General features: G+C 44.3%; 1 protein-coding gene, 1 long non-coding RNA gene and 1 pseudogene across 7 annotated transcripts; 2 read left to right on the top strand and 1 right to left on the bottom strand.

Annotated features, from left to right (window-relative positions):
* Window positions 1-35,217: 35,217 nt before the first annotated feature.
* Window positions 35,218-46,696, top strand: LOC148517206 (uncharacterized). The gene is made up of 3 exons (XR_015879309.1): window positions 35,218-35,304; window positions 44,740-44,776; window positions 46,045-46,696. It is a non-coding gene; the product is annotated as an uncharacterized LOC148517206 (long non-coding RNA).
* Window positions 46,697-63,914: 17,218 nt separating this feature from the next.
* On the top strand, window positions 63,915-256,705 carry LOC148517204 (potassium voltage-gated channel subfamily A member 1-like). 6 transcript variants are annotated; one of them, XR_015879305.1, is made up of 4 exons: window positions 63,915-67,544; window positions 150,487-150,615; window positions 235,609-235,676; window positions 244,582-244,892. XR_015879305.1 is itself a non-coding variant. In XM_088478901.1 (1 exon), exon 1 carries the CDS (start codon window positions 64,274-64,276, stop codon window positions 66,161-66,163), a length of 1,890 nt encoding a protein of 629 aa, XP_088335027.1. In that variant the 5' UTR covers window positions 63,915-64,273; the 3' UTR covers window positions 66,164-67,545. The 6 variants fall into 6 exon arrangements, 1 of the variants encoding a protein (XP_088335027.1); XR_015879304.1 differs by lacking the exon at window positions 150,487-150,615; XR_015879308.1 differs by lacking the exons at window positions 63,915-67,544; window positions 150,487-150,615 and adding an exon at window positions 233,596-233,751.
* Window positions 107,263-108,878, bottom strand: LOC148517205 (uncharacterized; annotated as a pseudogene).
* Window positions 256,706-288,358: the final 31,653 nt, after the last annotated feature.

Raw genomic sequence — 288,358 nt, 5'->3', positions numbered from 1 at the left:
CTGCACCCGTATATTCAAAACTGCAGAGAAACTGTAAGCTAACCAAAACCATTCCAGACACAGCTCAGTACAAATCAGCTGACCTCATGATATTTATTTGATGAATAAAACAACAGATTTTATTGCTGTGACAAGTGGCGACAAAACCAGACTTATCATGGCGAAAGGGGGTCTATGGATAAATAGGCCCTTATGGACTGAAACATTTGACAACTTTCACAAACCCCTCAGTTCGTGCGCTCATCTCCCCAAACTGTAACCTCATTGGGCGTGGCAAGACCCCCACAGGTGCAGTGGCGGATCTAGACTTCACATTTAAAGGGGCGGTTTAAGAATTAATACTGATTCCTCCCCTCTCTATTCATTACTCCGCCCACTTGCAGATCTGCCCCTCCCATTTTCAATAAATTTTGAAAAAAATAAAACAAACAACATTCACTAACAAGAAAAATATTATTTCTTGTTAATAATATTATGCACCAGAGGCAGCCCCCCCAATAATATGCTCCACACCCCCTCCCCACATAATATAATATGCTCCAGACCCCCTTGCAATAATATGCTCCACACACCAGCCCCCCCAACCCCCACAGTAGTAATATGCACCAGCCCCCCCCAATAATATGCTCCAGACCCCCTCCCCACAAAACTTACAATAATATGCTCCAGACCCCACATGGCATAATAATATACAGGTTGAGTCTCCCATATCCAAATATTCCGAAATACGGAATATTCCGAATTACGGAATATTCCGAATTACGGAATAATTTTGGCATGACTGAGATAACAAAACCTTTGATTTTTGATGGTTCAATGAACACAAACTTTGTCTAAGGTACAAATTATTAAAAAATATGGTATAAAATTACCTTCAGGCTGTGTGTATAGGGTGTAAATGATACATAAATTTATTTCATGTATGTACACAAACTTTGCTTGAGCCACAAAATTATTGAAAATATTGTATAAAATGAGCTGCAGGCTATGTGTATAAGGTGTATATAACAAATAAATGCATTATGTGTGTATATTGGGGTCCCATTCCCAAGATATTTCATTATGATATGCAATTATTCCAAAATATGGATTATTCCGTTATCCAAAATACCACTGGTCCCAAGCATTTTGGATATCGGAGACTCAACCTGTAATAATATGCTCCACCAGACCCCCCTTGTCACTTCTTGTAATCATGGACATAAGGAGACATAATGTAAAACCATACTTACCTACCTTTAAAAATCTCTTCCCGGGAGAAGCCTGGGTAAGGAAAGCAGCAGGGGGCCAATGGGGGTGGGGCCTAACGATTCGCATCATTAAGCCCTGCCCCCTCGCAGCAAAACTGCCGCGATTGGGTAAAATTTACATAGGGGACGGGGCCAAATGCTGTGATTCATGCAGAATCACAACTTGAGCCCCGCCCCCTTCACGGAGACCCCCGATCGCCGCGGGTATTCTCCTCATTCTGCCCACTTCACTAGGAAGTGGGCAGAATGCGGGAGAAATGCCAACCCTTCCGGGGGTGCGGGGGGTTACCCAAAAAATCGGGAGGGTAGGCATGTATGTGTAAAACGGTTAGTGCATAACAACAAGGCACTCACCTGCTGGACATGCCTCCTCCACATTTGTTATGCAGTGTGGAGCCCCAGGGTTATTTCAGATGTGGGCACCATTCCAGAGCATGGGAGCAAAACTGGGGTCTGGGGGAGCAGCAGAAGAACCTACTACTGCCCTGAACATATATGTACATATTTGTTTTCTTATGCACTGGATAAAATATTATTATATAATATTAATAATTAACCCTATTGATGATGACTGACTGACACATATTAAAACATCCACACATGGTGCTAATTATTTCATTTGTGATACTGATAAGAACATGAAGCACTAGTAAAATCCTATTATATTACTATTTCTATTGTGGTCATGGTGTGGACTGGGGAGGGGGGTTTCTAGGCACTCAGAACCCCCCCCCCCCTGCATGCTCTAGTGTGGCGGCCCCTCTGTGTGTGGGGGCCCCGGGACGACCGCCCCTGTCGCCCCCGCTTAATCTGGCCCTGAGTGTCAGGAGAGGACGGGGCTTCGCCCCCCCCCCCTGAATCCGCCACTGCACATGTGTAAACCCCACCCCTGACTGATTCCCAAAATTGAGTGACCAGATGGTATTTAGGGGAATTAGGGAAATGACAAGAATACAGGGACAAAGTGTGATGAACCTTATTTAAAACAATCTGAGACTGTATATTGTGTAGTTCCGGCCAGGCCAACCTGTGGCTTTCCAGCTGTTGAGAAACTACAAGTCCCAGCATGCCTTGCAATAGTTTTGCTGTTAGGAAATGCTAAAACAGTAGCAGGGAATGATGGGACTTGTAGTTTCACAACAGCTGGAGAGCCACAGGTTGGCCAGGCCTGGTGTAGTTTATAAGGTTAACCTAAGCAAGGTCACATGATGCAATTAACATGTTTGCGCCTCTTAAATATGAAACTGCATAGCCATTACCATATTGCTGGTGTAAACAATACAACTGGTGTATCAAGTAATAAAAACTGGTTTAGCTTACATGAACTATTTATTTTGTCAACAAATGGAGGATAACATATTGTTACAGTATGTTGCAGGAAGTCACTTCTGATATTAGAAACAAAATAAAGATTGCAAAAAATATGATCAAGCAAAGATAAATAGATGTTAAATAAATGATAATACACCACGCAACACAGCAATCTTATATTTATATTGTATGATGTTTCTTTCAATTGCTTGCTAGATTTTATGCCATTTACTTATTTATTATTATTATTATTATTATTATTATTATTATTATTATCCTTTATTTATATAGCGCCACAAGGGATCCACAGCGCTTTTCAAAGTAGATACACAAGAAACAAGCGACTAACAATGCAAAACAATGCAGGACAAGCACATGGGTTATAAACATTGCTGCATCAGCGGTCCTAATACTTTAGTAAGCAGCATGGCGGCAGAACCCAAGTGTTAGGTGCTGTCGTGAGGAGTTAGGCGTAAATGACAGTATAAGTAAGGCAAAGAAAAGCACATGGGGAAGAGGGCCCTGCTCGTGAGAGGGAAATGGTATGAAATACCGCCGGATGTTAGCCCGGCGGATGTAATACCGACGCCAGAAAGCAGAACAGCAGGATCCTGACTAAGGTAAGTTTCTAACTATCCCTAAACCTCTCCCCGCCCCCCAACCCTAACCCTCCCTTAGGGGTGTCTAACCCTAACCTCCCCCCCCGTGCCTAACCTCCCTCCGTAAGTGCCTAAACCTAACCCCCCCTTCCCGCAGCCTAAACCTAACCCTCGGGGGGGGCTAACCCTAACCTCCTCCCTGGGGTGCCTAACCCTAACCCTCCTGGGGGGGTGCCTAACCCTAAGTCCCCCCCAGGAGCCCCTAACCTAACCCTCCCCCCCGCGACTGTCGGGCTCCCGGCATAGGTATAATGACAGGCATCGAGATTTTTACGCCTGTCATTAGTCCCCTGCCGGGGAAGTCGGGAAGCCGATGGCCGGCATTTCAACCGCTGGCTTCTTGGCTGCATCCCCGTGAGAGCTTACATTCTAAACGGAAGGGGCAGACAGACAGGGGTGACACAGATGGGGGATTCAGGGAGCAATTAGGATGGGGCAGTGGGTTAGGATGAGCGCTGGATGGTTTTGATGAAGAAGTGGGTCATGAGAGCCCGTTTGAAGTTTTGTAGAATATGAGATTTTTACACTGCCCTAAGGCCTCTTTTTGAGGACACAACCAATATTGTGCTATAATCAGACACTGACAACTTTGCAGTAAAATCTATTATAAATATGGAACCTGGGGGCTAAATGGAATTTCTAAATCTTTGTTTGACCTCATCAGAGGTGACACATTCAGAGTTTAAATTAGAGATGAGTGCTTCGGTTTTGGCTCAGATCTTCCTGCCAAGTTCGGATCTCAGAATGATGGAAAACATAATCTTTTACAGACATCTCAGCGCAGATGTCCATGAAAGATGAAGTTTTATCCGTGAAAGATGACGTTTTGCCTCGTTCTGAGATTCAAACATGACGGAAAGATCCGAGTCAGAATCGAACCGCTCATCTTGAGTTTAAATATCAGTTTAAAGTTTGCCATCTGAAACACTAATTAATGCTTCCCCAATACATGGAGATAAAAGTGTCTGTGGCTGGTGACTCGCTCTTTAAGGGACAAATACTGTTGAGAGCGACTATTTACATTACACTGTTAGATATGTGGCTAGATGGAGGCTCTGATGGATATGTTGGCTAAATAGAGATGTACATGGTTTAGTTGGGAAAATATGTATTTAGGTAGAAGATTAAGGTACAACACCCTCGCACTCTCTCAGGATACTCAGTGTCAGATTAAGGTCCACATGGGCATGGAGCTGAAATTTATGAAGGGCCTATTAGGCTATTTTGTGTCTCCGCAGGAGTGGTGTCCAATACTGCAGGGGTGTGACTAGTGACGTGGACTTGTGGTCTGTACAGGCTGTGTGGCCAGAGCCTTGGGGTGTGACTAGCACCGTGGAGGACATACTGTATCTACCTTCAGCCTCCTCAATCTCCCTTCCCTCTTCCAGGTCCGTAGACAGCTGGGCCAGGCCCCGGTACTTTTTAGGGGCATGGCCTAATTGTGGGAGGCTGAGCCGTAACTAGACTTTTTGGTGCCCTGTGCCAGAGAGAGCATTGGCGCTCCCCCTCCCATTTTTTAAATAGGGACATAAGATAGTGCACCTGAAAAAGGGCCATGGCCTCATGAGGAAGGGCCGGGGAGGAGATAGGAGAGGCCAGGAGATGCTGGGGATAAAAGAAGAGGAAGCTACAAGTGAGAATTATAGTTAACAGGAAAATTGACAGGCTCAAACAGCGCCCCCTGTACTGTGGTGCCCTGTGCCATGGCATTGGCCCTGGTGGGAGGTGTGGCCACGCCCCCCTGAAAAAAAAATTCAGAGCTGTGAGCCCCTCAGCCAGGGTCAAATACAGGGGGGTGCAATCAGTGTCATCACCCCCGAAAAGGCAGAGGAGACTGCTGTTCAGAGGCAACAGCCTCCTTAGCACCACTGCAGTCCAGCACACAGCACAGTGAGCTGGGTTTCGGAGAGCGGCTGCTGCCACTGCTACCAGCCTAGGAGGAAGGGGGGGGGAGGGTTGGCACCGGACTCGGCAGAACCAGGGTCCAATGTCACTGCTCCCCCCTCCCATTTCATACTGATACATACTGGCGGTACATAATTTCGTATTGCTGTGATAAACAGCGATAAGAAATTATAATGATCAGGTCTAATATCCAATAATTAATAAATGGTCACCATAATGCATTATATCCACATGTGTGTGGATATAAATTAAATACTATGGCCCTCATTCAGAGCCGCTCGCAATTAGCGCTCGCTCGTTCAGAAAAAGGGGGTGGCTATTCAAATGAACCGTACGCTCTTTGCGGTCTGTTGCCGCCTCCATGTCTGAACGAGCGAGCAAAACATACGCTCGTTTATTTGATAAAAACGCCCCCTGGCCGCTCGCATCATACGTCATGTCCGCTATTTATTAGATTAATCGAGTACATCGAACGGCGTCTGAACTGCTCGCTATTCTTGTGGTTGGTTTTTTCAACCGCTATTTTGCGAGCAGTTCTGAGTTAAAAAAAAACAAGTGACGTGGTCAATGACGCTGCTGTATTAATTATGCACTCCCTTAAAACGCCCGTTTTGACCTTTAAGCACGCCTGCGTTCTGATCTCCACTCCCCGTTTTCAAGCACCTTCCCCTGTTACCACCCACATACGCCTCATTCTGTCACTCAAAATTGCAGGCCCTCACTATATAGCGAACAAACGATTTTTGGCCGCACTGACTGGTTCGCGCATGCGTACTAAAAACCGTACGCATGCGCAGATGTGCGAACATCGCTCGGAACGAGCGTACTGCCGCTTACGAGCGGCTCTGAATGAGGGCCTATGTGTGAAACACTGGAAAAATAGTGTGATGTCCCAAATGGCCCTCTGTAATGATGTATGTAGCAGCATCGCTCTGTCGTTGCTATAGCAACCCCAAACTATAAAGACAGAACAGCCATTAGCATAGCAGGAGAGGGGGATGATCAGGGCCGTTGGGAACACAAAGTAAGTATGGCGGTGGGACAGAATGGGGGGAAAGACAGATCGGGGGGATTGTAGGAGGTGGGGGCAGAGCAGGGTCGAAGCTAGGCTTTCTGTCACCTGTCAATACTGACAATACCAATACTGACAATACCAATGACCGCCAGAAAAAAAAAACTTTAAAGAAAAACAAACTTTTATTTAGAAGGGGGTTTTTTTACGTTTTTTTTATCTCTCTCTCTTCTTTTTCTCTCCCTTCTATTCCTGATGTGTATCTCGTCTTGCAAAGACAGTTTGAACGTACATATACCGGATGTTTTATTCCTAATTTTTATTGTGGAAATATCATATGAATTATCAATAAATTCCCCTTTTATCCTGATACTGAGAGAACTGGATTTTTGCTTATATATTTTATTCTGTAGTCAGGTTATGCGCTAGGAATCTTTGTTTTATATGCAACCTTTACTGTAAGGTGCCAATAATAGCTACGGAAGATAATCCTGTTGCCAGGAGTAGGAATCAGCAGGGATTCTGGACCCTTGCAGGGTCACTATATCCAAAATCAGGGCGGAGAGATAGGAATAAAGGGCCTGATTCAGGTTGGATCGCAAGGCTGCGTTCGCACGCAGCCAACCGATGTTAGCATTCTGTGCATTTGTATAAGAAGCAGTGTCCTCACATAGTGATTGACATGAAGTGACAGTTTGAGGGTGGTGATGGGGTGTGGTCAGAGAAACGCAGGCGTGCCTGTACATTTAAACGCTATTACAGGGGCTTGCATAATTAAACCCCTGCGACAGCATATGCTGGCAGAAGTCTAGATGGTGACAGGAAGTTTAGCAGTTTCTGAGGTAGGGTCAGGTCAACCATAACTGTGCGGACAGTTCCGATGTTACTCGATGTTACCGATGTTTTCGCTGACTTGTGGATGCATGTTATGGGAAGTGGGCGGCTTTATACTGTGGTGGGCGTCTTGGTATAGAGCTGCGGTTGCCGTGCAATTGCATTCATTAGCATATTTTCGCAGTGAGCGGGGTGCGTGCAAACGCAGCCTTGTAAACCAACCTGAATCAGGCCCTAAGTTCTTCATGTGCACCCCAAAAGGTGAATCCGCATAAACGCGTTTTCACTGGATAGACCAGCTTAATCAGAGGCAAGTGTTGCAATGTATTCGGAGTTGTTTGTATGAACTGTGGGCCTGATTCAGAGGCGCTCGCAAAAAGCGAGCGCTCGATCTGAATCAGGGCGGGCCGGTGTTTTTTTACACCGGCCTCTTGGCTGCTCGCTAAGCTGTGGGTGACCACCCACAGCTTTTGCGAGCGGCTAGGTGATGGTCGCGATGGTTGCAACCATAGGGGCTTGCGACGAGACCCTTGTGGTAGGGTCTCGTTCCTGCAAGCCCCAGATAGCTTCCTGCTCTAACAGAGCAGGAAGCTCTCCACTGACATCACTGGTGATGTCAGTGGTGCCTCCCACAAACATCAGGCGTTCCTTCGGGAACGCCTCCGTTTGTGTAGCCACCCCCCCTCCCCACCTACAAAACGGGGCGAGCTGTCGATCAACAACCACAGCCACCCCGTTTGTAGCGAGCCCCAGAGCGAGAGAATTTCTCTCTCGCCCCGGGGCTTGTGCACGCGCAGTCGTGCACACTGCCTAACAATCGACCCGCTTACAAGCGTATAGCGCTTGCGAGCGGGTCTGAATCAGGCCCTGTGAACGTTATTTGCAGTCGAATCCTCTGCACTAATCATGTGATATTCGGGGGTATTCAATTACCCACGGGGTTTACCTCGCAATTAATTGATGTCCAAAATCCCCTTGGCGTGGGGGAAAGGCTATTCAATTAAATAGCCTTTTTTTCCGACAAGAAAAATCGGGACTCACACGCGGAAACACACTGCTTCCGCGTGAACTGCAGAATCAATGGGCTTTTTCCCCCAAGTGCAAGCCTACTTTGATGTTTTTTCTGCAAACTTTACCTCACAGCTCCATTAGCTGCAAGGTTCAGTCCAACTGCAGGGACTCGAGCGCGGAGTAAACCCCGCTAATTGAATAGCTCCAGCGCAGCAATTAGCCGCGCGCTTTACCCTTCGGCTAATTGAATACCCCCATTGTCTGTACTCGTAGGAGTCGTAGCAGGAGAGTTGGGGGCAGTGCGATCGCATAGATACAAATGACCTACGAGTAGTCGCATAGGACTTACGATCAGCATCTTGAATTGTGACTGTATTATATACAACTCAGGCCCTAATAGCATGAGTTTCAGTGTCAGCTAGAGCATACAGTACATAGGGCTTGATTCAGCAGTGCACGCAGATTCCCGATTATCAGGAATCTGTGTGCACAGGACCCATTCTGTGAGTGTGTAGAATGGGTCCTGCTCAATCACACGCAAGCCCTTGAATGCCTCTGCCTGACTGACAGGCTGAGGCATTTAAGGGGCGGTGCGGTGGTGGGAGTGGCCGGCGTTCCCGGAAACAGAACATAGCCATCCTGTTTTCCGGGAATGGACAGCCCAGACACTGCGTGGACGTATGCAGTCTTCTGGGCCCGCATGCCGGACAGCTTGAGTAAGCTGAGGCTTACTCAGCTGTGGGGCCGCCCGACACCGTCCAACATCGATCACCATCGTGGTCGTGATGATGATCCCAGCTTGCGACCTCCGTTGCAGTGCTGGGATCACAAATGCAGCAGAAGGCATAATAAAGGGGGTGTCATACACCTCCTGCTGCATTTGCATTATTGCAAGGATTGCAATTGCAAAGCTGCCTGTGTGCATATATCATATATCTATAGCCTGCATGCAGCTTTGCAATTGCGATCCTTGCTGAATCAGGCCCATAATCAATCTCCCCAGTACAATAAACAACAATGAGTGTCAAATGTGCTTTAATAGATTGCTTGGTAATAGGGCCTGATTCAGCAAGGAACGCACGGATGCGGACCCACGCAATCAGGCGATGGCTTTGCTCTTTGCATGCGTATGCATCACAGTGCGCGTGCGCGAACCGCCAGTGCGATGGAGTTTGCATACGCAGGTAGTCCACAGCCCCAGGGACAAGTGATTGACAGGAAGTGCCGTTTGTGGGTGGTGGCGGGGGAGTGGTCAGGCAAATGCAGGTGTGCCTGTGCGTTTGGATGGCGTTTCAGGGGCGTGCATAATTAAGCCCTTGCAGCGGTGGACGCAGCCCGAGATCTATTTACACTCCCGCTATGTCTGCGGGAAGGTCAGGTCAACCACTGTTGTGCGTATGGCTCCAATGGCTCTCGATGTTACCGATGTTTCCGTTGTCTTGCCAGGTATAGCAGACGCAAGTAAAGGTAAGTGAGTGGTATTATGCAGTGCTGGGCGTCTGCTTATTCGAGTCTGATTGCCGTGCGCATGCATTCATTAGCATATTCTCACTGGGTGCGTGCGTCTACATCCGTGTGCTCCTTGCTGAATCAGGCCCATAGTTAATAGACAACACGATTAAACCCTAGCGCAATAAAACCTATGCCACCATAATAAAAATTATATATCCACATGAATTACATTAATTAACAAGTTGTAGCGACTAACAACGGCTCAGAGAATAGGAGGTCGAGTACAACTCCGGGACCTCCAAGTTTGTGGCCCGCCTCCCTCCCTCCCTTCATTAAATAACAAGTTGTCCATAAAGGTTGAAGCATAGAGCTAAAAACTAAGGAATAAATCCCTCTTGTTATGCTTAATCGCCGTGGATACAAAATTACCTGCGTGAACCTACTAAATATCGAAACCACTCATCTGTGACTGTGTAAATTTGGCAGTGGGATCTCTCAGTATTATTTTAAAGGGGAAATGAGGACACAAGTGTCTGATTTTTATGCATGGACTTTTTCCTCCCTGTTTTAATAATCAGCTGAACTGGAGTTTATTAATCAATTATATTTTAATGCTCATTGTATATGTTATTATATTTATTGTTTCTTATGTTTGTTCTAATAAATGATATACTAATTGAGCTCCCTTTGTGGGACTTCTCTACTTGATTATATCCATAGTTAATAGAGCCTTTAATGAGACATGTGACATTTGGTGATGCTTACTAATTAGCTCTTGCATATTACATGTATTCCCATTCGTCCAATTTACCAGGAATTTGCCAATGCTAATCTCTGAAATTCTAAATAAATCCAGAATTTATTTTATCTACTCACCAATCTCGGCTCTATAGTCCAATAGGAGGACAGATACAGTAACAACTGAATATTATTTTTGCATGGTACTTGCCAACTATAAACAGTAATTTAATCTTTTCTCTAGGTTATTAAATTACTGTTTTTGTTTCCCTCAATATTATTCGTGTTGGTTTATTTTTGCAATCTGCAAACACTGCACAGAATGTTTTATTAATAGGAACAGAATAGAGAAAAATGAAACCACAGTTTACTGTTACCAATGTTAGCTGATGACTTTGGCGTTATTGTAACTTGCGGTTTTAATTTTCCTTCATTATGTACTTGTTAATAAAACATTATGTTTCGATTCTGAAATTCATGTTTGCTGGATTTATTTTTTCCACGTTGACCTTTTGAAATAAGTAATTTTTTTCTCAAGCTCCAAACAATGAAGTTACCTAGAGGGGGCTGCAGGAAGGGGAGAAATGCTGTCAAACCCCGAAAATGTGGGTTTGACCTCATTTCTCATATGTACCAATTGTGTGATGCAGTCCGGGGCTTGGTGGCGGTGGGTGACGCCATCTTCCTGATAGTGTTACCCTATAGAAGCCTATGAGCTTCTATAGGGTAACATCCCGCCTGAGATGCGTCATACATCCCACCCCTAGTATGAAACATAATGTAGGTAACTTATGAAACGCACCAAATAGTGAGAGAGGGGTGTGACCCCACACTGGGCCTAATACATTAATGTATGGGAAATAAACTATTGTATACAGTATATAGAAATGATTACTGTAGTGAGTAGTGGTACCTTATGTAGGCATTGAATTATATGTTGGTGGTGCTCCCTGGACTCAGTAATATTCATAGAGTTTATGATGAGAAAAGATAGAAGACATCATGGCAGTGAGGGACAGGGACGGGGGCTCGAATAGCTAATGTTATCACTTTACATGTGGATTCAGGACCCGGACACATTACTGTGCATATGGGGCCATCAGACCTCGCATGTGCGAGCAGCCATTGCCAGGGAGGGATCCCACTTCCGGTAAATATTGTGGAGTGTAGCCCCTTAGGGTATAATGGCCAATGCTTGGTAAAGTCAGCATTGTACAGCTCCCATAGAAACCTATGGGGTCTGCTTTTGTGATTGAAACGGGGGACCTCTAAATATATATTCTGCGGTACCCCGTACATACATTCACAGGATACTTATTATTTGTGGGTAGCCCATGAAAACTGGTCTTTTTTGAGGAATATTTTTTTATAAATATGCCCAATTGTGTGAGCTCTGAGGATAGGTACAGTAGGTGGGTTGAGGACAAGCGATAAATTAGTTACATTAGGTCGCTTATATTACTGTCATAGGTAAATCTTAAGCTCTCCGGCCCTGTACTCCAGTAACTGCGACTTGTTCTGCTGCAGCTTGTCTGTCACAGATTGCCTATTACAACTGTAGGGTGATGAATGATTCATTGCCAGGCTATAACATAAAGTAATCAATGCATAGGGTGATTATCTGCTCAAGTCTGCATCTTTCACAAGCGCAGCAAACTACCTTTGTAAGTAATGAGTGCACTTTATGGAATTAGTTAGTGACCATTAACTTATTTGCCTATTAGCCCCTCTTGACCAGCGATATGCTCAGGTGCTGGGCAAAAGGTGTGTGCCCCCATGGAAATAGACTGAGGTTCACCTGGGGAAGGAGTGATAATCACTGCTGCTCACAGCGCCTGGCACTGACAGCTGAGGGAGTGCAGTGCCAGGTGCTGGGGGTGTTCCTACGACAGACATCTTTTTTTTGTGTGTCGACTCTTAATGGCAGCACAGGCCCTGTCGGAACTTTCGAAACCCGTAGCAGGTTAAATGATGGGCATCGAAATCCCGACGCCTGTCATTTTCCCTACGCCGGAAGCCCGTTCGAAGGTAAGCCGGACGCGGAAAGCCGCGGGGGGAGGGTTAGGTTTAGGGTTCCCGGGGGGGACTTAGGGTTAGGCACCTCCCTGGGAGGTTAGGTTTAGGCTGGGGGAAGGGAGGGTCAGGGTTATGCACCCCTGGGGGGAGGTTAGGGTTAGGCACCCCTAAGGAAGAGTTAGGGTTAGGGGGTAGAATAGGTTAGTCAATACTTACCTTTCAACGATCGGGATTTTCACTGCTGCCAGGATGCCGCTGTCGGGATTTGAACCGCCTGCCATGCGGCCGGCGGTAAAAATCATACTGAATCCGAGTTACATAGATTTAAGACCCTACTAAACGACAGCGATTCCACTCAAACACATTACTGACACGGGGCGTCTTCATTTCCATCCTAGATTTCACCTCCATTTTTTTTCAATTATAATACTTTTGGAAAAAAGAAAGGTTGCTGCATGGGTACAGGAACAATGTCTAAAGAAATACATTACAATTCCAGGAGGTTGCTTATTCCTTCAAGCACAATAGGATCAAGAGAATTACTGAAATTATATTAGTGAGCCATAAATTATTAATGTAACAAGTGGAAGAATCCACCTGCGCATTAAATGAGACATCTGAGTGAATAAAGTTGCTATCTGATATTTAGTTACAGATCCCTTTTCTATGAAAATGATGTACGATTGCTAATAAAAAGAAAAAAATGTCAGGCACATAATACTGTAACTAATTAAAAACAGTATAAAAATATAGCTGGCAGATTTTTTGAAGCTTCTCGTCTATATTTCAGTCAGGCCCCTTTCACCTTTTTTTTTTAATCATTAAAAAACAAAATAAACCTTATTTTTGAATGAACATCCTCTAAGAGTAGTATAACCTATTTGGGAGAGATTCATTCCTGCCAACATGGTGTTTTCCCAAGTATAACAGCCATGAGAATTTATTATCCCTGTTGGGGTTGGCTCTCACAACACAGGGCCAGTTCCCTTTATGACACTTCCAAAAAGCAGGAAGAAATGGATCCCCGCCTCTAAATAAATGAGTGACTGGCAGCTTCGGCTAGCTGTCATAGGTTCCCCCGGAATGTGGAAACCCTGTGAACCTATTAAGCTCTGAGATCATACAGGGCCTGAAGCTCTGTATGAGGGTAATGCAGTGTACAAACTTGGCGATACATATCGCTCGTTATATCAACAAGCGATGTATCTCGGGTGCATGGAAGTCATTTACAGACATATCAGGTCGGCCCTGCAGCACAGCCCCACCAATGCCCATACATTTGCTGCAGGGTCCGCCGACACCGACATATCAACTGGCAAATTTAAATACCTGACCGATCTGTCGTCAAAGTGTGTACCCAGCTTAAGGGTCATAAATCTCCCAGGAACAGTAAAGACAATGTATTCCTGGCTGTCCTCTAAAGTCCTGCCCCTATTCAAGTGTATAGTAGGGCTGTATTCAGGTACATTAGAGTCTCTTTATATGTTTTATATATTTTTGTTTCTACTTTCTAATTGGACTTTATATGTTATTGTCAGACTGGGACATTAATTGTCTGGTGTCTTTACTAACAAACAGGAAGTCATATACTTGTTTTAATTCTGATTCACAGAGAGGCTTTTTGTTACGATACGCTGATGGTAAGGTAATATTTTTAATAAACGTATAAGGTATGCAGTTTTGTCAACATTCAGAATGTCAACACATACTGTCTACTCCATGAGGGGACAACCAGGTCATCATTGAGTCGGGCAGGGGGTTGCGGCAAAGGGGGTGTGTCAGAGGATATTAGAGACAGAGCAGTGGTCATGACCGCATTGTTGCGTCATTGTTGCCCCTCCGCTGCTATACAATGTCAGGATTACCGGAATTGTGAAGCAGGGACGGGAATATGATGACGCATGTGGGGCAGGGACGTGGGGGGTGGACTGTGTGCATGGGTAGTCCGGGGATTGGCGGCCACCTTGGAGACGTGCCTGCTTTTCCAGGTGACTGGGAGCGCCACCCGATTTTAGGGAGCCTCACGGCCATTCTGGGAGAGTAGGCAATTTGTGTCATCAGCAGGATGTCGATACTGATATAATGTAGACAATGGCAGAATTTCAACATTGTGAATGTCGAACTCATTTTAGGGTTATTTGATTTGAATGGGAAATTCCATTGTTCTCATACAGACTGTCGACATTATGTCAATGTTGACATTCACAACATGTTGATTGTATGCTGTTGACATTCTGAATGTCGGCATTATAAATATCAATAAAATAGACCACACCCACTTATAAGACTTGCTTCTGACGTATAAGGTCTCTGATTTAGATTTTCACTGTGAAAGCCACCTGGGTTCTATATGTAGGTCTTACTCTAAAAAGTGTACAGTACAGACTGCAGGGTCCAAAGGATGCATCCAGGATGCTCCAGCTAGCACTGTAGCAGCGATACTACTGGTCAGATGTAGGAGCCATTGGGCAGAGACGGTGCCGCTCCAGGCCCCTCCATCCTGTGGGACGGCATATGTCGCACACCCTTAGTTACAGCCCTGGTAATAAATAACAACAACACAATGTCAAGTAAACTAATAGCAATATTTTGATTGCAAACCTACATACATATGGATCATTTTCTTCGTTTTTTTTTTTTTAAACAAAGTTTTTTTCTATTGATGACAGAAATACAACAATACGAGTATCACATTGGTTAGTGAAAAACATACCATACAAATACTTCAGTGTGGAGTAAACTACAAAGATAAAACATCATTTAGGGAATATTATCCATAGAAAATACAATAGTCATCTATAATTTTTTATTACAAGTAGAAACAAAAGAAAAGAAGAACAAAAAAATTATAATAATAAATTATCTATAGAGGAAAGAAACCTGTCTAAGCTGGATAATTGGCTGAGACAAGATCAGCTTAAAATTAGATCGTAAAGATGCCATCTTGCGACTGGCCGCAAGACGCCATTTTAGAAAATCAGATCGCAAGACGCCATTTTGCGAATGGCCGCCCAAGCGCCATTTTAGGTAAACTCACACTTAAGTACATATGGCGATATTACTATTAGCATCATGCGATTGCATCTTTCACCATTTCTCATACACACATTAATACGCACAATTGCGCTGTTAACTAGTCGCATATTAGCGAATGCATAAGATCCTGTATGAAAACGCTGTTTATTAGCTTCATGCACACGCATCTGCCCCAAGTTAACTAGCGTCTTTATATCAAACCCCAAATACTTACACAGTACATATTCACATAAAAGGTCTCATAAGCTTTAAAGTATAAGATTCAAGGTTGTTCATTTATTATAATTGCTGTGAAATAACGGTTATTTGGTGGCTAAGGTTTAATACATGATAAGTAAGTCATGTTTGATATTATACTGATCTGCTCTCTTTCAACAGCATTCTGATATCGTCAGTGTGAAGATCGCAACATGCATTCTCAACTTATGGACCGCAGAGCCTTAAAATACCAAAATGTACATTATATGACCAACTGTTAGGATGTGCATGAGGCAGGAAACCAGAGACAACCAGTTGTTAGAGGCTGGACTGTGTCTATTTGAATCAACCTGTTAAATGCTCTGCAACAGATGCATCCTCCTTGGGAACCAATGGCATCAGTGACAAGCCTCTCTATTGTGTTGTCTGTTTCTGTGAGAGTATAAATGTGTTTGTTGTGACCCCATTCTGAGTCTTCTTGCTGAATGCTGATTGACGGGGGTTTCTTGCTGATGCCTAGTAGAGACAGCTGGCCCAGAAGCGCTGCGTATGTATAACTGTACTTGGGTCTGTATAATTCTTTGCGCTAAATTGTACTTAGATCATAGCGTGTAACTGACTGTACTCTTACTTGAAATATCACTTTGTGCTTTGAAACCACAGGTTCAAGATCTGGAGTCTTTATTTACTATATGACTGCGTACGCAAAATAGCGTCATCATTAGAGGTTTATAGGCAGGATATTAGAAGGTATAGGCAGGATATTAGAAGGTATAGGTAGGAGTGTATAGAGGTTCTAATTCAATATCCTTAGTTGAGGGCTCATAGTGAAGTCACTTACCTACTCACACGATACATACGGTTATCGATATCTCACCAAAGGGTGGAGTGGCCACATGCAGGGTTTACCTGCAACCGCCCGGTGCTGAGAAATCGCTACCCGTTTTCGTGTGAGCCAGGGACGCTGACTAGAATCCAGGGACAAGAGAGGAAAAAGTTTGTTTTCCTTTGTTGATAGAACCTTATGTTTAGAGGGGTGCCATAGTAGTGAGCACGCGGCTGAGTCGCAGTTTTGCACACAGTCAAGACGCACTGTTGTGTATGCAGCTAAAAGTTGTCATATGGTTGTGTGGTAGTCGCATTATTGTGCATGCGACTGGTCGCACAATAGCGTATACGTACTTCCGGTTGTGCTGCCACGTGTTTAAACAAAGCCGTTGAGGTTTACATTTTTCAATTGTTATCAATATCTGGGTTAACGTGTATTTTTCTGCGCAGGAAAAAAGTGTGTAACAGTGAGTATTTGTTGGTAGGGGTAACTTGTTCCCTAAAGTTAGAGGTACCGTATGACCTTTAAGGGCTAAGTGCTAGCCGCTTGGTAAGCAGCTTACCGTTCTATACACAGTAGCAGGTGTACATGTTGTCTTTGTTGTAGAGAGGTGCGTGGAAGTAGCCGACTTAAACTTCCATAGGTGTGGAAGTTGCCTTCTTAAATCTTATCTGGGTGTGTGGAGTAGCCTTCTTCAAATCTTCACAGGTGTGTGGGCGCTGCCATTTAAATCATCCACAGGTAAGTGAAAGTATCTTGACTGTCTTTCACCAGTTTAAATCTTTATTGAAAAACATAGGAGTTGTCTCAGAATGGGAGCCACGCAAACAATAGAGATGTTAGACAATGATGTGCTGCTAATGGAAGCGCTGCTTGGATCGGCCCGTCGTATTATCCATACTAAGTACGGTACTTATGCAATAAGGTATTGTGATGTATGGTTTAAAATGACGATGAAGAGTGTTAGACCGTTTCCCAGAATTGGTAGTTCTGATAAAGATGTATTAGATAATGTCCGGGATCACATCAGTCTGATGCGCTCCCGAGAGAAAAAGGTAAAATGTTATGAATGTTAAAAGTTGTGGCAGCATGAAGGGGATGCGTGGCTTCAACATGCGCAAGCGACGCAAACTAGCGTTGCGAGCGCATTGCCAGAGAATACATCCACAATGCTAAATTGCAATGCGGGCGAGCCGCAAAATGGCGTGCACGTGCAGGAAGGTAGCGTTGTGGAAAGTATTGGCAGCAGTTCACATGCACCACCTCCACCTTATGTGGATAGAGGTGCAAGTACAGTTATCAAAAATAACCATAAAAATGTAACAAGCAATTTGTACCCTCTCTTAAGCAACCATAAAGAAAATGTTCATGATGTGGATGATGAGCCTATTGTAATGGCTGCCACTTCCCATGCTGTACAGATGATAGCTGCTGCACCACAACAATCAAGAGTGGTGCCGCCATCTTCATCAGTAACAGCAAGGGAAGTGCTAACACCCTCTGCACCCGTGGGGGAAGTTGTTAATACCATACGTAGCAGCAACAGATTAAACCCCCAGCCAGGTAACAAGGTCAAAAGGTAGCAGCGCTGCCGGTCTGCATCCCATTCAGACAATAACCATTCCGAATGGAAATGCAGATGCGAACGGTGTAGTGCCCACGAGGGAAGTAGTAATGCATTGTCCTTGGACAAGAGCAGAACTAAATTCCATCATAAATGATTTCCCCGATCCCAAAAAGGAACTAGCCAAATGTCAAAGATTTTTGAGGAATTTGGGTAGTTCTCATGAACCAACTAATAAAGATTGGCGTGTGGTGTTAAGGGCCCGTCTACCACGCAATACCAACGTGACAAAATTTATCACGGATTGTGTATTGGATGGTGACGTTCCCTTTAACAGACCAAGTAAACCAGGGTAACATTTCCCGCATTCTAACTCCACTGGGTATATATTTTCCAGTAGTAGTTAACTGGAACAAAATTTTCACGATAAAGCAAAAGGAGAGTGAATCTGCAGAAGATTATTGCGACCGGGCTCTGCAGGTATCACCCAGTACACTGGGTTAGAGGATATTAAAGATAACACTCATCACAGGGGAATGATAGTCACGGTACTCATGGACGGTCTTAAAGAGAACTTAAAGACCCAGGTTCAGACCTCACAACCTGGAGAGAGAGGAGTCACAATAGATACCCTCATAGAATCTGCAATAGAACATGATAAAAAAATCTCAAAGAAGAGAGAGACCCAGGGCAAAAAACTAATGGCTGTCTGAATCCAAGCTCTGGAAGGAATGACGGTAACATCACAGCCAACAGACACACTTGCATCTACACACGCACTTACACCTGAACCGGCATACGCCCTCACTAACCCATGCAACAGCAAACACAGCTCTATTCTACTAACCCTACACAACCACAGGTCCCATACTACTCACAAACTTCATATACCCCACAATACCCTTATCCTCCATATCCCTTCCCATATCCACCACCTTTTCCCCCTGCTCAACCCGTCTCTTCATCCGATCCACGAACATGTTTTAATTGTAACCAGCCAGGACATTTAAGTAGAAACTGCAGAGCAAAAAGGGTAGGACGCCCAAATCAGGGAAAACCTGCATATCCCCATAAGGGATATGCACAGAGACCAGCAAATGTACAACAGGCACCAGCTCCAATAGTAGCCGTTAATGCTTTATTGGAGAATGGAAGTCAACGCTAGGGGTCAGGTCATACCTGTAGTCTATAGATAGTCAGGTTAACAGGAAGTACTAGGGAAGAACCGATCATGATGGTTGATGTAGCTGGTACTAAATATCCTTTTTTTGTAGACACAGGGGCGACCAGGTCAGTGATAAAATCTCCCGTTAATTTACAGGTGACCAACGAGACAGTACCAACAATGGGTGTAACAGGTAAAGTGGAACATTATCCTTTAACAAAGTCCACAGGGGTTACTATCGAGCCGCTACATACCAGGCATTCTTTCCTGGCTGCTGTGGCTCCTACTAACCTGCTGGGTAGAGATTTGTTATGTAAGATGGGATGTGTCATATATTGCACCACTGATGGTGTATTTCTAGATATCCCAGAGAGCGTTGCGCATGAGGTGCGGGATATGTTGGACACTCCCCAAAGGATAATGTATCACTCTACCAGTTTAAATGAAAATCCATCTCAGGTAGATCAAATGTTATCCCAAATTCCAGATTCCCTTTGGACTAAGGATGGACAGGACACTGGATTAAAGGGCAACCGTAATCCCCGTAATGGTAATTTTAAAAGGTGGTAGGCAAGCTCCAAAGATTCCCCAGTACCCACTAAAACAGGAGGTAGAATTAGGGTTTTTTCCAATAATTGAGCGATTATTGCAATAGGGAATTTTAGTTCGTACAGCTAGTGTAGCCAACAGTCCCATCTTCCCGGTGAAGAAGAGTGGTGGGAGGCGTTATAGGCTGGTACAAGACCTTAGAGGTGTTAATAAGGTAGTAGAGAGCCAATTCCCCGTAGTGCCAAATCCGACTGTCATTCTTATGCAGATCCCTCCAAACGCAACCCATTTCACTGTCATTGACCTCTGTTCTGCTTTCTTCTCTGTGCCTCTCCACCCTTACTGTCAGTATTTATTCGCATTTACGTACAGAGTTGTACAATATACATGGACACGGTTGCCCCAAGGTTTCATAGACAGCCCCAGTATCTTCTCCCAGGCCTTGCACGACTGCTTACAATCTTTTCAACCTGCCAATGGATCTGTTCTAATTCAATATGTGGATGATTTATTGCTATGTTCTGATTCGTTTATGTCATGTTTGAATGATACTAAACTTTTGTTGCTTCATCTCTCGCATACAGGACACAAGGTGGCTAAGAATAAACTACAGCCGTGCCAATCCAGAGTAAAATATTTGGGACACTGCCTAACCCAGGGGTTGCGACATCTCACACATGATAGAATCCAGGCCATACAGCACATGACACTGCCGCAGAATCAACAGCAAATTCGTACCTTCTTGAGAATGTGTGGATACTGTAGAATGTGGATCCCAGGTTTTTCTATTTTGGCCTTGCCTTTGCAGGACTTAGTCTCTTCCTCAAAGCCCGATCATGTCATACACACAGAGGAATCATAGCAGGCTTTCCTTAATCTTAAGGATAGTCTGACAAAAGCAGATGCATTGGGAATACCTGATTATGAAAAACCTTTTGATTTGTATTGTACAGAATGACAATGGTTGTGCTGCAGGTGTCCTCACACAAAAACATGGTGGTGCCAGTAGGCCCGTAGCATAATACAGTGCCCAATTGGACACTGTGGCAAGATCACTCCCCACCTGTTTTAGAAGTGTAGCAGCTACCGCTCTATTGGTGAGTAAAAGTGAGGACGTAGTATTGGGTCATGATATGATTGTCTATACTCCCCACGCTGTATCTGCTCTGCTGAACTCTGCTCAAACCAGACACATCTCTTCAGCTAGGTTTACCAAATGGGAACTAGCTCTAATCGCACCTGCAAACATCACTGTTAAACGTTGCAGCTCGCTGAACCCAGCAACGTATTTACCATATGTACAACATGATGTACAAAGGGTGGAAGGGGATGAGTTGCTGGCGGGAGGTGAGTTCAGCGGACATAATGATGCACACGATTGTATGGAATATCTGAATCAGACCTTTACTGCTAGACCTGACATACATGATACACCTTTAGAGAATGTAGATGTAACTTTTTACATGGATGGGAGTTGTCATAGACAAACAGACACAGGTGAATTATGTACAGGTTATGCTGTTGTAAATGACACAGACATCTTAGAAGCTAAACCTGTTGGTCCTCCTCACTCAGCCCAGGTGGCAGAGTGAGTAGCACTAACTAGAGCATGTGAACTGGCAGCAGGCAAGTCTGCTAACATTTACACTGACTTGAGGTATGCGTTCGGGGTGGTGCATGATTTCGGGGCTCTATGGCGTCTGAGAAATTTTATGACAGCAGCAGGCACACCAGTTGCACATTCCCGACACATAAAACATCTTTTAGAAGCAATCCAACTGCCCAAAGCGGTGGCAGTAATTAAGTGTAAAGCCCTTACATGTGAGGATGATCCGGTGTCACTGGGCAACAACAGAGCCGATGAAGCTGCAAAATGGGCAGCACGGTTAAAAATGTTTTCTCCAACTGAAAAAATTATGTCTTTTCAAACAATTGATATGCTGAAATTAATTGAGATGCAAAACTTGTGTTCAATCCAGGAAAAGTCCATCTGGAAGTCTAAGGGATGTGGGCAAGAGTCCTCCGGGCTCTGGAGGGACGGACAAGGTAAACCAGTAGCCCCCAAGGCATATTACCCCAGCCTGGCTGAGGCAGCACACGGTCTGACTCATCTGGGAAAGCAAGGTATGTGCAAATTGGTAAGAGCATACTTGTGTGCACCAGGTTTTTCTTCACAAGCAGAAAAGAGAGCAATGTCCTGTCTGAGCTGCTTGAGAAAGAACATAGGGAAAGCGATCCCTACTGAACTGTCCCACATTCCACCGACTGATGGACCTTTCCAGGTGATTCAAATTGATTTCATCCAATTACCACCCTGCAATCTCAAGTATGTATTGGTGTGCACTGACGTATTTTGTAATTGGGTTGAGGCCTACCCAGCAGCCACTAATACTACTGCATTTACTGCCAAGAAAATAGTTCAGGAATTTGTATGCAGATACGGTATCCCTAAAATCATCGAGAGTGACAGGAGTACTCATTTCACAGGTGACGTTTTTCAAAATATGTGTAAGCTGATGGGTATTAATGACTTCACACCCCCTACCGACCGCAAGCCAGTGCCAAGGTAGAGAGGATGAACGGGACTATTAAAAATAAGTTAAGTAATATCATGGCAGAGACTGGACTAGGTTAGCCAGAAGCATTACCGTTGTACCTGCATAGTATAAGGACCACTCCCAGACCCCCTCTAAATCTGTCTCCCTTTGAAATACTGTTCGGTAGACAACCTCATTTGATTATAAGTCCACAGGAAGACTTGAAAGGTAACAACGAGGTAACTGTAATGTATCTTATATCAATGAGTAAGCAGTTAAAACAGCAACAGCAGAAACTGAAATTGTTGTCCAATGATATGCCTGAAACGAACTGTCATGATGTTGAACCAGGAGAATATGTTATGATCAGAAATTTCTTTTGTTCAGGTTGTTTGACTGATCGGTGGGAAGGTCCGTACCAGGTGCTGCTGACAAGCACTACATCTTTGAAGGTGGCTAAGAGAGATACCTGGTCCATTCCACTCACTGCACAAAGGTCAATCAACCGGTTGCGAAACAAGTCGGAGACAAGGCTGATAGCGTGGACCTGTCGATCGCGAACTTGTTCCGGGAGGATTGAAAAGGTCGTAGTGAGATACCTGAACTAAAAGAAATTTGCAGGTCTTGTTGTGGCAATGGACGGGCCTGCTGTGTTCATTTTCATATTCTCTTTCAGAGTGTTCACCATTCTGGTTGGTTCTGGGATATACGATTTCTGTGATGGGGGACCGATTGAGGAGATGGGAGCTGATGGCAGTGCTGATGGAGTGGAATCAGGAGGAGTGCAATGCCAATCAGGGGAGTGTCTGATCAATCTTAGTACTGTTATTGTTAAGAGAGCTGTTATTCTGGATACTCAGGGACGGTGTGGAAGTTTATCGTCTGAAGATTCCTGTATTTGTGAGCTTTGTGGGTCCCTAGTTGATGAGAACTGTAGTCAACGGTGCCAGCCTAAATATAACCCGTACTGGGGTGGGTATCCTTTAGAGGATTATCATAGCATGGTAGGCAAAGTATTAAATCAAACTGATTGCTGGGTGTGTTCACATGTGCCACAGGGACAGCATAATGTAGGGTTGATGCCATTTCCACTGAATATCACGGAAATTTTAGAATTGCAAAAAGGGAAAACATTGGATGGAAAAAAACCTCTCATCCAAACCACCTCATTTTAAACTCTATCAATTCCAAGTAGATAGATAACTTTTGTGTTTGAACATAACCAACCCCAATAAACCCGGGAGTTGGGAAGTGACAGGGAATAATCAGACGATGACCTTTTCACAGAGAGCTGATAATGAGTCCGTAAATCATGATCTGTTACGTTCAATTAAATCTAGTGGGAAACATTTTAGGTACCGGTATACATTGAGTTCCACCAAAGAAATTATTGGTAAGGTACCAGATGGTTATTGTGCTAAAATAATACAACCAGAAATTTGCATATACCAGATGGAATAGCCTGAGATAGGATTGTTTGCAAGGGAAATGTGTTTAATGATAATGATGCATACCATCCCTTATGTTCTCCCCGATAATGTGCATTTTATATGTGGAAGAAAGGCGTATAAGTGGCTCTCCCCGAGTTCTGAAGGTTTGTGTTACCTGGGAAGAGTAGTCCCAGAAGTTATGACCCTCACACATGTTGAAATGCTTAGTATCCATAAAAACACACCATCACCATGTCTTCACATGCAGTATGAACACAGAGGCAAACGAAATATGATACCTGGTGACGTGCATTAAGCCACTCAGTTAATTAGTGAGACAACTGGCTTCCAAGTTTTAGTCGCACTGGATCCCACCAGGATCGCTGGGGGTACATTCAATTTCAGATATATTCAGGAACTTGCTAAATTGATAGATAATATCACTGAGATGTATGATGACACATTCAGGTATACAGGGAGAGAATTGCAAGCGTACAAGAAAGAACTGGTGCAACACAGGCTAGTGTTAAATTATTTAACTGCTGTTACTGGAGGGTACTGCGTAACTTTGGCCACCCAATTTGGAGTAAAATGTTGCACCTATGTCACTAATGATACCAGCAACCCCAAGGATGTGATAGACCGGAAGATGGATGAAATTCTGCAGCTAAAATGGGAATTTCGTAAGAACCATAATGCTTCAGTGGCTGAAGTAGGGGAGAAGATAGAAGGATGGGTCTCATGGTTGAACCTAGTGAAATGGTTCTCAGGCCTAGGGGAATGGGTCCAGGAAGTGATCGCCAGCATAGGCAAATTCTTGATCCTTATACTGATTGTCATCATAATAATTGGCCTATGTGTCCGGTGTGTTCCTATTGTGTTGAAGTGTGGAAAATGTAAAAATAGAGTAAAACGAAAGAACGAAATTATGATAGTGGTCAGTAATGACAATAAGAATACTGAGGTAAATATAGAACTGCATTACAACCCTGAACTAGGAAATACCATCATTTAATGTATTATATATAGACATGCATAGAATGTATTATTGAAATGTTCTTTTTAAAACACCTCAGATAATGTAAAGTCTCAAATTCCCCTTCAAGACTGCCTTTATAGGACTGGTGTATCCCCACACCTTTCACAGGATCTTCCAAGATCCACGGTGTGCGTATAATAGTAGTTTTATGTCGCCACTCAGAGACACATTATTGATGGATTAAGAACCACCTTGTACCATCCTATAATAACACTAAATAATATATAAATGTAAGCCTACATTAATTTTTAAAATCAGATTGTGATAGCATGTTGTTCGCTATCAAAGGGTGGACTGTTGAAGCTGGATAATTGGCTGAGACAAGATCAGATTAAAATTAGATCGTAAAGACCCCATCTTGCGACTGGCCGCAAGATGCCATTTTAGAAAATGAGATCGCAAGACGCCATTTTGCGAATGGGCGCCCAAGCGCCATTTTAGGTAAACTCACACTTAAGTACATATGGCGATATTACTATTAGTATCATGCGATTGCATCTTTCACCATTTCTCATTCACACATTAATACGCACAATTGCGCTGTTAACTAGTCGCATATTAGCGAATGCATAAGATCCTGTATGAAAACGCTGTTTATTAGCTTCATGCACACGCATCTGCCCCAAGTTAACTAACGTCTTTATATCAAACCCCAAATACTTACACAGTACATATTCACATAAAATGTCTCATAAGCTTTAAAGTATAAGATTCAAGTTTGTTCATTTATTATAATTGCTGTGAAATAAAGGTTATTTGGTAGCTAAGATTTAATACATGATAAGTAAGTCATGCTTGATATTATACTGATCTGCACTCTTTCAACAGCATTCTGATATTGTCAGTGTTAAGATCGCAACATGCATTCTCAACTTATGGACCGCAGAGCCTTAAAATACCAAAATGTACATTATATGACCAACTGTTAGGATGTGCATGAGGCAGGAAACCAGAGACAACCAGTTGTTAGAGGCTGGACTGTGTCTATTTGAATCAACCTGTTAAATGCTCTGCAACAGATGCATCCTCCTTGGGAACCAATGGCATCAGCGACAAGCCTCTGTATTGTGTTGTCTGTTTCTGTGAGCGTATAAACGTGTGTGTTGTGACCCCAGTCTGAGTCTTCTTGCTGAATGCTGATTGACGGGGGTTTCTTGCTGATGCTACATCTGGTCCAGAAGCGCTGCGTATGTATAACTGTATTTGGGTCTGTATAATTCTTTGCACTAAATTGTACTTAGATCATAGCGTGTAACTGACTGTACTTTTACTTGAAATATCACTTTGTGCTTTGAAACCACAGGTTCAAGGTCTGGAGTCTTTATTTACTATATGACTGCGTACGCAAAATAGCGTCATCCTTAGAGGTTTATAGGCAGAATATTAGAAGGTATAGGCAGAATATTAGAAGGTATAGGCAGGATATTAGAAGGTATAGGCAGGAGTGTTTAGAGGTTCTAATTCAATATCCTTACTACCGTATTATTTTGCAAACTGGTAATATATTCCATGTTAGAAATGTAATTAATTTTTGCTACTAGAGCGGTCAACGAGGGGGGGAAACTACCTTTTCCAGTATTTAGCAATTAGGGATTTAGCAGTATTACAAATGTGGATAAGCAGTTTATTTTGGTATTTAGAAATCCCAGGGATGGGGGTATTTAGCAAAGCTAGGGTAAATCCAGATCCGAGGGCCTGAGTGATCAGAGCTTTGACAAGTATGGGACAAGTCCACCAAATGTGGAAGAAGGTGCCTATTTCACCACAAAGTCTCCAGCACATGTTAGAGGTCGCAGGAAAAATGGAGTGAAGTTTAGTGGGAACTAAATACCAGCGAGTATAGACTTTGTAGCAAGTTTCTCTAATTGCTACATTAATGGATGCTTTAGCTATACATAATCTAATATCTTCCCATTGGTCATCTTCTAAAGATATGGAGAGGTGTTATTATTTCAATCGATTGTGGCTATTCTGCAATCTGCAATCGACTGAAAAAGGGAAAGATTTTTATACACAATCGATTGCAAATTGCACGATTGCTGCAATCAATCTCTGAAGTATGGGGGCCTTAACACGAGGTTTATGACTCGCCCATATAAATTTGCTACATATTTTCTGCAGTGAAGTGAGGTTCGCACCTGGTATTGAAACTGGAATGGTCAGAAAGAGGTATAATAAACAGGGGAGGAGGTTCATCTTAAGGACGTTAATCCTACCTCCCCAGGAGATACAGTATACATGTGGTCCCAGCTGTCTAGATCTTTTGTAAGCGTATTTATCATGGGTACGTAATTAGCCTGATAGAGGGAGGAGTAGGATTTAGTAATATAGACCCCATGGATCATTTTCTTATTTGCGGTTAACTGGAAATGACAACAATAAACTGCAACTAAGATTCCGAGCATTAGATATATTGGCCATGCCTAATGTCACATACTCATATGACTATATTTATAGCCATTTATTTGGTTTGCAAAATACGCTGTCGCATTTAGATGTCAATACATTTTAAAATTATTCTCTATTACATCAGAAATAATTCCCTTTCTCATCTATACCAAAAGCACCAATCAGTGCCAGCTGTCAATTCCCAAAAAGCCAGTGACAAGCGGTTTGCTAGTGCAGGTGACCGCCAGGGGTGCATCGATAATGGTTGCAGGGTGTGGAGTGCACATGGGCCCCTGGTTAATGGGGGACCCACACTACACACACTCTGCACCCCAGAACAATGTACGTTTGGGCTGGGGCTGGCACCACTTTTCCAGAAATACAAAAATATGGTATATTTTGTATTAACATTTATTTTAAATATAGTAGCATAAAACTAAAGGTCTCTGAGACAGAAGTAGATTTATATATACACTACAGTCTATAATCTGAATAGTGTTTGATGTTTTGCATGCAATTGTAATCAATAAATATTAATGCCACTTGTTTGATATGGAATATTGGATAATGATATTTTTTTTCTACACATGAACTCATGTACTGTAATCATTTATTTTTAGTGAAGAAAATGCTTACAATTTTCTTTGCACATATTAGTTCTAAATACTTTTACCAACCTAATATATTACTTATAATTGTGAAAGATTATTATCTTGTAAATGTTGTATATACTTTTTAAATCTTGAAGCCATTCTGAGGAGCTGATTCAATCTTCGGAGATGGCCACGATTTGCCCAACAACATTGCAAGTTTTTCCTTGCACCCCAGCTCCCTTGGAAAAGTTGATGATTTTTGAGTTAACATAATGGGTAAATATGTATTGCAGATAAACTTCATATTGTATAGGCTTCTGAAAGTGCTACTTACACTGATTGAATGTTTCTACTTACACTGATTTAATGTTTCTACATGTGTATATTCCAGACAGGATTCTGAATGGTTTCAATTTATCAGTTAAGTATGATCATGAAATTGTTTCTTACTATTTCTTCTGATGAAATCACTTTTCAAACGTGTGGAGAAACGCGTCAGGGTTATATTATACTTAATGCTGGAATATAAAAATAAAAAAAATAAAGTCCAGAGTGAACTGGTGGGATAAAGACCTGGGTCTGTATTGGATATCTCTATTTCACCTGCTAAGATAACTGGAAAATATGCTCCTGATGTGTATATAAAGAAGAGGAACAATATGTTCCATATTCATCTTTTATACACATAGTCTCTCACAGTGTTGGAGTTGGTGAACATCACTAGCCCCATCATTTATCATTATGTTGCAGGTTATATAAAATATGTCGTGATATAAATTATCTAAATACACTCTGTTAAGGATTATAAGTTATTTGTTGTAGGTCAGCATACCTTTGATGTTGCTTTTTAGTTTATTTTATATTTTCTTTTGTTTTAATCCACCGCCGGTCTCATCATGGCACAGACCCTGGGGAGGATGTGGACACAACTTTTGCCACAGCTGCCTTGACCTCACCTGCAAGGAGTCCATCATGTCAGAGTAAAGCTGCTCCCAGTGCAGGTGCAGCTTCCTGGCCAAGCCGGCTGAGGAAGAACACGCTGCTCTGCAATCTGGTCAGCCAGGTGGTGGCAGCCCGGGATGAGAAGGAGAACTCCCTCTGTGCCTCCCCTCCACTTCTCCTTACTTGACTTGTGCTGTTCCTGGCTCAAACGGTGTTGCGGTTTGCCAATTGATGGAACTCCAGTCTGTGCCCCCTCAGATGCCTCCCATCCCCTGCTCCTTCTGGCTCCCACGGGGTTGTGGTTTACTGAAGATTGGAACTCTGCTCCCTGCTCCCCTTCTCATCTCCTTCTCTGACTTCCCTACACTGCCCCTGGATCCCTCTCAGCTTACCTACCTGGTCTCTGCAGCTCTGCTGACTGGTTACAGAAGCATTTGTGAGTAATACCATCCATGGTGCCTGTGTGTGTTTTTCCTGTGGGGGCTTGTGTATGTGTGTTTTTCCTGTGGGGGGCTATGTATGTGTGTTTTTCCTGTGGGGGGCTATGTGTGTGTGTTTATTCCAGTGGGGGGGCTATGTGTGTGTGTTTATTCCTATGGGGAGCTATGTGTGTGTTTATTCCAGAGGGGGGCTATGTCTGTATGTGTTTATTCCTGTGGGGAGCCATGTGTGTGTGTTTATTCCAGTGGGGGCCTGTTTCTGTGTTTTTTCCCTGTGGGAGGCCTATGTATTTGTTTTTTTCTCATCGATGACAATGTGTGGGTTATTTTTCATGTGAATCCTGTGGGGGGAATTCAATGTGCATAATGTGTATGAGACATTACTGTGTGTGGCAATACATGTAAACAGCGTTACTGTGTGGCATAATTTTTAAGAAACACTACTACTGCATGGCATAATGTGTATAAGGGGCACTACTATTGTGTAGCATAATGTGTATAAGGGGTACTACGGTTTTGTACACTACACTGATGAGAAGGAGGCGTGTCTTAAGGACACACCCCTTTTGAGTGGCCATACCCCCTTTTCCAACATGCGCATAAGTACGACCTTAAATGTTCCATACCCCCACTACAAAATTCCCACTTCGACCACTGTCATAGTATAAGGTATTATTGCCGCAATAAGCCCCGTCATAGTGAGATTTTGTCATGATAATTATAGGATTGCGCAGGTATTTGATATTATTGCAGCAATAAGCCCCAGAGCAGTGTGAGAGACATGACTGCTCATACATGGCAGCCTATCTCCAGTGCTGCAGCTGTTGTGGGATATTGATTTACTTGTGGGGATCTAAAGGTTTAATTTTATTGACCATTTAAATATTTTTCCCGTGAATGGGTGGGTAGGGGCCCCAGTGCATTGCTTTGCCCAGGGCCCACACTGCTGTTAAGACAGCCCTGAGTGTACCCAGTAAGCAAAGTGGTATCCAGTCACACTGGTGTGATGCCAGGAAGATGTCTAGAATGACATCTCTCAGCTTTAATATGCCCCCTCAGATAACATCAAGTATTAGATGTGGTCTCACAGTACTTCTGGGGAATGGAAGTATAGAAGCTGGGTGGTGTTTAGTAGTATATAGATATTGCCTCTGGGGTCACAAATGACCCTTTGGTGCAGTGGAAATTTAGAGGGTTGGGTGTACTGCAGGGTCATGTACGATAGATTAGGAGGATCGGGAGTGTGTCATAATGAACTGATCACTCATCACTACTCCTAACAAAAGTGGGAGCTTGCTAAAAACAAAAAAAGAAAAAATAATGAGCAATAGCAAATGTTATCTAATAACAAAGATTGAGACTAAGCATATCTGTAAATTATTGTTGCTTTACCGTTTATTAAACATTTTAAGGGCTCAATCCAATTACTTGCAAAAGGTAGAAACGTTGGCAACTGCTCTGCAACTCGCCCCTCTCGTGCCCCGATCTCACCCTGGACTCCCTATAGGGCTGCGAAAAAAGATCCAGCCGCACTTACTCACACCGCAAAGGGTCTCACGGTTATTTGGATTGAGCCCTATATGTCATTAAGTCCCAATTCCATTAAATGCTTAAGCAGTCTGATAAATTACACTAGGCAAAAACAGTTTTATTAGGTGTGTGAAATAAGGCTAAACTATATGGATGGCTCTGCCCATGGTCCTGTGCAGATAAGTTTCTGGAAGGAAGAATAAATTCTTCAATTCACTGCATGTCCTCTTATCCATGGATTACTTATCCCACCCAGTACAATTTATGAAGTGTGAACAAGATGGCTGCCATTCCTGGTACCCCCATGGATGGGATGAACAATTTGTGGAACCGATGACTAGGTGGGTGCTATGATTTTAGAGTTTTGTGCTCTGTATCCCTTATTTCATAGGTCGCTTTATATATCCTGGATATCATATCTCTTTTTGTATTCTGAATAATCTTGTACTTTTTAATTCATACTCTGCATTCATCCACTGTGAATATTTTAGAGTGCAAATCTATTAAACTATTATACTAGATAGTACTAGTCAGTGGTGTATGTGTGAATGACAGGAGGCTGTCCGGTTGATATACCTGGGTGCCCGTGATGTGGTCTCCCCCAGAAGTCCAGTGTAACGCCAATGCAGAAAAGGAGACATAGCGAAGAAACACTATGAGGGGGGGGGGGACTCACAAAATTGAGGCAGACCATCGTGGGAGAAGACACAGGGAATTGTAGAGCACAGAGCACCAGTGCAATGTGTGATGAGCCATTTAACTAGATTACCTTGCGGTTATGGGATTACCCACAGGAGAAGAAGGTGAGGTGAAATGGGGTATTATTAATTTGGCTGAATAGTGTCCCATACTGGTTTGTTGACTAGAAGTAAGAAACCAGCGATGCCTCTTGGATATGGGCTCTCAAGAGAATGCTTCCAAAGATGCTATGTTCATTTATTGAAGACCACTGGCAAAAGCTGTGTCATCCATGCAGCCGCCACCCACCTCCCCAAACCCATTATGAGAATAGTGAGGATGGAGACGGAGACATTGTGACCAAGCCCTTGGGAAGAAGGGCATCATCATGGTTGGTGGCACTGGATTACAACACTGCCTGGTCATCATTGGGTTGAATGTCCTGCTCAGCTTGGAGCAAATATTGGTCCACAAGAAGGGCCCACAGTACTGGAAAGACCTAAATTTTCAGAGACCCGTTCAGCAGGCATTTTAGAGATGGTGCAGTTATGCTGTGCAAGGGCATCCAGATGGACCATGAAACACTTGGGCACATCAGGACTAGTCACAGACAGAAGCTTGAGCTTCCTTCCCGCTATGAAGTAGTACTTCATCTGGAGGAATAGATGCACCAAACATGGCACGGAGCTCCTTTTGGTACTGTTGGGCCCATTGGAGGCAGGTGTTGGAATTGAGACAGTCCACACCTGAGCCATCGTCAAGCAGAGGAAGGTGCCATTGAGGTTGTGCAATGTAGGAGATAAGCCTCAATGGAATCCCACTAGGACCACTACAGTATCAATCTTGGAGGGTGTCATTAACAACGTGCAAGAAGTGACACTCCACACAGATTCCAAAGGGCAATAGCCCATGTCCAAACAGGTGATTGAAGAAAGTCCAGTCCATTTTAGAGTGACACAGTCATACAGGAGCAAATGGCTATGTCCTGGAGGTGTCCAATTCATCGGCCACTCAGAAGTTGAATCAAATTCTGTGGAGACAGCAGAAGGCCTTCTTGCTGCATGGTGAGGGATTTGGGTTTAATGAAGTCCTGAAACACAAAATCTGTGTTAGCAATACCCCACCAATTCTAGAATTGGATTCACCAAGACTCTACTATAAGGTGAAAACTATGCTTCGCAAAATGCTGTATAATTGGGTGAAGCTCAATCATAAGAAGTGTCATCTTATGAAACCCAGTGTGCCTGGGTTAATTGGTGTCCTGAGATGGAATGAAACTGACTCCCTACAAGGTAGTGGTCAAGAATGGAAGACACAAAGCACTGAGAGAACTGCATTTTTTTAGGTTATTATTGGTCCTTTATCAAAGATTTTGCAAAGATTGTTTGGCCTCTACACATGCTGCTCTGATGAATCACCACCGGTGACAAGAACAAGATGGTAGCATGGGGAGCACTCTAGAACGCTTTTGTATGCCTGAAGGAGGCCCTTACCAAATCCACGGTATTATGTTATGTCGATTTAGGAGCTCTGGCAGTGCCAATAGTAGCAATACACCGTTCTCTGAGCAACCTGTTATCTTTCTACCAAATGGGGCTTTGATTGTACATGCCAAGTATCCAACTCACCCTGAGTGTTTGCTGTAATGCTCTTTTATCCTTAGGGCCTGATTCCTGTTTTAGGCACCATTGTCTCCTGGTGCCTCAGAATGTCACAACTATTTTGCTCTGAGCTGCAGGTGAATGGACTGCACAAGTCCAGTCCAACACTCCTCCACCGTCTCCCACTTGTAAGCATGCTCCATATTCCCGAAAATCTGGTAAAATTGTGCCACATAGGAGGAGACAGGCTTCCCGAAGATGTAACATGTAGAATTGTGGGGGGCTTGCTGCTCAGAGGAGGGGGGCCCATTGCATAGGGACTCCATGAGGTGAATCCCCTAGAAGCCAGATAGGGCTGCCGTAGTAACAGGGGAGTGTCTTCCCATGGGAAGCACTCTCTATGCTAGTGCAGTCTGGATTGCTAGTCCCAGGGGGAGAAAATACCTCCCCCTAGAGCTGTCTGTCTGGATGTAATCAGCAGGGAGTGCTTCCAATGAGAAGTCACTACCACTGCTAGGCAGTCCCTGAGAGCTGTGGATTTTACTGGGGGGGTGGCTGCAGTCCTGCAGTCAGTGGCGTCATGAGGGGGGTGCAGGGCAGCACCCGGGTGTCACCCTCGATGGGGTGACACCAAAATGCCAGCTCCATTGCAGTGACAGGAGCTGCAGTGTGACATTCTCCTGGAGCACCTGTCTCCTGTCATAGAAGATGAGCCAACAGTGCTCACAGCCCATTCTCCGTCGGCAGCCCAGCATATCGGGTGATCCCCAGCTAGACCACGCCCCTTTAATTTAGGTTACACCCCTTTTTTGACACGGGCATGTCTCTGGCGCGCAGGGATAGACAGAGTGCGCTCCGGATGTCACCAGGCCCAGTGATGCCGCTACTGCCGTTGAGTGTGATCTGTACAAATTAAAGGATAATTCTATGCAAAACTGGGTGGAATAACATCAATACAACAGGGGACGGGGATCATAATTTAAGATGTTGGGTTTTCCACATGTACAGGGAATCTTGTGGTCTGCTCCTCTCTTTATTACCAACTTGGGTGCTAATGCAGAGTTGGGAGCACAACACAAAAGGGAGCAAATTTGCATGTTGGACTGTAGGTGGGGCAGACTTAAATGATGCCATGAGATATGGAGCTGAGAGGGTGTGTCCTACAGTAGCTCAACTCTAAACTTCAGGTGTAACATAAAGCTGCCCCTTATTTGTGGGCTACATGGCAAAGCAGGCAGTTTTATACTCTGCACACAAAACATACATAAATGCTTTTGCACCCCTTACATTGAGGTGTACAGTAGTATGATATGCCAAATTTTGAATGTCGGTATTCATTATGTCAACACCATAATGTCAATATGGAATGCATATCGACATTCAAGATGTTGACATGCTCAGAATGTTAACACTCACAATGTAAACATTTTAACAAATGGTAATATTGTGAATGTCAACACTCATATTGTAGCCTACAACTTACCCTACCCCTAATTGCATGCTAACTCTAATTACATGCTAACTCTAATTACATGCTAACTCTAATTGCACAATAACCCTAATTGCAGCATAACCCTAAATGCTGCCTAACACTAACTGCAGTCTAAGCCTAACCCTAATTTCAGCCTAACCCTAACTGCTGCCTAACCCTAATTGCAGCCTAACCCTAGCTGCTGCCTAACACTAATTGCAGCCTAAACCTAACCCTAATTGCAGCCTAACCCTAATTGCAGCGTAACCCTAACTGTTGCCTAACCCTAATTGCAGCCTAAACCTAACCCTAAGTGCAGCCTAACCCTAATTGCAGCGTAACCCTAACTGTTGCCTAACCCTAATTGCAGCCTAACCCTAATTGCAGCCTAACCCTAATTGCAGCCTAAACCTAACCCTAGCTGCTGCCTAACCCTAATTGCAGCCTAAATCTAACCCTAATTGCTGCCTAACCCTAATTGCAGCCTAAACTTAACTCTAATTGCAGCCTAACCCTAAGTACTGCCTAACCTTAACTGCTGCCTAACCCTAATTGCAGCCTAACCCTAATTGCAGCCTAACCCTAATTGCAGCCTAACCTTAACCCTAAATCATCATTGTGAATATTGACAGAATGTTGACAATAGGATGTCCAATGTAAACGTATGCCAAACCCCAATTGCAGCCTAACCTTAACCCTAAAATCGGGTGTCGACATTCTGGCTGTCGACATTCACACTGTTGACTTCTGATATTGTGAATGTTGACATGTTGTATGTTTACAATTTTAACATGTTGACATGCAGACCATGTCGACATTCAGAACATGTATGTAGTACCCCGCTATGTGAGTTATTATGTCTTACACAGTGCAGTGCACTACAGCACATGTAGAAGCCATTATACAGGCAGACCACAGTCTCCAGCAGTCTCTGCAGCTACTGAAGAGGTCAGCAGCAGGTCATGTGACCAGTGTCAGGTGGTCAGACATGTGATAGCTGGATGTGAACAGCAGTTACTCAGGAGACTCTGAGGTGATGGTCAGAGAGGAGGATGGATGCTCTGCAGCTCTCAGAAGGTGGAGAGCGCTGAGGCAGGATGTAAGATGCCAGAGACAGACCCCAGAGGTGGGAAGAGGGCAGACTGGTCTGAGACTGATGTGAGAGGTACCCAGGGAGCTGGTTATAGTGCTGCAGCCCCTGTATTCAGCATATAGAGTATATGAATGGACTACCTGCACTGGCACATAGCAATATATGAAACACACTGAAGAGATACAATATAAAATATATGTAACAGCCGCATGTGAGGATCACACCGGGCTCCAGAAGATAATACCTACCTGGAAAATGACATTAAAGTGACTACAATAGAGATATATATGCATAAATATAGTGATAAATGTGCAAAGTACAAAGGGTTGCCTTCTGCCACTGGCAATCACAGTGACATCATATACATACAGTAGATATAAACAATCCGGAGCATTATCTACAGCACTATACAGCCTCCTGCAGGCTCTGGGACTAATTTCTGTGCACCTTCCAGATCATCATTGGGGTTTGAACCCTAGAGACATTTTATTGTACTGAAATAGTTTATACTGCAGTATAAAAACATTATCAAAGTTATTTAGTTCCACTGGCAAGTGATAGAAGTTGTGCTGTATAATACAGTATATTGGCATATTGAAAAATAGTGTGATGTATGTTATGTTATAAGGTGTTGGATAAATTGGTGGACATGCAATGTAATAAAATAGTAAAGATAATTTATTTGTGTTGAATTCTAAATTTATATTTAATACCTGTGACTGACTTAAATCTAGAGACTAGAGGCACATTTTTCGCTTCATTTGCCTGTTTCAGAGGCGAATTTATTCCGTGCGCGTCCCCGCTTTTCGCCTAATTCAATTGCAAAACAGGCGAAAATGGAAATAGGTGAATGTGGAACAGGCGAAGAGTACTGAAAGAATTGGGAAAATCAGTCTGTACCCCAGAAAAAGATACACTAACATAGGAAGCAATGTAGATGTGTACTAATAAGACTATTTTGGGTACTTAAGTTGTGTAAATTGCTTGCTATTAGTGACTTTGTAAAAGTGGTGAAGAATGGCATTAAGCAGTATTTTTTGGTGAAAATAAGTATTCCTGTTAAATTTGGGGTACTTGAAAATGGGTACTAGCATGTTTTTATGTCTCTAAAGTGAATTTTTTAAATACATGAAAAATCCACTTGCATGCACTTGCAATCCCAAAAACACCTGACCCATACTTGGGGACCCCCAAGAAGTCTATTTCGCTAATTTTTATGTTTATCCCCCCACTTTTAAAATGTTCACCCCAAAAATGACATGTCTTTTTTGGGGTGTTCTTAGGTTTTGTTTTTGTTTTTTTTGCAGATTTGTCCTTTGAGGGGCTGTCCCAAGGGGTCTGAGTCGTTTCCCCATGGTTGCACCCCAAAATAAAGATTTAGCATTTCTTTTCACCTGCTATTGATTGGAGAATCTTTTTTGGAGAATTGTTTCTGCTTAGGCGAAATTGTCCTGGAATTGAATTTGGCGAATTTTTTTTTTAGGCGAAATTTTCACAAAAACACAGGCGAAAATGGCTTTTCGCTTCTAATTGAATATGGCTCTGTGATCTATGCAGTAGGGGAACTTGCCTCCCTGAAGAGAATTACCACTGTTACAAACCTGTATAGTTACTAGAGCTATTGCGGGCTCTTGAGGATTACCACATGTCTACATGATGATGTTGACATTCTGAGGGCGGAATTCAATTGATTACGCGGTCCGGATCTCCCGTCTAAAGTGACAGGAGATCGCGGGCCGCCATTCAATTGCTGCCGTTCTTCGCGCTGATCGCGCCCATAGAGGTCAGGTTTAGCCGCGTAAAGCAGCTAAACCCGACCAAAGTGCTGGGCGCGATCGCGAAAAGTGATGTTTGGGCGCCCAAACATGTCACTTTTCGCACACTTCAGCTCTCATCCCCCAGGGGCTGCGAGCTGAAATGTAGCACTTGGCAGCTGATCACGCCCGACAGGAGCAAGAATAGAATAGCTCCGTCGGGCGCGATAGGGGATGAAAACAATTGAATTCCGCCCTGAATGTCGACAGTGTTACTGCATACTACTGAAATAGGTAGACTAGACAGACCACTCGGTTCCTCTCTGTGGTTATGTTTTATTTTGTCTGTTACTAGATTTTTATTTTTATTCCTATCATTGCCATAAAAACCTGTGTGTCTCTCTGTCTATTGAAATGGCCAAACGGAGACATTTTGTCTGATTAATTGGTGAAATTATTCAAATCAAGTCTAGTAAATCTGCATGTTTTCGCTTGCAGTCCACAAACGTGTATTTCCGTCTTTCTCCATGTAATTCCTGTGATTTGTTTAGACAATGCAATGTACAGATTACACTGTACATGTAGAAATTATTCATTATTTTTCTCTACTGGATTAGCCCCGGGCGGAAGGAGGATACGTATACAGATGTTTCTGTCATTTGCTACTGACTATGCATTTAATCCCCCACAAACACAAAACATTCAATTGGATTCCCCATCCGGAAGTCTAACAGCTTACACTGAAACTAGACGCTCTGCTGCTCTGAATGACCACAGCACATGCAGCATCAAGCTGTTTTCGGATTAGTACAGTGATGAAGTAGATTGAGTTTGACCTGTTTCACTGCATGTTTTTCTAATGACATGAAAATACCTTACGTCTGAGCGTTACATTTCTTGTTAGGTTTAGACTGCAGTGGCGGAGGGTTAGGTTTAGGCTGCGAGGAGGAAGAGTTAGGTTTAGGGGTAGGGATAGGATACTTACCGACAGGTGTCAGTTTCCTAAACCTATCGGGATGCCGACATTGGGATTCCTGTTCAATTGTACAAATAAAACTAGACTCTAAGGGGTCAAATCAATTAGCCGCAAAGGGGGCAAGTTGCTATTGCAAACTACGTGGAAACGCTGGTAACGGCACCTCAACTTGCTCCGCTAGCAGCCAAGATCTCACCCCGTGGCTGTGAAAAATAATCAGTGAGCACGGAGCTACCATAAGTGCGGCATGTAGCCGACGCTTAGGCGCTTGACTCACAGGGCGATTGTAATTTAATCAACCCTCTACTCATCATGTATATGAAATAATTTATTTCCAAACATTTATTGTTGGATAAATATACTCTTAATTAGAGTATGTTGTTGATAGAGTTTATTTTAGTCAAATAGATCAATGCGACGGCACGTATTGAGATGGCAGTGTCACGTGATTGGATATGCGATCATGTGATCCAGAGTAGGGTTTATCTGTAATGGGATTCTGGGATATGTAGTAAACAAATACCTTCATTATACAAAGGGATGATCATGTCAATTGCGGTCACATGACTCGATACATAGCAGCCTGTCTAGGATGGAAAGTTAACTACAATGTGGCAATAAGGGTGATTACAAATCCATTTCCGATCATGTGATCTGGACGCGCGACCGGACTTGTCACCGACACCTACCCTGTCTCTATAGGTCACATTGTGAATCACGTGACCGCGGACTATGGATTGGCCGTCATCCGTCCGTGTGACTTAGTCACATGATCGGAACAATAGTCATCACCGATTGTGATGACGAGTACCTACCAAATATACAGGGGAAGGTAAATAAGATGTGATAATTCCTTCCTGTCTTTCTTTTGGTCTAACATCTAACTGGATACCTTTTGATTGGTATTCAGAAGGGTATATTATATAAATTATTTGTCTTTATTTACATCATGTGACCAGACACCGGAAAACCGGAAGTTCCGGCAATTCGATAATAAACATCAAAATAATAAATTCCTTTCTAAATATAGTAGTTTAAATAGGTCTCCCTCTTAATCGTGTGTGTGTGTGTATGTATGTATATATTTATATATATATATATATATATATATATATATATATAATCTCTAAATTTATGTAAGTTTGAAATTATTACTCTGTTTGCATATGGTACTATCAGTTGAGACCAGGTGATAATCAGTAACCTCACTTAGAGGGGTATAAAAGCACTATCTTGGACGCCTATTAGACACCTTTGATAAAGCTGCACCTAGATGCAGTGAAACGCGTCAGTTCCTACACAGGGACCATCATCCACACCCATTGCTACATTTGGACTTTCCAACATTGGATTCCTTTTTGCCTGAACCAGCCTTTGGGATTATTAGGACTCAGATCAAGAGGAGTTTGCTACCAACAGTCTCACGTGGACATCCGCTGTTCATGGACACCGCATATCATGAGGACCCATTCATCTGATTTGTTTCATCACATTTCTAAGGGACATCCCTCTAGCGGCAACCAGGATTGACATCCAGTGGACAATTTCCTACCAACCAATTGACACTCCTGTGTCCCCCATTAGATGCCGTTTGTGAACAGGCTCAATACGGACTTTGAGGTTGTGGGTGAGATCTCATGCTTTTATATGTCACACCAAAACTGTGATTTTCCTTCCTTGATATAGTCAAGTGAAGTTTTTATACATTTTTAATTATACATTTATTATTAAATATTCTCAATGTATGATACTGTATGTATTCATGTAGTTACATGTTATTGAATTGTTTAGCGCTACTGCTTTCTTTACCCCCAGGGGGAGGTTAGGGTTATGTACCACTGGCGGGAGGTTGGGGTTAGGCACCACCTGGGGAGAGGTTAGGGTTAGGCACCACCGGAGAGGTTAGGGTTAGGCGCCCCTGGGGGAGGTTAGGGTTAGGCACCACTAAGGGAGGGTAAGGGTACTTACCAGCCCCAGTCGGGATCTTCAGCGGTCTGGCTTGCGGCATCGGGATTTAGTCAGACGGCTTCCTGACCGTCAGCGTTTCATACCCAACCCCTAGAAGCTAGTTCTACAAGTTGTTCTATGTAACTATAGTACATTACCATGGGCAAGCATTAGCTGCAGGGGGAAATCATGAATCAGAGGAAAGTGTCTGCAGGGCTACATGATAATATAAATCCTTCTTGACTATACTGTAGGCTTTGTATATACTTTATTTGTAATTAGGCTTTACATTTTTATGTCTTTCACCAGTTTTGTAGTTGCTGTTACTGAGATTAAAGACAGAAAATCATTGTCTTAGGGCCCGATTCGTTTCCAACCAACTGCGATTACGCACGCAGACAGCCGATTGTTGCTTTCCGGACATGCAACGCAATGCGCGTGTGTAGTGGTGTCACAAGTGCGGGGGGTGCGGTCCGCCCTCACTGACAGGAGCCGGGTGTTGCATTGTAGAATTAAGTGCAGCACTCTGCTCCTGTCACTGAGGGAGCTGAGTGCTCCACACAGGGACCTCCTGCACTCCCCCTTCCCCCCCCCCCAAGTAATAGACATGGGGGTTTGAGCCACGTGGCCACGCCCTTCTCATGTGGCCAAACCCCCTTTTCGGTGCCATGTGGCTATGCCGCACGCACTTCGTCTCTCATCGCACCGGGTGACACCACGGGGAGGGACACCACTGCGGCTACGCGAAGGGCTCACTGCAATCACCACACTGTGATTGCAGTGTCTGTGATTGCAGTGTCTGTGATTGCAGTGTCTGTGATTGCAGTGTCTACGCAGGCCCATTGCAGAGTGATTGGCAGGAAGTGAGTGTTTAGGGGTGGTGACGGGAGGTGGTCGGCAAAACGCAGGCGTGTCAGTGTGTCTGAACGTCGTAACAGAGGCGTGCATAAATTAGCTACTGCGATGGTAGAAGCAGCATGAGCTCCCACTGCGTGCGACGAGGTTAGCACCTGACCTTGTGCAAATGTGCGTGAGGCTGCAATGGTACTCCATGTTACCGATGGTTTCACTACAGTATTTTGCAAAGTATTACTAATGTGAGTAAGGGGATGTGGGCGTCCTTATGTTAGGCTGCGACGGCATTGCGATTTCAAACATTAGCATATTTTTGCAGTGGGTCTGCGTGTGATCCGTAATGAATCAGACTCTTAATCACCATTAAGCACAGGACAACCTTCGGCTATAGTGATGCACTGCCATGCAAGTGACATGCACTGCTTCCACCTATACAGAAACACCGCCATGCAAGTGACATGCACTGCTTCCACCTATACAGAAACACCGCCATGCAAGTGACATGCACTGCTTCCACCTATACAGAAACACCGCCATGCAAGTGACATGCACTGCTTCCACCTATACAGAAACACCGCCATGCAAGTGACATGCACTGCTTCCACCTATACAGAAACACCGCCATGCAAGTGACATGCACTGCTTCCACCTATACAGAATCACTGCCCTGCAAGTGACATGCACTGCTTCCACCTATACAGAAACACCGCCATGCAAGTGACATGCACTGCTTCCACGTATACAGAAACACCGCCATGCAAATGACACCTAAGTCCACATAAACTGAAACCTCATTGATTTATAATACTAATTTATAGATACTGGGGCTGATGCAGAGTCGTAAGTACGTTGGGCGTACTGTACATTACTCCAAAGAAACGAGCTCGGTTAATGGGCCAGATTACTCCCTTATTGGACTCTGCCTACATGAGAACTCCCATCACACTCCGTTCTGCATGTCCGGTTATAAGTCTAGGGGCGATCAGAGGGCCTGATTCAGAGCCGCTCGTAAGCGGCCGCTCGTTCGCTCCGAGCGATGTTCGCACATCTGCGCATGTGTATGGGTCGTAATGTGCATGCGCCAACCAGTCAGTGCGGTCGGAAGTCGAGCGCTCGCAAAATAGCGAATGCCTGCTAATTTGAGTGACAGGATGAGGCGTTTGTGGGTGGTAACAGGGGAAGGTTTGAAAACGGGGAGTGGAGATCCGAACGCAGACGTGCCAAACGGTCAAAACGGGCGTTTTAAGGGTGTGCATACTTAACAAAGCAGCGTCATCGGCCACGTCACTAGGTTGTCTATTAGCCTGAACTGTTCGCATGATTGCGGAAGGAAAATCCAACTACAAGCACTGCGAGCAGTTCAGACGCCTTTCGATGTACTCGATTAATCTAATAAATAGCGGAGATGACGTATGATGCGAACGGCCAGGGGGCGTCTTTACAAAATAGCAAGCGCTCAATTTAAATAGCTGGCCCCTTTTTCTGAACGAGCGAGCGCAAATAGCGTCTGGCTCTGAATCAGGCTCAGAATGCATTCTCGTATTTGCAGGCGCCCATTTTTTGAGAATGTGAATTCAGGCAACATACGCTACTCAAATGTACATACATTCACCTCTGCACCAGCCCCAATACCTCGTACCATTTTATAGAAACTTTACTATGGTTGTATTTTTGGTTCTAGATATTTACAGGTTTTTTACACATCAAGAAGCACGCCAGCTGACTTACATTACATGTCTGTTTACCACAACTATCTTCACAGGCATAACTAAAAACAACTCCTAATGTATCATATGACCACTCCTGTGACACTTTCATGTTTGTCCACTTCCGTGTCCAGATGGCACCGGATATAAATTTAAATTACACTTTGTTTTCTAGTTTACAGTATATTTATCTGACATCTAAAGCCACCTGATACCTGGAGAGGATATTGCAGTACCCTGAAATATCTAATTGTATTTTTGTAATGTCAATCTATTTTCTTTACACCCTCCAGACTGTAGCCATGTAAAACACAGCTAGCAGGTGTTGGTTGCCTGGTGAGAGCGATAATTACTTACATTGTATTTCATAAAAGTTAGACAAGATAATTCCTTTCCCAGCATAAACACACACTAGGCCTTCTCTGTACCTTGGACTGGCCCACAGGGTAATCAGAAACTCCCTGGTGGGCCTTTCTGCATGATGGCCCTTAAGCTACATCACTTCTCTTCCAGTCCTCCTCCTAAGCTCCACTGTGAATCTAGACAGCTGAGCCCAAGCACACACTGATGAACCCAGCACACAGTGGTATGATGGGGACAAGTAAAGTGGTTTGACTTAACCACTAATCATGATTGCTGAAAACAGGCCAAGTCCCTTCTGTGAACTGGCCAAGCACCCTCTGTTGGCACACTTTTTTGTGTGACCCTGCTTTTTCCGCTTGCCCCTATATATACCAGTCCTGCTTCTAATATCCTCGTTATTTACATGGGGGTATACAGTATTATTCTGGCTATTTATTCATCTCTAGAAGCTGTTTGACAGGGGCACTATAAACCGGTAGTGTAAATTTGCTCTATGCAAATTAGCTGCTGTAGGTAACGTCTCAGTCATAATCCTTAAATAACATTGGAGAATAATACCACTTTCAGACAGAAAATGGCAAAAAAACCTAGCTTTTGCCGGGCATTTTGTTTGCCAGGTTTATTGCCATTTTCTGTCTGATACCCCTTTCACACAGGAAAATGAAAATTTCGGGTAATTCACTTTTACCTGGTAATTTGCAGAACAACCCGGGTTTTTTCCCAGTGTGAAAGGATCAACCCGGGACTTAATTCCCGGGTCTAAGATCCTGCAAAAAACCAGGGTCGGAGACGCGGGAATTTAGTCCCGGAATGACCCTTTCACACAGGAAAGAATCCCGGGTTGTTTAGCAAATTAACGAGTAAAAGTGAATTTCGGGTAATTCACTTTTACCTGGTAATTTGCAGAACAACCCGGGTTATCCGATCTGGGTCATGCCTAAAATTAGCTGATTGGTGGTTGTGGAGCAGTCACCTCCCACTTTTTATGATCTCACAAGTTTAGCAGGGCGGACTCATGTTCAGTGTGAACGGGGCTGACCTGAAAATAACCCAGATCAGACCTGGGTTTTTGTGGAAAAGAGGAATTAAGGTGTTTATAAGGCACCAACGTTGTGTAACAAGCTCTGTATATGTGCAAAACTCAGTATTTAATTAGTGCTCTGGTATTGCTTAAGTAATCAGTGTGGAGCAGGACAATGGAATAGTGCACAGGTTCTCAAATTCGGTTCTCAGGACCCCAAACAGTTCTCCTCACAGAATTACAGGTATACTGATTATCTCCATCTGTGACTACACCTGTACACCTGCTAGATGACCTGCAAAACATGAACTGTGTGGGGTCCTGAGGACCGAGTTTGAGAACCACTTGCATAGTGGTTAGCATTGCTGTTTCACAACACTCAGAGGTTTGCTTCCGACCAAAGCACTATCTGTGTGATGTTTAGATGTTGTCACCCTTCCTTGTGGTGGGTTCCAGCGTGTGCTCCAGTTTGCTCCTATAAGCAGGTTAATTGGCAGCTGACAACATTATAATTTAGTAGCTAGACCAATGTATACCTCCCAACATGACCCGTTCCAGGAGGGACAAAATGCTCAGTTCCTGGACTTTCTTCTTAATTTATGATTGCCGTCACCTTAGTCGAACTAGTTAATTGACAAGAAAGGTGTTTCAACGTAGGTGATGGTAATCATAAATTAAGAGGGAAGTCAAGGAGCAGAGCATTTTGTAGTTCCTGGAATGGGTCATATTGGGAGGTATGTCAATGGTAATATATGTTCTAACATAAATACTACATACAGTATACATACATAATATATCTGTATTGGGCTTCCCTGAGTAAATTACATGTGTCTCTGTAACTTTTAGTGAAAAGAATATAACACAACCTCTGAATTGGACAAACGTAAGTGTGACATATTTCTGCATGTTTGAAGGTAAAACTACTATTTATTTACTAAAGCAAATACATATGCATAAAAAGAAAATAGTAAATGTGACCTTGCAGTCAGTAAATGTGACCTTGCAGTCAGTAAACATCTCTTTTGGCCCAAGTTGCAACTTCCAAGCATTCCTTGTAGCCAGCTGAGAATCTTTCTATTCTTAATTTAGGATTGTTTCCCCTCTTGTAGCTCAGTGATACTCCTAGGTCTTCTTGCATGCATTGACATCTAAATACCATGGCAAAACCCAAATCCTTTATTACTGTACTGTACGTATGTCACGGATTTGAAGGTACATTTTGGAAAGTTGAAGTATCCAACTTTTTTTTACATCCAGTTTTCCCACTGACCCCGGGATCTCTTCTATGACACTAAGGGGCGTATTCAATTAGCCGCGGGGTTTACCCCGTGGCTAATTGACGCGCTTGACGGATTCAATTAGCGGGGATTCCACGCGCGGGGTCTCCCCGCTGTTTGATTTTACCTCGCACCTCATGTAGGTGCGAGGTAAAATCAGCATGAGGCCGCCCTATTCGGCCTCGCGCGAGCAATATTAACACACTGATTCCGCAGTTCTCGCGGAATCAGTGTGTTCTCGCATGGAAGTCCTGTTTTTTGGACGCGGGGAAAAAGCTTTACCCTGCGCCGCGGGACTTTCACCCATCAATTACTCGCGGGAGAGGTCCCATGGGTAATTGAATATGCCCCTAAGTGGATGATTCAGCAGAGGACAGAATTGCAAAGCCGCACACAAGCAGCTTTACTATTCCATCCTACGTAGCTTAAATGCAAATGCATCAGGAGGTGTCTGACACCTCCTGCTGCATCTGCAATCCCAGCGCTGTGACCAAGGTACGCAGCTCTCTCTCTCTTCCCTTACCTGCCGAGCACTCACACTGCAGTGCTCCTCCCAGAATGCCCTGCATTCTAAAACCTTGGTAGAGAAGAGAGGACGGTCCGACAGACTGGACCAAAATACTACCACCACCAGTCCGCCCACACCTCCCCCCAGGGCTGCCAACAGGAATCATGAGGCCCAGTACCAGTGGATCATGCAGGGCCCCACCCCTTGACCCCCTCAAGCACCCTTCCCAAGGCCTGGTGGGGTGCAAAGGTGTAGCGTGGAGTGCTGTGTGATTTAATAAAGGAGATTTGTGTTTACCTTCCATCCTTAGGTTCAATTATGTGGCACCTAACGTGGTTGTGTTCATCCATGCCTATTCTATTTCAGATGGATATAAGCGGCGTATTCAAAATGACTGTATCATCCCTGTTATTATACAGGCAATGACAGAAGCAGAGCAGGGTAACAGCGAATGCATTTGGCTAACAGCCAGCAAATTGCTTTTCTACCTAGCCAGGGACTACATGGAGAACACCATAGCGGAGATTGTGACTACTATTCAGGTACGCGGGTGCTCCTCTCCACTGTCTGCATTTACCACGCTGGCTGCTGTAATGTCTTATACCACCGTGCCCTTCACTCAGAAGGTGTATTTGTTATCTCTGACATGTCAACATATGGAGACTGTTTCTCATCCCCGCACCCAGACAGTGCTTTCTATGTTCATCAATAATGCTGCTGTGGTCTTTGGAAGTCCTGCTATGCAAGAGACCAGTATTAAGCTAGTATTTACAAAAGCCTGTGCTACACTCACCAGCTGGAAAATACAAAGCGGCACCAGTACTGAGGATAAACCGATCATCATTGTCACCATACACAAAGTTAATTCCTTACTGGCTGTCCATCGCAGCAGCTTTATATCCCATATAGGTAATGTGAACAGTGCAGACCAGGAACCCAAGGCCAAAACAACTAATTACATTTGGCCCTGGTGCAATATATAACACCGTTCCATCTGACACGTTGTGTAATGAATACGAATGTGCTGACAACTTTTTTTGAAAGTATTGTCCAGAGCGGAAACTGGAGAAAAAGACTAACTAACTCACATGAGTTACAAAACAAAGTTACAAGTGTTACAATCTGTGTGGCTCTTATGGCATATCCTGGATGTGTCTCTGGAGACCTACCTAATGTAGTTAACAATATATTACCTATAATGGATTACCTTGATATCAATACTCGCCTCAAGGTTATAGAGTGCACTGAACGTTTCACAAGAGCCTTACCAAACGCGGCTATGAAATTCATATTCATGCATTTATAAAGGCAATTCTGCGGAAGATGAAGAAAGACGATCCGACCTTGCTTTCCATCATCCTGAGAGTTTTAGTGACCGACGTTCAAATGCATGAAGAGAAAACTGGTATAAATATAATAAAATCCTCAGCTACACTGCAAGACATCTGAGTAATGCAGACCACGTCCTCCAACACCATGCAACCAAGCTGTTTGGGGAGCTAGTTCAGCGCTGCAGAGTGTTTCCATTTAGTCCCATCACCAGACTAGTGAAGGAGCATTGCCTGTCATTAATGGTAAATTTGCACAGTACTAACTCAGACGTGGTATCGGCCGCCGTGGTCTGCCTCATCCAGTGCTTTCCTCATCTGTGCTGCAAGGCCATCGTCCTGGATGAGGGCATTGAGTGGAGGGACACTGAATGCATAAAAACCATTTATCGTACTCTGGCTGATAAACACCTTCTGAGGCAATGCTATGCCAAGCAGAAAAAGCTCTGGTCACATCTGCAGATCCTAAGACACTTGGAAGGCATATTAGTGCTCTAATAAACTCTATGGATTATGACGAGCTCACTCCAAACAACTTCAAATCCATCAGGAAACATCTACTTCATGTGATGCACATAGAGAGAAAGCTGTAAGAACAGCATCACAATCCCTAGGTGAGAAGTGGAAGCACCTGGAGTGAGTAGGAGAGGGTGAAAGGAGCAGTGATACACCGACTGACAGCAAGCAGGCCGCGGACATACCAACAAGTGAAGGTAAGACACAGCAAGTATAGTTATCCTTCTGTTTAACTCCTTAATAACTCCGGCTTCCATTTAAAAATTCTAATAACACTTTGAACTAAGCATTGTTGTGGAAGCAGCCTATGTGTAACTAATTATGGCTACAACCAAGTATCCAGGATGATTACACCCCACCCCCATACCCTTCCTGCCACAACACAGGGTAGGAAACAAAGGGCGAGAGGGCCGTCTGCAAGCGCAGATTCACGGTATATTCTGGCTTCAATTCAAAATTACAACTACATTCTATAATGGCGGCAAGGGAGGGAGGCATCTAGGTGATAATTAGACACACAGAGAAAGTCGTGTTCTAGGGGTCTCTAGCCCCATGTAGCACAGTAGGACCCTGACAACATAATGAGAAAGTATCCGTGGAACAGAAAGCAGATGTGCACTATACACAGTGGCGTATCTATAATGGGTGTAGGTCCAGGGGGGCTCCGCACCGCACACCCTGCACCCATATTATTTTAAACTTACCTGTCCGTGCTCCCGCGTCGGGTGTCAGCGCTGCTCAGAACACGGGAAAATGGCCACCCTGACCATTTTTCCGGTGTTCTGCGCATGCGCAGTAGACTCTGGGCACACTCTAGTGTCCGGAGTCTACTAAGGCTCCGGTGGCTGGCCAGCCGCGTTAGTCAGCTGCTGGCCACTGAGGAGCGAGGAGGGGGCCCCGCACGGGGAGTGCACACGGGCTCCCTTCTCTCTTAAGACGCCCCTGACTATACAGTAGTTTATTGTCAATTTAATATGTTTCATAAAATGTTAAATATTTGAGAAATATCTATGTACAATTCATTCTGCTATTGGGTCATACAGTCAGGTGCATAAATATTGGGACATTGACAGAATTTTCATATTTTGGCATCTATTCACCACCACGATGGCTTTGAAATGAAACAAACAAGATGTGCTTTAACTGCAGACTTTCAGATTTAATTTCAGGGTGATTACATCCAAATCAGCTGAACGGTGTAGGAATTACAACGGTTTCTATATGTGCCTCCCACTTTTTAAGGGGCCAAAAGTAATGGGACTATCAACTCAAAAGCTATTTCATGGACAGGTGTGGGCTATTCCCTCTTTATTTCATTATCAATTAAGCAGGTAAAAGGTCTGGAGTTGATTCTAGGTGTGACATTTGCATTTGGAATTAGTTGCTGTCGACTATCAATATGAGATCCAAAGAGCTGTCACTATCAGTGAAGCAAGCCATCATTAGGCTGAAAAATAAAAACAAACCCATTAGAGAGATAGCAAAAACATTAGGTGTGGCCAAATCAACTGTTTGGAACATTCTTAAAAAGAAAGAACGCACCGGAGAGCTCAACAACACCAAAAGACCCGGAAGACCACGGAAAACAACTGTGGTGGATGACAAAAGAATTATTTCCCTGGTGAAGAAAAACCCCTTCACAACAGTTGGCCAAATCAAGAACACTCTCCAGGAGGTAGGTGTATATGTGTCAAAGTCAACAATCAAGAGAAGACTTCACAAGAGTAAATATAGAGGGTTCACCACAAGATGTAAACCATTGGTGAGCCACAAAAACAGGAAGACCAGATTAGAGTTTGCCAAACAACATCTAAAAAACCCATTACAGTTCTGGAACAACATCCTATGGACATATGAGACAAAGATCCACTTGTACCAGAGTGATGGGAAGAGAAAAGTATGGAGAAGGAAAGGAACTGCTCATGATCCAAAACATACTACCTCAACAGTGAAGCATGGTGGTGGTAGTGTCATGGCGTGGGCATGTATGGCTGCCAATGGAACAGGTTCCCTTGCATTTATTGATGATGTGACTGCTGACAAAAGCAGCAGAATGAATTCTGAAGTGTTTTGGGCAATATTATATGCTCATATTCAGTCAAATGCTTCATTGGACGGTGCTTCACAGTGCAGATGGACAATGACCTGAAGCATACTGCAAAAGCAACCAAAGAGTTTTTTAAGGCTAAAAAGTGGAATGTTATGCAATGGCCAAGTCAATCCCCTGACCTGAATCTGATTGAGCATGCATTTCACTTGATGAAGACAAAACTGAAGGGAAAATGCCCCAAGAACAAGTAGGAACTGAAGACATTTGCAGTAGAGGCCTGGCAGAGCATCACCAGGGATGAAACCCAGCGTCTGGTGATGTCTATGCGTTCCAGACTTCAGGCTGTAATTGCCTGCAAAGGATTTGCAACAAAGTATTAAAAAGTGAAAGTTAGATTTAGGATTGTTTAGTTTGTCCCATTACTTTTGGACCCTTAAAAAGTGGGAGGCACATATAGAAACCGTTGTAATTCCTACACCGTTCACCTGATTTGAATGTAATTACCCTCAAATTAAATCTGAAAGTCTGCAGGTAGAGCACATCTTGTTTCATTTTAAAGCCATTGTGGTGGCGAATAGAGGCCAAAATATGAAAATTCTGTCAATGTCCCAATATTTATGCACCTGACTGTATTTTTTAATTATTGTAAATACAGTAGCATTTATCATTTTTATATATAGCAGAGTAAACATTTTGTCTAACAGCAATAATATTCATTACAAATGTTTGTTTTGGAAATGCTGGGGGTACAGATAATGCCAATGGGCTACCAGGGGGTACCCAGATGGGAAATGACTGAGAACCGCTGACCTATAGACTATTAGGAGTGTGAGATTTGCTGTGGTAGAGGCAGAGCATATTGTACAGAACTTATACTGACATGTTTTCTCATAATGACGTCTTACCTATATGCTCAAATGGGAAACCAGGCATCAGGGGAAATATTCTAACAGACTGAGGGCCTTATTCAGCAGTGCACGCTAGCGCACTGCTGAACGCAGATTCCCGATGGTCGGGAATCTGTACAGGTCCTGTGTGATCGCATGCAGACTGGCAGCAGACTGGCTGTGAATGACAGTCTGCTGCCATTTGCGAGACCGGGAAAGGGGCGGTGACGGGCGTGTCGCCGCCATGGGGGAGTGGAGGGAAGAGGCCAGGATCTCCGTCGGCTGATGGAGATTTCCTAGCCTCTTTCTCTCATCTGCGACTGCTGGATTGCATGACCCCATGGGTCACTTAGCCAGCCGATGTTCCCTCAGATTATCAGATGCTGCGTTATACAATGCAGCTTGGATAAGTAATGCAGCAGGAGGTGTGATGCCTCCTTCTGTATTACCATAATTGCAAGGATGAAATATTAGGTGAGTATTAGGTGAAGGGGGTAGGGGGGCTTTACAAAGGAATCTGAAGGTGGGCATGGCATTTAGCATAATTGTTCTCCATATAAGCTTCATGTGTATGTGCTTGCTGGGTTGTCTGATGCTTATTGTCTCATATTAGAATGGTCTTAGTCCTGAATATGCAGACATGTCACACAGCCCCTACTATAGTTTATGTGCTCAGTGGCTGTCCCCATCTCGCTGTTATCCTTTACATATACTAAGCATTTACCCATGCATGGAACATTCAAAATATAGTTGTTTTAATACATTATTAATACATATGATAAACATACCTGCAGTGTTGGGGACAGGGCTCATGGTAAAAACTAACACAAAGAGACCCAAGGAGTACAAAAATGTAAATTTGACCTAATTGCAGAGGAGAGGGGAAGAGGAGGGGGCGGTAGGATTACCACCTTTTATTGTCATACTTCCGTACAGGGGGAATGACCAGGGAGTGTAAATAATAATAATAAAAATAATAATAATAATGAAATAAATAGAAATTGAATAAACAAATATAGTGTAGGAGGAAGTAGAAGACGAGCTGCTCACACACAGGAAGGGATCTGAAAAGATCTCTATCCGGTTCCTTCCCCACAAAAGTGGCTGCTGTCGCCAATTGAAGACGGCCTTAGCTATACACTTCAAGCTCTGGAAACATCTTTTTTAAAAATGTTATGAATTAGAAAACATCCCAGTTCCCCGAGAGATCACAGGAATGGCGGTGTTCTAGCAATCCTTATGTAGCGCAGGTGATATCTGCCATAACTACTGTTACACTTGTCATGGGACACACACGGAAGGTTGAGACTTGGAAGAGAATGCATGTGTTACATGGGGATGCTTCATATCACGTAATCCAAGTACAAGGCAGAAGATCAGATAATCGCGTTGTTTTTTAGTCCCAGAATCTGCAGGGGGTTATTTATCTATATTTGTGACCAAGTTGCAGATTATACACCTGATTAGGCTCCATTTTGCTGCACAGTTGGTACAGAATACATAATATCCCAAACAGTGAGTAGACAGCATGAAAAACTAAGTGAGTGACACCAACAACTAAAGCTGCATACACACGTAAGGATTTTCTGTCCAACCATCCAACTAGTTGATTGATTGGAATGAGAATCTGGTAAGGTATGAAAGCAAATGACAATCAGCAATTTGCTCCCAAATGCCGGAAAATGGACAAAAACTGTTGTTTGAACAAATTGTTTAGATTAAACATTTAACAAACTTGTCTGACGACCATTTTCATCTGTTTTCTGGCATTTAGGAGCAAATTGCTGATCATCAGTTTAGTGGCGTCACAAGGGGGGTGCGGTGGGTGCGGGCCGCACCGAGTGTCACCCTCCAAGGGGGTGACACCAAAATCTGACTCATCCCCGCCCCCCGCTCAGCAGAGCCTGCACTGCAGGGAGACGCCAGGCTGGAGAGGCGCTCTCCCAGCAGCAGCTGCTGAGACAGCTTTTAATTCTGCCGGCTGCCGCTGCGCCTGTCACACTGAGACAGCCAGCGGCAGCCTACTGTACAGTAAGTGCGGCTGTGCTCTTCATACAGTTCCCTCCATGTGGGGGGGGAGGAGCGCTAGAGGCAAGGGGCTGATTACCTGCTGTCAGTGTAAAGACGATCAGCCTGACTGAAGCCGCCGGGGTGGATCATGGCAGCTGAGCTCCTGCTCCTCCTCTCTTCAATGAATCAGCTCACTCCCTGCCTTACAGATCATCATGCTGGGAGCAGGCAGGGACAGTCTACAAAACATTTGCCAGTTTACAAGTGTATTCAAATACTGTTGATTACACTTGAATACTGACAAGTAGTTTGTACACTGTCCCTGCTTCTTCCCAGCGTGACCCTCTGACCTCCCAGTCAGAGAGGATGAGAAGGAGCTGGGAGACAGCAGCAGCAGCAGCCAGCACAGTGACTATGCTCTAATGTATACAGTAGATGTAATGTGGGAAGAAACTAATTCAGTGAGGAGAGAGTGTCTATGCTGGGGATGGTGTATTAATGTATGTGCATGGGTATACTCATTGTGTTTCTGTGTGTATAAGGGGTGTATTCATGTTATGGGTTATATGTGGGTCAATGATGGTGTCTGCATTATCTGGCGGTTACTACGATGCTCTCTGCATTATCTGGCGGTTACTGCGATGCTCTCTGCATTATCTGGCGGTTACTACGATGCCCTCTGCATTATCTGGCGGTTACTACGATGCCCTCTGTATTATCTGGCTGTTATTACGATGCTCTCTGTATTATCTGGCGGTTACTACGATGCTCTCTGTATTATCTGGCGGTTACTACGATGCTCTCTGTATTTTCTAGCGGTTACTACGATGCTCTCTGTATTATCTGGCGGTTACTACGATGCTCTCTGTATTATCTGGCGGTTACTACGATGCTCTCTGTATTTTCTGGCGGTTACTATGATGCTCTCTGTATTATCTGGCGGTTACTACAATGCTCTCTGCATTATCTGGCGGTTACTATGATGCTCTCTGTATTATCTGGCGGTTACTACGATGCCCTCTGTATTATCTGGCGGTTACTACGATGCTCTCTGTATTATCTGGCGGTTACTACGATGCTCTCTGCATTATCTGGCGGTTACTACGATGCTCTCTGTATTATCTGGCGGTTACTACGATGCTCTCTGTATTATCTGGCGGTTACTACGGGCGGTTACTACAATGCTCTCTGAATTATTTGGTGGTTACTTAAATGCTCTCTGTATTATCTGGCGGTTACTACAATGCTCTCTGAATTATTTGGCGGTTACTACAATGCTCTCTGTATTATCTGGCGGTTACTACGATGCCCTCTGTATTATCTGGCGGTTACTACGATGCTCTCTGTATTATCTGGCGGTTACTACGATGCTCTCTGTATTATCTGGCGGTTACTACAATGCTCTCTGAATTATTTGGCGGTTACTTAAATGCTCTCTGTATTATCTGGCGGTTACTACAATGCTCTCTGAATTATTTGGCGGTTACTACAATGCTCTCTGTATTATCTGGCGGTTACTACAATGCTCTCTGTATTATCTGGCGGTTACCATGACGCTCTCTGCATTATCTGGCGGTTACTACAATGCCTTCTGTATTATCTGGCGGTTACTACGATGCTCTCTGTATTATCTGGCGTTTACTACGATGCTCTCTGTATTATTTGGCGGTTACTACGATGCTCTCTGCATTATCCGGCAGTTACCATGACGCTCTATGCATTATCTGGCGGTTACCATGACGCTCTCTGCATTATCTGGCGGTTACCATGACGCTCTCTGCATTATCTGGCAGTCACTGTTACACTCTATGCAATACAATAGGGGTCATTACTTCTGGGGGTAATATTATAGGGGGCATTACCACTGCCATTGTGGGCACTATTAGGGGGCATTACTAATGGGGGCACTACTACAGGGAGCATTACTTTTGATGGCACTACTACAGGGGGCATTACTACTGAAGGCATTACTACTAGGGGCACTACTAATGGGGGCATTACTACTAGGGGCATTTCTACTAAGGGCATTAATACTGGGGTCACTACTATAGGGGGCACTAATACTATAGAGGACACTACTATAAGGGGCATTACCACTACCGCTGGGGGCACTACATACGGGACACCACTACTGGGGGCATTGTGTAAATGTGTCTGCTGGACTGGTATTTGGGGAGAGTTTGCGGAGCTGCGCATCAATTTTATTTATTTTTTTTGGTGGGGGGGTTGTCACCATGAGTTATAGCACCGGGTGACACCAACACTAGTGACGCCTCTGCATCAGTTACTCCCATACGTTACCTGATTTTCATTCCAACCGATCAACTAGTTGGATGGTTGGACAGAAATTCTTTACGTGTGTATGCAGCATAAGACTATAACACCAACCAATCTTGTTTATGGTATAACGGGACATGAACACAGAACCCTATGGTCATATTTTTTTTCACACATAACTTAAGCAACATCAGCGAGAAACACTGAACCAATAACATCAAAAAGTGACCCTATGACAATAACATCCGAGTCTAAAACATCTATATCACCTGAAACAACAACAGCAACTGACTCAACAATATCTGAACAAAAACGTCAACAATAATTGAGTCTATAACAACAATACTAACTGAGACAACAACTGCTGAGTCTACAACATAAATAACTGAGTTAACAACAGTAACAACAGCAGTCTGGAAAATCTAAAACAACTGAACTTAGACAATCAACAATACATTAGCCTATGACATCAACAGTTCAATGTATAACATGAATAACAACAACAGTCTACAATATATAAAACAGTGAACAACAGCAACAACTGAATAAACATCTACAATATTTGACCCTATATTATCAACAATTGAGCAAACATCAACCAGTGATTCTACTACATGAATAACTGAGCTACTGTAATAACAGTAAAAATGTCTGAGACAACAACTGCTTAGTGTACATCAATAACAAAGTTAACAACATCAACAACAGCCGAGTCCAGAAAATCCACAACTGGACCAATCACTTCTGCAACAACTGAATCTACATTTTCAACATATGAGTCAACAACTTCAGCAGAGTTGACATCAACAACCCTATTTACATTAGCAATACATGACTCTACCATTACTCTACTATGTCTGTGATACCTGAGTCGACAACACCATCAACAAATGAACTTACAAAATCAACAATAGGTGAGCCTATGGTATTTACAGCCCAATTTACAATATCAGCAACAACTGGGTCTACAATACATAAGTCAACAACAGCAACAACTAACTCAAAAATAATATTTGAACCAATAATATCAATGATAACTGAGTATATCAATGTCTACTATGTATAATGTACATCTGCAACAATGACTCATTCTATAGCAACAACTGTGTCTACTGTACATCTGCAATAATGACAGTCTATAGCAATGACTGTGTCTACTGTACATCTCCAGCAATGACTGAATCTACATCAGCAACTGTCTACTGTACATTTGCAACAAACACTGAGTATATAAACCACTGTCTACTATACATTTGCAACAATAACTCAATAACTGTGCATCTGCAACAATTACTTTGTCCATAACAACAACTGTGTCTATTGTACATCTGCAACAAAGACTGAGTCTATATCAACAACTGTATCTACTGTTCATCTGCATTGATGACTTAGGGCCTGATTCAGACCCCATCACTAGATGCGGCCGCTCACTCCCTGCGTATGCAAATTAAGCTAAGCGATGTTAAGGCATCCGCTCGCACAGCAAGGCATAAGCACGCCCACTATGTCTTTGCAAGCGATCACTTTTGTATGCAGACGCCCATTAGCGTATGGTGAGACGCCCACTAGTGCACGTCAGCTCCAGGAAATGTATTAAAACACTGGTACATCAAGGACCATCAGAAGTGATCGCAATGCTTATGGTTGCCTCTACCCTACCGCAAACACTGCAAGGATTTCAGTGTAAAAAAAAAGGCTGGTGACGTGTACTATGACGCTGCCTGTTAATTATGCACGCCTCTAAAACGGCATTGAGACACTCAGGCACGCCTATGTTCGCACCTCCACTCCGTTTTTACTGGACTGCCCCTGTTACCACCTACAAATAGCCTCTCCTGTCACTCATTACACTGGGCTGTCTTTGCAGGGCGAGCGAGTGGGTCCCCATCGCTATGAGTAGTTCGCACACGTGCACTGAGATGCATGCGCAGATTACCGAACATCGGCATCAGCGAGCGGACGCCTGCTAGCGAACGGGTCTGAATCAGGTCCTTAGTCCATAGCAACAACTGTCTACTGTACATCTGCAACAATAACTGAGTCTATAGCAACAACTATGTCTACTGTATATCTTCAATAACTGAGTCTATAGCAACAACTTCACCAACATCTCAATCTACAAAACCAACTGGCTTAAAAAGAGCTGAAACCAGTTAACAACATCAACAACAGCAGAGCTTAGAAAATCCACAACTGAACCAATAACTTTTACAACAGCTAAATCTACATCTTTAACATCTATATTACTCCAACAACTGGGACCATATATAAATCTACTTTGTCCAACACTTTCTGAGATTAAAATGTCATCTACTATTCCAACAACTGGGACCATATATAAATCTACTTTGTCCAACACTTTCTGAGATCAAATTGTCATCTACTATTCCAACAACTGGAACAATATCTTTACCAGCATATTCCCTGTTACCATAGTGACTCACAACTAAAGGTATGTATCCCGAATTCTTGTCTTGTTTCACCAATCAATAACAAAGAATCTGTCACGGAGCACTGACATTCTTATTTTGCTAAAAATGTGTTACCACCATAATAATGGGTGTTGTAAATACAGCCCTGCTCCTACAGCGGCATGACCACGCCTGTTTAGCCTGCATTGCCCCTATGCTTCAGCTATGTTGTTCTGTTTAAGTTACACTTTGACAGGAACAGAATACAGCTTGAATGGAATTGAAAAAATAGATGGATCCCTATGTTACCCACAATGGCCACTCAGAGGGCTACTAGCGGCAATGCAGGATCCATAAATACATTAACTGTGTCTTATCCCAATTCTATTCTGAACGGCGTGGAGGGAAACCATAAGTGGAACACCCATATGCATACACACGTAGAGCAAAGGGACTCTTAGGGGGGGCGCCACACAGACTCTGACACTGTCTCTGGCGGATCTCTCATGGGTGCAGGGTGTGTAGCACGGGGTCCCCTGTGACTCATGGGCCCGTGTGCACTACACCCCCTGCATCTATTACAGATGTGCCACTGACTTCAGCAACAAATCATGTTCCACTCTCATGTATAAGTGCTTACTGTGACGTAGGGTCTGTGTTGCATAATAATTAGTGTAATTTGTTAATCAGCCCATCACTTCATCTATTGGGAGTTTTCTGACTCCCTGGCCAGTAACTTGAACTCTGACATTTCCAAAGTACTTGGGGCCTGAAATACATGTGGATTACAGTAATTATATGGGCGATCTGGTGACAGACATGAGAACTCCGTGTTTCTCTCTATTCATCGACTGATAAATGGCCCGGTAATCATGCGGAAATGCTAGTTTCCACATATTTAGGTCACCGGGCCATTCATCATCAGCCCGATATTCAGCAAACTCCGAAAACTGAAAGTTTTTGTAGTTTGCTTCTGAGAGCAAACAGATCTTCAGATAGCACTTGCTCTTGTATCCCCGCTCCTCATAGCCCCGCCTTGTCACAGACTCCCCGGTGGCTGTGCTCATGCGTGACCTCGGGTCACGCATGCGTAGCCAGGCCGACGGGGAGGAGGTAAGTATCGCAGCTACATCTGTAGCTGCGATACTATCCGAGGGGACAGCTGCTTTTTGGAGCAGTTGTCCCAACACCGGAGCAATGATGAATTGCTCCAGTGCAAAGTTTCCCCCGCTGTGAGGTTTTGGATACTTAAGTATCACTCACAGCGAGATTAATACTTAATCATCGGAGGCCCCTGTATCTCCAGTTTACCTCTTCATGTCTCTCTTCTGTGTTTCTCTCTGTGTTTCTCTCTCTGGGGCCTATTCATCATCACTTAATTTTTCCCAAAGCAATTGTAAAAATTCAGTATTCAGGCCATTCGTCAATAAGGTAAAGCAGGAGATATGACAGATATCACCTTCCTTTTGCGGAATGGCCCGCTGTCCCCATACACTAGCATGGGGACAGAATTCATCAAGCTCCGAAAATACAATATTTTCACAGCTTGACTGCGGGAGCATTCGCCATCTTCAGATGGCAAATGCTCCCGCTTGTGGATCGCAACCTTCTCCGCCCCGTTGTCCGGCTCCTTCCGCCGGACGTTGGGGCTCTTGTGCACATGTGTGACCTGTAAGTCACGCATGCACAGTCCCGTCACTGCTCCGTAAACGAGCATTGAAGCCGCTCGTGGGAGCAGCTGATTTCGCATCAGCTGTCACTGCGCCAGATCAATGATGAATTGCTCCGGAATCTGTGGCGAGTTAGAATGTTAATTATCGGGGTACGTTCAGACCCCGATAATTAACATCATGAATAGGCCCCTTACTGTTACATAAAACATTCTGATGGATTAGGGAAGCAGTTTCCAGTTTTTTAAATCACATTTCTGTATCTGTAGGCGCCACTCAGTCAGTATAAAACAAAGCTACAAACACTTGGGTGGGAAGCATCAAGCATCCCGCCAATGATTGCATGTGTACCGGTGTTTAGTAACACATTTTAGCAAATGACAGCTCTGCCGATAAGACCTGTCCTTTGCGGTGTGGGGACTTCTATGTTTATGACCCAGAAGTCCCCCGGGAGTACATCTGCGCATGGGCAGCCGTCGGCCAGCGTATACCCGAACCGCGGGGGACCCTGGGAGTGTCCTATTGGATTCCTCTCATGTAAAACTCCAATAAGATAGACTTCTATTAGGCTATGCCATCTCCGAAAAGTACTTGGTGCATACCGTAATTGCGGTAAAGCCTCCGAAAATTTTCTGAGGTCTGACCGCATTGTTCAGCATAGTGTATCCCGCCCACAAAGTGAAGCATCTCTAACTGCATAATGTCTCCTCATTCTGATAATTATGGTAAATACATGCAACGTAACTGAGCAGTGAGAGCTCCAGTCTCACTATGAGACAGGCTCAGGTTCTTATATAACCTTGGGGCTGATATTTGTGTTCTAGACCTGTTTAATGTTTTTCTTTTCTTGTTCTTTTGCCCAGCAGACATGTTTAATGCTCTTCACGGAGATCCACAGCGGAGATATCAAACTGACATATGGAGAAAAGCAGGATGTCAGTGCAATATATGTCAGCTCTTGGTATCAGATCGTATTCTGAACTCTCTAAGCCCTCAGGAGCACATTGAATGTAAAAGCTCTCGGACTTTAATAGTGATTTATGGTATTTATACAGAACATTAAATGTCTATGTACTTGTATTATCACCAATAAAATATATACAAAACATGATATTGTCTGTGGCCTAGATACTGGTGGGTGATGTCTCCAGCATTAAAGCTTTCATCACACAATAACCTCAGCAGCATTCTAGGGCCTGTTGTAGTAACCTTCATACTGGCGATGTGGTGATCTGCCGACATACAGTGGCTGTCTGGAGTAACTAGACATAATGTTGGATGGAGACGATGTAAATATATCTGTATATAGCTACTGCCTCATAGTAATTACATGTAAACATTTTGTATAGACAACAAAAACAACAGTGACACATATATCTGACAGATAATTGTATAGTGTATCCCCAGCATTAGGAACCATTAGTTCCTTAGTGGTTGCCATGATGTCTCTTGTTGCTTCGATTTGATAAAGTTCCAGTTGGACCAAAACTTCGACACATACTATGTACGTGAGTGAATAAATCCTTTATGCATTTCTACAATATTATGCGGTGAGTGCCCATTTTTTGGAATAATTATATATATGTGTGTGTGTGTGTGCGTTTGTGCATGTCTGAAAACCTGGATATGGCACTCTCCAGTAAACAGTAATTGAAGCTAAGGTGCCTACCTTTAGAGGGCAAATGTAATAAACAGCAGAGGTGACACTCAGAGCCATATTCAATTAGAGGCAAAGTTTTCACCTGTCCGACTGTTCGCTTCATTCGCCTGTTTCAGAGGCGAATTTATTCCGTGCTCATCCCCGCTTTTCGCCTAATTCAATTGCAAAACAGGCGAAAACGGAAATAGGGGAATGCGGAACAGGCGAAAAGTACTGAAAGAATTGGGGATATCAGTCTGTACCCCAGAAAAAGATATATTAACCTATGGAATCAATATAGATGTGTACTAATAGCCCTAATAAGACTATATTGGGTACTTAAGTTGTGTAAATTGCTTGCTATTAGCGTCTTTGTAAAAGTGGTGAAGAATGGCATAAAGCTGTATTTTTTGGTGAAAATAAGTATTCCTGTCAAATTTGGGGTGCTTGAAAATGGGTGCTAGCATGTTTTTATGTCTCTAAAGTGAACTTTTAAAAAATGTGAAAAATCCACCTGCTGCATGCACCTGCAATCCCAAAAACACCTGACCCATACTTGGGGACCCCCAAGAAGTCTATTTCGCTACTTTTATGTTTATCCCCCCACTTTTTACATTTTCACCCCAAAAATGACATGTCTTTTTTGGGGTGTTCTTAGGTTTTTGGGTTTTTTGCAGATTAGTCCTTTGGGGGGCTGTTCCAAGGGGTCTGAGTTGTTTCCCCACGTTTGCACCCCAAAATAAAGATTTTGCATTTCTTTTCACCAGCTATTGATTGGAGAATCATTTTTGGAGAATTGTTTCCACTTAGGTAAAATTGTCCTGGAATTGAATTTGGCGAATTTTTTTTTTTAGGCAAATTTTTCACAAAAAAACAGGTGAATATGGCTTTTTGCCTCTAATTGAATTCCCCTCTCAGTGACTAGGTATTCTAGGAAATAAACTGGACTTCAAAAGTATTTCTAACAATCCAGTTTGATGGTAAACCGTCTCCAAGAATGCTCTTTTGTAGTCCAGTTTATATCCTTGAATACCAAGACTCTGAGTGACAATTCTGTTTACCATATATCTATAGTGACATATTTATGGGGAAACCCAAACACCTGTCACTGCCGTTTCCAGGAATGCAAGTCTGTAACACAGCAGCAATTGCAGCACTGCTGTAAGCAGGTTATTATGTATACCTATGGAGGATAATACAGACTTATTTATGAATGAAAGTCTGTATACAATTCATTCACACTGCAGACGTACACAATAATCCTCAGGTCAACTTTTACCCTGTGTCCCATCTATTATTTAATTTTAATGGTTTGATTACTTAAAATCAGTGCTGCAAAAGTGATAGTGATTAACTTCTATTTTGTAACACCGTATTATTTTAAGCCCTAAATAGTACAGAATAGAGGTCACTGTGCATAACAAAATGTTTTAGGTAACTGCAGATTTGGCTTTTTTTTATTTGCTGGGAAATTGTAGTTGGATTTGATATACTTGATTACAAAAGTGCTTAATCTCATGGGAATTGAAAACCTAGCTCAGGGTAACTCTGTTTCCCACGCTGATTTTAAACATCCAATGGTAATGACATCTGTTTAGGTTGGGTTTTTTCCACCACTGCCCTCCCTTCACCCTTTAGCAATCAATCTTTGTTTTCCATAACAGGCAAAATGTATTGCACAGCCTGGTATAACATTGTGTAGATGCATATAATGTACCTAATCCAGTCAGCATCAGGTTTGTACAATTCATTTGGTATTGTTTTTTTTTTAACTTCTCTGTAGGTTGTGATTTATTTTTTTAAAGTGAATCTGAAGGACTAACCTTTCCTCCCTTCCAGCAGGACAATTATACCCCTTTTACACTGTCCTAAAAATCCCGGGTTGATGTGCATCAACCCGGGATTTTTGTGGGAGTAAATGGATCCACCCATGTCCGGGGATCCAACTTGGGTAGTTCGCAGGGTTGGCCATGGGTCGTTCCCGTTCCACCCTATAGTGTAAACCTCGCGATCCAGGTCACAATGACCCGTATCGTGCCGCATGCTGCATGATTGGCCGGCTTCAGTGGCGCTTGGAGATCACAACATCTCCAAGCGTCCACTGCAATGCCTTAAAAGCCGGATCATTGCAGACCCGGCTCCGGTGTGAACGGCACCGACTCGGGAATTTCCTGGGTAATCGCCGCAGTCTGAAAGTGGTTAGTTCTGGGTCTGATCCTGATTGGAACCCTGTTCCAACCCCCGGTGTAAGATCCGGAACTTTGGTATAAAAGAGATATTACTCATCCTTTCCCTAAGACCGCATTCCTCAACTCCAATCCTCAGAGACCTCTAAACAGTGCATGTTACCTGGATTTCGTTACTCATGCACTGGTGAGTTCATCTAGTTTGCTGGGTGAGGGACTATCCCTCCTGTTTCCGCAGAGAAATCTTGAAAACATGACCTGTTGGGGATCCTTGAGGACTGGAGCTGACAACCACTGCCCTAAAGGATGCCTAATAGGTACCTTGACCGACACTGAAACCAATAAAGCAGCGTTTCCCAAACTTGATCTTCAAAGCTCCTTAACAGTCCATGATTTCAGGAGATCCATGCTCGAGCACAGATGGGTAAAAACGACAGTGATACTAAAAAAGCCATGTGCTCAAACATGGATATCATTAAAACCTTGCCTGTTAAACACAAGGTTTGAAAACAAGGCTGTGCTGAGATCAATGTGACTCTACCATCCCTAAGTATATTTGTTAATTATTTGACCTTTTCAAAAAAATAAATATATATATATGTGTGTACAATATATGTGTGTGTGTGTGTGTATATATATATATATATATATATATATATATATATATGTGTGTGTGTGTGTGTGTGTATATATATATATATATATATATATATATATATATACTAGAAATGCAAATACCATACAGGATTATTATTATTATTACCAATAATAATAATAGCAGCAACAACAAACTAAGCAATATAAACAAATGTTATTTATTTTGTACTTGCCCTGTTTCATGCAAGCAAGAGACTATTTTGCCGCTTGTACTGTGTACAGTATGTGACACACAGTAAATAGAATACAGTGTCCTAGTATCTTTTGTTTTGTTTTTTGCCTGCATGCAGCTTCACCTAAGTTGGTGTTTCCATCTGAATACTTAGCATTGCTATACAACCACAGTGAAACACAACTCCCCCACACACCCCCTTCCTTTACAGAAAAGGCTGTGTGAACTCAAGCTGTGACAGACAGTAAGCTTAAAATAACATCCTCATGCATGCAACACATAGTTAGTAAGGCACATAGCTATATAACAATATCCTGGCTCTCTGGATACCTGGGCATGAGTCTGTGCCATTTCTCCCACTCAGTGCAAAGGGCGACTGCTCTCCCCCCCTTCTCCCTGTTAAGGCTGTTATATTAGTACAGAACCGGGAGGATAGAGAGGGGGAAATGGAGAGAGGGAACAGATTGCTGGCTGTAGAAGAGAGAGAGATGCATCTGCTACAGAGAGATGCCTGGTAACTATGGATGGGGAGGACAGGCATCTTTGACGTCAGGATTAATGATTGGTCTCTCATCATCCGGCTTCCCTCTCCTGGTGTTATCTGTGTACACAGCTCAGCACCTACTTTCTGATGAGTCTCTTTATATAGAGAGATATTCAGTGTATTTATTTTTGCAGGTCTACTACTGCTGATCCCCACCACCCACCCTTCATCTCTGGGAGGGGGAAGGAGGGTCTGTGCCACTCTGCAGAAATGATGACCGGGGCTGATGAATCTTGCATGGCTTGGGTATGGAGATTGCTCTGGTGAGTTTGGAGAACGGGAGAGCCCCAGCTGCAGCTGGCAGTGTAGCAGAGGATGGTGCCCCTGGCAAGCCAGGCAGCAGAACAGCAGGCAGCAGGAAGGATCTGCTCCAAATCCCCAGGGCACCATCTTGGCTGAAGGATTGCAGCCCAGCGAGAGGAGAAGTCGGTGGGGAAAGCTGCCAGAAGCGACCACAACATCATCATCATCAGCCACCAGGGACCGGGCAAGGAGAAGGAGGAGGAGGTGGTGGTGGTGGAGGTGGAGGAGGCGGAGGTGGAGGAGGAGGTGTGGGCGATCGCTTGCAAAGCAGCGACATGATCATGAGCTATCCTGGCAGTCACATCAAGGACTGTGACATCGAGACGGTGGTCAGGTTGGAGGAAGAGGAGCCCCATGCCCACCACCAGCACCCAGAGGAGGAGGAGGACCACCACCTGGACATGGGCATTATGGACCATGAGAGCAACCAGAGGGTCATCATCAACATCGCCGGCTTAAGGTTCGAGACCCAGCTGTCCACCCTCAACCAGTTCCCGGACACCTTGCTTGGGGACCCGGAAAAGAGGATGAGGTTTTTCGACCCGCTGAGGAACGAGTACTTCTTCGATCGCAACCGACCCAGCTTCGATGGCATCCTCTACTTCTACCAGTCCGGGGGCAAGATCCGGCGGCCGGTCAATGTCTCCATCGATGTCTTCGCCGACGAGATCCGCTTCTACCAGCTTGGTGAGGAAGCCATGGAGAGGTTCCGGGAGGACGAGGGCTTCCTGAAAGACGAGGAAAAGCCCCTGCCCCGCAACGAGTTCCAGCGCCAGGTTTGGCTCATCTTCGAGTACCCGGAGAGTTCCAGCTCTGCCCGTGGCATCGCCATTGTCTCCGTCCTAGTCATCCTCATCTCTATCATCACCTTCTGCCTGGAGACCCTGCCAGAGTTCAGGGACGAGAACGAGCTGCCCCCGACGCTCTCCAAGGTACTGAACGAGACTAACCACCAGCAGCCTCCTCCTCCCCCCAGTGGCCTGACAGACCCTTTCTTCATTATAGAGACCACCTGTGTCATCTGGTTCACCTTCGAGCTCCTGGTCAGGTTCTTTGCCTGCCCAAGCAAGTCTGACTTCTCCAAGAACATCATGAACATCATTGATATTGTGGCCATTATCCCATACTTCATCACCTTGGGGACTGAGTTGGCCGAGCAGCAGACTAACAATGGGCAGCAGGCCATGTCCCTTGCCATCCTGAGAGTCATCCGCCTGGTCAGGGTCTTCAGGATCTTCAAGCTGTCCAGGCACTCCAAGGGTCTCCAGATATTGGGCCAGACGTTGAAGGCCAGCATGAGGGAGTTGGGGCTGCTCATATTCTTCCTCTTCATTGGGGTCATTTTATTCTCCAGTGCAGTTTACTTTGCAGAAGCTGATGACCCAGACTCTCATTTCTCTAGTATCCCTGATGCCTTCTGGTGGGCTGTGGTCACCATGACCACAGTAGGCTATGGAGACATGAGGCCAGTCACTGTTGGAGGTAAAATTGTGGGTTCTTTATGTGCCATCGCTGGTGTCCTCACTATAGCCTTGCCAGTCCCTGTAATTGTCTCCAACTTCAATTACTTCTACCACAGAGAGACTGATCATGAGGAACAGGTGATTCTCAAGGATGAGCCAAGTAGTAACCAGGGTAGTTGTGCTGGAGAACTCAAGAGGAGTCCCAGTAAATGTTCCCTCAGCAAGTCTGTGGTCCACTTGGAAAATGTTGAGGGCATCAACAACGGCACTCGGTCTTTAGAAAAGACCAACCTCAAAGCCAAGAGCAATGTGGACCTTAGAAAGTCCCTATATGCTCTGTGTCTCGATACAAACAGGGAAACAGACCTGTAGGGTCTCCAACAGCAACACCCATGGACAAACTAGAAATAACACCATTCGAACAAAGGGATATTTTTGTTTTCCTAACATACATTTTACAAATAGAGAATTTTGTCGTCTCTAGGTAGCATCCGAACAGTATTTGCTGTGGAAAATACATTTTGTTACTAACTTTTGCAGTATTTCAAGTAATTAATATATTTTATAAACTGATAATTGCTAATTGTTGGAGTGAGATTTTTTTTTCTCCATTGAATTATAAGAGAGCGTTTATTTTTCAAAGTTGGATTTAACAAAAAAAAAAAAAAGCAAAATAATTGCAGGGAACAAGGGACACATTGTATACCTTTGCAAAATGAAGACTTTTTAGATAGTAAACTTGTCAGTTCCTCCTCTCCTTCAAAATATATATTGTACAACTATTTTAAGTGAATATATATATATATATATATATTTTCACAAATTACAACTTTGTGAAATATTTCCTCACTAAGGTAATTTACTTGTTGTGGACAACGTTATGGTAATTATAGTATGTGCAGTGAATTTGGTGCTCTTGAATAGCAGGAAATATATTTTTTTTCTAAGAAAATATTGTACGGTTATGTATATATTTATATATGTGAGCCTTAATTTATTAATGTGCATTTATTTCTTTACAAAATACTTTATTAAAATGTAATGTTCCATAATCTCAGTTTAGTCCTTTTAGTACCAGATGAGATTTTTTTTAAAGGTTAAAATTTAAAAAACTGGCGCCCCACTGCATAGTGAGAGCCTAAAACATTTCAAATGTTGAGGCGTTTTTTCTTAAGTGCTCAGAGCAGAAAAGAAACAACTTTCCAAGTTTATAGCGTACAACCAAACTACTGTATGACAGAGTAGCAGTGGTCTCCATACTTCATGTCATTCTGGGCTGTTTAATTAATGTTCAACATATGTTCAGCTCGGTTAATGTATCAAAGCTCGCTTGTTATGTTTTTGTGTCATACACGCAGGGTAAAGGAAAAATCATCCTGCTCAGTTTCTTACAGTTAATGTGAAAAGAAAAAAAAATCCTAGAAGAGACAATCTGTGGGGGGTTGTGTAGTTTGGTAATCACGTCCACTAACCCTTTCTGGTCTGTATGCAATGAGAGCCAAGGTTTGCGCTTTCCTGGGATGACAAGAGTTGCTCATAGGATTTAAGAGAAGACTACAGATCAATAAAATGGATTCGACATTCAACAGTAACCCAAGACAGCTCCCTTACATTCGGAACTACCAGAGATTTGTTGGAAAATTCATAATAAGCCAGTGTGGGATACTAAATGTTCTTAATGCAAGTCTTGCACATTTAAAGACTGATGGACCATAGGAGCCTGCACAGTCGATTCGAAAGAGACAGACATAAGGTTGGTCAACTTATTTTATAGTCCTTATTACATTTTACTATATTGTTTATAAGTTTATTATTCTATTTGTACTGTTATATTATGGACAGAACACTTATTACTATCTATCTATCTATCTATCTATCTATCTATCTATCTATCTATCTATCATCTCTCTCCCTCATATCTATCATCGATCTATCTATCATCGATCTCTCTCTCTCTCTCTGTCTCCCATATCTATCTATCTATCTATCTATCTATCTATCTATCTATCTATCTATCTATCTATCTATCTATCTATCTATCTATCATCGATCTCTCTCTTTCTCTCTCTGTCTCCCATATCTATCTATCTATCTATCTATCTATCTCATATCTATTTATCCCTATCATATCTATCTATCTATCTATCTATCATCTCTCTCTCTCATATCTATCTATCATCGATCTCTATCTATCTATCTATCTATCTATCTATCTATCTATCTCATATCTATTTATCCCTATCATATCTATCTATCTATCTATCTATCTATCTATCTATCTATCTATCTATCTATCTATCTATCTATCATCTCTCTCATATGTATCTATCTATCATCGATCTCTCTCTCTCTCTCTGTCTCCCATATCTATCTATCTATCTATCTATCTATCTATCTATCTATCTATCTATCTATCTATCTATCTATCTATCTATCTCCCATATCTATCTATCTATCTCCCATATCTATCTATCTATCTATCTCATATCTATTTATCCCTATCATATCTATCTATCTATCATCTCTCTCTCTCATATCTATCTATCATCGATCTCTCTCTATCTATCTATCTATCTATCTCATATCTATTTATCCCTATCATATCTATCTATCTATCTATCATCTCTCTCATATCTATCTATCTATCATCGATCTCTCTCTATCTCATATCTATCTATCTCATATCTATCTCATTATCTATCTATCTCTATCTATCTATCTTTCTATCTATCTATGTGTCTATAAAGGGTTTATATTGTAAACATTAATTTTTGATCAGCAGCATTAAGGTTGCATGTATTATGCAGGCAATCTAGGCACGTCTACAGGGCTGCATTGCATAAGGGGCAGCAAAAATTGTTTTATTTGAAATGTCTTTCGTGCTTCTTGTCTCAGTGATGTGAGTATTCTCTAGGGATTTCATGGGTTACATTGTTATGACTTTTGGTAAAGCTCACATAATGGCTGCCTCCACATGTATGTAGAGGAGTGTCCACTTAAAATACTTAGTGAATGTGCATCACTAGGCATAATCAAAGCAAGGGCTTTCCCTAGGTGTGGCCAAAGTTGAATTGTTTCTAGATGGGATGGAGATTCCTATCTGGTCGCCAATATGTATTGTGATTGGCTGGGGGAGTTGGCAGCTGTATTACCCTCCTCAGTCAGGTATGCCACACTGGTAGGCTTACTTTGTAATCATGACAGATATAGTAATCTTCATACAGTTATAGAATAATGAAGGTGACCCTGGCATTATTAGACAGCCCTATACTCCACCGATTGAACTGCACTCACATTGAGTGTGGCATCCACAAAACAGCTCAGGTCACACAGAACCTGTTGCACGATGTAGTGGAGAGACCTACAGGTAGTGTGATTGCAGTCAGGAGCCTGAAAATGTTTGAACACTGCAAATCAGTTATTTGTACATATGCTATACTATAAAGGAGGCATGTCATACCAGTACATATTCTATACTATAAAGGAGGCATGTCATACCAGTACATATTCTATACTATAAAGGAGGCAAGTCATAACAGTACATATTCTATACTATAAAGGAGGCAAGTCATAACAGTACATATTCTATACTATACAGGAGGCAAGTCATAACAGTACATATTCTATACTATAAAGGAGGCATGTCATACCAGTACATATTCTATACTATAAATGAGGCAAGTCATAACAGTACATATTCTATACTATAAAGGAGGCATGTCATACCAGTACATATTCTATACTATAAAGGAGGCATGTCATACAAGTACATATTCTATACTATAAAGGAGGCATGTCATACCAGTACATATTCTATACTATAAAGGAGGCAAGTCATAACAGTACATATTCTATACTATAAAGGAGGCAAGTCATAACAGTACATATTCTATACTATAAAGGAGGCAAGTCATAACAGTACATATTCTATACTATAAAGGAGGCATGTCATACCAGTACATATTCTATACTATAAATGAGGCAAGTCATAACAGTACATATTCTGTACTATAAAGGAGGCATGTCATACCAGTACATATTCTATACTATAAAGGAGGCAAGTCATAACAGTACATATTCTATACTATAAAGGAGGCAAGTCATAACAGTACATATTCTATACTATAAAGGAGGCAAGTCATAACAGTACATATTCTATACTATAAAGGAGGCATGTCATACCAGTACATATTCTATACTATAAATGAGGCAAGTCATAACAGTACATATTCTATACTATAAAGGAGGCATGTCATACCAGTACATATTCTATACTATAAATGAGGCAAGTCATAACAGTACATATTCTGTACTATAAAGGAGGCAAGTCATAACAGTACATAATGAAAAAATGTGCATTTGTTTTAAATTAAATTGCAATATTCAGCTCTTTTTATTTTCCACCTTAGTAACAAAACACCCTCTTATCCAAAATTGGGACATCTTTCATACTGTTTGCCCAATGCAGCATTTAAGGTGCTTTGTTCCTTTTGCTGTAAAGCCATAGGGGAGCTTAAAGATAAAAGACACAAGTAAAAATACCAGCCAGCTTCTAATTATATGCCTGCAGAAAATGTCCAGCCAGGATACGGCTGCTGTTTCAGTGTGTACATCAGATATATACATGGATGATAGATAGATATGAGATAGATAGAGATATGAGATAGATATCTATGAGATAGATAGATAGATAGAGATATGAGATAGATAGATAGATAGATAGATAGATATGAGATAGTAGAGAGATGAGATAGATAGATATGAAAGATAGATATATAGACATATATGAGATAGTAGATAGATAGAGATATGAGATAGATAGATATGAGATAGATAGATATGAGATAGATATGTGATAGTAGATAGATATGAGTTAGATAGATATGAGATAGATAGATATGAAAGATATATAGATATATATGAGATAGTAGATAGATAGAGATAGTAGATAGATAGATATGAGATAGAGGTATATGATAGAGATAGATAAATATGAGATATATAGATAGTTAGAGGTATATGATAGAGATAGATATGAGATAGATAGATAGCAAAGTTTGTAGATATGTTACATTTTCAAAGCCTGTTTAACTGGACAATTTTGCTACTGCTGTTTAATTTTAGGCCTAGTTAACAGTTAAAGAAAATTTGCCATCAATTAATATTCTCAGACACAAAATATATACAGTGTACGCAGTGTTCCAGCTGTTTGCCCAAGGACTGTTCACTGCTTTAAGCTCTCATCTCTTCAGATTTGCCTTTCCCCTTCCTAGAGCCTGTGGGCCTGATTCTGAGTTGGCACATCTCTTAGCATGAACGTAAATGGTGCGGGTTTTGTATACAGCGCATGCTCAGAAGTAAATTTAAGCATCTTAGCATATGCCCGTCCTATTGAGTCGGACGCAACTTGCCCGGATCTATCTCTCTGTGAAATGGGACATGACTGTGTGATGGCATGAAACCACCCTGGCTCGTGGGAGATTCATGGGAGTACCATTTGCGTCTATGAAAAGCGTTTCTGTGTCGCACTTTTTGGGGAAGGTACAGTAAGCCTGAATATGACGGATCTATTGCATCTAACATGGGTGTGGTGCAAGTGCAGATTCTAGCAATGATGGGTCTGGTGGTCGGAGTAATATCATTGGCGGAAAGGTTTTCCACTTTGCGTGAAACTCAGGACCAGCCCCTGTGGCTGCAGTATGCAAATGAGGCGAGGAGAGACAGATTTAGCAGCAGTCTAGTAGTGTAAAAAGAGTCCTAACCTTTAGTACCACGACTTTGTGACTAGGATAGTGCTCATCATTAAAAGTGTTTCTTTCTGCAATAACAAAAAGATGTCTCAACAAATCCTTATACGATCTTCTACAGCCAGCTGTTTAGTGCACTTTAATATAAAATAATAATGACTTGAAGGGAATATTACCATATTGAGAGCCAATGAGAAGAGCCCATAGTGGGTTATATAGACATAGACTGCAGACGGCAGAAACAAATCATTCTGACAGTGCACTGTAGTGTTCTAATCTTTTTCCAGGCTGGAATCCAGCACCATATGTGATGTGTGGGATCTATTTATCAAGCAATCTCTATTAGCAACATGGGACGAAAATGTATGTCAAGTGCTATAATGGTATTCCCCATCAAATGACTCTGATGAAGAGTTGTTTAATTGTCCATCTGTGGGTAACCCTTAAAAAGGGAGCCTCTTGTATTTATACTAACACTACAGAATGTTATATTGTTAACTAGTGCCCTGCTGCCAAGTTCTGTCCTGTGCCATATTAAAGACTGCAGTGTTTCATTAGTCTTCTAACTTGAGTACACTAAGTTATAAAGGGGTCAATTGTATGTTCATGCTCACACTCCCTAGGTGCAGGACGGGGGTGCACAGATTAGGGGTTTTATTATCTCTTATTTATTTGGCGAGTTCCGTAGTGCCGTGCACAGGCGCAGAGTATATAGGATTGTACACTAATAGCATTGATGCTGTGACTTTGGACACACTTCCATTTTGGGGAAAGTCCCTGTTGCCATCCATTCATTGCCCTCAGATGGCGGCAGCTTGATTCGTACAGGGCACTGCGAGTGGGGTCTCACTGGCAGTGCGGCATATGCGTACTGCGGTCCCAGCGCATGCCCAGTCCATCCATCATCGGACATGTATGCAAACCATCGGGTGTGCGTACTAGTCTTAATCAGGCCCTTAGATACATTTACAAGACTTAACATAAATAATTAGATCATTACAGAGTGCATATTGCATAATTGCGTAGCAAAACAGTGGGAGATTGTACCCTGCTCGCAAGAGCTTACATTCTAAATGGAAGATGTTAATGCTTTCTTTGCTAATGAAGGATCTTAATGAATTCTATACAACACCACAGTAGATAATATATTGCCATAACTCTAAAAATCTTTTGTAAGGAATGTAGTCAAAAGGTCGATTATGACAATGTCGACAGGTAATGTGACAACATTCCCAGAATGTCAACAGATGAAATGTCGACATTAGGGTTAGGTTGTGGTCAGGATGTTTAGGCTTATACTGCAGGGGCAGTTTAGGGTTAGGCTGTGTGTGTGTGGGGGGGTTAGGATAAGGCACTAGAGCAGGGATAGGGAACCTCAGGCCCGGGGGCCGATTAAGGCCCCCAAAATCATTTGGTCTGGCCGTCAGAGGTTTTTTCTGCTAGCCTCATCTGGCTAGCAGGGTGCCTGCCATGGCACCCTGCAGCCAGAATCTATGAAGCAGTGCCGCCTGGAGCGTCCTTAGGATGCTTCAGAGGGTCACTCCGCTGCCCATACAGCTCCCTAGAGCATCCTCAGGATGCTCCAGGCATTGCTGTAATGACCAGTGATTGTGGCCCCGCCCCCGTGTAATATCACACGAAGAGGAAGTGGCCTACACCCGGCCCGCAAATAATATTATATATATCAAAATGGCCCTCGGTAGAAAAAAGGTTCCCCACCCCTGCACTAGAGGGAGGGTTAGGGGAGGAACACTTACCCTAATGCCGGAGGATCGAAGGTCTGACCTGGAAGTTTCAGTCACATGACCGCCGGGACCTGGAAGGCGCCGCTGGAACCGCTGCAGCTGTCGGGAGCAGTTAAATCACTGCTGGGCCGCCTGGGGCGATATGTCAACACTCTTAACATGTTGACATTTCATTACTGCATACCTCCCAATTGTCCCGCGGGACAGTCCAGCTATTCAGGGACTGCCCCACTGTCACACCAGCGGGCCACAGTGTCCTGCAGTGGGGGGCAGTTGGGGGAGAGCACTCTCACCATTGCTCTGCGTAGCATCTTTTCATTGTGCGGGGAGAGCCTGGGGACAGCCCAGCATGTCCGGAGGTGTGCTGGGCTTCAGCCCACAGTGATGAAAATGGGGGGGGGGGCGGCGCATCACGAGGCCACGCCATGGTTAAAATGTTGACAGGTTCATATGGTCGATTCACAAATAGTTGACACAAAACCTAACCCTAGTCTAACCCTAACCCCCCCTTCATGTCTATCTCTAACCATCCCCACCAGCAGCCTAACCATAACCCTCCCTCAAGTGCCTAACCCTAACCTTAAAAATTTAGAAAAACCATAAAAAACGGTGTCAACCTTTTTTGTCGTAGCCATTCGTGCGGCGACCATTTGAACATGTCGATCTTTTATCCCTGTCGACCTTTTGCACAGTCAACCTTTTGTACACGTCGACCTATTGCATGTCGACCATCTGGTTTCAACTTATTGACTGTCGACCTATTCATTGTCGATTTTCTACCCGGATACTGTCTCAGTCGCACTGTGCATGCGCCAGGGTACATTACCGTAGTCACACACTGCAACTTTTTATTCACAGTGTGATTAACGGGGAGTGGCAGAAAAAACGCAGGCATGTCACAACCGTTTTCGAGCCGTGGCGCTGACTGTGTCTGCAATCGCGTAAGCAGGAAACATGGCTCCCACGTCTCACTTTCCACAGCTATTCTGCGGGACCATAGAGTTACTTAGGACTGCGACAGTTGAATGATCTGTGACCGAATCTGCGTCTTTGCACGCAGATGCTATTATTTGCAAAGCCGCAGGTGGGAGTCTCAATACATCTACAATACGTAGGAGCTTTTATGTCTTTTATTGGCAAAAGTTAATTAATTTTTAGGGCTGTTTGGTTTTGTATGTTGCTAGTTGTGATGAGAAGGCACTGTGGGCCTGATTCACTACCGATCGTAACTGCAAATGCAATAGCGATTACGCATGCTGTTCAACTGCGATAGTATGCTAATTCATTGCGATCGCTATGCTGCCTCAGCACTACACAAGGACGCCCACTTTACTTTACACACATCCGTATTACTTAGCAAGAGTGCGAAAACATTGGTACAGTCGAGTACCATCACAGCCTGACGCACACTTGCACAAGCCCTGACCTTACTCAGGAATTGCTAACTCACACTTGCCTACCCTCCCGATTTGGTCGGGAGCCTCCCGAAAATCGGGTGCCGCTCCCGACCTCCCGGGAAGGCAGGCAATCCTCCCAGCCCCCGGCGATGTGCCCGCACCCCCCCGCGCTTTTAAGTACAAACCCCGGCAGCAGGGGGGCCGGTGACGCGATTCGCACTGAATTGCGTCATCATGGCTCCGCCCCCGGCTGCACAATCAAATTAATAACGGCATTGTGAAGAGGGGGCGGTGCCACGATGACGCGATCGTGCTGTCACGCCCCATGCTCAGCCCCCAATGCCGCGTCATATGTCAGCCCCTGCCCCCTTTGGCCGCGTCACGCCCCCAGCCCTGTAAGCCCGACAGCTCCCTCCCGGAAGGAGGGAGCTAAATGTCGGCAAGCATGTGCTAACTTCCACGCATGAAAGCGCAGGCTGTGTATGGCATCACAGTGGATAAATTATGCATGCCCCGGCAACGCCGTTCAAACACACTAGCACGACTGCATTTGGTCGACCACCCACCCGTCACCACACATAAACGGCAGTTAATGTCAATCACTCTGAGATGGGTTTGCGTAGTCACTTCGATCGCAGTCCACACGCATGCGCAGAATGCAACAATCGGCCGATTGCGTGCGTAATCGCAGTTGCAAGCGGTAATGCATCACTCCATTACGTTTTATATTTAACAGACTCACAGTGAACTATAAGGACTTTTATCTTCATACAACAATATTCAGATATTTATTAATTTATTTTGTCTTTTTCCTTTTAACGTGGTTCATTTTCCATCTGTGGATGTTCACCAGCGTCAGACAGATTCCTTGCTTTTATACATATTTCCTCACTATTTCCCCTGCTAGCCCTCTTTATTCTAATCTAGAACACTGTGTATCAAGAACCCCTTTCAGGCAAGGGCAGCATTTCCCTCCTGTGCACATGTTAATTAGTACAATTAATCGAGACAGTAATTAGCCCACTTGTGCTCAGAAGGCAGGATCCTTAAGGCTGCACACACATGCCGCGCTTTATACATCTGCGGTCTGTTTAACCCGAAATGCATTCAGCCGTATGGTGAATGCAACATCAATGTCATTTGCAACAGGAATCAGTGAGTTCTAGGAAGAACACATACATAACACATCTGGTATTTATAGTCACTACTGTAATAGAACATGAGCCAATACAATTCGTATAGTAGTAACAGGAATGGTCCATTTAATAATATACCATGGGGCAAGATAGTCTGATGGTTATCAACAGAAGGAGGCTTCACAGGTATTAGTGTGATGAATTTTACCTATGCATGAGGAATGCTGGAGGCGTTGCTGCCGGTCTCAATACCGACATCGAAATTCCAGACAAAGGACTTAAGATAGGTGCCGAAATAGCTGCGCCTATCTTAATCCTGACGCCAGAATGCCAGCCCTAACGAGGTAAGCCTGGGTCACCCATAGCGTTAGGCATGGGGCGGGGGACGGTTAGTATTAGGGAGCGTATTGGGGTGTGGGTTATGTTTTTTGGGGAGGTTAGGGTTAGGCACCCCTAAGGGGGAGGGTTAGAGTTAGGCACTAAGGTGGGAGGGTTAGGTTTAGGCTCTAACAGGGTGGGTTAGGGCGAGGGGTGGGGAGGGCTAGGGTTAGGCTACAAGAAGGGAGGGTTAGGGTTAGGGGGGCAGAGTAAGTATACCAACCCTCAGGATACCCCTGTCGGTATTCTGACAGGAGACAACCCGACAGCGAGCATTACATACCCATTCCGTGCTAGAGTTAAATGCAATTCACAGTTTCACTACATCTTATGTAACTAGCAGATACTAAAAAATGTGCCAATCTCCAAAACATGGCTTTAGTTATGGGGGCCATTTGCAAAGATGTTTCCCCCTGTTAACTATCACATAAGCACACCCCATAGCTTTCTTCGAGGACTGATCCAAAGCCCTCTTTCCCAAGCTCCTAAATGTTTCCCTTTTTTGCCCTTGGTCTCGCTAGCTAATGCCTTGTTTAGAATAGATGGCGTCAGCCATTGTAGCCTATCGGTTACAACTTCTCAAAAGTTTTTGCAGGGGGATCTGATGGATCCTTCTGCGTTAAAAAGCTACAGCACATGCGCAGCCCGGTCTAAGCCTGGAAGCATGCTTGCCTACTTTTAAATTCTCCTCTCCGGGAAAAGCCCAGAGAGAAGCTGCAAATGACCACTGTGGGGGTGAGGCCGGGCTCTTAACATCAATTGAGCCTCTGTGGGGAGGGGGCGGGGCTAAATGCAGAGAATTGCGTAATTTTAGCTTTGTCTTCTCCCTACTGAGCCTCAATTACTGGTATTTTCTCACGCTTGGGGGTGCTGGGGAGAGCAGGTAAGTATACCTGGATGTACTTTTCAGACTTTGCCGTGACTGACTTTCTTCCGAGCCTGTGTCTTGGCGTCTGAGCAATGATAAGTACCCCCAAATAAGCATTGAAATTGATATGCAGTGATAAAGAGCGTAATGTTTTTGGGCTTTTACATGAATATTAATAAAAAAGTCAGTAAATATTATGAACACCCTATTATTTAACACTATTATACCAGAGGCCTGGCAGCAGTAGGGTGAAGTGGGTATCTGCATGATGTGAGCACCATGTGACCACCTGACACCTACTCATATGACACTATCAGCATATCCGCCATGAAGTGTTCCACTTCCAGGCACTGGTCATTTAAACGGTCATGGTCAGGTGCAGGTTCTGACATGCTGTATACAGGATTTATTATCTAGAATGCTTATGCCGGGTACAAACGCAGTCCTCAAGGCTCCCCAACAGTTCAGATTTTAGAGATATCCATGGTTGAGCACAGGTGGTTAAATCAAATTGACTGAGGTACTAATTAAGGCCCTCATTCAGAGCCGTACGCTCTGAGCAGAGCGCACGCTCTGAATGAGGGCCGCCCTCCATAATTATGGAGCGTCCTCCTGGACGCTCGTATAGCTGTGGGTCACCACCCACAGCTTATACGAGCGTGCAGTTTGATGGCCGCGATGGTCGTGACCATCGCGACCATCGAAACTGCGAGCCGGAGCCTGCGTTTGAGGTTTTCAACCGCAAGGCCCGGAGTGATTTTGGCTCTATCAGAGCCAAAATCACTTCCACTGACATCACTAGTGATGTCAGTGGGCCGGCTTCTGATGGGAGGCGTTCCCTTGGGAACGCCCCCGTCAGGGAGTCACGCCCCCGGCACGCCCACGCCCCCGGCACGCCCCCATGTTGCTGTCAATCAACATCGACAGCACGCCCCCTTTGATCAGACACAACGAGTGAAGGAAAGTCCTTCGCTCGTCGCGTCTGGCGCATGCGCACGACGGAGCTCCCTCCGTCGTGCGCATGCTCAGTGCAGACCATCGACCCACTTGCGAGCTGACAGCCGCTCAGGCCCTAAGTCACCTGTGCTCAGCCATGGATATCTCTAAAACCTGAACTGTTGGGGAGCCTTGAGGACCGCATTTGGGAACCTCTGCACTAGAGGATATGATCTCCAATCCCACAGGCACATTGTCCAGCATGCACGGTCAATGGAGCGACCCAGCTACCGAAGCTGGCAAGGTCAATGGTGCCGGTGAACGATATATCGGGCGGTCGTTCACTGGATCCTGCAATATGTACAGTCTGCCCAATATATCGTTAATTAGCATCATCGGGCATTGCATTGGTGGGTCGCTTAGTGTGTACCCAGCCTAAAGCTGGCCACACACTAGACCAACTTACATCCAACCATCCAACTAGTTGATTGGTTGGAATGAAAATCTGGTAAGGAGTGAAAGTAAATGACAATCAGCAATTTGCTCCCAAACGCCGGAAAATGGACAAAAACTGTTCTTTGAACAAATTGTTTAGATCAAACATTTAACAAACTTGTCTGACGACCATTTTCATCTGTTTTCTGGTATTTAGGAGCAAATTGCTGATCATCAGTTACTCCCATACGTTACCAGATTTTCATTCCAACCAGTCAACTAGTTGGATGTACTATACTATACAAACAGTAGCCTTTCCCCACACTTTGCCAGGGATTGCCCTTCTTATTAAATTGACTAGCAGTGCTCCTAGCAGTGACAAAGATGCACCAGTGATCATCTTTGCTCAATCCATCACTGGACTAAATTTTCCCAGAACAATAGCAAAGCTCTGCTGTTTCTTTCCGATTTTACAGATACTTCTGGATAATGAGTTTCCTGACAAGAGAACCCAAACTTATATTTTTATTATGAAAATGTTATTAAATATCCAGCTAGCCATTTACGATTGCATGTTTTATGATATAATTATATGTTAAACAGATTACTAGCTGTAAGAATTCTTGGTTGCAAGATGTAAATGAAAAGCAGGTGCAAATGCTCACTAGGGGAGTTTAATCAACAGTACATAAATATTGAAGACAAGCTCTATTTTTTTTCCTTTTGATGGAAAGCATGTTTATTTTATATTTGAAATAGTTGAACGTTTAATTTCTACAGCAGACTTTAAAATGTGCCTGAAGAGGTTGTCAGTTCTGGCAAGAGATAGGCTAAAGCAGGCTTGGTAGAAAAATATAGTATGCCTTAAATAATAACCTCATTATCACTTGTTATAGCACTTTTTGTTAGCAACTTCTCTTTACGCCTACAGTAGCCCGTTCTGTTATCCTGTTGTCTTCCGCATATAAGGAACAGTATATGGAAAGAAAATTAAAAAAAAACTCTGAAAACAACAGCTGCTGTAAAATAATGAAACACTGACTATGGCAGTTCCCATTCATAATTTGAGCATCGGAAATGTTATATGCAAGAGAAAAGTATATTTTTAGATATAATTAACTGTGCCCATGCATTTTATGGTGCTTTAAGGAACACTAATCGTTTGTTATTCTATTTGTCTAATGGGATGAATGCATAATAATATTTATTCAGTAGAAAAAAAAGGGGGGGGTTTAACCCCCTATTGTTCCTCAGCACACGGAATTATACTTGCAACAATATATGAAGACTATATGGTAATACAAATTCAATGTGCATGCAATGTAATTGAGTAAGCAAGAGAAATTCATAATATTTTAAGGGCCCTATTTATCTTTTAGTACCTTGATGAGCGGCGATAGAAAATCTTTCTCTGGTCTATTCAACAAAACAATATGGCGAATATGGCTGGCAGCAGTAAATTTTGCCAGGCAAAAATTTGAAAAATAGAAATAAAAATGCAATTAATAATTAATATAGTTTAGAGAATAAAAAAAATATATTGAATAGTAAAGCATTTTTGTCTTAGTACCACAACTGTTATCGCCATAAGTGTTGTATCTATAATAAACCCATGTTTAATATACTTACCTCTCCAGGAGTCTCACAGTGGTATCACAGAAATCACTATGAAAATGGCGCAGTGGTCATTTTACTGGTAATTTACTCATGTGAGGTAGAACAATCAACAGGGACATGACGCGGACGCCATGTTTTCGAAGAAGTGCACATGCTCAGTGTAGACTCTGGCACAGTGCCTAATCTACTGACCTGCACTGCCAGCTTGAGAGGCAGAGGCCTGCATGGATACTGCACACGGGCCCCTTCCTCTCTTAATACGTCCCTGATAGTGGCCAAACTTGGTCCTTAGGATACTCCTAACAATTCATATTTTCCAGACCTAGTAGCGGAACTTGTGAGTGGTGGGCCCATGTGCTAAAATATGCTTTGGGCCCCATTCTCCACCCCACACCAAGTTCATAATATGCCACATGGCAGTGGGTGACAGGTAGAGGTACAAGGTGGGAGGGAGAGACAGTGGTTGATGGGGAGAGGTAGAGTGTGACTGGGAGAAGCAGTGGGTGTCAGGGAGCAGGTGAAAGGCAGAGGGTGACAGGGAGAAGCAGTGGAGGACAGTGAGAGACAATGGTTGATAGGGAGAGGGTGATGGGGAGAGGAAGACAGTGATGGGGAGAGGGAGATGCAGAGAGTGATGGGGAGACTCCGAGGATGACGGGGAGAGGGAGAGCATGAAGGGGAGAGGCAGAGGGTGGCAGGGAGAGGCAGTGGGTGACATGTTGAGAGTGATGGGCAGAGACAGAGGATGACTGGGAGAGACAGAGGGTGATGGGGAGAGTCAGGGGTTGATGGGGAGAGACGGAGGATGACTGAGAGAGGCAGAATATGATGGGGAGAGGTAGAGGGTGACGATGAGAGGCAGGGGTTGATGGGGAGAGACAGAGGATGACTGAGAGAGGCAGAATATGACGGGGAGAGGTAAAGGGTGATGGGGAGAGGTAGAGGATGATGGGAAGAGGCAGTGGGTGACAGGCAGAGGGTGACAGAGAGAAGCAGTGAGTGAGAGGGTGTCGGTGAGGCAGAAGGTGACAGGGAGAGGCAGTGGGTGAAGGGGAGAGGCAGTGGGTGAAGGGAAGAGGCAGTGGATGATGGGGAGAGGCTTTGATTGACTGGGAGAGGCAGAGGATGACGGGGAGAGGCAGAGAGTGATGGGGAGAGGCAGTGGGTGATGGGGGAGGCAGAGGATGATGGGCAGAGGCAAAGGGTAACAGGGTGAGCCAGTGGGTGACAGGGAGAGGCAGTGGGTGACAGGGAGAGGCAGTGGGTGACAGGGTGAGGCAGTGGGTGACAGGGAGAGGAAAAGGGTGACGGAAAGGCATAAGGTGACAATGAGAGGATGATGGGGAGAGGAAGAGGGTGACGGGAAGTGGGTAAAAGGGAAAGGCAGAGGATGACAGCGAGAGGCTTTGGGCCCATGGTAGAGATGCAGCAAATGGAGGACAGCTCCTCCAATCATCATTGGGTTTTCACGCCGGGGACCATCATGAGTTCATGTCGTCAGACCCCTGGTGCCGGTGGCAAGAGCAGTTGCAGGACTGCCGCAGAGAGCAGACAGTCACTGACAGGAAGAAGCAATGTCGATTTGGGGAGAGATGAGGGGAATATGGAGGAAAGTTAAGAGTTAGGAGACCCCCTCCTCCTCTCTTCTGGCTGGACCGTATCCCTTCTTCTATGTCCCACACTGCAGCACTATAATGAATCTGTCTGACTCCTTATAGTGCCGTCGGCTTGTGGCAGGCCCTGCGTAATGCATCGGCTGTACTGCCGCTAGGTTTACCTCTGTCCAGGCCACCTGTTGATTTATTAAAATGTGTCCATTAGTAATTAATAAACCTGTGCACCAGTTAGTGGAACTGGAAAACATGAACTGTTTGGGGCCCCGGAGGACTGAGTTTGGCCACCACTGGCAAAGGAGGACAGCAGCAATACAGAAGCCACTGTCGTTCTTCCTAATTATATGACAACCTGTTTCTCCATGCTAGCCAGCCTAGGAGAGCCCCTGCCATAGCCACTGCTGGTGATACCCAGCGATGACCACTGCAGACTGTGGGACTTGATAAATAGGCTTGATAAACATGTAGGATAAAGGGCTTAATGAAGGGCCTATTTGTAAAGCCTCTAAAGATAGTTTAAATCTATGTCTAGCACGTGCATCTAGGGTTGCCAAGAGATTGGTCAGGCCCTGGCACTGGAGGGCATGTTGAATTGTAGGGGCATGGCTACATCCCACCATGTGTCCTCTGTAGAAGCTGCACACTACCGCATCCACAGGGTTTGTGGTTACACATCTCTGGCAACTCCCCTGCTTCTCTGTGGCTCTGTACAAGGTCAACTTAAGCATTTTTGAGGATATGGTGCCTTTAAAGATGGAAAACCATCCCCAGTGTTCTAATGTCATATAAGTGTACTTAAAATTTGGGAAAAATAAGGATTAACCCAAAACTGAAAATGTGAATATTGCTACAATTTGATACCTTATGAAAGCTGCAAGTTTCAGACTGCATTTAAGCAGTGTATTGCATTGAATGGCAGATCTATAGTTAGGGTTGGTGTTGTTTTAGGCTCTGTGTGTACATCATAAAGTAGCAGCTTTGCACACCCCATTCTTGCATACCTCCCCATTCTTGCATACAGTACCTCCCAACTTTTCAATCCTGAAATCTCACATGCAGTGCGCACACTAGTGTGCACAGCCACCATTGAAAACCAATTTGCTGTACAGAGCAGCTGTGAGTGGGTTATACCTCATTATGGACTCTATTTACTACAATCCGCATTTGTAATGCAGATTGTAGTGTGATATTATCGATTGAATTCGCATTGTGAATTCAGGCAATATCACAGGGATTTACTACAAATCCTTTGCGAGAAAGCTCTGTCCCTGGGAATCCCCTCCGCACTCTAGTCACGGTATTTTCGTTAAAAAATACAGACTAGTGCCCCGCGCATGCGCCGACCGACCGTCGATGCTACCCCCCCGGCACTAAGCCCCGCCCCTGACACTAAGCCCCAACCCCGTGATCGCGGACCCCCCCGCGACCCCTCCTCCCTTAATAGCACTTATTTGCAGTTATCGGTGCTCCGGTGATGTCTTCCATGCCTCCGGTCAGCTGATATCCCATACTGCACTGTGACCCGATCACCTGATGACCGGGCCGCAGTGCAGCATGGGAGACCAGCTGGCTGGAGGGGAGTCATCACCGGAGGCCTGATCACCGGTCCCTGGAGTCAGGTAAGTGAATTTTTTTTTTTACTTTTTTTTTGCAGTGTATCAGCTTGCGGTCTGTTTAGACCACACAGCTGATCACTGGGACCGACTCCGGGCTCTGCTCTGCCTTTTAGAGAAGACTAGGAGTCTGGTAACCGGGGGAGACCCTGGATAACGCCACCTCCAGGTGGCGTTATTATCACAGGGCTTTCCCCGGTATTTTTTCACAATTTATTTTTAGTAACTTTGGTCGGATCACATTTCCCATTAAAATTATGGGAAATGTGATCTGTTTACTAAAAATAAGTGATACTTAGGGGTTGGAGTAGAATTTTACGAATTCTACTCCAATTGCCCTGTAATAACTATAGGTGATACTAAAATAATGTGAAACGGGTGTGAAAACACCCTTTTTCACTTTATTTTAGTAAAAATAATGTTAATAAATAGAGCCCAATGTCCTCATACAGTGTGGATAAAGGCCTCTCAACATGTGTCAGTCCTAAACTACTACTATATTTACTTATAACCTTCTACTAACCTGACCCTGATCACATGCCTCATTCCGATGGCCCTCAGACGGCTGCATTACTTAAATTCAGTTGCAGGCACCTAGAAGTGGTGTTTTCAGCAAAGCACCTTTGCCCAATGCGTGAGTTTCTGCCAATAACTGCATATGCGCACCACATCATTTCCTTGTGATGGCTACGTCATGCAGGGCCAGACTGCCCATCTGGCAGTACTGGCAAATGCCAGAAGGGCCGATGGCCAGATAGGCTGGTCCAGCCAGTGCCATTGAGGAGGGACCCAGGGGGCAGTAGTGTGTTTTTGGTGCCGGGCCTCAGCAGCCGTTGAGAGACAGCACTGCCGTAATGTTTAGTCTGGCACTGGTCGCCAGCCAATCAGCAGCGGTTAGCGGTCCACAAGCTCCGATTAGCTCGCTACTGGTGCCAGATTTGAAATGCCAGCGGCGCTGTCTCTCCATGGCAGCAGCTGCATGCCCGACTCCAAATACACCTTCTGCAGGCAGCAGATGGCAAACAGGGAAAACGGAGGTAAGAGGCTGCTGGATGTTGAGGTGGCATAATGTGTAAGGGGTGTTACTGTGTGTGGCCTAATGTTATAAGGGGAATTACTGTGTGGCATAATGTGTTTTAAGGGCATTGCGGTTTGGCATAATGTGTTTTAAGGAGCATTACTGTGTGTACTGTGTGACATAATGTGTTTTAAGTGGCATTACATTGTGGCATAATGTATCAGGGGCACTACTACTGTCTAGCATAATGTTTATAAGGAGTACTACTGTGTGGCATAGCATGAATGGGCTCTGTGTGGCATAACATGTATAGGCTCTGTGTGGCATAAAGTGAATAAGGGGCAATACTGTGTGATATCGTGACGAAGGGGCACTACTGTGCGATGTCATGTGATGCAGGGACACTACTGTGCAGTGTAATGTGACAAAGGGGCACCACTATGTGGTGTCATGTGACGAAGGGACACTATTGTGTGGTGTAATGTGACAAAGGGACACTAATGTGCGGTGTTATATGACTAAGTGGCACTACTGTGTGGCATAATTTGAATTGGGGTTACTATTATGTGGTCACGCCCCTTCCCAGCGAGACCACACCTGTTTTTTCTGGCGCAAGCCTTTGGCCTGCTTCAGTTGTGGATGGCAGCACCAATGCTCTTTATGTACACAAAGCACCAAAATGTATACTTACGGTTCTGTTTTGGTTTCCACTGATGTGTCCTTCTCTGTGTTCAGCAAAATGTAAATTTTTACCTGCTTTTGTAGAAATTAAGTTATCAGGCCTTTCATCAAAAAGGTAATGCAGGAGATATCACAGATATCTCCTGCTTACCTTTCTTACCTGAAATGGCCCGCTGTCCCCATACACTAGTATGTGACAGAAATTCATCAAGTTCCAAAAATACAATATTTTCAGAGCTTGACTGCTGGAGCATTCGCCATCTTCAGATGGCGTTTGCTCCTGTAACCCGCTCCTTCCCTATGGATGCCTCTTTCCCTGTCTGCTCCTTCCGATGGACGCCAGGGCTTTTTACTGCTCTGAAAGGAGCAGTGAAAAGATTCGGGGAAGCAGCTGATTTTCGGATCAGCTGCCCCTGTGCCAGAGCAATTATGAATTTCTCTGCCGCTGAGATGTTAATTATTGGGGTCCGATCGGACCCCGATAATTAACATAATGAATAGAACCCTAAATCCCCTGCAGGATTTGCCCTGTTGTGTGTATTTTTAATACAGAGAATGATGTATACTTGTATGTTTTTTAATATTAATTATATTTGTAAGACTAGAGCATAGACTATGAAATGGAACGTGAGGTGGGCCTGTGTGCTTTAAGTGCCAGGGCCTATTTTTAGTCGCAGTGGGGGCCTGGCTACACGCCATCACCAACCATGTTGCGAAGTAGGCATCGCTACCACTATTTGATGGTCTACAGTGCGATGCAAGCCACATGGTTCTCATTCCCAGTTGCAGACTGACCTATACCAAGGATTGCTTACATGGGTCAGAGCAAAATAGCTGGAGCCAAGGTATAATTCTGACCTCCAATTCTTAAAAGTACACAGGGTGGGGGTGACAACATTTGGCTTAGGGTCCTGGTAAAAGTAATGCTGCCACATACAGTACTTTGCAATATAGCTGATGATATTGGATGATTGGCCTCATTTGGTAGGTTCATATCTCTCAATTGTCTTGATTAAAGCAGGACATTCCACATTTACAAACCGTAATAGAGGCATGGCAGGCAGAGGAATGGCCAGAGCTGTATCAGAAAGAATATAGGGGTGGTTGCACAAAGTAGGACGTGTTTCTCATAAAAGCTGTGTATGAATCAAGGGTGGGGCTTATTTTGTCCCATGTTGCCTGGGTAAATGTATGTACACATATGGTACACTTACTTATGTCCAGCCTTACCTCCCTCTATCCTATGCTAGCCCTCTCCTCATAGTAAGGTGGAGATTGGAAGCAGCTATACATTTCGGATATTTTTTAGAATGTTTTTTCCCTCAATATTACTCTCCGATATGTAAATTGTATTTGAGCACTTGCTACCTGAGTCGTTGAACAAATACTGTAACCGCTATCTGGCATCTCCGCTAAATAGATCAGCTCTTGTCAAGCCCATCAGCATAAAGAATGTTTTCCCAGGTCAGCGGGTTAGATCAAACTATTGAATGACAATTCATTGTATGTTATACAGTGTGTAAGACGATACGGGTTTCCAGTGTAAAGGAAACAAACCAGAAGAGGTTTCCTTTTAATTCTCTGTTTCAACTGTCTGTAACAAATAAATCCAGGAGTGAAGTGGGTTTCTGTCTGCCCTGAGAAATAATTTATTATAGGGGAGGCGGTAATTAGCTGAGAGGTGCTACATCGCAGGCATCAGGGCTGAGGGATGTTGCTGTAACTTTTTCATTTTTTACAAGGGGTTCAACAATTTGGGATCTAATTAATGTTCTCAACTAACAATTCTAAAAATGAATAAAGAACAAGTAAAACACTAATGAATGTCGTTGCCATGCCAGGTTATTTTAAACAGGCTGGAGGGTTGGAGATGCTTGTGTCACTACGGTCTGATGCATTACCGTACGCAACTGCGAATGCATTAGCGATTACGTATGCAGTTCAACTGTGATAGTATGCTAATTCATTGTGATCGCTATTCCCTCGCAGCACTACACAGGACGCCCGCTTTACCTTACACACATCTGTAATGTATAACAATTGTAATGTATAACAAGACTGCGTAACCATCAGTACAATCGAGTACCATCGGCGCCATGGATTTTTATTTTTTTCCTGTTACTACCGTCTCAAACATCAATCTCCCAGCCACCTGGGCAGAAGCCCCCCCGTAGGAAGCCCCATGAGCCGATCGAAGCTCCGCCCCCAAATCGGCTGAAGCTCCGCCCCCAAAACGCCATCGAAGCTCCGTTCCCAGATTTGTTCTAAATTGCACCTCCTGTCTGGGAGTGGGACCGGCAGTGAAGGTAGGAGGCTGCGGGGCAAAGTGCTATCTCTGCTGTCACTGATTGGGACAGACTTGCCCCGGCAGTGACATATTTGTGAGTGGAGTCCCTGACACGCCTTTAACAGGGCCCTCTGAGTCTGAGGAAGGAAGAGTCCGCACTAAGCCAAAGAGGAGCCTGGGGGATTACAGGAGGGAGCGGAACAGATGTGCCGGAATATAAGAACAGCTCAAGGGACCCATAAAATGAGAGTGTGTGCAAGGAGGAGTGGGAGAAGGTGAGCAGGAACAGTGGCTGCTGGCTGGTATTTGTTCAGTCCTGGGGTTGCAGGGAGAAGTGGTACCTGCTGGGGCAGAATCCACTGAGTGCTTTTTATCTATGTAATTTTTAATTAAAATACTCTCCATTACAGCCTGATTCCTGCCTAAAGGGTAGACTGGGCCTGATTCATACCTGCTCGCTAGGCTGCGTTCGCCGTTTTTGGGTGGTGACGGGTTAGGTCAATGAAATGCTGGTGTGGATGTGCGAACAAAGGCGTGCCAGTGCATTCTAATGGCGTTTCAGGGACGTGAATAATTAAGACGCAGTGTCATAGTACACGTCACCTGGCTGTTTCACACTGCAGCGATTGCAGTGCTTGAGGTAGGATAGGGGCAACCACAAGTTCTGCGTGCGGGTCCGATGGTACTCGATGTTACTGATAAATGCATACACTTCCTGGAGATGACGTGTGTAATGAAGGGAAAGTGGGTGTCTTACATACAGTCAGCGATCGCATGCTAAGACATAGTGGGCATAATAATGTCTTACCATGCGATCGCAGGTTTTGCATACTTTAGCTGCTGACTGCTGCGTGTGAACGCATCTTGCGAGCGGGACTGAATCGGGTTCACTATGCGATATGTCATTCAGCGAACGACATATTTCATAGTGCATATGTGGGTGTGTACAAACGATATGTCTGTGAATTACATTGTTCACAGACATATCAGGTCAGACCTGCAGCACAGCCAAAGGTACATCTACTTTTGTGTATAGCTAACCCACCGACCACCCATACACTGGCCTCAGGAACCGCCAACACTGGCATCACAATTAGATGGGCAAATTTAAATGCCCGTCCAGTTGTGACATCTTTCCAGACATCGATTTGCTCATTGATAAGTACGTATCACTTATAAAATCGGACACTTGGTCAGCGGGACTACCGGTAGGCCGCTGGGTTGCTTAAGTATGTACAGTACTCATCTTAATGTATCTTATTTGATGTATATATGGCCTAGGATTAGCTAAAATGATAGCCACACATCCTTTTATGGTGGTCATGCCCACTGTAGTGGCTTGACGTTGAAACTCCCCTCTAGAAATCCTGCATTTGTCCCTGTAATGATAGATCTGCCCGCAGCTTGTTGTTCGATTTATCCCACTGCAGGGGCCATGGTGTGTAGCTGTGTATGGCAGTCACTTGGATGCTTGGTGCATTATATGGTGTGACCTGATGTTCTCTATATTATACAGCTTTCACTGCGATACGGTTTTATATGGCAGTCACTGTAGTGCACTCTATTTTATTGTGGTCACTGCGATTTTCTTTATATTATATTATATGGCAGCCACTGTATTGAATGACGTTTACCGAGATGCTTTCTGTATTATACGACGGTGACTGCGTTACATGGTGGTCACTGCAATGTGTAATGGTTACTGCAATGCTCTCTGTATTATGTGGTGACCACAGCGAAGCTCTCTACATTATCTGGTGGTCAAGGTGATGTTCTCTGTATAATATGACAGTCACTGCGATACTCTATGTATTATATGGTGGCCACTGCGATGCTCTCTGTGTTATATGCCAGTCATTGTAAAATACTCTCTGCAGTATATGGCAGTAACTGTAATGTTCTCGGTATAATATTGTGGTCACTGTGGTGCTCTCTGCATTATGTGGCGGTCACTGACTCTGTAGTATGTGGCAGTCACTGCGATGTTCTCTTCATTATATGGCGGTCACTGTAATGCTCTGTGATGTATAGGCAGCAATACTTAGCCATTGTGTTTTGCAATAGTTGAGCCTCCATGCTCCATTTGAATTGGGTAGATACCCCAGAATAAATGCAGCAGGCGCTGGCAACCTAAAATAACGGTGCTAAAAATGTGATTTTACATTTTAGTTTTGACAGTGCTGACAACTCTGTTATCTAGCCAAAGGTGTGTACTATCTACAAGGTGGGTGGATGCCGAGCTGAGTCTTTGCCTGGGGTGAAAGGAAGCCTAGCTTCACCCCTGCATGTATGTATACACATAAAAAAAAATATTCGCTACACAAAAAACCCTTAAACTTTTTCTTGTTACAACTTGAAGGTAGGCACTAAACATGACCTCCATGGAGTTAGCCACACCTACTGCACATGCCACACTACCTGTGTAGACCACACCCACACCACACAGGTCACGCCCCCGCATCACTAGTGACACCGCCACAGCGATTGTCACACCCCCTTCAGCATCATACAATAGGCCCTTCATAAATTTCAGCTCCAGGCCCATGTGGACATTAATCTGGCACTGACCATCGCAGCCTCACGCACACTTGCACAAGCTCTGACCTTACTCAGGAATTGCTAACAACCACGCACGCTATGAGAGCTCAGTTTGCATAGGCCATCGCAGTGGATAATTTATGCACGCCCATGCAACAGTGTTGATACGCACTGGGACGCCTGCGTTTCCCCGACCACCCCCTGTCACCACCCACAAATGGCACTTCCTGTCAATCACTCTGCGATGAGTCTGCGTAGTCACTGCAATCACAGACCTGATCGCAATAGCTAGCTCACGCTCACGCACTGCGATGCATGCGCAGAATGCAACAATTGGCCGATTGCGTGCGTAATTGCTGTTGCGTACGATATTGAATCAGGCCCTAAGAACACTCCTATGCCCTCTATTTACTATTATGTGTAAGATCTCCCCTTAGTACTTCTGGCCAATTCCAACCTTTATCTTCATGATTGACATTCACCATACTAAGGGGCACATTATTCATTAGGTGCGGGGTGCTCCTGAATATTAGGATTATTAAAGTACAGTCGCCAGGACATGAGCTACGATAAGACCCCATCTTGGCGATCAGTAAAAAGTAACGGTATTGCTTATGCAATCACTTTACTTTCCAGTTCAGACCCGGATAGTATTGGGGTTAAGTTCCTGAAGGAACAATAACATAACAATGTAATGTAACAATCTATCATTAAAATTGCAACATGAGTATTACTAGAATATTCATGAAAATAGTGTTGTATAGCTGCTTGCTACCCTCTCCCCACTAGTACAGGGTGTGTGGCTGTCACGGGCTGAGAAATGCACATACAAGATGGACACCTCCACAAGAGCAAAGCGGGAGCCTCTTTTGAGCATACTGTACATAGGTGCGGTGACATCCCAAATGGTAGGAGGGAACTGCTAGCAAACGCTAAAAACTGAAATCAATAAGCTACGTAAAGTGGTGACAGCACAAGAAAGAATTGACAAGACAAGAGATTTTGGAACCCAGTGCAAACATGTCAAACTAGGTCCATCTCTCTAGGGTCATTTGTAATGCAGATTGTAGTGTGATATTACCGACTGAATTCGCATAGCGAATTCAGGCAATATCACAGGGATTTACTACAAATCCCTAGCATCGACAGAGCTTGCGAGAAAGCTCTGTCCCTGCGAATCCCCTCCACACACTAGTCACGGTATTTTCGCAAAAAAATACCGTGACTAGTGCCCCGCTCATGCGCCCTCCGACCGTCACTGCTACCTCACCGGCGCTAAACCCCGCCCCTGACACTAAGCCCCGCCCCCGCGATCGTGGACCCCCCCTCCCTTAATAGCACTTACCTGCAGTTATCGGTGCTCCGGTGATGTCTTCCATGCCTCCGGTCAGCTGATATCCCATACTGCACTGGGACCCGATCATCTGATGACCGGGCCGCAGTGCAGCATGGGAGACCAGCTGACCGGAGGGGAGTCATCACCGGAGCCCTGATCACCAGTCCCTGTAGTCAGGTAAATTAATTTATTTTTTATTTTTTTGCAGTGATCAGCATGCGGTTTGTTTAGACCACACAGCTGATCACTGGGACTGGCTCCGGGCTCTGCTCTCCATGTTAGAGCAGAGTAGGATGCCGGTAACCGGGGGAGACCCTGGATAACGCCACCTCCAGGTGGCGTTATTATCACAGGGCTTTCCCCGGTATTTTTGTACAATTTATTTTTAGTAACTTTGGTCGGATCACATTTCCCATTACAATTATGGGAAATGCCATCTGCTTACTAAAAATAAGTGATACTTAGGGGTTGGAGTAGAATTTTACGAAATCTACTCCAATTGCCCTATAGTAACTGTAGGTGAAACTAAAATAATGTGAAAAGGGTGTGAAAACACCCTTTTTCACTTTATTTTAGTAAAAATAATGTTAATAAATAGAGCCCTAGGCCACAATGATGCCTCCTATTGCAGCTTTCGCTTGGGCCCAGCACATGATCCAGCCAGGGCCACCGAGACAGACTATGGACCTCGGGAAGGCAGGGGGCGTGGCTAAATTCCAGGAGGAATGGCCAATCCCTTTTCGAAAAGAAAACACTGAAAAATGCTGCGGCAGGGGACATTTCTCCTCCATAGCTCGAAGGGCCCCTCAGACAATAACCAGATATTTACCCCCCCCCTCTTTTCTCGGACCCCATGACCCTGCCTGGATAGCACGTTTACTGAATTGGTTGATTGATTGATTGATTGATTGATAGATTTATCATTACTGGAATGACCTGAGGGAACAAGCGGATACTACAATATGTCTTTGACATCCTGTGACCCTTATCATTGCTATAAAATCAATCTTTTATATTGCACTCGATGGACCTGCGTCTTTTCTTCATGCTCACTAACTTTATAGTTATTAACATAGAACAGTCATTCAACAGTGAACTTTACCGGTACCAATTAATTCAGACTACATTTATTACAATTATTTATCATTACTTTATATCTCTTGATCATTTTAAAATGAGTCATCTCTTTAATGAAATAGTTACAACAATGAAGGCCCGGTATTAATTTCATAAAGCAAATATTTCCTCCTGTAAGTGGATTACAGATGGCAAAAGGCAGGCAGCGTTTCCTCTCGTTATCTAAATCAAATCCAATTTCAGATTACGGAAAATACCATGCACCATTGTTGCAAAATGAAAATAATTATAATAATAATGACAAGAGCATCTCTTTGGAAGTCATCCTTGTATTTGGCGTTCACACTTTACACAGAGCCGTGGTTTCTGCTGAGAGAGAGAGAACAGCAGACGGCTTTGCATAAGTGAGCTGTGAAAAACTGTAAACACATTTCCGAATCAATGCCTTTGGCATAATGTGGAGGATGTGTTGTGTGACAAAATGAAGACCTGGACTGTCTTTACAGCATGTTTATTTCAGAAGGCCTTTCAAAACTATACAATTGCCATAAACATTTGATGTGACTGCAATCTATTCTCTGCAGGCAGATACTGGCTTTTGGTATTTCTTGTTTTTTTTTTTAGCCAGTGATACTAGAGAGCTTCTTTTCTGTGTAAGGGAAATAGCATCGATCTGCTACAACCGACAGCAACCAATCAGATATTACTGTAGCTTTCATTTGTAACTTGCACTAGACTGATCAAAGGTAAGATCTCATTGGCTGGTAAGGTTAACAGCACTTTATTTTGCTGTTTTTGGTTTTACCAATTAACTTACCATGGGCACGATTCTATTCAGCGCGATGTAAATAGCGCCGGGAGATAGCACCCAGAGCTATTCAATACATCGCGATGTTAGGTCGGGGAAGGCTCGTTATCGCGCCTTAAACAGGGTGTTTAGGCGCGATAATGGGCATTCCCCGACCTAGCTTCCCGGCGCGAGGCTGTTTTCCAGGCGCGAAGGGCAGAAAACAGCCTCGCGCCGAGACTTTTGTCGGATTTCTTCTCTCATCCCCGGAGGGATGAGAGAAGAAATCATTAGTCGGACTTGGCAGTGCGGTGTATTGAATAGCTCCGGGAGCTCACTCCCGGAGCTATTTACATCGCGCTGAATAGAATCGTGCCCCATGTCTTACTGTATGTTATGATCAGTACGGGACGTATATTAGTCAGAATCCTGGCGTGCGGTATGCTGACAGTCAAAATACCGGCACCAGAATGCAGACAGTGTCGGGATTCTGGCTCCAGGATCCCGACTGCTGGCATCCCAAAGTTTGTATCGGGATTTAGGTTTATGGGTTAGGGCATACTTGCCTCCTTTTGAAAAACCATGTCAGGGAGAGTGTGAAAGCAGCACCTATGAGTACGTGTTACAGTGGGCGTGTACTGATAAATCTGAGAGGCGTGTCCTAAACCTGACTTACATCCAAATGTAACCAGCCCAAAAGCAGTTAGTAAGATCTGTTTGTTGATGAAAACACACTAATACTTTTCAGAAATTCATAGGGACCATTGTGCCTTATACTAACCAATGCAAGGAAATGACACTAATGATCCCATTTGAATGTATGTATCTCTGTTTTTTAATATAACAACTTCATAATGGGGTAAGGATGAAATGAGGGAGATTGCTAAGACTCTTCAGGGAGACAGGGAGATTGCAACTATTTCAGGGAGTCTCCCTGACAATGAGGGAGAGTTGGCAAGTATGGGTTAGGGATAGGCACTAGGTGGAGGGATAGGCACTAAGGGGGAGGGTTAGGTTTAGAGTGCTGGGAGGGGGAGGTTAGGTTTAGGCACTAGGGAGGGAGGTTTGGGTCAGGCACTGAGGAGGGAGGGTTAGGGTAGGGAGAGGGATGCCGCTGTCGGTATTCTGACCGGCAGCTTCCCGACCACCAGGATCCTATACCCATCCTGATCAGTATATTTGTTAATTCAGGAGCCCTTTCATAGAGACAGCAAAAAGCAATTTATAAAAAGCTTCCCTCGTTGTTTATGGCCTAGATACACAGTATAATTATATAAAGCGCCAAATAGTATATAAGCATGGGGATAGCTATAGTGGGTGCAGGGGTGCCAGTGCTATGGGGTCCAGAAGTTTAGCCGCATATACAGTAGTTGCCTACTAATTTCCCAGAAGATCCTGCTTACAATTGGATCCAGCCCAATGCCTGGCAAAAATGGGGTGACATTCCATTTTCAGTGAGTGGCGTGTGTAGTGGATGTTATAATAGTAAGGGGGCACTCTAATGTGGCATAATCTTAACTGGGCACTGTAATGTTACATAGGGGCCTATTCATTATCCTTGAAAGTAGTATGTGGAGGAGGAGAAAGGTGTGCACCCACAGTACTTTTGTAAAACTTAAGTTTTGGCCCCATTCATGAAAAAGGTAAAGCAGGAAATTTCACTGGAATCGGGATATACATCATTTTCAGAATTTGATTGCCCAAGTTCCTGGAGGTACACTAACATTGCAGCGGCAGACTTGGCAGTGTTATCTTTTCTGCTATAGAAGTAGCAGATGTCCAGTCAACATCATGTTGTCATGACAATGGGCCTATTTTTATGTGGAGGCCTGGAGCTGTAGCTTCATTCGGCCCATTGTTAATCTGGTCCTGCCGTTAATATCAGGAACATAGAATATGGCTAGCTACTTTATGAAAGTGGTTTATCACTATTATTCTCAAAAATGCTATACCGGCCTTTAAATACAGAGCTTTAAAAGTCCCCCATATATCGTTCAGTGCAGATCAGGGTGGTTTAAGATCGGACGCCCGTATGCAGCCTCCTTTGTGGTCCCCTCCTCCATGGCAGCGCAGTAGACTGGCACAATCCAGAGTCATGTGAAGCGTACTTGCCTACACTCCCGGAAGTGGCAGGAGGCTCCCGGAAGTGCAGACAGAGCTCCCGATTCCTGCCAATTTCCTAGTGAAGCTGGCAGGATGTGGAGATTTAATGGGGATTTCCAGGTCCGCGAGGAGGGGACGGGGATAAACGGCGAGTTTTGCGTCATTTAGCCCCACCTCCTCGTGGGTACACGAATCGTGGACTTTTCTGGGGGAAGGTGCGAGGCCTAATTGCGTCATCAGTCCGGCCCCCCCCCTCCGGACCGGCCTCTAGCTGCAGCTCTCGGGCTGCTCCCGGAACGGCCATCTATAAAGTAGGTAAGTTTGATGTGCAGGTCTCTGTGAACATGGTGCCTGCACTATGTTCCTGGAGACATCTCTACGCACCATTTTCCCGATCATTTCTGTCTGCAGTGCCCTGATGAGGCAGAACTCCAGAGTGTTAAGTATAATTATATGGGTGCAGGGAGTGCAGTGTGGGCCCCCATGCACTGCACACTCTGCAGCTATTATAGATACTCCAATGGTGCAGATCCACTTTACCTGTACAAACAGAGGTATATCCAGTAAGCGTCATAGAGCATCACAGTCTGTCTCATCCCCCTCATCAGCCTGCTGTCTACAGGTTGTATGGTAAGCAGTTGGGTCAATTTCATAATAGGAAACTAACTCAGTTGTGCCTGATTAATAGCAGCCAGAATAATAGTATTAAGCACCAGCAACACGTAGTCAGATACAGTAGTTATTACAGCTCCAGTATTTAGTCTCTGGGCCTAATTCAGACCCGCTCGCGAGCGCTGAGCGCTCGCAAGTGGGTCAATGTTGCCCAAGTGCGCATGCGCACGAGGGAGCCGGCTCCGTCGTGCGCATGCGCGAGACCCAAATAACGAGGGCTAAGCCGTCGTTATGGGTCTCGCACCAAAGGGGGCGTGCTGTCGATGTTGATTGACAGCACGCCCCTTTTGGTGGGCGTGCCGGGGACGTGGCTGCCAGACGGAGGCATTCCCATGGGAACGCCTACCGTCTGAAGCCGGCCCCACTGACATCACTAGTGATGTCAGTGGGAGTGATTTTGGCTCTGATAGAGCCAAAATCACTCCTGGCTTGCGGCAGCGAGACCCTACCGCAGGGTCTCCGTCACAAGCCCGATGGTCGCGATGGTCAAGACCATCGCGACCATCATCATGGACGCTCGCATATGCTGTGGGTGGTCACCCACAGCTATGCGAGCGGCCAGGAGGCCGCTCCATTTTCATGGAGGAGGGCCCTGATTCAGAGCGAGCGCTCTGGTCAGAGCGATCGGCTCTGAATCAGGCCCTTTGTCTCCTGCCTGGGTCTTTTTCAAAGATAATCCAGCTAAAGTGTCTATTTACTAAGCAGTGTTAGGAGACAGAGTGAAAAGTGATCAGGTGCCAGCCAATCAGCTCCTAACTGTCATCTCACAGGATGTGTTTGAAAAATGACAGTTGGGAGCTGATTGGCTGGCACCTTATCACTTTTCACTCTGTCTCCTAACACTGCTTAGTAAATAGACTCCTTAGGAAGTCTCCTAGCTCTTTTATATAGACCTTCTAGTGTTTTGTACACCCTGTTAGTTAATGAATTAATGCTGTGTACCTTCAGATGTGTGTGGTATGTTAGGTCGACAGTTCTCGTGACGACGTGAGAATGTCGAAATGGTAAAAATATCGGCATGTACCATGTCGTCCAGCGGTCACTTACCTGGTCACGGCGGCAGCAGCATCTCTAGCGTTGTCTTCCGGTCCCAGCGGTCATGTGACCAGCAGTTCTGGCTCAGACATGTGACTGAGCGGTTTTGCATTGAGTATATTCCCCCAATACTCACCGTTCTCTGCCTATATGTATCAATTACTGTACAACTTGTCGGGGCAGCTACTCTAATATCAAGCTGTCCGAGTTTCGGACTTGATATAGGTACTGTAATGCGCATGCGAGGCCTCCACGCTGGGCAAGTGCAAGTGGCCACTATTGGAGAGGGATCCAAAGGATTCCTCTTTGAAAATGTTTGCAGAATTGCAGTCATTAGACTATCAATGCCATCAGACGATGGTGCTAGCAGTCAGGACTCAGCTCAGTAAAGCTTAACCATTTGGATCTTGAAACATATGCTCAGAGAGAAACCCAGGGGGATTGCTCTGTGGAATGAAAATAGAGGGAGATATCTGCTGTGGTCCCCTGTGCTTACATATGGAGGAATTTAGGGCTTGATTCACAACTGTATCACAACTGCAATTATGCACGGAATCGGGAGACTGTTGCGTTCTGCGCATGTGTATGCATTGCGTGAACCGGCCGCTGTGATCGGGACTGCGATCGCAGTGACTACGCAGACCCATCGCAGAGTGATTGACAGGAAGTGCCGTTTGTGGGTAGTGATGGGGAGGTGGTCGGCGAAACGCAGGCGTCCCAGTGCGTTCGAATGCCGTTACAGGGGCGTGCATAAATTATCTACTGCGATGCCATACGCAGCTTGAAGACTCATAGCGTGCAATGAAGTTAGGAATTCGAGTAAGGTCAGAGCTTTTGCAAGTGTGTGTGAAACTGCGAATGTACTCGATTGTACCGATGGTTTCGCAGTCTTGCACATTACGGATGTGTGCTAAGTGGGCGTCCTTATGTTGTGCTGTGACCAGTGGCATAACTAGGGTATTTGGAGCCCAGGGCAAATGTGAAAAGGGAGCCCCCACCCCCCACCCCGACGGCAAAAAAAATGGGCGTGGTCACTTAAAAATGGGGCGTGTCGACATGACACACCCCTTTATTTTCACGCTGAACATTCCTATCCATATGCACCTTAACCCCAGTAGTACCCCTTATACAGTACCCCCAGTATGCAGTTGTGGTCCCTCTGATGCAGGCCCATAGTCAGGGGCTGGCTGGCAACTTTTAGCCTGGGGGGCAAATGCATGCAGGCGGCCCTGGCAGAGGAGTAGCGTGTAGCCAGGGTGCCCGAAAGAATGTGCGTGCTACAGCGCCCCCCCCCCATGAGAGGACACCCTTATGCAGGCCTCGAGTAGTGCCCCCAGTAGTGATTCCCCCCTATGCAGTGCCTCTTGTGCCCCCAGTAGTAAGCCCCTTATATAGTGCCCCCAGTAGTGGTAACCCTTATGCAGTGCCCCTTAAATAGTGGCCCCAGTTGTAGTCTTCCCCCTATGCAGTACCCCCACTATTGCCCTTTATATAGAGCCCCCAGCAGTGGTCCCTCGATGCAGTGCCCCCAGTGGTAGTCCCCTCCCCCCTATGTAGTGCCCCTAGTAGTAGTCCCCCCCAGTAGTAGTACCCCTTTGTAGTGCCCCCAGTAGTAGTCCCCCCCCTGTGCCCCCAGTAGTAGTAGTCCCCCCCTTGTAGTGCCCCCAGTAGTAGTAGTCCCCCCCTTGTAGTGCCCCCAGTAGTAGTAGTCCCCCCCTTGTAGTGCCCCCAGTAGTAGTAGTCCCCCCCCCTTGTAGCGCCCCCAGTAGTGGTCTCCTCCTCCGCAGTAGACACACATAATATAAAAAAAACAAAAACACTTACCTGACACCCGCTCCTGCTCCTGGTCCCGCCGCCGAGATCAGCTCCTCCGTCCGCCGCTTTGCATTATGGGAGTGACGCGTCATGGGAGTGACGCGTCACTCCCATTACCCACTGCGGGAGTCGGAAGATGTCCGGCTCTGGCAGTGGGAGCAGCAGCCGATAAGAGTCTGTCTGACTCTCATCAGCTGCTAAAGCAAACACACAACTGCCGGCTCCGGCGGCTGTGTGTTTGTGCTGTGTAGCGCTGACCGCACTCCGTCCAGTCAGCGCTACACACGCGGTGCAGTCTGTGTCACAGTGACACAGACGGCCTGCATGACGCTGCGGCCCGGGGGGCACATGGCACTCTGCCCCCCGGCCCAGCCCGCCACTGCCCATAGTAGTGCCCCTTATACAGTATCCCCAGTAGTGGTCCCTCTTATATAGCCCCCAATTAGTTCCCCTTACTCAGTACCCCCAGTAGTGGCCCCCCAAATGCAGTGCCCCATGTAGTGTTCCCACTTATGCAGTGCCCCCAGTAGCAGTACCCACAATGCAGTGCGCCCAGTAGTGGTATCCCCTTATGCAGTGCCCTTTATATAGTGCCCCCAGTAGTAGTCCCCCTCATGCAGTGCCCTTTATATAGTGCCCCCAGCAGTAGTCCCCCCCCATGCAGTTTTCCAAGTAGTGTTCCCCCTTATGCAGGCACCCAGTAGTGATCCCCCCTATCCAGTGCCCCCTGTAATGGCCCTTCCTATTATTGCCCCCAGTAGTGGTCCCCCCAGTGCAGTGCCTCTAGTAGTAGGCCCCTTTTATAATGCCCCCAGTGGTAGTTCCCCCCCCAAGTAGTAGTCCCCAGTAGTAGCCCCCCCCCCCAGTAGAGGTCCTCCCAATAATGGTGCCCCCAGTAGTAGCCACCCCTCCCCAGTTGTGCCCTCACCCCCAGTAAAGGCCCTTCCAGTAGTAGCCACCCCCCCCCCCCCCACTCACTGCGGTCAGCGCTACACTGGTGGCTAACTAGGGCGGGCCGGACCGTGGCCGGCAGCGCCCAGGGCACGCACCCTGCCCAACCCCCCCTAGTTACGCCACTGGCTGTGACGGCATAGCGATCACAATGGACTAGCATACTATCACAGTTGAACTGCATGTGTAATCGCAATTGCATTTGCAGTTGCGATCCATAGTGAATCAGGCCCTTAATTAATGCGGAACACATCTGAAAACTGAGGTTTTTGGCAGCTACATTGGTACATCTCCCCCTAGGGCCTGATTCAGAGATAGGAACATATCAAAAACAGGAGAAAAAAGTAGCAATTTGCACCTCGCCAAATAGACCTTGCACTGCAAATGGGGCAGATTTAATTTGTGCAGAGATTTCAAGCTGGGCAGATATGTGTCCTACTCCTAATTGCTTAATTGTACAGTACATTTCAGTGAAAAAAACAGAGCTGATCGGTATTTGTATGCTACATGCAAAACTCTGACAGAAATAGCTACCAAAGGGATACAGTAACCGGCTTGCGACGTCCTAGCGCTCATAGCGATGTCGCTCTTTGATCCTCCAATGTCAACTCTCCCTGGGCGAGATGCACTGTATGGAAAATGCGGTAAAAAGCCATTTTCCAAGGTTTTTTTCCACATTTTCAATATGCACTATTGGCCTGACCGCCTGGCTCCAATGCAGAGGGTAACGCCAGTTTGCTGGCGTTACCCTATAGAAGACTATGGGCTCTACCGCATAGCGCTAGTATGAGGGATCCTAGCATGCCCCGTGGCCGCCACGTCACTCTGCGCATGCGCAAATGCACTCCCGGGTCATAAACCCGGTAGTACACGGCGCAGGGCGGATCGCAAAGGAAAGCTCTTATTGGAAGAGTTGTCCTTTGCTGTACTGATCGAATATGTTAGTGCATATGTGATCAGTAGGAATGCGTAGCATGGCGGTAAGTATTGCACTATGTTAGCGCATCCCGCCCCTAATCATTGTAAAGCAGAATTTACCAAACATTGGATTATTCACCCACTAATAGAGAACGTGAGCTGGGTTTAGACCATCGTGAGACAGGCTAGTTTTATTCTGTTGTTGCCATAGTAATCCTGACAGTATATTCCCTGCATGCAAAAAATAAATATATTTGCACCTCTTGCATTGCAACATGGTTCATTTCAGGAGCAAATTGCACCTTGTTTGTGCCTTTAATTTACTTCTAACCATGATACAGGCCCCAAAGGAATGATCCCAGAAATCATCTCAGAAATAGTGTATTTATTTCCGTATATATGATGATCTGTGCACGTCTCAAGATGCTTACAAGCTGTATATACTGTACTGTACGTGACAAAGATATTATTGTCTACATGAGAACGCTCCTTCCCTTCCCCATCCTGCCTCCCTGGCTGTAAGCTATAATCCATTTAGGCAGGTCTGCAATCACACATATGTGCATTCCTTTTTTTGAGCATGACCATAATGAAATTGCGCAAAATACGCTATGCAAATTTGCGTATTCTCACTTTGCATCAGTCCCTAAATCCCACAGGCTTACAGACGTGTCCCCATTCACCGTGGCCATAGTCACGCCAAACAGACTCTCTCAGTGCGCCAAGTCACGCGCAGCATTTGTACATCTGTGTGCGAATAACTCTGAATCTGTATACAAAATGCTAGGATGCAGCAGCCGCGGCTTTTTTTGCATGGCAAGTTCTGTTTCATCTGTGACTTTGTGCCTGTTTAAAATTAACTCCTGTGCGGTTAAGATCGAAGCCCAGCGTCTCTAACGCACTTTGGGCTCAATCCAATTAGCCACGAAGTATGCAAGTTGCCGTTGCCATGGCGTTAAAACTCCGGCAGTGGCACCGCATCTCGCACCCCTCATGCCTGCTTCGAACCCAAATTCGCACAATTTTGCTTGGAGCCCTATGAAGACGATCGGGGCTAATTAGATTAACCGTTTTCAGTGGTGTTTCACTGCGTCAGCGGTGCAAATAAGATGCAAATAAACGATCGCTACACTACATCACTTCATTGCAACGTATAGCACTTTGAGGCTTGGTGTTTGAGGACACATCTGTATGTTTTCTCTTCCATAAGATATGACACTATGTTAGATTAGTACTATGGGATATTAGACAGAGGGCCTGATTCAGCAAGAATCGCCATTGCTAATATGCACGCAATCGGGCGATTGTTGCGTTCTGCACATGCGTACGCATCGCAGTTGCTTGTTCACGAACCAGCCAATGAGATCGGGACTGTGATTGCAGCAGCTACGCAGACTCTTCGCAGAGCGATTGACAGGAAGTGCCGTTTGTGGGTGGTGACGGGGGGGTGGTCGGCTGAATGCAGGCTGCGAAGCTTGCACCTGCGTTTGGCCGCCCACCCCCCCGTCACCACCCACAAACGCCACTTCCTGTCAATCATTCTGAGAAGGGTCTGCAGTCCTGATCACAGTGGCTGGTTTCCATACGTGTGCATGCGCAGAATGCAATAATCGTCGCTGAATCAGGCCCTCTGACTGCCAATGCGGCCCCCGATGCTCGTCCCACTACGCCATTTGTCTAGGTATATACTCAGAAATATGGTGCTGCACCAGGAGCTAGAGATTACTCTGGCACAGTGCTAGAATCATTTCTCTCTTCTGTGCAGGCTCCATTTTTCAAGAATACTCACAATTGGACTACTTAGTCAAGTGCGGATATAGCAGTGTTCTACTGCTCTACCTACGTGAAGGGTGCTCCCTAAAAGATTACACCTGATTTTATTAAAGCACTGTGGGGCATATTTATCACAACCTGCATTTTTAATGCGGATTTGAAAAATATTTTTCAACTAAATTCCCAATGTGACAATTTATATTTTCATGCAAATTTATGAAAAATCTGTTGCCCAGTGAAGAGCTGGAAGCAGATTAATAGCTTCCACTTTCTATCTCTCTCTAATTCCTGGTTCTGCTTCTAAATCCTTGCGGATCGCGCTACAAACATCCGCACGCATCGCGTTATGCGATTACCCTATGGTACGCTATGGCACACACTATGAACACACCATGCAGTCCTATTGACTCGCTGGTGCGAACGCAATGCTGATTCTGATTTGCACATAAAGAAGCTGTAGCTGCAGCAGCTGCAGGAACCTGATTTACTACCTTATGCTAATGACAGAACCCGCAGAGTGCTCGCATTGTGACACCCAGTTCCCAGCCCAAAACACCCTATTTCACTGAAGGACAGATCTGTCCAACTTCCCTCCAACTCAGAATAGGACGGATATACGCAAAAATGTGTAAATTCACATCTGCACATGTGCTGCATGCAACCGCTCACCGTGTGTGCCCTTGGGCAGAGATCTGTGCGACAGCGCCCTCTGTGGGGTATACTATCACCTACAATCATGACACAAATTTATCTGAAGCAGGTGACTATAATGTCCCAGAGAAGTAAGGGTTAACACTAGGCCAGACAATGATGAATTGCTCCGGCAGCCGCGGCGAGTTAGGATGTTAATTATCATGGTCCGTTCGGACCCCGATAATTAACATGATGAATAGGCCCCTATAGCACTTGTAGTACTATTGTTCTGTTAATATCATCCTAACATGTGGGGATGTCACTGGCATATTGGGTAATGCGATGGCGAGCCTACAGTATGTACTGTGTGGAAAAAATATACCAGTTCTTACCCCATATGTGGTTTTTACTGTTTGATAAATAGGCCCCTTAAAATTTGCACTTAAAACACTGGTAAACTTAAAATCTAGTTGAAAAGTTATACATTTTTAGGAGACCAACGATATATATACAAAGCCCATAAATCTCTTTCCCTCCACGTGTGGCGCCCTATAAATAAAGTTTATTAGTAATAATAATAATAATAATAATATAATGCTGAACAATGCATTTTGCTTTAATGGTACATACCTACTCTCCCGGAAACTGACAACTATTTGTACAATCCCCTGAGCTTCTTGAAGAGTGGGTATTTCTAGTGAAGTGAGCAGGATGGGGAGAATAATGCGAGGAATTGTGGTCCATAGAGAGGGGGTGGGGGCAATCTAACACGATGCTATGATAATTACATAATTTGGCCCTCTCTTCATAGATGTGCAGTTCACACCATTTTTGCTGGGAGAGGGGAGCTCATAATGGCACAAATAGTCTGGTCCCGCTACCATCACCAGCATCTCCTCTCCAGGCTTCTCCCGAGAGGAGATAAACAAACTAGAAAATATAGATCATATGTAAACATTAATATATTGGGGTTTAGTGGACCTTTAACCACTTCAATTCTACTCCAATTGCCTTGTAATAACTATAGGTGATACTAAAATAATGTGAAAAGGGTGTGAAAACACCCTTTTTCACTTTATTTTAGTAAAAATTACGAATTATAACTTACCGATAATTCAGTTTCTTCAAAAGCTCAATGGCAGCCATAACACTGGGTTAGTCCTCCATTTACCCAACAACAGACAGGAATTTTTTCTACAGGGACCTCCCATTGGGCGTATATATGTTACCTCCTCCCCTTCCTTAGCGTCTTTTGAGTGTCTCTTCATCATTTTCTCTGTAGAAAAAACACAATTCCGGAAGGGTAATCTAAAGGCTGCCATGGAGCTTTCGAGGAAATTGAATTATCGGTAAATTATAATTCATAATTTTCTTCTTCAGGTTCCATGGCAGCCATAACACTGGGATGTATCCAAGCTTTACATATATAGGGTGGGCAAAATACATATGTATATATATATATAAGAAAAAATACATTGAAGACTTAGTCTGATGCAAATCTATTTATTTATGGCCCCTTGAAGAACTTGACTTCCAAAGTCGGGGTCCGCAATATGCAAAGCATAATGTTTTGAGAATGTATGTATAAAAGACCACGTAGCTGCTTTGCAGATGTCCACCGTTGACGCCTGAGCCTTTCCTGCCCATGAAGCTGTCATTGCCCTGGTAGAGTGTGCCCTTATGATTTCTGGAATCCTTCGTCCTTCCTTCTTATATATGAAGACGATCACTTCTCTAATCCATCTAGCTATGGTTTGTTTGGTTGGTACACAGCCCTTAATAAACTCCGGCAGGAATCACCAGAAGATGTTTTGTTCTTCTAATCTCCTTCACTCTTTGCAAATATACAGTAAGAACTCTTACTAAATCCAGTTTATGAAGATTCTTTTCTTCACTTTCTGGATGAGGAAAAAAGTTAGGTAAAATAATCTCTTGATTCAAGTGAAAGGCGGACACTACCTTCGGAAGGAACGCCGGATTAGTTCTTAAGACCACTGTGTCAGGGAAAAAATTAAGAAAAGGTTCTTCTGCCCCTAACGCCTGTAATTCGCTCACTCTTCTGGCAGATGTAATTGCAATTAGAAAAACTACCTTCCATGTTACATATCTCAGAGCCACCTCTTCTAATGGCTCAAACGGTGCCTTCATCATAGCATTTAATATAAGGTTCAGATCCCAAGGTGCAACAAACGACGTTATCTGTGGTCTAATCTTCTTTATGGCATGACAAAACCTCTTAATTAATTCTTCTTCTGACAACCTTCTCTCTAGTAATACACTTAGAGCTGAAATTTGGACCTTGATAGTTGCCACTGCCAGGCCCTTCATAAAACCATAATACAAGAATTGTAACACCTGTGGAATGTCCACGGTCAAAGGTCCAGTTATCACCTGGCTCCAAACAAGAAATGTTTTCCATATTTTATAGTACACATTTGAAGATACTTTCTTTCTTGCTTGTAACAGTATCTTAAAGACTTGCTCTGAGGGACCCTTTTTTCTCAGTAACTCCCGCTCAATCTCCACGCCGTTAAATTGAGTACTGATATTCCCAGATGAAAAACCGGCCCTTGACTCAGCAGATCCACTCTTAGATCCTCAGGGCTGTTGTGAACCATGGTCTTCTCGGCCAGTATGGAAACACTGCCACTACTTCTAACTGATCTTCTCTTATCTTCTTGAGCACCTGAGATATCGAAGGGAATGGTGGAAAGATGTATCCCAGGTGAAACTTCCACTTTATTGATAGTGCATCCACTGCTTGTGACCCTTCCATCTGGTACCTGGAGAATAAGCGAGGGAGTTTCGTATTCTGGTTTGTCGCCATTGAGTCTATCTCGGGAACCCCAAATCTTATTATTATTTCTTGAAAAGCTTCTGCATTCAATTCCCATTCTCCTGGTATGATCTCCTTGCGACTTAGAAAATCGGCTGTCATATTTTCTATCCCCGGAACATGAACCGCTGAGATGGACTGAAGATATCTTTGCGCCCAAGACATAACTCTGCTTACTTCCTCCATCGTACTTCTGCTCTTGGTGCCCCCTTGACGATTCAAGTAGGCTACAACAGTCACATTGTCTGACAGAATTTTCAGGTGAGAACCTCTGATCTGCCTTCTGAAATACATCATTGCGTTCCAGACTGCTCTCATTTCTCTTAAGTTTGATGATAGCAGCCTCTCCTGGGGAGACCACTGTCCCTGTGCGATTAGATTTAATAGGTGTGCTCCCCATCCTATTAAACTTGCATCTGTAGTCAATCTTAGATACTCCACCTGTGCTAGCGATGTTGATCTTTGTTCTTTTGTCAACATCCTCCACCACATCAATCATTTCTTTGTGTGCTGTTCCACTCTTACATAATGGTTTAGGGACCATCCTCTTTGGGTAAGTTTTAAGGTATTCCACTGAAGATCCTTCATATGCCATCTAACTCATGGTATAACCGCTATGGTTGAAGACATCAATCCCAACAGAGAGACCGCAGTCCTTAACTGTATTCTTCTGCACTTTAAAACCAGACCAATCATTTTCTGAATCTTTGCAAATCTGACAGAGTAATTTCGTATCGGATAGTATTTATTTGTACCCCCAGGAACTGCAATTGCTGTACTGGTATCAATCTGCTCTTTTCCCAGTTTACTATCCATCCACTTAGCTGCATGACTTCTAAGATCTTGTCCCGATTGCTTCTTATCTCTGATGCGGTCCTTCCTGAAATCAGGATATCGTCCAGGTATGGCCATATTGCCAAACCCTTCTTTCTTAGATAAGTTATTATCACTGATAAGGCCTTTGTAAAAGTCCTTGGAGATGATTTTAGTCCGAATGGTAGGCATGTAAACTGGAAATGACTGTTTTGAATACAAAACCTTAAATAGCTTTGCTGCTGAGGCCAAACTGGAATATGAAAGTAAGCGTCTCTTAGATCTAATGACATTAGAAAATCTCCTCTCTTTACTCCCATTAGGATAGTTTTCAAAAGTTTCCATCCGAAACTTTCTTGTCTGAAGAAACTTGTTTAGGTCTCTTAAATCTAATAGTGTTTTGAACTGCCCCAATGTTTTCTGCACCAGAAACATTTGAGAATAAAATCCTTTTCCTCTTTCCATTTGAGGTACTGGTTTTATTGCTTGCAAACTGATTAACTTCTCTGTACTTTTCCTCATAATTTTTAGCTCTGATATTGGAACCTGTGAGACCAAAAATCTGTCCTCTATGTGTAACTTCTGAAATTCTATTTGATATCCTTTTGAGACCATTTGCAAAAACCCATCTGTGCTGGGTAAACGTTTGCCATATTTCTGCAAATTTCAGCAGCCTGCCTCCTACTGGAAACCTGGGTTGACCCTGAATATAGTCATTGTCTTTTCCCATAAGGTCTCCCCCGGTTTTGACGAAATGACTGCCTTGTCATACCTGATGAGTATCTTCTATTGTACGGTCTTCCTGGTCTGTAACCTCATGCTTCCCTCAACTGCTGTTAAGAGGTCTGAGCCTGATATCTTGTATATCTATCTTGAGGTAGCCTTGTAGATTTCCCACCAGTTATTCTCTGTATTAATGCCTCCAATTTATTTCCAAATAACAATGATCCTTCAAAAGGTAAATTTGTTAGTGCTCTTCTAGCCACTACTGCATTAGCCATTGACCTTGCAGTAAATGCTGTCACATCCAAGAAGTTCCACATATATATTCAATTGCTCTTTGCATTATTTTTAGATTTTTTAACAAACACTGTTTTGAGATCTTCTCCTCTAGATCAGCATGCATATTAGCACTCCATAACCTCAAAGCCCTTGATACGGAAGCAATAGCTACACCAGCTCTTAAGGATACCGTTGAGGCAACATACCCTCTTTTAAAAGAGGTCTCCATTCTTTTATCCATTGTATCTTTAAAAGAAGCCCCATCTTCCAAAGGAATAGTTGTCTTAGATACCATTTCTGCTATTGGAGCATCCACTTTAAGGATAGCACACCATCTAAGAAAATCTTCATCCCTAATAGGGTACATACGATCAATTCTTGCTAAATTTCCCTGCCTTTTATCCAGATTCTGCCATTCTTTCAGCACAATATCCTTCATAACCTTATGTATAGGAAAAACTCTATTCTTCTTACCTCTATCCTGAAATAATATATCTTGTTGTTCATCCGGTAAATCCTTATAGTTAAAAGATCTATAAATATTTTTAACACCATCTCTACGATATCCATGTTAAACTATCTTGTAGCCTCATGAATTTCACCAGACTCATCACTAGATATTTGTTCCAATCCTTCCATAGCACTCTGCTGAAAGGACTCCAACTCATCATATCCCAGACTTGTCTGAGACCTTGATCTCTTAAGCCCCTGCATGGCTAAAAATTCTTCCTTGGATACAAAAGACCTTTTCATCCACTCCATAAGTTCCTGAATCTGATTCACCTGCTGACTTTGGCTAGGTGGGGATTTATGTTTGCATAGATCACAAAACACCATATCCTGACTTCCAGAGTAAGACCTATCACATGCTGCACATTTTGAGTTCACGTGTTTCTTCTTATAAAGCCTCTTCTTATGTTCCACAGAACTAGGCACACTGCAGAAGACACAATGATAAAGTTTCTACTATACCTACACTAACTAAAAGAAATATTTGCACCCATCTAATCAGGACTTACCCCATCTGGGCGCTAATCGGCTGTTGGGGGGAAGGCTGTTGCTGTTGTTGCTGCTCCATGTCTGCACTTACAGATTCACTCAACAGAACTCTCAGCTGATGCTCCGGTGTGTGGCGCCATTTTAATAGCCCTTTGACCCTAGTGACGGTCAGGCGCTTGCGTGGTGTGCGCCGCACTGCTTTCTGGTTGCTGACGACATCCCGCACCGCGGGCCGCGTCTTACACGAGGCTGCCGCTGATCGCTGTAACTCAGCGTCCAGTCTCTCCATGCTTCTGACGGCCGTGTCATGCCAACAGACCACCGCCATAGCGCAACAGCCAGCTGCATGACCCCGGGGCGCCACCCAGCCACAGACTGCAGGAAATCGGCACTTGCTGGGCACAAAAAAATTTAGGTAAGTCCCATAGGAAAATAACAAACTTCCCTACTCTGTCTAGAGAGACAGGAAAAAAGACACTAAGGAAGGGGAGGAGGTAACATATATACGCCCAGTGGGAGGTCCCTGTAGAAAAAACTTCCTGTCTGTTGTTCGGGAAATGGAGGACTAACCCAGTGTTATGGCTGCCATGGAGACTGAAGAAAAAAATCATGTTCTTAAATAGAGCCCTTTGTGGTCCTGAGGACCGAGTTTGAGAACCTGTGTCTTAAGAGGTAACAAGACAATGACACCCTTCATTAGAAAACTTGGGGTGTTCTTATCCTCAGATCTTCCTCCTTCCTGAGTCCATCAGGCTAAAGTGCTTTTGTCAGAAGAAGGTGTATAATTCATATTCTTATTGTTAGTAAAATGCTGTCATGAAATCCCACATAATGAGTCTGTAAATAATTGGAAAAATTGTGCATGTTCTCCGGAAATTATTTTTATCTCGTTTGGGTGAGTTAAATAGACCAAACAGTGTATAAAACAGTGCAAAATCAATGGACGCCCAGCAGCGACAGCACTGATATTTCTGATCTCATGTCTCTCTAATGTTTACGAACAATGTCAATCACATCTGCTTTTCAAAGGAGAATAATTAGATGCACAGAGGACAGCAAAGTAATCCGGTTGTTGATAAAACAGCGCGATGATTGCATGAGAAAATATGTAGTTTACTACGTCTGTTTTCTGCCAATACAATGTTACTGGGAACGTGTTTTTGCTAGATATATTTTGTGACATGATTTATATAGTTCATATTTACCTTCATATCTCTGAGCTGATAAAGGATTTACAATTGCTTTCCCTCTTTTTGCTATTTACTTTTAGGCTTCCGTTGTAAAATAAAGAAAGAAAAAAATAAAAGGCAGTATTAAAGTTGTTATTACCCTATATACTTAAGTATAACCTCTTGAGTGTGGACAATGAGTGGGATTCGTCCTCCGCATACAGATCAAAGATCACTCGTCATCCGAACTACAACCGGTTAGAAAGAAAAAATATATACCTTGCCCTTATTGGTAATTAGTGCCATTGGGGAGCAGGCCACACAATAGTGACATTTTAGTGCCAGTGCATGATGGAATCAATCAGTGCAACAGTGCCCCACTGCAGAACAGAGAAAACATTCTGTAGTGCAGGGGATGGGACTAATTTAGGAGGTATTTATCAAAGCTGGGAGAGAGAGAAAATTGTAAAAAATAGATTATCAACCAAACAGCTCCTAACTATTATTTTATAAACTTAAGGAGCATACACACTAAACGATATGCTCCCTGAGTGATATCGTCTAGTGTGTCCCTGGCAGGGTGTGCTCAATGTCGTTCATGACATTGAGCACACCCACTGAACGATATCATTAACGATATCGTTCATTCCTCAACATGCAGCAACCTAACAATATCGTCAGGTTGGCCTGCATGTTTGCCCGATGAACGATAAAGACGAACGACCTGCGGGAACGCGCATTGTTCGTCCATCGTTATCGTTCATCATTTAGGTAAAAAAATGGACGATAAAGTGAACGATAACGATATCGTTATCATTCAGTCGTCCACTTTAAGCGCCCAGTGTGTACGCACCATATGCCTGCAAAATGTAAATTGGAAGCGGATTGCTTAGTACTTTATCTCTCACAATTTTATCTCTCTCCCAGCTTTGATAAATACCCCCCCGAATCCACTATCTTTTTCATCCTGGTACATATAAAGCTGAGGTTTCCTTGTTTGAAAAAGTGGAATCCCTTGTTTCAAAATAGGTGCCCCCATTGAAGTTATTGTCAGGTGTCTACATTGCAGAAAACTAAGGAAGTTCAGGATCTCCCTATCCTGGCCTCCATTAATTCAGCAGCAACCACAATTACAGGAGAGGAGTCCCCTCTTTCAAATAACATTACTAAGGAGTTACTTCTGGTGATCAACTGTGATAGTAACCAGGCAATTTCATCCTGTACTATGGAATTAGATGGGGGAGGGTGGTTAATGTGCCTTATTTCCCCCTTGGCACATAGAAACAGATCCAGTGTCGGATTTTACCTAGGAGCTGCAAGGCTGCAGCCCCCCCAAGCAAATCCACCCCTCCCCATCTGTGATCCCCATCTGTGATCCCCTGCATGTGAATTATCAACCCGCCGTAATAAAAGCGCTTCCTGTTGCGTTTTTCTGCTAATCACACATGAGTCAGGCAGTCCCAGGGAGGGGTATTTCCTGGGACTACCAGTCCGGACTGTCATTAGCAGAAATCACTTCCAATAGGAAGCACTTCTGCTTTTATTCTGGCAACTTTATTGTGGCATCTGCTGCAGCCCCTAGCCAATGCCGTTTTCTGCACATGCGCATCCAATAAGTTGGGGCCGCACAGCCACCGCAGCTCGTGGGTTTTGGACTGCAGCCCAGGCAGCCCCCTCACAGAAAAAAGTCAGGAGCTGCCACTACATAGAACCAGAGGCGTCGAGATGGGGGAATGTGGGACATTAACCGAGCCTGGGCTTGTTGGAGGTGCCCGGCCCGACGCTGCCCCCTTCCCTCTGATCTGTCAGCAGCCCAGCACATACTGCTGTGTGTGGGCTGTGGTGGGAAACTGCTGCGGCTTTCTACGCAAATTAATGTTGAAGCAAGAACCACAAAGTCTTTCCTTGTGGCGTTTATATATGTAAGAAAGCAACCTTTGGGCCAATGTACTGTATCTTACAAATTTTTGCAGTCAATCCTCCAAAAAGAGCGGTTTTTGGAGGATTGCTGCATTAGTTAAGTTTTGGTGGTTTGTAATAAATTACTTCCATAGCAGATATATCTGATATCTGTTGTCCTTGCAGGCATGGGCTCTAATTAGTGCAGACCCCTGAAAGATAATTGATACAGACCCCAGAAAGATAGTTTCTTGTTGCCGCAATATACAGCAATGACAGAATAGGTTTATCGGGGGTAAAATGCATCAATAATACATCGGCCCCTTGGTGCTTTTCAAAATAGGGAACATTGATCCCTGTGAAGGAGTGTGTGTGAGGTTTGATACACATGCTTGTCTGTATACAATACTGTATATAGCCTCAAACGGGTCAGAGAAGCACTTGGTCATGCAGAAGTGTTTTAAAGCTTCTTAATGGTAATTCATCAGTCAATGTACACCTAATGCTTTGAGGCCTTACTACATTTAAAACAATTGTCTGAAACTAAAACTGAACAGCTTGAAGACAAAAAGGTTTGGCGGAATTTGGAGATATTCTCTGTATAACTTATAAGCACATTCAGACATGGACCTTTTCACATTCTGTTGCGTCGCTTTCCTGACAGAACACAGACAAAAGAAAATTGATCTGAAAATACTTCTGCCATAGGGATCTTTGAGTCCTGTGCTATGTTGAGTATCCCTGCCTGTGTGAACAACACATGTTTTTGCATAGAGATTAATGATCCCAAATCCAACATTGACAGTTTTGTTTTTCCGGTGAATTTACTGCACTGTCTATGACATAAAAACAGAGTTGCAGATGCACTATGCGATCATTACTGTTTAAATTTAAATTTATTAAATAGAATTTGAGAGGTAGTTTGCATATCAATGGCCAATGATACGGGCCTGCCCACCAGCGTCAAGGTCACCTCATTGAGCAGGTCCCTAACACTTTGGGGTTCACATCTGGGACGCAGAGCACCACAAAAGACAGTCCAGCCAAAGACCTCCCCAGGGCATCACACAAAAAGAATGGTGGCAGTGAAGTGTTAAAGTATCAAGTGTGTAAAAGTAACTGAGTGTTAAGATAATAATAAAAGTAGAATATGTGTGAAAAAATACTTAAATAATAAACAAACATGAAGGTGATATACAAAGTGACTATGAGGGGTATTCAATATGAAACGTAAACTTCGCCGTCTAAGTTTTCGCCGCACATCGGAATTTTTTCGTCGAAAAAGTATCGCGCGCACTCCCGCTTATCCCCGTATTCAATATGAAATCGTCGAAAATGGGACCCGGCGATACTTGGATCGGCGAAAACAAACGGGAGTTTTTTGGAAATAATTGTAGGACCCCCCTAAAGATGTCCAGAGCTCGGGGATCACTATGGGTACCCCCGTTTTTGCCTGCAGAAGAAAGTCAGGGTTTTTAAATAGCTGCGGAAGGTGTTTTTATCCTGACTTTGAAGAAGTGATGCAGAAGAGCATTTAGCTTTTTTTTTTCATTTTTAAAAGTGGTCCGATCAAATTTGGGGTACATGAAAATGGGTACTAGCATATTTTTAAGTCCCTAAAGTTATTTTTTACATATTCTGGAAAAATGCACCTGCCGCTACTTTGCGCAATGAAAAAAACACCTGCCACATACTTGGGGACCCCACTAGAAATAATTTCGTTAGTTTGGCATTTTTTTACCAATTTTTTTTTTTTAAACCCCAAATTGTTTTTTTTTTTTTTTTAGGGTGTCCCGATTTTTTTTTTTTTACATTTTTTTTGGAACATTTCGTTTTAAGGGGACATTCCCAAAAGTACAGGCTATTTTTTATAAGCCTACACCCCCAAACCCCTATTCTGCATTTTTTTTCACTTGCTATAGGGATTTGAAAAATTATCCCTTGTTTTTTAAAAATGACCCTTGACCCCATTTAAGGAAGAAAACGGGATTTTGCTGGAAGTATGCCTGGGACCCCCTGAAGATGTCCAGACATGGGGATCACTATGGGTACCCCCGTTTTTGCCTGCAAAAGAAAGTCGGGTTTTTAAATAGCTTTGCCAGGTGTTTTTTCCTGCCGCGGCTATTAGAAACCCCAACTTCCTTCAGGAGTTAAAAATGGGGGTATCCACAGTGATCCCCCATGTCTACACATCTTTAGGGGGATCCCTGAAATATTTCCCATAATTTCCCGTTGTGTTGTACCTGTAAAAAAACTGAATAAAAGTTTTTAAAAAAAATGACATAGGGTCCCCCCCCCCCAAATGCCAAACCAGCCCCAGGTTTGTCAGTCAGGGGTGGTTTCTAAAAATACGGGGAACAAAATGTATAGGGTTCCACCGTATTTTAGAAACCAACCCAAGGCTGCAGGGACTAGTGCTGGTTTTAAATATAGGGGGAAAAAAAGACGTGGGGTTCCCCCTATATTTGAAACCAGCACCAGACCCAACAGACCGGGGTGTAATGCCACAGCCCGGAGACCCAATCACCGGGGCTCCAGGTCCAAAGCATTAGCACCCCAAGTCGGTCAGCGCAAGCCGGTGATCTCGGGGGAGTCGGGGACCCCCCAAAGAAGGGTCCCGCCCTCCCGAGCACCACAGGCTTACGCTGAAGCCCGGGGCTCTTTCCCATACTCCTGGAGCGGTGGGTATGTGGGTAATAGGGGGCCAAATAATGTTACACTATTGTACTTTACAGTGGAACTACAAGTGCCACCAGACATGCGGCACCTGTAACTTCATTGTAAAATAAATAGTTAAAAAAAAGACAAAACCCACACACCGTGTCCAGTATAAGTTTATTACACACACCTACCCATTCACACATACTTACGTATACCAGATGTTCTGTCCCCTTCTCCAATAGAAATCCGTGATGAGTGGCCTTTCAAAGAAAGATTTCATACTCACCTACATCCATCGCTGGTATCCGCAGTAATCCATGGGTGTTTAAAAACAAAAAAATGAGTTACCCGATTCACGGAACATAGCTATCTGTATGTGTGTTGTCACACATATAGATAGCTCCCGAATGGCAGCTATCGGCACTTCATGGGGCATTGCCGTCCCGTGAGCCAACCAGCGGCAGCGCTCACTGTAGAGCGCCCGTTGATTGGCTTCGGCAACTGACAGTTCCCACGTGGGCAAGGAAGCCCAAGTGGGAACTGTCAGTCAACGGAGCCAATCAGCGGGCGCTCTACAGTCAGCACGGCCGCTGATTGGTTCTCGTGACTGCCAGCTCCGTGGATGTGCCGTCAGCTGGCATTCGGGAGCTATGAGTATGTGTGGCAACACACATACTCATAGCTAGTTCGTGGATCGTGTATTCGGGTTTTTTTTTTTGCCAAGTACGTGGATTACTGCGGAGACCAGCGCCAGGATATAGGCGAGTATGATTTTTTATTTGCAGAGCCATGTTTTAGGGAAATTCTACTGGAGAAGAGGACCGATTCATCTGGCATAGGTAACTATGTGTGAATGGGTAGGTGTGTGTAATAAAGTTATACTGTCACAGTGTGTGTGTTTTGTCTTTTTTTAACTATTTATTTTACAGTGAAATTACAGGTGCCGCATGTCTGCTGGCACTTGTAGTTCCACAAGTGCAAAATGGCAGGCAAGCTGGCACTTGTAGTTCCACTGTAAAGTACAATAGTGTTACATTATTTGGCCCCCCTATTACCCCCATACCCACCGCTCTAGGGGTATGGGGATGAGCCCCAGGCTTCAGAGTAAGCCTGTGGAGCTCGGGAGAGGGGGTACCCTTTTTTGGGGGGTCCCTGACTCCCCCGAGATCACCGGCTTGCGCTGACCGACTTGGGGTGCTAATGCTTTGGAGCTGGAGCCCCTGTAATTGGGTCTCCGGGCTGTGGCATTACACCCCGGTCGGTTGGGTCTGATGCTGGTCTTAAATATAGGGGGTACCCCACGTCTTTTTTGCCCCCTATATTTAAAACCAGCACTAGTCCCTGCAGCCTGGTGTTGGTTTCTAAAATACGGTGGAACCCTACACATTTTGTTCCCCGTATTTTTAGAAACCACCACTGGCTGGCAAGCCTGGGGCTGGTTTGGCTTTTTTTGGGGGGGGAACCTTATGTCATTTTTTTTGTAAATTTTTGCTACTTTTTTTTTACAGGTTCAACAAAAATGGAAATTTTCGAGAAATATTCTAGGGACCCCTTAAAGATGTGTAGACATGGGGGATCACTATGGGTACCCCCATTTTTAACTACTGAAGGAAGTCGGGGTTTCTAATAGCCGCGGCAAGTGCATAAATGCGACTTTGAAGAAAGTGATGCAGAAGAGCATTTAGAATTTTTTTGGGGGAAAAATAAATATGGCCAGCAAATTTGGGGTACTTGAAAATGGGGGTCAGCATATTTTAAAGTTGCTAAAGTGACTTGAAAAAATCATGAAAAACCCACCTGCCGCAAGCAGCTGCAATGAAAAAAACACCTGGGGCATACTTGGGGACCCCCCCAGAGTCAAGTTCGCTATTTTTTTACTTTGTCCTCCAACATTTTTTTTTGGCCCCCAAATTCAAAGTGCTTTTTTTGGGGTGTCCCGATTTTTTTTCTTTCTTTTTGACACAGATCGTTTCAAGGGGTCATTCTGAAGGGTGCAGGCTATTTTTTTTAAGCCTGCACCCCTAAACCCCAATTCTGCACTTTTTTTCGCCACCTATTCAGTGGTGAAAAGTTATCCCCGTTTTTTTTCAAAGACTTTTTCGAACCTGCGAAAAGTCTTTGTAATTGAATACGATGTAAAACCAAAACCAGCGAAAATGACGTCTTCGGTGCGAAATTATCGCAAAAACAGACTTTTCTGTCCAAATTGAATACCCATGTATGTGTATTAAATGGTGATGCTCTGAAGAGGTTCAGCCAGAACAGCTCAGGGGGCCCCATGTCCAAACGCTCACCCCAAATTTGACTGCAACAGGCATAATCTTAAGTAAGTCCTATTTATATTGTTAGTGTCAGTTTATTTGTAGAGTGCAGTCTCTACTTTGTGATCAGCTGTTTCCACAAATGTCATTCTTCTAGAGCAGCAAGCACACATATTTTTCTCTTGTGCATTTGATGACTGCAAGTTGCTCAGCTGATGATCTGTCTGAATGTGGCCGATGTCAGCTGCAGACACTGCGATACATCAGTTAATGGGTGCACAGCTGAATGTGTTTCTGCAATCTCCTACCAAAGGGGCAGACCACAATTTTGAAAGTCCAAATGAAGCATCTATTCTCCCAACCCTTGCCGAGAAGTAATACTGCTGGCGGTCGGGTATTATTTTCACGTCCTCGAATACCATGGGCTCATGCTTAGTTGGACAAACATGCTTGTTCATCTGTACATGCGCACCAAAAATTTGTATGCTATGAGGGACAGCACGGGGTTTGGAAGGCAATGGCGTATCTAGCTTGAGAGCAGGTTGTGTGGTACACCCGGGCCCCTGGGTCAATGTCGGCCCACACTGCTCTCCCTGCACACGTACTGTCCATGGTTCTGAAGTGATCAAATATGGCGCCAGTGCAATTTTTTACCAGGATAGTACTGGAAATATGGAGCATGAGCTGAATTCTGTGGCACAGTCCCAGAGTTTTTGCGATTTATGCGCCCTATGCGGCATCATATTTTGCTAGAAGGCCCATGGTCACCTGCACACGGGTCCCCACCTGTCTTAAAACACCCCAGTTGGAGGGAGTGTATAAGCTCAGCCAAAGCACAATAAGGGTGCACAAAATGTATACCATGCTGACCACATGATAGATGCCTAAGTGGCTGAGTGGAGGAAGATCATTTGCAGGTTCTCAGCCCATGGTGCGCAATGTGAACTAAATGCCTGTAAAACCCTCCCACTTCTGCTCATACAATAGTAACGCTGCTACTGCCACCTATTTCTATTATTGCAGTGTCATTAACAATCAGTCTACAACAATGAAACCTAGGGGGTCATTCAGACCCGCTCGTGAGCAAAGTTCGCTCGCTAGCGGGTCGATGTTGTGAGAATGCGCATGCGCACGACGGAGGGAGCTCCGTCGTGCGCATGCGTGAGACCCGGCGAGCGACGAGAAATACGTTGTTCGGGGTCTCGCACCAAGGGGGGCGTGCTGTCGATGGTGACTGACAGCACGCCCCCTTTAGTGGGCGTGCCGGGGGAGTGGCGGCCAGACGGAGGAGTTCCCATGGGAACGCCTTCCGTCTGAGTCCGGCCCCACTGACATCAGTAATGATGTCAGTGGGAGTGACTTTGGCTCTGATAGAGCCAAAATCACTCCTGGGCTTGCGGAAGCGAGACCCTACCGCAGGGTCTCATCGCAAGCCTGATGGTCACGATGGTCCTTGACCATCGCGACCATCATCATGGACGCTCGCATAAGCTGTGGGTGGTAACCCACAGCTATGCGAGCGTCCATGAGGACGCTCCAAAAACAGGTAGGAGGTTCCCTGATTCAGAGCGAGTGCTCTGGTCAGAGCGTTCAGCTCTGAATCAGGCCCCTAGTTCGGTTTAATATTTTAAAGGGGAAGACGGCAGATGTGACTATTAATGCGAATTTCATTTTATTTCATCTTGTTGTTGAGTTGTAATTTAATATTCACGGTGAATGTGACTTTGTTTATTATTAGTTCTAGTTATTAATAACACTGCACAGTTGCATAGTATATATTGTGTATGACGGATGGTTGTATTTATTAAAACGTAATTAGTACTGTTATTTGGTTTTTGCATCTGTTTTTTTTCCTTTTAAATTGACTTTTACATGGTAAATATGAATTTATTATTTATTAATATCACTGTCCAGACATTGACTATATTGTGTACGAATTGTGTATTTTATATTCAGCATTTACTACTTTAATTCTGCAGCCACATGTATAAACAAGGTGCATATATCACTGTTCTCTCCTGGAGTAAGGCGGGACGGTTTGAAAACGTATGACACCTCGTTACGTTTTCAAGCTTTCGTCCAATGCATCGCAGCATGCTGTAAATGCTATACGATGCATCTTACAAGATGCTTCGTTTACCTATTTACAGCATGACGGATCATAGATCAAATGGTTTTTCCATCTGATCTACGATGCCGATCCACGATGCCGGGGACGCGCATCGCATCGGAATCATCTATGAAACACCTATTTTTCACATGATCGGTCGTTACGATCAGTCGAAAATGGCCAGATTGTGTGAAAAATCGCCCCGTGTATGGGGCCTTTAGTCAGGCGCTTATGCTACCCTTGGGAGCTGGACACTTGTTGTGATACGACCAGTCTGACAGACTCTCAGCGGCTGCTGATTACAGCAAACACACAGCTGCCGGCTCCGGCGGCTGTGTGTTTGTGCTGTGTAGCGCTGACCGAACTCCGTCCGGTCAGCGCTACACTTCACTCGAGTATAAGCCGAGGGGGTACTTTTTCAGCACAAAAAATGTGCTGAAAAACTCGGCTTATACTCGAGTATATACGTTACACCAAATTTGACTGGACTATTTATTTTCACCAAAAAATACTGATTTCTATCATCTTCACCACTTTTAGAAATATGTGTCTAGAAAGCTTTTGACACAACTTAAGGACACACAGTATTAGGGCTAATAGTACACATCTGTAATGATTTCCAGTGTCAGTGCGTCTTACTTTGGGGGAATCAGTCTGTACCCCAATCTATTAAGTACTTTCTGCCTGTTACGCATTCGCCTATTGGCATTTTCGCCTGTTCTGCGAATGAATACGTCGAATCGTGGAGATGCGCATGCCGTGAATTCGAGTCTCAAACAGGCGAATGCGGTGGAAAGTGCAATAGGCAAAAAGTTTCCGATTTTTCGCCTCTAATTGAATTCGGCCCTGAGTCGCACACTGAAGCTACATGCACTGCCAGCGTCAGTTTGCAGGTGCCTGTGAATTACACTTTTGTCGCATTAGTGATGTGAATAAGATGAATATTTTACAAAAAAGTCTCTGGTTGGTGCAGCTGAGGATAGACATACTGTATGTGGACACATCTGTGAATCACTAGGAGGACAGCAGAAGTGACTATCTCCCAAATGTCAGGGATGACTTGAGATTTTGTTTGAGGGGCCGACACAAGCATTACTCTTGCTCACAGGCCCAAGTTGTCAGTTCCCAAGCTGCAGGCAGCTACATTTATTCAGGTTGGCTCCCTCGCATACAACTGATATTCTTCTGCTGCTTTCAAATACTTTTATTTAGTCCATATTTTCAAGCAATTTCTATATACTGTACATTGATTTCAAATATAACTAGAATGATAAGATGTCATTTAATTATAAGGAAAATTAAACAATTCAGAAACTTACAAAACATACGTTTCCGTTATATCTTCACCTTTTTGGCAGGATACAATGATGCCTGTTGGGAAAGGTTTATACTGCAACTAAAGCTGACCTCATCCAACAATAATTATTTCTCTTTCACTATTTGCAAAGCATAAAACTGTTAATTAATATCAGAAGGTTCCAAACTCTCCCTCGAAAAGGGTCATTTAAAAAGTTCTCAGGGTATTAGATGGTGGCTGTAGATAAGGCCGGACTGGCCACCTGGCAATGGCCTGATAGACCACCCCAGCCATCAGAATGCCTAGCTGGGATGCTCCTCTCCCAGTGCTCTGCTCAGAAAGCTTGTTTAGACAGGGCGAAACATGAGGCCACGCCCTGTAATAAGTGGCTACTCCCCATTTTCTCAGGGATGGGAAGAATGCTGGGGACAGCGGTTCGCGGGTCAATCAGGAGGGGATGGAAAAAAATTATGCAATTCAAATGGAATCACGTCATATTGGCTCCTCCTCCTCCCAATTGACCCATGAATTGCGGCTTTTGTCCACTAGGGGGAGGGGCTTAAGAAGATGGTGCCTGCTCTCGAGTCTGTCAGGGGGGGGTTTCTGGGTACTCAGAAACCCCCCCTGTGTGTGCTACTGACATTATCCCTGCTCACCCCCGTAGTAAAACATTCCTCTCTCTCGCCCATGTTGTAACACATTCCCTTCCTTTACCCCATAGTAACACATTTCACATTCCCCTCCCAAATTTTTTTGTGAGATACTTGGGCTTGGTGTGATTGGCAGATCCTTTCGAAGTTAAGTGGAATATTGGTCAGACATACCCTTGTTTCTTTTTCCACTGATTGTAGCCTTTCCCATGGCTTCATTAGTTGATTTATCTCTACAAATAAACATTCTGGAATATACCCATCTCCACATTAGTGATATCTCCTTCAGTGCAGCCATAATGAATCTGGCTAACACTTAAATGAGTAAAGGACATGAAAAACTTGGTAAAGTAGTATATAGGCTCTGGTGCACAGGATACGGGAGCATCGGGCCATGAGCAGAATACAAACACCAGCCAGAAACTTAGTCCAGCTGATGTGCAGCCTGTCTCTCACACTGTAGCCCTCATTCAGAGACCGGCCGCTTGTAATTTTAAGTGTGGCCTCCTGGTCGCTAGCTAAGCCGTGTGTTACCACCCACAGCTTTAGTGACCGGCGAGACCCTAAGGTTGGGTCTCGGATCGAGCAGGAAGCTCCCCACTGACATCACTGCTAATGTCAGTGTGGCCGCCCACAAAACGGCAGGCGTTCCGTCAGGAACGCCTCCGTTTATGTAGCCACCCCCCCGACCCGCCTACAAAATGGGGCGAGCTGTTGATCAACATCGACAGCTGCCCCTTTTGTAGTGAGCTCCGGAGTGAGAGAATTTCTCTCTTGCTCCAGGGCTTGCGCGTGCGCAGCGCCTTAACATCGACCCGGTTGCGAGCGCTCAGCTGAATGAGACCCTGTGTCTTGATTGGATAGCACCATAGTAACGGAGCTCTATCACTAGGGCCCCAAGTGTCAGCTGGGAATATGAATATGAACAGACTCCAGAGTAATATGTCTGTAGTAAACTCGGACAGCCACTGTCATTCCCAGGACCTGTCAGCGGCATCCCGGTTGAAAAGCACTTCGGTGGAGCCTTTTACTTCCACAAATTACTTGGCATTTATACATTCTCAGATGTGGCAGAAATTAGGGCGTCTATTTACTATATAGGGAGAAGACCCCTTATCTCTATTTCCTAAGCCATGAAGCCAACAACACTTATCACAATGTTTTGCTGGCAACAGCCTTCTATAGTCACCTTCTACGATACCTCCCCCATGCCAATGCATGGGGAAAGCTGTTAAATAAGCATTGCAGTGGTACATGTACTGCCAGAATCCTATGACCGCTTTCTCCATTCCTGGATGATGATAGCAGGGTGCAAAAAAATTTAATTTTTTTTTTCTATTTTAAAGTTAATTTAAATATTTATTCATTTTTTTTCTTTTTTTTTCTCTATTAATGTCAAAAAAAAAAAAAACTTTTTTAGACATTCTGAACTAGAAGCCCGAGATCGGGTCTGCAGTGCAGAGCGGTCGCATATGTAACCCATAGTAGTTTAGCATTACAGCACCCCTAAAAGTCAAGTCAGGTTACAAAAAATATATACATATTTTTAATTTTATAGTTTAACATTTTTCAGTGTTTTCTGAAAAGCAGTTAAGTGAATATTTTCTTCTTTTTACATTCAGCTGATAAAACATTTATCCTGCTCTAGCTTGGGAGATAATCCGCCTGGTTGCCCAGGGCAACTGAGATGGAAAGAGTGAAACTGTTTTGTGGATATGATATTTGTTAATATGAAAATATATCATTGTGTTCTTATGAGACTTTTATGCCGTGATTGTGTTTTATAGGCAAAATCTAAATACTTATAGACAAGCAATAGAATGATGCACATGTTACAGTAAGCCAGCAGGATGCATGGTAAAAGATGATGAGCAGAGTGTCAGTGAAACTACGTGCAAATTAAAATTTTGTTGCAGAACAAATAATTTTACTGAGGTTAGAGGTTCCGGTGGTACAATCTTTGAGTTCGGCTTCTAACATTCTGGGCCTGGTGCTAGTTGAGGTTCCACCAGTTTGCGTAGCGTAAATTTGCACTTTGTATGCCCTAGAGAGAATGGACACACTACTGTATGCGCCAAATCAGACTTGTGCACAGGTTCACATGCCCACACATATTAGCAGGGCTGCCATCAGAAATTGTGTGGCTCGGGACAGACAAAATAGGTACCCCCCTATACTCCGTATTTCTGCAACTGCAGGGCCACATTGTCTCTCCAGTTCCCGCCAGCACCCCTTCTGTCTCTCAAGCCAGCACCCCTTCTGTCTCTCAAGCCAGCACCCCTTCTGTCTCTCAAGCCAGCACCCCTTCTGTCTCTCCAGCCACCACCCCCTCTGTCTCTCCAGCCACCACTCCTTCTGTCTCTCCAGCTACCACTCCTTCTGTCTCTCAAGCCAACACTCCTTCTGCCTCCCCAGCCAGCACCCCTTCTGTCTCCCCAGCCAGCACCCCTTCTGTCTCTCCAGCCACCACCCCCTCTGTTTCTTCAGCCACCACCCCTTCTGTCTCCACAGCCAGTACTACTTCTGTCTCTCCAGCCAGCCCTCTGCAACCCAAAGACATTTACCTTCTCCTTTGTCTTCTGACTGCTCCTCTCTGCGCTGTCAGTGGTGCAGCATGCGTGATATCATGTTCTCCATGTCTCAATTAAAAAAAAAAAAAAACTTTATTGTACCAGACAGCCACCGGCAAGCGGCTGCCCAGACGACCCCCCAGTAATGGATAGGATAGATCCATCTATAACCACTACATGCACCGCTACAGTTATCAGCAGGTCACAGACAGAGGTTATAAATAGATCTCACTGTGTCCCCCGACAGATGGCACCTGGAGGCCTATGCTTTCATGGCCTCGAGGAGTTCCGACACTGTGCAGCTCTCCAGGTATCGGCGTTAGGAGCCATGGGCGGGCCCCCCTCTATCCGGGTCTGGGATCTCAGTTCTGGAAATCACAACCTGATGGCGACCCTACATACTACTCAATACCCCCATAGTACTAGGGCCCAAAAGATCTCCTGGCTGATCAGCACTTGCTCCTGCTTACAACTGGTGAGGCGGAACGGTGGTGAGGATTGGGGAGTAGTGTGGACGTGCAAATGTGACCAATCGCAGAAGGTTTTTGTAGTACGCATGCATGGTCCTCGCGCTGCACATGTGCACAGTCCAGGGTGACAGGAAGATATCCAAAGATATTTATCCGGCGATACTGTCAAGGCCATGGCCATAGAGAGCTGGGATGGGCCCAGGTACTGGAGGGGGCGTGACCAAATAGTGGAGGGGTGGCCTGCCTCCTCCAATTAAAAATGTAAAAAAGTGGCGCCACGTGCCCTTCAGCAAATCCGGGGGGTGGGGAGGGGAGCGATCGGTGCGATCGCTCCACCCCACACATCATGCAGGCAGAGAGAGACCACTGCTGGACTCCCTGGACCGTGCACTGCCATGCACACAGCAATGTGGAGACTAGGGAGAGAGGCTGCTGCTGCTCACAGGTCAGAAGTGGTACGGGGGTTGGGGGTGGACAAGGGCCCCCATCGGTCCCCTTCGACAAGCACAGGCTAGGGTAATTAGAATGAAGATTGGCGGCGGCTTCCGATTGGCTGAATGCATCTCCATATCTCCTACTGACACTATTTTTATTGTAATGTGGCTGCTGCAAGCTGCTCATTCAGAGGTGGATGCTAATCCTGTACCATTGCGTATGCATACACAGTGGTGCTTCACAAATTTGCAAATGCTGCAGTCACTGGGACTTGTACAGAGACATCTGAGCAACCCGATGGTAGCTCAGAATGTCCATCAGAAGTACGCCGCTGGGGCCAATGCAACTGCGCACACAGATGTGGTTGATTGAAAAGAAGCCCACAAAATGGCCGGGACATGCCTGCGATCATCTAGCCACCCCCCATTACCTCCTGTAAATGCTCACTGACTGTCACTCATTCTGCTTCCAGATTCTCACTGCGACCGTAATCCATAATCAGTCCCGGTGCATGCGCAGTGCGAATCATATGCATGTGCAGTACAAGAAAAATGCTCAACTATGCAAACATTGGCTTTGCATCCACCATTATTACACTGATATTTGCTATAGATCTGAACTGTTAAAGAGGAAAGTGACAAATTAATTTATTGAAATATAATTACTGCTTTTGTTTTGTATTTGCATCTGGTTTTTATTGTCTTTACATACTAATGTGTCCACATGCACCTTTGCTCACCTGCGCCAAATAGCGCAGACCCATATACTGTACGTACTACTGTTATCTCCTGGAATAAACCAGGCACATATACTACTGTTCTCTCCTGGAATAAACCAGGAACATATCATACTGTTCTCTCCAGAAGTAACCCAGACACATATACTACTGTTCTCTCCAGAAGTCACCCAGGCACATATACTACTGTTCTCTCCAGAAGTAACCCAGGCACATATCATACTGTTCTCTCCAGAAGTAACCTAGGCACATATACTACTGTTCTCTACCGAAGTAACCCAGGCACATATGCTACTGTTCTCTCCAGAAGTAACCCAGGCACATATACTACTGTTCACTACAGAAGTAACCCAGGCACATATACTACTGTTCTCTCCTAGAGTAACCCAGGCACATATACTACTGTTCTCTACAGAAGTAACCCAGGCACATATACTACTGTTCTCTCCAGAAGTAACCCAGGCACATATACTTCTGTTCTCTACAGAAGTAACCCAGGCACATATACTACTGTTCTCCCCAGAAGTAACCCAGGCACATATCATACTGTTCTCTCCAGAAGTAACCTAGGCACATATCATACTGTTCTCTACAATAGTAACCCAGGCACATATACTACTGTTCTCTCCTAGAGTAACCCAGGTACATATACTACTGTTCTCTACAGAAGTAACCCAGGCACATATACTACTGTTCTCTCCAGAAGTAACCCAGGCACATATACTTCTGTTCTCTACAGAAGTAACCCAGGCACATATACTACTGTTCTCTCCAGAAGTAACCCAGGCACATATCATACTGTTCTCTCCAGAAGTAACCTAGGCACGTATCATACTGTTCTCTACAGAAGTAACCCAGGCACATATACTACTGTTCTCTCCTAGAGTAACCTAGGCACATATACTACTGTTCTCTCCAGAAGTAACCCAGGCACATATCATACTGTTCTCTCCTAGAGTAACCTAGGCACATATACTACTGTTCTCTCCAGAAGTCACCCAGGCACATATACTACTGTTCTCTCCAGAAGTCACCCAGGCACATATCCTACTGTTCTCTCCAGAAGTAACCCAGGCACATATACTACTGTTCTCTCCAGAAGTAACCCAGGCACATATACTACTGTTCACTACAGAAGTAACCCAGGCACATATACTACTGTTCTCTCCTAGAGTAACCCAGGCACATATACTACTGTTCTCTACAGAAGTAACTCAGGCACATATCCTACTGTTCTCTCATAGGGGTATATTTACTAAAGTGAGGGTTTTTAGAAGTGGAGATGTTGCCCATAGCAACCAATCAGATTCTACTTAACATGCACCTTCTAGAAGATAATAGCTAGAATCCGATTGGTTGCTATGGGCAACATCTCCACTTCTAAAAACCCACACTTTAATAAATATACCCCTTGGAGTAAACCAGGCACATAGGTTACTCTTTGTAACAAAAAAAAAATGTACAGTAGAAAGAACAAGCGCCCAATAGTGTAACATTTTATAGATTCGAAATAACGTAATATGCAAAGTGCTCGCATACCAAAATAAATAATTAGGCTTGTCTGTTTGTTATAGCACTAGCGCACGCAGGGGGGGTTTCTGGGTACCCAGAAACCCCCCCTGACCAACTATTGTTTTTTTTTTTTCAGAGACAGAGACAGCCTTGTCTCTGTCTCTGCACAATCAGTGGGCCACACTCGGAACTGCCCAGCCGCTGCCTGTTCAGCTGTCAGCGCTTCTGCGTCAGGTGGCTTTCATACCACCAGATGCGGAAGCGCTGACAGCTGCACTGACAGTGGCCGGGCAGCATGCAGCAATCACCAGGGCCGTCATCAGAGACTACACTGGCGGCCCGGATAGAGAGGGGGCCCCGCTTGCCCGGCATTGCCGACACCCGCACCCACTATTTTTTTTATTTGGAAGGAGAGAGAGACCTGGCGGTCGGCGCGCATGATGTTATGCCACGCCATAGAGCAAAGGACTCGGACCCGTGGCTTTTGACTGAGGAGTTACACAAGCATCAGGTAAGTGTGGGGTTGGCTGTCTGGGGCTCGCAGGCTCACTATCGGGTTGGGGCTGGCTGTCTGGATAGAGGCTGGCAGTGAGGGGCAGGGGCTGGCTGGCTGGGGTTACTATCTGGTGCAGGGGCTCTCTGGCAGGGGCTGGCTGGGACTGGTTGTTTGGGGCTGGGGCTGATATATATGTATGTGGAAACCCCCCCCTAAAAATCCTGCGTTTGCCCCTGTATAGGATAATCACAGCCTTAGGTGTTCCTAATTCCCATTTAAGAAAAAGAATGAGGGCCTGATTCAGAGGTTACCGCAGTGGCAATGATTGCGCAGTTGCCCCTGAGTATGTGCAAAAAATCCTGAAAACCCCTACTGGTTCCCCTGAGTGTGTGTGGAGTCCACTGTTATGTATGGAGGTTCTGGCGTTAGAACAGGCAATGTAAACCCATGGAAATTCTTGGGCGGTATCTAGGAGGTGGCCTGAAGTGGACACAGAAACAGTCCGTCTCATGGGCGTGTTATGGGAGTGTCACGGGCGTGTCAGTGATGGTGGCTGCGTCCCCAAACACAGAGCTGTAGGCCACAGAGGCCATGTGTGTCCAGAGTTCAGAAGGAGGCACCGCCCAGCCATAAGCTGGTGCAAGTGACGTTGTTGGGCCCGATGGTGCACCAAGGGTGGAGTGTACAGAAGTACCAGCTGCACCATCCATAGGCATTGGAAGTGGGAGTCTCAGGGCCTGCACAGTTTGGCACACGCTAGTGCACAAGGAAGAGACTGAAAATAGCATTTGCATAATATGGCCGCCGCGACTCCGTAAAAAAAATGGCACTCACGGCTGCAATAGCGACCACTGAGGCACAATAATGTAGTACTGTATAGAGAAAGTGGAAATATTAAGACAGATGCATATAAAATAATAAGGTAAATATTTGCTTCTCTGTCTTTAAAAACTAATTTCCAGTGATGTCTCATCTACTTAGTGTATTTAATGTTATTTTCAATTAAATACCAAATCCGAACTATGTACAGGAATCAAATATGAAAGCAGTATATAATCTGTACTGTCCGGGTGGGGCAAGAACAGCCCAATTTGAATCCAGGGATAATTCCACAGTGTCAGTCAGCACTAATAAGGGAATTTATGGACGGAACAGTCCATACGCGTTTGGTCTGTATTAGACTTCATCAGGAGGGCATTGGTTACCTTTGCTGAGCTGTACACATTTTGCAATACGACTGGCTCTGCAAGCTAAGCAAAATGGTCCTTTTATCGGGGTGCATTTTGTGCTTGGTATTTGTCCACATACTCCCTTCCAATTCAGCACTAGCCTCTTTAAGTTAAAAGCTTATTTTATTGAGATCACCTTGCAGCCTGTAGAGCTACCTGTAGTGTCCTTTAGATGCTGCGGGCAACTTGTAGTGCTGCCTTCTCTTCTTGCTGGTCTTGTTGGCCCACCCTCTTAATGTGAGATCATGATGTCACATGTTTCGTAGCGGGGTGTGATCAGGGCGTAATTTAGCCCTGCTATGGCCCTGTTCTCTACACATGTTTGCTGCCTAATGACCTCTGTGCTATCCTGACTATTTGATTTGGACTATTCTACATGTTTTCCTTCTTTTCCCTTGAAACTAATTTTATTTTTTTATTTTTTTGAAATGAAGGGAATTGGAGGATGGTGTGAAAGCAAAAGGAGATAGATTGCTCTGAATAATAGCTTGTAAACTGTACCAATGCGGTGTATGATACAAGCTCAGTCTGCTTCATATGTCATATTCTGAAAGTGTTCCATGATGAGGCACAGCAGATTACCTCATGCAGGAAACTTGTTTACAATTTATATATAATATATTACATTTATCTTTGTAGTTCTCCCAAGACCAGTACGCAGCTCTTTTTAGTGCTCACTTATCATAGTTTCACATGTCAGGCTTTGTTAGGAGAGCAGCAGACACTCTGTGCCTTGTATGCGTAATGTAAAACTACAGCAGTTTGTCAAAGCTGCCGACATGAACAATGCTCACTGTACGTATATAACACACTGGCACAGAGTCCAGGCTGGATTTTGTTTGCTTGTTTGAAAGTCTCTTACTCAAATGTTACCTCCGCAGAAGGTCAACCTCTTCCATTTTTTGCAGTGAGCCAGAGGTGCAAGCAGAGATTGCTGCGTGTATTGCCCTGCTGCGTCTTTATGCTAATGCCACGACCAAATATCTTCCTACTGACACGCCCACAGACATCGGCGCTAATCCGTCTCAGTGCGTCTTTAGATACACCACCGCTGCACCATGAGTCTCACCATCTAAGATTGCACCAGATGGCAGGTGGAATTTCTTCCGTCTGAACATGGCGTTCTGTGCCAGCGCTACTGCGCGTTTAGACGAAGTCGCTGTCAGTGATACTAGTGCATCGCTAACCACCCATCTGTTACCTCCCCGAAACGTGCATTGAAATCCTCAGCTCTTGTGTCAAATTCGTTCTGCATCTCGGTGCAGTAACCATCAGGATGCATGAGCAGTACTTCTTATATTGGCCAATTGCCTGCACCAGTCTGAATCAGACCCAAAGAGTTTTCATTTATGTGTACATGGATTATTCTGGAATGTTCCTCTCTAAGGGGTCTATGTGCTACGTCAAATAAGGAGGAGGAAGGAATGAAGATGTGACCCTTTTTTCCCAATTTTATCCTCCTCTTTCTCGCTTTGCCCTAGGGATGGTCAACAATGGTTAGTAACCATCGATGGTCTAACACTGATGGCAAATAGTTTTAGCATCAATGTTCATCGATGATGAATATCGACTGAGAGTGACGGTGCCCATGGTCTGCGTTCGTGCAACTGGCGACCATCGATGGTTCAACAATAACAGGTTTTACTAGATGCTATAAAACCATTGGTTGGTATGCTGTCGATGGCCATCCGTACTTTACACACTCGTATGGTCGGGGAAGTACCTTTGTGTAGAGTTGGGGCAGAGCATGCACTCATGATAAGTGGGTCTAACATGCTGCTTATGTGCTGCCCCATTCCATTCCCTCTTTCAATGCTCTGCCTGAAAACTGAGCACTGCAGTTACAAAAGCTCATTAGGTATGTAAGTACTTTGTGACCTAAATAGCCACATATGTGACTTTTCCCTTGTTACACTGAGAGCAGATTGCCAGTATTTGGTAGATCTGTAATATTTTCTGGTTTGGCAACATCAACCTAGATGACTTGGGTACTCGATGTCTCTTACACACTCTGACAATTATCATACCTTTATATGTGCTTAAGATCTTACAGAAAGTCTGTGTGTACTGTGCGGAATTGTGACTAGACCAGTGGCGGTTTTTACCTAGAGGCTGCAGGGCTGCAGCCCCCCACAGTAAAATCCGCCACCTCAGTGTAGTCAGTGCAGTCCGTGACTGCACTGACTACATTGTGACTGGCAGTGGCTTCCCATTGGATGCGCCACCTGCCAGTCACATAAACAACAGGCAGTCTCAGGGGGAGGTGTCTCCTCCCCCTGGGACTGCCAGTCCGGGCTGCTATTAGCAGAGAGCAGCTTCCAGTAGGAAGATTTGGAAGCTGGGGATATGTGCATGCGCGGCTCCCGCCACTAGTGCACCGGGTCGGCGCCTGTCAGTTTCATTGTGCAGGCGCTGGGACCCAGCCAGGAGCCGCTAAGTGTAGCTCCTTCTCAGCAGCGGCAGCCTCCCTCATCTAAAAGGGTAGGAGCCGCCACTGGACTAGACCATGATCTGTAGATTTCCCTACAATCTAAAAAGATAGCTATAGCCAGTTGCGTCACAAGGGGGGTGCGGGCCGAACTGGGTGTCACCCCACCCCCCCGCTGCCACACTCCTACCTGCACCCCCCCTCCAGCCGCCGCAGTGAGGCTCCATTTGCCGGGCGCCTGCTGAGAATTTGTTACCAGCGGGTGCCCAGCACTTTCCCCGCAGCGGCAGCCGTACCCTGAAGCTCACTCCTGAGCTTCAGGGTACGCAGTGAGCACTATGGGAGAGACGTCATGACGTCTTTCCCATAGATCTGAGGAACGGCCGGTGCAGACGGCAGCGGACGCAGGAGTGGGGCTTAAGGTAAGTATTTTGTTTGTATTTTTAATTGTATTTTTTTTTTAGAGGCACTACCACTTGGGGCATTGCTAATGGGGGCATTACTACTGGGTGATTACTACTGGGAGCACTACTATAGGGATACCACTGGGGGCACTACTAATGGGGAATTACCACTGGGGGCACTGCTAATGGGGGCATTACTATAGGGGGAATTACTACTGGGGGCACAACTATAGGGTCCATTACTACTGGGGGCACTACTATAGAGGGCATTTCCCCTGGGGGCAGTAATAATGGGGGCTTTAATATAGGGGGAATTACTACTGGGGGCACTACTATAGGGTCCATTACCCCTAGAGGCACTACTAATGGGGGCATTACTACTAGGGTCACTGCCAATGGGGGCATACTATTGGGGGCACTACTACTGGGGGCATTACTACTGGGTGTGTTACTAATGGAGGCACTACTAATGGGTGCATTACTACTGGGGGCACTACTAATGGGGGCACTGCATAAGGGGCATCGCTACTGTGGGCACTACATAAGGGGCACCACTACTGGGGGCACTGCATAGAGGGTACCACTACCAAGATCATTGTGTAAGGGGCACCACTGCTGTGGGCATTGTATAAGGAGCACTACTACTGTGGGCATTGTATATGGGGCACCACTGCAGTGGGCATTGTATATGGGGCACCACTGCAGTGGGCATTGTATAATGGGCACTACTACTGTGGGTATTGTATAAGGAGTACTACTACTGTGGGCATTGTATAAGTGGCACTACTACTGTGGGTTTTGTGTATAAGGGGCACTAATGTGGGCATTGTGAATAAGGGGCACTAATGTGGGCATTGTGTAAAAGGGGCACCACTGTGTGTCATACCATTAATAAGGGACTATTGTGTGGTATAATTTGAAATAGGGATACTATATACCACGCCCCGTTCTTTATTGACCACGCCCCCTTTTGCACTGCAAGTCTTAGGCACACGTTATCTTTTATTGAAAAATCGCAGAGGAAGGGGGGGGTGGGGGGAGTTCCACCTCGTCTCTAGGACCACTTTAAGCACTGCTACCCAGAATGCCTGGCATGACATTATGCCCGCCGGTTGTGACTGTGGACTGGTAAGGGGGGAGAGCTTGCGGAGCTGCGCACCTTGGTCCCGATTTTTTAAATTATTTTTAGGTCAGGAGGGGTCAGCGTGCTTTACAGCACCGGATGACACCAACCCTAATCACGCCTCTGGCTATAGCCCTCCACTCATCTTCATTTGTAGCAGCCAAAAGAATGTGTTTGCTTGTGGGACCTGTGAAAAGTGAGTAGAAATGTTAGACTAAAAGTTTTGTGTACACCTTGAGCAGCAAACATATTGCCATGGGCTGGGTACGGGATCCTGGCGGTCGGTATGCCGACAGTCAGAATACCAACAGCGGCATCCCAACAGTCAGAATCCGGACACCCGAAGGTAAGTCCCCTAACCCTCTTTTCCTGCAGCCTAACCCTAATCCACCCCCCACTGCGTAACCTTAATCCTCCCCTTCCCGCAGCCTAACCCTCCCCCCCTGCAGTCTAACCCTCCCCCTAGTGCCTAACCCTAACTCTTAAACCTAACCCTCCCTCTAACCCCGATACTAACTGTTGGGAATCCTGGCGGTTGGGATACTGGCAATGAGATTACGACTGCTGTCGACTGCCGACCGATGGGATGTTAATCACATCCCATTGCCACAACCCCATTGAAATGAATAGGTCATTGAATGAGCAGGAAAGTTAAGTGGCCCCAATTCCTTAACCTACCATAGTTAGTATAAAATAAAATGATAACTATTCACCTCCCAGATCTTCCCTGCCACATCCAACCCACCCAATAAAGTCTCTGATTTATCATGGTCATTCCTCAATTTCAGTAGAATACAACCCTGCAGCCATCTAAAAAATAAGTCTGTGTCCCCAAAACGCATCTGTTATAAGGGTATAATACCAACCTGGAATAAAACTATCAATACAAAAACACAGGAGATCTCTTGTGTCTGTGGTATAAGTATATAATAAGAATAATGTTTAGTATAGTAAGTAATATCAGTTTACATTATTGAAGTGCGGTTCAGTTCTCCAGAAATCCGAAACCACCCGAATTTCATGAATCTGGACAGATCCTAGTTGCGGTTTGATCTTCCAGCGGTTTAGAATTTGGACTTCAAATCCGAATTTCAGGTTGTGTATTGCAAAAATTATATGATTTTACCTGTTTTTAAAAACTTTTTATTTATTTATTTTTTTAAATCCCAGATTCAAAACCAAAACACTTGAGGGTGGTTGTTGCAAAACCAAAACACGAAGATGAATCCAGTTCTACCAGTATTTATAAAAATAAATCTGGATTATGTTCATGTTATGGCCTATACCAGTGGTTCCCAAACTGAATCACGGCGCCCTACAGTATCAGCATTGTTTTCATGGCACCCCTAAGTTTAAGTTTACAAAAAAATTTTCTGAATCTCTCAATAGCAAAGTAGTAAAGTGAAGTAAATTGTGCTTACCTGTCAGCCTTGGGTTCAGTTATGTGGAGATGGACAGGTTTGCGCTTCTGTTTGTCCACATATTATTTACATTACATTTTTTTTATTTGGTGTTGGACCACAAACCTGAGGCATACCAGGGTGCCACGGTGCACAGTTTGGGAACCACTTGCCTATACCAAAGACCTGAAAGATGTCCACTTCCACATACTGTACCTCCCAACTGTCCTGCATTCAGCGGGACAGACCCGTTTTTCTGGGACTGTCCCACTCACGGGCCGCAGTGTCCCGCGGTGGGGGGGGAAGTTGCGCACATCATCTATTCACGGTACGGGGGGAAGCCTGGGGGCATCTCGGAGATGCTGGGCACGCCCCCTTGTGATATAAATGGGGGTGTTCCATCAGGCCACGCCACTTTACAATCAGCCCACGCCTCCTTTTCGGACGCACGGAAGTCCTGAATCCTCCTCTACAAATGTTGGGAGGTATGCTTCCATCATTATAATAATAATAATAATAATGATAATAATAAATCCATTAGTTGTGCAGCGTACCAGTCCTATCCATAAAATTACTAAAATGTTACATCACAATTCTAAGAGGTTCTGATGACATCTTGTAATGGGATGTAGTTATAGACCGGAAGACTAAATGCCGCCGGTCTGTATCCCGACAGCAGAAGCCCGACAAGGGACTTAGGGTTAGGTACCCCCCAGGAAGGGTTAGGCTTAGTCTAAATGAAGGGGGGGTTAGGCGCCACTAGGGGGAGGTTAGGGTTTAGGGTGCGGGGTAGGGGGTTTAGGGTTAGGCACTACCCCGGGAGTTTTAAAGTTAGGCACCCCTAAGGGAGAGTTAGGGGGAGAGAAGGGAGGGTTAGGGTACTTACATGCTCCGTTTGGATTCTCCTTTGTCGTGATTCCGACGTCGGCATTTCATCCTGGCGGCTAATAAGCCACTGGAATTTCATTCCCAACCCTTTGTAATAATAAAGGAAAAAAGATCACTTTATGCTGCTCTAATTTAAAAAAAAAAAAAAAAATTTTTCCCCGTTTCCTATAAATGATAACAGCACAGCCAGAGATAAAATTACATGAGCACGCATCAAACACATAACAGTCAAATCAATTATTTCAGTTTTATCATAATCAAAAGGATTTTTCTTCAGTCGTGTAATTTCATTACCCTAAAAACTCTAAATGATAATCTTTGATATTGAGCTCTGCGAGAGCGTACAGAGGAATAAGTAGTCGGAGTGATGAATAGACTCAGTCCAGAATAATAATCTTAAATTAATATAAATTAAGAGGATAAAATAAGAACATGTTTGTGTAGCATAATAATAAGTTGAATTTTTTGCTGTATCAACACTGTAATTTCTCTCTTGATAAGGGTTATGTACACAGATATAAAATGGCACAACAGAGCACGGCTGGTGTAATGGTTAGCACTACATCCTCACATCAGTGAGGTTTTCTTTCTTCAATTCCTATGTCAGCCCTGTGTGGAGTTTGTATATTTGTCCCGTGCTTATGTAGGTTTTCTCCAGGTGCTCTGGTTTCCTCCCACAGTCCAAAAATATACTGGTAGGTTAACTGGCTCTTGGCAAAAAAAAAATAACAGTGTGTATGTGTGTGAGCGTGTGATAGGGACTGCGTCTTCTCTGGCCTTGGTACCTTACTTGCATTGGACATTCTGGGCAACCTACGGGTTATTCAGATGTCTAATGGCCGTGATGGTCACAATGGAAATCCGATATGGCGTCTGCAGACACAGGCAGCAGATCAGAGAAGCCGGAGGTGTGCGTCTCATTACACAAGATGGCACTTTCAGCATGAACATATTTTCTCTGCTCCGCTGCGGCAGAAGACGCAGCACTGACCCAGACTGCACCCATCTCTGAATCAGCCCCTGTGTGCGTTATATAAATAACTAGCGGTAATAATAAAAATAACTTTTTACTATGGAGCCAAATTTTACTTACAGAGCAAAAATAGGTTCACATCGCAAAGTGCCCATCTGACTGATCACTGAGGATTTGTGCCTCCTGCTTCAGTAATCTCATCCATTTGGGTGTGGATTCAAAGATCTACACTATTGAGATAGAAAGTCAAAAGATTGACACCAACTGGTAGACAGGCAATAGGTTGACAGGTACAAAAGATCGACATGGTCAGAAGGTCGACATGAAGATTGATGGGTATAAAAGGTTGGCATGATGAAAAGGTTGACATTGGTGGCTAACCATAAACCTCCCTCCTGGTGGAGTGCCTAACCCTAACTGTCCCTCCTAGTGCCTATCCCTAGCCCTCCGATAAGTGCATAACCCTATCCATCCCTCCTAGTGCCTGTCCCTAACCCTCCGATAAGTGCCTAACCCTAACCGTCCCTCCTAGTGCCTGTCCATAACCCTTTGGTAAGTGCTTAACCCTAACCGTCCCTCCTAGTGCCTATCCCTAGCCCTCCGATAAATGCATAACCCTAACCCTAAAAAACAAACAAAAAAATGTTGCCCATTTTTGTGTTGACCTTTCCAATGTCGACCTTTTGACCATGTTGACCTTTTGTACCTGTCGACCTATTTCTTGTCTACCAGTTGCTGTATACCTAGACACTGTCGACTCTTTTCATTGTCCATCTATTGACCATCCATTCTTGGTGTATGTGTAGTCTGTATTTCAGTGAATTTCCGATCAGACCATAAAACTTCCGCCTTCTATGTGTGCATCCGAAAGCTGCATGTAAAGATTAGTGCATTTTTTTGGCCATATATTATTTAGCAGTGTGTTTCAATTCCATTCATCCAAACATAACTTCCTCCTTTTGAATAAAGGGATTCCATGCCTTGTATGTAGTGTCTTCCCATACCATTACACAGTATGTTTCATGCCAGTATACCAGTATACAGTAATTATACTCTCCACACCAGTATACGGTTGCCCAATGATGAAATACACTGTAATATCTCAACCTTATCACACCAGTGTAGAAAGTGTGTAAATGGATAAATCTTGTGCATTTTTCCATCACCAGAGCTCATTACACAGTGAGTATTCAGTGAGTATAATAAGTGCAGGGTCAATACTGTGCAAACTGTTGGCATGAAGGGATAAAACTGAATCCCACATGGCTGCCGTTACTAAGCCCAGTGGTGCTAATTCAGGTTCGCAAGCAAGATGGCAACATTGCCGATGTGTATGCGCATAAATGTGCAAGTCGGACGCATAAATGGGAATGGACGGCGGTTCGATTCCCGTCAGCGGCAGCCCGACAGGAGCAGAGTGCGACGCAGCGGAAGCCCGACAGCGCTGGAAATCCCGATCGTGGATAGGTAAGTATCCACTAACCTAACCCTCCTAACCCTAACCCTCCTTAGGGGTGCCTAACCCTAACTTCCCCCCCAAGTGCCTAACCCTAATCCCCCCTCTAAGTGCCTAACCCTAACCACCCCCTTCCCCGCTGCCTAAACCTAAGTCCCCCGGGGGGGTGCCTAACCCTCCCTCCCCCTAGCCTAACCCTCCCGGGGGGGTGCCTAACCCTAAGTCCCCCCCGGGAGCTCTAAACCTAACCCTCCCCCCCCCCGCGGCTGTCCGCTCGCGGCGCCCGGCATCACTACGATCGTGATGCCGGGCGCCGGTCTCCCGGCGTCGGGGAAATGCGGGCGTCTACATCTAGACGCCCGGCATTTCACCCATGCCGGGATAAGACAGTCGGGAAGCCGGCTGCCGGTATATAGGCAGTCGGCTTACCGATTGCTTTCCCATAAATGGGCATCTACACCTGTATTCAGAATTGGTGGAATCTATGTTCCTGTCCATCAGCGTGTGAAAATAGCTGTCAGTACCATTAGCAGGCAATTCTCCAGCCCTATCTGAAATCGGTGAGATTCTGCACACACTCACTCCTGAAGGGCCCTCAGATTCAGAACTGGATTCAGGCTTGTGGGGGCACCTGGACAACTAAATTGTGAGGGCCCCTTCCACAGTGCCCCATCCATGTGCCACACGGTGCCCCCTCAATATGCTCAACCGTGCCCCCCCCCCCAGTGCCAGCACCCGAGTACTTCCAACGGCCATCTCCTCTTGTCCTCTTGAATGCTTCCGGCTCTGTGTTCTGCATGTACAGTCACAGTGCATCCAGCACAAAGCAGCTCTCAAGTTCCCTCATCAGCGTCACGGACATGATGTGTCACGTGATGCTGATGAGGGGACTCGAGAGCCTCTCTGCACTGTTGCAGCGCTAACTGCATGCGGAATACAGAACCTCGGCAGCTCCTGTCTGGAAACAGGAGCACTCTGCACTGACCTTGTGTGGGAGCCTCTCTGCAAATAGGGGCCCCAGGGAAACCGTCCCTATTGCCCCCCCTAATCCAGTCCTGATCAGAATACAGTTTACTGTACACCTAAATGCCCAGTTTATGTCCAGTTACTACACCAACTCAGCTAAGCTGGGGGTGCGTATAGCTCTGAATCTCCCATAGTTCCTTAGGTATGGAGCATGCACAAAGTGACTAAAATTGCAGAATCAATCCGCAAAACAGAATTGAATATAACTTTGTATCAGTCCGTTTTTACAGTACACATCAGTGATAGGCTTCAGGGACATTACCCTTAATAAGTTAAAACAATACAGTTAATCACAGAAAGAGACACGAATACCTTGTATGTGTAAATTCAAACAAGCTGGCATTTCAAACAAGTGGTTTCCAAACTCTGTCCTCAAGGCACCCTAACAGTCCAGGTTTAAAGGATATCCATTGTTGAGCACAGATGGTTAAATCAAAAGACTAAGGGCCTGAGCCGGTCGCTATTTGCGGTCGTTCGTTCCAAAAAAAGGGGTGGCTATTCAAATGAACCGTTCGCTCTTTGCGGTCTGTTCACGCCTCTAGGTCTGAACGAGCGAACAAAATTTGGATAAAACAAGAGATGGCTCTTGCAGACGTGGGAAATGTACTAAGCTCTGCAAAATGATAAATTGTAAAGTGATAAAGTACCAGCCACTCAGCTCCTAACTCATGTTACAGACTGTGTTTGAAAAATGACAGTTAGGAGCTGATTGGTTGGTAGGTTATCACTCTCCAATTTATCACTTTCCAGAGCTCAGTACATTTGCCCCATTGTTCCCAATGTTCCCAATGATAGGACACCATTTGCATGTAGGGGCGCCGAGAGGGGGGGCACTGGGTACTAATTACGGGCTTGCTGGAGGGGCCCGGCTTTGCCCCCCCTCCCTCTTACATCACAGCAACCCAGCACACGCTGCTGTGTTCTGGGCTGCACTGGGACACTGCTCGCGGCTAGGGATGGCCATCAACCATCGATGATTCGAAATCATCGATGGTTTATGGCCAATGTCGAATAGTTTTAACATTGATGACAGAGAGCCAATGGTTATTTGCCATTGATGTACGAGTAGCAGCCAATACTTTTTTTTTTTTGGATGGGGTGGAGCTTAGCCCCTCCCCAGACGTCATCAAACCCAATCCCTTTTTGATTGGCCCGCGGCCCGTTTCCAACAGCAGCGGTGGCCATCGAGGGTTGAAAACCATTGATGGTTCACCATAGATGGTTTGTGTACCATCGATGGTAGCCACCTATGGACCCATTGATGGACACCCCTCCTATGACAGTGGGGGGGAGCGATCACACTGATCGCGCCCTCCACTGGCTATGCGCCGGGCACAGCGCCCGCCTCTGCGGCGCTGCAAAAAAATAAATTCTCCCTAAGGGGGCGTGACCACACTGCCACAATTAGGCCACATCCCCCTTCACCCAGGCCCGGCATGCCAGTGCCCCCACTGAGATCCTCACAGCAGTGCTTGCGGTGGGCACCTAAATAATGGGACCAGCCATGGTCATAGTGATCTTTATTGATCTAAAAAAATGAGCCCTGCTGTGTATAGAAAACCCCTTGTCACGTGAGCCAGCATTTGGACACACACAGTGCATGCACAACTCTGGGTGTTTAGTAAGAACAGGCAAGGGTTTCTCTTTGTCTATGCGATGCACACAAGCAAGTGTTTTCCAAGAGAACCCAGTGGCTGTGCTCCTGCCTGTGCCCGTGTTAAGCTTGCTGTGGTTTCAGCTCACTAATGGAGATGGAAGCAGTAAGCTGAAGTCTTTGGGAATACTATTTATTATTATACACCACACAGTCAAAACAGCTAATGCAGTCTGACATATTGGACACACTTGAGGAATCTATCTAAATTGCATATGAATGAATAAAGCACAGGTATCCATGGCAACGGCTTTAAACAAGTCATGTGGCCCTTGTGCTTACAACACTTAAATCCCTGAATGTTCTTGCAAGATCAAATATTTAAGCAAACCATTATATAACTGTGACAATTGGGAATCCAAAGATGGGAAAGAAGTACTGTACTTTACTCCACCGACTGCTTAACACGCAACTACTTAACTATGTGAAACTACATTTTCTGTACATCTTAAAAAGATAATTAGGTTAGTTGAAAAATAAAGTTATACACAGTTTTACATATTTTGGTTGTACATGTTTGTGGTATTTGCAGTTTTTTGCATGGCCCCATATCCCCTAATGCATTGCTTTGGGCCCTTAGCCCTGATTATACACTATATATTATTATTATTTGGGGCCAGATTGAGCAGCGATCGCAATTGAACTATACGCAGATCGAGCGATTGTTAACCATTGCACATGTGTATGCACCCCATTGTGCGTGCGCGGTAATCGCACTGTAATGACACACGCAGCTAGGAATCCATGGCAGAGTGAGTGACAGGCCGTGAGCGTTTGGGGGTGGTGGCGGGGGAGTGGTTGGATACACGCAGGTGTACCTGTCAGTTTAAACGCCGTTGATGGACGTGCATAAATTAGCCACTGTGATTGCTTACGCAGCTTGAGAGCCTTCTACGTGCGACAAGACTTGCAATTTCTGCTACAGGTCAGAGCTGCTGTAATTGTGCATGACGGGCCGATGTGCTTCCATGTTACCGGGACTGCGAGGTATTATGGATGTGAGAAAGCAGCAGTGGGCGTCTCTATGCTGGCTGAGCGGTGTCAGGCATTAGTATATTTTTGCAGCTGCATTGCGTGCGATTACACAGCTGCAATTGCCATCCATACTGCATCAGGCCCTTTGTTTTATCATTTATTTTTATACCGTATGATATATACCGTCACCCATTCATGCAGTGCTGTACAGAGAAAATGTCAATTCTATCAGTCACTGCCCCATTACAGTATAAATTCACAAACATACACACACAAAGTTTGGGAGGAAACCGTCATAAACACGAGGAGAACATATAAAAGCCACACAGATGGGGCATAACTGGTAAGTGAATTAATGGTCTTCAGCATATATGCCTACTCTTCCGCGATGGCCGGAAGTCTCCCCGAAAATCGGGTGGCACTCCCGCCCCCGGAACAGTAGGGAGGATGGTGACGCCATTCACGCTGTATCACGTCCTCGTGGATCCATCCCCTGCTCCACAATGCTGTTAATCTCAGCATTGTGAAAAAGGGGGTGGGACCACAATGATGTGATCACGCGGTCATGTCCCGGCTCCGCCCCAATACTGGATCATCACTGCACCACGCCTCCTTCTGCCACACCACGCCCCCCCACATTAGAAGCCTAGAAACAGGAGGGAGCTGAATGTCGGTAAGTATGGGCTTCAGTGCTGTGAGGAAGTAATGCTAGCCACTGTACCACTGTGTTGCCATATAGTAAGCTGTGATAGATGTTGTTATATTCTAATATCAGAACATGCCAATGATAAGGACACTTTTCCCAGTTCACCAAAGCACACTCATCACAGCACCAGGATCACAACCATGAGGCCATACAACGAATGAAACAAGGTAATGGACACCATGACATGTCCCTGTCTCTTCTTCCATTCTCTCTTGAAGGAAGAGAGTTCCAGGCAGTTGACGATTCTTACAATAACAGAGCCCAGCCTCATAACATATCTGACAATCTCCACCTGCCCTGTATTAATACAAAAAGTGAGTACCAGACAATCAGTGGTTTCCTATGACAAAGCTTGGCACTTCTTAGCAGTCTGCCTGTCGTGTTACGAGAAATAGCGGCTTTGTCGCTATGAAAAATTACAGTTGCTTTGCACTAGGGGTGAGCGGGTTCGGATTTCTGAAATCCGAACCCCCCCGAGCCCCCCCGATCCGAGTCCGATCCGAGTCAGGCTCGACTTTTCCCGCCTGACTCGGATCTGAAATCGAGACAAAACGTCATCTTCCCGCCTTCCGAGTCTCGCGGGTTTTGGATCCTATATAAGGTACACACGTCGGCGCCATTTTCTCACTCGGCTGTGGACAGTGAAGAGGGAGGGTGGGAGTTAGGGCTGTGTAGTGTAGTGTAGTGTAGTGCTGCTGTTGTCCACTACTTCAAAGTCCATAGGGGCTGGCTGTGTTGTGCTGTGCTGCTGTTGTTAATAGGGGCTGTGTCCACTACTTCAAAGTCCATAGGGGCTGGCTGGACTGTGTTGTGCAGTCAGTTCTCCATAGGGGCTGTGTCCACTCCAAAGTCCTGTGCAGTGTCCCAGTCCTAAAGGAGTGCTGTAGTGTTGTCCAGGGGGTGCTCTGTCCATCAGGGGTGCTCCCCCCAAGTGCTAAAAAAATAATATATTTTCTGTGTTTGTGAATTGTGTGCGCAGTAGCCGCACGTGCATCAACAAAGTAGTGCCAAGCGTGCGCCTGTGTCATAAGTAAAGGGCCGGCTGGCTTGACCGTTAAGGGTGCTGTAACCCCCGAAAGTACACTCCAGTCCAAACCAAAAAAAAAATTATTTTCTGTGTTTGTGAATTGTGTGCGCAGTAGCCGCACGTGCATCAACAAAGTAGTGCCAAGCGTGCGCCTGTGTCATAAGTAAAGGGCCGGCTGGCTTGACCGTTAAGGGTGCTGTAACCCCCGAAAGTACACTCCAGTCCAAACCAAAAAAAAAATTATTTTCTGTGTTTGTGAATTGTGTGCGCAGTAGCCGCACGTGCATCAACAAAGTAGTGCCAAGAGTGCGCCTGTGTCATAAGTAAAGGGCCGGCTGGCTTGACCGTTAAAGGGTGCTGTAACCCCCGAAAGTACACTCCAGTCCAAACCAAAAAAAAATTATTTTCTGTGTTTGTGAATTGTGTGCGCAGTAGCCGCACGTGCATCAACAAAGTAGTGCCAAGCGTGCGCCTGTGTCATAAGTAAAGGGCCGGCTGGCTTGACCGTTAAAGGGTGCTGTAACCCCTGAAAGTACACTCCAGTCCAAACCAAAAAAAAATTATTTTCTGTGTTTGTGAATTGTGTGCGCAGTAGCCGCACGTGCATCAACAAAGTAGTGTCAAGCGTGCGCCTGTGTCATAAGTAAAGGGCCGGCTGGCTTGACCGTTAAGGGTGCTGTAACCCCCGAAAGTACACTCCAGTCCAAACCAAAAAAAAAATTATTTTCTGTGTTTGTGAATTGTGTGCGCAGTAGCCGCACATGCATCAACAAAGTAGTGCCAAGAGTGCGCCTGTGTCATAAGTAAAGGGCCGGCTGGCTTGACCGTTAAAGGGTGCTGTAACCCACAAAGTACACTCCAGTCCGAACCAAAAAAAAATTTATTTTCTGTGTTTAGCCGCACGTATATATCAAATCGATATAACATAAATGGAGGACCAAACTTTCTCCGATAAAAATAAAATAGAGAAAGATCAAGAACCACTTCCTCCTAGTGCTGAAGCTGCTGCCACTAGTCATGACATAGACGATAACATGCCATCAACGTCGTCTGCCAAGGCCGATGCCCAATGTCATAGTAGAGGGCACATACAATCCCAAATGGCAAAGTTCAGGAAAATGACCTTGAAAAAGACATTTAAATCAGCTGAAGAGAAACGTAAACTTGCCAATATGCCATTTACGACACGGAGTGGCAAGGAACGGCTAAGGTCGATCCCTAGTATGTTCATGACTAGTGGTTCAGCTTCACATGACGATGGAAGCACTCCTCCCACTAAAAAAATCAAAAGAGTTAAGCTGGCAAAAGCACAGCGAAGAACTGTGCTTTCTAAGAAGATATCACAAATCCCCAAAGAGAGTCCAAGTGTGGTGGTGGTTGCGATGCCTGACCTTCCCAGCACTGGACGGGAAGAGGTGGCTCTTTCCACCATTTGCACGCCCCCTGCAAGTGCTGAAAGGAGCACCCACAGTCCACTTGCTGATATGCAAATTGAAGATGTCACTGTTGAAGTACAACAGGATGAGGATACTGGTGTAGCTGGCGCTGAGGAGGAAGTTGGCGAGGAGGATTCTGATGGTGATGTGGTTTGTTTAAATCAGGCTCCGGGGGAGACAGTTGTTGTCCGTGGGATGAAAAAGCCCATCACGGTCATGCCTGGGCAGAAGACCAAACATTCCATCTCTTTGGTCTGGCAATATTTCTATCCAAATCCGGACAACAACTGTCTTGCCATATGTACCATATGTAAAGGTGAAATAAGTAGGGGTAGGGACGTCAACCACCTAGGAACATCCTCCCTTATACGGCACCTGCAGCGCGTTCATAAAAAGTTACTGTCAAGTTCAGAAACTTTGGCTCAGACCGTAAGCAGTCCAGGGACACCTAAATCCCGTTGTCCTGTTGTATCCAAGCGCCTGCAAACCACACCGTCAACTCCCTCCTCGTCAATTTCCTCCTTAGTCAGGATCGGAAGTAGTCCTGCAGGCCATATCACTGGCATGACTGACTCTCCTATCCAGGATTCCTCCGGAGGATCCTGCATTGCTACGCCTACTGCTGCCGCTGCTGCTGTTGCTGCTGCTGCTGGGAGTCGTTCATCATCCCAGAGAGGAAGTAGGAACACCACTACTTTTACTAAACAATTGACCCTCCAACAGTCCTTAGCGAGGAGGATGAAGTACGACAGCAGTCATCCTGAAGCAAAACGTATAACTGAGGCCTTGACTGCTATGTTGGTGTTAGACGTGCGTCCGGTATCCGCCATTAGTGCAGTGGGATTTAGACAATTGATGGAGGTAGTGTGTCCCCGGTTCCAAATCCCGTCTAGATTCCACTTCACTAGGCAGGCGATACCGAGACTGTACAGAAACGTCAGAAAAAGTGTCCTCAGTGTCCTGAAAAATGCCGTTGTACACAATGTCCACTTAACCACGGACATGTGGACAAGTGGAACAGGGCAGACTAAGGACTATATGACTGTGACAGCCCACTGGGTAGATGTATCACCTTACGCAGCAACAGCAGCAGCGTCACCAGTAGCAGCATCTCAGAAACGCCAGCTCGTTACAAGGCAGGCTACGCTGTGTATCACCGGTTTCAGTAAGAGGCACACCGCCGACAACCTCTTAGAGAAACTGAGGGAAATCATCGCCCAGTGGCTTACCCCACTTATCACAAATCCCCAGGAGAGTCTATCTGACAACGCCACCAATATTGTGCGGGCATTACATCTGGGCAAATTCCAGCACGTCCCATGTTTTGCTCACACAATAAACTTGGTGGTGCAGAATTTTCTGAAAAGCGACAGGGGCGTGCAGGAGACGCTTTGGGTGGCCCGAAAAATTTCTGGCCACTTTCGCCATTCAGCGACTGCGTGCCGAAGACTGGAGCGCCAGCAAACACTCTTGAACCTGCCCCGCCATCACCTGAAGCAAGAGGTTGTGACGCGGTGGAACTCAACCCTCTATATGCTTCAGAGGATGGAGGAGCAGCAAAAGGCCATACAAGCCTATACATCCACCTATGACATAGGCAAAGGAGGGGGTATGCACCTGACTCAAGCGCAGTGGAGAATGATTTCCGTGTTGTGCAAGGTTCTTCAGCCCTTCGAACTTGCCACACGTGAAGTCAGTTCAGACACTGCCAGCTTGAGTCAGGTCATTCCCCTCATCAGGCTTTTGCAGAAGCAGCTGGAGAAAGTGAAGGAGGAGCTAAGACGGAGCGATTCCGCTCGGCATGTGGGACTTGTGGATGAAGCCCTTCATTCGCTTTGCCAGGATTCCAGGGTGGTCAATCTGTTGAAATCAGACCACTACATTTTGGCCACCGTGCTCGATCCTAGGTTTAAAGCCTATGTGGTGTCTCTCTTTCCGGCCGACACAAGCCTGCAGAGGTGCAAAGACCTGCTGGTGAACACACTGTCAGCTGAAGCGGAACGTGACACGTCAACGGCTCCTTCTTCATTTTCTCCCGCAACTGGGGCTGCCAGGAAAAAACTTAGGTATCCTAAGCAACCCGCTGGCGGTGATGCAGGGCAGGCAGGACCAAGTTTGGACATCTGGTCCGGACTGAAGGACCTGGCAACAATTTCTGACATGTCTACTGTCACTGCATATGATACTGTCACCATTGACAGAATGGTGGAGGATTACATCGGTGACAGCATCCAAGTAGGCATGTCAGACAGTCCATACCTGTACTGGCAGGAAAAAGAGGCAATTTGGAGGCCCCTGTACAAACTGGCTCTATTTTACCTGAGTTGCCCCCCCTCCAGTGTGTACTCCGAAAGAGTGTTTAGTGCAGCCGGGAACCTTGTCAGCGAAAGGCGTAGGAGGTTGCTTCCACAGAATGTGGAGAAGATGATGTTCATCAAAATGAATTATCAGCTCTTCCAGGGAGACCAGCCTCCAGAAGGTACAGAGGGACCTGTGGTGGTGGATTCAAGTGGGGACGAGTTAATACTTTGTGAGGATGAGGATGTACACACTGAAGAGGGTGAGGAATCGGTGGATGAGGAGGATGAGGATGACATCTTGCCTCCGTAGAGCCAGTTTGTGCAGGGACACATTAATTGCCAGCTTGTTTTGTGGGGGCCCAAACGAACCAATCATTTCAGCCACAGTTGTGTGGCAGACCCTGGCGCTGAAATGATTGATTTGTTAAAGTGTGCATGTCCTGTTTATACAACATAAGGGTGGGTGGGAGGGCCCAAGGACAATTCCATCTTGCACCTCTTTTTTTCTTTGCATTATGTACAGTTTGGGGCCTAGTTTTTCTAACTGCCATCCTGCCTGCCACTGCAGTGTCACTCCTAGATGGGTCACGTGTTTGTGCCGCCCACTCGTGTCGCTTAGCATAGTCATCCAGCTACCTCGGTGCAACCTTTTGGACATAAAAACACTATTGTGAGGTGTGAGGTGTTCAGAATAGACTGGAAATGAGTGGAAATTAAGGTTATTGAGGTTAATAATAGCATAGGAGCAGAAAAACCTACAAATTCTGTGATTTTAGCTGTTTTTATGCTTTTTTTCAAAAAAATACAGATCCAAAACACAAAACCCAGAACCCAAAACACGGAAGGGTGGTTTTGGCAAAACCAATCCAGATCCAAAACACGAAGAAAGATCCAGATCCAAAACCAAAACACAAAACACGAAAAGTGGCCGGTGCACACCCCTACTTTGCACTCGCTGACATTGATAGAGAGCAGGATAAGCTGTCATATGCAACTTGAGAGATGATCGACGGGGCTTGGGAAGTCATTAGCAGGGCAAACTTTAGCAGTCAGTGCCAAGTTTTGAAACTCATCCATGCCTTTATATATCTGTAAGACATTTCTCATACACAATACTGTGCAAAAGTTATAGGCAGGTGTGGAAAAAATGCTGCAAAGTAAGAATGCTTTCAAATATAGAAGTGTTAATACAGTAGTTTATTTTTAGCAATTAACAAAATGCAAAGTGAATGAATAGAGGAGAAATCTACATCAAATCTATATTTGGTGTGACCACCCATTGCCTTCAAAACAGCATCAATTCTTCTAGGTGAAAAGTTAATTCAGGTCCAAGAGTGGTAGAAAGTTATGTGATGTATTTATTCTTCCTCCTGTGCATTTCTGCAATATGGGCCGGATTCAATTAAGCGCGATTTCTACAAAGTACATGCGTTAACTCCCAATCGCTTATTTCTGCTCGCATCTTATGGTACGAGCAGAAATCAGCTACCCGAAAATGCTATTTGAATCCAGCTCTATGTGGGCCTGTAAAACGGTTGGTCATAACACTTACACAGTGGCCGTCCGGATACCTAGAATGTGTGCCAGATGCCATTTGAAAAACATGTACAGTATGTGACAGTTCCTGCATATTGACAGAAGAAATTTGGGACTATCCTAAATTACAAATATGTGACAAATGCAGCATACAAATTTAAGAAGATGTGTTTACTAGTACAATAATAATAATTAAAAATTAGCCAAACGTATAGTTTCTACAAAACTAAGGGGTATATTTATTAAATTGCGGGTTTATAGAAGTGGAGGTGTTGCCCATAGCATACCTTCCAACATTACCCTCTCCAGGAGGGACACAATTCTCTGGTCCTGGACTTCCCTGGTAATTTATGATTGGTGGAAGCTCCAGAGGCGGGGCTGCAGCATGGAATCGATATGGAATCCCGGCTGCCGCATGGCCGGCAGTTCGATTCCCGGCAGCGGCAGCCCAGCAGAGCCCGGCAGCGGAAGCCCTACAGCGCTGGAAATCCTGATCGTCCCTAAGGTAAGTATAAACTAACCTAACCTAACCCCCTAACCCTCCTTAGGGGTGCCTAACCCTAACCTCCCCCCCAAGTGCCTAACCCTAACCCCCCCTTTCCCCGCTGCCTAAACCTAAGTCCCCTGGGGGTGTGCCTAACCCTAACCTCCCCCCCCCGGGGCTGCCTAACCCTAACCCCCCTTCCCCTAGCCTAACCCTAACCCTCCCGGGGGGGTGCCTAACCCTAAGTCCCCCCCAGGTGCCCTAAACCTAACCCTCCCCCCCGCGGCTGTCCACTCGCGGCGCCCGGCATCCCTTCGATCGGGATGCTGGGCGCCGGTCTCCCGGCGTCGGGTAAATGACAGGTGTCTAGATATAGATGCCGGTCATTTATCCCACGCCAGGATAAAGCAGCCGGGAAGCCGGCTGTCGGTATTAAGGCAGCCGGTTTCCCAACTGCACACTTGCAGCACAGTCCAATATTCAAATAGGGGAGTCACACCAACTGCCAGTGAGTCCCAGCCAGTGATGTTTGGCAGTGTGTGAAATGACAGTTGGTGTGGCTCCCCTATTTGAATTTTGAACTGTCCTACAACCCCTACTCTTACCAGGGAAGTCCAGGACCAGAGCATTGTGTCCCTCCTGGAGAGGGTCATGTTGGGAGGTATGCCATAGCAACCAATCAGATTCTAGCTATTATCTTCTAGAAGGTGCTAGATCAGGGGCGTTTATAGAGAGGAAGCGGCCCGTGTGCAGTCTCCGCCACGGGTCCCCTCCTCTCAGTCCGTTGGCCGGCAGCGCACCGAGTGGTGCACGGCCGGTGCCGCAATTATAGACTCTGGGCACTAGAGTGTGCCCAGAGTCTATGGCGCATGTGCAGGTCACCGGAAAAATGCCCACGGCGACCATTTTCCCTATACTGCATATGCGCAAACAACGGGAAAGTGGCCACCGTGGCCATTTTACAGCTGTTTTTTTACAGCGCAGACACCGGCCCAGAGGCGGGGCTGCAGCATGGAATCGATATGGAATCCCGGCTGCCGCATGGCCGGCAGTTCGATTCCCGGCAGCGGCAGCCCAGCAGAGCCCGGCAGCGGAAGCCCTACAGCGCTGGAAATCCTGATCGTCCCTAAGGTAAGTATAAACTAACCTAACCCCCTAACCCTCCTTAGGGGTGCCTAACCCTAACCTCCCCCCCAAGTGCCTAACCCTAACCTCCCCCCCAAGTGCCTAACCCTAACCCCCCCTTTCCCCGCTGCCTAAACCTAAGTCCCAGCCAGTGATGTTTGGCAGCGTGTGAAATGACAGTTGGTGTGGCTCCCCTATTTGAATTTTGAACTGTCCTACAACCCCTACTCTTACCAGGGAAGTCCAGGACCACAGCATTGTGTCCCTCCTGGAGAGGGTCATGTTGGGAGGTATGCCATAGCAACCAATCAGATTCTAGCTATTATCTTCTAGAAGGTGCTAGATCAGGGGCGTTTATAGAGAGGAAGCGGCCCGTGTGCAGTCTCCGCCACGGGTCCCCTCCTCTCAGTCCGTTGGCCGGCAGCGCACCGAGTGGTGCACGGCCGGTGCCGCAATTATAGACTCTGGGCACTAGAGTGTGCCCAGAGTCTATGGCGCATGTGCAGGTCACCGGAAAAATGCCCACGGCGACCATTTTCCCTATACTGCATATGCGCAAACAACGGGAAAGTGGCCACCGTGGCCATTTTACAGCTGTTTTTTTACAGCGCAGACACCGGCCCAGAGGCGGGGCTGCAGCATGGAATCGATATGGAATCCCGGCTGCCGCATGGCCGGCAGTTCGATTCCCGGCAGCGGCAGCCCAGCAGACACCGGCCCCGACGTGAGACTCCATAGAAGTAAGTATAATATTGGTGCAGGGTGGACCTAGGGGCCCGTGTGCCCCGCATACCCTGCACCCATTATAATGCGCCCCTGTGCTAGATAAATAAGTAGAACTGATTGACTGATTGGTTGCTACGGGCAACACCTCCACTTCTAGAAACCCATACTTTAGTAAATATACCCCTAAGAGTGATTTGTTACCAGTGAAATAATATGCAATGTTTGAGACAGAATTGACAACCTCATAAGTTTATTGTCAGTCCTTTAAAAATTAAGTACATGTGCACCTCAGACCCCTCCTGACACTACTAATATAAACAGCGTTACCCCCAATAATTTAAGATTGGGTGTGGTTTTGCACTTCCATTTTCTTGTAGATGCTACCTATAGTTCCAGTTCTAATCAAACCCTCATATAATAATCAGTAAAAATTGTACCAATTAGTAAATATTAGTAAAATAAAAATTGCAATACAGAACAGCAATGTAATTTAAAATCTACATTTTAAATAAAAAAATATATAAAATGTATCCAGAAAACAAATGCATTGTTAAAATGACTTTTATAAACTTTTTTTTTTTTTTTTTTACCTAATAACAGATCTAGGGAACATATCGTTGAATATAAAGCTATTAGCACAATAGCATAAAACAGTACTTTGAACTTTCTTTAACGAGTACCGTTATATAACTCCATCCAGTATTGTAAATGTCATTTTGGTTGGTATTCACTATGATAAGATTAAATAAACAGTTGATTTTATCTTCTGCGCAGTGGGAGGGGCATAGACAGGAGGGACATGAGCTACATGGGAAGGAGCATCGACAAAACAAAAGCTCGTTTGAATTAGGCAAACGGTTACTGGAGATATTCCAGGATGGTTGGAGCCTTTGCAGGATCTGGGTAAGGCTGCACAGAAGTTAAGTAATGTTCATGTTTACATCGTTATAAAGTATTATATTTTTATTGAAGCTACAAAGGACTTTATTTCACAAAATATATTAGTTTGTACTTGCCAAACGCAAACTTGGCAAAAGTTCGTAATACAGTAGTTGCCAGCTGATTAAAAAAACAGAAAAGAAAATTGTAAATGTATGTATCCTGCTTAATAAAACAATCGGGTGTCTGTTTTATAACATGTTTTTCTGTTGCCATAGAGGACAGCTTGCTAGGTTTAAGGGTTGCTATGTAAAGATTATATTCGTGTAAACTTCAAATTCATGTTTGATATAAGTTAAATGCACCGTTGAGCTGTATGTTGAGTTTTCCAACATGTAATAAGTTATTAGTCTCTGGCAAGTTTAAAAGTCGTAAGAAATCCTCTAGTTCAGTGCAGAGCCTGCAGCCTCTTCTGTAAGTCACATTTCATGGATATAATTATTAATTAGTGTTCATTTTTGTCCCTCTGTTAATACCCAGCCTTGTTTTTATTACAGTTTTGTACTGGTGCTATATAAGTATAAATAATAATGAAGATAATAATAATATATCCTCATAATCATCAACTCTCTTACATAGGTGAGAATTATAATAACCAATGGAGTATGACTGTGGTATATTTACAATGTCAACATTCTGTCAATAAGCCTAAAGCTAATCCTAACCCTAATGGTAACCCAACCCTAATTCTAACTCTAACCATAATACCAACCCTACTGGAAATGGGAACATTAGGACAGCGCTGACATACCAATGCCAACATTTGTAGATAATAACATTATTGATGTCAACATAATCAATGTTGAAATTCTGGTCCTCGACATTGTGGATATCGACATCGGGAACGGTGACCTCCTGGCTGCATACTTTCAGTATAAGTTGGAAGTTGTCCTCTGTTCTACAAAAATCAAATGTAAATGTTAATTAGTGGGAAGAGGTTCCTAAAATTGGTTACCGTATTTGGTTGTAAAATGTATTATCTAAAGAGGATGAGGAAGTAAAATAAACAATTATTGTGCTACATAGTCAGCAACTTATATTCTCCTAGAGCCATACGCATATTTGTAATGGGTGAAGAGCCCCCCCGCACTGCACACCCTGCACCCAGAGTATACTTGCCTATTGTGCCAGCAAGCAGGTCCCTCCTCCTCTGTAGCACCATCTTCCCAGTGACATCTTTGGGAAGATAAGGCAGCGCATTGAAAGCAAAGGCTCTGGCACTGTACTAGATTGATCTCTTGTGCGTATGCGCCATCTTCCCAAAGATGTCACTGGGAAGATGGAGCCATGGAGGAGGAACTTGCTTGCCAGCACGCCGCGCAAAGAAAGATGCAGGGCTTGGCTTGGGGGGGTTCCTGCTGCTCGGGTGTTAATATGCCCCTGCCTATAGTCATCCTGTCAATCTTATTGAGAGGGATAGCACTCCCACAATGCCACAGCTTTGGGTTTGACCTTGGATGAGGGGCAACGTGCAGGGCTGGTTCTAGACTTTGCGAAGCTCAGGATGAAAGTTTCCTTTGGTGCTCTGAGCTCAGGGGGCGTGGCCTGATTGGGGACGAGGCCATTAATGCAAAAAAAATAAAAAGAGATATAATGAAAATACTCATGACCCCACGTGCTGCACAGGGGAGGGGGACACCGTTAGCCGGGGGGATGCCGTTTGCTATTGGGGGGCACTGTTTGCCTAATTCTTACATTGTGAAGGCAGATGGGTCCCTCCTCCTTGTTACTGCTCCTCCGTCCTCTCTCTCCAGCGGCCGCTCACAGAATTCCATACGTGAAAACGTCACGCCCAGTGGGAGGACGGCTGCAGTTTGTAAACATGACGGCGGGCAAGAGCAGGTGGGCGCTGTCATATTAGATGGGGCTGGTGAGGTGACTGTGGCCGTGCCTTCAGGCCCCAGCGCCCCATGCGAGAGCCCTGCTTGCCCGCCCCTAGAACCACCACAAGCAATGTGACCATAAGGGATGAAGTGTGGTATCATTGGGAATAAAGCCTTTTTTGGGGAAATTGGTCATTGAAAGCTGGCAAAAAAGGTGGTAGGCGGAACATCCTGAGCTTGCTCATACCTGGCATAGGTGAATGGAATACAAATATGTCTAGTATATATACCATCCTGTACTAGTTACAGTTAAGCAAATACATTCACAATATTTGAGCTTACAAGTCCCTTTAATGGAAAGATGTCATAAGTAACTTAACAATAAAATATGACAATTTGTAAAGAGTATAAGACGCTCCATTTGAAAAATCTCTTCCTGTTGTAGAGGTCAGGGTGTCTCTGACGATCACTGAATGACATATTTTCTCTAATGTTCCAGTACAGAGCTGTTTTTATTAAATCCTACCATTTAAAGTCATTCTATGTTTGCTTTGGGTCAGCCATTACCTAATGTCAGAACTGTCAATGATGGAACATGTTCTAAGAATTCTTTTTTTTTCCCCTGTTCTATTTTTAGGCTTCACTGAAGCATTTTCCTAGAGTTAAATATATTTTCACATGTCACATGGAGCACTGCCAAATTATAGTAATCCATTTTAAAGACTACAGTCGAGAAAATAAGTTAAACTTAATTACCTTTGAAAAGTGTGCCATTTCCTCTGCTGTCACTGGTGCCCATTTGTATAGTTAAATTTTTATTTAAAGTGAATTCTGATAACGGGTAAAAATCTGGGCCAGTGACTGCAGCTTCTAATTGCAGAGTTAATGGATGTATAAATGGTCCAACAGTGTCAAAATCTCTAATATAGGCTCACCTCTCCCCGGTGCCAACGTTTCCTCAGTGTTATCACTGGGAGGCAGGTTAGATTTATTTATTTTTTTAAATATGCATTACCACAAGCAATATTATATTTCTGACCTGGGGGGCATTAGGAGATGTAGGAGGGTCCAAGCTCCTGTAATCACACACATCAGATATATATGTATTGGCTGGGCTGTGAAATCTACTCAAAAGCAAATCTGTTTCTAATAAAAAAGCATTTTGGCTGGGCTCACCCGGAAAGGGGAACTACCGTGAGACTTCCTAGAAATGGAGACCATGAAGACACTTTAAAGCTTGCACAGTGTCCTAAGACAACAAGAGACCATTTGATATGCCGTAGTCTCTGAATTTAATTTCAGCCTTAACAGAATAGCATACTTCCTAACAATAGAGGTCGGGATTTGGGACAGAAGGCGTAGCCATGTCATGGAGGGGGTGTGGACACACTTCTAGAGGCATGCCTAACGGTGTAAAGCATTAGACTGCCCCTTGTCTAGTGTCTGTCCCCCTCCTGTAACCTTTTAAATGCTTGATGCTCCAGTGACAGGTGCATGGCACCCGTTCACTGCTGTTCTGTTATGCAGTACAGCAATGGGCGTTCATACCTCCCTAACTGCCCCGTGATCGGGAAAATTCATTCCTGATCATGACAGAGGGACAGAGCCCTCAAAGAAATTTGGACGCTTGGGAGATATGGAATAGTCTTAATTCTAGCCCTTAGAAATCACTAAAATTAAACTGAGGGCCTGATTCAGACCCGCTCGCGAGCGCTCGCAAATGGGTCGATGGTGCCCAAGTGCGCATGCGCACGAGGGAGCCGGCTCCGTCGAGCGCATGCGCGAGACCCGAATAACGACGGCCAAGCCGTTGTTATGGGTCTCGCACTAAAGGGGGCGTGCTGTCGATGGTGATTGACAGAACGCCCCCTTTGGTGGGCGTGGCTGCCCAGAAGGAGGGGTTCCCATGGGAACGCCTACGCTGTGGGTCCGGCCCCACTGACATCACTAGTGATGTCAGTGGGAGTGCTTTTGGCTCTGATAGAGCCAAAAGCACTCCTGGGCTTGCGGCAGCGAGACCCTACCGCAGGGTCTCGTCGCAAGCCTGATGGTCGCGATGGTCATGACCATCGCGACCATCATCCGCTGTGGGTGGTCACCCACAGCTATGCGAGCGGCCAGGAGACCGCTCCAAAATGAAGGAGGGACGGCCCTGATTCAGAGCGAGCGCTCTGTCAGAGCGTCCGGCTCTGAATCAGGGCCTGTCTTCTGCGTAAATCTTCCAACCAATCAAAGCCTACCTGCGGACATAGCTGACAATCGGAAATTGTCCTTATTCCATAAGCATACTTGCCATTAGGGTTGTAGGTAGATCTAGAAACTCTATTTATTGTGATATATAAATAAAATACTCCACTTCAATCTGCAGTGTACCAATCCCAATTCACCCTGTCCATTCCCTAGAAAAAAAATCTACACTCTCTGTAGGAGCAGCAGGCAGGACAATACAGACAGGTGAAAGCTAAAGAGGGTTCCTGAAAGTTAAAACTGTTATTTATTCTCAGCACATTAAACCGGTACAGCTGACTTTATAGGTATATTTTTTTAAAGATATAATTTTTGTTAAGTTTGCACTTAAGGCTGATTCTGAGTTGGGAGCAAATGGAAAAGATCAAAGGTCTATTTACTAAGCAGTGTTAGGAGACAGAGTGAAAAGTGATAGGGTGCCAGCCAATCAACTCCTAACTGCCATCTCACAGGCTGTGTTTGAAAAATGACAGTTGGGAGCTGATTGGCTGGCACCTTATCACTTTTCACTCTGTCTCCTAACACTGCTTAGTAAATAGACCCCCAAATAACTTTGCACCTGGACAAACCATGTTACAAATACAATACAAGGGGTACAAATACTTTTTTTTTGCATGCAGGGTAAACACTGGCTGCTTTTACATGTAGCCCATAAATGCAGGGAAGCTTTATTTTTGCACTGCAATTTAGGTTTGAGTTGAGCATGCCCCTCTCACATCTAAATATCTCCTCCTCTGTACTTGCTCCTCTGTGCGTAATACTCCCGGTAGTGACGGCTGAGAGCTACAGTATAGCATTAAATAAGTTTGGAATCTTCCCATGGAATTATTGCTAACATAGCGATGGTAACTGAGATCTTACAGTTTGCACTTCATAATTGTCTTCAGATGCAGCTTCAGTCACAGAACGATCAACACGTTCATCATTATCACATCACGCTGCTGTAGAAGTACAATTAATATTTTCATTTTCAGTTTTGGAACCGCCCGGTAGTTTGTCAGGCCTTGCCTGGTGCCTCTCCATATGCTGGAACATGGCTGGCATTCCGAGTTCCATTCTCTGGCATCCTCATCTGACTTTCTGGGCACAAGCTATACATTTCAGCATTGCCATGTTATCGTGTCATGTTGTATTTTTGTAAACCTGTCACTTCCTACTTGTGTTGTTGCTGACTGTTTACATAATGTGTGTTCTTATATTCCTTGTATTTGGAACGTTCCTGAGGCCTGTTTGTGAGGTTGTAGGTGATGGGGAACGAGCAGACATGGCATTGTTTAGTATTTCATTATTGTGGAGGTAGCATGGGGGTATACATCTGTACTCTCCCGGAAGTCGCTGGAGGCTCCCAATTTTTAGGGTAACCCCATACTTGCCTACCCTCCCGATATGGTCTGGAGCCTCCCAAAAATCGCAGCCCGCCTGTACCCCCCGTTTGCGTGCGCTCCCCCCCAGCCGGCATCACCACTTGCGTTGTGAAGCGTGGGCGGGGCCGCGGTGACACGATGATGTTGCCACGCCCCTGTTCCGCCCCCAAAATGGGTCACGCCCCCTCCCCCCCCCCCCCCCCCCCACTGCAGTGCCGAGCTTCCTAGTGAAGTGGGCAGGATGGAGAGATTTTACGGGGAATTTTTGGTTCTGCGAGTAGGGGGCAGGGCTAAAATGATACAAATTGCATCATTTAGCCCCGCCCCCTGCTTGCGAACCAGCAAATCACAGCCTTTTTCCGGTGGTGGGACGGGGCCTAATGATGTATACAGTCCGGCCCCACCCCCTGATGATGTCACATCATCTACTCTCTGGGCTGCTCCCAGGGAGGAGATAGGAATGGTGGCAAGTACAGTCCAGGACACTCCTTAATTTCACACCCATGGGCTCCTGGAGGAGGATCTCTACTCTCTGCATACTGGGCCTGATTCACTTGCGATCGCAACTGCGATTACGCACGCAATCGGAAGTGTTTTTGCATTCTGCATGCGTATGCATCGCAGTGCGTGTGTGCGAACCGGCCACTGTGATCCGGACTGCGATCGCAGTAACTACGCAGAACCATCAGAGTAATTGACATGAAGTGCCATTTGTGGGTGGTGACGGGGGAGGTGGTGGGTGAAACGCAGGCGTACCAGTGCATTTGAATGCCATTGCAGGGGCGTGCATAAATTAGCCACTGTGATGCCGTACGCAGCCTGAGCACTCATAGCGTGCGATGAGGTTAGCAATTCCTGAGTAAGGTCAGGGCTTGTGCAAGCGTGCGTGAGGCTGCGATTGTACTCGATAGTACAAATGATTTTGCTGTCTTGCTAATCATTACGAATGTGTGTAAGGTAAAGTGGGCGCCCTTATGTAGTGCTGTGACGGCATATCGATCGAAATGGATTAGCATACTATCGCAGTGAGACTGTGTGCGTAAACGCTATTGCAATCGCAGTTGTAATTCGTAATGAATCAGGCCCACTGTACCTGCTGAAAGTCCACGTTATCACAGTTGTGGTTCTTGGACATAAAAAAGAGGTTTGGCATACAGTGCAGAAAAAGGGAGTGATCTGTTTGGAACTGGGCATAGAGGCAATCAATGTGTGCTCTGAGGGACTGGGGGCGTAGCCTATATTGCTCTGCATTCCATGTTGTCCGCAATGTTTTGAGTGATCTGGTATATCTTCAGAGACCTGCAAACATCGATACTTGCCCTGAAACGATCATAATCCAGAGAAACCGAGCAAGAAAAGTATGGTAGTACAATAATCATACTTGCCTACTTCTGAAAAAGGATTTCAGGGAGCTTGTGAAAGCAACACCTACGTAGCTTTAATTTTTTAATATAGCAACATATATTGGGGGTAAGGTGCAAATGCTATAGGAGGCTATGCTTTGAATCAAGTACTTGCAAGCCATACACAACATTTCAATGTACAAGGAAAGGGCTTGCAAAGATGGCCAATAAGTCTGCTCTTCAGCCCATCAACCCACTAACGTTGTGTTACCATAGTTGTGACTGTGCTTTAAAAATATGCAGACTTCTACTATTTTCTAACATCTTAAATTACCCTCTCTAACTCTCTACCTTCCACCAGGATGCAAGTCATCTCACATCCCCTGTAATGCAATCACCCTTGGGCACAGATCCCCTTTAATTGAGCACAAACCTTCTTTAATGAAGCACACAGGACCTGTAATGCAACACACATCCTTGGGCAAAGATCCCCTGTAATGGAGCTCACACACACCCAGTAATGCATCACACATGCCCTGTAGTGGAACCTGAATCTGTAAGTCAGCACACTTCCTTGGGCACAAATCGCCTGTAATTCATCAGACATCCTTGGGTATACAGCCGCTCATGTAGCCATCATTATGCAGGAGAACAGCAGCCATTTTCTTGTAGCATGCATCCTCGTAAGATTTTCCATCTGTGTTTCCTCCATGCTAGGAATAGAGTGATGATGTCATCACTGTTACTGTGTACACTCAGCCCTGAATAGGGAGATTCCTATACTCTTCCAGGAGTCAGGGAGATCATCACTACTTTGGTGAGTCTCCCTGATACAGTAGATGGGCATGGGTAGTTCTTTTCCTATAGATGTATTTGATGATCCTGTGAATACTTTCATCACAGACTGAACTTATTTCTCCCTTCTCGAGCTACTGTTAATAATTAAAAGGAAGAACTGATGGAAAAAGACTACAGACATGTACATATATGTTCTGTTTACAGTGATGGGTACTTTCTGCAAAATATTGTAATGATTTATGCTTCAGAGAATTTTTCTGCTGTACTTATTTGTAATACCAACACCAGTGTCATTCATTTTTTCTTCTATCTATGTAAACCAGGGGTTTTGGGAAATAATTGTACAGTAATTGTGTGTTTAATGAAAAGGTAATTATTTCCTTTTTGTGTAATATATATGGCCTGGTTACTGTATGTGAATTGCAGATTTGCTTTGCAATTCAGGGCAAGTGCCAACATTTGTCAATGCTCCTATGGCTATAGCCAGGTAATTGCAAATTCTGTAATGGTATTTATCATGTATAAAGCTGCACAAATGAGGATGCAGACATTGTTATTGTTCAAAGGTTCCATTTATCCCGAGGGGGATCCGGTCACATGGCCAGCGGTGACCATGTCAATATTCATAATGTCAACACCCCAGCGTCGACATTTGAATGTCGACAAGGTTCATTATGTTGATATTCTCAGAGTGCTGACGGTTATGGTTAGGCGTTGCTGGAAGGGTTAAGGTTAGGCTGTGGAGGAAGGTTAGTTAGGGTTAAGTTGTAGGGGGAGAGGGTATAGGAATAGGCACCAGGGAGAAGGCTAGGATTAGAGGAACAATACTTAACAAACGCCGCTCATCAGATGTCTGTGCCAGAACCGCTGCACATGTGACCGACGTGACCCGGAGGAACAAGCTGGAGCCGCTGCAGCCTCTGGGACCAGGTAAGTATCTCCATATGCATACAGCTTGGTTTGTAGGCATGCACAGAAAAATGTATGCACTTTATTTTGTGCCAGCTGGCGTCCAATGACCATCTTTTGTTGAATGCAGGACCTAATATAGCGCCTCATTTACTAACGAGTTTTATCACCAAAACGAGTGATAAATGTCACTGTGTATGATAATGGTGCTCCAGCCAATCAGCTCCCAACTGTCAACTGTTAGAAAAATGATAGTTGGGAGCTTATTGGCTGGAGCACCATTTATCATACACAGTGACATTTATCACTCGTTTTGGTGATAAAACTCATTAGTAAATGGGGGCCATGATTGGAAACTTAGCCAAACAATAGGCAATATCTTTGCAGTATTGCCAGTATTTTTTATTGTCTTTGTCAGTGACATTTTAAATTATGGGTTCTTATGTCAGGTTTTGTTTAGGGCTGAAATCTTAATGGAAATCTTACTTTTAAGTTCAGAGGTTCAGACGACACCAAACTATGGGTATGATTCAGAGTAGAGATGAGCGGTTCGGATTCTGTGGAATCCGAACCGCTCCGAACATTGGGGATCCGAGTCCACCCGAACCCTGTTCGGGTGTTCACCGCCTGACTCGGATCCCCGTTCGGGGCCGAACGGCGGCCGCCTGATGTCGGATTCTCACTAGAGAATCCGACATCAGGTCTCCTCGCGTGTAGGGCAGAGCGCAGTGATAGCGCTCTGCCCTACACAGACACAGACACACAGCCGCCAGCGGCAGCTGTGTGTTTGTTACAGCAGCCAATGAGAGTCACACAGACTCTCATTGGCTGCTGCACGGAGGGAGCCGGCTGGAGCTCACACATGAGCTCCGTCTTCCGGCTCCCTCCTCAGCGTGTGACAGAGCGGACGGCGCGGGAGCGGGGATACAGGTAAGTTTTATTTTTTTTATTTTTTTACTTGTCAAAGGTCCGGGGGCGCTACTGGGGGGGGGGGGTCTGCACTACTGGGGGGGTCTGCTACTGGGGGGGGGCTATACTACTGGGGGGGGCCATACTACAGAGGGGCCTGCTACTGGGGGGGCTATACTACTGGGGGGGTCTGCACTACTGGGGGGGGTCTGCTACTGGGGGAGGCAATACTACTGGGGGGGCCATACTACAGAGGGGCCTGCTACTGGGGGGGCTATACTACTGGGGGGGGTCTGCTACTGGGGGGGCCATACTACTGGGGGGGATCTGCACTATTGGGGGGCCATACTACAGAGGGGCCTGCTACTGGGGGGGGCTATACTACTGGGGGGGTCTGCACTACTGGGGGGGGTCTGCTACTGGGCAGGGCTATACTACTGGGGGGCCATACTACAGAGGGGCCTGCTACTGGGGGGGGCTATACTACTGGGGGGGGTCTGCTACTGGGGGGGGCCATACTACTGAGGGGCCTGCTACTGGGGGGGGCCATACTACTGGGGGGGCCTACTACAGGGGGGGCCATACTACAGGGGGGGCCCATACTACAGGGGGGGCTACTACTGGAGCAGCCTACTACTGGGGGGGCCTGCTACTGGGGGAGCCATACTACTGGGGGAGCCATACTACTGGGGGGGCATACTACTGGGTGGCATGCTAATGGGGGGCATACTACTGGGGGGGCCTGCTAATGGGGGACATACTACTGGGGGGGCCTGCTAATGGGGGGCATACTACTGGGGAGCATTCAACTGGGGGCACTGCATAGTGGACCGTACTACTAAGGGGACTGCATAGGGGGCACCACTGCTGGGGGACATTGTGTAAGGGACACCGCTACTGTGGGCATTGTGTAAAAGGGTCACTACTGTGGGCATTGTGTAAAAGGGGCACTACTGTGTGTCGTAACATAAATAAGAGACACTACTTTATGGTGTAATGTGAATCAGGCCCTATGTGCGGTGTAATGCTAATAAGATTGTGCACTGTGACTCCTAGGGCCGTAGCCCACTTTGTAAACAAGTACTGTGACTCTGCTGGCCGTACCCCACTGGGTGGGTGCACTACTTTTCATTTCTGCCACTGCTGTGTGGCAATGTGTCATAGATGTGCTTTATACTGTGGTGTCTGTGTCGTTGTGCCGCTGCTTTGTCGCTTAGTAACCAGTCAGCTCACTGCAACCTTTGGCCAATAATGTTGAAAACAATATTATAAGCTGTGATATGGTCTAAATTGACTGGAAATTAATGTTATTGAGGTTAATAATACTCTAGGAAGAAAAAAAAGACCAATTTATGTGATTTTAGCTTTTTTTGTCAATTTTTGTAAAAAAATCCAAATCCAAATCCAAATCCAAAGCCAGTCACCGCAGTTTGGCAAATCCAAATCCAAATCCAAAGCCGGACGACGAATTAGAACCAAATCCAAATCCAAATCCGGCAAAAATGGTCCGGCGCACATCCCTAATTCAGAGGTGCATGCTATTGCAGCCGCAACTGCTTCTTTTGCCAGAGTGGGACTGCGTCTTTCTGTTAATTCTGCAGCCGAGGGGATTCGTGCGCTGCATACTTACCAACTACCAGGTCAACTTCCTCCTTACAGCGTGGGGGGGGGGGACTGTGGCATGGCCATAGGTGGGCGATGCGGAGGTGGGGGGTGGGACCGCAATGATGTGATTGAGCAGCCACACTCCTAGCACCGCCCACCTATGGCCATGCCACGCCCCCCTGCTGTGAAAAGTAAGCCAGGGGGGGCAGCCAGAAAGTCGATACGGTAAGTATGCAGTGGGCATTTCTTTAACAAATCTCATCGGCTGCTGCATATAACAGGCACTGTAAAGTGGGGGGTGAGGCTACAATGACGCGATTCAGCACGAATCGCATCATCGGCCTGCCTGGACTGCTCACTAAGTGGGTGTCGACGCAGCTGGGAGCACCACCCAATTTTTGTGAGCCTCCCGGCTGTTTTGGGTCAGAATGGACCACTGGTTGTGGTGCAAATCCACCACTTTGCGCATTGAGATGCACCAACGACCGCATTAGTCGCACCATTTGACGCTCCATCTGAGATTGCACCAGCTCTATAGCAGGTGCAATTTCTCTGTGTGAACACTGCGACACTTCCGCATCTGGCTAGCCACCCCATTACCACCCAGAAACGCCCACCGAAATTGCTTCTCTCTACGTCCTAATTTGTTCTACAGCTCATTTAGAGGGTTCTAGTACACACACTAGTAGGAACCTTTCTGCTGTACACTTGTTTTTACCTGCACTTCAAAGCAGATTACACACCCACAAATACTTGTTTTAATTAGAGATGATGGGGTCCGGTTTTCAGAGAACCGAACCCACCCGAACATAGGGGATCTGAGTTCGGCTCGGGGTTTCCCGCCTAACTCGGAATCCAAAACGACGCAAAACGTCATCATCCCGCTGTTGGATTCTCGCGGGTTTTGGATTGTATAAAGGTCCCGGTGGTCAGCACCATTTTCATTCCGGCTGTGGAGAGTGTACAGAGCAGATGTGCTGTGTTCTTCTATGGTGCATTGTGTGTTGTTGTCCTTGACTTGTCACTATTTGTTCAAGGGTGCAGTGTTGTCAGGCTGGGGCTGCAGTACATAAAGTGGGGGGTGCTGCTGTGTCACTCACTGTTCTGTCAATCAAGGGGCAGGGGCTGCTGTTCATAAATGGCTGCTGCTGTGTTGTCCATAAAGGGACTAGGGCTGCAGTACATAAAGGGCTGCTTCTGTGTTATCCTGTCCATCAAGGTGCTATGGCTGCAGTTCATAAAGGGGTGTTGTGTTGTCCAGGAGTGCTTTGTCAATCCAGGGGTGCTCTTCCCCAGTGTACAAAAAATAAAAGTGTGCTACCAGGTAGTTACTAGTTAGTTACTAGTTATGTTATTATTGTTTGGTGACACTGCCGGCCAGACCACAATTTATCATCCACATATTTGTGACTCTGCAGGTGGTCTGTCCGCACTCCGCTGCTCCACAGGGGTGGTTTGTTGTCCATAAATAGAAGTGAAATATAAAAATTAACATTCCTCAAAAATAAAGAAAGGATATTTTTATCTTGTGTATGTGTTTTAGCAACTTAGCTGCGCTGTTATTGTTCGGTGACACTGCCGACCAGACCAGAGTTTATCATCCACGTATTGTGACACTATAAGTCAAAGTGCAATGTGTTATTTTTATTCATAAATAATCTTGTGACACTGTAAGTGGTAGCGCAGTCTAATATTTAACTTTCCTCAATTTTGAATAAATGATTAGTCTATACACAGACTACAAGACCACAACAAAGTGCTAACTAACATGCGTAATATATAAAACATAATGACATCACTGTAAGTAGCATCGCAATGTTATTCTTTTCTTATTCATAAAAAAATCTTGTGACACTGTGTGGTAACACAGTGAGTTATTTTCTTATTCATAAAAAATATTGTGACACTGTAAGTGGTAGTGCAGTGTGTTATTCGTTTCTTCATAAAAAATATTGTGACACTAAGTGGTAGCGCAGTGTGTTATTCGTTTCTTATTCATAAAAAATATTGTGACACTGTAAGTGGTAGCACAGTGTTTTACTCTTAAAAAATCTTGTGACACTGTAAATGGTAGCACGGTGTGTCATTCTTTTCCTATTCATAAAAAATCTTGTGACACTGTAAGTGGTAGCGCAGTGTGTTATTCTTTTCTTATTAATAAAAAATATTGTGACACTGTAAGTGGTAGCACAGTGTTTTACTTTTAAAAAATCTTGTGACACTGTTAGTGCTAGCGCAGTGTTTTACAGTACTCTTAAAAAAATCTTGTGACACTGTAAGTGGTAGCGCAGTGTGTTATTATTTTCTTATTCATAAAAAATATTATGACACTGTAAGTGGTAGCGCAGTGTTTTACTCATAAAAAATATTGTGACACTGTAAGTGGTAGCTCAGTGTGTTCTTCTATTCTTATTCATAAAAAATATTGTGACACTATAGGTCATTGATACCACAGTGTAATATTTAAAATTGGTACAAATTGACGTGTGTATAACCCACTTTGTTGATATAGAGAATAATCAGTTGAGAGGAGAGCAGGAACCACATACTAGGGCTGGATCTGCTGCCAGTGCCACCAGTCATGATGATTCTAGTTCGTCTATGTCATCTACTAAAGCCGATGCCCAAGGGCATACAGGGCTTAAGTCAGGGCATCTAAAATCAAAGAACCAATAATTTACATTGGTAAAGAAAAAAACATCAAAGGGAAAGTTAGCTGCAGAAAGACATAAAATTGGCAATATGGCTTTCACTATACGAAGTGGCAAGGAGAGGCTAAGGCCTTGGCCTTTATTTATGAATGGTGGTCCTGCCTCTTATGATGATGGGAGACGTTATTCCTGTAGACATTTAAAAAAATGAAAATCGTTAAGGTACAGGAACCAACTGTGCACGTTTAGAAATGTCACAAATCCCTGAGAAGAGTCTAAGTGTGTCGGCAGGTGCCATGTGTTAGCCTGATCTTTCCAAACCTGTTTTTGAAGAGGAGCCTCCTTCCACAACATTATGCATCCTCTGCAAATGTGGGGATGAGCAGCACAAGTCAACATGCTGACATAGAAATTGAGGATGCTTCTGTGGAAGTGCACGAGGATGAGGAGGATATTTGTGTAGCTGACACGAATGATGATTCTGATTATGAGGATGCTGATGATGAGGATGTTGTTGATGAGGATGTTGTTTGTGTTAATCAGGCCCCAGTTGCCCATCATAAGGAAAAGCCCATTGTCATGCCTGGTCATGAAACAAAATAATTCACTTCTTATGTGTGGAATAATTTCTATACAAATCCGGACAACAATTGTCAAGCCATCTGTACCCGTTGTCATGCCAGAGTAAGTAGAGGTAGGGACCGTAACCATCTAGGAACCTCCTCCCTGTTACGTCATCTACAGCGCATCCATCAAAAGTGTTTGCAAAGTTCAGAAATTTTGGATAAAAAGGTAACAACAAGCAGTCCAGGGTCAGCTAGCTCCATTCTCTGTGCTAGATTCAAGCACCTGGCATCTACACAACCACAAAAATATCTTGCAAGGCAAGTAAAGAAGACTCAATAGTGTTCATAAGAAGCTATAGTGTGGGATATATTTGGTTTGACCAGATATTTTATTCACAACACGGCATTATCATTAATTGTTCATTACTGGGATGTTTTTTATGGACAACACATTACTATATCTTTATCTCTGGTGTCAAGTCTGACTGATTTGGGCGCATTTTGTCTTTGCAATGCTTCTTGCAACAAAAACAACCTAACACCCCTGAAATCCTTAACAGTCTTGATACTTTTCTGTTGCTTCATGAGGAACTAGTCTTTCTCACTCTCTCATCACTCATTTTTATGAGTGACAGCAGAAGTGGATAGACACTTATGTGACTCACTTTATTCTATTAATCTCATTACTCCACATGGATTTATATCACTCTATGTTTGTAATGATAAAAATGTTATATGTGTAACTGCAGAGAGTTTATATTATACACAATTCATTCATATACTTTTTGACTAAAATAATGAATATACAAAGTAAATATTCTTGTGATTGATTAGAATTTAATTGATTACCTGCTTGTATTTATTTACCATCTAAGGAAAGGATAAATATTTTAAATATCAAGCATTCAGCTCATACTATAATCCTTATACTTTCCTTATTCAAAGGTTATAAAAATAATGGTGACAATGAGTCCATGATTGCTCATACGAGCTAGATGTATATCATAATTACACACTAATATTGCAGGTGAATATCGTTGGTTGAACTAGCTCAATTTGCTGTTCAACTATACCTCCCAGATATTATTTGTTATATATGATTGATGGAATTAGGGTACATACCCATATTACAACAAATGTGTATGTTTGCATATATGTATGTGTATATATATGTATAAATTGTTGTGTTTTCTATATTTTGTCTCACCTTGTTATTTTGGTAATAACTATTATGATTATATGTTGATAATGGTAATTCTCTGCATATGTGTTGGAACCTGGAGATGATTATTGATTGATTATTGTACTACTTAAACATTGTGGAAGATATAATTTTTGTATGATCAGAAAATTCTTACACCTTTTGTTTATGTCTATGACATATGTAAATCGTATAATTTTTTGTACAGGATCATACTAATTACATATTTTCTTCCCACTTAATTTGAATGAACTATTTTATAACCTAATATACTCAGCTAGTGTTTATGATTTAGAGATACCTATTTCTCATTTATTTAATTAGGATATATTATATATTTTCTCTTAGGAATTTTTTTGTGATCATATTCGCCGTATTTTCGAGAAACAACTAATTTTTTGTATTTATTTCTCATATATTTTACGAGTATACTAATAAAATGTAATATTTTAATTTAATCATCATTTCATATTATTTTGATACATAGAATAATTTTGATTTAAGAGTGCCCCACAAAGGAGTCTTCTTTACTTGCCTTGCAAGATATTTTTGTGAATACTTTGACCTTTCTGACTCCAGGGTGCACCACCAACCCATATTTGAATCTAAAATAGATGTTTTGAATCTACATGATTATATTATTGTTGTTTTTTTTCTATATTTGATAATTGACAGACATTCCTGTGCAGAATCCTTTTTCCACATTCCCCCTTCCCGTTTGTAATTTTGTATCTACACAACCACACCTTCATTAACAATATCCTTAATCATGATCAGAAGTAGTCCTGCATCCGATTTAATAAGGCTAACTCATTCGCCCCCTATCCTGGATTCCTCAGAAGAATCCTTGAGTGCTGCTGTTGAGAGCAGATCTTCATCCCAGAAGGGGAACAGGAAGACTATTAGTAGTAGTTCTACAAAACAATTGACTGTTAAACAATCCTTTGCAAGGGGGAGCAAATTTGACAGCAGTCGCCACCAGCAGAAGAAAACTATAATGCTAAAGCATAAGGTGGGCTTCTGCTCCCACCTGCACACACAATTATCAATACTTAGAAAAATAGGTAACATGAGCCATATGAGGCCTTGGGTAATAAAAACACAGATCCAGAACTAGAATTAATGTTTAATTCAAGAATATCTTCAAAGCTTTGTTACAAAAAGATACAAGAATATAAGGACTGATGTTATGAGTAAAATATTATTTGTAATTGCCTCCCCTCCTCCCTCATAAATTTGCTTCGGAATCAAAAAATTTAATAAAATTTACTACTAATCAACCGTTCCTTTCCCTGTTTTCAACTACATACATACTCCAACTCCTTCAGGCCTCTTGAATAATAAAAACATTTGTTTCTTGATGTGCCATGTTGGAAGTTGAACTGCCACAGCTGCTGCAATCTTTGACATGCGATTGCTGAATGCCGAAAATGCCCAGAAATGGTTATGGCAACAGAAAGCATTTTCTGCATGCCTCTTTAAGTTTAAAAAATATTCTGAACCACCAAGTTGATTTTGTGGGCAAAACATGGGACATATTGTTCACCCATGCTCTCCCCTCCTCCCTCATAAATTTGCTTAGAAATAAAAAAATTAAATTAAAATTTACTATCCCTGCCTTTAACTACTTACAGTACCGGGCCTCTTGATTAATAAAAAAATATGTTTCCTTATGTGCCATGTTGGCAGTTGAACTGCCATGTGTTTGTGCCGCCCACTGCTGCCGCTTAGCTTAGTCAGCCGGCTAGTTTGGTGCAACTTTTGGGCCTAAACTGGATGAAAACAATATTGTGAGCTGTGAGGTGGTCAAAATTGATATTGAGGTTAATAATACTGTAGGAACAAAAAAAGGCAATATTATGTGATTTTAGTAGTTTTTATAAATTTTTGAAAGAAAATACAAATCCAAAACCAAAACACGCAAGGGCGGTTTTGCAAAACCAAATCCAGATCCAAAACCTCGAAGGAGATACAGATCCAAAACCAAAACACGGGGTGGGCGCACATCCCTAGTTTTAATCTTAATTCTGTCGATAAATGCACTTTGATTTGTAAATACTGCAATAACCTCATCCTTATATGGTCCTTTAAAAACAGACGGCACCAACACATTTGAGGGTCCTGTCCATCATCGGCCAACGATGATTAAGTATTCATCTTGCTGCAAGGGATACTTAAATATCCAACTCACAGTGTGGTAAACTTTACACCAGAGCAATTCATCATTGCTCCAGCGCAGGGACAGCTGCTCCGAAAATTAGTAGCGCAGCCTCTCCCCCGAGGAAACGCATGCATAAAGCTGCTGGGGAGGAGGTGGGGAGGATCCTTCTTTGCATCCCCAGAACTCCTTCTCATTGGAAGGAGCGTCGATCTGAAGATAGCGCTTGTTCTCTCAAGCAAACTTCAAAAACTTTCAGTTTTCAGAGTTTGCGGAATGTCATGTGGTCCTATTTGGATCCCTGATGATGAATGGCCTGGTAACCTAAATATGCAGATGGTTACCAGGCCATTTATCGTTTGATGAATAGGCACCTGAATATCTTAATTTTGTAATTAAATTCAAGTTCTATGGAAAATTATATGAGATGCAAGTTTCAATATATTGCACAAGTTAAGAGTAAATTGTGTTTTGATGACTACAGTTGTGTCCTCATACACCTAGCGTACATACACCATGCAGCGCGAGAAGTGCAGTGCAACTGCACCGCTCCGAGAGGTGTAACATACTGTACAAACTTTTTCTTAAAATTTTGCATCTTATTTGCATCGCAGACGCAGGGAAACACCACTCACAGAGTACTATAGATGCTGGGCTGTGACTTTAACCGCACACAAATTAATTTAAAACATGTACAAAATCACAGATGAAGCACAGTGGAACTTGGCCTGAGAAAAAGCTGCGGCCGCTGCAGCTTTTTCTCACGCCAAAAAGATTCAGACTTGTTCGCACACAGATATGCAAAACAAATGTCGCACATCAAATTGATCTGTGCAATCCGAATTCCGAACCGCAAAAAGATCAGAACCCCGAACCGGATATACCCGGATCTCCTCAGGAGATTAGAACCGCGACTCGGATTTACCTAGATTCACGAAATTCGGGTGAATTCGGATTTCTGGAGAACCGAACCTCACATCTCTAATGAGGACACATCTGTATAGCCAGCATTGCACAATTAAACAGTTTTAAAATTCATGAGAGCTGAAACTTGTGTTTTCTATTGCAAAAAGCTTCAGCTGTGACTGCCAGACTCCCTACTGGGGCTTCATCCCTGGTTCCATTGGGGTAATTCATACTCCAAACACCCTTTGGCAGTATCTTTTTGCCTTATTTGCTCATGGTTGCATAGCCCTTAACCTCTCTTCCCCCACTGTGAAATTACACCATCAATCCCTTGGATTGTCCACTTCACTGGGGTAGTGAACATCACCCAGGAGGCTGGTCTATTCTCTCCGGAGTCCTGCAGAGCTCCCCGTCCATGGCTCTATGGGCCTGATTCAGGGATGTATAATAATGTTAGTGTTCACTCTAGCTACGGTGGCAGGCAGAGAGGGGGCGTGGCCATTGATAAGGGGGCGTGTCTATAAGACGCGTCCCCTTTTCGTCACTCTTGGAGGCGTGCCTGACACTTACTGACACGCCGGGCAGCCCCCAAGCGCTGCCGACAGGGAGAATAGATGCCGTCTATTCTCCGCCGGTGACCGAGTCACCGCACATTTCCCCACCCACAGGACACTGCGACCCACAGGTGAAGACGGCACCCGCAGGCTGTGAGGGCAGGGCGCTTTTTGCCCTTCTTCTGGAGAGCAGGGTGCTTTTTGCCCTCCAGAAGGAGGGCAGGGCGCTGCGCCCCGCTAAAACAGCCTAGCGGGAGCGCTATAATGTAATTGCATCTGTGATTTCGCATGAAATGCAGCTGCGAAAATATGCTGTTTCCAAAGCTTATGTGTCAATTTTATTGTAAGTGCAATATATTATTAAATTCTTGTCTTTTAAAAATGATTTCTGCACTATTTCCCTTTATATGTGTCTTCCCTGATTAATGCTACTGTGAAGTGCAAAGAGCAAAATCACAACTAATCTACTACTGTATAAAAGGAATTTCTCATGAAGCCTACACTGAACAGACCAGTGCTGTTTTTTTAAAGGATCATTTACGGTGACCATTTCCTACCTTTATTTGTGTGAATACCACAAATGGTGTTTAACTAGACACTTTGGAACTGTATAAGACAAGTTATCATCTTTGTAATTATACCTACCGGGTGAGCGCTATGTTTTTAGTGTAATTACTACTTATCTATTGTGTTCTATTTGAGTAATTCTGGATGTTCTTACTCGTGTTACACTGACTAAGCTGCATTTCTGGTTTAATTGCGCACCTTCCTAGTTTTTTCTGTTCTAAATGCCTATCCACAAAATTAGCTCAGCCAGTATTACTTAGGGGACTGTCACTGACACTGTTGGTGGCACTGCCCAACAAGGACAGTGTCACTCAACCGGACAGTCTAATAGACACTCAGTGACAGTGATAGTGACAGTCACTAGTCTAAGATAAGCTAACTAACCTAGCCTAGCCGCTGCCTAGCCTACCCTCCTTCCCATCCCACAGTCTTGTGACAAATGGCGCTGAATCACCGCTGGAGGGACTTATATGAGATCCAGAATTCGTGAGATCCAACGCCGGGAAGATAATGTCGTGCCACATTTTTTAATCCGAAAATGGAGCAGGGATTGGAGCCCTCGGATATGCAAAGTTCAGGTGGGTTCGGTTTCCGGGAAACCGAACCCGCTCCTCTCTAATGAAAACACACTGATCCTTTTCAGAAAACACATGTAGCCATAGGGATCATTGTGCCAGGGTTGCCGACTTTCTGGCTGCCCCTTCCGGGAGGGAGCAGCCACATCGGCAAATCAAGGGGGCGTGGTTGACATTTGTGGGCGGAGCGGGAGTGTGACCACGCGATCACGTAATTTTCGCCCCACCCCCGCTACACAATGGCGAAATTACCGGCATGGGTGTAAGCTCAATCAGGGAGTTTGCTAGGGTATATTTACTAAAGTGACAGTTTTAAGAAATGGAGATGTTTTGTTGCCCATAGTAACCAATTCTACTTAACATTCAACTAGCACCTTCTAGAAGATAATAGCTAGAATCCGATTGGTTGCTACAGGCAACATCTCCAATTCTAAAAACTCTCATTTTAGTAAATATACCCCCTAGACTCTTCAGGGAGTCGGGGAGATTGCTGCTATTTCAGGGAGTCTCCCTGGCAATCAGAGAGAGTTGGCAAGTATGGATCAGACACGCCTGCGTTTGCCTAGCCACCCCCTGCTGACTACAGTTCCTGCAACTCATTTTGTGAATGGATCCTCTGTACGGGCGTAATCGCAAAACAATCGCTTCTTGTGGCAAACAATCGCTTGATCTGCATAAAAATCGACATTGCGTACATCTCTGAATCAGGCCCTATGACATTAGAATGCTGATATAAAGGGTCCCATTTATTAAACTAAATACCAGTGGCATACTTAATTTAGTATCGCAGTGATTCACACAAATAAACCACCTGTATTTTGTATTACTTACCTCGCCAGCGAGGTCCAGCGATGTCCCCCTCATCGGCGATGTCCTCCGCTTAGCTGCCGGCAGCCTATTGCTACCAGCGATAGGCTTCTATGTAATGTGCATGCGTGACGGCGAGTCTGCACATGACTGTTTAACCCGGAGGGGCCCCGGCAGTGCTTGGAAGGCTTCGCTAAAGCCGGAAAGGCTGCTGCCGGCTCCCCATTGAGATGCAATGACAAACAGTGGTGATCTTAGATTACCGCTGTTTGTTAAATATTGAAAGACTGATATATCCCCTTTAGCGAGTGCTGAAGGGGATATGTATCATTGTTAAATGGGGCCCTTAAACTACGTAGTTATGCCTTTAAGAATAATGATAGTGGTTGCTAAGAAATGCCAAGGGAGTAGTGGTATGGGCGATGCACACAGTGTAGCAGCACTGTACAGCTTGCCTGCAGTGACACGTGTTCAGCATCACAGCCCAGCTGGTAAAGACTAAACAGACTAGGACTAAGGGGCATATTCAATTAGACGTGAAAAGCAGTTTTCCGCGGAAAAGTATCGTGGATGACGTAATTTCGCCAGGCGAAAACTTGTCTCCGTATTCAATTTAAAAGATTTTTTGCGTCGGCGGAAAGTCAATGCAATGGAATGGGTGAAAAAGATTCGCCTATGAAAGCAGGGTGGAAAAAAGTGCAGAATTGCGGTTCTGGGTGCAAAGGTTGGGAAACCACCCTGCAACCTTGGGACACCCCCAAAAAGGTTAACTGCATAAAAAAAAATAATAAAAAAAAAACACCCCAAAAAATTACTTTGAAAAGGGGCGATAAAGTACAAAGTTGGGGTACAAACTTAAAAAGTAGCTAAATAGACTTTAGGGAGGTCTGCAAGTATGGGGGTGTTTTTTTAATCAGGTGCATGCAGACGGTGCATTTTTTTTACGATTTTTAAAACTTCACTTTTGCGATTTTTAACCATGTTAGCACCCATTTTAATGTACCCCAAATTTGCTGGGACTAGTTATTTTCGCCCCAAAAAACTGCTAAATGCTATTCTTCACCAAATACGCAAATTAGCAGCTAATGAGAGCATTTAAGCTTCAGTAGAGCTATTCGGGGGAATCTACATAGATCCCCAATATTAGTGTGTCTTTTGGGGGGTGTCAGGCTGATTTCCCCAAATCTGACAGCACTTTTCACCTGTTTGAGTATTGCCGGGTCCCGTTTTTGTGTCCTTTGGAATTGAATAGCGGGGCCGCGCTTCAAACGTTTTCATGTTCAAAACATGCGAAGTCGGAGAAAAGTATGGCAGGAAAAACCTTTCCGACTTTGTGCTAATTGAACATCCCCTTAAGCGGATGATGCTACAGACAGGTAAATAATGCCAATGGTATAACAGGGCCTGATTCAGAGGTGAACGTTATTTAATTAGTGACTGCGTCTTTGTATTCAGCGGAACTGCGAGTACATGCTAATGCCGCAGCCAAACAGAGTTAGGGGGTCATTCAGACCCGCACGCGAGCGCAGGACGCTTGCAAGCGGGTCGATGTTGCCCCACTGCGCATGCGCACGACGGAGGGAGCTCCGTCGTGCGCATGCGTGAGACCCGGCTAGCGACGGGCTCTCCGTCGCTCCGGGTCTCGCACCAAAGGGGGCGTGCTGTCGATGTTGATTGACAGCACGCCCCCTTTGGTGGGCGTGCCGGGGGCGTGGCTGCCAGACGGAGGCGTTCCCATGGGAACGCCTACCGTCTGAAGCCGGTCCCACTGACATCACTAGTGATGTCAGTGGGAGTGATTTTGGCTCTGATAGAGCCAAAATCACTCCAGGGCTTGCGGCAGCGAGACCCTACCGCAGGGTCTCCGTCGCAAGCCCGATGGTCGCGATGGTCTTGACCATCGCGACCATCATCATGGACGCTCGCATAAGCTGTGGGTGGTTACCCACAGCTATGCGAGCGTCCAGGAGGACGCTCCATTTTCATGGAGGAGGGCCCTGATTCAGAGCGAGCGCTCTGGTCAGAGCGTTCGGCTCTGAATCAGGCCCTTAGTCCCTCCGTACACACATGAACACTAGTGTTCATTTGTGTTGGGAGACAATTAACCTACCGGGATGCATTCGGGAAGCAGGCTGACATTATACCGACAGCCGGCTTCCTGACTGTCATATCCCGGCGAGGGTGAAATGCCCGGCGCCTAGATGTAGACGCCGCTCAATTCACCAATGCCGGGAGACCGACATCCCGATCGAAGGGATGCCAGGCACTGAGAGCGGACAGCCGTGCGAGCGGGGGGAGGGGGGTTAGGTTTAGCACACCCGGGGGGGACTTAGGGTTAGGCACCCCCCTGGGAGGGTTAGGGTTAGGTTAAGGGGAGGAAGGGTTAGGGTTAGGCACCCCAAGTGGGAACTTAGGTTTAATCAGCGGGGAAGGGGGGGTTAGGGTTAGGCGCTTACAGGGGGGGATTAGGGTTAGGCACTTGGGGAGGTTAGGGTTAGGCACCACTAAGGAGGGTTAGGGGGTTTAGGTTAGTCATTACTTACTTTACGATGATCGGGATTTCCAGCGATTTTGGGCTGCCGCGATCTGTTCCAGTGTCGGGCTGCCACTGCCGGATACCAATTCCAAACCAGTATATTTTCGAAGTTTGGGAGAAAACCGTAGCACCCGGAGGAAACCCACGCAGGCATTGGAGTAGGAATCGAACCAACGTCCTCAGTGCTGTGACGCAGTAACGCTACCCATTACACAGTCTGTGCTACCCACTGTTTAAGAAACAGTACATTTTGGTGTGCGATGTATCTCCAGTTACCCTAGAACTAGGTATTAAAGCAAAGAGATAAATAATAATACTAATGTGTGGGCCATTGAACACAGTGAGAGAGGGAGTAGTCATTGTTTGGAGGGTATGGCCAGTAGAGGGTTGTCAGTGAGCAAACCACATTTAAAAAAACATCTGCAATCCTGTGATACAAAGGGTTTTGCTGGGTACAGTTCTTCCTAAAGTAGAAAACAGTAATAAGTTCTGAAGGAGCAGATACATGAAAATGTAGCAAAGCACATCAGCAAGCCAGCAGGTCCCATATTGCTTTTAATGCTCTTCCTACTGGTAACATCAGAGTGCAAATTTCTGTCTTCAGCTTGGAGTACAGTACTTCATTCCACTGTTCAGCTCCCAGTCTGACAATAGCGGTAGACTGAGAGTAGTTCCCATGATTCACGTTCCAAAATCTGGGCATTTTCTCCTGCAGATCGGTACCTGATGTGTTGATGACATCTAGTCACCGTAGGTGTATGGAGCATATGTAGTATAGTGTTCAAAGTGTCACATAACATAAAATTGCCTGGTTACCCAGACTTAGGGACCTATTTTAAAGAAAAGTGGCGTAGTCCGAAAATTATCGCATCATGTCACAGAGATTTGGATTATCATGGACCAGTTTCCGGGAGACAGGCTCCGATTATAGCCAGTCCCAGTGATGACTAAAAAAATCATATAATCAGACACCGCAATTGAAGGTTACTGGTTTTAATGGTACTTATATTATGTTCATGTTTATTAATGTTAAACAACAGCGCTGCTAGTTTTCCATTTTTAGATATTACTTTACTTCTGGGTTCGGACCCAGACGCACATGTGCAATGCAGTGGGATTGGGAAGAGGTCCAGCCTACTAGAGAGGGATAAGACCCTTTTCCAGTCAGGCTTCCCCCATAGGGAACATTCATGGCTGCCAAGGGCTTCAGTGGGCCCTGATACTGGAGGTGTGGCCAAGGGGGCGTGCCCACACCAGCTGGGTGCCGCTGCAAAGATGCCATTAGCAGTGTACTGGGGTGAGGGCATTACCACACCATATATGGGAGTGTGGTTTTGCCTCCCAGCATGACCAGGCCCCTGGAGAGGCCCGGGTACTTGGTACATGCCCCATCCCCCTCTCAATGCCACAGGTCCTGATGAAAGTGCCACACATAAAGGGAACTGAAACGTTGCCAGTCACTATGCTGTTGTGACTAAGGGCCTGATTCAGACAGCTCACGAGCGCATAGCGCTCGCACGTGGGTCGATGGTGGCCCAATGCACACGCGTGGCGCAATCCCCGTAGTGGATGTCGATGTTGATCGACAGCTTGCCCCGTTTTGTAGGCGGATAGGTGGGTGGCTGCACAAACGGAGGCGTTCCTGAAGGAACACCTGCCGTTTGTGGGCAGCCCTACTACCATCACTCGTAATGTCAGTAGTGGACTTTCTGCTCTATTAGAGCAGGAAGTTCACTCGGCATTGCGAGTGCTGAAACCCTACCTTAGGGTCTCCTCGCAATGCCGATGGTCGCGATAATTGTGACCATTGCCAAGCCGCTCGCACAAGCTGTGGGTGGTCACCCACAGCTATGCGAGCGGCCTGGAGGCGGAAATAATAATTTAAAAAAACGCCCTGATTCAGAGCGAGTGCTCGCAAACAGCGAGCGCCTCTGAATCAGGCCCTATGTCTCTATTGATTAGCCAGTAGTGCTGCAACCACGTTTGGCTTTGTCTATTTATTCTGTGCGAGCACCCGGCAAGGCATACTGTATACAGGGAGAGCCGGACCTCTGTGGACTCTATGTATATATATATATATATATATATATATATATACAGTAAACAATGTTACAGCACCCACATCCCTTGAATTGTAATCCAGCAGGGTACTCCACTACAGAGAAAACCAGATAGGTACTCCATGTATATAGCCCAAAAATTGGCTATCCTAGTAGCCAAACTGAGGGCACTCACCGCTATTTGTAAATAGCAATCAATCAGTTTTAATTAAAAAAATAGCATATCGCCATATTTTGTAGTCGATGTTTCGACCCATGGGGGTCATTCTCAAGACAAATCACCACAGACAAGTGTCCAGCATGCTGAGTAGAGGCATACTGGCTATACCCCTTGAGCTCCCTTATAAAGCCCACAGAATCAGCATTGATTCAATTAGCTTAATTATAACCTCATACACATGAGCAAAGAACATCGCAATAGTGATTATCAATATAGCCACATACCTGATAGTCAAGGGGGTAGAGGCATCACACACAGCTAACATAACCCAAGCCGCACTGTGCTTGTAGCAGCCTGCCAAGCAGCACGTGTGACGATACTACTTCCGTGTTTGAAACAACACCGGAAGTGTCAGCACATATCGGAGCTGCATCACTACAGTTACTAGGCAACATGTCTAGCTTGCGGGTCACGAAGCAACCCAGCCCGGAAATACAGTTAGTTACTACTCGGCATTCTCACTTTTCAGGAGAATATTCTGAACATAGCTTATGTGTCATATAGTCTAAATATCACAACGCTGTATTCATTATAATGCTGATTACTTAGGGGCTGAATAAACGGAGCTTATGGTGTGTGTTACATCTCAAACAATACACAATATTAACCAAAATATCAAAGCATAATACCAATCCAATACATACAATAAGACAAATAACCACACAAGAAACAACAGAAAAAATAATAAAAAAATTATACACAAAAAGACAAAAATAAGAAAATTTCAAATATCATCAAATATATACCAATTATTAATAATAAAATCAGTATGGCAACAATGGCTGCAAATATATTGTGTTCCATACTCATAATAGATATTCACTAGTGTAAGTAATAGCGGAGGGTTAGAGGGACACAAAATCATCAGTGCAGAAAGATTCTCAACGGGTTGTTTTCATTCAAACCACAGGGAACTGTCGTATTCAAATTATAAATCCATCGAGCTTCCCGCTTGCGCAGTAACAATTCCCGATCACCTCCTCTAATCAGTTTTGGGACATGATCTATTAACATACATCTTAAGGACGAAACCTGATGTCCATGGTTCAAAAAATGTTTAGCCACCGGCTTGTCCGCTTTCTTGGAGTCCAAGGCAGCTCGAAATGAGGCACGGTGGTTTGCCATCCTTTCATGGATGGGCCTCGTAATCATTCCAATATAATATAAACCACACGGACAGGTAAGAAAATATATCACAAAATCCATTGTACAGCTAAGTTTGTGTCTGATTTTAATTTTCTTGCCACTATGCGGATGGAGAAATGTGTCACCACTTATCATTGCACGACAAGTGATACATGAGCCACATTTAAAACAACCAGTCTTAGTGGTATTAAGCCAAGGAATAATCATAGTTTGTGGTTGCAGCATAGGACGCATCAAAATATGATTCATTGCTATTTACAAAAAGCGGTGAGTGCCCTCATTTTGGCTATTGGGATAGACAATTTTTTGGCTATATACATGGAGTACCTATCTGGTTTTCTCTCTAGTGGAGCACCCTGCTGGATTCCTGTAACATTGTTTACAGTGTATCTATGGATCCTAGTGTTAGAATCCTCTACATGCACCCACCAGCTATACTGACTATTTGTTGACTTTTCTTTTGATATTGGATTTTCATTCCTGCCTGCTGATAATGTGTATACTGAGTTTATGCTCCTTGTACCAGTGTGTCTTATTATATGCACCCATGTGCATTGTCTAAGATTAGAATTTTTGTTCTAGTCTTTTATCTGATATTTATGTTCTTTTTTTTTTATTGTGTTCCATATATAATATACCTTGTGCCAGGCCGTATGACTCATTGGTTTACTGTATTTCTCCTATATTGATTACATCTATTCTACTAATACCATTATGACACAAACTGGGTTTAGTGTATTGGATGATGACTTAACTGCACTTGCAGAAAATACACTCATATCCTTACCAGACGACGACGCTGACAAAATTTATTTTAATTATTCATTATAATGAATACAGCGTTCTGATATTTAGACTATATAACACATAAGCTATGTTCAGAATATTCTCCTGAAAAGTGAGAATGCAGAGTAGTAACTAACTGTATTTCCGGGCTGGGTTGCTTCGTGACCCGCAAGCTAGACATGTTGCCTAGTAACTGTAGTGACGCAGCTCCGATATGTGCTGACACTTCCGGTGTTGTTTCAAACACGGAAGTAGTATCGTCACACGTGCTGCTTGGCAGGCTGCTACAAGCACAGTGCGGCTTGGGTTATGTTAGCTGCGTGTTATGCCTCTCCCCCTTGACTATCAGGTATGTGTCTATATTAATAATCACTATTGCGATGTTCTTTGCTCATGTGTATGAGGTTATAATTAAGCTAATTGAATCAATGCTGATTCTGTGGGCTTTATAAGGGAGCTCATGGGGTATAGCCAGTATGCCTCTACTCAGCATGCTGGACACTTGTCTGTGGTGATTTGTCTTGAAAATGACCCCCAGGAGTCGAAAAATCAACTACAAAATATGGTTATATATATATTGTGACACAGTTAGGTTAGGGGGTCCCTCTCCTGGGTAGAGGACTCCTTCCTTTCACACACACACAGCAGCTGGGAAACAGTACGCCAGACTGGATGCAAGTACAAGCTGGTCGGCGCCAGTCTTTATTGTGCAATGTCAGAAATAACACAAAGAAAACATAAACGTAAATCCTAGCCCTGTCGGGGCACTAACTTCACAGGTAGTTCCCTCACTGCCAAAACCTGGCAGGGCCTAATGCCCTCACCAGCAACCAAAGCACAGCACAACACTTACAGTTAGGTTTTCAAGTGTCTCTGAGCAAACTCCCTGTCTGCTCTCCCAGGTGAGCCCTCAACACACTAGGCTTATATTGGTCACTCTCAGATGGAAACCCTAACAAGCCTGTTACCAGGCTAAGAGAACCAAAACCTGGAGTGGCCGTGGGTGGAGCCGTCCCTCTCCTCTCACCCACAACCCCCAGGTCCCAAACCGGCTTTTCAAAAAGCCGAGACTCAAGCCTGCTACACTGCAGACTTTCTCCTGGGGATTTTAAACACATAGGACAGGAATCTGGGATAAATGTCCCTGCCACAGACCACTTTACCAGTGATCCTATCACAATATATATATATATATATATATATATATATATCTCACAGGAGCTCTGCACTCACCATAATAACCAACAATAATAATAATACTCATAATACACATAATATTTATTTATGTGTGTTTATTATGTGTATTATAATGTATATGATTATTATGTGTATTATTATTATTGTTGTTGGTTATTATGGTGAGTGCAGAGCCCCTGTGATTTCTATTTAAACAATGTGGTCACATACCATGTTGCACCCCAAATCTAGGAATGGTGAGTGCCGTGGATTAGTGCTTTTTGTTTATTATTTGATTAATTTTTATAATTAATCATAGTTGTGATCACATTTTCTCATGCACCCCTGTTAACTAGTTATCTAACTTGTGTCAGCTGTTTTCCTAGGTGCTTTGCAGCAGGTGTGCTTGGTAGCTGTCTCACATTTAAAAGCAAAGTTGCTGTGAGCTTTAAACCTCAATAGCATACCCTGAGTTTAACACTAATATGATGGCTATGTCCATGTTATAATTCTGAGCAATAGAGTAGAGACTTGCAGTAAGGTGGGGTCCCGTGACGAGGGCTGCAAGCTTGAATGCATTGATCAATTCATGAATCAAAACCACACTGTTTATTTTGTGTATTATTATTATTGTTGGTTATTATGGTGAGTCAGAGCCCCTGTGATTTATATTTAAATAATGTGGTAACATAACATGTTGCACCCCAAATCTAGGAATGGTTAGTGCCGTGGATTAGTGCCTATTTGTTTATTTATATATTTATAGCTCAATATGACAGCTTGATCGTTTTATTTCCTGGTGGAGGGATGAGTGCCGCTATTCTCTATAGCTACAGGACCCAGAGTTTTCTCTGGTAACCGAGCGGGCACCCCCAATTACTTACCTTGCCAAGTGGAGAGAGTGCTGGTATTGTGACTTTTATATATATATAGCGGGTAAAATACACATCAAAATTTTTCTCAGTAAATATATTTGTAGTGGGGCTATTGTCATCTCATTTTCACCAAATGTCACCAACCCATGCAATCCACACAAGCAAAGAAATCAAACCATAGATGTCCATAAAGTAAGTTATGTATAATCAACTTAACACATAATGACCACCCCTGTCGCCCCCCTGTTTAATCCAGACCTGGTCCCGGTATCTGTTACACCAATCTAATGAAGAATTTGTTAAATATTAGGTTGTGCATCTGATAGTGAGACTTAATATGTTGTTTTAAATTGGCGACTATCAATAATAGACCCAGAGCTGTGAAAGCAGTCTAATCAACAACACTGTTGTCAAGTGGGACTACCTAAGCTAGATACATTTGTTTACCATGCAGTTTAGTGTGTGGTATACAGCGATGATCTGTGACTCTGCTTAAGCATGAGAGCAATATCATTCTATCTATCTATCTATCTATCTATCTATCTATCTATCTATCTATCTATCTATCTATCTATCTATCTATCTATCGTGCATCCAGAAAGTATTCACAGCGCATCACTTTTTCCACATTTTGTTATGCTGCAGCCTTACTTCAAAATGGAATAAATTCATTTTTGTCCTCAAAATTTTACACACAATACCCCATAATGACGACGTGTAAAAAGTTTTTTTGAGATTTTTGCAAATTTAATTTTAAAAAAAACCACTAAGATATCACATGTACTTAAGTATTCCCGGCGTTTGTCATGAAGCACAAAACAAGCATGAAGTCCAAGGAATTGTCTGTAGACCTCTGAGACAGGAGCAAAGGCTGTGTATACTTATGTACATGTGATTTTTTTAGGTTTTTTTTTAATTAAATTTGAACAAATCTCCAAAAAAACTTTTTACACGTTGTCATTATGGGGTATTGTGTGTAGAATTTTGAGGAGAAAAATGAATTTATTCCATTTTGGAATAAGGCTATATCATAACAAAATGTGGAAAAAGTGACGCGCTGTGAAGACTTTTCGGATGCACTCTATCTATCTATCTATCTATCTATCTATCTATCTATCTATTTATCTATTTCAAATCTATCTATCTCATAACTACAGTATCTATCTATCTATCTATCTATCTATCTATCTATCTATCTATCTATCTCATATTTATCTGTCTCATATCTATCTATCTATCTATCTATCTATCTATCTATCTATCTCATATCTGTCTCATATATATCTATCTATATATTTATCTACCTCATATCTATTTATCTATCTCATAACTACAGTATATATCTATCTATCTATCTGTCTATCATATACCTGTCTATCTATCTATCTATCTATCTATCTATCTATCTATCTATCTATCTATCTATCTATCTATCCATCTATTTCATATCTCTATCTAGCTACCTATCTAATATCTATCTCCTATCTATCTGTCTATTTTTATCTATGTCATATCTATCTATCTATCTATCTATCTATCTATCTATCTATCTATCACATATCTGCCTATCTCATATATATCTATCTTTTTATCTACCTCATATCTATCTATCTTTTTATCTATCTCATATCTATCTGTCTCATAACTACAGTATCTATCTATCTATCTATCTATCTATCTATCTATCTATCTATCTATCTATCTATCTATCTATCTATCAGATATCTGTCTATCTCATATATATCTATCTTTTTATCTATCTCATATCTATCTATCTATCTATCTATCTATCTATCTATCTCATAATTACAGTATCTATCTATCTATCTATCTATCTATCTATCTATCTATCATATATCTGCTATCTCATATCTATCTATCTATCTATCTATCTATCTATCTATCTATCTCATATCTATCTTTTTAGCTATCTTTTAGCTATCTCATATCTCTATCTATCTCATATATATCTATATCATCTATCTATCTATCTATCTATCTATCTATCTATCTATCTATCTATCTATCTATCTATCTATCTATCATATATCTGCTATCTCATATCTATCCATCTATCTATCTATCTATCTATCTATCTATCTATCTATCTATCTATCTATCTATCTATCTATCATATATCTGCTATCTCATATCTATCTATCTATCTATCTATCTATCTATCTATCTATCTATCTCATATCTATCTTTTTAGCTATCTTTTAGCTATCTCATATCTCTATCTATCTCATATATATCTATATCATATCTATCTAGCTATCTATTTATCTATCTATCTATCTATCTATCTATCTATCTATCTATCTATCTATCTATCTATCACATATCTGTCTATCTCATATATATCTATCTTTTTATCTACCTCATATCTATCTATCTTTTTATCTATCTCATATCTATCTCATAACTACAGTATCTATCTATCTATCTATCTATCTATCTATCTATCTATCTATCTATCTATCTATCTATCGTGCATCCAGAAAGTATTCACAGCGCATCACTTTTTCCACATTTTGTTATGCTGCAGCCTTACTTCAAAATGGAATAAATTCATTTTTGTCCTCAAAATTTTACACACAATACCCCATAATGACGACGTGTAAAAAGTTTTTTTGAGATTTTTGCAAATTTAATTTAAAAAAAAAACACTAAGATATCACATGTACTTAAGTATTCCCGGCCTTTGTCATGAAGCACAAAACAAGCATGAAGTCCAAGGAATTGTCTGTAGACCTCTGAGACAGGAGCAAAGGCTGTGTATACTTATGTACATGTGATTTTTTTAGGGTTTTTTTTTATTAAATTTGAACAAATCTCCAAAAAAACTTTTTACACGTTGTCATTATGGGGTATTGTGTGTAGAATTTTGAGGAGAAAAATGAATTTATTCCATTTTGGAATAAGGCTATATCATAACAAAATGTGGAAAAAGTGACGCGCTGTGAATACTTTTCGGATGCACTGTATCTATCTATCTATCTATCTATCTCATATCTATCTATTTATCTATTTCAAATCTATCTATCTCATAACTACAGTATCTATCTATCTATCTATCTATCTATCTATCTATCTATCTATCTATCTCATATCTGTCTCATATATATCTATCTATATATTTATCTACCTCATATCTATCTATCTATTTATCTATCTCATAATAACTACAGTATATATCTATCTATCTATCTGTCTATCATATACCTGTCTATCTATCTATCTATCTATCTATCATCTATCTATCTATCCATCTATCTCATATCTCTATCTAGCTACCTATCTAATATCTATCTCCTATCTATCTGTCTATTTTTATCTATGTCATATCTATCTATCTATCTATCTATCTATCTATCTATCTATCTATCTATCTATCACATATCTGCCTATCTCATATATATCTATCTTTTTATCTACCTCATATCTATCTATCTTTTTATCTATCTCATATCTATCTGTCTCATAACTACAGTATCTATCTATCTATCTATCTATCTATCTATCTATCTATCTATCTATCAATCAGATATCTGTCTATCTCATATATATCTATCTTTTTATCTGCCTCATATCTATCTATCTTTTTATCTATCTCATATCTATCTATCTATCTATCTATCTATCATATATCTGCTATCTCATATCTATCTATCTATCTCTATCTATCTATCTATCTATCTATCTATCTATCATATATCTGCTATCTCATATCTATCTATCTATCTATCTATCTATCTATCTATCTATCTCATATCTATCTTTTTAGCTATCTTTTAGCTATCTCATATCTCTATCTATCTCATATATATCTATATCATCTATCTATCTATCTATCTATCTATCTATCTATCTATCATATATCTGCTATCTCATATCTATCTATCTATCTATCTATCTATCTCATAACTATCTTTTTAGCTATCTTTTAGCTATCTCATATCTCTATCTCATATATATCTATATCATATCTAGCTATCTATTTATCTATCTATCTATCTATCTATCTATCTATCTATCTATCTATCACATATCTGTCTATCTCATATATATCTATCTTTTTATCCACCTCATATCTATCTATCTTTTTATCTATCTCATATCTATCTATCTCATAACTACAGTATCTATCTATCTATCTATCTATCTATCTATCTATCTATCCAGGGCCGGACTGGCCATCTGGAAATTCTGGCAAATGCCAGAAGGGCCGATGCCAAGATGGGCGGGTTTGACTGCAGTGCGGAGATGCCGGCCGAGGGACACAACTTGTGATAAATCCCACCCAAAATGGCCGCCGCCACAGTGAAAAATGCAATGTTGTCAGGGAGAGGGGGGCTCTAGTGTCTCTAAAGCAGCACATGCTCTGCTGGAGGCGTATAATGTATCACGTCGTGACGTATAATGTCACCGCATGACGCTGCAGTCCATCCACCGAGGAGCAGCAGCGAGGGAGGAAATCAAACTGACCACCTCTGGGCACACATGCAATGTGCCTACAGCGCTGCACCTCTGCTGTCCCAGAGACTGTTTGTGGGGATGTGTTACATCCATCACAGGTTATTTTATGCTTTATTTTAAGATTAGTATTAGTTATTGACATGAGAGCCCCATTTACCCTTTTCACATTATTTTAGTATCACATGAATTGGGATCGGTATGAATGACCGCCGGACGAGAGCCCGGCGATCGAAATCCCGACGCCGGCAGGCCGAACAGCAGCTAACACTATAATCATACAGTAAATTAGTGACAAGTTGCCATGACCACCCATGTAGTCATGCACTCCCACAATACCTGGGCCTGCCCAGTGTCTTGGCAGTCCTGTTGGGACCACCCATTACCAAATGTCTAGTTTCACCTATGTATGTAAGGACGATTATGGTGTGTGGCATAATGTGCAAGGGACACTACTGTGCGGTGTAATGTGACTAAGGGTCATTACTATGTGGCATTATTTGAATTGAGGGTACTATTGTGTGGTCACGCCCTTTCCCAGCAAGACTACAACCTGTTTTTTTTCTAAGCGAGCCTATGGCACGCGCTTCCCCTCCTTAAAGTGTGGAGGGGGGCACCAATGCTGTTTATGTAAACAGAGCACCAAAGTCTGTAGTTATGACTCTGCGTTGGTGTGTACAAATGTATTATCCTCTGCCCTAAAAATTCCTACAGTGAACACTATCTAATCCTCTACAACTGCTAAGCTAGGGCTTGGTCATTTGGGAAAATGCCTTCCCCTTTTTTTAAGTGTGACCTACACCAATGAAGTGCCAGCTTTACATAACAAAACCAACCAAATATTCAAATATCTGACTATGGCATGTTTGAATCCCTTGCAGGATGCAGTGTCGTCACAAGGTGGGTCCGGGCCGCACCAGGGTGTCACTCGCCGAGGGTTGACACCAAGGTGCAGACTCCCCCTCAGTGACAAAAGCCGGGTGCTGCACTGTAGCATTAAGTGCAGCACTCTGCTCTTGACACTGTGAGGGAGCCAGCCGGCCGGCACTGCACACACAGGGCAGTCCGCACCTCCGGCATCCCCCCTTTTACCCCCCCAAATAAGCACGGGAGATTTGCACGCGTGGCCATGCCCCCTTTTTGGCAGCACAGCATTCCTCCCCGCACCGGGTGATACCGCGGGGAGGGGCGCCACTGGCAGGATGAGTTCTGGTGTCTGTATTTTAATACAGAGAATGATGTATACTTGTTTGTTGTTCTAATATTAATTATATTTGTAAGAGCATAGATTAAGAAATGGGAGGAGTCAGGAATAATAATGGGAGGAGTCTATGCCAGGAACCAGATGCTGACGCCAAGGTGGGCCTGTCTGTTCTTTAAATGCCAGGGCCTATTTTTAGTCCCAGTCCGGCCCTGTATCTATCTATCTATCTATCTATCTATCTATCTATCTATCTATCTATCTATCTATCTATCTATCTATCTATCACATATCTGTCTATCTCTTATCTGTCTATTTCATATCTATTTATCTATTTATATCATATCTATCTATCTATCTATCTATCTATCTATCTATCTATCTATCTATCTATCTATCTATCTACCTATCACATATCTATCTATATCATATCATCTCATGGTTGTATTGCAGTTGGAGAACATATACAGATACATACATACACACTATTTGAATACTTGTTAATACTTGCATTCACAGCACATGTGTCATACATACACACTTAGAAAAGAGTAAAGCCACATGAATGTGATGCATGAAACAAAGCCACATAGAAGGAGTGACAGTACAAAGCCTTTTCCTAGGCACACTGTGCAGGCCATCTGGTGGTTATTGCCCACTCAACAAAAAAGATTAACTTTTGTGACTAGGGGCTCTATTTACTATAATCCGCATTAAAATGCGGTTGTAGTGTGATATTTCCAACTTAATTCGCAATGCGAACTCAGGCAATATAATAGGGATTTATTAAAAATCCCTTGCAGGGACAGATCTTGCGATAAAGCTCTGTCCCTGAGAATCCGCACCGCAGCCTTATCACTATATTTTTCAGAAAAAATACAGTGACAAGGTCCTGGACGCCGCTACTCCCCCCTGCAAACCCCCCCCCACACAACTCTCCCTCGCGACCGCCTTCCCCCCGCGATTCCCCTCGCGGCCTCCATTTCCCGCGACCCCCCCTTACTTTGACTTACCTCTGGTTAGGTCATCGCTGCTCCAGTAATGTCCTCCCTCCGGGGCTCCAGTCAGCTGGTCTCCCATCCTGCACTGTGACCCGGTCAGCTGTTTAATGCAGCAGCTGACCAGAGTCACAGTGCAGGAGCTGGGAGACCAGCTGACCGAAGGGAGGACATCACCGGAGCACCGATCACCACCAGGTAAGTTTTTTTTTTACTTTTTGTAGTGATCAGCTTGTGGTCTAGACCACACAGCTGATCACAGGGGCCAGCTCCCGGCTCTGCTCTGCCTGTCAGAGTGGAGCAGGAGTTGGGGAACCGGAGGAAACCCTGGATAACGCCATCTCCAGGTGGCGTTATTATCACAGGGCTTCCCCCGGTATTTTTTTAAATTTTATTTTCAGTAAATCTCAAGCAGATCGCATTTCCCATTACAATTATGGGAAATGCCATCTGCTAATTAGGGCTTGGAGTAGAATTTTACTCCAGTTGCCCTTTAGTAAATTTAGGTGATACTAAAAATAATGTGAAAAGGGTGTGAAAACATCCTTTTTCACTTTATTTTAGTACAAATAAATAATGTTAATAAATCGAGCCCTAAAACCTGAGAATGGTGTCTGCTATATCTCTTGAAATAGAACATTTAAGTTCATTGCAGTTTGTAAGTTTGTGTGTTTATTACATTGTTCTGTAGGCTGAAAGAGCACAGTCTCCACCCAAGTTTAAATACTGTATGTTTGGGCTTACAATCTCCAACTGCGACTGAGGGCAAAATTTACTAAGCGGCGTGTTCCAAAACCCCAGGGGATTTGGTGGCGGTTTGGCGGCGGTTTCTAAGTGACAGCCCTGTTCTATTCTATTCTAAAATTTGTTTTGCAGCGGTTTTGGCCTTAGTAGATCTCCGGATAGCAAAACTACGCCAAACCGCCACCAAACCGCCAAGGTTTAGAACCCGCTGCTTAGTAAATTTTGCCCTGAGTCTGAATATGTATATGAAGTGCTATGATGCAGGGGTTGTGCCTTTTATCCTCGACAAGTTCTGTTGTGCTTTGCATACTATATAGACTCAGGGGCCTATTCATCATCGGAGGCCGTATGGCCCCTGATGATTATGTTATCATCTCGCTACGAGGGATACTTAAGTATCCAACTCGCAACGGGGGAAACTTGACACTGGAGCAATTCATTATTGCTTTAGTGCGGGGACAGCTGCTGAAAAAGCAGCTGTCTCCTCAGTTAGTATCGTTAGTTACTTACCTCTTCCCCATTGTCACGCAGCCGCCGGGGCAGTAGTGAGGAGGCGGCGGAGGGATCCACTCGGATCCCTCTTTGCATCCCCGGAAATCCTTCCCATAGGAAGGAATGGTGATCCAAGAACAAGCGCCATCTGAAGAGAGCTAGGTGTATAAGGTCACATCTGTATTTGTAAGTAAAATGCAGAAGTCTTAGGGTCTATGGGCCTGATTCAGAGCCGGATTCTCTGACAGAGAGCTCGCTCTGAATCAGGGCCGGCCTTTTGTTTTTGTAGAGCGGCCTCCTGGCCGCTCGCATAGGTGTGAGTGACCACCCACAGCTATAGCGAGCGGCTAGGAAGATGGTCGCGATGGTCAAGACCATCGCGACCATCGGGCTTGCGACGAAACCCTTGTGGTAGGGTCTCGTTGCCGCAAGCCCATGACTGCTTTCGGCTCTAACACAAGTGATGTCAGTGGGGCCGGCCCCAGACGGTAGGCATTCCCATGGGAACGTCTCTGTCTGGGCAGCCACGCCCCTGGCCCGCTCACCAAAGAGGGCGTGCTGTCACTCAGCATCGACAGCACGCCCCCTTTGGTACGAGACCCGGAGCGACGGTTTGCCCGTCGCTATCCGGGTCTCGCGCATTCGTACGACGGAGCCTGCTCAGTCGTGCGCACGCGTACTGGGCCACCATCGACCCGCTTGCGAGCGCAACTGAATCAAGCCCTATGTACTAAGCAGTGTTAAGTGACAGAGTGAAAAGTGATAAGTCTGTGATAAGGTGCTAGCCAACCAGCTCCCAACTGTCATTTTTCAAACACAGCCTGTGAGATGGCAGTTGGAAGCTGATTGGCTGGCACTTATCACAGACTTATCACTTTTCACTATGTCACTTATCACTGCTTAGTACATAGACCCCTTAGTTATACAAATCTGCAAATATGTAATAACAGACATTCCCTATTTCACAATGTGAGCCCCTCTTATTGAGTCATACATTCATGTGTTTTTTAAATTGAGAACTAACCTCAAGAGCCTACACTTTGTCATTACAAGGACCAGGGCTCCCTGCCAGCTATTAATCCCATTTATGCCTCTCAGACAATGATGAACAAAATGGAAGGAAGTGCTTGAAAGAGCAATCCTAACTGTAAACAGAAGGCCTGATTCAGACCTGGACGCTATGCGATGGGAAAGTGTTCGCCTGTAGCCCGCAGTCGGGCTGCTATTTTGAGTGATAGTGCCGTTTAGTGGTGACAGGGGAAGGTGCTTGTAAACGGGGGTGTGGATGTGCGAACGCAGGCGTGCCCGACCATCAGAACGACGTTTAATGGGTGTGCATAATTAGCAAAGTAGCGTCATTACACACGTGACTGGGTTGTATTTTAGGCTGAACTGCTCGCAATGTTGTGGTGGGAAAAGGCTACCACAAGCGCTGCGAGCAGCTCCGATGGCTCTCGATGTTCCGGATTAATCCAACAACTGCCGGAGATGACGTGTGTTGCGAGTGGCAAAGGGGCGTCTTTATACAGGTGGGAGTGCATAGTGCGGCCGCTCACTATTACTTAGTGGGCGGCTTTATGCCACGCAGTGCGAGCACATGATTTAAATAGCCGGCCCCTTTTAGCCAGCGAGTGGCCGCAAATAGCGTCCGGGTCTGAATCAGGGCCAGAGTCCCTATATTGTGTCATTTATTCATGTGTCTTTGTGTATCATTGTCTGAGAGACATACTGTACAAATGTACCTGAATGTACAATCCCATATAGGATCTCTCATTGGGCTCGATTCAATGGAACACAAATTAAATAGCGCCGGGATGGAGCTCCCGGAGCTATTCAATTCAGTGCGCTGTTAAAGATTTCTTTTCGCACCCCTCCAGAGCAGAAATGCGACAAAAGCACAGGCGCGATGCTGTTTTCTGCTCTTAGCGTCGCGGAAACAGCATCGCGCCGGGCAGTTTAGTTGGAGAATGCATTCTCCGACCTAACAGCGCGTTGAATTGAATAACTCCAGGAGCTATTTCATTCGCGTTCAATTGAATTGAGACCATTGTCATTGAAATCAAAATGTGAGACAATGTAAGACAGTTGTTTCGCCAACAGTATATAGCTTCCTCAGAGGGTTATTTTCAAAAATTAAAATGTAGCACTTTTTTTTTTAAATTAATCATTTTTCCTTAGTTATAGACAGTTTACTAGTAAAAGATGCTATTGAGATCTGACTTATTATTTTTTTTTAACTCTCTGCACCTTTATTTAACTGATTCTACCCAGTTTATTCAGTTTACTTTAAACTTTCTATCGTCAGATGATAGATGTGACCCATAAACTTAAACTAAACTTAACTAAAATAAACACAGGAGACCAAGTTATGCCTTTAAATTAATTGGTCAGCTTTATTTGGTTACAAGGTAGACATGGTGGCAGGAGAAAGAACGGCAACTAACCAGCGTCCACTTGTCTTAGGCCGGAAGTAGATCACAACTTGTGAGGGCCAACTATCCCAGACAAGGGTAGGGTGATCTTAAAACTTGCAAGGGCCAACTATCCCTTTCAGAGCAAGTGATGCGGCCCCAACACCCATGCCAATGCACCATACATCCTGCTCGGTCGAGAGGTGCCGCTGACCCCAATAGGGTGAAATCAGCCTATCAATGCATTGAAGGGGTGCGCACCGCTATTACTGCTGCAAGATGGACACTTCAATATTGCCGGTCTTTCCCTGCTAATGAAATAAAGCCGACACAAGACACAAGAGGGTAGGGAGGGTGGGAGATCAATTCAAAGAGGCAGATTTTCCACAGTAGATTCACTACACCCTCTCACTCACCCCGCCCCTAACCTAACGTCCTATCACATCTGCCTACTACTGTCAACAAACATTTTTAACTTTATTAACCCCTCTATCCCTGACTAGAAGTTTATGTGCCGTCGGCTCTATTCCTAACCTCCGTTATATTAAACTTTCTATCGTCAGATGATAGATGTGACCCATAAACTTAAACTAAACTTAACTAAAATAAACACAGGAGACCAAGTTATGCCTTTAAATTAATTGGTCAGCTTTATTTGGTTACAAGGTAGACATGGTGGCAGGAGAAAGAACGGCAACTAACCAGCGTCCACTTGTCTTAGGCCGGAAGTAGATCACAACTTGTGAGGGCCAACTATCCCAGACAAGGGTAGGGTGATCTTAAAACTTGCAAGGGCCAACTATCCCTTTCAGAGCAAGTGATGCGGCCCCAACACCCATGCCAATGCACCATACATCCTGCTCGGTCGAGAGGTGCCGCTGACCCCAATAGGGTGAAATCAGCCTATCAGTGCATTGAAGGGGTGCGCACCGCTATTACTGCTGCAAGATGGACACTTCAATATTGCCGGTCTTTCCCGCCACAGCGGCTCTCAGGAGAGAAGCAGCCCGCCACCATGCTAACAAACCAAACCCTTAAAAACTGCAAAAATATCTTCTAGAAACAAAAAATTACCCTCCTCAGTAAGATGAACTCCATCCCTGCGGAAAAGGTGGGCATCCTGAATCCGAATTAAAGGATGGTGCACCACCAACCCTCCCAATTCCAGCACGTGCCTAGCCACCCATTTGCCTGTCCCAAGCCACACTATTATAGCAATATCGCCATGAAAGCCTGGCGATGATAGGGGACCACACCAAAAGGCAGTTAGGCAATAACCGAACCACCTTTTTCAAGTCACGAACAATCGCATGGCGCAACTCTAAGGAAGTTTGCTGGCCCAAATCATTGCCCCCGAGATGTATAATTAACACTAAAGGGGAACCAAATTCAGCCACTGACCTGTGCAAGTTGCGCAACAAAGCTTCCCAAAGCATGCCCCTCTGCCCCAACCACCTAACACTCTCCCAACATGGGAACACGGAGGCATCTACAGCAAAGCGTGACTGCTCAGCCCAAAAAATAAAAGAGTGACCAATGAGCCAAATGGGCCTAGCGTACTGGACACCTGCAAATATACAGAAATAAAATAGATAAGCATATATGCAGCATGTAAATCACAAAGGAGGAGTGGGAGGATGGGAGGGGGGGAGGAAGACTTGACCCGAGGTGAAAACCTACAAAAAACCTGCTGGATCTTTTCTATATTTCATTCGTTCACATTAATATTATATTAAGCTAAACGATCAATGTCCAGAGCAGGGCAAAAAAACAGGGCAAAATCTCTCGGGACCCCCACCGGAAAGGCAGCGAGTTGGCCAAGGCACTCAAGTCCAAACGAATAAAGTATAACAATTTATGATTCCAGACGAACATAATTTCTGTAGGCATTGGACTTCCATCTTCCGAGAGCCTGGATCTCCTGTGAAGAAAGACCCGAGGAGGCCGCAAAAGTGGCGGCACCTATTCTAAAAGAATGGGTGCCGTAATCCGAAGGGGAAAGCCCAAGGTGCCGTATGCAGCGATGGAAGACCGATCTAAATTGGAATTTAGTCAAAGGACTTCCGTCCTCATGCATAAGCCAAGCCCCCGGCCGCATTGGCCTGCAAAGAGTATATTGGGAGGCCAAGTGAACCGGACAAATCCCGTCATCAGGACAGGACTTCAGGAAAACCCAGCGACCTCTACCCAACTGATCGGTCTTGGAACGCCGAACACGGCACAACAGCGTATCACGCAGCAAAATGTGACAACGAAGCAGAGGAGGCTGAGCGCGGCGTGAAGACGCTACCAGCTCGCTGATGCGAAAAGCCATGAAAGGCCATCGCAAAAGCGAGGCGGAATAACAGAACCTCGAATTGCGAAGAACAAATGCCCGTCAAACTTTCACCTAGACGCGCTAACAAATCAGGACCAATAGGACGACGCTGGTCATCCGTGGCAGGCCTGGCGCGAGACCAACCCCTAAGGGCCCTTTGTATTAAAAAACCCTTAGTTATGTCCCTCCGCCCCGCTAGGCGCAAAAAGAACGAAATCCCAGCAAGCCTCTGGGCAACATAAGCCCGCGACCTGCCGGAATCGAACAAGAAACAAACAAAAGCAACCATATTAGTATCACGAGAGTTACCTGACGAACTCCATCCTTGCAAAACTTCTCCCACTGTTGCCAAGATGTCTGGTAGGCCGTCAACGTCCGTGGGGCCACGGACCGACGTGCGAGATCTTCCATTCTGGTTTGATGATCTGCCAACAATGAAATGGACAAGGCTCACCTTTTAATGCCGCGTACGGGGCCAATTCGCAGAACCTTCGCCAATCCTGTCTGGAGAGTGCATCAGCAATGGAATTATCTGTACCCGGCACATGACGAGCTGTGAACAATATGTTAAACTGCAAAGCGCGCAGAACCAGCCAAGCAAGCAGCCGCAACACTGGCAGCGACGACGATCTTTGGTTATTGATCGCATGTACTACCCCCAGGTTATCGCACCAAAAAGCTATGGAACGGTCGCGCAACCGCTGACACCATAGCTCTAATGCCACCACTATGGGAAACAGCTCCAGTAGGAGCAAGTTCTTGGTCAATCCTGCCTGTACCCATTCAGCCGGCCAAACTGAAAAACACCAATCTCCTCCCAAAAAGGATCCGAAACCTGATGATCCAGCAGCATCCGTGAAGAGCTGCAGGCAAGCATTAGGCTGAGGATCCGCAGGCCAGACGCGCACTCCATTAAAATCGACCAAAAAATGCGTCCCAAACCGCCAGGTCCAGCTTTAGTTCAGACGACAGTCGCAGAAAATGGTGCGGGTGACGCAGCCCTACCAAAGCCCTCTGTAGCTTCCGACAGAAAATCTTCCCCATCGGGATAACTCGACACGTGAAGTTAAACAGCCCGAGCAGGGATTGACCTTGACGAAGAGTTACCTTTCCTCCTGCCAACGCTAGGAGTATAGTATCCTGCAAATGACGAATCTTGTCCGGCGGCAGCCGGCAAAGACCCTCCAAGGTATCAATTTCAATACCCAAGAAAACCAGCTTAGTGACTGGGCCCTCAGTTTTATCGTGCGCGATAGGTACTCCAAATTCCGAGAAGAGTGCTTGCAATGAAAAAAAAGGAGACGATTGCAGCGACGCGAACCAGCTGGACCTACGCACAAGAAGTCATCCAAGTAATGGGCTATGCTCGTCTCCCCAGACCCCACCGCGACACACCAATGGAGAAAGGAACTGAAACGCTCGAAGAACGCGCAGGAAATAGAACAGCCCATCGGAAGACATTTGTCCAGGTAACAGCCATCCGTCAACCGAAACCCCATGAAGCGAAATGATTCAGGATGCAGGGGCAACAATCTGAAGGCGGACTCAATGTCCACTTTCGCCATGAAAGAACCCGGACCCGCTGCGCGAACCAATGCTAACGCAGATTCGAATGACTGGTACTGTACGCGGCAGACCTCAACATCTATGGCGTCGTTAACCGACGTGCCTGACGGATGTGACAGGTGCTGAATTAAACGGTAACTCCCGGGGGCCTTCTTGGGGACAACACCCACAGGGGGAAGGACCAGATCGGGTATCGGAGGCTGCGGGAAAGGTCCAATCATGCGACCCAGCCCGACCTCCTTCATAACCTTATCCTTTAGCACGTGAGGTAAATCGCAGGCCGAGCGTAAATTCCTAGGGGACCCGGAACCGACAGGCCGTATTATTGGAAGCGAAAATCCCTCTGCAAAACCCTTACGCAAAAAGGCGGCGTTGTCCCGCACAGGATACCAGTCTAACCATTTTGCCATGGCATCCAGACGAATGGGAGTCGACGCTCCCGACCGTTTGGCAGAGGGTGCTGCAGAGGAGGCCTGAGCTCCTCCTGGACCGCGGGAGCAGTCCTTACTGGGGTGTGCCGCGCCGCAGCGGAGGCACTGGTGTCGAAAGCGACACCTGTTACCAAGGGTACAATTCCCATTGTTGTATGCGTAACACTTCCGCTTGTTTTGCCATCCATTGACTGTCCTTGGTGCCGAGGGGGACGAGGGTTGAACTGGCCGCCCAGGGGACTGATCAACAAGGACGTGTGTAGGCTGTGTCACCTCCATCCACACTTCAACATCTTTACAACCCAATTCCATGACCTTAACCCGATCTTGCTTTCGACGAAACTCTTCGTCGTATTGGCGCCACGCCGTACTGCGTGAGGCCTTGAATAGGCCATGTATCAGGTGTAAATATCTTATCACATTAAGGTACTCGGAAGGCCTGGTTTGAGATAGCAAGTTGAGAACACGCAGAACCCAGATAACCAATTCGTGTAAGACTTAAAGGCCTCCAGACCAATACCCCCTTTTGCCTTTGCGGTCGCAGCAGCTTTCTTCGCCGTAGCTGTAAGGGTGAACATATCTACGTAGCGCCCTTTTTTGATCCGCTGCTTAACCCTGGTACGCATACCTCGAGTGACAGCTGTATTAGCGCAGTGTACAACATCCTCCGGACCCGCTCCGCGATCTACACTGGTACTACTGCCAGAGGACCGTTCGCTAGAATGCCTGTGACGACGTGAGCGACGTCTGCGAGACCTCCTTGCCCTTTTACGCCTAGCCTTCCGCGAACTATCGCTTGAAGAGGAGGAGGAAATGGAAGTAGACCCGCAGTCAGATGTACTGTCACACTCACCAGAAGCACTGGCAAGGGCATTGGTAACTCCAGCGCCTGCGTTAGCTCCGACTTCCGCCGTCGCGCTTCTGGTCGGGGCTGCGACCACTGTTAACTCCTCCAGACTGTCGTCTGTAAAAGAAGAGACTGAGGCGGCATCGTGCGCATTGTCTGTGTCCGTAGCCTGATTGGGCTGTGGAAGGGAGATGGCAGAGGGAGAGAAAGAAACAGAAGGAGCTGCGGGCATGGGAGCGAGGGAAAGACCGCAAATCCTGCCTAATTGCTGCACCAGAGGGCCAAGCTGCATCTGCACGGCGGACACCGCCGACGCAGAAGGGCCTCCAGTGTCAGCGTTTTCGGGCTGCTGGGTCAAAAGCGGTGTCAGTGCACCCACCACAGACACCAGCAGTCCGGCTATGGCACCAGCATCCAGCAACGGAGCGCTCCCTGGTGCCGCAGGCCCTGCGGGCATAGCAGACGCCGGAGCAGCTGCCACCCCCGCAGGCCTGGAGGAGCTGGCTACTGCAGACATGGGGGACCCCATGTCTGCATCATTATAAACAGAGGGCAGCAGAAGAGGGGGCGGATTAACCTGCCTGTCACTATGCAGGCGTTGGCTCCGCCCCCTTCGTCTCCGCCCCCCGCCTGAAGAAATATTGGCCTGCGTGCAAGCCGGCGCCATGACAGGCATCCGGCCTGCACGCTTATGTGGCCGCTTCCGCCGCCCTTCCCCCCGGACTTCAGCCGGCTCACTCTGAGCGGCAATTGGGGGAGAAGGGACGGGCGGTGTAACTGAGCGCTGCTGGCCGCGGGAACGGCCAGAGTGCGCGCCCGCTACTCGCGCGGGCGCTGTATTATGCCCAGCCACCCCCGATCCCCGCCTGCCCTGGTCCCCAGTCGCACTAGTACTGGCGACCAGCGGGGAACCAGGGGCAGGCGAAGGCAGCAACTGTGGCGCCTCACGGGACCGCCGCGGCCGCGTGCATGGGACCGCAGCGTTGCCTGATAAGGGGCCCACTGTACCTGACCCTCCCGAACGCCGGGAGGGCAGGACCTGCGGGGAATAAAGAGCACCGGGCCCGACACCGTCTGACAGACGGGCGGGTACCGAGCGCGCGCGCTGGGGGCGGCTCATAGTGCTAATGCAGGTTAGCAAGATAGGTAGAGCAAAGAAAGAGAAAGAAAAGTTAGCTAAGAAAAAAGAGTGTAGATATAGGGAAAGTATGGAGAAGAGAGTAGGGAAAGATATAAAGTAGGGAAAGAGAAAGTAGGGATGAGTACAAACGATTATCCCAACAAACAGATCTGCTAAGAAGGAACTGTACTTCCCTGGTCGCAGATCAATTCAAAGAGGCAGATTTTCCACAGTAGATTCACTACACCCTCTCACTCACCCCGCCCCTAACCTAACGTCCTATCACATCTGCCTACTACTGTCAACAAACATTTTTAACTTTATTAACCCCTCTATCCCTGACTAGAAGTTTATGTGCCGTCGGCTCTATTCCTAACCTCCGTTATATTATTCAACCTTTGCAGCTGCCACCTGCACACACTGGAGGCAGCCATTTTGTGGGCTGAATCAATACTAATAAGAATGTAGCCTATGAAATCACTAGTGAACAGGGACACTCCATGAGGCAGCCATTTTGAAATGATGTTCTTAATGGGGCACATCCACTAGACGATCTACTCCCTGTCCAATCTCTAAACGATGTTCCCTTGATTTTTTTCCCTTGAAATTTTATCTTTCAGTCTGAACGATTTGCAAACGATTTACAAACGATTTGCAAACTATCTTTAATAGATTAAGTGAAATTGACCTGCATGTCCAGTCGACTGACGAGATGACCAGCGGGAGCGCGCATCGTTGATTGTTAACGACCAAACACTGCACGATTTATAAACGATTTTTAAACGATTGAACGATAACGACGTCGTTATCGTTCAATCGCCTGCTAAAATCGTGTAGTGGATGCCCCCCTTACGACAGTAACTTAACTGTTCCATACCTCCCAACTGTCCCGCATTTAGAGAGACAGTCCCGTTTTTCTGGCCACAGTGTCCCGCGGAGGGGGGGGGGGAAGTTGGGGTATGCATACACTCTGCTCTGCTACGCAGAGCAGCGTGTATGCAGAGGTAGAATAGGCGCTGTGCACATGTGCACAGCATCTATTGAGAGTACGGGGGGAAGCCCGGGGGCTACCTAGCATCTCGGAGATGCTGGGCACGCCCCGTTAGTGATGTAAATGAGGCGTGTTATCTGACCACACCCCCTTTACGATTATGCCACGCCCCCTTCGGCGCACGCAGGTCCCGACTCCCTCCCAGCAAATGTTGGGAGGTACGCTATTCACTAAGACCTAGAGACATCACAGAAATATGATGCCCATGCAGTATGCAGGGATATAACTAGGCATTTGTCGACCACATGGCAACATTTTGTAACCCCATGTAGCGCCCAAGGGTGAAGATAGCAGATGGGGTTTTTGACTTGGAAGATACAATCAGCTGCAAGCCACAAAGCAGCTGACTCCACTACTGCTAAATCCCTGACTTTGTGCAAGTGTACCGAGAAGAATTGATGCAGTTTTGAAGGAAAAAGAGTGGTCACACTAAATATTGATTTGATTTAGATATTTCTTCTGTTCATTCACTTTGCATTTTGTTAATTGATAAAAAAAAACTATTAGCACTTCTATTTTTGAAAGCATTCTTAATTTACAGCAATTTTTCCACACCTGCCTAAAGCTTTTGGAAAAGAGGGGCGTGGCCTTGTGGTGAAGGGGCGTGACCTCACATCACACCCCATTTTCATCACTCTGGGGGCGAAACCAGCACTCTCGGAGATGGAGTGGACAAGTGCAGAAGTTGTCATAGCAACCAATAAGCTTATACCTATCATTCTATAGAACTTCTCAACTTGTGCATTCTTCAACTCTTTACACTGCTTTATACATCTCCCCCATGTCTGCTGACCTAGTGATACCATCACACAGCATTGAATTACCACTTTGCTAGGCCAGCCTCTGCATACTGTATAAGGGCATGTGTGAGACGGCTTGCCTGCACATTGGAACTGAAAAATAAGATTTGGGGATGTATTTAATACTGCTTTTAGTTTTAATTTTCTCTTTCATCCACGAGGGGACACTGGAGGTACTTACGCTGGGGTATAGAGGCGTGGATAGCTGGAGCTGGCACTTTAAAATTTAGAAGTGTGAAGCTCCTTCCCCTCTATGCCCCACCAGCCCTCAGTTTAGAAAATGTGCCTCATGGAGCTGGTCACAATCTGCTGTGATCCAGCAGCACATCTAATTTATTTCTTTTATTTAACATTATTATTTATTTTTTGTTTTAATTTTTAAAACATCTTTTACATTATTTTTCAAGTACCCTTCGCCACCTCTCTAAAGATGGGGTACGGGTTACTGGCACCCTGTTAACCTCCTGGGTTAGAGGAAGGAGTGTGCAGTGCTTCACCAAAAGCATCTGACAGCTCCTTAATGCCGCACACACACAGCACAGACTGCCTCCAGGAAGCAGGGAGGAGAGGTGCTGATCAGAGGAGTCATCCAGAGGGTAGCGCAGTGAGTACAGATCACTTGCACTTTCCCCGACTCCTGCCCCGCTGCCAGCGCTGACTTCAGAAAGCGCTATTAGCGCTGCTCAATAATTTATGCATCTCCCCTCTCCCCGCTGATGAGCGCGACTAACGGCTCCTTCTCAGCGGGGCTAGCGCAGGGGGGAGGTGATGACTGCAGCGTGGTGGCCATTTTACAGTCCCTCGGACTTCAGGAGAAAGGGGGCGGAGCCTAATAGAGCGGGCTCCCTATCTAATTAACGCGGCAGCGGCTGTTAGAGCAGCGTGGAGCCGTGTTTTAACCTGTTGTTTGCCTGCATCTCTCCACTACAGGTAGTTTGCAGGCACATGCAGAAGGCTGATTCTCCTGTCTACATCCCTGGCAAGAGGCTGTAAGTAACACTGGGGTGTCAGTGCAGGGAATCTAATCTGTGGGAGGGGTACCTCTTCCTCTGTGTCCCAACCAGCCTTCTGTTTTATTTCTAATCACTGCTGTGTGTCTGGGTGACTGTTGTTTATCCATGTCAAACAAAACAAAAGCGGCTCAAAAGATGTTTGTCTGTTCTAAATGTAACCACAAACTATCTAAGCCGCATGCCACTGGGTCCACGTTATGTGATGCTTGCATAACAATTGATTCACCAATGGCTATTTCTGACTCAGTTGCTCCGCTGTGGGCCGCTGACATGGTAGGAGTTATGTCAGACTTAACGTCAGAGTTAGCTGAGGCACGTAAGTCTCAACCTCCCTGGGTGGCGGGGCTAACTAAGGCCCTCATTCAGAGCCGTACGCTCTGAGCAGAGCGCACGCTCTGAATGAGGGCCGCCCTCCATAATTATGGAGCGTCCTCCTGGACGCTCGTATAGCTGTGGGTCACCACCCACAGCCTATACGAGCGTGCAGTTTGATGGCCGCGATGGTCTTGACCATCGCGACCATCGCCACTGCGAGCCGGAGCCTGCGGTTGAGGTTTTCAACCGCAAGGCCCGGAGTGATTTTGGCTCTATCAGAGCCAAAATCACTCCCACTGACATCACTAGTGATGTCAGTGGGCCGGCTTCTTATGGTAGGCGTTCCCTTGGGAACACCCCCATCAGGGAGGCACGCCCCCGGCACGCCCACCAAAGGGGGCGTGCTGTCAATCAACATCGACAGCACGCCCCCTTTGATCAGACACAACGAGCGAAGGAAAGTCCTTTGCTCGTCGCGTCTGGCGCATGCGCACGACGGAGCTCCCGCCGTCGTGCGCATGCGCAGTGCACAACATCGACCCACTTGCGAGCGGACAGCCGCTTGCGAGTGGGTCTGAATCAGGCCCCAAGTCTCTAGACACCTTGGTACAGGTTATGGGCACAGCGGCATCCGCACCCTCCACTTCCTACCAGAGACCGAAGCGTACTCTGATGACTGTTCTCCAGTCAGAGGAGTCGGAGGAAGAATTCCTTACTATGGAGGATACCGAAGAAGGGGAATTGGAGGTTGCGTTACAGGACGACAACCCTCAGGAGTAAGAGTCCACCTCTCCCGGGGTGGAATCTTTAATTTTGGCAGTCAGAGAGACTCTGAATTTACCTGAGGATATAGGGCCTGATTCAGACCCACTCGCGAGCGGCTGTCCGCTCGCAAGTGGGTCGATGGTCTGCACTGAGCATGCGCACGACGGAGGGAGCTCCGTCGTGCGCATGCGCCAGACATGACGAGCGAAGGACTTTTCTTCGCTCGTTGTGTCCGATCAAAGGGGGCGTGCTGTCAATGTTGATTGACAGCACGCCCCCTTTGGTGGGCGTGCCGGGGGCGTGCCTCCCTGACGGGGGCGTTCCCACGGGAACGCCTCCCGTCAGAAGCCGGCCCACTGACATCACTAGTGATGTCAGTGGGAGTGATTTTGGCTCTGATAGAGCCAAAATCACTCCGGAGCTTGCGGTTGAAAACCTCAACCGCAGGCTCCGGCTCGCAATTTCGATGGTCGCGATGGTCTCGACCATCGCGGCCATCAAAATACACTCTCGTATAGCCTGTGGGTGGTGACCCACAGCTATACGAGCGTCCAGGAGGACGCTCCATGAAAATGGAGCCCGGCCCTCATGCAGAGCGTGCGCTCTGCTCAGAGCGTACGGCTCTGAATGAGGGCCATAATTCCTACATCACAGGTACCTTTGAAACAGCCGGTAAGAGGTTCCAGATTCCGCGCCGGTTTTCATCTAGTTAACCTTTTCCTTCATCCATGATGGAGAAGTGGGAAAACCCTCCTCCAGTAGATGCGTCTGTCTCCCGTCTCTCAAAGAAAACAGCACTCCCAGTACCGGGAGCTACAGTTCTAAAAGATCAGTTGGATCGTAAGTTGGAGACAACGCTAAGATCTATTTATACAGCAGCGGGTGCTCAACTCAGGCCCACACTTGTTACCGCTTGGGTTAACAAGGCGGTGGTTTCTTGGGCCGATCAAATGATTACAGGATTGGACTCAGGTAATTCCAGAGCAGAGTTACGTCTACTAGCAGACCACATCCGTGAATCTGCAGTTTACATGGGAGAAGCTTCAAATGATATCAGTCAGATGAGTGCTCGCATATCTGCTACGGTGATTTCGGCCCGCAGAGCCCTCTGACTACGCGCTTGGCAAGCTGACGCAGAATCCAGGCGTGCGGTGGAAAGTCTACCATTCACTGGCGACATGCTGTTCGGGCCGGAATTAGACAAATGGATATCCCAAGCCACAGGGGGTAAATCTTCTTTCCTCCCGTCAGCTGCACCGGCTCCCAGAAGAATTTACACTGGACCTTCGTTTAATTCCTTTCGGGCGACACATTCCTTTCGTGGTAGGACTAGAGGTGCGCCCACGCAACCAAGAGGTGGCAGAGGTAGAGGTCGTCCAGACACGGTTGCTCGTAGGCCAGAGCCTAAACCAGCAGAGAAACAAGTGGCATGACGGTCTTCCGTCCCACCTGGGACCATCTGCAGTGGGAGGCCGCCTGCAAAGATTTCAACAAGTTTGGAACCAGACTTCCACAGAACCATGGATCCGAAGACTAATTACCCTGGGGTACCGAATAGATTTCGAGACCTCCCCTTCACCTCGGTTCTTTACTACAAGTCTGCCAATACAGGCAGAAAGAGCCAAGGTTCTACAGGAGGCTATCCAGTCTCTAGTAGTATCTTCTGTGATAGTTCCAGTTCCGGAACTTCAACGAGGTATGGGGTTTTACTCAAACCTGTTTGTAGTGCCCAAGCTGGATGGCTCGGTCAGGCCCATCTTAAACCTAAAGTCCTTGAACCGGTATCTGAAGATGTATCGTTTCAAGATGGAGTCTCTAAAGTCAGTAATAGCAAGCTTGGAACCAAGGGAGTTCCTATTATCCCTGGATATCAAGAACGCATACCTCCATGTTCCCATTTGGGAACCACACCAGGCTTTTCTGCATTTTGCCATTTTGAAGGATCATTATCTATTTCGGACATTGCCGTTCGGGTTATCCTCGGCTCCCCGCATCTTCACCAAACTCATGTCAGTCATGATCGCTCTCCTTCGGTCATCAGGATTGAACATAATACCTTATTTGGATGATCTGTTACTCAAGGCTCCATCGGTGCCTCTTCTATCAGATCATGCCTTACTGACATATCACATTCTAATCCAACATGGTTGGATAATCAACTTCAAGAAGTCGAATCTCAGTCCGTCCCAGAAACTTTTATTTCTGGGCATGATATTGGATACGAAATCTCAGAGGATTTTTCTTCCAACAGACAAGGCCAAGGATATCCGACTGTTAGTTCAGCTGGTCCTCAAAACAAAGACTCTGTCAATGCTTCTTTGTCTGCGTCTCTTGGGGAAAATGGTAGCTGCTTTCGAGGCACTACAGTTCGGCCGGTTCCACTCCAGGGTGTTTCAGCTGGACCTGTTAGCACAGGGGTCAGGGTCTCATCTGTTCCTACATTTACAGATCCGTCTGAGCCCGGTTACCAGAGTAGCCCTTCTTTGGTGGACACAATCCAGCAATCTGTTAGTGGGAAAACGGTTCGGAATGTGGGACTGGATCATCATAACCACGGATGCCAGCCTTCGAGGATGGGGCGCAGTAGTCCTCGATTATCACTTTCAGGGTCGATGGTCCCCTCTAGAACAGAAGTAGACCATAAATGTGTTGGAACTCAGAATGATTTACAATGCTCTGTTAGAGGCAACAGAGTTGCTAAAGGCTCGTCCGGTAAGAGTTCAGTCTGACAATGCGATGGCTGTCGCTTACATCAACCGCCAAGGAGGGACTCGGAGTCGCATGGCTATGCGAGAGGTAACTCGGATCCTCCGGTGGGCCGAGAATCAGTCGATAATCCTGTAAGTGGTATTCATTCCGGGTGTGGACAACTAGGAAGCAAATTACCTAAGTCGACAGGATGTCCATCCTGGGGAATGGAAGCTTCATCCAGACTTGTTCAACGCGCTGATACGTCGATGGGGATGTCCTCAGGTGGATCTCATGGCGTCACGATTGAATCGTCAGCTTCAAGTATACGTGTCAAGAACTCGAGATCCACAGGCGGAAGCAGTAGATGCTCTGACAAGTCCGTGGACCTACGACTTTGTTTACCTTTTCCCTCCGATTCCACTTCTTCGTCTTCTAAAAAGAATAAAACAGGAGTCAGCCTCGGTGGCCCCGAACTGGCCTCGGAGAAGTTGGTTCTCGGACCTTCGGTCCCTATTATCAGATGATCCGTGGCCCCTTCCTCTGCGCCCGGATCTTCTACAGCAGGGCCCTTTCATACACCCCAACTTAGCGCAGCTATGTTTAACAGGGTGGCTCTTGAAACCGATATTCTAAGACGTAGGGGTATCCCAGACGCGGTTATTCCCACCATGCTACGCGCCAGGAAGCCAGTTTCAGCTGCGCATTATCATCGCATCTGGCGCGCTTATATCTCATGGTGTTCCAGTCGGGATCTTCCGTCTAGGACCTTTCGCTTATCCCGGTTTCTGCTTTTCCTTCAGACGGGTCTGGATTCTGGCCTTCGTCTGGGAACCTTAAAGGTGCAGGTTTCTGCCCTTTCCATTTTCTTTCAAAGGAAATTGACCCTCATTCCTGATGTGCAGACGTTTCTGCAAGGGGTCTTGCGCGTGCAACCTCCTTTTGTACATCCAGTTGATCCTTGGGATCTTAATCTAGTTCTTCTGTTCCTTCAGTCGCCAATGTTTGAACCTTTGGAGGAGGTTGATCTTAAGTACCTATCTTGGAAGACGGTCATCCTCCTGGCTCTCTCTTCGGCTCGTAGGGTTTCAGAATTGGGGGCTCTTTCCTATAAACCTCCTTACCTAGTGTTTCATGCGGATAGAGCGGAACTCCGGACGATAGCCGCTTTCCTTCCTAAGGTCGTGTCGGCTTTCCATATCAATCAGCCTATTGTGGTACCATCGTTGGTGGAGGACTCTGGTTCTTCTACCTTGGATGTAGTTAGGGCTCTCCGCATCTATGTTGACAGGACTGCTTCCCTTCGTAAGTCTGAGTCGCTTTTTGTCCTGTATGATGCGGTTCGGAGGGGTTGGCCAGCGTCTAAGCAGACTTTAGCACGTTGGATCCGGCTGACTATTCATCAAGCTTATGTTAGTGCTAACCGTCGGCCTCCTTCGTCAATTTCAGCTCATTCCACACATTCTGTGGGTGCGTCATGGGCGGCCGGTAGAGGAGCATCTACGTCACAATTGTGCCGGGCGGCCACTTGGTCTTCAGTTCACACGTTTGTCAAGTTTTACAAATTTGATACGTTTGCCTCTTCGGCGTCCCGTTTTGGCCGCCTTGTTCTACAGGCGCCACAGAGCACTCCCGCTCGTGGGGATAACTTTGGGACGTCCCCAGCTTAAGCACCTCCAGTGTCCCCTAGTGGATGAAAGAGAAAATGGGATTTTGGTACCTACCGGTAAATCCTTTTCTCTGATTCCACAGGGGACACTGGACGCCCACCTCTGCGCTCTATGCCTGCCTGTTCGGTTTTGTTCTGTATGTTGTATGATTCAGTTATTGTGTGTTCTTCTCTCCTTTTCACTCCGCTTGTTCTCCACCTCCTCTCGGTCTTAATTTTCTAAACTGAGGGCTGGTGGGGCATAGAGGGGGAGGAGCTGCACACTTCTAAATTTTAAAGTGCCAGCTCCAGCTATCCATGCCTCTATACCCCAGCATAAGCACCTCCAGTGTCCCCTGTGGAATCAGAGAAAAGGATTTACCGGTAGGTACCAAAATCCCATTTTCAGCTCCAACCCTCAAATGCCGCCGCTTTGTAAGTAGAGCCCTTGGGCTTCCAGTTCCAATAATGTACTGAAGAAAAAAAAAATATATAAACAGAATTTTTTTTTAATTTTCTTTTAAAATTAAAACACCTTTAGGCACAAATGTTTTATTCACATGAAAAGCTATTTTTGTTATTATGATTACTTAAATATGTTCTTGCCATCATGAGATGGCAACATCAGAACAGGGATTGCAAAGGTGCAAGCAGTAATACTAGTTAAATAGGTTTCCCCATGGAAACGGGGACATTTTGCAGATGGTTAGGTTACAATTACAACCAATGCTAGCAGTGTTTTTGCTAGTGATAACCTTTGGTGTGTAGCTCAATTAAAATCAACCCTATTGCTGTCAGAAACATTAATTTACAACCTTATAGCTGGAGGATGAGGCTTATCTACCTCCCCAACCCTGGCAATTAGAGAGATGGGGACACCCTTGTTTTCAAACTGGGTGTCCCAATAAAATATTTTATTTTTGTGATCAGTATGATCACATCAACACCCTACACTGCAGACAAAACGTGGAGTCCAGGGATGGGGCAAGATCACCCCCAACCTGGCACGCACTTTGGAAAAAGCAAATGATGAGGCCCCTTAGTACTTATCACAGGTGATGATCGGACATACCAAATGTGTCCTCTCTTTGACATATGAGCAAACACACATCAGTTGCTAATTTATTGTATGGTATGTCAATATATCCCAAAATACATTGCTGTTTTCATTAATTGCACCACCTACTCTCCCGGAGGGTGCGGGAGTTTCACGTTTTTTCGGGTAGTCCCCCGGACCCCAGAAGAGTGGGTGGATCTTCCCTCTTCTGATCACTTCCTAGTGAAGTAGGCTGGATGGGGAGTTAATACAGAGAATTACAGGTCCATATGGAGGGGGTGGGGCTAAAATTATGCAAATTGTGTATTAGCCCCACCTCTTCTCTATGGATCTGCAATTGACAACATTTTGGCGCAATGGCAGGTGGGCCTAATGGCGTAAAAAACCGGGCCTCGCCCCTGAAGTGGTCAGATGAATCTCCTCTCCAGGCTTTTCCTAGAGAGAAGAAACATACAGGAACTGATTCCGAGGTGCACGCTAATGCGACTGCGACTCTATGCTAATGCCGATGGGATTTGTACAGAGACATCCACCGGTTGCAGCTCTAATCCGCCTCTTTGCTTGTTAAGTCTCACCATTGGCCGTACAGCAGTTGCACCATTGAACATTACACTAGCCCTATAGAGACACAGAAGGTCCGTATGATCATGGCCACTATAATCAGTGCAACTGCTGCAAAAGACGTAGTAGCTGACTGTGACATGCCCGAATCTGGCTAGTCACCCAGAAAATCCCACTGAAAGGAGCTCTCTCTGCAACTAAATTCGTTCTGCGGTGTTCATCTGTAACCATTCAGGACACATGCGCAGTGCGACTCGGACGCATGTGCAGGCCAGAACATTGTCCGCTTGCGTGCGGCATCGACTGAATCAGGCCCAATGTTGACAAGTATAGATAATCTGTATGGTGACATAGAAAAGTTGACCAGTAATCGGCGCAGCCTAACAATACACAAACACAAAGCATGCATTATGGGAGGGAACCGCAATGTGGGAGTCTTCAGCACAAATAAAGGCATTTAACTGAACCTTGCAACATAACAAATCAGCTGGTAAGGTGTGGGTGCTACCATTCTCTCCCCCATAATAAATAGCCAACAAAATAAACTAAAGTCTATAAAAAGTGTGGGAAAAAGGGAAAATTCTTCAGAAAGAGACCTGAGACATGTGACATTATGCTTAAATAAACTATGCTCAGGCCACACCCCAAAAGTATTAATTGGCTAAACAAAACACGTGACTTCAACACACTCTTGCCCCATGTTTATCCCATGATGCCTACTCAGCCTTTTCCTCTCCATCTTGTAGATCCACCAAATTGTGGAATTAAGCAATGTGACATCACAATTAACATAATCTGTGGAGGTTCTACCAAGGATTGGCTGGTAAAGGATACAGGGCCTTATTCAGACCCGGTCGCAAGCGCTGAGCGCTCGCAACCGGGTTGATGTTTGCCCACTGGGTATGCGCACGTCAGAGCCGGCTCTGATGTGCGCATGCGAGAGACCCGGCTAGCGACGGGCGCTCCGTCGCTACGAGTCTCGCACCAAAGGGGGCTAGCTGTCGATGGTGATTGACAGCTCGCCCTGTTTGGGAGGCGGGCAAGGGGGTGGCCGGCCAAACGGAGGTGTTCCCGACGGAACACTTGCCGTTTGGGGGAGGCCCCACTGACTGGGTGCTGTACAGACTGCAGGGTGTGGTTCTACACCAGACTGACACCTGGTGGGAGGATAATTTGGGGGCAAAAGAACATTTTCTTGACTGAAGTTTTTCCTTTGTTTATACAAAGCAAGCAAGCATTTTCCATCACAGTATCTAATATCATTAGCTTTATTCAATTTATTTTATATCTCTCAAATAAGAATGGCTTTTCCTTTAGATTCCACGAGGATCATTTTTATCAGTCACTTTTATTTACTGTGTATATACATTTCAAGGAATCGGGTGCTTCAGCAGTCAAGAGATCTTAATTAGAACTATGCCTGGAATTTGTCTTGAAAGATGTATCTGTTATGTTTCACTGTCCATGAAGAACTTGTAGTGAGAGCTACAAGTTGGTGATTTATAACTTTATTGTCGCCCTTTGTTGTTGTTGCAGCTGCATGGCCTGATTCTGAGTCAGGCGCAGTCACAGATTTCTTTCAAACTGAGACACCCACTTGCAGCAGTGCAAATCCGGCTCAGTGCATAATTAGGTGCACCATCAGTGCACCACCAGGCCATCATCAAAACTTGCACCAGCTCTATGGCAGGCAGAGTTTCCATATTTGAACATGGCGTCCTGTGTGAGCAGTTCTGCATCTTTAGACGCAACCACTGGTAGCAACATGCCCATGTCTGCCTATTTACCCCTATGTTATCTCCCAGGAACATCCACTAAAATCTAAACTCCCTTCGTCCAAATAAATTTTGTGTCTCTGTGCGGTAACCAATGCGCAGTACTTACAACATTGGTTAACTGCGTGCAAATCAGCATTGCATGCAGCTAGCGTACAACTCAGAATCAGGCCCAGAGTGTGGAAACGCTGTGTGGTTACCACATAAGGGATATGTACTGTATATGGCCTGTGCAGCAAAGGCTTGAGACCGGATCCATATGAAGATCATTTACAAACCTAAAAGGAGGTAGAAGAAAAGGATGTTTCTTCCCCTCCGCTCTTTTCTCCCTTACTCATGGCAATTTGGATACATTGATTATTATTAATATAACCTTCATGTAGATCAGTTTTCATACTCGAAAAAAAATATTGTGGGAAGTTTCCTCCATCTGACACAAATGCAATGTTTTTTTTTCTTATTTTTTTCTTATTGTTTTTACTTGTATGTAATGCTGGGCATACACTGGACAGATTGTATAATCTGGTTGAAATGAAAACCTGGTAATTTATGGGAGCAAATGACAATCGTACATTTTCTCACATACACTGGAAAACAGACAAAAATGGTCGATCAGACAAATTGTTTAAAACACACAAATGTAACCAATTTGAACAATTGTTTTTTGTCCGTTTTCCAGTGTTTAAGACCATATGATTGACTGCCATTTGCTCCCATACATTACCAGGTTTTCATTCCAACCAGCCAGATTGGACAGATATCTGACAGATAATTGCAAAGTGTATGCCCAGCATTACTCATACACCACTGTTCCCAGAAATCATGTACTGTATAAATGAAAATAATTTTTTGAAACATACAGTATTTTTATATATTTCTTTTTTGTGCACTTTTTATGATTATTCAGTTATAGATAAATGTAGTATTTGTTTGTGGAAGCATGCACACATATTAGAAGAGCACTTACTGTTGTGGCTACTGTACAGAATAGCAGATGCAGCTATAGTTTGCCATTACTCCATTGTGATGATGCACAGGAGGTGTCTGAGTGTCACAATCAATCCAAAGCCTAAATAATGGCGATCCCCTATCAATCAGCCATTTTATAGAGGGGAGTTTTAAATACATACTGTACCTACCATCTGTCCATTTTTAGGGGCTCTTTCCCACATTGGAATATACACAGTGGATGGAAAAGATGGTGCCAAATACACCATTGGCAGGAAGGGTGCTAAGATGGGAGGGGGTTAAGGGGGACCCTAGCTTTCAAAAGCACTAGGCACTCCCCTGGAGTGTGGACACCCATCCATCACAATATGGCTACACCCCTATCTCGTCTCGATTCAAGTTGCTGCAAAGTTTTTAGTTTTGCTTAAAAGTGATAATGCAACTTTAAAGACTTTTATGTAATCAATGTAATATAGTATATCTCAAGTACTGTCATTGTATGGAAACTTTTAAATTTTTATTTGCAAATGTTATTAGCTGTTCTTTTATATTAGGCAACGTAGTTTATGTTAGTGGTTCTTTTATATTAAGCAACGTAGTTTATGTTAGTGGTTCTTTTATATTAGGCAACGTAGTTTATGTTAGTGGTTCTTTTATATTAAGCAACGTAGTTTATGTTAGTGGTTCTTTTATATTAGGCGACTTAGTTTATGTTAGTGGTTCTTTTATATTAGGCGACTTAGTTTATGTTAGTGGTTCTTTTATATTAGGCAACGTAGTTTATGTTAGTGGTTCTTTTATATTAGGTGACTTAGTTTATGGTAATGGTTCTTTTATATTAGGCGACTTAGTTTATTTTAGTAGTTCTTTTATAGTAGGCGACTTATGGTGCATACACACGGGAAGATTAAAATGCTATATATGAACGATATCGATCATATCGTTATCATTCATATCGTGCATTTTTTGGTCCCTTCCAACCCACCAATGAACTGCGATGCATGCAGGCCTACCTGGTCGATATCGATCAGGTTACTATAGGGACCATCGATCATATCAGTATCGATGATCCAGCACTCCGGGAAGGTGCAGGGCGATCAGTCAACGATATCGTTATCCCTGACTGATCATACTGTGTGTACGCACCGTTAGTTTATGTTAGTTCTTTTATATTAGGCAACTAATTTTATGTTAGTGGTTCTTTAAACTGATGGTTACATAAATTAAGATTTAAATCAGCAGTAAAATTACATACACAAATGTATGCCTAGAATTTGCATTATTTCCTCCCTCTGTCCTGATTATCAAAATATATGGGGATGTGATTCAAATGGGTCTCAATTAATATTCCTTTTAAATTCAAATTTCATCATTTGAAATTAGCAACACGCAGGGTTTACGTTCCCTTAAGGGTTCAGGAAATAAATGAATTATAAACGGAGTGAAACGTTGTGATATATGACATTTGTCACTGCCGTGCATGCTGGACAGCTACACGGAAACACATGTCCTTTGACATTCAGCGATTCCGCTTCCTGCATTCCATAAGTTTCAGCTGAGATGACCTTGGGGGAATCTACCGCTTACAGTCAAAGGCTTTATTAAGTATGTCAGTTAGAGGGTCTCCCTAGTGTCTATTTAAGGAATGGAATACATACTGAGCAGGCAACAGGAGCAGTATGTCACAGAAATGGCACGTCTGGGGTCATTATATTCCAACAATTCTAAAAGAAATTCTAGCGAAGGACATGAAACATATGACCCGAGCGAATATTGTTCTAATTATTACTGTGCTAGTATTAAACATATTATGTTACGTGAGAAACAGATGCACTGCAGGATGCACTAAATTAGTTACCAGAAAAATGATGCATGTTGCATTTATACTTTTACATAAAGGGGCTGATTGCGAGTTGGACGCAGTCGCAGCTGTCTTTGCGCCTTTTTACACAGTCGCGCCTGTGACTTTTATGCTAATGCCACTAAATGCACTTCCCTTTTGTACATCCGTGCACCCGAATGTGCAAGGATTGAGATGCCCATTGTCAGCGTCCGTAGATAACGAAATACCGTTTGGTGCGTCTTTAGATGCACCATGGAAGCGTGCACCAGCCTGAAGGCAGGGTCTGAGTACGGCCTCCTTTGTTAGCAGTTGAACATTTATGTACACAACCGCTTTCAGTGACACGCCCGCGACACACTTCAGTCACTACCATAATACGCAGCATCTCCATGCTTCCCTTTAGCCACCCCCTATTGCTGGATGTAGTCAGTATGTTGACCGGCAGAATCCCAACACTGAAAGCCTGGCATGGGAGTAAAGATAGGCGTCTAAATAACGATGCCTATCATTTGCCTCACATCGAAATCCCAACGCCCAGCATAAATGAACACAGGTAAGCTGGGAGTCGGAGGCTGTTAGCTGCGGGGGGGGGAGGATTAGGTTTAGGCACCCCCGGGAAGACTTTGGCACCCCCCTGGGTTAGGGTTAGGCACCCCCCAGCAGGGTTAGGATGCGGGGAGGGGGGTTAAGGTTAGGCACCACGGGGGGGACTTAGGGTTAGGCACCCCCAAGGGAGGGTTAGGGAGGGAGAGGGGAGGGTAAACTATACTTACCAGCCGGCATCAGGATTTGCTGCTGTTGGGCTTCCAGGGTCCGGTTTTGAACTGGCGGCTTTTAACAACCCAACTGTTACGGTCTCGCACAGTTGTGTAAGATCTCTAGAGCCAGGGAGAGGATCTTCCACCAATAACATCCAACCACTGTTCCCTTAGTGATTTATTTACATACCGGTACTTAGGTGGTCACCTGGATTTACGCCTCCAGCAGTAGAGGCTTACACAACTGACGAGAGACCGCAGGACTGCTGACAAGGAACACGGCAGGGATAAGGAGTGGCAGTCCTTCCACTACTGGTACACTACTAACTGGAGTGCGACTGTTGGTGAATGGTACAAGAAATTATATGGACTCAGGGCCAGATTCAGACCCGCGTATAGCGCTCGCAAGCGGATTGATGGTCGGGCAGTGCGCTCACGCGGCGTGCGCAAGCCTGGAGCGAGTAAGAAATCACTCGCTCCAGGGCTCGCTACAAGACGGGGTGGCTGCCGATGTTGATCGACAGCTCGCCCTGTTTTGTAGGCGGGTCGGGGGGGTGGCTGCAGAAACGGAGGAGTTCCCGAAGGAACGCCTGCCCTTTGTAGGTGGCCCTACTGAGATCATACCTGGTGTCAGTAGTGAACTTCCTGTACTTCAGTACTCAAGCTGCAACAGATGACAAGATCTGAGGAATGTCTAAGGACTATGGTGCAGTTGGGTTGTATAGACAAGGAGCGAGGTGACAAACAATACAGGCTGCGCAGCAGGAGTATCCTGAACTGTGATTTTGCAGGATTTAGACAGGACTATACCAGACAGGACTGGCAAGAAACATAGACCAAACAGGCAAGATAACGTACAAGGACAAAACAGGCCAATAACAGACATAATCCAGACATAAAAAGAACAAACAAGGACAAAGTACAAGATGCGGCCTTGAGGGCCGAGGTATGACAGAAACCACACGGAGCGGCCTAGAGGGCCAAGGTACGGCTTAGAGAGATGAAGTGCAGCTAGAGAGCTAATGGATGTACAAGCTGTGATGCAGCCTTGCGGGCCAAGGTGCGGCTATGCAGCCGAGATGCGGCTTAAGAGCCAATTGATGTACAGGCTGTGATGTGGCCTTGCGGGCCATGGTGCGGCTATGACAGCAGAAATGTGGCTTGAGAGCCAATTGATGTAGAGGCTGTGATGCAGCCTAGCAGGCCGAGGTGCGGCTATGACAGCTGAGATGTAGACAGGCTGTGACGGCCTTGCAGACCGAGGTGCAGGAACCAGATGGCAGACAGGGGTACTCAGACGCAGCAGAAACACAGACTGATGGCAGTGAGGTAGAGAATACTGCAGGTAGAAATAGCTGGAACCAGACCAACACGGCAGAAGCGGCTGTGGTATGGAGATGCCACTGTCAGCAGAGATTAACTGCAGCTGCAGAGTATGCTTTGGAGAGTCCAAACTGTGGTCATAGACAGATGGATACACGGCTGGAAAACACACTGGCAGGTACAGATCCAACAGACAGGTACAGGACACCATAACTGCAGAACTAGGAAGACCGGCTAGAACTCAGGCTTCTGAGAAAAGACCAACAAACATAGCATGTCAGACAATATCATCGGCATGGAGTGAAGGGCTGGCTGTAACTTATGAGATGCAGGATCCAATCAAAGGCATTTCCTGCAGAGAGCCTTTCCTAATGACTGCTAGTGTGCACCTGACCTGTGCACACAGACAAGACATGATTAACTAGTGTGCAGCTGAATTCAGCACACAGACAGCAAGAGCTGTACACAGACATGACAGGAATCCAGCTGTCTGCAACAGCCGGAAAATGGACCAGGACAAGATGCAGTGTCCAATTAACAACATTAGCTGGTACTTGTCACCAAGATGATCTGCTGTTGCGGATCCTAACACCAACCCCCCTACTACCGCTCAGCAGGGCCATGACTAGCTGTGGGAGAGGATCTGTTGTTGGCACCATTGTTCTTGTCTAGCAGGGTGCTTGGAATGGCACCCTGCAGCCAGGATTGCTGATCTAGCACCCACGGATCGTCCTGTGGACGCTCCAGATGGGCGCTCTGCACAGTATTTTGCAGCCGATTCTGATGACACCACTGCACTTAACGGAGCAGCCGGTCACGCCCCCTTCTGATCAACGTAATGACATAATGTATGCGACATCATGATGTTGCACACTCAGTGGCCAGGGCCGGCACAGGATGCAACCGTGCCCTGTTATGGCTTTGCCTCCCAGTCAACATCCAGGACCGCACCTTCCATTTCTGCTACCATGCATTCAGATCTGTACTGTGGCTCTGTATGTACAAAATCAGAACTCATTTGTGGTGTGACTCAAAATGCACACGTGGAGATGAAAAACATTGCTCCACTACACAGAAATAAAAATGGGTCCAGGCGCTATGTCAAGTTTCACATCAATTTAAGCAGCAATAAAGTCAATATATAGTTACCTAATTTGTCACTTTCGTTTGTCCCATATAGTTCCAACTGGGTCTACTTGGTTGACTGTAGTTCTCTTTAAGTAGACTCAGATGTTTATAAAAAGAGAAAAAAAGTATACATAGTGTAGTGTGTTTAAATAATAGATTTTCCACCCTTGGTGTTAATATTAGACCAGCTATATGTGTGATTCTCACAAGAGCCCGGGGAGTCACCAAAGCGGGGCTAGTAATTCCATGCCATTACTTACTGAAAGGCACAGAAGGTGAAACATACAGTGGTTTCTGTTATATGCCAGGTTTCTCCACCACCTTATGGACTCATCATGTGTCACCCCCACACGTGACAAAATCCAAAGTAGGTAAAATTTATTCAAACAAAAAAAACGTTTTTCAAAATAAACATTAAAAATTGCAAACCAGTAGTAGTGTAATAATGTAATAAATGGATCTTAGAAACATAGAAACATAGAATTTGACGGCAGATAAGAACCACTTGGCCCATCTAGTCTGCCCCTTTTCATGCTGGGGGTCGTGTGCCGCCAGCAGAACGTCACAGTAGACCCACTGGATACAGCGTGGCAAAGGTAATAGAGTAGACCCACTGGATACAGCGTGGCAAAGGTAATAAATGGCCTTACACCCACTAACCAATGCGTTTCAACCTCTGACTGAGGTCTTTTTCAAGGTAACAGAGTGTAAGTGATTCATGGTTTACATACCCATGGACCGGACATAGGTCATGCGGCTGGAAGTAGTGCTAGGCTCTCCACGTGTAGTCCAATAAAGTTAGATTAAATTCCTCAATGTACTGATGTTGCCGTCAGCATGGTTGCTAGGGTGCCATCTAAACAAATAGATTCTGGGATATGGGTATAGAGACGCATGATGTCCACGAAGAAACGTAATGACCTTACCGCCTGTATCATAGCTAGGTAATCAGCGAAAGGACATACACCATCAGCACAGATGTTTACAATGGGAAGGGAAACACATAAATTCAAGCGAAGAATCCCTTAAATCCCTTTATGCTGATATTATAAAAAAATATAGTGATCTGTAAACAACTGATCACAGAGACTAGGTATATATATGGATATCTAGACTAGTCTCATAAGCATTAGTACGGTATCGATAATGGGCACTTTTGATTGTAACAATAGCAGCAATACACATCATGGATCACTAGCAATATAATACAAATAATACAATCAATATATTAATATATTAATACAGTAAAAAAACAAAACACATAATAAATATATATATGTAAAAAACAATACAAGAAATGTATTATCCAAGAATTAGAATAAAAACAAAAATAAATACGGGAAGGAAATAGTGGTGGGGATTATAAAACAATTTAATTCAAAATCGTGGTTAAGACCACTGGGCGCAAGTGTATTAAGGTTATAACTCCACCTCATCTCTCTCTTAGATAACCTGGTCTCCCTTTTATATCTCCAGTGATCTTTTACCAATTCTATACCCCAAAAGGCGGATATATGTTTGGGGGAACAGTGGTGAACATTTTTGAAATGGAGGGAGAAGAGATGGTTCTCATACTGTAACCTCACTTGATGTTGTAGACATGTTCAGACCAGTGCACTTTTAGTGTCCTAGTGGTCTTGCCTATATAAAGTAGATCACAGGTACATTTTATGGCATAAACTTGATTTGGTATCACAAGTCATAAAATGCTTAATTTGATAGACACGTCCCTTATATTAAAATTTCTCCTGTTTTCTTACTGTTGATGGGCAGAACTTGCACATTGTGCACATACCACATCTGTGGAATCCTTTATTCCTTACTATTGCCCCTAAATTTTTTTCAAAGAATGCACTAGATATCAACCTATCTTTAATGTTGGGTGCTCTTTTATATAAAAACTTAGGTTTAGCTGGAAGAAGGGTAGTGATAATAGGGCCTTTTAAAATAATGTGCCAATTGTTCTTAAAATCTCGTTCCACAGATCTGTACTGACCAGTGTACCTCGTATTAAAGGCCAAATTAAAGATGTATCTTTAATATTATTTATTTTCTCAGTATTTGCTTGTTGAAGTAGGAGTCCCCTATCTATTTCTGAAACTTCCGTTGCTGCTTTTTGTATATGTTTAAATGTATATCCTTTTTGGTAAAATATCTGTTTTAAAATGGAGACTTCTTTTAAGCCATTGTGGTAAGTGGTAATTACAAAAATAATCCAGAGGTGACTGGTCTCCCTTCCATAAAAACAAAACATTGTCTATATAATGCCACCAATGAGTCAGGTTTGCCACCCAGCTATGACCATGCCAGACATGAGCTTCTTCCCATCTGGACATGAAAATATTGACATAGCTGGGGGCAAATCTGGTACCCATTGCAGTTTCAAATTTTTTGTTAAAAAAGGAGCCATCACAATTAAAATAGTTATTATTTAAAATAAACTCAATCCCCTCTGTCACAAATTGTAAATTAGCATCCATCATACTATTACAGAGGGTTTATTTTATTGCCTCCAGTCCATCACGGTGTTTAATAATCGTATATAACGATGTTATATCTCCTGTTACAAGAATCATACCTTCTTCCCATTGGATATCTCTTAATTTTAAAAGAACATCCTTCGTGTCCCATAAATGGGAACTGCCTGTCGTAGCAAAGGGTTGCAACTGATGATCGATATAAAACTATACATTCGAAGTAATGGACTTGTTCCCTGCTATTATGGGGCAACTGGGGGGTTTGGTCTGATTTTTGTGAATCTTTAGTAAAAGATATATTACTGGTACATCATTACTTAAAAGGTCACCTATTTCTTTACGGATAGTTTGGTTTTCAACATACCTATTAACCAGGTTCTTTAGATTATTCAGAATTTTCAAAGATGGATCTGATCTCAATTTTTTATTGCTCCACTACGTTCGAGTCAGAATCAGGTTCAAAGGCTGATCATTATGTAATACCCACTTACTTTCAATTAACAGCTAGTTGCTCCAGTAATTTTGAAAGATGAAATTCCTTTAATGCAATCGTTGTCTGCAGATTGTCACTATATTTTAATTCATGCAAGCTATCACAGTACAATTAGGAGGAAATATTTCAAACAATACACAATGTTTCAATGATATATCAAGGACAGCACAGACGTTGTAATGGTTACCATTACTGCTTCACAGCACTGAGGTCATGGGTTCGATTCCCACCACGGCCCTACCTGTGCGGAGTTTGTATATTCTTCCTGTGCTTGCGTGGGTTTCCTCCGCGTACTCCGGTTTCCTCCCACACTCCAAAAATATACTGGTAGGTTAATTGGCTCCCAACACAAATTAACCCTAGTGTGTATGTGTGTGTGTGCATGTGATAGGGATCATAGAGTGTTATTTCCACTGGGGCAGGGACTGATGTGAATGGTAAGATATTCTCTGTAAAGCACTGCAGAATATGTGTGCGCTATATAAATAACTGTTAATAAATATATCACATTGACATTAGTTCACACAGAAAAATACAGACAGCTCCTCGCATTTTATTTTACAGGAACCAAGTGGGAAAACCGCTCTGACAGCTGTCCTTCTGAGCTCTGTAAGCGGAACTGATCAGTGCATTTAATATCACACAAATTCACAATATATTTAACACTCAATAAACATTAAAGTTCCATACAGTCATAAAATTACCTTAACTGACACTACAGTCTCTTATTCCTTTTTGTTTAACTAATTATATAAATAAAATATATATATATATATATATATATATATATTATAATGTGAGCTCACTTCCTTACTGTAGCAATATGGCTGATAACCTGCCTGGTTCTAGATTATTGTATCAGTACTCTCTCTTGGCAGCTGTGTCACAACAGCAAATTGAGCTGAATAAACTTGACTGTTGTATGTATCTAGTCCGGATATATGTGTCCTGGCTGCTCTACTCAGGATTATTTTAGATGAAATTTCCCTCTCTACTGAATAAGACTTTTATTCATGCATTCTGTGTAGTATCCAGAATATTAGCTATTCCTGCAGGACACTTATCATCTATAACCTTGTTTCCTTGGTTTCTTCGATGCTTGGCTGGATTTACAGTGCCATATAATTAATAAGTCTCACTGACTGCACTATGCTGAGCTGATCCTCCCAGAAGGCACCACAGACACTATGCAGAATATGAAGTATTTAGATATTTAGATACTATCTATCTTGTGTGACTGCCTTGGATGAACAGGGGAGTCTCTCTCTAACTCTGTATTAGCAGTGCTGACTTGGTTGGATGTATGAGTGTGAAGATGCTCACCCTTACTACTTCAGTTCTGCAGTGTCATACTGCTTCTTATACCTCTAGCAGGTTAGTGCAAGTCCCTGACAGCAGCTGCTTCAGTCTCCTGGCTCACTGTGCCTTTAGCTCCGCCCCAACCTTGCCTCCTGGCTCTCTGCACAGAGCCCCCAGTCTCTCCCAGCAGCCTATGACACCCAGCCGGGCTCCTCCTCTAGCCACGCCTCCTGTCCGTCACCAGGGATAGCTCCGCCCACAGCCGCACCCCCTGGCTTTGAGTACTGAGCTGCACACAGTCTCCTTTTTGCCGGGAAATGCCAGTGATGCTTCCGGCAACGATACAGGGATGCCTCCAGTCAGCTCAGCCAGCCCTCCAGTGATGCTCCACAGCCCAAACTATATGCCTTCAGGTTAGCTTAACAGAGCGAGCAGCCACTCCGTTCTAACTTTCCTCTCAACTGCGCAGTCAGCACGAGTCTCTCCCTCCTTTAACCCCCCACCGGTTGGCTCATGCTGTATTCGTTATCTGGGGGTCACAGGACGCTGTGCAGCCAGCGCGTGGATTGCCAGAATTTTCCATTCACGCGCCGGCTCCTGCAGCTGCTGCTCCATGGTCCACTACCACTACTGATGTTGGTTAAATATATACATAATTTTGCAATAAAATAAACATTGTGTACACATTTACTTATGCAACGACTAGTTACCATTTAAGAGGACATGCTACCTGTTTGGGGGTATCACATTCTTCCCTGCTAGAATTATGCGTGTCCTCACACTAAAGATAACAGTGAAACCATATATAACATAACAATAACTTGGATCAGGAAGTTATTATCTTTATTTAAACCATTAACTACCTATCTATATCGGAGAGGTAGAACACCCCTGTTGCACTTGGTCGATTGTCTCAGTGTCAATTCAGGTGACACAATTTCAGAGGGATCAATATTTGGAAAATATGGATTTCCCTCTTCACAAACTATAGACAATGTATATTCTGGAGCCACATTACTCTCGGCTCCTGACCTCACAGGCCCACACATAAAGGTTAGCAAATCTGCTGGATTGTCTAAAAAGTCTATCAAGGGATTTCTTGAACTCCCACCTATTGGGGTCTCTTGTCTGTTGGACAAGTCAATTTCGGAAAGGCACAACTTTAGTTGATTTCTGTGAACAATGCTAACTTCTCCATCGGTTTCTCTTCTAATCCGATATGTGAGCATATCTGTACCGGGGATACTGACTATCTCATAAGGTATACTCTCCCACTTACCATCCAATTTGCTGTAGCGATGATGCTTCCGCTTCTACACTCTATCTCCCATTTTAAGATTTTAAGCGGAGTAGCTCTTGCATTCATGTTGTAGTTACGCTCCTGTCTCTGATGGACTGCTTCCATTTCACTATGTCTCGAGCAGACTTAATGCAATGCTGATGTTCGCAGATCCAGTTAGTCTACTGAGAATCCTCCAACATGGGCGATAACTCTACATCTTTAGGCAGTTTGCCTTGTCTCCCAAACAGAAGATAAAATGGGGTAAACCCGTGGAGCAGCAATTTTGGCCACTGTGATCGGCGTTCTGATGGAAGGCTCCTCAACATCTCAATGATGGTCTGATTAACCCGTTCGCAGAGTCCATTCCCGTGCGGGTGATATGCAGTGGTTCTTAATTTTTTACAATTGTACATAGTACACAATTCTGTGAACAAATGCGACTCAAACGCGGGTCCCTGATCGGTAAGGACGTAATCAGGATATCCATAAGGATGCACAAAGTTTTTAAGGAATACCTCTGCAGTAGTTCTCGCTGTCAGATCTCTCACTGGAACAGCCACCACAAATTTACTGTAGTGATCGGTCATGGTGAGGGCATATTGGTACCCATGTGGACTGTTGTCGAGCTTCACATGGTCCAGGGCAATGATCTCCAATGGATATTGACTGATGATATGGCGAAGACGGGCCTTTTGCTCAGATCCTTTTTTTTTTTTTTTATGCTCAGGAGATGCATCTTTTACACCACTCCTCGATGTCTTCGTGTAGACCTATCCAAAAGTATCTCCGGCGTAGCACAGCTTCTGTTTTTTGCATGCCAAAGTATCCGGAATCATTCTGGTATGCTTGGAGCACTAATTTGGCCTGTTGCCTTGGAATGATGACTTGCATAATCGGTTGATGAGTTCCTGGATCAAGACCACTGCGGACTAGAAGTTCTTGTTTAAAGTGGAGACGCTTTCGATGTCTCAGTAATTTCACCAGTTCAGGATCAGCATTGTCTCTCTGTACTTTGGTTAATCGGCGTCTTTGCCGCATAATGTCTATCAACTCCCACAACACTGGGCTCTCGTTTTGTATGTCCCTCCAGTTGAAGGCAGAAGAATCCGGTGTAGGACCTTCAGGACTCCGGTTCTCAGTGACAGTTACTGGCCCTGAGGTTACTATTGGTTTACTCTTCATGGGTTTAAAGGCTGGTGTCTCTACTTCCTCCTCCCTATCTTCCTCTTCAGTGATGTCGGCTGTGGGAAGACAATACAAGGCACCGGCATTGCCGTTCAATTTTCCACTCCGATAATGTACAGTGTAGCAGAAGTTCTCCAGACAGGCCATCCAGCGCTGTTCGAGTGCTCCCAACCTGGCAGTGGGCAGGTGAGCCAGTGGGTTGTTATCCGTCATGATGATGAATGGAGTAGCATCCAGATAATTTTTAAACTTCTCCGTAATAGCCCAAACGAGAGCCAGCAACTCCAGCTTGAACGTGCTATAGCTTTCGCTATTCCTCTCTGTTTTTCGTAGACCATGGCTGGCGTATGCTATCACACATTCACGCTCATCTTGTATTTGGGACAGCACAGCCCCCAATCCGCGATGACTTGCATCTGTGTAAACCTGGAACGACTTTTCATAATCGGGATAGGCGAGTAATGGAGCCTCATTCATAGTCGTTTTTTAACTGTTCAAATTAGCATTGTCGTTCTTCTCTCCATATAACAACTGTCAAGCTTCTCTTCTCCTGGCCCGACCTGCCTCGCAACAGTTCATGCAGTGGAGCGGCTATTTTTGCTAAATTTGCTATGAAGCGTCGGTAGTACCCCATGAAACCAAAGAAACTTCGAACATCCTTTACCGTCTTTGGCACCGACCAGTCTCGCACCACTCTGATTTTCTCAGAGTCCGGCTTCACCCCTTCAGCACTGACGACGTGCCTCAGGTACTGCACCTTCGGTTTTAGTAAGTGACATTTGGCTGGTTTAAGTTTCAGGCCAAACTTTGCCAACTTCATGAACACTTCATCCAAGTGCTTCAGGTGCTCTTCGTAATCCTTCAAAAATATAATGACATCATCCAGATATAATAATACCATCTCGGTATCCGAGGCAGTGCTCCATCACCCGTTGGAAGGTGGCGGGAGTATTGCATAGTCCAAACGACATGCAGTCAAATTCAAAAAGGTCCATCGGAGTGGTAAAAGCCGTTTTTTCCAGATCTTCCGGGGCCATCGGAATTTGCCAATATCCACTGGTTAGGTCTAATGTAGAGAAGTAAGTGGCCGTCTTCAATGCCGTGAGTGACCCCTCCATTCTAGGCAATGGGTATGCGTCTGTGTATGTAACAGCATTCAGTTTTCGGTAGTCTACACAAAACCGAAGGCTTCCGCCCTTTTTCCTAATGATCACCACTGGAGCGGCCCATGGACTATGACTTTCGCGGATGACACCATTCTCTTTCATCTCCTCTAGCATGTTCCGTGCCGGTTGATACATTGCCGGTGGTAGAGGCCTATGACGCTCTTTGATAGGTGGATTCGTCCCGGTGGGTATGTGATGGTAGACACCCTCAGCTTTTCCTAAGTCTGAAGTGTGCTGACTGAAAGACACAGCGTTTTTCTTCACAACTTAAACTACTCCTTTTCTTTGATCTTCTGAGGTATCGTAATCACCTGTTTGGATATCTTTCCACCATGGATTGTCCTCGGTCGGCTCCCCCGAGGCTGTTTGAGAGGCTGTTGTTAGAGTTTCGCCCAGCACGTCTTGAATGTCGACTTGAATTACTCTCACCACAAGGCAATGGTTAAATAGTCTGACAGGGTAACTGTGTGGATTCAAAATGCGAACGGGCACTTTTCCACATGCCACTTTAGCTAACGTTCTAGCTACTGCAAATGGTTGTCTTCCATCATAGTCGCAGGACTCAATGATGGCATCATAATCACGACTGCCTGGTCCGATACGGGCTTTACACCAGATCACATGCTCTGAGTTAGGTTGTAACAGTATAGGCCTTCTATCCGCAATCCGGGCTTTCCCGACTTCTCCACTCTCGTTGGCGAAGTGTTTCTGCCCCTCCAGCAACCTTACTGTCTGCTGCAACGTTTTTCTCTGTTTTGGGGCTGCAGTTCGTATCTCCATCTTTAAGACCTCCACTAACTCATTGGGGCAATTCTTAAGTACATTCATTCCGAGAATAATTGGAGGAAAATTTTTATTTTGCACGGTGGTGACTAAACATCCTTGCCTTGAAAGTTTTGCCTTGCCTATTTCCAAGTCCGCTTCCCAATACCCATCATAATTGATTGGTTGTCCATTACTGGCCAACAGTTGTAACCAGGCAATTGGTGGGGACACCATATCTTCCTTGTCCCAGTGTTGAAGAAATTCTGCAAGTTGTATAGTGGTCACTTGGGAACTAGTGTCCAGAAGGGCGGATAATTCCACATTGTTAACTCAAATTTTCACGTGGGGACATTCCCCGACGTATCGGGGCCACCACTCCTGCGATGGACCTAAAGGCGCTTGTCCTCCCGAGGGTCGGTCCCCCGCCTCGGGGTTTCCTCATTTAAATCGCCATTCAGACAATTCTGCTCAATATGGCCACTTTGACGACACCCTCTGTCGGTCTGTCTTGTGAATCAACCTGGTCGGTGGGGCGTCAACCTGTCCCTCGAGGAATGTCCCATCGAGCTTGATTTCCCCCACCGCGTCCTTGACGCCAATCTCGGCGTGTGGCTCCCGACTGTTCTTGCTGAATCTCCTTTAACTCCTTTATAATGTCCGTGACAGCGCTGGTAAAAGTTCCAATCAAATACTGTCCTGACTGTCCTTGTTGAGTGACCGTTTCTTTCTGCAGAGGATGGTCAGGCATCATATATGTTTTGGTTTCTTCATAATGATCAGCTGCCAACTGCTTGGATGACGAATCATATTCAGGATCCACGTTCTGATTAAGCCCAAGTATATCTAACACTGTTTCCTTGAATTGGGAGAATGAGCAGACAGGGTTCTGGCGTCTCCACATTCGGAGTTTCGCCCGTGTCGCTTCTCCTCGTGCCCCTTCAATAAATAAATTTGTTAAGTCTCGTCGAATTGCTCCACTTCTCTCAATTCTCGGGCTCGGATGGCCCACATAGCTTCCTGCAGGTCCATTGCAAATTCTCTTAGGGTCTCCGGATTCTGAGTTCTGATACGGCCCATGAGTCGAAAATATTTTCACATTTTTAAAAAATATCTTCCACAGTCTCTCTTTCTTCTTTCTCCCACGCTTTGACTTATCGCAACGCGGCTCCCTTCAGCTGTCCAATTACAATTTCCACTCTTTGTTCATCAGTGAGCGGATATAAATTGAACATCGATCTCATTTTGTCTTTAAATTCTTTCAGGGTGCTAGCAGCTTGTGGGTGAGTTTCCCCTGAATATATTGGTAGCCATGGGGCTCCAAAGTAGTATGGCATCGTGATGGGTGATGCCTGTGTCATCTGTGCCACACCGCTGCTTCACGAGAGATGTGCTGATGGGGAAGCAGATAGTCGTCTTCGACCCGAGGTGGATGCAGGAGTTTGTGGTGCTGACATTTTCCTGTCGTATCCTGTTCATGGACGCCAAGTTGTAATACCCACTTACTTTCAATTAACGTCTAGTTGCTCCAATAATTTTGAAAGATGAAATTCCTTGTCTGCAGATTGTCACTATATTTTAATTCATGTAAGCTATCACAGTACTAGGATAGAATTAGGATGAAATATTTCAAACAATACACTGTGGGCCTGATTCAGAGCCGCTCGTAAGCGGCCGCTCGTTCGCTTCGAGCGATGTTCGCACAACTGCGCATGCGTATGGGTCATAATGCGCATGCGCCAACCAGTCATTGCGGTCGGAAATCGAGCGCTCGCAAAATAGCGAGTGCCTGCTAATTTGAGTGACAGGATGAGGCGTTTGTGGGTGGTAACAGGGGAAGGTGCTTGAAAACGTGGAGTGGAGATCCGAACGCAGGCGTGCCAAACGGTCAAAACGGGCATTTTAAGGGTGTGCATAATTAACAAAGCAGCGTCATCGACCACGTCACTTGGTTGTTTCTTAGCCTGAACTGTTCGCATGATTGCGGTAGGAAAATCCAACCACAAGCACTGCGAGCAGTTCATACACCTTTTCGATGTACTCGATTAATCTAATAAATAGCGGAGATGACGTAGGATGCGAGCGGCCAGGGGGCGTCTTTACAAAATAGCGAGCGCATGTTTCGTTCGCTTGCTCAGACATAGAGGCGTCAACAGACCGCAAACAGCGAGTGCTCAATTTAAATAGCCGGACCCTTTTTCTGAACGAGCAAGCGCAAATAGCGTCCGGCTCTGAATCAGGCCCTGTGTTACAATAGTTTATCACGTTGACATTAGTTCACACAGAAAAATACAGACAGCTCCTCATATTTTATTTTACAGGAACCAAGCGGGAAAAACTGCTCTGACAGCTGTCCTTCTGAGCTCTGTAAGCGGAACTGATTAGTGCTTTTAATATCACACAAATTCACAATATATTTAACACTCAATAAACATTAAAGTTCCATACAGTCATAAAATTACCTTAACTGACACTACAGTCTCTTATTCCTTTTTGTTTAACTAATTCTGTATATATATATATATATATATATATATACATATATTGTAATGTGAGCTCACTACCTTATACAAGTTCAATATTAGTCTCGATTTTGCATGCAGCGTTGCCCGGGTTGACGACTCTAAGAATGGCTATTTTGTACCATACGGAAACAGTAGTCTCTATTTTAAGTTTGTTTCTCAAACTCAGCTGAAGTCTCAGTAAAGTTAATTCTCCTTTTATCCTTACTGTAGCAATATGGCTGATAATGATAATGATAATAATGATATATTATAATGTGAGCTCACTTCCTTACTGTAGCAATATGGCTGATAATCTGCCTGGTTCTAGATTATTGTATCAGTACTCTCTCTTGGCAACTGTGTCACAACAGCAAATTGAGCTGAATAAACCTGACAGTTGTATATGAACACAGATACACACAACCTCTCTTGCGCTTCAAATGTGTTCAACTTGAATTATATACAGCAATTTGTCTCCAATGATGGAACCGTTCTCATATGTAAATGAAAAACAGAGAAATGCCACAATACTGTAATACTGTAAATGGTATAAAAGGTCAGTTCTTATAAACGTGCTGAAAGTGGAAATAGGTGCGTAAAGAGTCCTCTCCACAAGCGTGACACTTCTGAAAGACTTCAAATAAAATCCTCAAGTCCCAGTCAAAACACCAGATTAGTGGAAGATTTAAGATGTAATGGATTCTTACATGAATGCTTACTTTAATTAAGCTGGTGTCAAACACATAGCGGTTTCTTTAATTCTCATATATCCATCAATAAAGGGGATAGGTAATTTCCAAAAGTATCTCTGAAAAATCAGAGAAAATACACTTTGTAGTATAAACTGAAGGTAGATTTATTAAAGACATATAAATAAAAACATAGGTTTGTAGACAGCTGTACCACAAAGATGGAATTACACTGAAGATGATACCTGGGTAAGTGCAGTGTAATATATGTATACTGGCCATACACCAAACCAATGTGTGACACTTCTTTCTATGCATTTCGACGCACTGCTGCGTCTTTTTGAAGTAGAGTGTCAATGTAAATGAGCTAAAATATAAATAGAAACTTTTTAGTATCCAACTTACAATAATGTGTATATCTCCCAATACCTAAAATTACTTGATAATATATATGAAATAATAAGTAAAATATAATCCAAGGTGATTAACCACTCCTTATAGCATATTCCTGGATCACTATGTTATAGTGCCAGCTGTACCATTGAGCTTGTAAAAATAGCCTGCATAGGTCCAGTGGTGACTAAATAGGCTGTGGTTGCTTAGCAACCCTAGTTTATGGGCCAATGAGGGATGATCTAGGTGCACGTGTATATCAATCACAGGACCAGAAAGACGCTAACAACACGAGGTCCTCAGGTGTTGTTAATAGTCGTAAGCCCGACTTCCAGCTTGTGCCACATCGCCCATACAGAGCATCACACCAACATGCTTCAGACGTCCATATAGAGCGTTACCCTGCACGCTCTGGACGTCATAGGAGCAATCATCCCATGTGGGACCTAGATCACATGATCGGACCAACCCGAACTCAAACCACATGGTGTAAACAATGTCATGTGTCATTAGACAATGTCACATCTACTAAAATTAAAAAATCTTATACAACTGAAAAAAGAGGAAGAAGGGGGGAAAACAGAAAAATTGGACTTCAAAATAAATAAAAATGTAAACAAACAGTGCCATTTGAGCGATGATAATTCTATGATATAGCCATCGTCTAATAAATCAAACGAAAAAGGGATCAAAATATTCAATTTAAGCACATATGTCTTGGATGATATAGAACAACATGTTCTCAAAAAAGGTTTAAAATTTTGCCCTACAAATGATGTTAACCATTTTGATCTTTATATAGATCTTGAAAAATGTATTCGGAAACTATCTTTGAAAAGGTTTTTTGGAGACAATGTAGATTCTTCATCTTCAACAAAAGATCAAATTTTTTATTTAATCCCATACATAGTAGAGGGTGCTTTGTGGAAAATTTTTATAGAAGTGTCCGTGATGATTTTAATCCGTCCCAAATGTAAAAATAATTTGAGCCAAAAAGAGCTTACGGCTTTGAAAAAGCTTCAAGACAATAAAGATATTGTTGTCAAACAAGCAGATAAGGGGGGGGGGGATTGTACTCTTAGATAAAGCATCCTTTATAGGAGAAGGACTTCGACAACTTCAAGATGGGGTCACGTATGTAAAATTAAAGAGTGACCCTTCATTAAATATTCTTAAATTATACCAACAATTTATATTATCATATGTTGATTTGGGAGTCATCAGTTCTGAAGTTTCAGGTTTTTTAATAAACAAGAACTTTTCGGTTCCAGTATTATACCTATTGCCTAAAATACATAAATGTGTTAATAATCCACCTGGCAGGCCAATAGTGGCGGGTACTAATTCCATTACGTCAAATCTATCGGCTTACATAGATTATCAATTACAACCTTTGGTTACTGAAGAAAGATCGCATCTTATTGACACGAAAGATGTTCTTAATCGGTTGCTTGATGTAGAGTGGGAAGATACTTTCTTTCTTATTACTACAGATGTATCATCACTCTATACTATCTTCACTCATGAGGATGGTATAAATGCAATACAAAGCACATTAGTAAATGGAAATATGGACGGTTCATTGAGTAAATTCATTTTGGAAGGCATTTTTTGATACTTAGAAACAATTATTTTAATTTTGATGGTGTGTTTTATAAACAACTAGTTGGCACTGCCATGGGCACCAGGTTCGCACCCAGCTATGCCAATTTATTAATGTCCAGGTGGGAGGAGTCCCATGTCTGGGCAGGGCATGGCTGGAGTGCGAACCTGGTGCGATGGTGGCATTATATAATAGGATATACTGTTTATATGGAGAGATGATGAGATTGGTTTGAACCAATTTTGTGAATATCTGAACTCTAATTCTTTAAATATAGTTCTCAGTTTTTGAATAAGCAAGACATTGGTCAATTTTTTGGACCTCAATATAGAAATCTCAAAAGGTAAGATTACCACCAGTAGCTTTAAGAAATCCACAGATTACAATACTTGTATTGATTTAGATAGTAACCACCTTCCACTTTGGCTTAATAATGTTCCTAAAGGTCAAATGTTGCAATTAAGACCCAATTGTTCTAGTGACAATAAGTTTAAGGAACGAGCACACCTTATGAAAAATAACTTTATTAGCAAAGGGTATAAATCCACACATTTACAAATAATTATGGATGATGTGGAGAAAAAAAGACAGAGAGAACTATTAAAACCTAATATTGGGGAGATAAATAATGATCTAAATTTTCAAATATGTTTTAGTACGCAATTTAATCAGAGATACAAAAAAATTGAAAGGATTGTCAAGAAGAATTGGAATATTTTACTTAAAGACGACATTTTAAAGAATATCCAAGATCGTACAGTCCAAATTAGGGACTTTATCACATGTAATACAGATTATGTGATCTATGTCATTATTTGTACATGTGATCTGATTTATATTGGAAAGACTAAGAGACAAGTTAAAATCAGTTGGGCAGAATATGTCCGAAATATCATTAAGGGTAATGAAAATCATCCTTTTTCATCAAATTTTAAAGAAAAACATGATAAATCAGTGAAGGGATTAAAAAGTTTTTTGGGGTTGCTTGGGTAAAAAACAACTGGAGAACTAGAGATAGAGACATTAGATTGGCTAAGACAGAGATGAGATATACAGTATCTATGACCCCAATATCCTCAAACCCAAAGGTCTTAACCATGATTTTGAGGTTAGATGGTTCCTTTAAATCATTTTATTGTTATGTATAATTATTTCATGTATATGCTTTTTACTTTTTATATGATATATTTTTTATATGCTTTTTATTTTTATGTATATGCTTTTTATATGTTATAAGATACTAATCGGGTATTATAGAAACGCATAGAAAGAAGCGTCACACATTGGTTTGGTGTATGGCCATTACACATATATTACACTGCACTTACCCGGGTATCATCTTCAGTTTAATTCCATCTTTATGGTACGGCTGTCTACAAACCTATGTTTTTATTTATATGTCTTTAATAAATCTACCTTCAGTTTATACTACAAAGTGTATTTTCTCTGGTTTTTCGGAGATACTTTTGGAAATTACCTATCCCCTTTATTGATGGATATATGAGGATTAAAGAAACCGCTATGTGTTTGACACCAGCTTAATTAAAGTAAGCATTCATGTAAGAATCCATTACGTCTTAAATCTTCCACTAATCTGGTGTTTTGACTGGGACTTGAGGATCTTATTTGAAGTCTTTCAGAAGTGTCATGCTTGTGGAGAGGACTCTTTACGCACCTATTTCCACTTTCAGCACGTTTATAAGAAGTGAACTTTTATATCATTTACAGTATTACACTATTGTGGCATTTCTCTGTTTTTCATTTACATATGAGAACGGTTCCATCATTGGAGACAAATTATCGTATATAATTCAAGTTGAACATGTTTGGAGCGCAAGAGAGGTTGTGTGTATCTGTGTTCATATTATTTGTTATAAGTTTGGTGACTTATTCTACCTTTGCTGCTCCAAGTGCAGCGCCATTGTTTTGAATACATTTCTGCATACTGACAGTTGTATGTATCTAGTCCAGATATATGTATCCTGGCTGCTCTACTCAGGATTATTTTAGATGAGATTTCCCTCTCTACTGAATAAGACTTTTATTCACGCATGCATTCTGTGTAGTATCCAGAATATTAGCTATTCCTGCAGGACACTTATCATCTATAACCTTGTTTCCTTGGTTTCTTTGATGCTTGGCTGGATTTACAGTGCCATATAATTAATAAGTCTCACTGACTGCACTATGCTGAGCTGATCCTCCCAGAAGGCACCACAGACACTATGCAGAATATGAAGTATTTAGATACTATCTATCTCGTGTGACTGCCTGGGATGAAGAGGGGAGTCTCTCTCTAACTCTGTATTAGCAGTGCTGACTTGGTTGGATGTATGAGTGTGAAGATGCACACCCTTACCACTCTCAGTTCTGCAGTGTCATACTGCTTCTTATTCCTCCAGCAGGTTAGTGCAAGTCCCTGACAGCAGCTGCTTCAGTCTCCTGGCTCACTGTGCCTTTAGCTCCGCCTCAACCTTGCCTCCTGGCTCTCTGCACAGAGCCCTCAAGCTGGCCACACACATGGCGATCTGCACACGATCAGCCGATGTGTACGATTTGTGTACGATTTCCCTTGAAACTCTCCTCGGCAGCTCTGCACACGATCTGCACACAATTTGGTGTCCAATCTTCAAACGATCTTTCCTGTATAAAGACTTTCACAGTGCATCGTGCCCTAGACAGTCAGATCTGCCCTACTGCACGGCAGATCTGAAGATGCGATGTGCGACCAGCGGGGATGCGCATCGCATCGTGATCGTGAGTGGGGACTCACGATTTACTCAAGATTTGGCCAGATTTTACACGATCTGTCGTTCCAATGTGTATGAATCGGCCAGATCGGGTAAAATATCGCTATATGTGTGTGGTCAGCATTAGTCTCCCCCAGCAGCCGGCGACACCCAGCCGGGCTCCGCCTCGAGCCACGCCTCCTCACCATCACCAGGGATAGCTCCACCCACAGGCACCCCCTGGCTCTGTGTACTGAGCTGCACACAATCTCCTATTTGCCGGGAAATGCCAGTGCTGCTTCCGGCAGCGATACAGGGATGCCTCCAGTCAGCTCAGCCAGCCCTCCAGTGATGCTCAACAGCCCGAACTATATGCCTTCAGGTTAGCCTAACAGAGCGAGCAGCCACTCCGTTCTAACTTTCCTCTCAACTGCGCAGTCAGCGCGAGTCTCTCCCTCCTTTAACCCCCCCACCGGTTGGCTCATGCTGTACTCGTTATCTGGGGTCACGGGACGCTGTACAGCCGGCGTTTGGATTGTCAGAATTTTCCACTCACGCGCCGGCTCCTGTAGCTGCAGCTCCAGTGTCCACTACCACTACTGATGTTGGTTAAATATATACATCATTTTACATTAACCAATAAAATAAACATTGTGTACAGATTTACTTAAACAACGACTAGTTACCATTTAAGAGGACATGCTACATGTTTGGGGGTATCACAATTACATTTTATAACTAGTTTATTATTGTCTTAGGAGTGGATGCAGGAACTTCTGCCCATTTACGGTACATATCCTGCGTGCTTTTGAATGGCGCATGCTGTGGAACCCAGCATAGGCAATTTTGCTATTCCATTTGTAGGTGGTTAAAGGCAGGTGCAAACGCATAATGATGTCATGATGATGGTTTCAGTTCCCAGCACTACGAAATCACTTTACTTGTACTGCTGGCCCGGGCAGTGTTGGGCTCTTCTGGAGGCTCAGGCGCACCTGGGCCGTGACCTACGGGCACGCGGCGCCTTGACATACATCACGCATGCTGTGTTGCACACCCATCTGAACACAGCTCCCATCTCTCTACTGTGTGCCCAGTCACTGAGTGTGACTGAGCAACCCCAGCCGATGAGGGAACAGGACAGGGACGACAGTGAGCATTCTTAGCTGGTTATGTTAATTTTTTCTGTGGGGGCCAATGTAATTTTTTTTTATATCCTGTGGGGAGCAATGTGTTTTTTGTCTGTGGGAGCCAACGTGTGTGTTTGTTTTCTTTCTGTAAGGACCATTTTTTTTTTTTCCGTGGGGCCTAATGTCTGTTCTTTTTCCTGTGTGGGGCCAATTTGTGAGTGTTTTTTTCCCATGGGAGCCAATGACTGTTTTTATCCCATGGGGGACTGATGGCATGCATTAGCAATTTTAAAATCTTGTTCAGTGTTCCGCAAGATGAAAAAGGTGGAAAATCACTGGTCTAAGGTTACACTAGTTGCTGTACTGTTGCCTAGAAACCTAACCTGTAAACACAGCAAATGAGTTAGGCACAGAAGCTTTTGATGCGCCATTGTTATTGTACTCCCATAGGAATGTTACAATGTATTTAGCTTGTATGTAAAAGTTAATACTCAATAGGCATACATTCCTGTGACGTTAGATATCCCAATTGCTTCCAACGACAATGTAAAGGTATATATATATATATATATATATATATATATATATATATATATATATATATAGTTACTGCCACCTAGTTGGATCTTGCTAAGTTAAAAAAAAATATGAAACAATTGTAAGTTGCAATTAGCACCATTGTCAGAGCAAATGATTTATATGGATGTATTAATCGCTATGTACATTGCCAATGCGCTAAATGCAACTTTACCAATCTGACCCATAGGGCCTGATTCAGAGTGTACGCAGCATCAATGTCACATGCAAGCGACCAATGTTTTCATTCTGCGCATGCGTCTGAGTCCCAATGCGCACGCTTCCCCATGGTTACCGCCAGGAGCCACAGAACGAATTTGGATGCAGAGAGAGGCAATTTCGGTGTGCGTATCTAGGAGGTAATGAGGCGGTGGCTAGTCAGACACAGGCGCAACCTACCCTAGGAGGTTACCGTGAAGTGGTGGGTAGGCCATAACCTTGGCCATGATTATGCTAAAGCCTCTATTTAGTGCAAAATTTTATTGCAAAATGTACTATATATAGTTAGTAATTTGGAGTTGTACACTTATAATTTGTCTTTTTGTGTCTGCAATAATAGTCTCAACAAGTAGCACCTCCCATTATATATACTCAGCGTGTGCAGTCTAGGGTCCTTTTCCATATACTGTAATCAGTGTTCTCCTTTGCACACCTGAAGGCATGAGACACCTTCAGCCTGGACTAGCACCCCTCCCACTTTGTTTTTAAGCAAGGAGTCTGGCATTGTGACTGCACATTAATAAAAGGCACAATTTAGGTAAGCCCTACAAATTTATATACTGTAGTGCAGCTTTGGGTTGATTTTTGGGGCGTGGATCCCCTTGATTGCTTTGGTTGGGCTGCTTCAGGGCATCGCATTATAACACATTCTTCCGTTTTTGCACTTATTAACACTTCTATTGTTTGTTTATTATATATGTATTTTCACCTCTCTATTCTTATATACAGTATGCAGCAGTAGCTGATCTTATCTATCCAATTTTGCACTTCACTTTTCTCATTAGAGTGATGCCCTGGGGTGGCTCAGCTTGGCTGGTTTGGGGGTGTCCTGCGCTCTGGATTTTAACCTCAGTATGTTAGGGACCTACCCTAAGAGGTTACCGTGAAGTGGTGGATAGGCCCATAACCTTGGCCATGATTATGCTAAAAACCTCTATTTATTGTAAAATTTTATTGCAAAATGTATTATATATAATTAGTAATTTGGAGTTGTGCACTTGTAATTTGTCTTTTTGTGGCTGCAACACAGTAAGCAACTGCATCATAAGACGTAGTGGCTCTGACCCCAAGATGGTGAAGCTGATGGTGTGACCGATGCTTCCGATGGTGCCTTTTAATATGCATGGTGCCACTACTGGAGGGCATTTATGTACGAATACCATTGGCTGCGGCATTAGCATAAAGGTGCAGTCGTGTTGCGGCAAAAGACATAGTCGCGGCTGCAATAATGTGCACCTCTGAATCCAGCCCTTAGGCTTCAACTATACATGTAGCCATGGTGATCCCAAAGTGATCAATTATATCTATGTATGATTTGTTCTTTACAATCAGGGCTATTTTTCTGGGAAACTAGGTTCAGGAACTGTGGGTGGAGCTACTGGGGGTGGAGCTATAGAAAAACAATTATATATATGTATATGTATGTATATATATATATGTATGTATATATATATATATATATATATATATAAAAACAAATCCACAAAGGTCCCGCTCTCCCTGTATGAGATTTGCCTTGCCGGGTGCCTGCCTGCACAGAATAAATAAACAAATCCACGTGTTGTAGCAGCACTCCTGGCCAATGAAGACATAATTATAGTGGTATATATATATATATATATATATATATATATATATATAATATATACACATATATATGTAGTGTGTAGAAAAGAAAGCACTCAAAATGACCTTTAAAATAAAACTTATCTCATGGAAAATACATTTTGGCCCAGGACATTACGTCATAGTTAATGAGAGGTTCAGGAACTCAGGACCTGATTCAGACTCGCTCACATGCATCCAGCCAATTGTTTGCATTCTTCACATGCGTATGCATCGCAATGTACATGCGCGAACCAGTGCAAGCGATCGTCGCTCGCTGCACATAGACAGCCTGACAGAATGAGTGACAGGAGAGGCCGTTTGTGGGTGGTGACGGGCTGGCTGCTAGAAACGGGGGAGTGGAGATGCGAACGCAGGCATGCCTGAGCATCTCAACGCCGTTTCAGAGGCGTGCATAATTAAAAGGCAGCGTCATTGTACACGTCACTTGGTAATATTCACTCGCAGTGCTTGCGGCAGGGTATGGTCAACCACAAGTGCTTCAATCACATCCGATCTTACAGATGGTTACATACACTTCCAGGACATGATGTGCGCAAGTGGGCGTCTTAATACAGGCTGGTGGGCGTCTGCATACACAATGCGATCGCACGTTAAGACATAGTGGGCGTGCTAATGCCTTGCCGTGCGATCGCCTGCCTTGCCGGAATTTGTATACGCATCTAGCGTGTGAACGCATCTAGCGAGCAGGTCTGAATCAGGTCCTGAGTTCCTGCTTGTTCCTGATGAAAAATAGCACTGCACAATAATACATTCTCTATGTTCTCAGGTGTAGAGTGAAGTGTCTACATTCTGCCATGTGAGCCGGGAAGAAAGTAAATAATGAAAATAACTTGGGTAAGTTTTGCAAAATAATGTACAATAGTCCTCACACCCCCCCACCAAGTGCACTACATTACTATGATGCCATGTCCTGTCTCCCAGCCAGGGCTGCAATCTGCTGAGTTCTCAGGGTGACAAGTTCCCACCTATTTCCACAAAGCAGGGAAAATTGTAACCCTGTAGTAAATCACACCCCTAGCGGGTGGCACCGAGTACATTGCCCTATAGTATATATGCCATACCTCACAACATTAACAAATGTTCTATAAACAAAGCTGCATTCATTTTTCATTAAACTGTACTGTTGAGGGCCACCCAAAAATTAGAACTATTGGGAGATACTGTACAGTATGTATTGAAGTCCTTTGGATCTCTAACTCATTACAGCTTTAACTACTTAATTCATGCCCTTTGTACAATGCTTTGAATATCACAAAAAGAAACAAAATATTTTTTAAAAAGACATAAAAGGAAAATAAAATAATTATTTTAATTTGGATGCAAATGTTGTAAATACATTTCAAACATATTAGCACAAATAACAATGTATAATGCAGCTGCTGGTCACTTTGAAAAAAAATACTTTAATAGTACATTTTGAGTAACAGCATTATTGCTAAATTACAGTTATAGGCACATCCACCATCCTAGTGAAAAAAACAAAAAACGTTGCCACTCCCTCTCTTGTGCTTCCTGCTGTTTTCCTCTAGGCAAGTGCAAGTTAGTGTTTGGTTGTAAATGTAAGAACCTCATGCGAGAACGTTCTGCAAGTCGGGGAAATGTGATCATTCAAATCAATAAGACGCCTAATAATATAAACATTTTATGTTCTAAGCCCTCCTAGAATTTACTAATCACAGAAACTTTTCGAGAGAACAGTGAACAAGCTTGCTGGCAGGACATAGAAAACAAGCTTTTTTTTAATACTCACAGGGATGGCTCCTGATGTACAGACATGTTAAAAGGTGATATCCAGTAAAATACGAGATGCAGGGCGCTCGGAATCCCGGTGGTCAGAATTTCGATGCCGGCCTCCCGACACCTGTCGATTGGTATCCTAATCTTCTCCCTACCATAACCATCCCTCCGCAGTGCCTGAACCTACCCCCGTCTAGTGCTTAAATATCCCCTCCACCTCTCTGCACCCTAAGCCTAGAGATGTTGCCCATAGCAACCAATCAGATTCTACTTAACATTTAACTAGCACCTCCTAGAAGATAATAGCTAAAATCTGATTGGGCAACATCTCTTCTAAAACTCACTTCTAAAAACTCTCACTTTAGTAAATTTACCCCTAGGTGTCCAAAACAATTAAATTAGCTCTCGACCACTTTAGACAGGAACTATGGGAGCACAAACTATTAAATCGTCCCCATAGAGTCTAAATGGATTAATTCAGAATTGTTATAAAAAGCCAAAGCGCTGTCTGAGATCAGCTGATATAGGGGTGTCAGCCCCTTATAATGAAAGGCATACAAATATCAAGATGTTACCAGCGCTAAGGAATATAAATACACTAAAAGTGGATGGTTTGGATTCAAATAAACAAAAGAAAGTACCCCAAGCGCTAATAATATCTATAAAAAAGAATCAATAAAATACACATATATGAATTAATTTAAATTGAAGCAGTAGAAAAGCAAAGTGTGCTTGTGATGGCACACCAAACAACATCTGATTACTAAAAATAAGTGATACTTAGGAGTTGGAGTAGAATTTTACGAACTCTACTCCAATTGCCCTGTAGTAACTTTAGGTGAAACTAAAATAATGTGAAAAGGGTGTGAAAACACCCTTTTTCACTTTATTTTAGTAAAAATAATTATAATAAATAGAGCCCATAGAAAGATAATTCTGTGATTTCTTACAATTTTTATAATATATATGATAACTTGATGTTCTTTGTTTTATTATTTTATTGTCTATGTATTTTTCTTTTTCTTTTTTCTTTATTATTTTTTGACCGGTCAATTTGATATATTATGTCATTGTCTGTTTATTATTAAATTATTTTGTATATTTATTATTTATCTTTAGCCATATTTTCTTCACTTATTTTATTTAGCGCAGAGAATTAAATTAGATTTTTGAATTCAAATAAACTAAAACACTTCTTATAGTACAAATAAAAATCACCAATATGCTATACACATATTTCTGTTATCAGATTGTAAATAAAATAAAAAATCCTCTAGTGGACCAATTACTTAAATCAAAAAACATCTAGATCATTATAATGGCAAATCTGGATATTCTCATCTCTGTCCATACATTCCCCTATTAGCAGCAGGATTAGTTACCGGGTCCAGGAATCAGAGATGTCATACAGTCCCTTAGCAGCGTGATTTGCACAGGTTGGGCTGATGTATATTCACCGGGTATCCTTATGGTCTGCCAGTAAGGAAGAGGGGAATGTATGGACAGAAATGAGAATATCCAGACTTGCCATTATGATGATCTAGATGATTTTTGATTGAAGAAATTGGTCCACGAGAGGATTTTTTTATTTTATTTACAATCTGATAACAGACACATGTGTTTAGCATATTGGTGATTTTATTTGTACTATCATAAATGTTTTAATACAGAATTGTTACCACTGATAATAATAATGTCAAATACAATTCTTTTTCTTAATATCAAATAATAATAATAAAAATAATAATTGAGCTTATGCTTAATTAATTATTAATGTAAACAGCAACACTATATTTTAATACTTGGAGAAACGGGATGGGTACGGGATGCCGGCGCTCGGGATCCAGGTGGTCAGAATGACGACACCGGCATCACAACAGGGTTAGGATACCGACACCTGTCGGTAAGTATCCTAACCCTCCCCCTCTCCCTACTTCTCCCTCCTCGCAGCCTAAACCTAACCTTCCCCCTGCAGTCTAAACCTAACCCTCTCCCCCTAGTGCCAAACCCTAAACCTCCCCTTAGTGCCTAACCCTCCCCCTAACCCCAATACTTACTGTCGGGATCCCGGCAGTCGGGATGCTGGCGCCGGGATTCTGACTGGTCGGGACTCCGGCGGGATTGTGACTACATCCCGGAGAAACAACTACTGTATCAGTGAATTACAGCTGTGAGTCTACTGTATTCTGTAACTATAAGTCTCCATCTGTTTTTTACATCTGTACTTTGCAGTTTCACTCATTAGTCTTTGCAAAATTGCTTGAGCACATCAATTTTCAAAGCATTTCAGATTAGTGATGGGATTTCTATCTTGGAAAGTTTCACAGTGTCATAAGGATTGAAGCACAACAATAGCATAATGCTCCCATGCTTCACATTAGGGGAGACTTCTGGGAATTTTGTGCATCTTTAGACCTGCATCAAGGCCAAGCTTTAAGGACAAAAAGTTGTTTTGGTGCTTGCAAATCACTGCACACTGCCAACGGTTTCTGGACTCAAACTGCTGGGTGATGGTTTTAAAACAGCTAAACTGCTTTCTGTGTCATAGCAGGGCGCAGAGCCAGCAACCCCAACCCCATGGCGCACATTACCTCACAGAACAAGTGCTGGGAGCAGGACAATGGCTACCAGGGTGCCTTTCTATGCCAGCTGGAAAAAATTGACATCAAGTTAGTGGTGCAGATATAAGAGCAGGATACACAGGCCATATATAGGATAACCTGGCAGGGTCTCTGGAGCTAAGTGGAACACATCCCATGTCCCACTGTGAAGCTCATACACAGTGACAAGATGCCCAAAAGTCAAACTGGCAGCTATCTTGGTAAAGTAGAATGCTTCAAGTAAGGAGCATTCATGGAGGTAGCACACTCTATATTTCAACAGTTATGGCTCTGACTGTATGTGTTTTTAATAGATTTAATAGCCAGCCAATCAGGAATAATCTCTCACAGATAGAAGTGTCGCTCCTAATTAGCTGCCCATCTAATAAAGCACATATTTCTGAATTGCCCAGGCTATTATGTAAACCATAAACAGTTGTTCTCATAACTGTCACAGAAACCTGTAAAACTGTCAGAGTTGGTGGCTCCCCTAACAAGTGCCCTTGCTGTATGGATGATCGGTTTTGGAGGACAACCTGGTCAAGACAAGTTCATAGTTGTGGCATGTTCTGTTTCTTTATTGTGAACTTGGGGATATTAAAAGACAAGCCTTTGAAACATTCTCATAACCTTCCCTTGGTGCTTGTAAATTAAATTTCTTGGACGATGAGTGGGGCAGTGCTGCAATAGGGGGAGGGCCGGCCATGTGACTGAGGATGGTCTGCCTGTCGTAAGTGCCCTGGACCCCCCCGAAGGCTTAATCCAGGCTTGTCCCCCTCTCCCCTTTGACAGTATGATGGTGGGTTAGGTTAGAGGGTTTTAGTGTCAGTTTGGTTTTGCCTATTAGGTAGAGATTTATTTTATGTGGGTGAGGTAAATGGTTTATAGTTTCCTGTCACCAGTCACTGGTTCTCTTTCCTCCTGGAAATTCCCTCCCACCCTGAACTTTTGTCAGCTTTCTTGTTGGGTAGGAAAGAGTGGCAGTCAGGGTTCACCTTGATGCTGTCGATCTTGAGGTGCTCTTCCCTCCAATTTACATGTTAGGCTGATTTAACCTTCTTGGGGTCAGCTGCACCATCTGTCTGGGTCATCCTGTGATTGGTGTCATTGGAAGGTGATTTTGGATACCTCATGTTTTTGTTGTTGAGATGAGCTGGCAGCAGGCCCCCATTATAAGTTATTATGCTTTTGGGTATGTGGCAATAATGTAGTAACTGGACGTTCTTTCTTCGCTGCCATAAAGCTTCATCACAATTATACACTTAACAAAAAGGTGCCGTTTTTCCCGCCAATGAATGATTGTGGTCTTGTTATTTATTTGATAAATTAAGTTGATTGGGTTACTGTTGAAGGGGTTTGCAGGCTGTTATCAGACACTAGGGAGTTTAAGGGTCACATTTAACACAATCCACATTTTTAATGCGGATATAATAAAAAAAAAAATTAGCCTAAATACGCATTGTGAAAATGATAGGGCAGATAGGCAGATAGGCATCTACAGATGGCGTTAACTATTGGGGCAAAACTCTGTAATGCATTGCATTCCGAAGCTTGGTAAATAAATCCGACCGCATAGCTGCCCGTAGACACCTATGGGGGCTGCATTTGGTGACAGAAATGAAGGGACAGTGGCAGATATTGGAGATAACTGCTGCGACCCCTCCATGGTGCATCTGGGGGATCCTTTATATTTACAGGTATCCTCCAAAAACGTCTGTTTTCAGGGGATATCCCGCAAATATTGATTAATAAATGCGTCTCTAAAGCTCTTGTTTGAGATGAACCGACCAGACGTGTTCAAAAACCTGTGTATTTATTTTTAAATCAGTTAAAGCACTTTCATTGTTACACAGATGGACTCCAAACAATGAATTACGGAATCACTAAAAACTGATTAATTCTGTATTTTTTATTGATATTTTACCAAATCACTTTTTATGTAATTACTTAATAAAAAGCAGTTTTTATTTTATTCAACATTAAATATTCTATTGTGTTGATCAGTGAATACTGTTTAGACACAGTAATAACCATTGTATGCAGGGCCGAATTAAGGGCCACATGGGACCACCAGTGCTGTGTGGGTGTGGCCAGCACCATGTAAGTGTGACCAGTGCTGTGTGAGTGTAGCTAGCACCATGTAGGTGTGACCAGTGCTGTGTGGGTGTGGCCAGCACCATGTAGGTGTGACCAGTGCTGTGTGGGTGTGGCCAGAGCCATGTGGGTGAGTACACCCCCTTCACTTTCAGCCCCAATGTCTCAATAAATATGTAAAGTATATAAATTTATGATTTATGACCAATCGTGTGGTCAAATGGTGGCCCGTGATCTTTTTTTTTTAATGTGGAGGCCTGGAGCTGTAGTCCCATCCGTTCCCATTGTTTATCTGGTCTTGCTTGTATGGCTAAATTGAAAGATGAGCCTGTTACATTGCTTGTGTATTCTACACACTTTAGCAATCAATCAGATATTGGGGTTGATGCAAAGATTAGCGAAAGTCGGTTTTACGGACAGTGTTTTCACACTGTGGATGCTTCGGAGCTGAGCGTATGCATCTCCACTTGTGACTGAGTTTAGCGAGGGTGTGTCTAAAGGTTGTGTAGATGGAATTGTGGGCTGTGCAATTTGTGGGAGCTGGGGAAATAGGGGGTCTATGTACTAAGCCTTTGTGGAGAGGCAAAGTGGATATGAAGTTCTAACCACTCAGCTCCTAACTGTAATTTTTCCAACACAGCCTGTAAAGTGACAGTTAAGAGCTGACTGGTTGGTACTTAGGGGTTGATATATCAAGCAGTGAAAAGAGTGGAGAAGTTGCCCATAGCAACCATTCAGCTTTGAGGAAGCATATATCAAGTACACTTTATAAAATGATAGATGTTGATTGGTTGCTATGGGTAACTTCTCCACTGGTCCACTTCTCGACCCTTTTCACTGCTTGATACATCAACCCATCCACATCCACTTTATATCTCTCCAAGGCTTAGCACATAGACCCCTTACGGTGTCATTTATCAACAACTTTTATCATACGCAATGTATGATACTGGTGCTCCAGCCAATCAGCTCCTAACTCTCATCTGTTTGAAAAATGACAATTGGGAGATGATTGGTTGGAGCACCATTTATCATACGCAACACGTTTTAAAACACGTTGCGTATGATAAAATTTATTGATAAATGAGCCCCATAGTCACTAAATACTAGGGATGTGCAGGCTCGGATAGGATCGAATTTGCACGCCGAGTTCAGATCTTTCCCTCCAAAAATCGGGTCTCAGAAAGAGGCAAAACGTCATCTTTCATGGACAAACATCATCATTCCTGGACAAAAGTCCATGGAAGATGATGTTTGTCCATGAAAGATGACGTTTCGACTCTTTCGTGAGACCCGATTTTTGGAGAGAAAAATCCAAACTCGGCGTGCAAATTCGAACCTATCCGAACCTGCACATCCCTACTAAATACAGTATAAAGCGGCAATTAGTTTAAAGACAAAACCAAGATAGTCTGATGACTATCTTGCCCGAATCACGCTGGCTTACTCAATTCGCTGGCTGTTGCATTGGGTCCTGCATCTCTAGTGTAAGTAACATTGAAGTAAGGGGGTCATTCAGACCCGCTCGTGAGCGTCAGTACGCTCGCAAGCAGGTCGATGTTCCCCACTGTGCATGCGCACGACGGAGGGAGCTCCGTCGTGCGCATGCGCGAGACCCGGGGAGCGACGGGCTTTCCATCGCTCCGGGTCTCGCACCAAAGGGGGCGTGCTGTCGATGTTGATTGACAGCATGCCCCCTTTGGTGGGCGTGCCTGCCAGACGGAGGCGTTCCCATGGGAACGCCTACCGTCTGAAGCCGGCCCCACTGACATCACTAGTGATGTCAGTGAGAGTGATTTTGGCTCTGATAGAGCCAAAATCACTCCAGGGCTTGCGGCAGGGAGACCCTACCACAGGGTCTCCGTCGCAAGTCCGATGGTCGCGATGGTCAAGACCATCGTGACCATCTTTTTGGCCGCTCGCATATGCTGTGGGTGGTCACCCACGGCTATACGAGCGGCCAGGAGGCCGCTCCATTTTCATGGAGGAGGGCCCTGATTCAGAGCGAGCGCTCTGGTCAGAGCGTTCAGCTCTGAATCAGGCCCTAACTTATGTTGTATTGGTTGCATTGTGGAAAATCCTGATCCTGAAAAACTGGAGAGTGACAACTCCTAAATCTGTACTCTGGGCCTGATTCAGCGATAGATGCAATGCAGATGTGTACGCAGTTGAACGATTGTCGGTGTTCTACGCATGCGCCTGAGTTGTGGTGCTCATGCGCCAAGTTTCATGACCGATGTTGCTCGCAGTGAGGATTTATTTGCAAAGCGTTTGACATCCAGTGGCCGTATGTGGGCGGCAACAAGGAGGTGGTGACTGAAACACAGACATGTCACAACCATTTTGTGGTGTGCCTCCTACCTGTTACCGCGATCACGTACGCAGTGAAAATTGCTCCATCATGTCAGTTCCCGCAGCCATTCTGTGCCACTCTAAGGCTGCTCAGAAGGCTGATTACCAACTGTTCTTTGACTGATGCTGCGCCTTAGTTTGTACGCAGTCGCTTGTATTTGCCACCGGTGAGGGTCTCAATAGGAATCTTGGCGGCAGTGATATTTGCATATTTTTTTTCGCACAGCCGCTGCCATCCATCTCTATTTCAGGTCCTTTGTTTGGATCTGCTGCATCATCCATCTCTTTACCAGGCCCTTTGTTCGAATATGCTGCATCATCCATCTCTTTACCAGGCCCTTTGTTCAGAGCTGCTGCATCATCAATCTCTATACCAGGCCCCTTTGTTCGGAGCTGCTGCATCATCAATCTCTATACCAGGCCCTTTGTTCGGAGCTGCTGCATCATCAATCTCTATACCAGGCCCTTTGTTCGGAGCTGCTGCATCATCAATCTCTATACCAGGCCCTTTGTTCGGAGCTGCTGCATCATCCATCTCTATACCAGGCCCTTTGTTCGGATCTGCTGCATCATCCATCTCTATACCAGGCCCTTTGTTCAGATCTGCTGCATCATCCATCTCTGCTCTTGTTTTCCGTCCCCAGAACGCTTCTCGGTCTTACCGCTCAGAAATGCATTTTAACCATTTCTTTAGTATCAGGCTGTATGGAATGCCTACAACAATATGCTAAGATGGGTGATTCAACATAATCTTCTAAACGGAAAATACTTTTGAAAACATTCGATGTAAAATGTTTTTTTCTTTTGGTAATGTGGGTGGGCTGCAAGTTTATAAATGGCATATTTAATAATTTTGTAGTTATTTAGAGTAAGCAAGTGGATTTATATGGATGTTATGTAATGATTTTTATTTTAGTTTTTAAATGTATTGAAACTGTTTTTGTTTTTATTTTCAGGAAAAAAATCACCTGATCAGAGATTTTGCAACTTGAAGATGTGTGTGCAATAGATAACAGCGACAGCGTCTGCGACATCAGATCTGCCTGTTTTTTTCATGAACTACATAATTTAGATTTAATTTATTGAAATGTTTCACTGGAGGATATTATTTTTTACCACAGATATTCTAAAGTGATTGCCAGTGAAATTTTTTTTTATTATTATTTAAATATCAAATGTATCTTGTATATTAATTTATTGAAATGTATTTATTAAAGATTTTTTAGGTGCCATTTCCCTCAAATCCATTTTTTAACAGCTCTGTTTATTTCCGATTTTATCACAGTTTTATTCAATTAAAGTAAAATAAAGAAGAACTTCTACGTTCTTGAATGAGTTTTAATTTCAAGTGGTCAGACAGTTGTTATGTTTTGTTTGCTGAGAACTGGAAACAAGTCCTGAGGCCCGGCTCCAAACATGCAATATTTTATTATTATTATTTTTATTATTATTAACTTTTAATTTTAAGGTGCCAAAAAGTATACACAGCACCGTACGTGATATACATAGAAAAACAGTAACAAAGTATCAGAGCATAAAGACAATACACAATATGTGACAACAGATCAAAGCATAAGTGCATAGCAAACATACCAAAAAGCACACCACAGACTGGTTAGGGTAAATAACAGGGGCAACTTGCTGAAGCTAGCAGAAACATACAGAGGCAAGCTATGTGCTCAGTGATCCTGTGCCCAAAATATGGTTGAGCAAACAGAGTGACTCAGTGGGAGAAAGAGACCAGGAAATACAGTGGAGCACTGGTGACAATGATAGTGCTAGGGAAGAACAAGAGAGTGGAGGGCCCTGCTCGTAAAAACTTACACACTAGGGGGGAGGGAAGGACAGTGTGGGGGGAGGGGAGGTGAACTGGGAAGTATATATAATGGAGGGGTGGAGGAGAACAGAGCCATAACTAGACTTTTTGGTGCCCTGTGCCAGAGAGAGCATTGGCGCCTCCCCCCCCCCCCCATTTTTTAAATAGAGACATAAGTTAGTGCACCTGAAAAAGGACCATGGCCTCATGGGGAAGGGCCTGGGAAGAGATAGGGGAGACCAGGAGATGCTGGGAATAAAAGAAAAGGAAGCTACAAATGAGAATGATAATAAAACAGGAAAATTGACAGCCCCAAACAGCGCCCCCTGCCCTGCGGTGCCCTAGTTATGGAGGAGAAAATCTGAGGTCTGCTGTTCCTTATTCACTGTGTAGCAGTGAAAGAGAGAAATGCTAATGGAGTGTGGATGTCATCCTGAAGGTCTGCACGGAGACGGAAAGTCCTAACAGGTTAGTTTTTTTTAACATTATAATTTCCATACTTCACAGGATACTGAGATCATTGCCAAATAATTCAGCAAAAGAGGCAGTAAGGACAGCTGTGTTGGACAAATAAGTAGGGCCACAATTTGAATTGGGTTTACCGGGTTAGGGTTAGGCACAGGGCCTAAAGGGGCGACACTATCGACACTCCATTGCACCAGCACTTGACTTGCAGGGTGCTAGGATGCTCTGATCACCAATGCAGAGCCAGCTGGAGAGTTCCAAAGTCGCTTCCTGGTCCTGGCAGTAGGGTGGAATATCGCCTAGCTCTTTTACAGGACAATTCTACACTTTAGATATGTTGCAGCGAGAGCCCTGCGTTCATCCTATTTCCAGTCCCTACATCATCACAGCACTAAACGTTCCAGCAGTGACCGATATCACAGAGCACCAATGCACTGGTGTCTTGTAGTACAGTGACAGAGATAGTAGGCAGAGCTCACATGGGGCACGGATTACAGCTACAGTTTCCACCTGCTGGTAAAACAGGGACTCAATACCAATTTTATCAATAGTCCAGCAGCACAACAGAGTTGGGATGGTCTGTATTATTTTCCTGTAAAGATGGCAAAGATACTTGTGGTACTCTTGAGTTTTTTCTTTGTTTGTGAAGAATGAGGGGGAGTGATTCAGTTTTCTCCAGGGATCTTTATAGAAAAGAGGGCTGTACTTATAAAAGGCAGGTATCCCTATATCCTGCAAAGGTTGTATGCTTAAACAGGATTTAGGGCTTCTGACTATATATCAAACCCTGATGTTTTCAGTGAACATCGCTGGGGCTCTCATGGAGAAGCTATTTACTACATATTTACCTGTAATCGCTGGTTATCCTCCCATGCTATCAGCCATAACAGGATGGGGTTAGCACTTAGCAGATATTAGAAACAACACAAAGGATTTAATTTATGAAGCCCCAGATTTTGCAAGCCACTACTTCCCGGCGGGTTGCAGGTGGAAATTTAAAATATGAATAACACAAATAAAGACCCAGTTGGAGCTAGTTGCTAACAGCAGAGTTGGACTTAGCTTATTAAGATTGGTTCAGCAGCTGTTCCAAAGAAACGCTGTAGTTTCTCAACAAAATAAACAAAAAAATATATTTAAAGGAACTGCGCTATACCAATCAAAATAGTAACTATGTATACACATAAATGCAATGTAAAAAAATATAATTTATTAAAACATATTGTTAATAATAATAACATTAATGCATGGGTCCCAGCATCATATTAAATCTATTAAAAAATAGGTACTATACTTATATAATAATTATATCAAGCATTATTATGTAGAGAACAAGACCCTTCCTTTGTAGAAAAAGATCGGTAATATAAAATGTCCCAGTTGACACAGATTGTATAGTCAAAAATCCTCTATTATGGAGTATACTGTAATGTCACAGAGTTCCAAATTTGTTGCAAAGAAGGAAAATAATGTAACATCCGCTTTGTTGAAATCATTTGAAATAACTTTCATTCATTCAATAAGTAATAGTGTCTCCACTGATATATAGCTGTAGTGATCACATATGTTTCATTGAAATAAATGCCAAGAAGGCTGGATAGTATGAAGCAGCTTACCAATGCAGCATGTGTGGTTAGATCCCAAAGCCGTCCCAATCTGTGTCTATTGGGATATTTTATATTACCGATCTTTTTCTACAAGGGAAGGGTCTTGTTCTCTTCATAATAATGCTTGATATAATTTTTATATAAGTATACTACCTATTTTTTAATAGATTTAATACGATGCTGGGACCCATGCATTAATGTTATTATTATTAATATATATATTAATAATATATCAATATATATATATCAAAATATATCAATATATGTATTAATAAATTATATTTTTTACATTGCATTTATGTGTATACAGTACATAGTTACTATTTTGATTGGTATAGGGCAGTCCTTTAAATATATTGTTTGGAAATTTAAAATGCCACCTGCACTCAGTGTAAAGAATGCTGTTTTGTCAATAAACCCCAAAATGCATCATTATTAAATAAAAAACATTTTATCTTAATGTAATATATTAAAACAATTTTTTATTTCTATTTTGCAAAAAAAATACTGTAAGTCTATGCAGAGTTTTCAGATAATAGCTTATTGCATCATGTCTGGTATAATCATACTACTGAATGATTGGCTGGCTCAATGGTGTCAAAGTGCCTAGCTTACTGGGATGTGCATGGTTAATATCTTCTGGCCATGAATCTCCTTGTGGGGGTTAAGGAGTAGAAAGGGATTTTATGGAATCCTCACATATGACAAAGTTTTCTTCACCTTGATCAGAGTGAAATCAAGCTGGCTAATCATAATGCATGAAGAACCTCTACCACAGGACTTTAGCCATTGTAGATGCTCTCTGATATCTGGTATAAGAGTCTGGGCATACTGAATGTAATGATCACTCACCAATAGGGAGGCCAATCCCGGGAAAAAACTCAATCCCAGGATACCTGGGATTGGCCTGGTTTAAAAAAAATGCCCCCCCGCCCAGCCCCCACAGTTACTTACCGGCGGGGCTTGCAGCAGTGGGTCTGGGCCAGCCGACATCGGGCTGTGCAGCGTGACCTCACATCACACTGCGCACAGTGCCAGCCAGGGGAAGCCGGGAAGCATCTGACACTCTGCTGGAGGTGCTCAACGCTGCCCGGCATTTAAAAAAAAAATTATGACCAATGCCGGGAATGGGGTTGGAGGCTTCCAATCTCGGGATTCAATCCCAACCATTGTTAGCCCCAAATCCTGGGATCCCCCTGATCCCGATCCCAGGATTGGCCTCCCTACTCACCAACAGTTTGTTGCTAACATTCCCCTCAGGGTTCTATAGTTAAAAAGTTAACACACACAAGTACTGGTGAATTACTAGTGGTGATAGTGACTAGCAGTCACTAGCAGTGAGGATCTTATGGGGACATCTTCCACAATTAAGGCAATATGTTTTCACCTCAGCTTTCCTGGGCCAGTAGAACCTGTCACCATTGCTTTGTCATCTCCCAAAAGTCAGTAGTCCAACATGGAAACCACATGGACAGTCTTTGTGAACTATGTTAGAAGGACCATTTATGTACAAGCTTCCTCTATTGCCTGGTGGTCTCACTGTGTAGAAGAACTCTCTCACCACTGGATGCTATTGCTGATATGCTAGCTGAATGACTTCTGCAAGTCCCACTTGACAAGCCATGATCCATCTTTCTGTTATGTCCTCATCATCTTGGCTTGGTTAGAGAAAGTGATCTGTTTGCAAATTAGTTATTCAGAATACAGAGGAAGTAAAGCTTTTCCTATCGCTAACATTACAAAATGATGAGAAGGTCTTGGTGTGTCAACCCAGAATACTCGTATATAACAATAATTCATGAATGGACATGCTCAAAAATAGGCAAAGCAGGTCCAGGCATTTAACGTCCGTTAGCCGCCCCATCATACAGTCTCTTGGTTCTGAGGATAGAGTGAGATACAAGAAAATTCCACACAGGCCTCCACAACTTGACACTAAGGCAAATGTTGCTGAAAGAGATCAGCACCAATGCATTGATGACATATTGGCAAGTATGTATGAAAACCTATGTGAAAGACAGCGACAAATTCACTGAAGTGTACTTACATCTTGGGACAGCAGTGGTGCCGGACTCCACTCATTGACCTAAGGGCAGAGCCAAGGACTTCAGGTTTTTGTTTGCAGTGATAAAAGAAGAGTTAGCGCAAAGAAAAAGAGAAATATCGACCTCCCGAAAAAGAAAGAGCAGTAACAGAGGCGTCTGAAGGCAAAGCATGGAAGGGATCCATAGATCTAGGCACAGACATCTTGGACACAAAAATCTGAAATTGTCAGGAGGAGAGTATCCCTTCCTCCCTCCTGTTCCATCAAAGTCCTGGAACACTGCTTCCACCTCTCCTCCCCACGTCACCCTTCCATGTCTTCAGCTCTGTTTCCTTCCATAGGTCAGATTTCAACAGTGAACATATGTGAGTAGGGTGAGATTATCTTCATAGGTGTGGTTGAATTCTGGCAAGTGCTCAGGTCCCTTTTTTACGCCTGATCCAGGGGTGTGATATATAATGTGTAGAAATAATCATTAATGACTCCACCCAAATCTCAGGTAGGCAAATGTAGAAGGGTTTCTCGTCACTATGTCGACTATGGTGGAAGAACACCAACCTGATTAGCAGTAATATAGACAATAATGGAGGAAATATGGAGTATGGCATGTTTTTTAGATGTCATGGGACAGTATCATGGGCGGTATGATTATAGGTGACGTTGTAGGCTGAAGTATAAACAGTAAGTACAGTATGATCTAACATAATTAACATCAACTGATTCATCAATGTCTATCATTATACAGTATACTCTCCACCAGATAATATAGTCATACACAGCAATGGCTTAGTCACTCCTCCAAGGTAACCTAACCAGTAGTTGAAGTAGATTTTTAAACTCATAATTATTGTGCTTTTAAATGTGATTGTCATAGGCTGACAGGGCATACTGTAGCTTGTGATCCAAACCACTTTAATTAAACACATGTATCTGACATTATTCAACATAGACGAAAACTGCTAAATAAATATTTGTGATGTAAATGCACTGTGTCTTGCAGCACTCAGGGTCAGAGCTTGTATCCTGTGCAGTCATCTATAGAGCAGTCAAAACCTGCTGCATACAATACCAGACTACATTTGTAAGCTGTTGGTGCCATCTAGAGGATACTCTTATAAATACACCTTGTTACTACTGTAACTTGACTTTGTGCTTCATTTTTGTAAATACTAACTTTCTTGTTCATTCTCAGAGACAGTGGGGGATGCGGGCAGTAACAAAAATGGCCACTGGCATGTGGCTGGGCATGCACAGCAGCTCCTCCTCCCATGGGCCTTTGCAGAGTCCAGCAGGCATGTCTGTAGGGAGACACACTGTGACTGGGGGGTGGGAGTGCCAATTATCTTGCTGGCACAGGGCACCAAAATGTTTAGTTACAGCTCTGTTGATGAGGATTGCAATGGGTGAGGGGTGATGGATGTTGCTGGCTGTTGCTGTGATCTGTACTGCTGGTTGATGCGTGCTGTGCTGGGAGAGGGGTGCTGGGTCAGAGGCGGAACTAGCGATGGTGCTGGGGGGCACCACCCAAAATCTTGCCTAGGGCATCAAACAGGTTAGGGCTGGCTCTGGTAAGGGGGCACTATATTTATTACTTAGTGTAAAGGGGCACAATATTTATTTTTGAGTATAAATGAGAACAACATTCTTTAGTGTAAGGGGGCACTGTATTTATTATTTAGTATAAAGGAGAACTATATGTTTTAGTGTAAGGGGACACTATAATCTTTAGTGTATAGGAGTACTATATTCTTTCGTGCAAGGGGGCATTATGTGCATTCTTTAGTGTAAGGGGGATTAATTAACTGGCGGTAAAGTACCGTGGCTAATTGTATTCCCCCCAAAGAGTGGGGAACTTGTTTAGTGCATTTGATTCACCATTCGTGAATTATACTGACAGTAGCAAAGGAACATATGCTAATGAGTCCTCATCAACGAGCCCCACAAAGGGTACAAAGGGTAGGCTCACAAGTTACAACCCTCTGCCATGCCTCCAAATGTGACGTTCTGGTGCAGATATGAAGAATCTTCATCACGTGGGTCTGGTACACAAGTAGTCTGTTGCAAAGACGTAATGTATTGTCAGATACAAAAGTTAACGACTAGACGTCAGATACAGACAGACTGTGAGCCAAACCAGAAGACAAAAGAAATGTCAGAAACAAGCTGGGTCAAATTTACTGGAAAAAACCTGGATGCAGAACACTAGTTACAGGTGAACAGGAATGCTGGAGCAGGCCCAATATTGTTGCACAGGTTGGTGCACAGAGCTGCCTTACATAGGCAGAGAACTTTGGAATTTGATCATCGTGTTGATAGTGGAGACTGTCCCTTTAAATGGTCAACAGAGCCACATGTCCTCTTCTACAGTGTGCGGACTTCGGAGAGAAGGAGAAAGTGGCAAGAGAAAAGTAGGCAGTATGGGGCACTGTGAACGTCAGATCTAATAAGTGATTATTGGGGATCAGATCTGGGTAATCACCTACTGTGTAGACTCTGAACGGGATGCAATCGTGAAGCCGGCTGACATAAGCCCGACAGCCGGCTTCCCGACTGCATTATCCCGGCGAGGGTTAAATGACAGGCGTCTAAATCTAGACGCCTGTCATTTTTCCGACGCCGGGAGACCGGTGCCCGGCATCCCGATCGAAGGGATCCCGGGCGCCGCCAGTGGACAGCCGCGGGGGGGAGGGTTAGGTTCAGGGCTCCCGGGGGGGACTTAGGGTTAGGCATTCCGCCCGGAGGGTTCGGGTTAGGCTAGGGGGAGGGAGGGTTAGGGTTAGGCACCCCCTGGGGGAGGTTAGGGTTAGGCACCCCCCCGGGGGATTTAGGTTTAGGCAGCGGGGAAGGGGGGGGGGTTAGGGTTAGGCACTTAGAGGGGGGATTAGGGTTAGGCACAGGGGGGATTAGGGTTAGGCACCCCTAAGGAGGGTTAGGGGGGTTAGGTTAGTAGATACTTACCTTTGGACGATCGGGATTTCCAGCGCAGTCGGGCTTCCGCTGCCGGGCTCTTCTGTTTTCTTGGGCTGCCGTTGCTGGGATGTGAACTCCCGGCAATGCGGCCGCCGGGAAATAATACCGATTCCCTCTGAACACTCTTGCTCAGGCAATGGAGAATGGATATCAGTGGTCTTGACTGTACCATTTCCAGTCTACCAAGAACTGAAGATCACCTTAGAAATATGGGCATTCAAGACCTGCTTGAATTCATATTCCTCTGTTGTTGTCCAATAATAGATGAAGGAGGGTGGACAATAAAAATAATGAAGAAGGGAGATTTAGTAGTTGACTAATGGGTATGAATGTTATGGGCACAGTTTTTCCTGAGGTAGAAGATCTACCCAATTATCATGATTTGCAGTGGGTATATTGTAATAAACCTTGATTCACCATTTCAGTCTGTGGGTGATAGGCTGTGTAGATAGTAAGTTAAATTTCACATAAACACTTTTACAAAGGGACACCCGAAATCCTGACACAATTTGTACCCCATGATCAAAAACAATTTCCTGTGGGCAACTGAATAACCTAAAGATCGGCTTTTAAAAAGAACTTACAAGTGTGAAATCCTTTGAGAGCATGAAGTCTTATAGAACCTGTCTATTACTACTCAAAAGGAATTAACTTATTTTCTACAAGGTATATCTGTTATTTATTTTCATTTATTATTATTATTATTATTATTACCAGTTATTTATATAGCGCACACATATTCTGCAGTGCTTTACAGAGAATATTTGACCATTCACATTAGTCCCTGCCCCAGCGGAGCTTACAATCTATGTTCCCTACCACATGCTCACACACATACACACTAGGTTTACCAGTATATTTTTGGAGTATGGGAGGAAACCAGAGCACCCAGAGAAAACTCATGCAAACACAGGGAGAATATACAAACTCCACACAGTTAAGGCCATAGTGGGAATCAAAGTCACAACCTCAGTGCTGTGAGGCAGTAATGCTAACCTTTACACCATCTGTCAAAATGTTCTGTGTAGTTAAACTGGTCATCACAAGGAAGATCATTCCAGCAGTAATCTCTAGAATTTGTTCCTACTTGTGCCCACTGTAGAAGCCTTGGTCAAAGGCAAAAGTCAACAAAACTTAAGGAACTGGAGGAATATTTGAAGGGACAGCATGAGTTACCCCTACAATACAGTTGGGACTGATGATATGATGATCCTCAGACCAGGGGATGCAGTCAGGAAGCTGACGGCCGAAATGCCGACTGCCGGCTTCCCGACTGTCAAATCCCGGCAAGGTACTAATGACAGGCGTCGACATCCCGATGCCTGTCATTAGACCTACTCCGGGTGCCCGACGCCCGGCATACCGAATGAAGGTAAGCTGGGCACAGGGCGCGGACAGCTGTTTTAGGTTTGAAGGCTCCCGGGGGGACTTTGGGTTAGGCACCCCCCCGGGAGGGTTAGGTTTAGGCTAGGGGAAGGGGGAGTTAGGGTTAGGCACCACCCTGGGACACTTAAGTTTAGGCTGCGGGGAAGGGGGGGTTAGGTTTAGGCACTTAGAGGGGGGTTAGGGTTAGGCACTAGGGGGGGAGGTTGGGTTAGGCACCCCTAAAGGAGGGTTAGGGTAGGGGGTTAGGTTAGGGGTACTTACCTAAATTAGTGGTCGGGATCTTCAAACCTGCCGGGCTTTCGCTGTCAGGATTAGAACCGCCATGCGACCGGCGAAATTACATACTGATTCCCAGGCCAGGATGTCTAATCCTGAAAGTGACAAGTGAGATTAAAGCAGGAGAAGAGAAACTATGTAGCTTTCTGGGGGTAGAGACACTGGGCTGACAGAGAATATAGGAGGTTACTGTGATCTGTGTAGAGAGTGATAATGAAAGAGGCCCCTTACAGCAGTTGTCTCCATTCCTCAAGTGCCAATTTTATGACAAGAAGTTCCCTATCTCCAACGATGTAATTCTCCTCAGCAGGCAGTAGTTTTCACAGAAAGAACCTGCATGCTTAAGTTTACAAGAGGAGTCTCTCTAAAACTAGATGGCATGTGTCATCTATCTGTCAGTGTCCCGTTTCAGGATGAATGGATGCACTCAATCTAAGATTAACCTTCGGTGAACTAGGTGGGCTGTGACATACCCAAGCAAGATTTAAACTCATAACTTTTTTTTTTAAATACTGTGCGCAAGGTGCCGTTAGCTGGAGTTGCGATGTTGCCAATTTGCGTAGTGATGGCGGTTTAGTGCACCAAGTGCTGTGCAGCGAGCACATGTGCGTAAAGTGCATGTGGGCATCTCATCCCCCACCTGGTTTGGCACCTGCATTGATGTTAGTCAAGAGTGATCTCAAGTAGTTACTGAGTTGACTAAGTTTATTTTAATTATTTCTAATTGTTCAAGCGTTAAATTTTTACTAACGATTGTGATTCAAACGTGTTCCAAAGTTCTTTTTCAAAAAGTTGTTACTGGAAGTCTTATACGTCTAGTTGATAAAAAAAAGTTTTATTTTTGTTTTATTGTTTTAAAAGTTTAAAGCGTTTTATTCTTTTTATTATCTAGTTTTATTTTTATACCTTAAGAGACAAGAATTGATATTATGACAGTCGAATTACTGTTGTACTAAATTAGTATACTTAATGAGCTGCGGGCTGTATAAGCACAAAGCTATATAAGAGGCCTAAATTTTTGTAATTGGTTCAAAGTTAGGAACCTGTTGCTAGGTAGATTATTTTGTTTGTTTGCAGTGATTGGTCAAAAGAGTTAGCCTATTAGTATGGTTTAGGGCGCATACCTTTGAAAGGGCTATTTAAGGAGAGATTTGAATTTGGTACAGCCTCTTCTCAGTTTGGAAGTCAGGCAGAGTAGAATCTGAGTTATTTTGCTGTTACCTCAAGAATTTGCTTTTCCTGTTAAACTGTTTTATTCTTTCCCTTTATTTCAATTTATTTTGTCAATTTAATTGGATTGTCCTTTCTACTCTTTTCCCTTTCTTTCTGTTATTTCCCTTCAATGCTTCCCTTCACATTAAATTGTATCCCCCCTATTTGTCCCATTCTCTTCTGCCAAGTGGTCTCTCTCCCATCCTGCTGTGAGCAATGCCCCGTCCCAAGTGCTCAGCACCTGGCTGAGGCTGATTACCGCTGCCCCAGCGTGGGTGGTACATTACCTGCCACTGGGGAGCGTGACAGAGGCACCGCTTCTCCTCCCCCTGTTGCATTATCTGTACCCTCCACGTCCTCCGGCACCTGGCTTTTTCCTTACGCCAGGGAGCAGGATGGAGGCGCCGCTTCCTATCCCTCCTTTACACTGCCCGCGTCCTCCACAGCCCCTGGCACTTTCAGCCCCCTGGAGGTTCCTGCAAGCAGCGGGATTGTTGCGCCCTGGGGCATTGATGGCAAAACTGGACATTGGCTCAGATAGAGGAGTGCTTGAGCAAGGATAGGGTGAGGCTACATCAGGTCCAGTCTCAACTTGGTTCATTCAATTTTGCCTGTAGAATAAATCCAATGGGGAAAGTTTTTTGCCGGAAGCGGAGAGGACAACTTCAGGGGTTACCAAGCTGCATCATACTATATGATTGTCAAAATAAATGAAGGATGATTTACGGGTATGGTCCTCATTTTTAATTAATTTCAATTTGGAACTAATCTGGCTCTCCAGGCCGGTGTCAAATTTGTGCAATCATTTATTTACTGATGCAGCTGGCTCTTCTGGTTTCAGGGTCTTTTTTCAAGGGGAATGGTGTGCTGCTCCCTGGCCTTCATCTTGGTTTTCGTGCAGTTTTATGGCAAACTTGCTTTTGTTGGAGTTGTTTCCGATCATTGTGGCCGTTGAACTGTTGGCCAGAAACTTGTCGAATCAAAGCATTGTCTATAGGTGCGACAATTTGGGAGTTATTCACGCGGTTAACAACCAGCGTTCCTCTTCACCTCAGGCTCTTCGGCTGTTAAGGTACCTCGTTTTGAAGTGTTTACAGTTTAACATCAATTTTACTGCGAAGCATGTGCCAGGGGTCGATAACAGGATAGTAGATGCTTTGTGTTGGTTCAACTTTGATAAGTTTCACTTTTTGGTGCCAGAAGCCGAACCCTCTGGATTAACATGTCCTCTTTATGTTTGACAGATTATCGATCAGGCACCATCGACACTGCGAGCGTATTCGTCAACTTGGCATGAGTGGGAAGCATATAGTATTAGGTACCAACAGGATGGTAAGTCAGCTGAGGAATGTCTGCTGGAGCAAGATGTGTTGGAGCGCTGGTTTGAAACAGAAAGTACTAAAAAACTGTTTACATAAAACAAGTGTGCAAAATACATGTGGACATAAAACATGATATCATGAGCTTTGCTTGATGCTCTTTATATGATTGGGAATATATTCCTTATAAATAAAAACAGTACATGATCAGTGATCTAAAGAATCAGGGAAAGGAGATCCAAAGCTGTAGTGTCGAGAGTCTAATAGCACCTGCGGCATGGAAGTGTTAAAAGCGGTGAATGAGAACATCCTCACAGTTAAATCAGTAAGAATATGCTGAATCCAAAATATTGAAGTAAGCGTCCTTTTATTTCCAGGTGGATAATGGACCGATGTATTCTCCATAATATTAATAGTATAGTTTACCAAAGGTTAGCGGTTGTTACCTCTATGAGGAGCCGTATATTGAAATTCAATACAGTATCTGTATATGATATATACTCATCCCAAATGTGGGTCTCTCGTGTGGTCTGTGGGATGTAGCGCTTCACAGTCCAACAACGGGAGCGCGACCTCTGCGTGTGTTAGAAGCAGGTAAGGTCCGTCCCGATCCTCAGTACCTGGTATGACCTGCCAGATGGAGTGGTTTATGTGGTGTGGCGCTCTACCGCTTGACAGCAGGAGCGTAAGCCCCAAGTGTGTAATAGGGGATATAGGGCCTGATTCAGACCCACTCGCGAGCGGCTGTCCGCTCGCAAGTGGGTCGATGTTATGCACTGAGCATGCGCACGACGGAGGGAGCTCCGTCGTGCGCATGCGCCAGACGCGACGAGCGAAGGAAAGTCCTTCGCTCGTTGTGTCCGATCAAAGGGGGCGTGCTGTCAATGTTGGTGGGCGTGCCGGGGGCGTGCCTCCCTGACGGGGGCGTTCCCACGGGAACGCCTCCCGTCAGAAGCCGGCCCACTGACATCACTAGTGATGTCAGTGGGAGTGATTTTGGCTCTGATAGAGCCAAAATCACTCCGGAGCTTGCGGTTGAAAACCTCAACCGCAGGCTCCGGCTCGCAATTTCGATGGTCGCGATGGTCTCGACCATCGCGGCCATCAAAAAGCACGCTCGTATAGCCTGTGGGTGGTGACCCACAGCTATACGAGCGTCCAGGAGGACGCTCCATGAAAATGGAGCCCGGCCCTCATTCAGAGCGTGCGCTCTGCTCAGAGCGTACGGCTCTGAATGAGGGCCATAGGCCCTCATTCAGAGCCGCACGTTAACAACAGTACACTCGTTGCGTTCCGATGTTGACTAACCGCGCATGCGTCGGTGTTACACTGCGCATGTGCGTACGGCAGATTGCGAGCTTTTTTTCTCTCATTCCTAAAATAGCGTACAGGAAGTGACATGTCAAATGTGATTGACAGAACAGGGCGTTTTTGGGTGTTGACGGGGGTGGAGATGAAAAAACGCAGGCGTGGCGAGGCGTTTTTGGGGCGTACATACATTAGCAGATGCGAACGTCAAATGTGTTCGGACCGTCTCATACGTCACTGAAACATCCGCTTTCCCTTCAAAATGCTCGCACAGCTTAGGGTCAGGATTACTCGACCACATTGGCGATGGCCTTCTCCTCCGTCCCGGGACTCCACGATGGTGCAGCGATTAATCGCGGCTGGTCAGTAAAGTAATTAGTGTTGGATTGAAATCCGGCTTGGTATGTGTTTGGAAAGCAGTTTATTGGGATAGCACAAAAGCGTACGCAGGTGGAAATCAGAGCTGCTAATGTCATGATTACACAATCAATTAGCGTACATTTTTGGGGTTTTATTTTGGCCACAATTTGGTGGTTATGGCCTATTGTAACAATAATGTCATCATCTTTTAATTAGCTCCCCTTTTTTTTGGTTTACTGTGGAATTTGCATCGCTATGTGATTTTTTAAACGTTCCTTAAAGAGGCCTTTTTTTTTTTTAAAGAGGGTCAGTTTTTGCGTTTAAGGCCAGGATTAAATGTAACCCATTTGTACAATAATGTCACAATACAATGTCAGTGTTTTGTTTTTAATTTATTGTTTACACACAAACAAATTGGCCTAATATTGTATTGCCTTTTTTTGTGGCCAAGATATTTGATCCAAAAAAATATATAACATAACTACTAACATAAGCGTAAATACAAAATTTAAAAACATTTCACAAGAAAGGAGAGGGAAGTTTTGACCAGAAAGGAATATGAGCCAAGCACAGAAGGAGTGTGGGAAAAGTCGCCATTGCTGTCACCGTTTTCTCGCCCGTTTGGCTGGGTGAGGGTGGGCGCCAGACCGGGTCCGGGATGCCATCGGGCTGGCCTGTCCAGAGGCAGATGTTGTGGCCTCTGGACTAGGCACAGGGCTAGGCACATTTGGAGGATTGGCTGATGTTGTGCCAGAGGTGGAGGATCCGGATGTTCCGGCAGGAAGGGAGGTCGGCTCCACCATGTGCTGGCGAACGAGCTGCTCCAGGGCATCGGCGATGCGGATGTTGGCCCTGGTATTTTCCGCCAGGGCCTGACCAATGGTCACGTTGGCCGCAGCATTTTGCTCCAGGGCCTCAGCCACCCGTATCAGACTGGCGTCCATCCTCTGCAGAATCTCCGTATGGCAATCCGATTTAAAATTGAGTTCTGTGAGGAGGCCCACTGCCTGCGAGGGGGCACGCCCTGGACTGGCTTCTGCAGGGTCCTCAGCCGGATGTACTGGTTCCTCCCCTGCAGAGCCAGCAGAAATTCTGCGGCCAAGGCTCCCCTCTGGAGCAGACTCATCCGCCTCTGTCTCTGTTAGGAAATTGGAGAAAAGACTCACATTAGAATCTACATATTGGCACAATAGCATTTCTGAGTTGGTGACATCACAAGACTTACCTTGGCCAACATGAGGAGCCGCAAAGTCTGGCATGTCCGTATCCATGTTGGACACGCCAAACACCTCCACAGCCTGCACACACCCCTGTGCCATCTCTTCTAAGTCTGTCAACTCCAATGACACAGGGGTGGGACCCCCACCTGTCCCCCTTGCATGCCTAGCCCTGTCGGCAAGTTTTTGTTTGAGACGATATTTGAAGTCTGCCCATCTGTGGAATGAATTTGGAACCATTATCCTTTTTTTTACAATGGGGTTTGTTTATAGGATGGGAAAGTGTTTACTTACCGCCGTTTGACATCCCGGGCTAGACGGACATAATCACCCACCCTATTGACAGCAACGGCGACCTCCTCCCACATTCTCCACTTCTGGCTTTGGCTCATATTCCTGGCTGCCTGGGGCAGGATGTCAACGCACTTCTGGATCAAAACCTCCATCTCCTTGCTTGTGAAATGTGGCTGCCTTTTTTTTTTGGCAGCTTTGGCGGGTTGACTGGGGCCAGCAGTCTCTTCCATGTCATCCTCCTCACCTATTCGGGTAAATATGCAGATTTAGCCACTTCACAACTTGCACAATATTATGTTTTAAAAGAATCATTGACACAAAATGCATGAAGGCCTTACCGCCGCAATTTTGACCATTGTTTCCCTGGTTTGAAGCCATGTCTCTGCTTCCAGCATGAAATCATCCAGAAATTCTATGTGATTTCGTGACGTATTTATACATGCGTCCTTAGTTTGCGGCCGCATCATTGATTGTGCGTCCCTATGATTCATCCTTAATTTGTGCGGGAAAATAAACACTATTTATGGCTTGGTGTGTGTGGATTCGAGGTGGGGTTGTTGGAGTGTTGTCGGTTAAGTGGTTTGGATTTGGTTGTTTGCGTTTGGAGGATTTGGCAGAGTTGTTTTTTTGTTTGTTTTTGCTACATTTCTTTGGTTTTTCCGTTCGCATTTTTTTCATTTTTTCAACATCCTTTCCTGATTTGGTAAGTTTTGTGCATTCAAATTTGTGGCCAATTGGTGTATTCTTCTGTTTTGTGGTTCGTTAATTTGTTTAACACTCATTTCATCTTTTTTAGTTTTTTTTTGTTTTCGGACCCAAAGAAGTTTTTTGTGGAAATCTTATATATTCGAGTTGGGTAAGTCCATTTTTTGTCTTGCATTTGCGAATTAATTACCGCATTTTTGACTGTTGGTGTAGCGACTTGCATTTGCGAATTAATTACCGCATTTTTGACTGTTGGTGTAGCGACTTGCATTTGCGAATTAATTACCGCATTTTTGACTGTTGGTGTAGTGACTTGCATTTGCGAATTAATTACCGCATTTTTGACTGTTGGTGTAGCGACTTGCATTTGCGAATTATTTACCGCATTTTTGACGGCTTATTCATCATATAATCCAGTTTTGCTTTTCCCTTTTCCATTTTTTGGGTCCATTTGAACCCTATTTGACGTACGGTGTGCAATGTCGTTTTCATCGATGGCCAAATGTGTTTTTCCGCTATTTTCTGTGTTGGCTTGCAACAATTTTTAAACAAAAAAAACACCCTCTAAATTTTTGAAGTCTCATTGTTGGCTTTTTTACAGTTTATACGTATCATGACAATACCCCGGCATGTAAGCAGCTATGGATGGTATCAGAAAGCTAAGTTGTTTTTTCTTACTTTTGGGGTGGGTCAAAAGCCTTACATTGTAAACTTTGAATTTCAGGTAGATCTGGGGCGAATTGTTCTGGCCCTGCTCCCGGAAGACGACCAACCTCAAACTCGTCCCAGGCGTAGGCATCGTAGGCATGCAAGGCCCCAGATATTTCGAACACGTGTCACCCTTTTTGGAATGCCCGATGATGAGGTTTTAAGACGCTACCGTCTACCTCCCAAAATCATCATAGACGCTCTCTCATTAATAGAAAGTGATCTTGAGCGGCAAATTGACAGTCCAACAGCAATACCACCACTGACGCAATTTATGGCGGTGTTACATTTCTGTGCCTCAGGATCATTTCAAACAACGGTGGGAATAGTGGCGGGCATCTCCCAATCCTCCTTTTCCAGGATCCTGAGGGCAGTGATGGAGGCACTTTTCAAGCACCTCCATCATTTTATTAAAATGCCTTTGGATATGGGTGCCCTTAGTGTGGCCAAGGCCAATTTTTACCAAATAGCTGGCTTCCCACACATCATAGGGGTTGTGGATGGTACTCACATACCACTTCAGCCTCCAGCACGGCTGGAGGCAATATTTAGAAACAGGAAACACTATCACTCCCTGAATGTAATGGTGGTATGTGATGCCTCCCTCCAGATCCTGTCCCTGAATGCTAAATTACCCGGAAGTGCTCATGACTCCTTCGTCATCCGGCAATCAGGGATATGGCAGAAATTAACCAACCTACAAGCTGGTGATGCGTGGCTTCTGGGTAAGTGGAGACCTTTAGTACATAACAATGTTAAGCTTGATACACAGTGTTCCTGATGTGGTCTATTTTTGTTCACAGGAGACAGTGGATACCCTTGCATGTCCTGGCTGCTCACTCCTTATTTGGCTCCCACACCAGGGCCACAAAGTGCGTATAATTCCGCACTTACAGCCACCAGGCAAGTGGTGGAGCGCTGTATCGGCCTTTTAAAAGGCCGATTCAGATGCCTCCACCGCTCTGGTGGCGAGCTCATGTATGTGCCGGATATGGTGTCGAAAATTGTGGTCCTGTGTGGGATATTTCACAACATTGCCATAAGGAGTGGTGTCCCAATGCAGCCAGAGGATGCCTTACCTGAGGATGGCCCCCCCGAGGTTGGTCGAAGGTCAGTATGTGGGGGGGCCATACGCGATGATGTGGTGGCCAGATTTTTTAGGTAAGTTTGAACAAAACTCCAGTGTTTATACCTAATGTGTTTGTGTTTTTTGGCAAACATCTAATTTATTTTTAATTTTCTCACCATCTTCTGTTTGTTCACATAATCTTTGGCACTCCAACGATCACTACTTCCTGCTACCCTTACCAAACCTGGATCTGGTCCTTTTGGGCATATATTCTTGAACCCATATCGCAACGCGATGTTTGTGGAATCATGTTGGCATGGTCCTTCGTCAACCAGTTCTTGATTTTGTGTTTTTATTTAATTATTTCTTGGTATGTGTTGTATTTGAATTTATCACTGTGTATTTTTTTTGGGAGTGACCACTTTGTTTTCTCTGTTATGTTGTGAATAAATGTTTGAAGAGTGAAATGGTCTTCCTTTTTTGGGACGTTAACAGCAAGTGTAACCAGGTTAACACAAGTTACATTTGACTAAGGGGTAAACCAGTACTGACGCCAGTTGAGCAAAACTGAAATATGTTTTCAGCTTCCCAATCCACACCAAAAGGAAGCCTGGCCCAACCTTGGGATTTGTAAGATTGGCCTAAGCAGCTTGCGCACCAAGTAGGAACCTGGAAAATGTAGAAATCTGTAATTGACACTACACCCAAAAAGGGAAATGACATTGTTACTGTTATGTGTTTCTGGTGTCTGTTTGACATACAAAGACAAAACACAATCTAACTTTTAAAAAAGGGAAATCCTTGCAGGAACTTATGTCAGGCTAAACTATCTTGGTTTTGGTTTTTAAAAATGAGCCACAACGTATATTTGTCTTAATAAATTTATTTGGAAAATAGAACAAAAAAAAAAAATCTAATGCCGAAGGAGGCCAGACAGCCGGTCGAGGGCCACCAGAAGGCCGATTACATGGTGGCGCATCTGCCCCACAACATCCGCCACCTCTTGCCGACGCCTCTGTTCCTCTGTGGGTGAGAAAAGTGTGTGGGTTAATACAACAATAGGGAATCCACAGAAAAACATAAAAAAAAAAACCAAATCACTCCTAAACCCAAAAACAGAAATAAAAAGGGTGGCCTGGCAAAAATACAAGGCCTAGGTACAAATTCCCACAGGTATGATATGTGTATGCTTAAATCACCAGGAAGAGGTAAAGGCAAACCTTCACAATCAACAAAAGTCAAGCCACAAAAACACGAAGAAAGGCACGACACATGATTACATACAAACAGTTTGTGCTTTAAAAAAAAAATTAAAAAAACATACCGGGAGACAAATCAGGAGCTCCGGCCAAACCTCCATGATCCTCCTCGGAGGATCCGTCATTCCCCAAAGAATGGGGCGGAGTTATGCTGGACTCCGGGGAGGGGGTAATTGGAAGAGGGGTGGGTGGAGGAGAGGGGGAAGTGGGACGGAGGGGAAGGAGGCCCGACATTTCCGGGAGAGGGTCTGGGAAGGATGGGGAGGAGTGGGGAATAGGGGAAAGATTTGGGGTGGAGTGTTGGCTGGGGGTTGGGGAGAGTGGGCGGGAACGCCGTCTGGACGGACGTTGACGGCGGAGTCTTGGCTGTCCCCCTAAAATATGTCAAAGAAATTGTGTTTAGTTTATGGACAAATCCGGGCAACCAAACAAAAAAAAAATAAAAAATAAAAAATAAAACCAAAAAAAATAGCAGTAGAATTAAAAAATCAGAAAAAGAGGGGAAACATGCAGACGCAGATATGAGTACAAATAATAAATAGAACAGACAGGAAAACATGCAGACGCAGATATGAGTACAAATAATAAATAGAACAGACAGGAAAACATGCAGACGCAGATATGAGTACAAATAATAAATAGAACAGACAGGAAAACATGCAGACGCAGATATGAGTACAAATAATAAATAGAACAGACAGGAAAACATGCAGACGCAGATATGAGTACAAATAATAAATAGAACAGACAGGAAAACATGCAGACGCAGATATGAGTACAAATAATAAATAGAACAGACAGGAAAACATGCAGACGCAGATATGAGTACAAATAATAAATAGAACAGACAGGAAAACATGCAGACGCAGATATGAGTACAAATAATAAATAGAACAGACAGGAAAACATGCAGACGCAGATATGAGTACAAATAATAAATAGAACAGACAGGAAAACATGCAGACGCAGATATGAGTACAAATAATAAATAGAACAGACAGGAAAACATGCAGACGCAGATATGAGTACAAATAATAAATAGAACAGACAGGAAAACATGCAGACGCAGATATGAGTACAAATAATAAATAGAACAGACAGGAAAACATGCAGACGCAGATATGAGTACAAATAATAAATAGAACAGACAGGAAAACATGCAGACGCAGATATGAGTACAAATAATAAATAGAACAGACAGGAAAACATGCAGACGCAGATATGAGTACAAATAATAAATAGAACAGACAGGAAAACATGCACACGCAGTTTGCCCCACAAACACAAACATTAAAACCACAATACATAACACTTACTTGCCAGGATCTGCATGCGAAAGCATGCCAGCAAGCGGGGCGTTCGCCGTTGCAGGTCGGACCACCTGCGCTCCAGCTGCCCGATGTTGCGGCGTGAGCCGAAGGACCGCAGGCGGGACCGTACCTCCGCATACGCGGAGCGCTTCTGCCGGTTGGTCATGGGTTGAGGCTGGCTGGTGATCCGGCGATCCATGACCTCCGTAAGCACCAGCAGCTCACGCCTGGTGAATGTTGAGGCTCTCATGATGGCAATGGTGTTTTTCTTAAAAATCATTTTTGATAAAGTGTGTAAAAATTTTCTGATTGGCTAATGTATTTTGGAAATTAACAGGAGCAATTTTATTGGTTAGTGTATGAGTCATGTGTTCGACAGGGCCAGAAATCTCTGGAGAGTTAGGATAGGCTTGATGCAGTGACATGCGTAAGCAAATTTAAATAAAGAAATGAACCCAGGGAAATATGCGGGGATCCACAGCAATAGTACAATTGTTTAATTGTGGTTCACATGTTTTTTGAACAATAAAAGCGAATGTTTCATCCGTACGTATTCTGCGGGTAAACACAAACACGGACAAGAGTAAAGTTTCTTGCATTGTGTTGAAAAAAAACAAACAATTAAGCTAATTGATACATTGATTGGCATGATACGATTGATGGAGGTAGGCAGAATAAAGGAGCAGGTAATCGACATCTGACAAGGCCACTTCCTGTTTATACGTGTGCGTGCGTTCCTTTCAAGCCATTTCGGGGATGTACGCTCGCTATTTCGTACGCTCGTTAGTTAGAGGAGGGGTCGTCAGAGTTTAGGGAGGAATTTTAGATGCGAACGAAAATACGAGCGAGCCATTGAATTTAAATATTTTTGTACGTACGCCTAACGTACGTGCGCCCGCTTGCGAGTGGGTCTGAATGAGGGCCATAGTCCGTTAGGTCTCAGGTTAGCCAGTTACCTTTTAGGTCTGGAACAGCCGGACTGCAGTTGGAGCGGCAGGATGTTGTAAAGCCCACTCTGTGGATCAGATGTAAGTGGTGAGTAGAATCTCATGAGGCTAAATTAGTGTTGCCGCTAGGCTGTTTTAGCGTGGCGCGGCGCCCTGCCCTCCTTCAGGAGGCCAAAAAGCACCCTGCCCTCACAGCCTGCGGGTGCCATCTTCACCCGCGGGTCGCAGTGTCCCACGGGCGGGGAAATGTGCAGTGAATAGATGCCAGGTGCATGCGCCTGGCATCTATTCTCCCTGTCAGCAGCACTTGGGGGCTGCCCGGCGTGTCCGTAAGTGCCGGGCATGCCCCCAAGAGTGACGAAAAGGGTGACGCATCTTATAGACACGCCCCCTTTTCAGTGGCCACGCCCCTTTCCGGGTGCCTTCTCTAGCTCCGGAGCCCTGCCTGCCGCCGGAGCTAGAGTGAACACTGTAAATAATAGATACAACGATCTCCTGGGTGGAAGCAAGTGGATCTCCAATGCACAAGCTATCTCGCAAAGCAAGTAAAGAGCTACTTGACACGTTTCTCCGGGTTTAGGGGTCCTGGTTTCTTCAGAAGGTGTAGTGCCCACTGCATTGCTCTGCCTATTGTTAATTAGTATCAAATGTTTCTCAGCTGTTTGATCTCTTTCAGCTGTTTAATTTCTGTCAGTGGATCGCTGTGCACTTTTTAAACAGCTTGATAACTATTTTCCAATAAGTATCAAGCAAATGGATACAAAACATACAAATAAGAGTATAAATATAGAGATTTACAAGTTAATGTGTTACTCAGTTAATTTACATAAAAGGGGGCATATTTATAATATAATTCTAATAGCTAATGAAATAGATGAACCTCCTGAGGATAACTACTGTATGTAGATCTCTCATGGGGGTAAAGCATGAAAGTGCTCATTTCAACAACACATCAGATATAAATATATTTGAGCTAAAATATAACCAGTGTAATTCTTATCGATAGACAACATTGTATAAAAATTAAAAGTGGAAATATATATATTTAGACACATATAAAGAATAGATGAGATATATAAAAGAAAAAAAATATAAAAGAAAAAAATATATTTTAATAAATGATGAGTTATTACTGTAAGTAGAGTGTGGGATATTGATAAAAAAAAATAAAAATAAAAATACAAAGTAACAGATGAACAAGGAATAATACATGATAAATAAAAAATTAAATGAAAATATGGCACATAAAAAAACAGATAAGAATGGGATAAAGATTGACTGAAGGCAATCAGTTTTATAACCATTTTCTTACTATATATATATATATATATATATATATATATAATGTTGTTTATTTGCACTTGATGTTGTGGAAGATGTCACACAAGGTATTGTCCTTTGACAACTGACTTTTAGATGGAGAGTTCTATATACAGCTCAAACTGCCAAGTTAATTCTCACTCTCATATTGAGATTTCCAGAGTTATTGAGTAAATAGATGCATTTTACCTGTATTTAGTTAGGTAAATGATACTCCTGTATACGTGTGCTACATCAGTGTTTAATCCTGGCAGCACAGAGGGATCACTGCTCCTGTCTGAGAAGAACTATCCAATATCAGTACTCTATATTACATATTTTTAAGCTGTAATAGGAAATATAAAAGGAGGAGAAAGGATGGATGGAAATTTTCTGAGGACTAAAGGTGGAGGAGCAAAAAACGAGAATATAACCCTACACGTATTATTCTTATAGGGCTCTATGGAGATTGAATATCTAATTCATGTATTAAAAATCGAATTCAATGGTTTCATTGGAATGCAATTGGGAAACCAGCTGTCTTAATCCCGACAGCCGGCTTCCCGGCTGCTTTATCCCGGCGAGGGTTAAATGACAGGCGTCTATAATGACTCCCGGGGGGGGACTTAGGGTTAGGCAGCGGGGAAGGGGGGGGGTTAGGGTTAGGCACTTACAGGGGATATTAGGTTTAGGCACTTGGGTGGAGGTTAGGTTTAGGCACCCCTAAGGAGGGTTAGGGTTAGGGGGTTAGGTTACTTTTTACTTACCTGTGGACGATCAGGATTTCCAGCGTTGTCTGCTGCCGGGATCTCTACTGCTGTCGGCCTACCGCGCCCGGGATTCGAACTCCCGGCCAGAGGGACGGCGGTATTTCATACCGATTCCGTTTCATCTAACCCATCTGGAAGTAATGTATGTAATGTATGAATCCAATAGGCCTCTCTCATGCATAGCCTTTTATAGCGTATGGGGACACTATAGTCAGGGTAGGTCCAAGTCTTCCATGGCTTCTGTTTTAGCCGGGATTTTATTTTTAGAATTAGTCAAGTTAATGATCCCACTAAGTCATTTGTTTTGTCCAAGGCTCTGAAGAGATGGGCTAGGGAAAAGCCTTCTCTGGCTAATTCTTGTAGGCCCATTGATTTCGGATTGTTGCAAGATCTTCTAGGAGTTTGAAGTTGGTGGCAAATTCAGAATTCGAGGTAGTACTTTTTCAACTGGCTTTTTCCTTTGCTTTCTTTGGGGCTTTTAGAATTAGTGAGTTGGTGGCTTCAAATAAGCATTCGGGGGAAAGCGGTTTGCTATTTAAAAACCTTTTGTTGAAGGAAGAGACAGTTCTGTGTAAGATTCCTCACTCAAAAACGGATCAGATGGGAAGGGGGTCAATGGTTGGCTCTAAAAAGTAATCTAGTTGCTGAGATGTTTCCATTGCGCTTAGCTAAGCATTAATTACTTGATACTGACATTTAGGGATTTTTATTTTACTGCATCCCATACATCAACAGAGCAAGTGTGGATTGTGAGTCAATCCTACATATTTTGGGCTGAGCGGCATCCGTTAGCTAGGAAGGCTTCTTTGATGTTGGGGGGGCGAAGGGTTAGATGGATAGGGGTTCGAGGTTTAAGGTGGGCAGCTTTTTTGGATTTAATTCTCAGGAAAGAACAAGCTATGGAGGAGTCCTGACTGGTTGGTGGTGCACTTTGGGGGCAATGATGTAGGGCAGGTAAAACAAATCGACCCAATTCTGAAAGTGTGGGCTGATTTGGCAGAGGTCGTTTCACCCAGTCCCGATGTTCATGGGGTATGATTGGAGTTGATACTTAGGTTTGTTTGGAGAGGCTCCAGGGATCTGGTGGCTGTGGACAAATCTAGGAAAAAGATCAATGCGGCTATTTTCAGGTCTGTAGCTTCTTCCGGGGGTGTAGTGGTTAGACACCCGTTGTTGACTTTACAGATTCCACAATATTTTAGGTCAGATGGGGTGCATTTTTCTGATTCCAGGTTTGGGAGTATTCCTTAAGGATATTTTTTAATTTCTTGATTGAGTAAGGGCTAGGTCCAGTTGGGGATAGGAGTTAATTGAGGGTGGCAGGCTGTGGTTTTAGAACCTAGCTGTGGCGGGAAGGCACTATTAGCCAGCGTCCACATTTGGCATAAGTGGTCATTGTGGGGCACTTGCCCTTTTGAAAGATGGCAGGAGTGTCCTACCCCTGCGGGAAGACAGCAGGCATTTCCTTACAAAGCGTCCATACTGTGCTATAGTAAAGGGTGGTGAGTCCTTCACAGCGCAGGTTATGTCGTTATAGAGAGGGGGGTGTTTAGTCATCCCCCAATTTTTTAAGAGAGTCAATTGGCTAGAGCTGGTTCTTGATAGCGTCCTTCTTTGCCACCCTTATTGAATTAAAATTAATTTACAATTAATAAATAACGTTGATCTTTAATCCAATGCAGTGGTGTCATTGTCGTTATTTCTAGTGTTAAGTTAGCTTAATGGTTTGTATGCAAGTGTTAATTGCAGTAAATTAATAAATGCCTTAATGGTGAAGTATAGCATGGGGTATGAGTTACCCCACATGGTTTGCCATGTTGTTTTTTTTCCACCTGAGGCACGGAGTCTAACTCACACTGCACATTTTAACTGTAAAGTGATATGGGCCTTGCTTCCAGGAGCCTGTAGATCACAGCCCTCTAACTGCCTGTAACTGGTGGGAGTGATGTAAAAAAGAGTAGCAAAAAATGGGCAGATATATCCAAGGTCAGGGTCACTAGCAGAGGTTCAGAATGGTGGGAAAAGCTGAGTTTGGGGTCACAGGCAGATAGGCAAATCGGAGAACAAGCAGCGGCTGAAAAGAATGTAAAATAACAACCAGTAACTGTTACACATGTAATCTGTAAATATCTATATGTCTGCTTAACTGTCTATCATGTATGCGTGTGCACATGTATATTGTACTATATATATATATATATATATATATATATAGTAGGGATGAGCGGGTTCGGTTTTACTCGGTTTTACTCGGTTCTTATCGCCACTTTACCGCAAATTAGGCTCAATTTTATTCGCTATCCAAAACACGTGTTCGGCGATAGCCAATAAAAAGTTCCGAGTAAAACCGAGTAAAACCGAACCCGCTCACCCCTAATATATATATATATATATATATATATATATAGGAAAACAGAACACACAAAGTGCTGCACTCGTGGCATATAGCAATGAAGACAAGAGGTGGTAAGTAGAATCAACGTTTCAGTTCAATGAGAACTTTTTTTTTCTCATTGAACTGAAATGCCTCTTGTCTTCATTGCTATATGCCACGAGTGCCGCACTTTGTCTGTTCTACTATCGAATTTCTGTGAGGGCATCGGCAGCAGTCTCCTATGGTATTCGGAGTGCCAGTCCATACCAATATATATATATATAAATGCCTTTATCTTGTGCTAATATCAATCACACAAAGCTGTACCTCTAGATAAAAACTCCTCTCAGATTGGGTCAAATACAATACTATATCACAAACAATATCTGAGGGCGCTAATATTCAGATTACAAATATCCTCCGTAGATGTTACTTAAATAGTGATCCTTGGTTGCTTGAATCCCCATGACAATCTTTCTAAAATGCTTGGTGTTCCAAATTTTGCAATCATACAGAATGACAAAGTACTGTATCACCAAATGACAGAGAAGGAGATGGATATTTCCCACTGCCACCTTTATAATTGCTTATCCAGCAGCACCGATTTGGTCTTGGATTTGACTCCAGAGATTTTAGAATACTCCATATTGTGAATGTATTTTAATTCACTGCTACAAAGTATTTGCCCCTGAAGAAGTCCTATTGGACGAAACGCGTAGGTTTGTGTTTGGTGCAGTGTCCTCCTGTATAGTGAAAAAGACCTGCCATCCTGAGCTCGTACCTATAAGGGTGGTGGTGGGAAATATCCATCTCCTTCTCTGTTAATTGAGGATACTTTGTCATTCTGTATGATTGTAAAATTTGGAACACCAAACTTTCTAGAAAGATTGTCGTGGGGATTCAAGCAACCAAGGATCACTACTTAAGCAACATCTACAGAGGATATTTGGAATCTGAATATTAGCGCCATCTGATATTGTTTGTGATATATGAAAAATAAGACACCTTAGAGGGTGCTAAAACACCATTACACCATAATTAGATTTTAGCATATAATATTGCTAAATCAAATTGAAATCAGACAGAAACAACACAGTATATAACATTTGAAATTACAATTTGTGGATTATCACATTTTGGATATTTCAATAAATGTACAAAAATCTATGGTTTGATTTGACTGTTCTTCTTTGTATCAGAATAGGTTGTTAGAGAGCTGGTAGTCCGTGGTTATCTGCAAATATACCCACTCACCAGAAGATGATCACCCAACAAAATGGCGAAAAGCCAGTCAGTATTGAAATCAGAGGATTTTTGTTTTAGATATAAAAGTTTTTGGACTTCATAAAATATAGCTTACATTTAAAAGACTCGTAATGCCACATTAACGGTCATCACTCTGCACATAAAACCCTATGCGTTTTGTCCACCAGGAACTTCTTCAGGGATAATCAATTAAAAAAGACAAAGAAACCAGTTGTGGTATAATCTGCCATTAAAAAAGACCCCATATATTCAGAGTGGGCTTAATGTGGAATTAGGCTTTCAAATAGTTCTGGTATCTCACATATGAGAGTTTGCTTGTGTAGTCTCACCTGCAGTGGATATCACGGGGCCTTTTTTAATGGCAGAGGGCAATACGGTGATCTAGAGAAGATGGATTTTCCCGTGAGTCCAACTTATTTTTGATTCGGCCAGAAAGAGAAGGTTGATCCAGAGCCTCATTGTTTCTCTGCAGCTCGGAAGGCATTGTTCAGATCTGCACCGCATACACTCACTTAGCTGGAACCTTGATGAAGGTGAAGGATACCAGCAGCAGCTGAAGAGATATGTTCTGATCCATAAGAGAGCCTTTTAAAAGTTTCAAGGAAGGAAGTGCGATAATCATTTCACTCCCAACTCCCAGAGACTTCCAGGCCAGTAATTGACCAGAAAGTAGGGAAACAATGTAAGGCACTTTCAGCTTCTTGAATGGGAAGTTCCTAGGTAACAGCTCAAACTGGATTGAACATCAATTTAGGAAACCCCTGCAGGATCTGGAATCCCCATCATATTTTGGTGGAGCATTTATCGGAAGCTGAGAATAGGCAACACCAGCTACAGGAGCTAGTAATGGAGAAGCAAGAAGGGTTTGATTGTCTGAAGTGACTTGCAGTATGTCCACATGCTGCAAAGGTCCTGTAGAATTTGCATAATTGGACCTGCTGCTAGAGTAGATCCTGAGATGACAATATTAATGACCAAATCCATGACCATAGTATACTGTCACAATTTCCAACCAGTTTAATAGATTTGCTTGCACTAATCTGGATTTTAGATGACAGTAGCTGCATCTAACAAATCCCTACTCTTCACCAGTAAACCCTTCAATGGGGTTTGGGGTTCACTGTTGGAAGGCCTGCAGATTGTGGCCCTCTGCACAAGCTGTATGCATAACAGCTGGGGCTATTGCCAGCACTCAAAGTCAAAGACAATCTGGGTCAGAGCAAAATGGACAGAATCAGAAGACAAGGGGTCAGAAACAAGCTAAGTCAAATACACTGGAGACAATAAGGATACAATGCACTAGATTAAGATGAACTGGAACCCAGGAACGCTGGGGCATAGGTAGTGAGCCTAGTATTCTGGCACAGGCCTGTGTACTGAACTGCCTTATATATGCTGAACAATGATGGTGAGGCTGAGAGACTCAGAAGAAGAGGGGTGGCTGAGGAACACAGAGTGAGTGTGAGGCTGAGGAACACAGCGAGGGTGAAGGACACAGATGGTGAGGCTGAGAGACACAGGGGACAGATGGCTGGAGTGACAAGAGGCTTGAGTAATGAGGCAGGAGGCTAGAAAGACAGGACTCAGGAGACACAGAAGAAGCATGAGCCTAGAGACACAAGGGTCAGGAGGCTGGAGCGATGGGGCAGGAGGCTGGAGGGACATGGGCAGAAAGCTAAAAAAGAAGGAGGCTGGAAAGACAGGGGGAGGAGGTTGGAAAGACACAAGGAAAGTTGGAGAGACACAAAGGGGCAGGAGGTGGCACGGGGCACGAGTCTGGTTGAACCTCTGTTGTATAATGTTGACATTGGTTATATCCCTGCACAAATAGGCATCTTCCAGTCCATGTGGTCTGTCTCTTACATGAATAGTGAATACTGACCGAAGACACTGTCTGCCCTGGGAGGATCAATTTCTTCAGAGGCCCCCCATTGCAGAGAAACCACCATATAGGTAAGGTGTATTTAGAATGGAATGGAGAGGAATGTCCCCAGAGTGACGAAAACGGGTGTCGCGCCCCTGTTTAGAGAAGCTACGCCCCTCGTGAAGTGTGGCAACGCAAATTGTGATGTGCGGTCATGACCTTCGGCGCATGCACGCAGTATCACTAAGACATTTTCCCTACTTGCACCTCTGGTTAAAGTTAAAGAAATATCAGATTGTCTAGGGGTGTGCGAGTGGTGCAGTCAATCGGCTCCGTCACTGCCCCACAGTACCTGTAGTTGACTTGCAGGGTACCTAGAACAGCATCCTGCAGCCAGCATCGTTGCTGTTTCATAGAACTCTGTCTACCTCCTCAGGCAGTGGTTCTCTGTATATACAGTATATATAGTATCATAAATAGTATAGCTAGTATTAGCTAGACCAATACCTGTAAGACAAGTGATTGCAGGATTATGCGCTGAATTCCTATTCTGATTATGTGCTGAGTGTGTTCGTAATACAGAGTACAGCTTGGAGTAACTATAATAGCATTGATATTGTTTGGTGAGTCCAGAGGATCATTGGGCCTGATTCAGACCCACTCGCGAGTGGCTGTCCACTCGCAAGTGGGTCGATGTTATGGACTGAGCATGCGCACGAAGGAGGGAGCTCCGTCGTGCGCATGCGCCAGACGCGACGAGCGAAGGAAAGTCCTTCGCTCGTTGTGTCCGATCAAAGGGGGCGTGCTGTCAATGTTGATTGACAGCACGCCCCCTTTGGTGGGCGTGCCTCCCTGACGGGGGCGTTCCCACGGGAACGCCTCCCGTCAGAAGCCGGCCCACTGACATCACTAGTGATGTCAGTGGGAGTGATTTTGGCTCTGATAGAGCCAAAATCACTCCGGAGCTTGCGGTTGAAAACCTCAACCGCAGGCTCCGGCTCGCAATTTCGATGGTCGCGATGGTCTCGACCATCGCGGCCATCACAATGCACGCTCGTATAGCCTGTGGGTGGTGACCCACAGCTATACGAGCGTCCAGGAGGACGCTCCATGAAAATTGAGCCCGGCCCTCATTCAGAGCGTGCGCTCTGCTCAGAGCGTACGGCTCTGAATGAGGGCCATTGTCTTTTCTGTTTTAAATATTTGGTCACTGCCTTCTTGCAACCCAGTTTTTACTTGATTTCTTTCAATGTCATTAAATCCTTGCGATACGCATGTAAAATATACTATAAGCACTGCTTTCACCATCCTCCTTTACAGAATGTCATTCAAATTTGAAAACATCTGTTTAAACAAAAACAATATTCTCAGTAGCAAATTACAGGGTCTAAATGCAGACCAAAATCATTGCAAAACATTTGCCATCTGCACATCTTCATGCATCCACTAAGTGGCGCACTTAACACGTATAAGCAACTTAATGCACTCCACTATTTTTGTCATTCTGTGAAACCGTAATTTGTAAAAGAAATATAGAAGTCACTGAGTTTCTGTTATTTTACAGCCTAATATCAGATTTTATCTTTTTCTTAGCAATAGATAAAACTATATTTCCTCTCACATGAATAATTTAAGAACATCTTGGTATATATCCAACAATATAAAGCAGGAAGTGGATCAACATGTTAACTGTAGACATTAAATGTAATGTTTTATTGGCATTGCAAGATTAAAGAATAATAATTACTTTAAAGTACCCTAGCATAGTTATATTATTTAGCATTTATATAATACATTTTAAAATACATTTGATAATTTGAAAGGGATTTCCACCTTTGGATAACTTTATTTCACTAAAATGTACTAGTGTAACTTTTTGTCATTCTTGTTTTCTCTGTATCCTCCACCAAAGTTTTTACATCATCTCATAGAACTTTTGTTTTCATTTCTCTTTGACATGATGGAGGTTTTTCAAGTTTAGAGACTGATTCCGATAAAGGCGCGTTTCTCCGTATGGCCGCAGCAGACTACTTACTACAGGGTGTTTCACTCGCTATTGGCCCCAAAGTTTTTCTTATAACTTTTAAAGTAATTTATGTAATTCAGTGAAATGTGACACAGACATACCTTGGTCTATGAGACGCATGAGGAAGTCTGTTCACACATGGGCCAAGTGAGGGCCAGCTGCTCACCACCCTAGTCAGCAGTGCAGTCCAAAATTTACACAGGGGAGCCACACCAACTGCCAGTGAGGATGCCGGTGAGGGTGGCAGTTGGTGTGACTCCCCTATTTGAATTTTGTACTGTTCTGCAGTCCCACCCCTGGAGCCTCCACTGCTAGTCAGTAGGTATTACTGCTTCTTTTTTTTATTGAGACTGTGACTCCCGATATGTTGGTTAAAACCTTCCATAACACAGAGCGACAAGTTCAAGTTTGCCTGGATGCTACACTTTCAACACTTGCAATGACTTCCTCATGCTTCTCATAGAATGATGTCAATTACTTTAAAAGTTATAGGAAAAACTTTGGGGCCAATAGCCAGTGAAACACCATGTGCCATATGCGATTCGCAGAAATACAGATGTAAGTAACAGCAATATTTACTAATTTCGGGCTCTTTTTGTGTCCTCAATGAAAACCAAGCACCTCTGTGAGGGATTTTACTCTTTCACCAGCAGTAAAAAGCCTGGCTCTTTAGTTATTAGTACAATAATGCCTTGATTGGCCAATGTTAATTCCTTAGGTATAAACTATTCCAGACAAGGAACGTTTAATCAAAAAGTGTAACAATTTATTACATATATTATAATTAAAGATAAAAACAATAAAATAAATGAAATTGGAATAAAAAAACACAAATAAACATGTAGTGCAAACTGGTTCCTGGTATTAATAAAAATACTTATGTAAACATTGGAGATCCACCTCTGCAGAATGTGTCTCTTGTAGTAGTAAATATTCTAAAACCATCTGATTTCTTGGTGTCACAAAGCAGTTTCTAGCATCCAGGTAATTATGAGGTTAAATCACCAATATTGCTACATTTAGCAGTCATGCACCTCAGCATGTTGATATAGTGCTTTAAATGTAACACTTAGGGGTAAATTTACTAAAGTGAGAGTTTTTAGAAGTGAGTTTTAAAAGTGATGTTGCCCATAGCAACCAATCCGATTCTAGCTGTTATCTTCTAGAAGGTGCTAGTTAAATGTTAAGTAGAATCTGATTGGTTGCTATGGGCAACATCACTTTTAAAACTCACTTCTAAAAACTCTCACTTTAGTAAATTTACCCTTAGTATCCATAGATTGACTTGTACTGAACTTTGATTGTAGCAAGTAATCGGTTCAATACGTCATAATAGATCGTGACACTGATTCAGAAGTATAAAGTTAACCTCTGATGTATTATGTCAGAGTCCATGAAAAAGAGTTTTATAACTGGCTCTCACTTAGTGATTTAAAATGGTAATTGCTTACCGCTGGCCGGCTAGTAGGGAGAATGTATCAATCCGTCTGACCACAACAGATGGAGCTCCACACTTGTCACTAACGAGCCTTGGTGCTTCTTTCTCCGTGTTTGTTGTTATCACACACATGGACCCCGGTACTTGGTTTGAGCGCTCTTTCTGACAGGATATAAGGACCAGCTTGCAGCATGTAAAGGAAGCCCTTACGCATTTCTCCACTGATAGTGATGGTGGTTTCGTCAGAGGGTGAGTCTCCTATTGATCCTTTGGGTGCTTTTAAGCTTAGATCCTCCAATGGGGATCTAATGGTGATCAAATCACATCAGGATCACATGTATGGATGTGTGTCCATACTAATATATTGCACATATCTTTACTGAATAAATCAGAATATAATAATTAAATAAACAGACATAAAACTATTAAAACATTTATCTGAGTAGATATATTTATATTCTTTCACCAGCAGCCTAACTCTGCCAGTGGAAGTTTGCAGTAAAATACACACATGCGACCATTGGCGTCCAAATGTTTGCCCCGAGTGTGGATCAGACAAAGCCTTTCTGGCTTTATACATCCCTATTGCCAAGTGTAGGATAACACAACTCGAGATGGCATTACTTAGCGATGAAAACCAAAGTTTGATGTGTATTGTCCTAAGCCTCTCTCGCCGGAATCAGTATGATTTACCGTTGGCGTTTCTAATACCGACAGCGGCAGCCCGGCAGAGGTTGAAATCCTGATCGTCCAATAAGATAAGTATAGCTAATCTAATCCCCCCCCCCAACCCTAACCCTCCCTTAGGGGTGCCTAACCCTAATATCCCCCCAAGTGCCTAAACATAACCCCCCTTTCCTGCAGCCTAACCCTAAATCTCCCAGGTGGGGTGCCTAACCCTAACCTCCCCCAGGGGGTGGATAACCCTAACCCCCCTTCCCCTAGCCTCTCTAACTTTCTGGGGGGTGCTTAACCCAAAGTCCCCCCACGGGAGCCCCTAACCTTGCCCTCCCCCACGCGGCTGTCCACCCCGGCGCCCGGCTAACCTTCGACCGGTAAACCGGGTGTCTGGCTCCCAGCGTAGGTCTAATGACAGGAGTCGGGATTTCGATGCCTGTCATTTGAACCTTGCCGGGATTAGGCAGTCGGGAAACAGGCAGTCAGCATTGGGACCGTCGGCTTCCCGACTGCTTCCCCTCTCCCCATAGAGATCTATAGAGACAAAGCGGACTTGAGCTAAATAGGTGAGCATGGAGAAATCTCTCTTTTTTATGCAGTTTTAATCCTGTAAAAATAATCTCCAAATAATCTCCATGATAATTGGTAACTGGCTGTCATTTTAAAAAAAAATCAATTGCTGGCAATGGCTACAAAGTGCAGTCGGAATGGTACTACTTTCCAACCACCCACATCATCAACTTTCCCCATGCACCCCATAGAGGGTCACAGGAATATTGGTGGTGGCGGGGTACAGTCAAACACTGTTTCTGCACATCGGGGAGAATTGGATGTGGACATTATAGATGTGCAGTAAGGTAATTGTGTCCCCGTGCCTACAAAAATAGGGGACGTATTCAATAGCCCGGCAGACTAAATGCCACCGGTCTCTATCCTGACTGTGGAGGCCTGACATGAGACTTAAGATAGGGGTTGAAATACTGATGCCTATCTTAATCCCAATGCCTGAATGCTGGACCGAACGAGGTAAGTCTGGGCATCCTTAGCAGTTAGCCGCGGGGGGGAGGGTGGGGTTAGGTTTAGGCACACCTGGCGGGACTTGGGGCTAGGCACCCCACGGGGAGGGTTAGGCTAGGGTAAGGGGGTTTAGGGTTAGGTGCCACTGGGGGGAGGTTAGGCGCCCCCTGGGAGGGTTAGGTTTAGGGTGCAGGGAGGGGGATTACGTTTAGGCACCCCCGGGGGACCTTGGGGTTAGGCACCATCCTGTGAGTTTTAGGGTTAGGCACCCCCAAGGGAGGGTTAAGGGGGTGAAAGGGTAAGGTCAGGTAACTTACCTGCGCCGTCGGGATTCTCCTGCTGTCAGACTTCCACTGCCGGTATTTCACCCGGCGGCTAATAGCCGCTGGGATTTCATACCCAGCCCCAAAAAACTTATGTTTTCTACTTTATATTAACATTAATCTTACATAATCTTCCTCCCTGATTTCGGCTTTCCGCTCTCTTGTGTATTTTGGTTAAATCAAATGTAATTTCATATCGGAATAGAAATTTTTAATGTAAAAGAAACCCACAAATATTGAGGGGGAGAAGTACCAAGCCTTGGAGAGAGATAAAGTGGTACAGGGTGTCCAAAGCAACCAATCCACTTCTAACTATCATTTATGTAGCACAATCCTTGAAATGAGTTTTCACGTAGATGCTGATTGATTGCTTTTGGCAACTATAGTACTACACTTTATCTCTCTCCAAAGCTTGATACATCTCCCCCTCAGTGTCCTTATTACAAAGGTCACCTCTTATGTCTCATCCCAACAATTTGTTTATTTGTAACGTACATTATAAAGAGAGGATCTTATACTCCATTAGCAAGTCATGTTTTACCTATGAATGAGGGACAGTAGCATGAAAGGCTCACCTGGTCTCTAGGTTCAATCGCCTCTACACAAGCAATCATCACGGGAGAGTGATTTTATTTTACAGCAAGCCCTCTGAAAAACATCTCATTGTTCAGCACATAACAGGAGAATAACAACAAGAACATAGACGAGAGTTATGTTAACACAGATGAGGAGGAAATAAAAGAGGCTTGTTGGGGCTCGGCTGCGTATGATGAACAGGTGATCAATAGGACCTTGTAAAGGTCCCTGAACACAATGACAATGTATACAGTGTTGACATGTCTGGCTCATGTTTCTCCACTTTAATTAATGGATGTGCCCATTAAGGGTTCTATTATTTATTAACCTGCTCATGGCCACTAGAGCCACCCGTGAAACCCACGGTCCATCAGTATGTCAAAACTACGGCATATTTTTGCGTACATCTCTTGTGCGCCATCTGTACAGAAATAAAAAAATACAACCCAAAAATATGATACGTAACTAATAACACCCTTATTAGTATCAAATCTCCTCATGAGGACAAGTGGAGAATTTGCCCATAGCAACCAATCAGCTCTTATCTATGATTTATCAAGTACATTCTATAAAACAATAGGTTAAAGCTGATTGGATGCTTTGGGCAAATTCTTCACTGATCTTCTTGAGAAGGTTTGTGATACATCTGCCCCTAAGTCCTATCTGCCCCTCACCACGTCATGGAGATTCCATCTGCATCTCACATAAGAAGAGTTGATCTTATTTGCAAAATGCAATTGATTCCGCAGAGTCAGCTGTATAAAATAAACAACAACCACAAATTTACCTTTAGTTCCAATTCTGCAACTCCAAAAAGGGGGTGTGGCAAATGTGGGTGTGGTTTGGTGGACTGGGTGTGTCTTGGCTGGATCATGGGAGAGGGGCTAATTTTATTCTGATTTTGCTTTTTAAAAATGTTGGTAGGTATGGAGCACGTGTAGTTGCCATTTTACTATTATACTGTAACGAATATTATATTACCATAATTCCTTCCAGCTGTAGTGGCAATGGTAATTAAAAGGAAAACATCAGCACCTGTTGTGCAGTTAGGTAAAGAGGACTTCACCAGAAAGTAGGATTGGATGTTTGTTAGATTTTGCATGGATATGTTAAGCTGGCCACACACTAGACCAACTTTCATCCAACCAGCCAACTAGTTGATTGGTTGGAATGAAAATCTGGTAACGTATGGGAGTAACTGATGATCAGCAATTTGCTCCTAAATGCCAGAAAACAGATGAAAATGGTCGTCAGACAAGTTTGTTAAATGTTTGATCAAAACAATTTGTTCAAACAACAGTTTTTAGTCCATTTTCCGGCGTTTGGGAGCAAATTGCTGATTGTCATTTGCTTTCATCCCTTACCAGATTTTCATTCCAACCAATCAACTAGTTGGATGATTGGATGTAAGTTGGTCTAGTGTGTGGCCAGCTTTAGGAGGTATACAATACACAGACCCTCCAACATGACCCGTTCCATCAGGTACAAAATGCTCTGCTCCTGGACTTAGCTCTTAATTTATGATTGCAGAGACCTGTGCTGAAACACCTGTCTCATCTATTAACTAGTTCAGCACAGGTGACTGCAATCATACATTAAGTGGGAAGTCCAGGAGCAGAGCATTTTGTACCTGATGGAACGGGTCATGTTGGAGGGTAGGAATACATTCTTTCCCACACAAAGGGAACAACATGGATAAAAGAGCCTTGCTGGTGGTTTGAAGTGGAGCTTGCACTGTGATATCCCCGATGATTTAATAGTGTAATGCTGACTGCTTCCATGCTGTTGGGATCCTGGATCTGCTCACGCCCGGACTTAACGTTTTTCCCCTCCTCCCCATGGCCTAAAGTTCTGTGCACTTTGCACTTTTTATTTGGATCGTGGAGAAACATATTTTTAGGTGCACTTCAAGTAATGTAATAATTTCATGGCCAGTTGAGGTGATTGGGCGGATGAGGGGGGTTAGGGTTAGGCACTAGGGAGGGAGGTTAGGGTTAGGCACCCCTAAAGGAGGGTTGGGGGGGGGGGGTAGGGTTAGTAAATACCTCCCTTTGGAGCTGTCGGGATCTTCACTGCTGCTGGTCCCGTTGGTAGGTACATACCGATTCCGTTGGTACATATGTTCTAAGAGACCTGTTACCCCTAAGTCTGCTGCTACGCACAGACAGTAGCAAAATAAGGTCCTGGAATCAAAACTGGGCAATGTGAAACCCAATTTCACACCTGTGTATCAACCACTGGTAGAATGTAAATGACTAAATTTCACCACAATTTATGGATTTTGAGCAGACATTTTGATGAATTGCAGTAGAGATGCTTTATACACCTCTAACTTCTGACTTACGGCTTGATTCATTGCGGATCGCAATTGCAGTCACGGATGCAAAGGTATGCTAATCCATTGCGGTCGCTATGCCGTCGCAGCACTACACAGGGACGCCCACTTTACCTTACCCACATCTGTAATGTTTAGCAAGACTGCAAAACCACCCGCAAACGGTTCTTACTGTCAATCACTCTGCGATGGGTCTGCGTATTCACTGCGACTGCAGTCCCGATCACAGTGGCAAGTTCGCACACTGCGATGCATACGCATGCACAGAACGCAACAATCCGATTGCGTGCATAATCGAAGTTGCAATTGGTAGTAAATCAGGCCCTTAGTAGAATATTGCACACAGCCAGTAGAGGAGCTTTATACACCGCTAACTTCTGGCTTATTTGCACACTGCACACAGCCAGTATAGGTGCTTTATACGGAATCGGTATGACATGTCGCCGTACCTAAGCCCGGCAGATATAATACCGATGCCGGAAAAGAACAGTGAAGATCCCGACAGGGTGAGTATTTTAATTATTCCTAACCCTTTCCCCTCCCTAACCCTCCTTTAGGGGTGCCTAACCCTAACCTACCCCCCTAGTGCCTAACCCTAACCTCCCCCAGGGGTACCTAAACCTAATCCCCCCTTCCCGCACCCTAAACCTAACCTTACTGGCAAAATGCCTAACCCTAACCTGCCCCCCTAGTGCCTAACCCTAACCTCCCCCAGGGGTACCTAAACCTAATCCCCCCTTCCCGCACCCTAAACCTAACCTTACTGGCAAGGTGCCTAACCCTAACCTGCCCCCCTAGTGCCTAACCCTAACCCCCCCTTTCCCTAGCCTAACCCTAACCTTCCACGGGGGGTGCCTATCCCTAAGTCTCCCCAGGAGTCCCTAAACCTAGCCCCCCCCCATCCCCGGTCTAAATGTTTTACTTACCCGTCGTGAATGATCGGGATGGTGGGGGACGGTGTTCCGGCATCGCATAGGCACCGGTATTTCGACGCCTATGTTAAATCCCTTGCCGGGATTACGCTGTCGGGAAGCTGTCGGTCAGCATTTCGACCGCTGGCTTCCTGACTGCATATCCTTTATACATCTCTAAATTCTGGCTTATTTGCACACTGCACACAGCCAGTAGAGGTGCTTTATACGGAATCGGTATGACATGCCGCCGAACCTAAGCCCAGCGGATGTAATACCGACGCCGGAAAAGAACAGTGAAAATCCCGACAGGGTGAGTAGTTTAACTATTCCTAACCCTTCCCCTCCCTAACCCTAACCCTCCTTTAGGGTTGCCTAACCCTAACCCCCACATAGTGCCTAACCCTAACCTCCACCCAGGGGTGCCTAAACCTAACCCCCCCTTCCCGCACCCTAAACCTAACCCTCCCGGTGGGGTGCCTAACCCTAACCTCCCCCCTAGTGCCTAACCCTAACCCTCCCTCCCTAGTGCCTAACCCTAACCTTCCCCGGGGGGGTTCTTAACCCTAAGTCCCCCTGGGGTTCCCTAAACCTATCCCCGCCATCCCCAGGCTAAGTGTTCTCCTTCCCCGTCATGGACAATCGGAATGGTGGGGGTCAGTGTTCCGTCGTTAAATCCCTTGCGGGCATTTTGACCACCGGCTTCCTGACCGGTTACCCTTTATACACCTCTAACTTCTGGCTTATTTGCATACTGCACACAGCCAGTAGAGGTGCTTTATACACCTCTAACTTCTGGCTTATTTGCATACTGCACACAGCCAGTAGAGGTGCTTTATACACCTCTAACTTCTGGCTTATTTGCATATTGCACACAGCCAGTATAGGTGCTTTATACACCTCCAACTTCTGGCTTAGTTGCATACTGCACACAGCCAGTATAGGTGCTTTATACACCTCTAACTTCTGGCTTAGAGGGGTATTCAATATGAAAGGTTAACTTCCCTGGCGAAGTTAACGTTTCATATCGGAGTTTTTTTCTGCGTAAAGGTATGGTGCGCGCTCCCGCTTATCCCCGTATTCAAAATAAAATTAACGAAAATGGGAAACTCCAAAGTTGGATTTGCGTAAAGTTACGAATTTTTCCTTAAAATAATTGTAAGACCCCCCTAAAGTTGTAAAAACATGGGGGAACACTATGGGTACCCCCGTTTTAGCCTTTAATTGAAAGTCGGGGATTTAAATAGCCGCAGCAGGTGTTTTTTTCCCGACATTGAAGAAGTGATGCAGAAGAGCACTTAGGTTATTTTTTTCATTTTTTTAAGCAGTCCCATCAAATTTGGGGTACATGAAAATGGGTACTAGCATATTTTTAAGTCCCTAAAGTCAGTTTTTAAAAATGCTGCATTTGTGCACCTGCCGCTATAATTCTATTCTAGAAAACACCTGCCGCATACTTGCAGAATAGCTCTGAACTTATTTCCCTATTGTTTAACAATTTTTTCCCATTTTTTTTTTTTGCACCCCAATTTTTCAATACATTTTTTGGGGTGTCCCTATTTTTTTTAAAACTTTTTTTGACAGTTCTTTTTTAAATGTCAATCTCAGGGGTGCAGGCTATTTTTTTTAAGCCTGCACCCCTAAACCCCAATTCTGCACTTTTTTTCGACACCTATTCAATGGTGAAAAGTTATCACCGTTTTTTATCAAAGACTTTTCAAAACTGCGATAAGTCTTTGAAATTGAATACGGTGTAAAACTAAAACCAGTGATATTAACGCAAAAAAGTTAAAAAGTGCGATATTAACGCAAAAAACTATGTTATCGCACCCATATTGAATACCCCTATAAATTGCATACTGCACACAGCAAGTATAGGTGCTTTATACACCTCTAACTTCTGGCTTATTTGCATATTGCACACAGCCAGTAGAGGTGCTTTATATACTGTACCTCTAACTTCTGGCTTATTTGCATACTGAACACAGCCAGTAGAGATGCTTTATACACCTCTAACTTCTGGCTTATTTGCATATTGCACACAGCCAGTAGAGGTGCTTTATATACTGTACCTCTAACTTCTGGCTTATTTGCATACTACACACAGCCAGTAGAGGTGCTTTATACACCTCTAACTTCTGGCTTATTTGCATACTACACACAGCCAGTAGAGGTGCTTTATACACCTCTAACTTCTGGCTTATTTGCATACTACACACAGCCAGTAGAGGTGCTTTTTACACATCTAACTTCTGGCTTATTTGCATATTGCACACAGCCAGTAGAGGTGCTTTATACACCTCTAACTTCTGGCTTATTTGCATATTGCACACAGCCAGTAGAGATGCTTTATACACCTCTAACTTCTGGCTTAGTTACATACTGCACACAGCCAGTAGAGGTGCTTTATACACCTCTAACTTCTGGCTTATTAGCATATTGCACACAGCCAGTAGAGGTGCTTTATACACCTCTAACTTCTGGTTTATTTGCATACTGCACACAGCCAGTAGAGATGCTTTATACACCTCTAACTTCTGGTTTATTTGCATACTGCACACAGCCAGTAGAGGTGCTTTATACACCTCTAACTTCTGGTTTATTTGCATACTGCACACAGCCAGTAGAGATGCTTTATACACCTCTAACTTCTGGTTTATTTGCATACTGCACACAGCCAGTAGAGGTGCTTTTTACACATCTAACTTCTGGCTTATTTGCATATTGCACACAGCCAGTAGAGGTGCTTTATACACCTCTAACTTCTGGCTTATTTGCATATTGCACACAGCCAGTAGAGGTGCTTTATACACCTCTAACTTCTGGCTTAGTTACATACTGCACACAGCCAGTAGAGGTGCTTTATACACCTCTAACTTCTGGTTTATTTGCATACTGCACACAGCCAGTAGAGATGCTTTATACACCTCTAACTTCTGGTTTATTTGCATACTGCACACAGCCAGTAGAGGTGCTTTATACACCTCTAACTTCTGGCTTAGTTACATACTGCACACAGCCAGTAGAGGTGCTTTATACACCTCTAACTTCTGGCTTAGTTAATACTGCAGGCAGACGACAGATCCTGAAGAAGTGTAAAGTACGAGAAAAAGTAGAAGCAGAATTGAAATGTGTCAGGTTTAGAAGACCGGATCCAGTACTCATAATCAAGTTTGCATAAACTGTATTAATATGCACCAAGCAACAGGACCCTTTTCCAAACTAGTAACACCTGGGTGGAAAAATTACACTGGTCAGTGACCTGTTAGCATGGTCAGCAGATAACCACTTACAAAGGCCAACATTGGAGGTTAATTGACTACTGCAATCAATCAGTTGCTCTCTGTAAAGCTTGTAAGATGTCCTCCTGCTCTGAGGAACCATCTGAGGTTGGAATCACAGTCACCGTGCTAGCAAATGACTGGGGGAGTGATGTATCAAGCATTGCATTAAGGATGCGATACATCCTGCCACATAATGCATGCATATCGCGTTAATAATGCCGGTATGCAAGCACAAAAGCAATTACAATCACTATGGACGGCTCTTTCGTAAAGAGCTGTCCTTTGCGAAGAGGGAACTTCTGGGTTTAAGATCAGGGAGTCCTTCTGCACAAGTTCTGGCTAACATATGATTCGCAGGGGACCCTGGGAGGTATCCTATTGGATCCCTTCCAGGGAATAATGCAGAAAAAAGCACATAGGACCTCATTCAGAGTCGGTAGTTGCGGCCGCATGGTCGTGCGGCCAACAACCGCAAATTGCGATCGTATGACAGGTCGATCGTAAACAAAGTGCCGCCCATTCATAAGCACTGCACCTCCTCTAGCTACCGACTGATCTGATCGAACGAACAAAACAATCGTAGTCAGGCGCTGTCATTCGTTGTATGCTAATTATGTTCTGATGTTTGCGGCTGTATGTGTTGTATTGATGGTCACATGTCATGTTTTCATGGACTATCGATCAGCTTGTTATGAGCTTGTTGTCAATTATCTAATTAATAGTGTTTAACTCTTGCTGTTCTTTAAAACAAGTTTTTTATCATGTGTCAATAAACTTTATTGTTCATTTCGTTGTTGTTTTCTCCGTTCTCTTTTTTTTCACACAATTTTAAAAACAAAGTAATGTTTATTATCTGTGAATGTACTGTTGATAAGTGTGTTATATTTAAAAATACAAGTGCATTTTGCGTTAGGATCATTTGCACTCTTATGTTTGCAATTGCACACTGCGTGTTGTAGCCAATCAAATGTGAGCTTATTTTTCGGGACACATGATTAATGGATTGGCCAATAGTGGTTTTTTTTGAGGAAACTAAATATTTTAGCCAATCATCTTTTTTGTACCCCATGTATATTTCATGTTTTTTGCAAAATCGGCCATTGCCATCATGAGAGCTGCGGCCTTTACCAGGAGAGAGTTGCTTGTCCTGGTAAATATCCTGGGCAGGCGGATTACGCACGCTGTGCCGCCCATTTCCAACCGCATAACGCGGGCGGCCTATGCGGAGATGAGGCGAGCCCTCCGATCTGCGGGTTACCGGCGCAATATTGCGCAATTAGAAAGGCGCTGGTCTGACCTGCGCCGCCGGTCGCCTGCACTGCTAATGAATTTGTGGGCGCAACTACGCAGACGTAAGTATGCGTTTGTTTAAAAGTAGTAATTAGTGGACTGTTAAAAATGTATGTTCCTTAGCCAATTATTTTAGTCAATGTTAAAAACCCTCCTGTATGTTGTCCCTATTGTCCTGAATGTGTAAAGTGTACTTGTATTGTGTAGACGAAATTCAAAACTAATATTTTTTTTTTCTTATGTTTACATTTTAGAAGCACAGCGGAGACAGAGAAGGGCACGCAGAATGCAAAGAAATGCAGGTGGCAACCTGCAGCCCTCACCTTCAGCATCTCCTCAACCCAGCCCTCCCTCCCCATCACCATACTCCCCCAGTAACCCTCCCCCCCTCTTCCAATCCTCCCCGAGTATTCCTCCCTCCCCTGCCCACTCATCCCAAATTTCACAAATATCCCCTCCCTTGGATCTTTCCTGCTCCATTTCCCCTTCCACCATTCCCCCAACTCCCGAATATTCCCCTTCTCCTGAAGCCTCTCCACCGACATCTGTGGTTGTGTCCGACCACTCTGAGGGTATGTTTTTTTTGTTTAAATTTTTTTTGGGTGTTGTTGTTATCCATGTATTTCTACAAATTTGTTACCTTTTTAAAAAAAAAAAAATCAGTATGGGGTCCAAATCATTGCGCAGTAATGCTGTTTTTCACAATTACGACCTTAGGTTTTGTGCCTGGGCCTTTTTTTTTAGTGTGGACCACAAAAATATAGGTTTTGTGGCCTTTCCAAAATGTTTTGTATTTTTAGTAAATAATGATTACATTAGGATTAGTATTTTACAATGTAAAAAAACATGTCACACAACTTGGCAAGGTGCTAGGAACTACCCTTGTTGATGTTGTGTACACTGTGTTTAAAATGTACTAAGATGTAACTTCATTAGGAAAAGTGATGTTTGCCGTAGCAAACAAACACATTGTATTTTAGGATTATCAAGAACATTCTAGAAGTGAATAC

Source organism: Taudactylus pleione, unplaced genomic scaffold (genome assembly GCF_031769625.1).
Source record: "Taudactylus pleione unplaced genomic scaffold, aTauple2 ptg000225l, whole genome shotgun sequence".
Taxonomy (NCBI): Eukaryota; Metazoa; Chordata; class Amphibia; order Anura; family Myobatrachidae; genus Taudactylus; species Taudactylus pleione.
The sequence above is the reverse complement of the archived record's forward strand: the minus strand, read 5'-3'. Positions and strand labels throughout refer to the sequence as shown.

Bases quoted from the DNA above. Each gene is read 5' to 3' on its own strand.
- LOC148517204 (XM_088478901.1), top strand. From the start codon at position 64,274: ATGGAGATTGCTCTGGTGAGTTTGGAGAACGGGAGAGCCCCAGCTGCA.